This window comes from Schistocerca gregaria, chromosome 3, assembly GCF_023897955.1.
Source record: "Schistocerca gregaria isolate iqSchGreg1 chromosome 3, iqSchGreg1.2, whole genome shotgun sequence".
Taxonomy (NCBI): Eukaryota; Metazoa; Arthropoda; class Insecta; order Orthoptera; family Acrididae; genus Schistocerca; species Schistocerca gregaria.
In genome coordinates, this window is record NC_064922.1 from 457,225,626 (window position 1) to 457,513,983 (window position 288,358).

Sequence of the window (288,358 nt, forward strand, 5' to 3'; positions counted from 1 at the left end):
GACTTGCCTCCAAAAAGTAATCCATATGAGAGGGGGTTGAAACATTTCTAGGCTAACAAATAAAGAATGACAGGAATTTCATAACGCCAATTTATTTTTCAATATAATACCTTGCGGGCACGCACAGATAACTTCTGCAAATCATTCAAATAAAAGGTTCTAAACTTACCCTCCCACACATCACTATTAAAATTCTCTGTCTTCATTAGTTTCAAAAGCTTTGAGAGGTGTAAGATACACAAAAGAAAAACTTTTTACTTATCTTCATTTTCCGTAGCTGCTGGCTCCATTTCTTGCATCTAGGGGTACATTCCTGCGGCTGAAATTTTGATTTAACATTGTGGGTGCTTGATGACTAAATAACTGATGAAGAGCTATCTGCTGCTATGATTTGCTTATATTTTATCTAATTCTCCTATATCGCACTGACTTCACAATCTCCATTTTTCATAAAACTGTCAATTACATTGTTTTAGACAAAACTAAAAAAACAATTGCACTTCCATCAGAGGCTACTACTTGCATTCTGCAGTACTCTCAATATCCCAAAGAGTTTACAAAGCAAAAGAGAGTACAAACTTTGTTGACAAAAGAAGAATCTTCACTAAAATATTCATTATTTTGTAAATGAGTCCAGAAATAAATTTAATAACCAGCATTAGATTGTGAAATTAATAATATGAATTTTAAGTATAGCAATAATTTTGTAATTTCAAATATTTCTAAAAGAAGAATAATTTTAACTGTATAGATTACAACAACTTAATTTCTTTTCATATGTTTTCACCTGAAATATAATACTTCGTATACAAAATCAAATGAAATTCTTTCACTGAAACAGCCGAGAATGTTCACCTACATCAGATTTGGGATTAATCCTGGTATCAGATGTAAAAGAGGTTATGTTAGAAAAGGATGTCCCATTACAGAGTCAAACCAAGTGTTGACAGCATCAATCATGCATCATCATTGTCAAATCGTCACCCTTTGAGGTCTTTTTTTAAGTTTGGGAAAAGAAAAAAGTCTGATGGAGCTAAATCTGGAGAATATGGTGGACGACATAATAATTCGAACCTGCAGTTTCCAGTATTGTGAGGGCTTTGTGTGCCGGTGTGTAATCCTGATGCAAAAGAACTCAGCCACCATTTTTCAATGCCTTTTCTTTTTTCTCTCTTCTCTTAATTGGCACAGGAGGGTGCAATAGTGTGATGCATTGATAGTTTGCCCTTTTGCAAGTTACCTACCATAATTACCCCCTCTGCATTCCAGGAGACTGACGCCATCACCTTACCAACAGACTTTTGCACCCGGAATTTTTTTGGGGTAGGGGATAAAGGATGTTTCCATTGTTGTGACTGTTTTGTCTCACGATCATAGTGGTGTAGCCACATTTCATCCATTGTCAAATACCTTGCAAGAAAGTCCTCTGCATCCACTTCAAATTGGCGGATGATTTCTTCACAACACTGCCAGTGCTCCCATCTCTGATCTGCATTAAAGTCTTTTGGGACCCACCAAGATGATACTTCCCATGTTCCCAAAATATCCACAACAATGTCATGAGCATGCCCATGATAGATTCCAAATGCAGTTTCAATGTGCTGCAATGTTTTTGGATGATCCTGCAACATCATATCATTAATTGCAGTCACTGCTTCATCAGTGGCAACAGTGACAGGCCTTCCGCTCCTTGGCATATCTCCCACACTCATTCTTCTACATTTGAAGTCAGACACCCAGTTTTTCCACTGTTGCCTAAGATGGAGCACTGTCCTTAAGTATTTCACATGTCCTCCACAATTTCCTTGGGTGTCAGTCCCTTCAAATAAAGATATTTAATCACAGCACAGTTCTTGATTCTCTTGATATTTGCCATTTTGCTTACACTACAGTATACAACACATCCTAGTGGCAAAACTAACAAAACTGGAGCCGCAAAATTTGACTTGCATACCCACAAAGGATCATCATAAAAGTAGGTGGAGGTATTTGTGCCTGATATTACGGTAACTATCTGGGGCTAGAAACTTTTCGACCACCCCTTGTATTTGTGCCATTTTTTTTTTTAGGCATGTATATGGAATTTGAAACAATGTTGACAAAAGAAGTTCTGTGTTATTACACAGTTTGTCATTTGAGCATGAAGATTCATGCATTAGGAAAGTGCATAGAATTTAGGACCTACAGTACATTCCACAGTATGTTTTAAGAATGGATTATGTGTATAGCCATTTGACATTCATTTATAACATTCTTTGGTAGTAGGTTGCGTGTTAAACCATATGGCCAGCTATGCATAATTAAAACATACTATGGAATGTACTGTAGGTCCTAAATTATACGCATATATATAAAACCTGGAATGACTCACAAGGCAAAAACACACTCCGTAAATAAGAGCCTGTACTACTAATGTTATTCTTCTCCAAATTTTACCATCCATAAATTAAACACCTTTCCCACACTTAAAAAAAAGTCTTTAACAAACATGTTGGAAGGGTCCCTCTAATTTCTGGATCCCAGAGGTAGAACCCTGCCCCCCCCCCCCCCCCCCCCCCCTTTTCCTCTCACCACACCCGATCAAAAAAGTATATTTTGGTAAACAGAGAAGAGTTTTGGAACTGACCACCCGATTAAGTAAGATCTCACAGTCTACACCAGATGGTCTTCCCTCAAACATGGAAAAAAAAAAAACAACTGGTATTCCAGATGTGAGGAGGAAGATGGTGTCAAGAAGTTCCTGATAAATTATTGGTGAGTGGGGCGGGGGACAGCAGCATACCACAATAATGACTTATTTCATCTCAGTTGAGCAATGTACCAGCCAATAAGCCGTAGTTTTAACTGCAGTTTTTAAACATTGATAATTTATATGGAATAATATTCACATAATTAAAACGCTTTTGAGTTATTAAGTATTTTAAAACTTGTCATTTACAAAACTCAATAAATTCAGTTTCAATGCTAGGTCAAAAATGTAGAATTCCTCGAGATTTTATGAAATTCCTGAAATTCTCTGATTTTTTCTGGTAAAATGTAATTCTCTGAGAATTCCAGTTTTTCCAGAAGAATCGCCATCCTGTCCACCAAAAAAAAGATTGCTGACTTCTATTTCATATAAACTAAACCTTATTGGCAAGCAGGAAAGCAGGGTGTACTGCTTTGTGTCATTTTGACATCTTCATACTCTACCTTTGATATGTAACACAATTCATTAGCTATGTTCTGAATGTTCAATGGTGGTTACTGTACTCCATAGTGAGCTACTGGTTCAGAATGTTACAGCTGCTCATTCTGCACTCAACTCTGATGGCTATGTCCAGTACAGTGTGATAAGATTGTAATAATGTGACACACCAAACTATCCCAAACACTAAGGTGATAGGAGTGCTCTCTCTCTCTCCAACATAACAGCCATATCTAATTCAGCTGCTTACAAATGTAAATATATATTCTCACTAGAAAAAAAATCTCTCCTATGGTGAATGATATACACTTGGCTTGCCACCTGTTACATATGACCTTTCTGTGAAGATTTCGGCATACAATACTTGCTATTACATTTCTGGCAGCTAAAGTAACAGCAGACAATGGTTTAGATTGTGTAGTGATGCTACTCCTTTCAGTGCATAATAGTAAATATCAGGCATCAGTGTGTCATAGCCCTTGACTATCTTTATTTGAATCTTAACACTCAGAGACTGGCCACTTAGAAGAATACTGGGGCTAGGAAACTGTCTATTTATGCCATTTTTTAAATCATTACTGGCACGTAAGTAATTACTAGATCTTCAAGAGTAATTCATACTAAGAAATAGCTGTTCTTCCAGAACAAATGCGAAGTATCTGTAGCAGAATTACAGCAAACTGTGAAACCTAACGAGTACACACTTGAAAGCACGTCAACGGGATGATTCTTGGTCAGCCATTCATGAAGCAGCAGTTATGTTCGCTAATGTTCCTTTTGAAATAATCCTAGAAATTGGCAACAGAAGGTAGTACCTGGCAAGGGGCAGGTTGTGAGACATTTGTACATTGTTCTCATACAAAATGAGTTCAGTTTTCAAGTGATAGGTGACTCACACATCAAGAAAATCACATCAACATATACTTGAGTGCCAATTTTTTTAACACAGAATTGCAGCCCAAGTTGTGCTCGGACTCAGTCTCCAAAGTGTTAAGGGTATAGAATTTGCAGTTACATTTTGTTGGCATGTCTGTGAACAAAAGAATGTTAACCATGCAATTATCTGGCCACCTTCACGATAGAGTGTGATCTGCTAACGGCCTTCCACTGGGGTTCATTTATAATGGATACACAACAGTGTTCACCTATCTGGGCCATCTCTTCTCACAGAACCAACTGAAGGCCCACTTTCAGAAAAACAGTTGTATGGTGTGGGCTGACAACACAAACAGGCTACAGCACTATGTGGTACATGGTTTGTGGTACTGCAGTAACAATACATTCACATCTTGTGGTAACTGGTTGATTTTCACAAGTTATGCAAGCCACTGAAAAAAGTTAAAGAAAGGCATACAGACAGACAAAAAAATTGACTTAAAAGTTATTATTGAACTTGTTCTTATTTCCATGATGTTTCTTGACTCACTGTTACACATTATTAGACATTACAATGGAAATTTTTGCTGTCACTTGTCTTACTGCTGTTTCATGTGTCTTAAAAAATATTTCACTTATAATACCTGTTTCTGTTTAAGGAAATACCTATAAATACATGATATGGGAACTGTCAATGAACAAAAAACTGGGATGGTGCAGAAGAAAAATACTGCATTTATTTATTGTGGTGTGTACAAAAAAGAAAAAAAAATATAGCCATAAAGCCTACATATTACTACAAATAATATCTGTACAAGCTGTTTGACAACCACTTCGATTCATTTGTGACTCTCATTAACCCTATAGTATCATGGGTTAAACTTTCACACATGTTAGATAATGAGCAAGTTACTGAATCATTTATCAGCATTTGTAAATCTTCTATAAAACTCTCACTATACCACATGCACAACCTACTTACAATTCCAACCTCACATTACAACAGTCACACAAAATAAGCTTTAATTTTTTAAATCCAGAAATTAACTCTAAATAGATTTTATAATAAATATTTATGAGATTTGGAGTAATGTATGTTATACAGTAACTAAATGATGAGAGTATGAAACTGACAAACATTAAATGAAATGTATGTAAATAAAGCTGTAATCTCAGTAACTGCTTGATACATCTACCATTTAAAATGTTCTGCTGTAAACTTCACTGAAAGTCATTACCTACTGGGCAGTAATATTTGACCATACCAATCTTTCATTCATCAAGATAAACTTCCCCACCACAAGTAACTGCTGTCCAGTTACATTATACAAAGACTAAACCACAAAAAATGCTCTTAAATATATAGTGATACTATAACTTATTAATTGTTGAGCAATTTTCATTAAACAAAAAGAAAGTTTAATAATACTGAAATTATTCAGACTTTTATAAACCGATTTTGGCACCTTAATGGAATGTCTTAAGCACCTGCAGTAGACAATTCTGTTCAAATTTTGAATTAAAAATTTTTAATAGTGCAAAAATCCAACATATGTTCATCAGTCAGTTTTGCCAACCAATAAAAAAATTCACCAATACAGAAACAAATCACAGAAAGATCTTTCAGCCAAAACGTAGCATCAATAAGGCATCTAAAGGACAAATACTGTTGATGAAAGACAATTTTAACAATTTCAATCCTTCGTTCTGCAGAAGTACTCTCTACTTAAACCAAATACACAATTTTACTGGAGACAATTTGAAATGACAGAACTGCAGATATGTAACACAAAATAATGAAAAATGATTTTGATGTCTGTTCTAAAATGATGGCTTCATAACTGGTATGTAATTTAAGATGAAATTATTTACAATTGTGACATATATGAATATTAATGAAATCTATGATTGTTCACACAGATGATGATGATGATGATGGTGGTGAACATGCTGAAAACAATAAAAACAGTTGTATCGCATAGTGATTGTCCACTATAGTGTAGCCCATTAGCTGGTGCTATGTGGATGATCACAAAGATAGTTTTGATGTTCTTATCGACGCAATTATATGAATTATACTAGAGGACTGAATATAGAATCAAAGTTTTATGAGAGGTGTCTGTACATATCCATTCCTTGCTTCTGTTATAATCCAAAATTCTCATAATTATGTTGAATCTCATATTTTTTATGAAAGCAAAAATGTTCAAGGACACTATCCAATTATGAATGTACGGATGCATATGAGAAGTATGCACCAAAGTTTCCAACAACTTTATGAGATTTTGTTCTTAGTACTGCCTGGGTAAATAATCAATGCCTGTAATTAAAACTAAAATCTACCCACATATTCTATTACACATGCATACACATACGCACAGAGGAACTGATAATCAATTCAAGAGTGATGTTAAATGAACCTTCTACACAGCAAAATATTTCCAGTTTCTACGAGAAAATCATCTGCTGTAGTAGTGTTACTATGTGACCAGTAAATATGGTTAAGAAATTTGCTAAGGCAGGCCAGATGTTAGTAATAACATTTGCTGTATTTATGAAGGTTCAGGCACTTTGGCACTCAGTGACTTAATTATCTACACCTTGCATTATTAACTGAACTGTTATAATGAAAAGCATCTGCAACAATAATGTGTTATGACAGTCAATGTTCTGAAATCTGGAATGGAAAATTTTCTTGGAAGAGCACTGAGCCAACAGTGCTTAATTTCTTCACTGTCAGTTAGCTTTTTCTCACCCAGCAATTCCTTTTCAGAAGACAGGAAATGCTCCACTGTTAATTTATTTTCTCTAAAATAAAATTAGAATGTTTATTGAAATTTGAAACATGCCAAGATGCTAAAAACACTATGATTGATGTAAATTTCTGGTGTAAGATATGTGCGCCTAACCTGAGAGGTGGTGCCAACTGTGATAAGGGAAAAATGAAAATTACAATTTAACATCCTGTTTTGAAAATTACAATTTAACATCCCATTTATATCAAAGTCATTAGAGATAGAACACAAATCCAGTCTGGACGAGTACGAGAAGGAAACTAGTGCTCACCTTGTTTGTGGCACTATCCAAGCATTTGTCTCAAGTGATTTTAGGAAAAGATGTATACCATTAAGTCAGGTGGCCAGATTGACATCTAAACCTTTCCCTCCAAATATAAGTCCAAATCTTAACCATTATGCCACTTGACTTGGTGGCAGTGACAATGAATCTTAGGGGAGATAATATGAGCAGGAGGTTTCTTGGAATGAGAAGAGGAAGAGTACAAAGAGAAAAAGGACAGGAATTCATCTAATAATGACAGACATGAGAAGTTAGGGGGAGAGGACAGGAAAGGAACGTAAAGACATAATTATCAGGCAAAAGTAAAAATGGAAAAAGAGGAGAGGGCACACAGAAAGAACATAAATACAGAAATAACAAGCACACATCTTGCTATTCATTGCTTGTAGTGCCTATTTTCAACGTGAAGGAAGAACAATAAGGGTTTAATATCCTGCCAACAGTGAAGTCATTAGAAACAGAGCAGAAGCTCAAAATAAGGAAACTGGCCATGCCTTTTTCAAATGTAATATCCTAACATTTAACTTAACCAGTTTAGAGAAAACTTAAATTTAAATGGGATTTACACTGCCATGCTCAGAAATCTGAGTCCAGTGTGTTATCCAATGTGTCATTTTTCTCATTATTTTCAAAATTACTGATGGCCTGATCTCTTAACAACTGATTATTTTCTATACTGTACTTTCCAAAGCCGTCTCTGACTGTCTCATTATATTCTGACAAGTGTCTTTAATATCAATCAACTCAATGGCAGAAGATGAGTATGTTGGTACAGACATGTTCTTGCACCCTATCAGAAGGCAAAATTGGTGAAGCTCCTATGCAAAAACACAAAAAATGGTGCAGAAATGTTTTACACAGTGGAGGGAATCAATACAGGAATGTGTGGATATAAATGGCTCATACATTGAGGCAACAACCACTAACCGAACATATTTGGTAAGTATACAAATTAGCAATATAAATATAATTTCTTTTTTGTCATATCCTGTACACAGTATTCTTCAGTAGAGTGTATGAAATCACCAGTAGTAAATTATTCATCCACTGTCACCAGGTCGACAGATTATGTTGAAACTTATCACAGCATAAGGACACTTCACTGCTTTGAACTGATCTTTTTAAGTGAAAACTGGTAGTACAACTTGTGACAGTTTACAGAGTAAAGATACACATTGATTACTAAGATACTTTCAAACTTCCAAAGCAGCGATTAATGTCAAATATGGCTACAGTTTCTATCTACCAAAACAACAGACTTTAAGTAAGGATCCACATGCAAGAGGGTACTTATGGGGCAATGTCACTACAAAATGAATGCTTATAATGAAGAGCAGTACCTTAAGTATACTTTTGAGAAAAGACAGCAAGAGGATTTGAGAATGATTCCACTAGTATGAAATCAAAATAATGCGGAATTTATGTTTTAAAATGCTCCTTTATCCACAAGAAGATCATTTCATTGTTGAACAAGACCTGTAGTGGAGTATGTAATAGCCCATGAATGTGGTATTAATCCCATTATTGTCAGATTACTATGGCAATTGAGTGTATCACTCTTAACAAGTACCCCTTTAATTTGTTGCAGATGTTAATAGATAATGGAGTGATATAAAATGGGGCTCAGCCCAGCATGAAACTACTTTGAAAAAAGTCTTCTGATTAAAAAGGTGCTGCTTCATACTGTGGGATTCTAAAAACTTTCACAACACTTCTCAGATTTTGTGAATTACAATGGACCATTCAAAAAAACTTTAAATGTTACTAATAAGGGAACCTCTTCATTGCACCCCTCTCAGATTTAGTGGTAAGATGGCCCATTGGATAGCCCATCAAAAACTGAATACCGATAAAGCATGAAAGCAGGAAGGAACATCGAGCTAGTTGGCAGAAGTGTGGTGTCTGGGTTTTATGAACACGGTGTTGGACTGCAAAGCAGGAGATCCCATGTTTGAGTTGCCCTCGTGCCACCACCACCCCTGCCCCTCCCCCCTTTTTCCAAAACATTATGAACTGTCTGTCCATTCATTGATGTGTCCGTTCTCCTCCTGTAGTTTTAACAATGTCATACTACACATTTGTTATAGAGTATAATTCATGTGATAAGAATACATAATCATCACAAGTAAATGTGATGAACAGTGAGAGCAGGTGAGATGCCATGTAAACTTCTCACAGAAATGAAAACAACAAATAAATGGGTGTGAACTATTTTACAACAAAGTAATTCAAGAGTCCAAAATGGAAGACAAGAGTCATAATATGTGGAACTTGTGTAGAACAAATAGGAGGTACATATGCCTTGAGGTCCCTTCCTTACATCTCGGATGTTACACCATGATACAGACACAAATCTGAATAGAGCGATCACACATGTCAATGACCAGATGGACAGTTCATAACTTCGTGAATAAAGGAATGAGGCATAATGGAAATTCAAACATGGATCTCCCCATTCGCAGTCCAGCACCATGACCATATAACCCCAACGCTGAGGCTCTCCAAATTCGCTCAGTGTTGCACAGTTTGAGATTTGGGCCGCTCACTAAATTCTGCTTCTTTTTTCACAACTCAACACACATTCTTTCTGTGCTTGATTTGTAATCAGTTTTTGAATGCCAATCCACTGGGCCATGTTGCCACTAAATCTGAGGGGTGTGTGATGGGGAGCTTCCCTTGTAAGTATACACTGTATAAAGTCAACATTAAAATATATGTATGTGTTAAATCTCTCTCTCTCTCTCTCTCTCTCTCTCTCTCTCTCTCTCTCTCTCTCTCTCTCTCTGTAATGCTATTTAAGCTTTGTTAATTCATCTGAAAGGTATGAAATATTAGACCAGTTTTAAGACATTTAAGGACACTTAATATGAATTGATTTAACAAAGGAGTCGAGCATTTGCCTGGTGCAACTGAAGCAGACTAAAAGTTTAACAACAGCAACTTCACTGTTCTGTAGCAATGTCTGAAAATTACACACACACACACACACACACACACACACACACACACACACACACACACACACACACAGAGAGAGAGAGAGAGAGAGAGAGAGAGAGAGAGAGAGAGAGAGAGAGAGAGAGAGATATTGGGGAAAAAAAAAAATGAAATGAAAATAAGTTGACTAGTGCATGCAATGAAAATGTGAATATAACAACAGCATTTCCTGTTAAATGTTTACATTTCATTAATTTAAGTTTCATTAATTTTATGTACTCATAAATATATATAAGCGTTTTTGTCTGCCTCAGACACTAAGTGATAAGTGTTTAACTGTCATGCCGGGGACACGGGTTCAATTCCTGGTAATGACATGGATTTTCTCTTATTGAGAGCACTGGAATGGGTTGAATTCAGCCTCAGTATGCCAACTGAAGTAGCTACTTGAGTGAGAAGTAGCAGCACCAACATCTGGGAAACAGACAATAACTGCTCCATACTGCATCCAAGTATCATCATTAGCAGTGGTTGACACAAGACCGGTTGCTATGCAGAGCTGCTAGTGATAGTATTTGTGAAATCAACCAATTTTAGTGCATGCATGTTTCATGAATGTCATTATAAAGAAGTTCCTAAGTAAATATCATTTACCAAAATAACAGTAAGAAGTTAAAAAGAGTTGAAGATGAATCTTTAAGCATACACCCTTAAATTCCAACATTGAGTACCAGAACAAAATGTGCTTGTGAAACATGCAGGAAGGTGGTTAAAACAATAATAGAAGAAAATTGTCAGTCAGAAGCTATATGTTCAGGAGACAAGTCATAATACTGATGCATACACTTTCTAGCCACGTTTTATTTTAGCTTCTAATTTTCTATGTATCTCTTAATCTTTTATTAGCTCATTTTTGTCAATATAATATTGATTCTGGAATTGAATCCTCACTGAATTTCATCCCCCCCCCCTCTGCCTCCCCCCCCCTCTCAATCATTCTCCACTTAAGTGACATGTTCTCTCTCGCCTTACTCCTCAAAATATAATTTTAAAACTATCAGATCCTAGTTAATATGAAAATCCATAATATGAATTTCTATTGCCTTGTCATTAATCAAGTCTGTAGTCTAATGGCCATTATGCGACTGCCAGAAGCTGCATTTGTTACCTTTCAGTACAGAGGGTTTCTTAATTTGATTGTTGAATCATAAAAGATGAGGTTTTCTTTGAAAATATTTACAATTCATCAATGGGTCCCTGGAGTTTGTGAGCACTGATTTCCTTTTTAATGATATGAACAAAATCTGAAGTATTTTTATTTTGTATCGTTGTTTACATAATCGGAAACAGCAAAAATTTTCATATTGCCATTGCCTCAAATTTATTACAGTAATTAAAAATGCATGAAAAATCTGATACGGCTTTGGGATTTTGGAAGAAAGAAGTTCTTTCTCATTACTGAAGATTGAAAAATAAAATAAATGTACAGGTTATCTGTAGGTGGACTAATGGGTAAAGTGAGAGACTCAGAAGTGTATGTCAAAATCCAAACTCTGAATATGGATCAGAACAGAATATAGGTCATAGGATGTACAGAAGAGATTTCAAATTTTTGATGCTTCAATACAGCTGTGTAAGATAGAAGGCTCCATCACTCAACAGAATGAGCAAGAGACAGATGATCTATTTCTCTCTCTCTCTTCCTCATATCACTAAGTTCTTGAATATTAACTTCGGAAGCTCTTTACCATTTCCTCTCAAGTTTTTCTACAAGATTTCCTCATTCATGTTCCTGCAATCCATTCCCCCACCCACACACAAAAAATCCCTATTTTTGTCCTTGCTGGCCCTCTCAGTTCATTCCTATACATTCAGATAACATGTACTTATAATCAGAATGCTTTAACTATTCCACCACCTCGAATGGTTCACAGGCAGAATGTCATGGATCATATCATCTGATATTATGCCTGAGAATCATTCAAGTATCCCTGTAGCTATTTCCTATCCTTCTGTCTCTTCCTGACAAGTTTCAAAACATTTATCACTTTCTGTTCTTAGCTGCTTGTTATGAACTCCAGAAGCTCAAGGCTAGGTGGCCACTAGGTCATGTCTGTCTACTTTAGCATTATGCTAAGAAATTCATCTTAGTATGATAATTTTATCTCCTGTAATTATACTTTTTATATTGGCATTTACAGTTTCACTGGTAGCATGCCACTCTTCTTGCTATATATTCACTGAAAGTAGTAGCTTTTACCATATGCAGTGTAAAGTGAAGTTTCTTGAACCATTTGAACCTAATTACTTTTGGTCAAGAATTTCCAACAAGGTTATAAGCAAAAAGATGAGAATTCTACTATAGCTTAGCTTAGTATCTAGTCATCCATACTGATTTGTGTATCCTACAAGTTGGCAACAGTACAAAGGAAAATAAATGTTCAGTGAAGCTCAAGAGATGGAGGCCTCTATAAAGGTAGTAACACACACACACACACACACACACACACACACACACACACACACACACACACACACACAGAGGGGGAGGGGAAAGGGGGGTCAGTGTGTGTGTGTGTGTGTGTGTGTGTGTGTGTGTGTGTGTGAGAGAGAGAGAGAGAGAGAGAGAGAGAGAGAGAGAGAGAGAGAGAGAGAGAGAGAGAGAGAGAGCGCTTTAAAATAATATGGTTTTTAACACAGTTGTATACTGCTGAAAGAGGTTTGAACTTATCTTACCCTGCATTTGTAAACTTACTACATAAAATATGACAACCAGATCATTTTAAACAAAATACATGAAGACACAACAGTGCCTTTTAAATATGGACAAAAAAAAAGACACTGAGTGAATTTGTTCTAATCCAGAACAGAAAGCAATCTTGGATACTGTATATTAAGAATAGTTCATATTCTTAGTACTGTTCACTATAAATACACATATCATAAATATTTTAAATATATATATATAAAACAGGCAGTTCAGTTAAAATGTATCTAACATTATACTTGGGCTAATTGTCAATTAAGACGGGCCACGCTGCCGAGTTAACAAATAAAAGTGGCCCAGCAAAAAGATCAACACTATGTTTTAATCTGAAGGACAGTTTGACAGCCCTCAATATCCTCAGTCATTATTAACAATGTTTACAAGCATTTTACATTTTTTGTTTCTTTTATTACACTTTGCAAGTGGGCTGTCATAGACATTTTAAGAGCCTGGAGTGTATAAGAATGTCAATCTGAAAATTCAAAAAGCATTAACTGGTGACAGAGCAGAACTTGACCCATATATTAATTCAGTAAGCAGAGACAAATCTCACAGAAGTGCTGGAAATTAGTTGTTATAAGAGACTTTTCATACTGTGGCAGTGAATTCACTGAAAGTGAGAATTGTGTGCTTTCAGTTTTAAAATGACTCTGGTTCTTCCAATGCTGCAGCAGTGGAATTAAAAAGATCCATAAAAATTGGTGTGGTCCCTATGTAGATTGTGTAGTCTTGATGATTCAGTGCTGTAATTTCAGTCCTCCTGTAAGCAAAATTAGTAAAAAGTGTCCTGTTAGTAAGTTACCAATTGATTTACAGAATATTCAAGCTGCATCCATGTTATGATAGGAGTACCATAAAAATTTATTTTCCCACTTTAGTTTGATCATTCAGAGTTAGCACAAAAATGTTTAATGTTACTATTACCGACACTTCAAATGAAAACTCATGCTGGAAGTATTACATGTCAATCCAAGTTCTAGATGCTATTTTCTTATAACAACAGTTCTAACACACTATTTTGATTTTCAGTAATAGCGTGTTATTTATTGGGAGTCTTAGTTTATAATGTTGGCTACAACTGCTCACCCACCTTACTTATGAAATATATTTTGTTATGTGAACACAGTTGCAACTGTACAGCCAATTTAATTCACATGTTAACCAAATAAAAATACATTCATAAAACTGTATTTATTATGTTTATTTCTGAATAAGCATTTTCTATTGCATCACCGTAAAACTGCTACTCTGAAATGAAGATGGCACAAGACAGTAGTGGCAGGCTGCAATTTAAAAAAAAGAAAAATAGTTTCCCTCAAGTTCAGATCACGTGAATTTGATGGCCAAGACGTCACTGTGACTTCATGACTGTCATGTTCCTTGAAACACTTTTGCATGATTCTGATCTTGTGGTGGTGGTGGTGGTGGTGGTTAGTGTTTAACGTCCCGTCGACAACGAGGTCATTAGAGACGGAGCGTAAGCTCGAGTTAAGGAAGGATTGGGAAGGAAATCGGCCATGTCCTTTCAAAGGAACCATCTCGGCATTTGCCTGAAACGATTTAGGGAAATCACAGAAAACCTAAATCAGGATGGCCGGGGACGGTATTGAACCGTCGTCCTCCCGAATGCGAGTCCAGTGTGCTAACCACTACGCCACCTCGCTCGGTCTGACCTTGTGAAACAGACAATTATACTGCTGGGAATTGCCATAGATGTTGCATAAGACATCAAGTATGAAGGGATGCAGGAGGCTGAAGGCCCACAGTAATATTCACATAGTCCACAACTGTCATGGTGCCTTCAATTACTAACACACTAATATTGCCTCCACCAGGCTTTAAATGTTGGGTGGTTGATGTCTCGAGCAGGCTGGATGAGAGTGTATCCCAACACAACCATTTACTTGATGTAACAAGAAACATCATTCATCTGACCAGACATCATGTTTCCACTGAGCCACAGACCAATCTTCATGATCCTACGCCCATTGAAATCTTTACTGGCAGTGTTATTACAGGAACTTGTAGAGGTTATCTGTTGCAGACCCACATGTTTAACAACGTGAACTAAAGTGTATGCTATGAACATCTGTGCCTGCTCTAGGATTGTACTCTGTCATCAGATCTGCCACAGATCGCTGCCCATCCTGCTTTACAGAGTGGGCACACCTCATATTTCCATGTTTTGTAATAAGGCTTGTACGTCCCACATCTTGTCATCCATTAATTTTTTCACTGCCCATCATCCATTTTCCATAAATGCTCTTGATAGTACTATGTAAACAGCCACCCAGCTTGGCCGTCTCCAAGATGCTTGTTCCCAGGTGCTGGGCAATAATGATCTGCCCTTTGTCAAGGTAACTTCTGTCAATAGCTTTCTCAATGTGCTGCCTCGATTACCCCATTTGTGGCCTTTATTGTATTTAAATGAGTGTCCATTCATCTCTGCTCCACTTATATACTTTCCTTATCACATAATATGCTCACAATGCCACCAGGTGTCGTTCAGTCCTGTGATGGGCAGTGAATGTTGCATGCCTTTTCTGGAACATGCACTCTCAGAATAAAAATGGTAAAGCTCTCAGTGATTCACAATGCCTCTATTGAAGCATCTTCCACAGAGAAGGGTGAGAGTATTGCTAGAGAGGTGGTGATAATGCTAGAAGTGTCAATGCATGCATGGACATAACTGCAACACATTTTTTTCAAAGTTCAGTAGGTCAGTTAAAAATGGGTATGGTATAGCACAACAAAGAAATTACCTACAAGTGTGGGGACATGGAGATAAAAAAGACAAACAACCACACCTTTACTATTGCACTTTAGAATTTAACCATTCACCAATTGGAGAAGGCGTTGAGCAGTCTATAGACACACAAACAGGACTGAAATGTTGCTGACCTTCAGAAAATGTCCTTCTCCATCGATTTCTATCTTATTATTCTTTTAACCAGTTCACTCACCCCCCCCCCCCTCCCACCTCCCTCCTTCCTTTTGTGGTGTTGTCATGATGATGATTCCCTCTCTGGCCCTGGAAGACTTTTCCTCCTCTACTGTTAACACTCATACATCTCTGTTTTCTGATTTTCTCATCCAGCTTCAGATCTCCATCTTGGTAATGTCAACTAACATATTTTCCATCCTCCATCTTGGTAATGTCAACTAACATATTTTCCATCCTCCATCTTGGTAGGACCCTCTTGCTGGTGGACTTTAATGTCCTGTTCATGGTTCTCTTTGGTGTCCTGTCATCTGACATCACCTCCAAATGTCTTAACCACCACATCTTTGAGATTTGATAAATTTAACTACATCCTTACCTTGTATAGGTTGCTATAATTCATTGTCGTATATTATTTTCCATACTCTATCCATAGATTTAAGATGGTATTTTTCATTCAAATGTTCACAGGTTGTTTATCCACTTCCATTACTGTCCATACATCTGATCCATACATGACAACTGGTTATACAAATGAATAGTATACTTTTGCCTTTCTTGTCACTGTAATTAGAGATTAAGTGTGCAAAATAGCCTCTGTTTTCTGCTTGCATTATTTCTCTTAATATATTTTTTCACATTAATACTGCTGGCTAAAAGGACACCTACGTAACTGAAGCAGCAGACACTTTCAAACATTTATTAGAAGACTTCAAGTCATTTAGTGGTGTTCCGGCCCTAGAAATTGACATCATCATATATTTTCATGTATACAAAGTCCAATTTTTCCTCCTGCTTCAATTATTACATATATTTGATTATGGGTATTAGTCTCTCTTGCCACACTTGCAATATCATTTGCATATACACATAACTGATCCTATTTTGTCTGTATTTTATACTGACATTTCAAAATGCCCAGTTATGGAACTGTAAAGAGATCATCACTCTGGTCCCAAGCTTGAAGAAAAAAATTCTTGATCATTTTGTTATTTAGCTTTACTTTTGCCTTTGTGTCTTTCATTGTTAACTAATATCCTTAATTTGTTATAGATGCACAGTTCTTTTAGTGCCTTAAGTGCAGTGGCAGACAGATATGGGGGGAGGGGGGTGTGGGACATGCACCTGGCCCCCCTCCCTTGCAGAGCCTTGCATTGCCACCTGCGTTGCTCCCGCCAGTCAGCCCGCATGCTATTCGTTCATTTCTTTAATCAGTCAACTCAACTGAATCGAGTTATCGCGTAGTTGTACTTTCCTATGTAGCGCACGCATCTGCGTCATCGTATTTTATGCGTTTCTGTCTGGCACATAGGGATCAACTTAATGCCTTAGCTCTTTTGAACACTCACCCTGACATTGATTGTCCTATTGACAATGTAATTAACCAATTTGCCAGGAAGAAAACAGGTACATAGGATTCATCATTTAAGGAAGAGAAACACAATCTTAACTTTTTATATCACAAGATGGCATTGTCTTGTATATGTGTATAATCAGTTTATTTAAAACTTTCTTAAACTTTGCATGTGACAATTATTTTTTATTACAGTAAAAGTAAAGGTAGCTCAAGATATCTTTAGCACCCTCTCCTTGAGGTTTTTCTGTATCTGCCACTGCTTATGTGATTTTGCTCTGTTAACGCTCTCAAATGCCTATTTAAAATCAACAAACAGGAAGTTGAGATCTTTGTCATATTCTTCATTTTTTCCATTATTTGCAAGTGACAAAAGTGCCTCTATGTAATTGAAAAAAGCACTGGTACACTCTGAAAATATTTTCACTGCCCCCTTCTTTTTGTTTTCAGTCAGAATCCTTGTTAATACCTTGTAGACTTTATTCAATGATGTTATGCCTAAATAGTTCTCACTTAATAACTTTTCTTCTTTTTTATTCAGTAACAAATAATGTTTGGGAAAATGAAAGTGTGCGAGTGGATTGTCAAACTGGAACAATGCATATTAACACACTTTCATTTTCCCAAACATTATTTGTTACTGAATTTTTCTTATCTACAAGGTAATTATAAAGTCCATGTGACTTTTTTTAATTGTATGGGTAAATAGCTAAATGTAATGTAACAAATGATACATTAGTGAATGACAAACTTTCAAAGTGTTTTTTTTTTTTTTTTTTTTTTTTTTTTTTTTTTTTTTTTTTTTTTAACATGGTGCCAACTAGTTACTTTGGAAAACTGCAGACAGGGGTGCCACCAACCATAGTTGCTGAAAACAATGCCAGACTAGGAGGAGTAACACATTGCACACTAGACTTTGCCTGTTGTTAATCATCTGTAAGTGTTCAACAAACTTTCTGTGGCAAGTTTCACAAGATAACACAAGTTTACAACAGCACAGAGAACTGGTACAAGAAATTCAAAGAGCACGATTGACTGTGTGATGCAAATGCTAGGGTTGACTGAGCATGTCTCAACAGACAGCACACTATGTGAGAGGTGAAATGCTGTGAAGTCCCACAAAGCCTACTTACCAAGCTAGTGCAGAGTCAAACACTCTCAGACAATAATGTGAAAAATCCTTTGTAAGCAATTAAGAGTGAAGCTTTACATATTTAAGCTTCAGGAAGCCGTAGGCCATGACCACAAATTGCACCATCTGCAGTGATGTGGAAAACCTTCTTGAAAATGACAACTTTCCAAGGAAATTTATCTTCAGTGATGAAGTCATTTTTCATTTTTTGGGGAATATCAACCAATGCAACATACACATATGGAGACAGATAATCCTCATGCAAATTTCAAACTTGTCCAGGATTCCGAGGACGTTAACATGTTCTATGCTGACTCCTACAAGACAATCTATGGATCCTTTTTTTTGCTGAGAGAACTGTCAAAAGTATTACATATATCAACAAGCTACAACAGTGGCTCAAGCCACAACTTGAAACTGATTGCAAGAATTTTATGTTTCAACTAGGTGGTGCCCCTCCACATTTTCACAATTGCATGAGATGTTGCTGGATGTATCAAGTGCCCACTGATCTGGAGCTACTCAGTTGGCAATCACTGTCACTGGAAGTAATTTATCGAGGGGGAGGAATATATGAAGAATGGCAGTTATATTCCACATCTAAAGCAGAACCTCACAGACTTGTGGCACAGCATCGTTTCTTATTGTCACTCCTCACATGACCAATTGGGTATGGGGAGAATTGGACTACTGATCAGATGTGTGCTGTGTGGCAAACAACGAACATGGAAAATATTTATAAATGTTACAAAAAAGCTTTGAGAGTTACATCATTCTTGGTCATTTATCTGTACCAATTTTCGAAATTATTTCATGGGCTTTATAATTGTTCTGTATTGTGTGTTGTCCACCATATAAGTTCTCACACTATTCAATTTATGAGAGGTGTATGGCTATTTTCAATCAGTATATTACTGACTCCACCTCTTGTCCCATCGATCATTTTGCTTCTTTTCTTTTCTCTTCTCTTCTCTTCTCCTGGCTCTATATTGTCCTTGCGTTTCTTTGGATCTTGATACATGATTTGAATTGCTATTCAGTACTGTTTTCAAATATTCTGCCCATTTCTGCAATATTTTTGTCAATCTCTAATTATCCTTCGATTTACATTTTCACATAAATTTAATATACGGTGAAGTTTTTTCTTTGTGTGCCCCACTGTATTATAGAATTCTCCCAAGATTTCATTTTGTTATTTTAGTTCTAGCTCTTGAAATTTTGCTTTTCAGTATTCTTTTCTTCTTTTTCTTTCACATCATATAGGCAATTGACCTTAATTCTTTATAGTCAAGGGGACCCCAAAAAACTGGAATTACTTATTAAAGGCTATACATTTTCAAATTGTTCACACAACAATTCTTCAAAATACTCTCCATTACAACTAACACATTTGTCCCACTGGTGCTTCCACTATTCAAAACACTTTTTGTAGTCATTGTTAGAAATGGCTGACAGATCTTCCCTCATTTTCTTCCTTGACTCCTTCAATGTTGTCAAATCGATGTCCTTTCCAGCCCAAAAATAAAAAAATCCCATGGATCCAGGTCAGGCACATAAGGTGCGTGGGACAGTGGAATACTGCCATTTTTAGTAAAAAACTGTCTAACAGAGATGGGTGTGTGTGCAGGTGCTTTGTCATGGTGGCAGCACCAGTCTCCTGTCTACCACAAATTGGGTCTGCTTTCATGAACACTGTTGCGCAATCTTCCTAAAACATTGAAATGAAAGGTTTGATTGATGGTCTGACCTGGAGCAACTAACTCTGAAAGAACTACACCCTTGACATCAAAAAAGCAAATCAGCATTGTTTTGATGTTTGATTTTACTTGACTGTTTTTTTGGATGGGATGAGAATGATATCTTTCGCTTGACTGTTACTTTGTTTCAGGGTCATAATCACAGCACCGCAACTCATCACCAGTAATAACCTTTGACAGAAAATTGGGTTCAAATTGTTTCAAATCACAATATGTTTAAACTTGAGCCAAGGAACAAACTTGGCAGTAACCCTTTTCATTTCCAAGTCTTCCACTAAAATTCGCTGAACTGAGCTCCAATATTACATGCTAATCTCTGACAATTGATCAACTGGCTGTTGATGGTCTGTGAGCGCAAGCTCTTGACTGTTTTCAATATTTTCACTGATTCAGGCAGGTGATGGACATCCAGAACGAGGTTTGTCACCAATTGACATATCACATTTTTAAATAGAACAAACCACTCATACTTTTGAGTTTTACCCATAGCATGATCTTTGTAAGCTGTTTTCAACATTGAAACAATTTCAGCAACATTTTTACCATACAGAAAACAAAATTGCCATCACAAAAAAAAAGAAACCCACGAACAAGAACAAAAAAATCACTGCAGATGAACAGAACAAGCCTACTTGACAAAACAGGCAGCAATGAATTGCACTGTAAATGCCTAGCGGCAGAAATGCATTCTATACAAGCTCCGTCGACAGCAGTGTTATTCCGGGTTTCTTTGGGTATCTCCTCGTACCTCTGTATATTTTCTTTTTCTCTGTAGTATAGTCAGTCTTACCATAATTCTATCCTCTGTCCCTAGTCTACACTTGTCATCAGATTGTTTGTTTATTTTTTTCTTTTAATCCCAAGTAATTTGTTTTCTGGTACCTATTTTACTGCTTTCTGGGTCATGTTCCACTTGTCTTGATCTCTTACCATTTCCTCATCATCTCTTGTAGTATCTCTTAATTTTATTTGGTTATTTTTACAGTTTCCACATGATTTAGTTATTCTATGTCACAATTTACTCTTTTTTTCTGTTCTGCAGTTATTTATCATACACAATTTCTCTCTCACTGCAGCTTTTACAGCATAGTAGTCTTCATAGTAAACTGGATCCCTGCAGCCCAGTACATCTGTGACTGACAAGGCATGATGTGCTTTTACTAAAACACGATCCGTTTGGTTAACTACTCCATCAACATTCAAGTTTCATGTCCCAAGATGTCTCATTTCATGTGGAAAATTGCTACTCTTAATTAGTAAATTACTAGCAGGAACCTGACACAGCATAGGTTCATTTTCAGGTAGTACCTGCCTAATAATATTCCTCTGCAGCCACTGAGCCCAATGTTACAAGTCTCCCAAAACTAACAGTATGTCACATTTTGGTACTTTACTACAGGGGCATTCAATGTTCTCGTAAAACTGTCCTGTTCTTCTTCCTCCTGTTTGTCCTGTTGGTGAGTATGCTTTTGTTATTGTCATATTCCCAGATTTACCTTTTATTCTCAATCTGACAAGCCTTTTGTTTATAGCTTCAAATATCAATACACAGGTCCTCATCATTTTTGTTATTATAACACCAGTTCCAGATTGACTTTTCTTCTTTATGCATCACTACGCATAAAAGAGTACTGAGGAATATTTACCTATCCTTGTCCTTGCTATCTCACTTGTGGTAGCATGTATTGTATTTAACTTCATGACCTCTTCAGTTATTTCTTTCATTTTTAAATGTTTCTACAGTGTTTCTATATTCTAAGCTCCTACTGCAAAATCTTTCATCTTTCTTATCTGCCAATATCATACATTGGCTGTGATGGTAACTGTTTCGTCTTGTGCACCAGTGCATATTCATGTTTTTTGTCCAAAAACGAGTGTTGGGTGGAGGGGTGGTGACTTATTATTGGGCAATAATGGTGATGTTTTACCAGCTACCTGTATCTGATTACCATATTTGCCAGCTTATAAGATGCATCAGCATAAGAGATGCACCTCACTTTTTAAGACTTCTTAGGGAATTTTTTTTTTCACTTAACGCAGCTACTGCAAAACAAGTACAACACATGTTGAGGTACATCAAATATCTATGCAATTTAAGTATGAAAAAGTGATCCTCAGATCTGCAAAATTCATCCTCAGGGTTGAAGGAAGAAATGCCTGGAGCTGCCATGTCAGAATTTGAATCCGCATACAATAAATTAGCCTTTATACCATTCAGTGCTTTACTGATTCCACACTTCTCAAACAATTTAATCACTGTTTCAGCATTTATAAGAGTCCCATGAAGCTTTGACCCACTCACCAACTTGAGAAATGCTACTTCTCTTCCTCCTTCCTGAAAGTACAGTTTCAAAACCTGTAGATTGCATACATCTGTTCCACTGTTTCATGTACATCAAATGATCGAAATAAACTAGTTAGTCCCCCTGGAATTACAGCTAACTGAGTCTTCAGTTCATTTAGTCTATGTTTAGCATCATCTATTCTCTGAGAATGAAATTGATCCCATACTAACATGACAGGCTTCTTCACTAGGCCTCCCGGTCAACTAGACCAAATTTATCTACCCATAATCTCATTCCATCCATCCATCCATCCATCCATCCATCAACTATTGCATACATAGACAATTACTCTTTTCAGTAATTGTTCCTTAGGAAACATCTTTCTTTTAAAAATCAAAAGTGGTGGCAATTTTGTCCCATCAGCACAGCAGCATAAAATGACTGTGTAGTGAGTCTTTCCATGCCCTGAAGTTTTAACAGCAACACTTTTTGGGCCTTGGAAACCACAGTTCTGTTACAAGGCACATAAAGTAGTAGAATAGTAGAATCTTGTCCACATTTCCAATTTGTAAAGTGTGTTCTTTTCTTTTCCTTGCATTAATGACAAATCGAAATTTCTTCCTCATACTCAGGTGGCATCTTCTGCAATGTTATTGTCTTTGTTCACATATAAATACAATATGTCTTTATAAATCTTGACCACCATGATGTTGACCCACTGAATTCAGGAATCTCTAAGTTTTAGATAACGCGTTTGCTTGATAAAAGACCATTTTTGTAGAAACTGCAATTCCTGCATGTCTGTTCTCTAAAATCCAAGTATTGAGTTCTGCATCATGTTTGGGCATTTAATAGTTCCACCTCTTATTTTATGTTTACTGCAAGGTGCTTTATTTAGAACATCTTCCTGATTCCACCAAGTTCTTTCTGTTTTTTTCAGTTAAAGATGCATTTATGCTGCATCATTTCCATGCAGCTTAAATGCAATAGTATAGGAGTGCCGTGTTTCAACCATAGTTGCAAATAAAACCACAATATAGGTTCAACACAAATTGACCTCCACACTAAATACAACAATAATTGAAAATTTAACAAACAACGTAAAAACCGTTAATGATGTGCATGTGCGTCCACTGAACTCTATATAACTGGAATGCTCAAAATTCACGAAGCTAACACTGAATTGCTTCAAGCCACAACATAGGAATTTTGAAGAAATGGAGCTTATAGATACAAACCTTAAGTTGCTAATGGTGTATAGGACACATCCAGTTTTTTTATCTATTTTTGACGGAGAAAGAGTGCTTCTTTATGCTGGCAAACACGGTACCCTTTGGGATACATTTTTATTATAATCGCATTTATGAAATTTCTTAGTAACCTTTGGAATACATTTTTAATATAATCCCATTTATGAAATTTCTTAATGAGGCCTCTAATTAGAACATTAGAAAGTTTTCTTTCACATTTGCAAACGGATTCATTAGTTTTATTCAATGATGTTATTCTTGAAAACCAAATTGTTAAGAATGTGCTGCATGAGGAAGAGATGAGAGAATATAACTTTTCTATCTTCTGTAGGTGTCAAACTTCCAAATGTACTGATTAAACAAAGCTTGAATCTTATTGAAGATTACTGGAAAGATGATACAAACCTGAGTTCTATTTATTGTAAATTCAAAGCAGCTGAAGCAAGTACCTTCTTCTAACATGTAGATTGGAAATTCTGTAAATATGATTTTCAGACTGGGTATGGTTAGAAGAAAGTCAGACATCAAGAATACAGGTGTAAACTACAAATCTATTTGTTGATAAAATTTGCAGGACAATGTCAACAATTATTATGGTGGAATTCCCATCACCAACTACAATAGGAATACAGGTCAAAAACTGCAATCCAAGTATTGTTCAGCTACAGAGGTTGATACATGTTCTAGAAGAAAACTTGTGACGACTACATATCAGTGTGAAACAAAACTAACAGCTTTTCAGAAAGGAAACTGTGTGACGCTCTAATGAAACATTTACCTTTTGCTTTTCAGTTTTGGACTTTATTTAGTTCAGTGTCTAATTTTGTTTTTTATATTTGTAGCAAAAGAGATGATCAGTCCTCTCAATGATGAAGCTATAAATGATCAACAGAACACTTTGAGCAGAGATAACAGTAGCTCCTGTTTTATAATTCACAAGTAAACAGATTCTCATAGTCCTCTCAATGATGAAGCTATAAATGATCAATAGAACACTTTGAGCAGAGATAATAGTAGCTCCTGTTTTATAATTCGTAAGTAAACAGATTCTCATAGTCTAATAAGTAAGAAAGCAATATTATAGGTATGTAGTCACCCAAAGCTGTTAGAAGTTGACACTGAGAAATGCCGTATGGTCACCTGAGGATGGAGGAATATTAGTCACTACTTGGAACAGGATGATAACAGAAAATCACGAGGGTAAAACTAGAACCATCTTCCCTATACGTAAACTTAGGAGTGGTTTATCTTTACCCATTCACGTGATCAATGTAGATGCACAGCTTTGACCTCTTACATCAGAAGTGTTTTCAAGTGTATTTCAATGGCTATTACACTTCTATACTGGTCTTGTTAGCATCAGTATTACCTTACAATGAACTTGCCAATACACATCAAACCAAATTGTCATGATATTTTCTACAATCAATACTTCTCACAAAATTATAGTGTCTTCCTTTCATAACCTTAATCCGTGTGGCTAGTAAGGGAAGCAAATGTTTCTTGTAATGCACTTCTAAAAAAAAGTGAAAAAATATTACCACAATGTCCAGTATAAATGGCCTTGTCATTTTATATGTAGTTTGAGTCACAGATTAATAATTATTCTCAGTATGATACTTCCTGAACACATTAAACGTGTGGTGATGTTTCCTTCAGCACATAATTCACTGCCAAATGATAATTTATTACAGACTATCAGTTTCCCAATAGGATGAAATTACTTACTGGAATGATCATTAAAAGCAGTGTGGGCCCAAGGGGTGTGGGCACCAGTAACCGCCTGTCACATACCTGTGGGCAGGCGCAAGCAGAATAAGTTACCCATCAGGATGAACTACTGCACCAACTTCTGCCAGCATGTGGGCCAACTGGCTGGCACTCGGCCATGGCAGTATGATTGTGTTGGTTATGACATGGCTCCCTTACTGTCAGAGCGACAGTAGTTGGTCATCCCTGATTACCTCTGTAGGGGCAGGCAGGCATTCAAGATGGAACAGTCAGCCTTAGACCGTGCAATACCATCCAATGAAAGCAGCAACAATAGTTGTCAGTCCAACTCCAAACAAAGACAAAAGTCTTTAGCACTGCACTTCATGTACAAACTAGACTGCGAAATGCCTGCTGTTATGGCTTAGCTTTAGGCAACATTGGACAGTAAAATTAATGTGGCCTGTGACCACCATCCCAACTTGTAATCATGGACAACATCAGAAAAAAACTTGCCAAGGGTCAACAGCAAATGATATGAAAATCATAGCATATCACACTTAATGATATGAGAAGACGATGAGCAAAAATTTGAAGAACAACTCATATCTGACAGATGATAGCTCAAGAGGCAGGCATGGAAATAATGTTAACAAAGTGTAAGGTAATGAAAATCAGCAGGGGACATGGAAAAATGAAGGCTGTAAGTTGCAATGGGAAAATTATTAAAGGTGTAGACACTTTCATGTTGTTGTTGTTGTTGTTGTTGTTGTTGTCGTCTTCAGTCCTGAGACTGGTTTGATGCAGCTCTCCATGCTACTCTATCCTGTGCAAGCTGCTTCATCTCCCAGTACCTACTGCAACCTACATCCTTCTGAATCTGCTTAGTGTATTCATCTCTTGGTCTCCCTCTACGATTTTTACCCTCCACGCTGCCCTCCAATGCAAAATTGGTGATCCCTTGATGCCTCAGAACATGTCCTACCAACCGATCCCTTCTTCTGGTCAAGTTGTGCCACAAACTTCTCTTCTCCCCAATCCTATTGAATACTTCCTCATTAGTTATGTGATCCACCCATCTAATCTTCAGCATTCTTCTGTAGCACCACTTTCATATATCTAAGAATTAAGTTGACAAGGAAAGGAAATATCAAACAAGAAATTTTGAACAGGACAGAAAATTGCCCAGAAATTTTATTATTTTGTACAGACATAATTAGGAATTGGAAAATACCTGCTAAAGCAAAGATCATTATACAAAAATCACATTATCTACACCTTTGACCTAGGGATCAGAATGTTCGACCTGAATAAAGAAAGAGCTGAGTAGAATACAAGCAAGAGAGACACTTTCTATGAGGGATTTTGGATAACTTGAGAAAGGACAGAATAAAAAATGAAACAATGCAGAACATGATTCATGTCAATCCTCAGAAAAAGAACAAGAAATGTGTTAAAAAACTTCATCTTAAGGTTACTTAATTATTAAACAATGCACATAAGCTCACAACTGCAGAACTGCATCCCACAATCCACTTCTTTCTTATTGTTTTTACACATGTACTTTTCCCATGTGGGTTGTCTCAGCCTCATCTCCAATTACGTTGCCTCAGACTTTTACTGTTCATTCCTATAGTTTTTTTATTTTTTTATTTTGTGTTGTTCTCTTTCACTACTGTATCTCACTGCTCATTTTGGCATTGCTACATCATATATTCACTAGATCAAGTTGAAAAGAAGAGCACCAAATTTACAAAACCTGAACCATAAAGCCTGCTCCATGTGTTCTATCAATCATTCATAGGTTCCTCAGGCAGAACAATATTGATCTCTCTCAATTACAATAAAAGTGTTTCTGATTTTTTTTCTTTACACTGTGATTTACTGCATTTACATTTTATATTTTCTAAACATTTCAACTCACCCATTCACGGTCATCCACGCCTTCCATGTCATCTTGTTCCAGCTTCAAGTTAACCTCCATGCGGCTGCTCACAGCTCGTTGTATCTAATACCACACACCACTTAAATATCTATACTGACAGTGAGACTGACATAAGAGCATGAAACTTTAGATACTAATATGTCAATTCCAATCATGCAAAGAAAATGTTCAAAGCAAGTTCCGTAATATCTCAAGAGAACAAATAATAAGAAAACTACCGATTACAAGTGAGATACATTAACTACAAAGTAATGAAGCTGCCCCCTGAAAGACATGCACCTGGAACACATATTTATTAAGAATATTTGAGACAGAAGAGGAGACATGCAAGATTTAAAAAGAGCAATTGATACAGAATATTCCATGTTTTTTAAGTTCCTTTAATGTGTGAAATGAAAACTTCTCAGTTATTAGAGACAAAAGGACATCAGAAGACTATAGCATTCCTCTCTGTTGATGTTAGGCTCATTCACAATTTCTGTTGCCTTTCTTGTTTTGCTTGGGTGCATCCACAGCAAACATGCAGATGTCTTGGAATGTTACAGGCTGACCACATGACAGTATGTACTATTGACAATCTGTTGCAGTCTCCTAATTGAATACAATGTTAATTTTTGCTATGTTATTGTTAACAGGCTTCCCAGTTTCCCCTATTTAGGTGGCACCACACAATGTATCTCATACATGCTTGTAGTTTGAAGGCTTTTACAGCATCCTTAGTGGATCCAACTAAATTCTGGATTTGTGGCCATTCTGAAAAGTTGATTAATAACCTAGCCTAAGTGTTTGGTGAAGACTTCAACAAAATATAAGTGTATCACCAGTAGTTGGTCTATTATTTAATTCTGTATGTCTTGCTTCCTGTTGGACACCATGGCCATTTTTATTATTTTGCTGTTGTATCTGCTGGCTGAGAAGATGGCAAGTGACTCTCAGTTCATACACCAAGCATGCACATGATGTAACTGTTCTGAACTTTATATGATAGTTTGATTTGGATGTAGGTATCAGCTGGTCTGCATTGGTTTCCATTTGCCATTGGGAGATCCAGTCCTTCATTTCCAGAAATGGATTTATACCATTTTTTTCTCATTCCTGGGAAAACTGAAAGTTCTTGGGCAAGTTGCCGAGATTCCAATGGAACTTTTGGAGTGCTGCTTCTCCATGCAGCCAGATGGTGAATGTGTCATTCATATATTACAGCCAGTAGCATGGGCAAATTGTGCAGATCTTGATAAAGTTTGATCAAGAGCTTGGACAAAGATTTTCTGCTGCTACTGGAAAACAATCTCTCCCAATCCACCCATTTGTTCACAACAACCATTTACTTACATCAACGTGTGTGTGTGTGTGTGTGTGCATTTGCATCCACAAAGTGATGTAATTTTCTGGTCAGATAATTTGTCAGATTGTGATTGAGTCAGTCCTACTGGTATAAACCTGAAGTGGCAGGTTTTCTTATAAATCTTAGGTGTTCCATAAAGTTTTGGTGGCAAAGTTCATTCACCATCAGGTCACTCGTAGTAATGTGTGGGTGGGATCAGTCAACAAATTGATTATTTTTTTATTTGTATTGTATAGTATATACATTCTGATATTTTAAGTATTTTGAATGATGATACAGTGGTTAACTCTGAAGGATTTTAATGTATACAACAGTTAAAACTGAGGTGCTCACTTAAATATTATAAAATAAAAATCTAAAAATCAAAAGACATGAACTTAAAATCTGGACTTCTTATGAAGTTAAGGTGCTAATTTATGCCAAACACAGCATAAAACAATGCTTGCTACATCTATTTCTAAAAAGAAACACTGCTTTGTATGGAGAAGGCCATACTGATGATAAATAATTATTAAAACTGCTTGAAAAGTCCATGGATGTACTGCCGGTCCATGGTGTCCAACGGGCACAATATTTCAGCAATCAGACATGTTGCCATTGTCTGGTGCACTGACAAATTGAGCTTCTGAGGGAGGGTGGCTGTCTTAATGCCCTCCCACTGCGAGGAATTCTCTCTACGGTCTGTGCACGTAGTCGTGTGTCGACGGTCGCCGAGATGCTGCCATCGGCATCTGTGGTGGCATCAGTGTAATTGCCTAATCAGCACTGGTTGCCCATTCATTTTCTTTGCTGAGCAGCTTTTTAATTAAGACTCAATGCTGGTTCCCATGCCCCATTTGAGACTGCGGCTATAACCTCAGCACGGCATGGGAACCAGCATTGAGTCTAATTAAAAGGACACCCAGCAAAGAAAACGAAAGTGCGACCAGAGCAGACAAGGCAATTACACTGACGCCACCACAGACACCGTCGCCAGTATCTCAGCAACCGCCGATGCGTGGCCTCAGGTGTGGACTGCGGGGAGAACGCCTCACAGGGGGAGCGGATTTAAGATGGCTGCCTGCCGTCAGGAGCTCAGTTCGTCAGCACACCAGACGATGGTGACATGTCTGATCGCAGAAATTTTGTGCCCACTGGACACTATGGACCGGCAGTACACCTGAGGACTGTTCAAACAAGAAATATGCGGGGAGAAACTGAAGAATCACAAATTATTAAAACGTTTCTCCATGGCTGGGCGAGCAGTGGTGTGTATGGTATGGTATGGTAGGCCACAAAGGCACCTGGGGACAAAGAACACATTTTACACACTTGTCACATCTACATCTACAGCTATAATCCAAAACTTACTATCAAGTAGCGGCAGACGACACCACACTTCCTTCCCATTCCATTCACGGATGGAATATGAAGCAAATGACACTGTGTGTTTGTGTGTTTGTGTGTGTGTGTGTGTGTGTGTGTGTGTGTGTGTGTGTGTGTGTGTGACAACAAAGCCATTTTCATTAGGTTCTGTGAGTTTTGCTATTATGTGTACTCACTGCCTGGATCCCAACAAGAGTTGATCTCACTCCGTTATTTATAGCCGTATTCGATGCACAACACACACAATATCCTTTCATGTTCATTTGTTTTTCAGACCTCGCACTGATATTCCATGAAACACAAATTTTCTCAGCATTTTCTGCTCTGGTGGATATCATGCAGGTGAGATTTTAATAAATTGAGTACTGGGACCCAAGTGTTATTTAAATTGAAACCTCCATCCCTGTTTATTAGGTTTCCTGATGTCTTTATTTTGATTGACTTCTTATTTATGCTGTCCTAGAAACTTGGCATTTGTACCACTGCACTGCTCCAACATTATTTCATTTCAGAATTATATTCAAGGCAGTGCTTCATGAAAGCTGATTTGCTTCATTGTTGTAGTCATGTGTATGCTGATGTTTCTTGCATTTCTCATTCTAATAGTTTCCCCCTCATTAAGAAATGCCACATTTGCATGGAATACGATACACACCTGGCATTCAGATACCTAATCACCTTTAACATTACAAAGAACACTTTTTATCTTAGTTGAAGGAAGCAAAATACACTGGATACCATGTTTCTGTGGAAGGCTATCACTCTTTCCAGAGCCTTGGCCAGCATAAGGTTTTTTGGGACAATTTTAGCGACGTGTAGCTCAACTATAAAGGAGACTATATACAGAATACTAGTTCAACCCATTCTTGAGGACTGATCCAATGTTTGGGATCCCCACAATGTCAGATTAAAGAAAGACATCAAAGTAACACAGAAGCAGGTTGCTAGATTTGTTAGTGTCAGGTTCAATCAACAAGCAAGTATTATGGAGATGCTTCATGAATCCCTGGAGGAAAGACAACATTCTTCTTGCAAAACACTCTTGAGAAAATTTAAAAGAACCCACATTTGAAGCTGACTGCAGAATGACTCTACTGCTGCTAACATTCATTTTCTTTAAGACCATGGAGATGAGATAATAGAAGTTAGGGTTCTTTCTGGCACATATAGAAAGTCATTTTTCTCTAGCTTTATTTACACATGGAAGAGGAAAGGAATGACTAGTAGTTTTACAAATTACCATCCACAACACACCATACAGTGGCTTGCACATTATGTATGTAAATCTGTATTTAAATGATTTTTGGCTTCTTTTCCTAGCCTCAGTCTCAACCTTCTTCTCTGGCATTCTTGATTTTTACTCTATTGCCTGTTCAGATTAATGATCTGAGTACCCATTCCTCCATAACATTATTTATAGGTGTTTTAATTCTTTGGTAAGGCTATCATTGTATGAAATTGTTCAAGTTCTATGTAGCACAATCTTTAGCACTAAATTTCTTTCTGACAGATGCTCATGGCTCGAGGCATGGAGATAGAGGTCAGTTTGCGTAGGTTTTCTATATACACTGTGACATAGGGATACATTCATTCTTCTCTTAACTATCACATCAAGTTCTATTGTGAGTTTCATATTGCGATAGATAAGAGTTCAAATGTTCTAGGAACTCTTGAAGCTCTTCAGTCCATTTGGCCACACCACAAATGTGCCATCCAGGTACTGACACTCTTATCATCCGTCATAATGAATGGAACACTTTGAAGCAAAGGCTCTAGAATCTACCAAGTTGAAACAAATGTGTTTCTATCAGCACATGGACAATACATTTGTCATGCGGCCACTTGAAGAGGGAAAGCTTCAAAATTGCTGGAACATACAAACTCTATCCATCATAATATAAAGTTCATGCTGAATCTTGACCAAGAGGGCAACTAACTTTCCTTGTTGAGTCAGTTAGGAGAACAAATGGATTGCTAGGTAAAAAAAACCTAAGCACACAGACTTCTATCTCCACTACTTGATCCACCACCATTCATCACATAGAAATTCAATGCTAATGACTCTGGACCACAGAGCTCTTACATGTCAGACAAGGAGAGCATCACTGCAGAATTATACTACCTATGAATAGTGTTCCGAATGAAAGGACGCTCAGATGATAACTTAACAGGCAATGATACCTGAGAAAGAAGCCGAGACTGAGACAGAGCATTAGAAGCCAAAAACTGTTTATCTGCTTTGTGCTGGCATAATATCCAGAAAAATCAGCAACCTCCTACAGAAACATCCATCCAGTGTGTTTTGCACCCTTTAACTAAGATGAAAACTATGCTTTTTACCATTAAAGAGGATCTAGGTGTGTGTGTCACATTCCACGTGAATGTGGCATTATAAGCTAGGCAGACTATCAGAATAGTTGAGCAGAGATGCTAGGAAAATCAGTGACCCACCCGACAAACACAAACAAGGCAATCAGCTTTTGATGAGTGCTGCACTGAATATAAAAATAGGTGGAAGTTTACCCTTGCAGTCAATGTAACATTCATTGCCAATAAAAGTGTTTTCTATGTGGAAGGAAAAAATTAAAAAAATTGGGGACCTTATTTCACAGACATGACCCATAAATCTGTACAATATACTGACCTTTCAACAATATCCATTATTGTCTTCACCAGAAATGCTACTGATTCTTAGAGAGACCAAATTCCAAACAACCAAGACATTACAAAGGAATATGACCCTTATTCTACATATTATCGTTGGCATCAAGGTACTCTCTGGTGGGAGGGGTACCACTGCGTCATATTCATCTGCCAAATTCATTTACTCCTTTTGCACTCAGTTTTATTAATGAAAAGGGAGGATACAGTCTCAAGTATGAAACGTTATATGGATTTCATGTACGATGTTTATCAAGAATGTTTCATGTACTCATTTATGTTTCATTATACTATGGAAGACATTTCAGTGGTTTAGTTTTTCTTTGGCTTTAGCCTCACAATGAGCAGAAGAATCAGTGGCTGTTGGTGGTTGATTTGAAAGGCTTGCAGGTTTCCACTGGCTGACCTATTCATCTATGCAACCTTCTGGAGGGTCTCCTTTTGGTTCACCAGATAGAATCAATTTTGTGTGGTCTGATGGTTCTGTTGATTTATGTAAATTTGGTGCACCCATAATACAAGCATTTAAACCATGTGAAGGGTAGTGGTCCGATGGTTCTGTTGATTTATGTAAATTTGGTGCACCCATAATACAAGCATTTAAACCATGTGAAGGGTAGAGCACATTGGATACTACCTTAAGCCAACGGAAACCAATCTAGATACGTTCTTGAAACATTGGTGAATTAAGTATAGGTATAATTTGCCATCTACCCATGATATTTGTTTCTTCTATTACGGTCTTGTTTTTCTCATCCCCCCTCCACTTCTTAAAGCTCAGTTTACTTCAGATCTATACAGAGAACAAGATACCTGCTGAAATTCAGGATGTTGTTAAGTTCTGTTAAAATTGGGGTGGTCACCAAGCTTATCAATGTTTTGCATCTGCTCTGCTAGGAGAGAAATGAGACATTTCTATTAATCTACCATTCATAAATTATTTCACATATCTGAATCTACCAGGAATACATTGCATATAAAATAGAAAGAAACTTCCACATGGGAAAAATATATTAAAAACAAAGATTCCAAGACTTACCAAGTGGGAAATTGCCTTTAAATATGTCTGCTTGTGTCCGTGTATGTGCGGATGGATGTGTGCGTATGTGTGAGTGTACACCTGTCCTTTTTTCCCCCTAAGGGAAGTCTTTCCGCTCCCGGGATTGGAATGACTCCTTACCCTCTCCCTTAAAACCCACATTCTTTCGTCTTTCCCTCTCCTTCCCTCTTTCCTGAAGAAGCAACCATCGGTTGCGAAAGCTAGTAATTCTGTGTGTGTGTTTGTGTGTTTTGTTCATTGTACCTGTCTGCCGGCGCTTTCCCGCTTGGTAAGTCTTGGAATCTCTGTTTTTATATATATATATATATATATATATATATATATATATAAAGTTTTTTTTTTTTTTTTTTTTTTTTTTTTTTTTTTTTTTTTTTTTTATGGACTACCCTCTCCGACCGTTTGGATTCCGTAGAAATGTTGGAACATGTGAGGCAATACTGACCCTACGACTTATCTTAGAAGATAGATTTAGGAAGGGCAAACCTATGTTTCTAGCATTTGTAGACTTAGAGAAAGCTTTTGACAATGTTGACTGGAATACTCTCTTTCAAATTCTGAAGGTGGCAGGGGTAAAATATAGGGAGCGAAAGGCTATTTACAATTTGTACAGAAACCAGATGGCAGTTACAAAGAGTCGAGGGACATGAAAGGGAAGCAGTGGTTGGGAAGGGAGTGAGACAGGGTTGTAGTCTCTCCCCGATGTTATTCAATCTGTATATTGAGCAAGCAGTGAAGGAAACAAAAGAAAAGTTCGGAGTAGGTATTAAAATCCATGGAGAAGAAATAAAAACTTTGAGGTTTGCCAATGACATTGTAATTCTGTCAGAGACAGCAAAGGACTTGGAAGAGCAGTTGAACAGAATGGATAGTGTCTTAAAAGGAGGATATAAGATGAACATCAACAAAAGCAAAATGAGGATAATGGAATGTAGTCGAATTAAGTTGAGTGATGTCGAGGGTATTAGATTAGGAAATGAGACACTTGAAGTAGTAAAGGAGTTTTGCTATTTGGGGAGCAAAATAACTGATGATGGACGAAGTAGAGAGGATATAAAATGTAGACTGGCAATGGCAAGGAAAGCGTTTATGAAGAAGAGAAATTTGATAACATCGAGTATAGATTTAAGTGTCAGGAAGTCTTTTCTGAAAGTATTTGTATGGAGTGTAGCCATGTATGGAAGTGAAACATGGACGATAAATAGTTTGGACAAGAAGAGAATAGAAGCTTTCGAAATGTGGTGCTACAGAAGAATGCCGAAGATTAGATGGGTAGATCACGTAACTAATGAGGAGGTATGAAATAGAATTGGGGAGAAGAGAAGTTTGTGGCACAACTTGACCAGAAGAAGGGATCGGTTGGTAGGACATGTTCTGAGGCATCAAGGGATCACCAATTTAGTATTGGAGGGCAGCGTGGAGGGTAAAAATCGTAGAGGGAGACCAAGAGATGACTACACTACGCAATTCAGAAGGATGTAGGTTGCAGTGGGTACTGGGAGATGAAGAGGCTTGCACAGGATAGAGTAGCATGGAGAGCTGCATCAAACCAGTCTTAGGACTGAAGACCACAACAACAACAACCCTCAAAGAATCGTTAGGTAAATTGGTTGGTTGTCTGTGTATGCTGCTGATGGTATAGTTGATCCACTGGTAGTTTCTTTGTTAGAATTAGTAAGCTCGACAACTAACCTAAGAGCCACCAGCTATGAGCAGAGTGGGGAAAGTAGACAGGGGGGAGGGGGGGGGGGGGGGGGGGGGAATAGGGGTCTATCTAAACATAGCCCCACTTTATTTGGATAAGCCTCATTACAACTGGGGTGCAGCACATGCCCAGAACAACAGTTTTCCCTCAACCATCATTCGCCCTAACAGCACCTAGAACACCTTGAAATAATGTTTAACATTTGTAATATCCTTAAGATCTGGGCACTTAAGAGAAAATTATTATTCCCTGTGACATAAAATGTTCAGTAATTTCAGGAAGTTACAATCTTGTTGGAATTGCTATTTGAAACACGGTAACCAACAAGAGTACAATGGTTCTATTTCGGCAGAATGTTGTTATGTTAGGGCTAGAAAACAATGAGCGGTAGGGGCTGATTTAAATGAGGTTATGCCTAGGATGCCAATAAACTAGAGAATCCTTAATGTGTGAGAAGTTGCTATAATGAATGTGAAGCTGCAACAATTTTTTTGGTAGGTCTGAAAGAACATAACTACAAATTTGCAAACCAAGAGAAATACCACTGGCTTCCACAACTACAGAAAATTTTGACTTCTATGTCACCTGCCTTCAAGCCCAAACAGGTAATATGCTGTTTATAATTGTGAATCAGAACAAAATCTACAATCCAATGAATGTACAAAAGTACAGGCAAGAAAATAAAATTTTTGTTTAAATAAGGTTGACCATGCCAAGTGGTTGGTAAGTGAAATACTGAAATTCAATGTTGAAGAATTACGATATTTCGTAACGGTATGTGAAGTACCTATGTACAAAGAATAGATTTGATTATCCTTGCTATTTGTTTGCATTTATCCAGCCCTGTCTCTTTTCATTCATGTTGTATCATTTATCTTGAAAGCATTTACAAAATTTTGAATGTTAGGGCCTCACTCTTATTTTTTACATATAAGCTTTTGCCAGCTTTAGGCAAACATTCATTTTTAGTGGCTAATAAGCACACATACCACATCTGTCTCAAATATTGTTAATATATATTTCTGATTATGAATATATATTTCTTACACAGTAGAAAGCATAGTATCTTTGAGTAATATACAGTTTGAGGTCCTACTTCATCTACGCAATGCTCAGTCACTGCAAAAGGTAATGCATAGAGCAAAATCATGCAAGTCACCTACAACACATATCAACATGCTACAAGCACATTAAACTACTTAAAGAAATTAGTTACTATGGCACTCATTTGGAACAAATGGCACAAGCAAGCAACACTTGCAATTAAATAGAATTATGAAGTAACTGCTACTCTTTTCAAGGTACTTCTATGCTGATATTGTATACTTTACATAAAATCAGGAATGAAGGGAAAGCTGAAATTGTCCGTTTGACTTTAGGAATTTCAGAGCGCAGACATAAAAACACTATATCATCTGCTGGCCCAGTCAGATTATTTTCCACACTAAAATAAAAATGTTGAACTGTATTACGTTTAACAAATACGTACATTGAGCCTTTGGCTGATGCTGATGAGTTGACTTGTCATTTTTGTCACTCACTAGTTGCTGCTGACAAATTTAAGTGTGCCCTCTGTGTCTTCCTTCACTGCTATGAGTATAGACCAAGAATTGGCAGAGAAGCCTTGACGTCAGAAACTAATATTTACACATAGAATAACATTCATCCCCAGGATGACAAACGTTACAGCAACAGAATGAGACACCACAGAAAGCAACTAGTAATATTTGGCACAGGGCGAGGAGGCCATTCTGGTAACCCCAGCCCAGGTAGAAACCCAAATGCGGGCTACTTAGTGCTGATGGATGCATTGGGTGATAATCATGTAGTGCACAGCCTGACTTTTAGCAAGCACAATTTGCAACCAATAGGTTAAATGTGTCATCTTCTGACAATGTATCTCTCAAAAATGAGACTACGGTGGTGGCAAGCAACATGGTAGAAGATGCGAGACTATTACACTGTTAGGGTATTTCCATTCGCATGTACACTACAAATCTTATATGATGGAAAGCCACAGATTTAGCACAGTTATTCCTACCAGTGCAAAACTTTTAACCAAGGCATTTGCATACTGGAATGCTTTTCCTAGTTTCCAGCTCCTAAAAGTTTCCTATGTCATCACTGGAGCACACACTACAATATGTTACAGGAATATTTTGTTGCCCATAATAAAGTCTGGCAATTATCTAGTTGAACTTTTAACATGTAATTCTCCATTCCCTTTTAAAGGATTGTCTATAATTTAGAAAATTAACATGAGACAGAATCGCTGACCAGTACTCAGGAAATGAAATACTTAATACAACTGATAGACATATGTGAACACAGCAATTCACGACACCATCCAAAGTGTTAGAAGTATTAGTTCCTTCCTGGGGGGGGGGTCTGTTCAAGACATCTCCAAACATTCTTCAGCCTGGAGTCTAATTGACTGGGATAGAATTGTCTACAGTGATGAATTCCACTTTGAACTGAGCCCCAATCACCAGCGAAGACTGTCTGGAAACACCGAGGTTTATTGTTGGGACCATTATGGGCAGGGCCCTCCAACCAGCTTGCAAATTTTGACAATCTAATGCACTAGTTAGACAGAATTTGCATGATATCACTCAAGAGGACATTCAACAACTCTATTGACCCCTGCCAGAGGTGGACCAATACATAATTGACTTGTTCAAGTTTTGAAGATTTTCTCTCAAATAAATAATCCAATTTTTCTGAAACTGTAATGACTTGGTTGGATGGTTGAGGGAGTGGACCAGGCAGCATTGTAATCACTTATTTGTCTGTACATTTACATCATATCTAACAGTTTTTTTTTCTGTTCGAATAATTCCTTAAGGATGACACTCCTTCATCATCATCATCATCATCATCATCATCATCATCTTCTTCTTCTTCTTCTTCTTCTTCTTCTTCTTCTTCTTTCCTCCTTACAGTGAATTTCACTCCTGAACATATGTACTGGCTGGCAATTCTGTCTCATAATTTAAGTTACCTCAATTGAATTTTCTCTTTTATATAATTAACTACAGCATGATATTGTTGAGAATGTATGATACCTTTGTGTTGCTAACTAAAAACATGTCTGAAATGTGATACCAGAAAATAACATCACATCCCTCACAGCACTGAATTCAAATATACAGAAAAGTTATACAAACATTAATTTTAAAAACGCATACACAAGTTATTGGATTAGAAACTTATAAAGTCCTTAATAAGGCACACAACTTACAGAATAGAATAATTTGACTCTCTTCTGATTCAAGTCATAGTAAACAAGCATTAACAAACAGCTATGTTTATCAGGAGGATACATAGCAGCACAAAAATGTGCAATTTCATCTTTTAGAGCTAGAGTATCAATTTAGCTTTATATGACACGTACTATACTTTTAAGAAATTAATCTCAAACTTGAAATGGCAACTGAACAAATACAGAAAATATGTAAAGCAATCCTGTAACAAGCAGACTTGGGAAAGGACAAGGTTCTGTATTAATACAGCCAATAAATACAAGCTAAGTGCCACTATGTTGAATTTAAGTTTCTTTCACTCCTAAGTTGAGTGCTATTATTGAAGTTTTCATTTTAGAACATTGCTTTCAGATATTGACAGTCTTATGAGGTTTCACCTGATTAACAATCTGCTTTCAATGCAGTTCTATTGCTTTTAAAACATGCATAACACTCAATCTTAAAGATGTTCACTACACTGTGATGTACGGCACACCTTCCCATTGTTGTTGTTGTGGTTGTAGTCTTCAGTCCTGAGACTGGTTTGATGCAGCTCTCCATGCTACTCTATCCTGTGCAGGCTTCATCATCTCCCAGTACCTACTGCAGCCTACATCCTTCTGAATCTGCGTAGTGTATTCATCTACGATTTTTACCCTCTACTCTGCCCTCCAATACTAAATTGGTGATCCCTTGATGCCTCAGAACATGTCCTACCAACTGATCCCTTCTTCTAGTCAAGTTGTACCACAAACTCCTCTTCTCCCCAATTCTATTCCATACCTCCTCATTAGTTATGTGATCTACCCCATCTAATCTTCAGCATTCTTCTGTAGCTCCACATTTTCAAAGCTTCTATTCTCTTCTTGTCCAAACTATTTATCGTCCACATTTCACTTCCTTACATGGCTACACTCCATACAAATACTTTCAGAAACGACTTTCTGACACTTAAATCAATGCTTGATGTTAACAAATTTTTCTTCTTCAGAAACGCTTTCCTTGCCATTGCCAGTCTACATTTTATATCCTCTCTACTTCGACCATCATCAGTTATTTTGCTCCCCAAATAGCAAAACTCCTTTACTACTTTTAGTGTCTGATTTCCTAATCTAATTCTCTCAGCATCACCCTACTTAATTCGACTACATTCCATGATCCTCGTTTTGCTTTTCTTGATGTTCATCTTATATCCTCCTTTCAAGACACTGTCAATTCTGTTCAACTGCTGTTACACGTCCTTTGCTGTCTCTGACAGTATTACAATGTCATCGGCGAACCTCAAAGTTTTTATTTCTTCTCCCTGTATTTTAATACCTACTCCAAATTTTTCTTTTGTTTCCTTTACTGCTTGTTAAATATACAGATTGAATAACACCGGGGAGAGGTTACAACCCTGTTTCACTTCCTTCCCAACCACTGCTTCCCTTTCAAGCCCTTCGGCTCTTATAACTGCCATCTAGTTTCTGTACAAATTGTAAATAGCCTTTCGCTCCCTGTATTATACCCCTGCCACCTTTAGAATTTGAAAGAGAGTATTCCAGTCAACATTGTCAAAAGCTTTCGCTAAGTCTACAAATGCCAGAAATGTAGGTGTTCCTTTCCTTAATCTTTCTTCTAAGATAAGTCGTAAGGTCAGTATTGCCTCACATGTTCCAACATTTCTACGGAATCCAAACTGATCTTTCCCGAGGTCGGCTTCAACTAATTTTTCCATTCGTCTGTAAATAATTCGTGTTAGAATTTTGCAGCTGTGACTTATTAAACTGATAGTTCGGTAATTTTCACATCTGTCAACACCTGCTTTCTTTGGGATTGGAATTATTATATTCTTCTAGAAGTCTGAGGGTATTTTGCCTGTCTCATACGTCTTGCTCACGAGATGGTAGAGTTTTGTCAGGACTGGCTCTCCCAAGGCCGTCAGTAGTTCTAATGGAATGTTGTCTACTCCCGGGGCCCTGTTTCGACTCAGGTCTTTCAGTGCTCTGTCAAACTCTTCACACAGTATCGTATCTCCCATTTCATCTTCATCTACATCCTCTGCCATTTCCATAATATTGTCCTCAAGTACATCGCCCTTGTATAGACCCTCTATATACTCCTTCCACCTTTCTGCTTTCCCCACTATGCTTAGAACTGGGTTTCCATCTGAGCTCTTGATATTCATGTAAGTGGCTCCCTTTTCTCCAAAGGTCTCTAATTTTCCTGTAGGCAGTATCTATCTTACCCCTAGTGAGATAAGCCTCTACATCCTTACACTTGTCCTCCAGCCATGCCTGCTTAGCCATTTTGCACTTTCTGTCGATCTCATTTTTGAGACTTTTGTATTCCTTTTTGCCTGTTTATTTACTGCATTTTTATATTTTCCCCTTTCATCAATTAAATTCAATATTTCTTCTGTTACCCATGGATTTCTACTAGCTCTCGTCTTTGTACCTACTTGATCCTCTGCTGCCTTCACTACGTCGTCCCTCAGAGCAACCCATTCGTCTTCTACTGTATTTCTTTTCCCCATTCCTGTCAACTGATCCCTTATGTTGTCCCTGAAACTCTGTACAACCTCTGGTTTAGTCAGTTTATCCAGGTCCCATCTCCTTAAATCCCCACCTTTTTGCAATTTCTTCAGTTTTAATCTACAGTTCATAACCAATAGATTGTGGTCAGAGTCCACATCTGCCCCTGGAAATGTCCTACAATTTAAAACCTGGTTCCTAAATCTCTGTCTTACAATTACAAAATCTATCTGAAACCTTTTAGTATCTCCAGGATTCTTCCATGTATACAACTTTCTTTTCTGATTCTTGAACCAAGTGTTAGCTATGATTAAGTTATGTTCTGTGCAAAATGCTACCAGTCAGCTTCCTCTTTCATTTCTTCCCCCCAATCCATATTCACCTACTATGTTTCCTTCTCTCCCTTTTCCTACTGTCGAATTCCAGTCACCCATGACTATTAAATTTTCGTCTCCCTTCACTACCTGAATAATTTCTTGTATCTCATGATACATTTCTTCAATTTCTTCGTCATCTACAGAGCTAGTTGGCAGATAAACTTGTACTACTGTAGTAGGTATGGGCTTCGTGTCTATCTTGGCCACTATAATACGTTCACTATACTGTTTGTAGTAGCTTACCCGCACTCTTATTTTTTTTTATTCATTATTAAACCTACTCCTGCATTACCCCTATTTGATTTTGTATTTATAACCCTGTAGTCACCTGACCAGAAGTCTTGTTCCTGCTGACACCAAACCTCACTAATTCCCAGTATATCTAACTTTAACCTATCCATTTCCCTTTTAAATTTTCTAACCTACCTGCCCGATTAAGGGATCTGACATTCCACGCTCCGATCCGTAGAATGTCAGTTTTCTCTCTCCTCTTGAGTAGTCCCTGCCCGGAGATCCGAATGGGGGACTATTTTACCTCCAGAATATTTTACCCAAGAGGACGCCATCATCATTTAACCACACAGTAAAGCTGCATGCCCTCGGGAAAAATTATGGCTGTAGTTTCCCCTTGCTTTCAGCTGTTCACAGTACCACAACAGAAAGGCCGTTTTGGTTAGAGCTGCAAGGCCAGATCAGTCATCATCCAGACTGTTGCCCTTGCAACTACTCAAAAGGCTGCTGCCCCTCTTCAGGAACCACATGTTTGTCTGGCCTCTCAACAGATACCCCTCCGTTGTGGCTGCATCTACGGTACGGCTATCTGTATTGCTGAGGCACGCAAGTCCTCCCACCAACGGCAAGGTCCATGGTTCGTGTGTGTGTGTGGGGGGGACACTTCCCATGTGGTTCAAAAATTACGAGTTAAAGCCCATCATCAAAATGTATATGCATGCCCCAAACTACACATCTTAAAATGTGTAAAACCAGTATAAAATAATTGGAATTTCAACATAGTGACACATATCAGTTATTTTTCACTACATGAAGAAATGTGTACTTACCAAATACTTGATGATTATAGACAACAGCACAAAACAACATAAATATTGACTTACATAATTAATTATTCTTTCATTATACAAAAATAAGAAAGTGTTGGGAGAAGGCGGAAGGAAATATTTAAGGCATAGACTAGAAATACACCCATGCAACCCAGAAAAAATAAAAACTGAAAGAGAGAGACACCACAGCTGCAAAGCAAGCAAAAAGACAGTATTTAAAATCAGGGAAGCTGAAGTCAAAATCTGGGAAGTTGAAGTAAGCAGGTGACAATATAAGGGTTGAGAGAGAGAGAGAGAGAGAGAGAGAGAGAGAGAGAGAGAGGGGGGGGTATATGTCAATCAGGCTATGATATGCAGTGATTGATGAATAGATAAGTCAATAGCGGAGAATGAAAAGGAAAAACAAAAGACAATAGTATCTGCATGGAAAGTGAGAGGAGGATTGTGAGAAACAAGTAGCTGTGAGTGAGAAGAAGAAAATGAGTGAAGCAGAGGAGGGAGAGCAAAAGGAGGTATTAATGTACAATGGAAGTTAATCCAAATGGAGATTGGGCAATTGCTGGAACAAAGCACCTGCTGCTCACACATTGCTAAATATGAAACTATGATGTATTGGAGGCAGAAGAATGAACCTGAAATGTGTGCAGCAAGATGTTGGCATCAAGGTTAGAGTTATAGCATCTGTTTGTCAATGGGGATGTGGTCTTTCTTTCAATATATCAGACATCAACCATAACTTTCACTATCTATCCTCAATCTTTAATGTTTAGTTTCTGCTGGTCCCTGATTCTACTGATCTTCATTACTTATGTCTTAATTTCATTTATTTTCAAGAAATTTCAGCATTTTATTTGAGGCTTTTCCTAAGTTTTTATTAAGAACAATTGATTCACATAAACTAAATGGAACGATCAGTCAACTGATTATTTATTACACTCTTCGTTGAAATTTAATCTAGGCAATTACTAGTTCCAGCATTAATGGGCCATATTCACATGTTTTCAGCTTAGTTACATTAATACGTGTCAACTTTCCTACCATATATGGCTGTCTAAAATTTTAATTCTGAGACGGGCATACAGGGCATCAAAGTCACTGTGTTAGAATGTAAATAAGTTGGAAAGACTGAAGACTGCCCATAGTGGTCAAAACTCATAACCACCTAGATTAAAGGGCACCTGCGATTGTAATAAATAGAGTAACAATTTTCCAATATTAGTTGTGTCCCTCTTTGATATTATGATTCATTGTGTTTGGTGTTGAATTCATGAATAAACTGTCAATGCTATGGAGCACAAACTATCAGATTTATCTTGTCAGGAATATGTTCCCAAGGACATTGGAATCATTACCATGAGAAATCCTTTTACATATCTATTTAATCCCTACAAACTACCACACCTTCCATGACACAATTTACCAACTATTTAAATAATTTGGATGTTTTCTTATTGCACTCACAAACAGAAAATGGAAGGATGATTTCTTTCGTTCACTGGCATGAAACTGTCTTAAGTGTAGTTCAGTATAAGATTTCTTATCCTGTAAACCGCAACACTTTTCTCGTAGTCTCTCTTATCTGCAGCCCTTCTACTCTTGCTAATGCTTGATACTTATAAAATACATTAAAAATAAAACAATGAAAAGTTTGGTATGCGACTTCCTTTATTGGTAGATGGCAATCATATTTTTGGATTAAAAAAAAAAAAGTGTGTTCTATCTTCTGTTCTCTTACAATCCTGGAGTTCTTCAGAATTATTAGCATTAACCCCATTCACTATATGTATTACTTCTGTAACTGTTTGTATTACATTTTTGGGACTGGCTCTGCAGAGGGCCATGCTATAAATGGCTTACTGCCGATATTTCAGCTCAATAACATCAAAGGTCTCATGTCATAAGCTCATAAATAGACTGCGATCATCACATAAGTTTCAAATAATCATTTTCCAAAACTTAAGTGACAATTCCAATCTTATTTATGTGCCTGTCAACAACTCATTGTCTCAATAGTCAAAAAGACTGGTTACCTACACTTCTTCCACTAATTTTCTCCCATTCAGGACTCTCCTGAATTAACAAAAGGTTATACTGATAAAATTGCATTGGTTGGATCACATACACACTATTGTGTTTCCTACACAACCTGTGAATGCCATTTAAAGGGAACAAGTATACTCATCCTTATAATCTCCACGATACCCAGGAAGCTGTTTTAAGTATGAATATATAAAAATTGAACAAGCCATAAGCCACACTCCATCTCATTAAGATGAAATGGTCTTTTAAATTTACATTCTTCAATCAAGCACACACAAATTTAAGATGTCCTGGGATACCTAATGCTAATTTTGTCATATTTTCGTTCCCTGAAACTCTCATATATTAGCTAATACATTAGGTGTTCAAAACACAGGCACGAGAAAATCACTGCAGTGTAATGCAGGTGTACCTTTATATTTTGCTACACTATATGTAACTGAACTAAGGAACCATGTAATGCACACAGCGTTTCATGAAATTACTGAAAAAATTATTTGTTTGCTCATTCTGTAATTCATTCATTCAGCCCTGATGAGCTGCAGTGCCACAGTGCCAGTGCAATGTTTCTGGCCGTGTGTGTGGGTGGGTGGGGGGTGGAGTGGGGGGGGGGGGCGTTGCACATGCTAACACACTGTTTACTTCTGAGGAGGAGATCATACCAAAACTTAAAAACAGTTTCAGATTTGCTTATGTTCATATCACCCACTCAAGTGTCTCAACAATACAGGGAGTTCTTAACTTTACTCCTTCCATAACTATTTTATTCCTTTGATCTCATCAGGAAGGAGAAATTTCATGGATGCAGAGCAAGTACAGATATTAACTGAAAGAGACAACACACTTTTGGACACTGCATTCATAATTAAAATATTACCAAACTCCTATAAACTATTTTTGCTTACTCAGGTTAAATTTAACAATATAAAATTAGCAGGAAAGCTGCTGTTTTCTTATTTATGTGAGATATAAATAATTGCTGATTATATTTTACTTCTAGCTATTCACACAAATAAACTGGTGTGTACAATAGAGCAACTGTTACCTGCTCTTGTGTTTCTTTGGTAGCATCCGACATCTCAGCATTCCATGCCAACCTGTTGAATGGCTGCTGGACAAGACTAGATATTGTCTTTCCTTGAGATGAAGTATTTTGTTTGTCTTGACAACCTTGTGTTTCTGACACTGAAAAATAATTTGAACATTCAATGCTTCAATACAACTGGTTAATACTTTGGAATATATATGACAGGTTTCATTCAATTTCATCTGTCCAGAAACAATTACAAAAAAGTCGATTAAGTAATTTAGAGACATTTACTTTCTGCCCATTTTTCTACATCATCACTATGATTCTCTAAGTAGTATAGGTATACTTGAACAAGCTTCTGCAACCCACTTTCTGCTTCTGTATTTTCTATCACTCCAGAAGTTAAGTTTCAAATTCGAGTATCTTAAAAACACGGAGAAGCAAGACATCTTTAGATAGGTGACAGTTACTGGGAACAGACAGGTAGGTGGGTGGGAGAGTCGCTTTGCCTGGAAAACAATGGTCTGCAAATTCACTCACAATTAACTACCTGGGTAGCCTCTGTTGTGTAGTGAACTCCTATGCCATTTAGAATCACAGAATTCTCAACACTATGGTGCAAGTCTAAAAAATCACAGCTGAGCTCATCACTGAACCTTCAAAGTCTCTAGTTCAACCACTTCAAATAGACCCAGAACAAGGTGCCCAAGATGAGTTCTGGCAACAAGGCTGCAGTGGTGGCTTCACTGAAGTTCAGTGGGCAAGGTCGATCATGTCAACCTTTTCTACCTGTCCCTGGAACGATCCTCTGAGTCCAGATCCAGATGATGGGCATCATTCTATTGCATGCCAACCTTGTCTAGGGTAGTAAAACAGGTAAAATTTTCAAAGTCCCATAGTGAAGCTATCTCACTAGATTATGCCTATGCAGATACAAGGCAGCTGCAATGAAAACATTTCACCACTGAGAAAGGATCAAGGCAAAACACATCAGCATTTCTGGTGAGCAGGAATCGGACTTCAGTAGACTGTAGTAGATCATAGCATCGAAACAGGGCTCCACTATGTGATGAAAGAAAGGCTAAGCTGAAGGCAACGAATGGTACCAAGAGCTTTTACAAACCAGTTCCATACCAAAGGTATGGTAACCATACCAAATTCAACAAGTAATCACAGCAGAAGGAAAACCGCTGATACCTTCACAATAGCAAGCCCTATCTGGTTATGACGAATGACATCAGGTAAACATTAGCCACTACTTTGCTCCATAAATACCCCAGAAGTTTAGCTTGTAAGGCAATCGGGCAGATGATCCATGGGCTATGCACTCGATTCCCATACTGCAGTGAAGTGACATCTGGTGCAAGCCTGTTACAGATTTCCTGCATGTTACAGACAACAACGGTCACTGCTGCGAGAGACAGCACCTCGCCATAATAACCAGTTGCCGAGTTCAACAACTACAGTCTGCCTCTTTCACAGGTGGGAGGACCTGGAAGTTGTTAAAGTACATGATCCCACTTCTGACACCAATGTTAGAGTATATGATCCCTGGCACCAATGTTAATGTATACAGGCACATGGAAGGGGGGGGGGGGGGTGGGAGGGGGGGGGGGGAGAAGGTTGTTATATATGCCTCGTGAGGACAATGTGCAGGAGGTCAAGTGGTCAGGACTTGAGAGTGGGCATCCAGGGCTGCCGTTAAATGACAAAGCAGGAAATTAGATACAATAAAGAGGATATATTTCAATGTACGGTGTACAACAGACACCCACAGGGGTGGAAGTTACCAGGTTTAGGCCAGTCTAGGAAACTATGTCAGTATCCTCATGGATGGCTGACTAGCTCAAGCTCTTGTGGGCTCTGGAGCCCTTAGAATTTATCGTCTTACAAGAGTGTCGTCATGACGTCATTCTTGGATCGGACTTTTTTTGAAAGCTCCTCAGGCAATTATAAATTGTGGTTGCTCGAAGATTATGCTAGACAAGATGAGATACTGTGGACGGGAAGATGTGTATCCGAGCATGTGGAGACTATGTGTGCTGGATGAAGTGATCATTCCTGCAGTCAGCACTAGAAAGGTAACTGTAACATGTCATGCCATGCATCAACTGATGGATCTTGTAGTGGAATGTAAGAGAAGCATACCACTGAAGAATAACTTGGTCATCCCAGCCTCTGTTATCTCATTTAAGAATGGATTCGGTGAATTGTGGATAGTTAACTGTCACCGAGAACTGCAGATCTTTCGAAGACACAAGCGGGTAGCAAATGCTGAGCGTCACAGAAACCTCTCCTGTTGAGTCTGTGCGCAAAATTGTCACTACCACAAATACACAAGATCTTCTAGCAGGACTATCACCAGATCTCACTAAGGCACAACAGAAGAAGCTACTTGCCATTCTTCAAGAGTTCTCTGAATGCTTCAATCCACAGGTGAAGAGCAAATTAGACTAATTGATGGTGAAGCACTGGAGTAGCACTGGAGACCATCAACCAATAAGCCAGAGAGCATACTGTGTGTCAGCAATGGAATGTCAAATAATTTGCAACAAGGTGGAGAAAATGATGAAGAATGACATCATTCAGCCTTCGTAGAACCCATGGTCATCACTAGTGGTTCTCTTCAGGAACACAGATGGCAGTTGGCACTTTTGTGTTGATTACAGGAAGCTTAATAACATAACTAAAAAGGACATTTACCCCATTCCACAAATTTACAATACACTAGATTGTCTGAAGGGGGCTAAGTTTTTCTCAACCACTGACATGTACTCGGGATACTGGCAAATCGAAGTAGATGAGGCTGATTGTGAGAAAACTGCATTCATCACCCCAGAGGCCCTGTATTAGTTTAAGGTAATGCCATTTGGTTTGTGTAATGCACCAGCAACTTTTGAATGGATGATGGATAATCTTGTAAGTCACCTGAAGTGGACAATGTGTCTTTGTTATTTAGATGACATTGTAGTGTTCTCAGAGATATTTGATGAACAAGTAAAAAGACAGAAACTTAATCCAAGAAAGTATCTCTTTGGAGCAAAAGAACTCAAAATGCTTGGACACCTGGTGTCAAATGAAGGTGTGCATCTAGACCCAGAAAAGGATAGACCTATAACAGAATTTCCTATTCCCAAAAGTATTAGAGATATGAGAAGCTTCCTCAGATTATGTTCTTATTACCATCATTTTATCAAAGACTTTTCTATCAAAGCAAGGCCACTCCAAGAGTTGTTAGAAGCCAGTGCGAATTTATCTGGGGTGGTGCTTAACAAGTTTCTTTCGATGTGCTGTGAAAAGCTTTGACGAGTGATCCTGTACTTGGTCTGTATGATAGAGCGCATCTACAGAACTACACGCAGATACCAGTGGGTATGGGATCACTGCTGTTCTGGTGCAAATTTTGGATGGATAAGAGAAGGTTATAGCCTATGCTTCTAGGACACTTACAAAAGCCGAGAGAAACCAATTCAGCTACAGAAAGAGAATGTCTTGCTGTGATCTGGACCATGTGCAAATTTTGACAGTATCTCTAAGGAGGGCCATCCACAGTTGTTACAGACCATCATTCACTTTGTTGGTTGACAGGTCGTAAGGGTCCAACAGAACAACTCGCCAGGTGGACAATGTATGACATTACAATAGTGTACAAAAGTGGAAGAAAACACCAAGATGCCGATTGTCTCTCACAAAACCCTGTGCAAGACCATCAAGACTTTCATGAAGATTGTGACTGTCTCGCTGCACTCCGGGATCTCTCTGCTGAGGAGGAGGACGCCAAGATATCTCAAATTATGCTTGTCTTAAATTGGTCAGAGGATGTGAAAGGACAATTTAAAGTAGGTAATGGATTACTTTGCAAGAAAAACTTTGATCTGTTTGGAAAGAGGTGGCTACCAGTGATTCCTAAACACATGCGCTTACATGTTCTACAGAAATTCCATGACATACCTGAGGCTAGATATTTAGGATTTATTGAGACATATAATAGGATCCACATGAGATTTTTCTGGCCAGGTTTATTTAGGAGTGTCCATCACTATGTGTCGCACTGTCGAGAGTGCCAGAGGAGAAAGGCAGTTCCTCAGAAACCATCTGGCCAACTCATACCAATTCCACCAGCTGAAACGCCTTTCCAACACATTGGGATTGACCTCCTCAGACAATTTCCAACGTCTGCTAGTGGCAATAGATGGATTATTGTTTGCACTGATTATCTGACATGTTATGCCATTACAAAAGCCATGAAAACAGCCAAAGCATTCAAAGTAGCCAAATTCATCGTGGAAGACATTGTATTAAAACATGGTGCCCCAAGGTTGTTAATTACGGATTGAGGGAAAGTTTTCAATCTAATCTTGTGACAGAGATAAACCATCGGTGCAACATTACTCACCACATGATGACTGCCTACCATCCGCAAACTAGTGGGCTTACTGAACACCTTAATAAGACCTTGGCTGACATGCTATCAATGTTTGTCAGTGTTGAGCAGAGCAACTGGTAGAAGGTGCTACCTTTTGCAACGTTTGCCTACAACACTGCTAAACAAGACACCACAAGATTTACACCAATTTTCCTTGTGCATGGGCATGCGGCAACAACAACGATGGACACTGTGGTTTCTGTTACATCCTGATGACGTGGATGATGACTGCATCGACCAGGTGTCAACCAGAGATGATGAATACTGGCAAGTTTTCCAGTCCAGGTAGTATTCAAATTAGTGTTCTTTCAGAGTATGCTGATACAACAGCTCCATACTTAGCAATCATATATAACCACTCGCTTGATGAAAGATCCATACCAAAAGCCTGAGAAGTAGCAAAGGTTACATCAGTATTCAAGGTACCAAATAGGAGGAATTACAGACCTGTTTCACTGATGTCAATTTGCAATAGGACTGTGGAACATATACCATGTTCGAACACTATGAATACCCTGAAGAAATCAGTCTATTGACACATCTCACCACATTTCCAGACAATATTGTTCTTGTGAAACACACTAGCTCTCTAAACATTGGGAAGTCCACAGTTCTCACCATAAAAATGACAACCCTAAGGTCATCTTTACAGTGAGTAGTAATCTATCCTCTCTACAACTGTTGACACTAGCTCTTTATTCATGAGAAGTAATGAGTGCTATCGACAGGAATCTCAAATTGATTTCATATTTCTAGAGGGACTCTGACACTGCTCCCCACAAGGTACTTCTAATCAAATTGTGTTTCTATGAGTGTTGCTTTAGCAGTTTGACTGGATTTGTGACTGTCAGAAAGGCCACTATAAATAGTAATTGATGGAAAATCATTGCATAAAACAGAAGTGATGCCTGGAATTCCCCAAGGTAAGTGTTACAGGCCCTCTGCTGTTCCTAATCTACACAAATGGTTTAGGAGACAATCCGAGCAGCCCTCTTAAGATTGTATGCAGATGATACTGGCATTTACCATCTAGTAAAGCCATCAGAAGATCAAAACCAATTGCAAAATGATTAAAAAAATATGTGTGTGGTGAGAAAAAGTGGTAATTTTTCTCTGAATCATGAAAAGAGCGAGGCTATACATGAGCACATACAGAAATCCATTAAACTGTGGTTACACGATAAATCACACAAATTTAAAGGGTGTCAGTTCAACTAAATACCTAGGATTTACAATTACAAACAACTTAAATTGGAATGATCACATGAATCATGTTGTGGGAAAGACAAACAAAATGTTACATTTTATTGGTGGCTCCCTTATAAGGTGCAACATGTCTACTAAAGAGACTGCCAACACTATGCTTGTAGGTCCTCTACTAGAGTACTGCTGTGTGTTAATGGGATCCTTACCGAATGAGATTGATGGCAGATATTGAAAATGCCAAAGAAGCGCAGTTTGTTTTCTATTATCATGAAACAAGAGAGTGTGTGTGTCACAGATATGATAAGACAGCTGGTGTGGCAGTTATTAAAATGAAGATATTTTTTGTTGTTGTGAGATGTTTTAATGAAATTTCAACCACCAACTTTCTCTGAGGAATGTGAAAATATTTTATTGTCACCAACTTAGGGAGATATAATGATCATAATAAAACAAGATAATTCACAGCTCATACAAAAATATTTAAGTGTTCATTTTTCCCCACACCATTACATGGTGGCACGGTAAAGAAATAGTCTGAAGATGGTACGAACAACCCTACCCCAGGCACTTGGTACAAACAACCCTACCCCAGGCACGTAAGTGTGAATTGGTTATTAATGATGTAGATTTACATTCCACAATGGACTTTCCACTACCAGAGTAATTAGTGCTTGTTTCAGCTTGGACACGGTCACTACTTATATTTTAATACTAAACATGAGACCCCATCCAAAGTAATTTCTCACTTTGCACTACAAAGGCTATTTTATTTTATTTTTGAATTGGTTTCAGAGAGACAGAAAGATATTTTAAAACTCAATGAAAAAAAAAAGCTAGTTTCCCATAAACTCTCTATTTTTACTTAATTTACATTGTGTTTGAAGTGATTAATTAATTTTAGCTCCCAGCCTTCATGATTGGAAACCACATTTCTTTACATGGATATCCAGAAGATCAGATTCCATCTCCATATAGTTAAGGCTAACCAGCCATTGACGTCCTTATGAGCGGATGCACACACATTGCCCGAACTCTTACGGGACTCTGTAAGATTGTCTGCCACGAGTAATGAGTGTAGTGGGCTGGGGCACTACGAATGTAGTATGTGGACATTAAGTTGGGAATTTGGGTCTCACAGGGAGCGTCCAAGGGATAAATCCCTGCAGTCGCACTATCCTCTGTGCCCTTGGTGGCTCAGATGGATAGAGCATCTGCCATGTAAGCAGGTGATCCCAGGTTCGATCCCAGTCAGGGCACACATTTTCAACTGTCCTCGTTAATGTATATCAATGGCTATTGACAGCTTAAGGTATTGATTGAATTATCATTACATTTCTTTATAATCAGCATTTTACGTCAATACTGCATATGTAAAACAATGGTCAGGAAACAACATTTCTGTCAAGTAGTGCACCACAGTGATTAATTGTTTCAAAAATAATTTAATTATCCAGCACAATCTCACTTATTTCTAACAAACCAGCTTTGGCCGGAATTAGCCAAACTCTGATCACAAAATGCAGGCTGTGGTTTAATCCCTCCAATGCCGAACCACATTTATTAACAACATAGTTTTTTGCAGTGGTGAGATTGAACCATGGCCTGTATTTTATGATCTGAAGATGACCGATGATGACTGAAATCAGTCTTGTTGGAAATAAATGTAGTTGTGCAGGGTAATTACAACAGTTACACAATAATTTTTGCCTGCTTAGGGCTCCACAAACTGAAGAGCATTTATTAATAAGAAAGATCCACGTGGCACAGATGCCCTAGCACAGATGCCATACAATTTGTTATTGGAATGCAGTGTGATATTGTAACCAGAATGAACTGCCGTGATATTCTGTCAAATTGACACAATACTCAGGTATTCAGATTTTCCAAGTTCAGTAAAATAAAGGAAAAAATCATCATAATACCTATAGTCACTCAGACACATGCTTACTTCCATGTGTATCATCATGAAGCAAAGCAATATTTTAACGTATATTAAAATGGCACAAGGCAACTGTATAAAGAGGCACCGTGTTTACACTGTTTATGCAATAAAATATAGAAAATTTGACTGATACTCACAGCTTTCCATGCCTTGTGGCTTGAGACTTAACCGAGATGGAGTTTTGTTGAATCCTCCCAACCATTCAGTGCTGGTCATGGTTGGTTTCCATGTTACTTTTGTTGGAGGAAACAGGTCATCTTGAAATAATTCACTCTGAAAATTGAGTAAAGACTCCAGATTTTTATATGCAGTTTTACAGATCACATAATAGAGACAAAGACAGAAAAGGCCTAAACACAGGGGGGAAACTGTATCATGCAGCAGTTAAAAATTTAAAGGGGAAAGGAGGACAGAATGTTATGCCAAAAAATTTGGTCATCTCAAATACTTGTTCCACTGATTACATCAACGATTAATGTTATGATGATTTACAAATTCTGTCGACAAAAATTACTGAGTAATTCTAGTCAAGAACTCCTATATGGTCAGATGGACTTAAAATCTACATTTGAAAACACTTCTTTTATCTGTCAAACATTTTATTTGGTTGGGCAGATTTTTAAAGACTTTTATAGTCACATCTTTCACCGCTTCCTGTGGCTAGTTAGTTTAATTACAGGGTAACACAAATTGTTTTTCCTTCTTGAAATTAACTTTGTGAATATATGTAACTCTCAAACTCAGAATGATTGTTGATAACAAATTTTATAAGTGGATGAATGTCCTGTGGGACTGTGGTTAATATTTTAGCTGATTACAGAGAAGCCTGCAAGATGTATGTGTGTAAAGCCATCTCATATTTTAAATTACTTTCTTTTGTGCAATGAATGTTTTCTGCCTAAGTGAGGTTTTTCCCAGAATGTTATTCAGCAAGACATCAGCCAATGAAAAAGCAAAATACATTAACTTACTGACTTCCCTAGCTCCAAAATTGACCATTATTCTTATGACAAAAATAGGTAAACATAAATGTTTCAAGTTTTTCCACTGCAAGATTTCATAAATTTGCACACCAAAGAACTTTGATTTTTCTACCTGTTTATTATTTTATGTTGGTACACTATGTTAATAGGAGGTAGGAAATTTTTACAATACAACATTTTCGATTCCATTAAAATGACAGAAGTTTAAATTGTACAATCTGTATGGGGTACATTTTGAGAAAGGGAGCTCTAGAAATAGTGCAGTCACCAGACCTTTAAATTGTGAGAGATAGGTTGTCACATTCTCTTATAAATTTTCTCGATGACAAAATAAGTTACCAGTTGTTATCTAAATAGCAACATTCAGCATGGGCAATGACAGCAATCCAACTGTTAGATATTTATTTTTCAATGGAGAAAGTACTATTCTTATGAGGATGGCATACACCAATGAGTGTGTGAAATGACAAAGTGACTCAAAATCAGTCTGTAATACAGATTGTACTGTATTTTAACACATCCAAAATTGTGGCAGTTGTGTTTTCTGTTACGTAGTTTCTCAAAATCAATTATTAATTGAAGAAACAAAGCACAGAATATGAGAAGAGAGGTTTCTGTACAGGTCCTTTGAGGCTTTAGATGACAAGAGACAAGACAAAATTCAGTAAGGAAAGCTGGACATATTGATATAATTGCACAAAGGCTCTGAAGCATTCCACAATCGTTTGGATAAACATTTAAAAAACCACTACCATTGGTCTTTTTCTCCAAGAAGCAATTTACCTTATGGCATATTGTATTATCATACTGACCACACAATATAATGAAACAGGCTCACCAAGCCCTCAGAACATCGCAATGAGTATCTCCACATGCCAATTTTATGGAAACAATCCAACATTTAATGCCAGCATCATATAATTATATGTTATCATGTGTTTAGTTACTTGATTTTATGTTCCATATGTTGTTTGAGTGATTTATATCAAAATCATGCAGAGACAGTCAGTTTAAGGCCAATGCTATGGATAAGGGTCAGCGCCCCCCCCCCCCCCCCCCCCCCCGGAAAAAAACCCTGACAACATATAGTATGTTGATGTTGTGTGGGAAGCAAAACTGATCAGTTTTCAAGAAGGAACCCATACACAGAAACAAACAACTTTGACACTGGAAATCCTTGAAGTCTGAGAACGAACAGCTCAGATGGTTTGTCCTGATTTATTTTGGTGTCCAAATACGGAAGGTATGCAACCCTTAAGCCATCTGTGTGCTGCAGATGATGACCTGAGGCTAACAATGTTCCTGTGCATGCACTACATTCCTCCACACAGCCCTTGTGTGCATCTTACTGAGGACCATGTGTGATCTGCCACTGCAGTGCGACATGCACCAATACACAGCTGTGGAGATGACAAACATGGTGCTTGCAAATGGCAAAGCAACTGCAATGGGAGAGCTGCTGCAAGATTGTATGTGGAACATTTTACAAACAGATGTACGCCACATCATTCCAAGTTCACGATCGAAAGATGCTTCAGAGAAACTGGAAAGTTGCACAAAGGTATTGAAATGCCTGATGTATGCCCATTGTACAGTGAAGTAATAGCATTTTGAGCTTCGTTCTTGTAAATACTATCCCCAGTTTACTGCCTGTCTTCTGCTAGGTGCGAAATGTGATGGGGGTCATACATGCTTGGCTAAAACACTACAGCTGGAGATGGACATGCTGACAATATTCAAAGAGGACCCAGCCACCAGCACTCGGCAGATGGCACAGGTGTTGCAGACAGGTAAAAGTGCTGTGAGGCGTGTTGTTCAGGAAAGCCGGCTCCATCCGTACCATCTACAGATAGTCCAGGCATTACGGGAGACAGACTACTCACAACAGGTACAGTTTGTGCAGTGGTATTTACAACAATGCATACTCCAGTCATGGTTCCTGAGCTTAGTGCTATTCACAGATGTATGCATGTTTACTAGAGATGGCATATTAAACTTACACAATATGCATACTTGTGTAGATAAAAATCTGCATGCGCAGGTGATTCAAAATCACCAACACAGGATCAGGGATCAGTATTAACCTCTGGATTGGGATAATTCAGGCCCTTATCACTGGGCCTTATCTACTGTCAAACAGACCAACAGGATCGATCTACCACACATTTATTAGAAATGTTTTGCCTACCTTACTGGATGTAGTGCCACTAAATGTTCAGATGGGCATATGACTGCAATATGATGGAGTACCAGCACACTTCAATTTCAATGTGCGGAATAGCTTCAATGTTGCATATCCCAATCGATGGATTGGTAGAGGTGGACCAGTTCCATGGTCAGTACAGTTGCCAGATCTGACATCTCTCAACTATTTTATGTGGGGTAACATGAAGAGTATGGTGTATGGCACATCTGCAAAATCAGCAGAAGAGCTTATTGCTCAAGTCCACACAGAGTGATTGAAGTACAACTGCATGTACTGGCGCATGTGCAGGACACTTAGAACAGCCAATGTATGCTCTGCATTAAAATAGGAGGTATGCAGTTCAAAGCCCAATTGTAATGTAGACAGTGCTACTCATGTTGGGTTTATTGATGTAATGTGGTATGCACACCCACCTCAGACTTTTACGCTCTCCAGTGTTTCTGGATACACGTTCTTTCTTGAAAATCAATAACAGTGTCTCCCTGCACAATACACAAATATTTTTTTTATTTATTTATTTTTTTTTTTGGGGGGGGGGGGGGGGGGGGGAGGGGAACACCCTGCATATGATTTGTTTGCATATGACCCCATGCTGCCCATTTATAGATGACTGAGATGCAAAGTGGCTTAAATTGAGTAAAAGTGAATATATTTGTCTTAATACTGCTCATATTGCTAGTGAAAAATTTACCAACTAAAGTAAACACCTTCTATATTGCATGGTAGGCTGACCACTGGGCAACTTTGTTATGTCCTGACTGAGGGAATTGTGTATGGTGCTATGGTGTTGTTTACCACTAGTTTAATGTGTTTTTGCAAGACATGGAAGCAGCGTATGCTGACATAGCCTACCAAAGCATGGTTTGTTGGTTTAATAAATGCCGAGTTCTTCGCGCTTGAGAATAAATGACGTCTATATGGATATGAAAGCAAAGACACAGACTGCACAGAATAATTTAGACTTAACATTTTTTGCAAATTTAACAAGGCAATAAATAAAGAAAGAAGAAAGGAAGGAAGAAAGACAGATTAGACTTTTATGTTCTATTGACAATGAGATCATTGGAGAGAAAGAGTGCAAGAACAGATTACGGAAAGTTGGGGAAAGAAATTCAGAGGAATCATTTCAGCATTTGAATTAAGAAATTTAGGGAAACCAGAGAACACCTATATCTGGATGGCTGGATGTGAATTTTAGCCGCCATCCTCCTGAATGCAAGTTCATTGTGCTAAGTACTGAGGCACCTCAATTGGTTTAAGAAAGTATATATTGATCATTAATAGGTGTAATTAATGCATCTGACAATAAACTTTGTTTATTAAAAACAGCTTGCTAAATTTAACATAACATTTTTGAATGTTTTCCAATGCTACAATTATACACAAGGACAATTTTTTAAAGGATTTACCAACAAAACATTGTGTAACACTGCCAGGGCTTTGAGACAATTTAGAAAACTGAATAGCATAGAAAGAAATTGTTTGTCACTCTAGTTGTAACAAATACTGTACCTTTGGTTTAGAAAACTCAACTGAACTAGAGGACATATATTAAAGCACTATCAACTCATTACAGTAGTCTTTTGACACAATTGTGGAAGAATTTCCCAAACTATGCAGAAATGCAACTAAGATCATATCTATAACATATACTTGTGTCAAATTCTTTACTGCTAGAGACTTATTTCAATCATAGAAAGAATACAAAACACGGAAAGATCACAGTTTCTCCACTTAACATTGATGAGTGTCTACATCTTGCAATCTGGCTCCAAATATTCTGTTACTTGTAAATAAAAAGAAATACTAAGTTTCACAAATGTAATAAAAGTTTCTTTTGCTATGTTTATATGTTTCTGAGCATCTTATTAAGTTTCTTAAAATATTGCAGTAATATTTGTAGAACACATCTAATAAAGGAGCTTTATTTGTACTAGCAAATACATGAATATTTTCCTTTCCCGAGGACGAGATATTTTAACATGTTCCATTATCCATGTGCATATATTGCTCAGGTTTTTTATTTATTGTATCTTATTCTTAAAAGACTGTATCCTAGAATCAATAAGAATCCTCACTTTTGACCTGAATATTTCTCCAAGCTGTAAAAAGCTGCATTGTTCATTTTAACCATCATGAATAGTTCATGAACAATGAAATAACTGTGATACTGCTTGGCCTGACAAAAGTGTTACGATGATCAGGGTTCTACCACCTTGCTGGTCTCAACTTGGAAAATTTGTTATTGAAATCACATTGTAGCAGCCAATTACATGATGATGATGATGATGATGAGTCCCATACTCCGTTTACCGAGCGTAGGGGAGCGACGCGGGAGACCCGCGCCGCCATACTAGGCAAGGTCCTAGTGGAGGTGGTTTGCCATTGCCTTCCTCCGACCGTAATGGGGATGATTGATGATGATGATGAAGACGACACAAACACCCAGTCATCACGAGGCAGGTGAAAAATCCCTGACCCCGCCGGGAATCGAACCCGGGACCCCGTGCTCGGGAAGCGAGAACGCTACCGCGAGACCACGAGCTGCGGACCAGCCAATTACATACAACTTGTTTTTTTTCAATCTGAATACAAGGAATTTACATTGAAACATCCACAAATTATTAAATCTTTCTTCTTATCTGATGGGCTGCTTAGCAATGAATAAAGATTTCTCATAAACAGCTCTAATATTTCTAGTGAGGATCTTCAACTACTACTTAACCACAAGCGTTTTCCCTGAGAACACCCTCTGAATTGACTTACTTGCATTCTTTTGTCAATGTCCAAGGCCTTAGAAAATATAATTCACAGCCATCTAACTGGCTACTTAATTCCAAAAAACCTCCTAGATGAGCTGCGCGGGGTAGCCGTGCGGTTTGAGGCATCTTGTCATGCTTCCACGGCTTATCCCATCGGAGGTTCGAGTTCTCCTTCTTCAGTTAGGTTAAGTAGTGCATAAGCTTAGGGACCAATGACCTCAGCAGTTTGGTCCCACAGTCCTTACCACAAATTTCCAATTGTCCTACTAGATGAATACCAATCATGTTTCCATAAACAGGGAAGCACATCATCAGCCTTAATACAGGTAACTGTTCTCCTGAAGATTGCCATAGACAGATGAGAGGTGACTATTGTATGCTTCTTAAATTTCAGCAAACTCTTTGACACTGTTGACTTCAACATTTTACTTGTCAATCTTAGCAGCCTAATTTCTCACCAAATGCACTGCAATGGTTTTCCTTGTTCCTAACATCTCACCAGCAATATGTCACATCTGAATATAAAGTCACAGTGGAGACAGTTGACACCAGGTGTCACCCAGTGTTCAGTATTAAGTTCTGTAGCATTTCCGTTCTATGTCAAAGACCTATCATCAGTTTCATCCTACTATAAATATCACATGTATGCTCATGACCTTCAGTTGTATCTAAGTGCAAAATCAATCAACATTACAACAGCTATGGAGAATTTTAATACAGACCTGTGTGCACTGTCAAAATAGGCACACTACATAGCACCCAAAGCTCAACCAGTCCCAGCTGGTCTTTCGAGGCTTGTTACCCAAGATATCAGGAATCGCTACCATCTTTAATCATAAATGAGACAACTATCAATTTATCTCCCTCAGCAAAAAGTTTTGTGGTAATAACAGATGAAAATATAATCTCATCAGAGCACATAGTTACAACATGCAAGAAGACACTGGCATCTCCTCATGCCCTACAAAACTATAAATAGCTCTTCTCATTTTGGCTAGGAAAAGAAACTTGTAAAAATACTTATACATTCAGTCCTGAAAAGTCTGTCTCAGGAGAGTTTAAGGATGCCCCGAGCTGGTTATGAATGTCTGTGTTCGATATACAGGGGATAGACAAAAATATGGAAACATCAAAAACACAATACAACTCCATGCCTAATACAGTGCAGGGAAACCGTTGGCTTTCAAAACAGCTTCCAATTATCTTGGAATAGACAAATACAGATTCTGTATGGGTTTCAAGGGAATCTTATAAGATTCTTCCTGCAAAATACTGTCAAGTTCAGGAAATGACAATGGAGGATGATAGCTATAACTCACCATTCTCTGCAAAGTAGAGCACAAAGGCTCAATGATATTGAGATATTGTGACTGTGGTGGCTTGGGGAGATGTGAAACTTCATCCTCGTGCTCATAAAACCAGTCCTGGATGATGCAAGCTGTGTGCACAGGGGTCCTGCTACCTTGGAGCACAGCATCACCATTGGGGGGAAAAATATTGTACCATGGGATGGACCTAATCAACCAAAATGGGCTCATAATACTTGGCAGTAATGCAACCTTGCAGAGTAACCATGGGATCCATGGAATACCACATTATGGCTGCCCAAATCATCGTCAAACCTCCAACACATTTCACTCTTGGGACATAAACTCAGGCAGAAGTACACTCCTGGAAATTGAAATAAGAACACCGTGAATTCATTGTCCCAGGAAGGGGAAACTTTATTGATACATTCCTGGGGTCAGATACATCACATGATCACACTGACAGAACCACAGGCACACAGACACAGGCAACAGAGCATGCACAATGTCGGCAGTAGTACAGTGTATATTCACCTTTCGCAGCGATGCAGGCTGCTATTCTCCCATGGAGACGATCGTAGAGATGCTGGATGTAGTCCTGTGGAACAGCTTGCCATGCCATTTCCACCTGGCGCCTCAGTTGCACCAGCATTCGTGCTGGATGTGCAGACCGCGTGAGACGACGCTTCATCCAGTCCCAAACATGCTCAATGGGGGACAGATCCGGAGATCTTGCTGGCCAGGGTAGTTGACTTACACCTTCTAGAGCACGTTGGGTGGCACGGGATACATGAGGACATCCATTGTCCTGTTGGAACAGCAAGTTCCCTTGCCGGTCTAGGAATGGTAGAACGATGGGTTCGATGACGGTTTGGATGTACCGTGCACTATTCAGTGTCCCCTCGACGATCACCAGAGGTGTACGGCCAGTGTAGGAGATCGCTCCCCACACCATGATGCCGGGTGTTGGCCCTGTGTGCCTCGGTCGTATGCAATCCTGATTGTGGCGCTCACCTGCACGGCGCCAAACACGCATACGACCATCATTGGCACCAAGGCAGAAGCGACTCTCATCGCTGAAGACGACACGTCTCCATTTGTCCCTCCATTCACGCCTGTCGCGACACCACTGGAGGCGGGCTGCACGATGTTGGGGCGTGAGCGGAAGACGGCCTAACGGTGTGCGGGACCGTAGCCCAGCTTCATGGAGACGGTTGCGAATGGTCCTCGCCGATACCCCAGGAGCAACAGTGTCCCTAATTTGCTGGGAAGTGGCGGTGCGGTCCCCTACGGCACTGCGTAGGATCCTACGGTCTTGGCGTGCATCCGTACGTCGCTGCGGTCCGGTCCCAGGTCGACGGGCACATGCACCTTCCGCCGACCACTGGCGACAACATCGATGTACTGTGGAGACCTCACGCCCCACATGTTGAGCAATTCGGCAGTACGTCCACAAGGCCTCCCGCATGCCCACTATACGCCCTCGCTCAAAGTCCGTCAACTGCACATACGGTTCACGTCCACGCTGTCGCGGCATGCTACCAGTGTTAAAGACTGCGATGGAGCTCCATATGCCACGGCAAACTGGCTGACACTGACGGCGGCGGTGCACAAATGCTGCGCAGCTAGCGCCATTTGACGGCCAACACCGCGGTTCTTGGTGTGTCCGCTGTGCCGTGCGTGTGATAATTGCTTGTACAGCCCTCTCGCAGTGTCCGGAGCAAAGTATGGTGGGTCTGACACACCGGTGTCAATGTGTTCTTTTTTCCATTTCCAGGAGTGTAGTTAACAGTGTGAAAAAAGACTCATACAGCCAAATGACATTCTTCCATTGCTCCATGTTAAAGGTTTTATGACTTCAGTGCCTCAGTTTCCTGTTACAGGCATTTGCATCTCTGATGACTGATTTTGGAATTTTAGCTTACCCTGCAATCCCCTGCTTATAGAGGTCCCTTCGTGTCTTCTTTTGGTGCTGTCAGGGTTCGTGAGTGTGACGTTCAGTTTTGCAGTGACTTTTGCCACTGCCATCCTCTTATTTTTTATAACAATCCTCTTCAATGACTGTCCATCATGATCACCCAACACACACTTTTGTCTACATTGTGACTTAGCAGATGATGTTTTTCTGCTGTTCCTGTACATGGTATAAATTTTAGTACAGTGCCTCTTGAAAACCAAACACATCATCAGATACCTTGGTTAGGGAATCACCAATCGTATGAGCACCAACCATTTGTCCACATTTAAATTCACTTACCTCTTACATAATGTACTCACAACCACACAAAGCACTGTTGTGACTACAACTGATACTTGCAATGTATCAAGGATAGGTGCCACCATTCATGGCCAAATTCAACAGTGCAACCTGCAGGTCTGACTACCATCTGCATTTATGTTGTGACATGCATTTCTCAACATGTTTCCATATTTTTGTCCAACCCTTGCATCTGTGACATTCCACTCTTTGATCACGTTTCACCATCATCTGCACATATATCTATGCTATGCACAGATGAATGCAGAAATTTCAACCCATTTTGTCTCCTCCACTGCCTTAACAATTTACACTGATCCTCAAATCTCTCCTAAACCATGTCTGAACAACACAGCAGAGAAAGTCTTCAAAACAGAGCAAAATCCTTTGTACACTCAATCACTGACTCGATATCCTTTTCAGTGTCAGGAACCTTATTCTGGAATAACATCTCCAGCTTTAAAAGACAGTTAATAATGTATCTACTAAAGCACCAACACTGTCTCCCTTTGTTCCTGTATGAACTCATTCCCCCATGAAACCCTCTTTCTAACCACATCATCTTCATTTCCCAGTGCTCTTAGCTGGAGCATTCTATCTAAATTTCCCTCCCTCATAATTTGCTAGATCAGAAAAGGTCACTTTTGTACGTCTATAGATACTTTCCATATCTGCCACTGTCATTGTTCTTGTCATTATTATTATTATTATTATTATTATTATTGGTGGTGGCAGTAGTAGTAGCAGAAGAAGAAGAAAAAGTATTTCCGGTACTAACTTAATTAATTCTTAGCCAGCACTATTTATTCACACTATTTTTATATTGATGGAAAAAATGACGAATACCAAAAAATAGTAAATGTACAGTAATGACATTTTGGGAATACCTCTGTCTAGGTAATATATTTAAGTGGTTTACATTGCAAGATCACAGCTTAATGCGAGCGTGAGATAAGCTGTCACAAATGTGAAATGCTGGTATGTTAATAACCAGTGTAACTGCCAGAAAGTTGAATGCAAACATGCAAACAAACATGCATTGTGTGTACAGGTGGCAGTCATCAGTTTGTGGGCTGGAGTTCTACGCTAGTTGCACTTCATTAATCAATTCAGGGATGCCTAATGCTGTTTATGAAGGATTCTGGAGTTGTTGTCCAATGATGTCTACATATGCTTGAATGGAGACGGATCTGGTGATCGAGCAGGCAGAGCCAACATGTCAACAAACAGTAGAAGATGTTGGGTTGCAACAGCAGCATGCACGTGAATATTAAACAGTTGGAAAACATGCCCTGGATTGCTGTTCATGAATGGCACCACAACAGGTGAAGTCACCAGATTGGTGAACAAATTTCCAGTCACCGTGCATGGGATAGTCAGGAGACTGTTCCTGCTGCCATACAAAATCGCACCCCAGACCATAACTCCAGTGTGTCTAGCACACAGGCAGGTTGGTCGCAGGCCCTCAACCAGCCTCCAGCTAACTAACAAACAGCCATCACCGACCCCGAGGCAGAACAAGCTTTCATCACAACAGACCTCCACTCTGTGCTCCAATGAGCTCTCACTTGACACCACTGAAGCCACAAATGGCAGTGTTTTGCGGTTGGTGGAATGCACACTATGGGACATCTGGCTCAGAGCTGTCTTTGAAGTAACCAATTTGTAACAGTTCGCTGTGTCATTGCGGTGCCAACTGCTGCTCGAATTGTTGCTGTAGGTGCAGTACAATGCACCAGAGCCATATGCTGAACATTACGGTCTTTCCCCTCCGCAATGTCATGTGGTCGTCTAGAGGCCAGTCTTCTTGTGGCCGTACATTCTCATGACCTCTGCCAGCAGTCATGTACAGTGGCTCCATTCCTGGTAAGTATCTCTGCAATACCGCAGAAGGATAGCCAGCTTCTCATAGCCCTATTACATGACCTCATTCAAACTCAGTAAGCTGTTGACAAAGCCTTTCTTCACATCAACACACCATGTCCAATCTCAAAGGTAACTAGACCTCATGACTGTTACAGTGCATATTTAAACTAAACCTAATTTGCATCCTCATAGTGGCACTACTAGTGCCACTCTTATGCGACTAGTGTGAAATTTTAAGAGACATCATCTTTCCGATGTAGAAACACGCTTATCAACTTTTGTTTATGGTGCACAGCTCCTTTTCAGCATTAGAATTTTTTTCTGTCAGTGTATATTCAAATTGTTTTCACTTATTTACTTCTACTTTTAAGGGCTTCTCCACTCTTCAGCAGTTGCCCTGTATTCCCAATTGCAAGCATGTATGATCATTACAGTCCTCCTCTTTCAGACCTCCCTTCACCATTATTCCCAACATCTGTGTTATTCATGGCCATCGAAGGTTCCTCCTCCTACTCAACAGTGACCACTGCATGTCAGCACGTGGCCACAGTCCTTCCTTCATTCGCTGTACATGGCCATACCACTGTTGAACTCTTTTCTCCATTCTTTGCACAAGTTGTTGTTCCATATCTGTTATCTCCCTAATTTTCTCATTTCTTCTTCTCTCTGTTCTGGATACCTTGGCTGCCCTCCTTATTCCATCCAACTCTGCTGCCTATAGCCTGAACTTCTCTGCTGCTCCTCTAGGGTCCATCCTTCTGCACCACATGTTGGTATGCTATCAACTACTGTTTGCAAAATCTTCTTCTGTGTCCCTTGACATTGCCCTGCTCCACTAACTCCATTTGGCATCTTCATTGCTTCTCTTGCCTGCTGGATCCTGCTTTTTAGATATACTTCACAGCTTCCCAAGGTAGAGATAATTGATCCTCAGTAATTAACCTGTTTTACTGTTTTTAATACTTACTTATGTTGGTACTATATCCCTTACATTTCCTCCCAATGAAAGACATTCTGTTTTTCTCATCTATATTTTACACCCATCTTTGTCAAATGCGTATATTAACTTTTTTTATCACTGACTTGACATCCTCCCTACTTTGTGCTAACAATACTTGATCTTTAGCCAAAAATAATGAGTGGATAGCTCCCAGCTGGAAAGGAATTCCCATACCTCTGCCCAATTACAAATACACAGTTTCAACAGGGTCAGCGGTATACTACAGCCCTGTCTATGTTTGGAATGGCTCACTCAACTTAGTTCATACTTCTACTGTGTATGATTGCTAGTGTATTCTCCTAATAAGGGGTATTTGCTGTGCTTTTATACCTATATACTCCACTGCTACCCACTGAGTATTCATAGGTACAGAGTCATACACTTTCTGTAACCACGAATATTAAGTGTACTTCCTCAACCTTACAATACGCCTTTTCATTAACGCTAAAAACCTGATCTATGCAAGATCATTAAAATTGCCTCATCCTCTCATATCTTCACATCTTTCCCTTGATTTCATTCTCCAACCTGTTTTTGAGTATAGTGCTAAAAATCGGCCAACAGATGCCAGAACTCTACACTCCTCCGCCCCCCCCCCCCACCCCACCCCCCACCCCCACAATTACTGCTTGTGTGTTTCCTGTTTCCTTCTTTTTTTTATAGCAAATATATATGACTGTATGACATTCGTCATTCTTTTGGTATTTCCTCGCCTCCAACAATGTGTCTGAACAACTTACATTTAGGTCTCACCATCTGAGTGGGTTCATATTTCCACAGTCCTATCACAACTCGTCCCGGTCCACATGCCTTTTCATTTCTTACCTTTTGCAGCATTTGTTTTACTTCTTTCTTTACTACAGGTTCTGTATTACCTAACACACTGCCTTTATTATAGATGTCAATCACTTGGTATTATCTATTTTTCTACCAGGAGTTCTTCAAAGTGCTTTTTCCACTGTCCAGTAGACATAGAGTGTATTGTGGATGCAGGATTTCTATCCACTTTCATCATCTTTATCATCTTCCATGCCTCCACCAATCTCCTGTATCCAAGTGAAAGCTCTATCCCCCCTCCCACATTCTTTCCCATGCATCTTCCTTACAGTTTCTTGTACATTTTTAGCCCTCTTTTTATATACTTGTACATATTCCAATCCTCTTCACTCGCAGAGTTTAACCATATGTGATACAGCTTTTTCTTTTCCACGGCCACATCCAATAACTCTGTGGTCATCTACTTAGTTCTTACTCTCCTCTCCCTTTCCATTCCTAAAGCTGACTCCACTGCTTCCTTAATTGACTGTTTCAGGAAACCATGAAATTCATTCACACTCTAGTCCTCCTCCTCCTCTGCATGCAATCATATATTTAACCTTTGCTGATACAAATTTTTCATACTTTCTTCATGTAGTAGATGTAGCCTGGAATTTGGATCCTCTACAGTTCTACTTACAACATCCTTGTCCTTCATTTTGAATTCTATTAACACTATGATGTAAAAAATACTCTAGCTGTGAAACCGTCATTCAATGCATGACAAAGCCTAAGGTCTCTAATCTGTGCACTGTACAAACTGCTTTTTACATTATGTTCCACTTTTAAATATGTGATAAATCTGTCTTGCACAATTAGTTACATTGAGATGACTACAACCCACATAATTTTATGTTTAACTTCTCAATCCTTGTGGTTAGATAGCATTGAGACAAGTGTACAACATACTACCACTTCAGAATCATACAAATCATCTAATCATACAAGCAGCTCAATTATGCAGTTTTACTTTTCTGAAAACAATTATATATTTAGTGGACCTGTTCTACTCAGATTTCTTTGAAGCATGTAATCAAGGACAACTAAAAAATGTGTCCCTTTGATTCTAGTAACCGCAACAGTTTTGGCTTATTTGAGGATTTCTCCTAATTACAGGGATTATTCTTTGCGTGATGGTTACTCGTCCTAAACTATATGCGAGATGTTCAGTTAGTATGTTGTCCCCTTCCCTATCTAAGTGAAGGTCATAGTTAGTATACTCTATCTCCCAGTTCCAGCAATAAGTATATCACACTTATAGCACACTGCAGGCAAGAGAAATCCACTGAAGTCTTTTTGTGTGTGCTGCTGTTGTAGCTTCATCTCAGGAAGACCATCTTTAATGCTGAAATCTAAGTCATTTGCAAATTTTGTGCTCATGCTATGATCATTTTATCAAAATTTCTGCACAAAACCTCCTTTTTCCCTCCACGGCCTGGCATCTAGGTTACGAACCTACATACGTGGTGGTAAAAAAAAGAGAGAGAGAGAGAGAGAGAGAAAGAAAAAGAGTATAATATTGTGGTCCTGTAATAATCAGCTCCTGCAAACTAACTTAACCATGACATGTATATCATCTGCAACATTTCAGATCAACAATACACAATAAATTACTTTTTCTTTATCACACAGTTTTTAGTTCAAAGTCAACAAAATCAATTGGGAAATTTAGGAGATCAAGCGAGTACATTCGGGTCATTGTTCTCTGAACTCTGCTCACTGCTTCTTCATGAACTTAGTGTAGTTGTGAAAAGTTTTCATCTGCAAGTTTTTTCTGTCAAGTAGAGAATATGTTAAAGGATTCAGTCAGGGCCAACAAACCTACAGAATGATGCATAAAGTTCTAATCGAGGTACAATCATAAAAATCCTACGTAGGTTGAAAAAATATAGTAACCCTCAAAACAATATCACCAGATTCATAAATTAGCAATCTTTGAATTATTTTTTTATATACCACACTTTATTATAAACATTAATATAGTTGATAAACAGATTTGTTTTTTCACTTGCTAGGCATCAAGAGATCTTTAGTAACTTATGATTCCAGCAACATATATTCCTCTATTAAGTAGCGTATGTTTATGATAATGTATAAGGCAACAACATACCTTCAGCCTTGGAACAGTGAAAGACAGAGGCTCTATGGTGTTATTTGTGAGCCTCATAGCTCGAGCAAACTCAACACTGCTCACATCACATACATTCTTAGGTAGGAATGAGAGGCCCTGATGCAACGAGTTACAGCGATGGTGACTAAGAGGACACAAGTATGGTGCCTCTTCTGTTACCTCAAATGCATATATTGTAGAATCACCCTATTTCAAAAAATACAAGAAAAACAGAAGTAAGGGTGAAGTATTCAAGAAATGCACAAAATTTTGATCAACAAAACTTTTTTAAGACAGGAAACTATTTGAAGTTATGAAAGAAAACACACTATTTTGCACGTAAGTTGCTACAGATTTCTATGAAATTTCCAGAATATTATTTACTGAAAGCAAGAAGACTGCTGGGCAAAGGAAATATATTAATAGCATTTAAGACAGCATTTTCATTTCAGTAGTTACTGAACTAAGCTGCAAAAAAAAAAAAAAAAAAAAAAAAAAAAAAAAAAAAAAAAAAAAAAAAAAAATAATAATAATAATAATAATAATAATAATAAAAAAGAGAGAAAGAGAGAGAGAGATTGTAATGTCCTCATGACTTGCATGTTTGTTTTAGCTTGATTTGAAAGTTTTTTTTGACAACAGTCAATTGCCTACTGTGTAATGGAGGTAGAAGTAAACTCGCATTTTCAGTGCACATCAGTACAGCAAGTTGAGTTTCCAATCAGCAATGGAAGAATGTGACTTATACAGGACAATTCACTGCCCCTACTGATCTGTTTAATGCAACTCCCACTTTGTCTGGATTGGGAATGGTATCCAAACATAATTTATGTCTCCTCTCAGAGCTTTGGGTGACTGTTACCAAATGGAATCGTACTGTAAAAAACGCAGGTAAGGGCAGGCCATGAGTTACATGGTTTATCTGGAGCAGATACATCTTATTTCTACCATACTTATCCAAGTTTCTCAAATCTTTCCTTGTGTAATCAGTGATATAGTCATACAGTGCTTGGACGTCTCTGTAAGCTTTTCCATTTACAGTACTTCACTTTTCATAAACGATTCAAGAACATTGCCTTATAAAGTGTGTTTCACCATTGGAAACAGCTAAATTAATAGAAGGTATGAAAATGGGAAGCATGGAATAACAACTTTCCAGTATATAACCCAATGAAAAGCTCAATATATGGATCACCATATTAATGTGCTAAAGTAATGTCATGAACAAAATTTGTACAATAGGTCTACGATGTCTTTGTATACTTTGCCTGTTATTCTGCAACATTCTGAAAATATGCTTCACATCTCCAGAGCAAACTGCCCAACAACATTGTTCTGTCATGTGGCGCTTCATCAAAAGACATTGGTAGGGGCAGCACAATCACCCACTATATTAATCTTTTCATTGGGTTATATACCAGGATGTTGTTACTACCATACTTCCCATTTTGATATCTCCTGTTGACTTCATTGTTTCCAAAAACTTTATAAGGCAACATATCTGAACCATTTACATAAGATTAAGTACTATAAATGGAATAAATTTACAGAAACATCCAAAACCTGTATAACAACACCACTAATTGCACACAGAAAGATTGGTGACAATAGGATAAGTACGGCAGAAGTAACATATATCTTGATTCAAAAATACTTTGTAACTCAGGGCCAATCCGCAGTTGTATTTTTTACAATACATTTCCATTTGCCAACAGTCATCCAAAGCTTTTAAAAAACATTTCCATTTGCTAACAGTCGTCCAAAGCTCCAAAAGGAAACTAGCATTGATTACGTGGCCGTCAGCTGTTTGAAAACTGTTCCTGATACAGACATAGTGCAGTCTGCATAAAACAGGTTGGTAGTGGCATCTGAATCACCTTATATACTACAAACACTCTGTGAATATGCAGCCAAGGGTGATTTTAAACTTTTATCATGTGTGCATTGTAACCTAACAGCAAGAAGGATTCTCGATGAAGGAGTTCCCGTCTGAACTGGCGTACATCACAATCAAAATTTCTGCCACCGTAATAAAGCTGATAATATTGAATTTATGCCTCATACGGATCCCCCATGGTAAACAACAAAAGCTCATGGCTGCTACCTCCAAATTATGCTCCCTAGGTACATTGAGTACAATGCAACAGAATTGTGTGCTGGCTTTCATTGGAGGCAACTGAAAGGGCTATGATGACCCATATAGTACAAAATTATATTCATGTAGGCAATTTGGTCTTAGGCGTACATTGCAACCAACAATACAACCCCCACCAGCAATGTCGCCCCAGAACCATGGTGCATGGAGAAGATGGACATGGGAACACCTGGAATTGAACCTGAACATTAGGTTCTCTTCACCAAGTGCAGGGTTTGTCTGACACCTGATGATCATCACAGAAGTTTGTTGAGGCAGCCAGGTATCACTGCATGTCTCAGGCGAACTGGTTCTTACATTCAGCACGAAGGTGGGTCATACCTCTCAGCACTACAGAAGGTATTTTGAGGGCTGTGCAGCATTAAGGTAGAAACCTCCAACATATCGTGCAGCCCTGTAGCCAAAATTTTGGTTAAAATTCATCTCTCAAAGTGATAATACATAAGCACACTGTATACAGGAATCAAATGGTCTGATGTATTTACTGACAAAAACACAGCAGAGTACACTTCAGACCAATTGAAATTTGCAGTTTCACAGGAACTTTCCTCAACCTTTCGATGATTTCAAGGGGCTTACTGTCAATGACTGAGAGATGGCTGAGCAGCAATGTCTCACCTGTCATGTGGAAAGTGTGCCAAGGAGGAGCCAATGATATTACAATGCATGAGTTTGAGTAATATTCTACTTAATGTTACCATGCAGTGGATTTTTGATTTTACATTTGTGTAAAGTCGTGTAGTTTTGATTAGTGTTTTTTTATTTTATTTTACAGTAATTGATTGTTTTACTTTAAGGTATACAGCAACCTGCCACTTTACATATTTTTATCTGTACTAATCAAACAATGGAAACTCCATGTACAAATATCAACAATGTAGGAAAAGACTTTACTACTGAAAGAAGACACTTAAAGTTGCACACAGGCACAATTCATAGACTCTTGCTTAATGCTTTTGGACACAGCCTTTGTCAGTAAACAGACACAGACAGACAAAACACACACACACACACACACACACACACACACACACACACACACACACACACACACACGCACGCCCCAAGCACAAGCTGGCATTCCAGCCTCAGATGCTGGAGTTGGCTGTCGTGCATGTGTGAGGTGTAATTGCTTGTTTGTGTGTGAATGTTGAGTGTGCCTGTGTCTCTTAACTGATGAAGGCTGTGGCCAAAAGCCTGTCTGCAACTTGACTTGTCTTCTTTACAGTAAGTAGCAATTTGTCTTCTCCTACTTTTTTTAACTATACTAATACATGTTTTGGGCTTTCACCCATCTTCAACTGGCATAATACATAGTCAGATCTTCAATCACCACTTTGCAATTTGGATGTTGCAGTTGCCCTGTGCAAAGTAACAATGTTGTTTACCTATACTAAGCATAAATATACATATACTAAGCATATACATATAATAGGCGTTAAATGCACTTAATTTATATTTTGTTTGTTGTTGCTCATATTTTCTGCCTTTATAAGAGTATCACAAACACTTTTTCTCTGTATGATGCATGAAAACAGTGCATATCCATGCATATTGTCAGTTGACATGTTTGTTTGTATCAGAAAATTATGTCTACAGTAAATGTTACACTTTGATTACAAAAGGAACAGACTTCAAACATTTATTGCTTCCAAACTAAAAAAGATACAAACATCACTCCAACATTATGCATTCAATGTGAGCACCAAGTGTTGCATGACAAATATCAAAACGGTGGCTCATTTCTGTAGGCATGTTCAGTGCTACTTGAATGAGTTACCTGAATGACATCATTCCAGGATGCTGGATTGTAAGAGGAGCGAAGATGAACTTCATCACTGGTGGGCTCCCTAGTCTCCAGACCCTACATCTTGTGACTTTTATCTGTTAGGTTACGTAAAAGACTGTGTTTTTATCCCCTGTATGCATGAAACACTTGAAAGTCTGCAGCATCACATTGCTGAAGCTGTGAATTCGATAATGAGAGATCAGCTGCTTCATGTGTGGCGGGAAATGAGCCACCATTTTGATATTTGTCATGTAACTCATGGTGCTCACACTGGATGCACAAAAATTTGGACTTTTCTCCTTCCAGGAACACTGTAACTGTGTTTTTATCTTTTGTAGTTTGGAAGCGATTAATGTTTGAAATCTGTTCCTTCCTTTTAAATAGCGCTGTACTGCTGAAGTCAGATGGATGCACTCATTAAATATTTATAATTTAAACATCTAAAAGACTAAAAATTAAAACTTCTTAGCATGCAATGTACTGAATGCTATGAATGATTACCTACAATGTAATAGTGCTGTATATAAGAAAATAGTACAGTGCATTTCTTGTAAAATATTGAATGTTACATATTTCACGCACAGTTTATAAATTTGACATACTGGAGTGACATATAGAATGAATAAATGCAGAACAATTGACTTATGTGGCTCAGAGCTACTATATACATAAACAGAAATGTATGGTCGTTACTGTATTTTATTTTCCATGGGCTGTGTTTGGTGTATGGTTCTATAAGGAAATCATTGGAGTTTCTTACAAACATTTTGTTGGGTAGCTCTGATAATTTAGAATGTCATTTGGGGATGCACATTTCAGAGAATAAATTTCAATTTCTTCGAGTACGTTCATTCATTTAGCTTCACTGGCTAGCTGAAGTAATTTTAGGTTGTATGCTATGTTCATTCTTGCACATAATACAAGCAGAATAGAAAGTGAATTTCTCTGATGATGAGAGGGGACACATGCAGTTGTTTAACAAAACCTAGACTGGCAGTTTACTGTATCATCAGTATCATCACACATGCGAAATCTGTACATTTCTGTATCAGAGTGAAGTAGATTTAATACTAATTTCAGCTAAAAGAAATAACAGAGAAAAACAGTCTTCTTTATAGTTTCATTGCTGACTATTCATACTGCGGTACTTTTATAACCAGCATGCTCAGAACTAATGAGATCTGCATAGATAATAATCAGAATGTAAACACACTTCAAATTACAGTTTTAAAAAGTTGATACACTACCTTCCCAGTAACAAAAAGAGTAGAACTATCTTCATCATAAAATGGAATGAGTATAGCTGGAGAAACATCCAAACCAACTGTATTCAGAGGTGAATTCAGACTGTCTGCCTTAAAAATCTGTATCTGTCTTTCAGAAACCCTGCAAAAAGATGATGAAATGAAAGCACAGCAAGTTACATTAATTTCAACTAATGTATCCAAGATCAAAGAGAACAAACTACTTGAGAACACTGTTTCCTAAATAGATTAGTTCTACGAACTTGTCAAATCCTGTAACAACAAGGAACTGTCCATCCAGGGCCCAAACAATTCTCGCTCCTCTGGAACCTACTGGACCCTTTCCTTCTCGGATGGGTTGGACATCCACTCTGGGTTCATACACTCTTAGCTTGCCATCCTTGCAAGCTGTTGCACAGTATGCTCCACAAGGACTCCACGCAAAGCAGAACATCTGTTCAACACAAGCAAAACATATTCATTTCAGTTTAGCAAAGAGTGAAATGTAGCAAACTCACAGTTCATTAGTTTAGTACAAACTCTTATGAAACTAAACAATGGAAATTCAGAGATGGAATAACAACAATATGAATTAGGATAGACCTCTTATCTCACACATTAGATGACAAATGCCGATTCTGAATAGTTAATTTCTAGTCGTGCATTTTGCAGCTCTGAAAACAATTGCATTTAAAATTCTAATTAATATTTACAAGCCCTTATTTAACTGTCTCTACAAAAATAACAGATTTGTAAAAAGAATAAGACACCTTCACTTTTTCAGTTCGTAGTAATTTCATGTAATTTTGAGATATAAATTTCACTCTCTGTTTTGAGAAATTTTAATTTCTTCCTGCATTTTGTAGGGGAGAGCAACAGAACCAGCACACAAAGTAACTAACTTTATTATAAAGTGCGTCCCTCCTAAGCATTGTCAGACAAGTTTTCTCTGGTGTTTCCACAGCTATTTGTGGTTTTGTTTTTGCAATGTGTAGCTGGAGAAAGCCCATACAAACATTATTGACAACACCTTTCATGCTATACCCCATGTCAAAAGACAGTGTTGGTTTATTTCCCCATTACAAATCAAATGAGAAACTGGTATAGGCATGAGTACTTAAACAGAGAGATATGTAAATGGTCATAATACAGTGCTGCCCCTGGCACACCTATATAAGACAACAATTATCTGGTGCAGGTGTTAGATTGGTTACTGCTGCTATAATGGCAGGTTATCAAGATTTAAGTGAGACTGAACATGGGATTATAGTCGGTTCGTGAACAATGGGACACAGCATCTCCGAGGTAGCGATGAAGTTGGGATTTTCTCTTACGACCATTTCACAAGTGTACCATGAATATCAGGAATCCAGGTAAAACATCAAATCTCCAACATCGCTGAGTCCAGAAAAAGATCCTGCAAGAATGGGACCGATGATGACTGGAGAGAAGCATTCAATGAGACAGAAGTGCAACCCTTCTGCAAATTGGTGCAGGTTTCAATGCTGAGCCATCACCAAGAGTCAGTGTGTGAACCATTCAATGAAACATCATCAATATGGGCTTTCGGAGCCAAAGGTCCACTTGTGTATCCTTAATGACTGCAGGACACAAAAGCTTTACACCTTGCCTGGGTCCATCAACACTGACACTGGACTGTTGATGACTGGAAACATGTTTCCTGGTCCGACGAATCTCATTTCAAATTGTATCGAGTGGATGGATGTGTACAGGTATGGAGACAACCTTATGAATCCATGGACCTGCATGGCAGCAGGGGACTGTTAAAGCTGGTGGAGACTCTGTAATGGTGTGGGGCATGTGCAGTTGGAGTGATACAGAACCCCTATACGTCTAGATAAAACTCTGGCAAGTGACAGGTATGTAAGCATCCTGACTGATATCCTGCATCCATTCATGTCCACTGTGCATTCCAACAGACTTGGCAATTCCAGCACGACAATGCGACACCGCACGTGTCCAGAATTGCTACAGAGTGGCTCCAGGAACACTCTTTGAGTTTAAACACTTCCATTGGCCACCAAACTCCCAAGACATGAACATTATTGAGCATATCTGGGATGCCTTGGAACATGCTTTTCAGAAGATATTTCCACCCCCTTATACTCTTAAGGATATATAGACAGCATTGCAGGATTCATGGTGTTAATTCCTTCCATCACTACTTCAGACATTATTCGAGTCCCTGCCATGCCATCTTGCGGCACTTCTGTATGCTCTAGGGGCCCTACATTATATTAGGCAGGTGTACCAGTTTCTTTGGCTCTTCAGTGTATATGAGTAATGTGCTAGAGATGTCAGTAAAGTAAAACACTATATACAAGAAATTATGCAAATTTATCACTTGTTAATGGCACATTTATGAGTATCAGAGTCTGGAGATTGTGTCTGAAATTTGTGTGTGTGTATCAGAGTCTGGAGATTGTGTCTGAAATTTGCAGCATTTTAGCACTAAACATTTCTGCCATTGCAAATCAGCACATATCATATGCGATATCCATGTTGCACCACATGACATACAGCATTTCTGATTTCCTGAAAGTCTGCTAGGCAGGGGCTACTAGCAAGCCATGGGATAGGTCCACTACAGCCACACCAGCAATCATTGAATATGTGGTTTAATTTTCTCACACTATGAGAGCCCAATGTGGTGGAGCAACAGCCTGTTGATATATACAAGTGCCCAGTACCTCATCTTGCTGTAATTTGGAGATCACATCCTGCTCAAGCATTTCAAGGTAACAGAGCAAGAACAGTACCCTCTGGAAAACAAATGGGCCAATAACATTGTACCTTTATATGAAAGCTTGCTAGGTCTCTACGACGAGACACACTGACTGCACTCACTTTTCCACATCTATATAACATGTTTGTGACATCTTGAGTCTGTGCTGTGAACAGCATGTGCTGCTGGCTTGCCTCCTGGTGCATGGTCACCCTTTGTTAACTCCCATCACTTTCACGTACACTGTAGAAAATTGCTCAGAGATGTATACATTAACTTCATAAATATAACATTATATTTTTGTCACATCTCAAATGGATCACCCCATGTATAACACAAGCAGTAAAGCACTCAGGAGACATGACCAAATGCCAATCTAACTTCATACTTGTACACACAACTGGCGTGTAAATGATTCTAGAGTTGCAATTCTCTGTGACATATTGAAAGGCCACCAGAATGCTTTAATGGTGTTCATGTGTAGCATTGTTACCAGGCCTGGTAAGGCACATAAGTGGTGTGAAAAGTGTCTGATGTTAAGTAATCACTGTGAAGGACACAAAGGTATCACACACTCATGTGAGACAGCATTATCAGCACCTGACAGCGTTTGAAAGAGACCTCGCTATGGGTCTCCATTTGGACAGAAGGTCGAATCACGCAATATTCAAATTTATGGGGCATTTAGGCTCAATGTTGGACTGCATGAAAATAAGAAGGCAGGCATACTTTTTGTCAAGGTTCCTCTCAACCATGTGTGACCACAACATGAGAGGCGTGTAGGCACATCATAATCACCTTCCAATCTCTACCTGCCATTAGAGAACAAGACTCACTGTAACATTGTGTCACCACATACCACTGTTAAGAGACTAAGAGCAGTTGGACTAGAAAACTACCAACCCATGCATAGGCTACCATTAACACCAAAAATGCAGACAGCTGTGTCTGGATTGGTGCCATGACAGGGAAGCACATACTGCTGATGAATGGCATCACATTGTGTTTAGTGATGAACTGTGGTTTTACACTACCCTGGATGAATATCATCGATGAGCATGAGAGCAATCTGTAGAGAGAACTCGCTCTTCCAAAGTTTTGGTGAGGCTCAGTCATGTTACTTTTAGTGAGATGGTGTGAGGAACCATTAGGTATTACTTTAGGTCATGTCTAGTAGTGATTGAGGGAACTTTGATGGCACATGATGGTTAAGGATGATGATGATGATTAGTGTTTTAGGGCGCACAACAGCAAGGTTATCAGTGCCCGTTCCCAAAAGAAATGTTGACGAGTGCAGCCAAGATCTGTTAAACAAAGATCAATTCAGAGCCGATCTTTGCGAGAATTGGAAATGTGCAAATTGCAAGATTGGACACAGCACATCAAAACAGGTAGATAAAAATAAAAATAAAATAGCAGTACAAAACAGGTAAAAATAATTAACGGTGGCTGAGTGACCACTTACAAAGAATGGGTGACCAAACCACTGTACAGCACATTAAGACCTCAATCCCAATATTTTGGGAAGAAGTCCTGACATCCCACAAAAACGTAAAACCCTAGCGACACTCGCCTCATTATTAGTTAAAAGAGAGGGCACGTCTGGTGGGAAACTGAAATCTTCCCTCAAACCCGCATATAAAACACACTCAGTTAAAATGTGTCGCATCGACAGCTGGGTCCCACATGTCTGATACGTAGGTGGCTCCTCACTACGTAACAGAAAACCATTTGTCAATGGACGATGTCCTATTCTAAGCCGTGTAAGGGCTACTTCCTCAGCTCGTCGTCGTTGGAAGTAGGTAAGCCACGGCCGAACGGAATCTGATGGCACACCTGTATAGCATGGACATCCTGCATCCTTGTGTGTTACCTCTTGTGTGAGATTATTGTGGTGCCGTATTCCAGCAGCACAATGCTTGTTCACACAGAGCATGTGTCTCCATGAACTGTCTGTGTGATATTGAGGTACACTCATGGCCAGCAAGATCCTTGAATCTGTCCCTGATAGAAGATGTTAGTGACCAACTTGATTTCAACCATGTTACAGAGTCAGTCTCCAGGATATCGAGGACCAGTGACAACAGTTGCCTCCGGAGAGGATACAACCACTTTGTGATACTCTGCCCAACAGCATCAGTGCATGCATCTAGGTCAGAGGGAGTGCAACGTCGTATTGATAAGTTCACTTGATTTTGTAATCACTGAAATGACATCACAAACCCTCTCAACCCATAAACTTTCATTTTGTTTCCGTTTTCCCTTCTGAGTGCTTCACTTTTTTTTGTCAAGCAGTATGTTTGTATAGTATTAAATGCCTTTTCATTTACCTGTAAACATGCAGCACTTACATGCAACAATATTTTTTGTGTAAGGACAAAAGGTTAATACATCAGCACTCAAATGTGGTAATTACACGAATATGAACAGTGATGTAACGAGATAACAAAGGACAGACAAGGCAAGCTTGGCATTATCTGATAACTTCAAAGTCATTGTTCATGTAAAATAAACCTGTCTACCCTCAATCTGGTGTCCGTCTATACTCTTCCTTCACAAGTCATGTGGTTTCTGTCTATAATTAATGGCAGTTTTATTTCTGCATCACTTCGTGACACCACCATCACCTCTTCTTCTTCCTCCTGCTCATTACAGTCATGTTCGCATCTCCCACTCATCTGTTTCTCGATTGATTTATTCCCCTGTCCCTCCTAGCAACACTCAGAATGTGTACCCAAAGTGCTTGTGAAGTAATCCTCAGATTCTGAAGAGTTTTCACATTAAAAGTTCAAGTCTCACTGCTTTCAAACCTGGTCACATACGCAAAGTATAGACTTCCCTTTTCAGATACACTGAAGGCTGTGTTTAGAAAACCCTGTTTAGTTTACTGAAAGCACTCCAGGCAATTTTTCATCTACATGGATTAATTCAAAAACTTCATTTTATATATAGTTCCAGTATGAAACCTGGCTAATGAGCTTACCTGGTCCGTGTGTCCAAGGAGTACAATCTTTTCACACTGTGTTGCTAGATCCCAGATCCGAATTGTCATGTCATAAGAGCCAGAAGCCAGAATATCTTTTGCCAAAGGATGGAACTTAATGAAGTATATCTTCTCTGAATGACCAGCTAATATCTGATCAGGAGTATTCGTTGGCTCTGGGAGGCCTCCTTCAGGTACCAACCACAATCTTATGGTTCCATCATCACAAGCTGAAATTCAAATGTTTCATTCTATATACAACGTAATTTAAGTTGGAAGTGGTGTGTAGCTTTTAGAATGAATATCATCAAAATAAATTCCTACAAACTCAAAAAATGAACACATTAAAATAGAGATATATAAGAGAAAATGGACTCATTAAACATTTCCAGACATGCTACAGCTTAACAGTATGTAATGTAAAGGGAACCAAAATTCAGTGTTCCACACAGGGTGGGTGGGGTGGGGACGGGTGGACGTATAACTTTAATTAAAACATGCGCAAAGCCTTTTTTGCCTCCTGTGGAACCATCCAACACGGTGTATCTATGTATACATTCAGTTGTGTAAATAACTTTTAGAGGAATTTTCAATTATTTCTTAGCTTTATTCCTTTCACATTAACAAACTGAAAGTGGGGTAAATTAGAATGTCAGTGGTGTTTGTTGAAGGATTCTAGTGCAAGTTGTTTATGAGATGTAGTATTTTGAAAAGTTTCCACATTGACACTTGCTTGTGCCATTCAACAAGCGTAGTTGCTAGGTACAATGTTGTTTTGATTGTTTACAGTGTGCCTGTGTTTTCATTGACTGTACTGCAATTTGCTAGTCCATTACTGTATGACAGTCAAAGCGGCAAGTCATAAGTAGACAATGGGATTTACTAATGTAGAATAAGCTGAGATGCATACGGTGTATGGAGAGTGTAGGAAGAATGCAGTTCGTTCTTGTATGGTGTATGCAAAAAGATATCAAAAGAGACATCAATCATCTTGGCAATTATTTTTCAAGCTCTTCAACCAGTTACATGAAAGTATTAGTGTAACACTTAGACAACATAAATGTACGGTGTGGGATAGTGAACGTCAGCTCATACGCCCGCGTCTCGAAGATGAAACAACGAACATCTACAAGTATCGCACCCTCCTAACAGACCATCTTCCACAAATGTTACAAGGTGTTCTTCTGCGGGCTAGGGGGAACCTGTGTTACCAACACGAAGACTGTCCAGCTCACAGTGCACAAATTACTACAGCATGGCCCCATGAATTGTTTCCAAATTATTGAATTAGACAAAGAGCACCTTTATCCTGGCCAGCTCATTACCCAGACTTCACATCAGTAGACTTTTTGCTGTGGGGAAAGCTGAAATATGCTGTCTAAAAGGACATACCAATTACAACTGATGATATGCAATGATGCATTACTGCAGCCTGCACAGACATCTCTGGTGAAATGCTGGCATGTGTGCAATAGTCACTCTGTATCTGACTGGAAACATGTATTCCCATTTCAAGTGGTCATTTTGAACACAACCTGTGAAAATAAGTTGTCTTGTTGCTGGTCAGAATCCATCATAACTAGCATTGCACTTGTGTTGTTCTTTAATGTGTGCTACACACATAGTGCACAATTTTCGGTGTGGGAACTTTTTCAAAATACATTATGAATAAAACACACACAATACTGGTGTAATATTTTACAATATTTATTATTTGTCACATGAACCAGTTTGTGACTATTACGTCATCATGAGGTAAAAAGATAAGTATATGGAGCAGTGAAATTTTGTTGCATCAAAGATTTTAAACTAGTGCATGTGCAAGGTATCTCCATTTCCAGACATTATTATTTCAGTGTAAATGTGATGTACAATTACAGAACTAAGATAAAATATGGGACATTAACTAATGAACTACGGACATATTATAAGACTTGAACATAGAACAACATAACTGAACAATAGAATTTAGTGACATATTCCACAGATGTGGCTCTACAAAATAATCCTGACTTTAATAGATCCTAAATTACAAACAGATAAGATATCATAGTTATGGGGGACTGGAATTCGATAATAGGAAAAGGAAGAGAAGCAAAGGTGGTAGGTGAATATGGAATGGGGGTAAGGAATAAAAGAGGAAGCCGCTTCTAGTAGAATTTTGCGCAGAGCATAACTTCATCATAACCAACACTTGATTTAAAAATCATGAGAGAAGGCTGTATATGTGGAACAGGCCTGGAGACAATAGAAGTTTTCATATAGATTATATAACAGTAAGACAGAGATTTAGGAACCACGTTTTAAATTTTAAGACATTTCCACAGGCAGATGTGAACTCTGACCACAACCTATTGGTTCTGAACTATAGTTTAAAACTGAAGAGACTGCAAAAACGAGGGAATTTAAGGAGATGGGACCTGGATAAACTGAAAGAACTAGAGGTTGTAGAGAGTTTCAGAGAGAGCATTAGGGAACGATTGACAGGAACAGGGAAATGAAATACAGTTGAAAAAGAATGGGTAGCTTTGAGAGCTGAAATAGTGAATGCAACAGAGGATCAAGTAGGTAAAAAGACAAGGGCTAGTAGAAATCCTTGGATAACAGAAGAAGTATTGAATTTAATCAATAAAAGGAGAAAGTATAAAAATGCCGTAGATGAAGAAGGTGCAAAGCAATACAAACGTCTCAAAAATGAGATCAACGGGAAGTGCAAAATGGTTACGCAGGGATGGCTAGAGGAGAAATGTAAGGATGTAGAGGCATACATCACTAGAAGTAATATAGATACTGCCTACAGGAAAATTAAAGTGACCTTTTGATATTCATACAAGTGGTTCTCTCTTTTCCAGAGCTCAGATGAAAACCAGTTCTAAGCAGAGAAGGGAAAGCAAAAAGGTGGAAGGAGTATATAGAGAGCCTATACAAGGGCATGTACTTAAGTGCAATATTATGGAAATAGAAGAGGACGTAGATGAAGATGGAAGGGGAGATATGGTAATGTGCGAAGAATTTGACAGAGCACTGAAAGACCTGAAGTGAAAGAAGGCCCTGGGAGTAGATAAAATTCCATTAGAACTACTCATAGCCTTGGTAGAGCCAGCCCTGACATAACTCTACCATCTGGTGAGCAAGATGTATGAGTCAGGCGAAAAAGGCAAACCAATGTTTCTAGCATTTGTAGAATTAGAAAAGGCTTGTGACAATGTTGATTGGAATGCTCTCTTTCAAATTCTGAAGGTGGCAGGGGTAAAATACAGGGAACAAAAGGCTATGTACAACTTGTGCAGAAACCAGATGGCAGTTGTAAAGAGTCGAGGGACATGAAAGGGTAGCAGTGGTTTGTAAGGAGTGAGATAGTGTTGTAGCCTAACCCCGATGTTATTCAATCTGTATATTGAGCAAGCAGTAAAGGGAACAAAAGAAAAGTTTGGAGTAGGAATTGAAATCCATGGAGAAGAAATAAAGAGATTGCAATTTGCTGATGATATAGTAATTGTCAGAGACAGCAAAGGCCTTGGAAAAGCAGTTGAACGGAATGGATAGTGTGTTGAAAGGAGGATGTAAGCTGAACATCAACAAAAGCAAAATGAGGATAATGGAATGTGAGGATAACGGAATGTAGCCTAATTAAATCAGGTGATGCTGAGATAATTAGATTATGAAATGAGACACTTAAAGTAACAGATGAGTTTTGCTATTTGGGGAGCAAAATAACTGATGACAGTTGAAGTAGAGAGGATATAAAATGGACACTGGCAATGGCAAGAAAAGTGTTTCTGAAGAAGAGAAATTTGTTCACATTGAGTCTAGATTTAATTTTCAGGAAGTCTTTTCTAAAAGTATTTATACAGAGTGTAGCCATGTATGGATGTGAAATATGGATGATAAACAGTTTAAACAAGAAGAGAATAAAAGCTTTCGAAATGTGGTGCTACAGAAGAATGCTGAAGCTTAGATGAGTAGATCATGTAACTAACAAAGTAGTACTGAATAGAATTGTGGAGAAGAGGAATTTGTGGCACAACTTGACTAGAAGTGAACGGTTGGTAAGACACATTCTGGGCATCAAGGGATCACCAATTTAGTCTTGGAGGGCAGCGTGGAGGGTAAAAATTGTAGAGGGAGACCAAGAGATGAATGTACTAAGCAGATTCAGAGGACTGTAAGGTACAGTAGTTACTTGGAGATGAAGCTTATACAGGACAGAGTAGCATGTAGAGCTCCATCAAACAAGTCTCTGGACTGAAGACAAACACAACAACAACAACAACAACAACAACAACAACCAAGATATAATAGTGATATTAAGCAGGTGAGTAAAGTAGTTGTGACTATACAAAATAATTTTTTTTATCACAACGAGAGAAATTATTGTGAAATAGGAAGGAATAGTGAAGGAAATGAAGCATGTGAGTAATAGGGATAATTACAACATGACCTGTGAGTGCTGTCTCCAGTTAGAACTGGTGAGAAAGGGAGCTGTGTCTGGTCATTCAGTACCAATGAAGAACTCAATGTACTGAGAAAAAGCTTCAAATATGGTTCACCACAAAAATCTCCAAAAAACAACTGAAAATAATAAAAATAGACATAGAATTTGCATTATGTGAGGACACCTATCCCATGAACTGGTAGTATCTAACCTCATTTCCAGTGTCCCATCAACTAAGAAACAGCAAGTATTAAACAATTTCAAGAACAAAATGATTGACAATAATATTATAGCAATCTGGTCAGCCGAAGGAAATACTGTTTTCTAATGAACAAATGTGACTATGTTCACAAAGTGGATAATTTCCTAAGAGCCACCAACTTCCAACAGACACTGAAACACCCCAGACAATCCTATAGTGATAAAATTAGAAGCTTTATCAAACACTGTAAAAGTAATCTTATAGCTTCCAAAGTTTATGGCCTCCCTAAATTCCATGAAGATAATATCTCAATCCATCCCATGGTCTCTGCCATCTCAGCTCCGTGTTAAAAATTAACCTGATCAAGATCAAAACCAAGTTCACACACAGTCATGGCATCCTTAATTCAGTTGACTTAGTGAACAAAATATAGGCATGAGAATCCCTCTTAGCACCAAGCTTGTTTCTTTTGATGTTAACAACTTACTCACTAACATACATGTTGATAAGTGCCTAAACATTCTCATTCTCACAGACTTACCAGATAAATCAGGAGTCAAACCAGTTGTCATAGATGACATAAGGCTAGCTACAGAACTTATCTAACACAAAATTATTTCCATTTCAGTGATAGGATGTACAAACATTTTGGATGGTCTAGCTATGAGATTCCCCCCCCCCCCCCCCCCCACTTCCCCCCCACTTCCAGTCCTTGTTGAAATCTTCATGGACAATCTTGAAACAAAGTTTTTGGAAAATAATCCACACATTTCCAAGGTTGGATACTGCTTTAGCTATTTTGATGATGTGTTGTGTTTATGGACAGGTACCACCAGACAACTACAAAAATTCCTTCAGCAGCTAAATTCTAAAAACAATCATACACAATGCATAACAGAGTTTGTGTATTGCATACATTATTTAGATCTAACCATAGACATCAGTGACTGTATTCATACTTTCAAGATTTGTGGAAACTACCATCACAGATACAGTAATACTGGCCAATTCTCAACAACCGGTACCCATAACCATGCTGCCTTTCATCCTATGATAGATCGCCTAATATCCATCCCCATGAGTGAAGACAACTTCAAAACAGAATTAAATGCCATTAAAAAACTGGCATCGAACAATGGTTGTCATCCTAAATTAGTGGACTCCATAATGCGCAAAAACCAGAAACAACATGTGCACTCCCTTCTTCACCCTGTCCCTGACCCGCTACCTCAAGAATGCAAAATATGGTGCACAGTTCCGTACTTGAAAAGTCTAACTGGATGTAGCCAAAAAACCTTAATTCAGTAATGTAAAATATCATTTTATGAGCACAATATTATTGGACACTTTTTGTCCATAGGTCAAGACAGGACTCCAGTTTTGAAAATGAGTGGAATATTAAAATTACTTTTAACTGTGACAAATTCTATACAGGTCAGTCTGTCAGGGCAATATGTATCCACTTGAAGAAACACTACATCATTTGGAAACTTAGAAAAGGTGACTACTTTTGCACACTACCAGCTAAAAGAAAGCTATAGTTACAAGGTGAAACATGAAGTATTGGTTGGTTTAAAAGAGGGTGGGGGTTGGGGGTGGAAGGAATGGGTGGACCAAACAGCTAGGTCATTGGTCCCTTGTTCTGATTAAAATAATTCCACAAGGGTGGGAGTAAAATAATCGAGACATAGAAAACATAGCTGGAAGGAGGAGAAAACCACAAGAATGACACAACAAACACTAAAATGGAGAACATCGGAAAAGAAAACCACAGAGAGACACAAGAAACAGGTAGAAGAGACCAAGAAAAAGCACTAGGGTGGAGGACACCAAGGGACAAAGGACATGCACTAAAACTTAGATCAGATAAAACCCACCCTCATGAATAAAACGAAAAACTACAGCTGCTGTTGAGGCATTGCGCCCAACACTGAAGGCAGGGTGCTGGAAAAGTTAAAAGTCTGCTGCAAAGCAATAAAAGTGGGCAGTCCAGCAAGAGGTGGATGACCTCCATTTGTGAGCCACAGTGACACCGAGGTGGGTCTTCGCAACGGAGGAGGTAACCACGCATTAGCCACATATGGCCAATGAGAAGCCGGCAGAGGACAACTGATTCCCTGTGAGAGGACCCCATGGAAGACTTCCACACATTTGTAGTCTCCTTAATGACACGCAGTTTGTTGTGCGTACTGTTATGCCATTCCGTCTCCCAAAGCCGAAAACCCTGTGGCATAAGACATAACGCAGGTCAGTTTTGGAGATGTTCATCTCCAGAAGCAGTTTCCACGTAGCCTGTTTGGCCAGCCTGTCAGCAAGTTCATAGCCTGGGATTGCGACATGTCCTGGGATCCACATAAACACCACTGAGCAATGGGACAGCACTGGTCGATAGCGTGTAGGCTGTTAAAGGAATCAGTACACAGGAGAAATGACTTGCCAGGGCACGAGTGGACGTGCTCAAGAGCACAAGATGTGGCCGCCAGCTCTGCAGTGAAAACACTGCAGCCATCTGGCAAGGAGTGCTGTTCAATATGTCCTCCATGAACATACGCAAAACCTACGTGACGATAAGCCATCGAGTCGTCAGTGTAAATCACTTCATGGGTCCGGTACATGTTGAGAATTGACAGGAAGTGATAGCAGAGAGCCACAGGGTTAATGAAGTCCTTAGGGCCACGCAAAATGTCCAGAAGAATCTGCAGCCTAGGGGTACACCATGGAGGTGTATGTCAATGGACATCAAGGAGAGGTGGTAATGGGAAGGACTCCAGTTCAGACAGAATGGACAGGACATGAACTGCAATTGTAAACCCTGACTTGGGCTGCCAATGAGGGAGATGGACCGCTGTGGTTGGGAAAAGGAAACGGTAATTCAGATGTTCAGGAGAAATATGAATGTGTGTGATATAACTGGTGAGCAGTTGTGCACACCTAACCTTCAATGGAGGGACTCCATCCTCCACCAGGACACCAGTCACTGGACTCATTCTAAACGCTCCCATCGCTAAGTGAATGCTACAGTGGTGCATTGGGTCAAGTAAACACAATGCTGAGGGCACCGCCGAACCGTAAACCAGACTCCTATAGTGAAGGCGGGATTGAACAAGGGCTCAGAAGAGCAGCAACAGCGTAGAGCGATCTGCACCCCAGTTGGTGCTGCTCAGGCAGCAGAGGGCATTGAGGTGCTGCCAGCACTTCCGCTTAAGCTGATAAAGGTGAGGTAGCAAAATCAATCGGGCATCAAAAACCAGTCCTAAGAGTCGATCTGTCTCCACTACAGCGAGCGGATCGCTATTAAGGTAAAGTTTTGGTTCTGGATGAATGGTGTGACACCGACAGAAATGCATGACACATGATTTCGTGGCTGAAAACTGGAAGCCCTGGGATAGAGCCCACGACTGCGCCTTGTGAATGGTTCCTTGTAAGCACTGCTCAGCAACAACAGTACTGGAGCAGCAGTGCGAAATGCAGAAGTCATCTGCACACAAAGAAGGTGAGACCAACAGCCCTACAGCTGCTGCTACACCATTAATAGCCATTAAAAATAGACACACACTCAATATGGAGCCCTGCGGAATGCCATTCTCCTGAATATGGGGGGGAACTATTGGAGACACCGACTTGGACATGGAAAATATGGAGCGGCAGGAAGTTTTGGATAAAAATCAGGACCACGCCCAAGAGACCCCACTCATACAATGTGGCAAGGATATGATGTCGCCTACGCTTTATGTAAGTCAAAAAAGATGGCAGCCAGATGTTGACTTCTGGAAAAGGCTATTCAGATGGCAGACTTGGGGGAAACACGATTATCAGTGGTAGAGCAACACTGGCAGAAGCCGCCCTGACATGGAGCCAGTAGGCCACATGACTCCAGGACCCGACCCAACTGCCAACACAACATATGTTCAGCAGCTTACAAAGAAGGTTGGTGAGGCTGATAGGCCAGTAGCTATCCACATCAAGCGGGTTTTGACTGGGTTTGAGCACAAGATTGACGGTTCTCTCTCATCATTGTGATGGAAAGAAGCCATCACACCAGATCTGGTTAAGATGATGAGGAGATGTCGCTTGTAGTCAGACAAGAGGCATTTAATGATTTGACTATGGGTCTGATCTGGCCCAGGAGCTGTGCGGGGCAATGTGCAAGGGTGCTGAGGAGCTCTCACTCTGTAAATGGGACGTTATAGGGTTCACTGTGGCATGTAGTGAAAGAGAGGACTTTTCTTTCCATCCATTGTTTGAGGGTGCAAAAGGCTGGGAGGTAGTTCTCCAATGCAGAGGATCGAGCATTGTGCTCAGCAAAGCGCTTGGCAATTACATTTGTGTCGGTAGATAACATAACATTGATGTTAATGCCAGGGGCACCTGTTGGGGCCTGGTACCCAAAAAGACGTCTGATCTTCGTCCAGACATGGGAAGGTGACATATGGCACCCAATGGTCAACAAGTACCTCTCTCAACACTCCTGTTTCCACCATTTTATAAGCTGGCAAATACGGGTACAGAGCCACTTATAGGCTATTAGGTGCTCTAGGGGAGGGTGCTGCTTATATCGCTGTATAGTTTGCCAATGCTCTTTAATAGCGTCAGCAACTTCCGGCACCCACCAAGGGATTGTCTTTCGCCGGGGCACCCTAAGGAACAAGGAATCTCATTTTCCACTGCAGAAACAATCATTGTAGTGACCTGCTCAACTACAACATTGATGGCACCATTTGGGGGGAGATTCAGCACAGACAGCAGAGATGAAGGCTTTCCAGTCTGTCTTGTTTAAAACCCATTTGGGTAGGCGTCCATGGGTATGACACTGGGGGAGTGACAGGAACTTGGGGAAGTGGTCACTACCACACAGGTCATCATGTGCTCTTCTGTGGATAGATGGGAGAAGGCCAGGGCTGCAAACAGAGATCAATGGCCAAATATGTGTTATGTGCCACACTAAAATGTGTGGGGGTACCTATATTTAACAGTCAGAGGTTGAGTTGTGACAGTAAATTTTCGACCTCCCTGCCTCGCCCAGTAAGCATGGCACCACCCCAAAGAGGTTACACACGTTAAAATCTCCCAAAAGCAGGAAAGGTTTAGGGAGTTGATCAATCAGTGCAGGCAATATGTTCAGGGGTACTGCACAATCTGGAGGAAGATATACATTGCAGACAGTTATTTTCTGCATCATTTTCATCCTATTCTGTCGAGGAGCTCCTAGAAGAGCTGAAAAATTAAGCAAATTCCAGTGTTACATTGTTGATTTTCTTAATTTAAACTTACGAATTGTCGCCTGAGTATGTTACTTATATTTCATTTTATCTGTTTCTACTATCGTGTTATAATTTCATGTATTGACTCGTTCCATGACCATGGAAACTTCTCCTTAATTTGGTCCCACAGAACAATAAATGAATAAATAAATTAAAAAAATAAACAGCTTCATGAGGGGTTTGAAGGGGCACAGGTTCACTACATACCGAGTTCAGGACATAGACGCAAACTCCACCTGATGTTCTATTATAGCTGCTAAGGTTCCTGTAATATACCTTATCGCCTCGGAGGGCAGGGGTCCACATTGCCGGGAGCCAGGTTTCCTGGAGGGCAATGCAGAAAGCAGGTGTAAAGCTTAACAGTCGCTGTAGCTCACACAGGCGGTGGAAAAAACTGCCGCAATTCCACTGGAGGATTATGTGATCGTGAGACTGGGAATACATGAAACACTCAATGAGGCAGTCTATGCCTCAGGGTCACCTGCTGCCACCAGATGAGTACCTGTGCAATTGAAATCCATTGTGTCTGAGAGCCCAGTGAGATCTAGGTCCTCAGTGGATGCCAGAATCTCCACCTCATCCTCAGACACAGAGCTTGTAGGTAGTGGTGGTGTGTGTGTGCCTTGGCTCTTGGGGGTCTTTTTCTTTTTAGGTTTCTCTCGCTGCTCCTTAAGTTTGTTGGGCTGGAAGAGCTTCACTGATACAGTCTCAGGGACTGAGGAGGACCTTGAAGCCCTACAACCAGCTAAAAGTGGTTGCTTCAGCCACTGGTGGGTCTCAGTTTTGCCACTAGTAGGAACCTGGCAAGGGAGTGGCCTAAGGGATCCCTTCTTGGTGAGAGGAGCTGAAGAAGACTTACACTTTTCCAGCTGTTAAGTGGGGACTGATGTCTTCGATGGTTGGGGGGGTGGGGGTGGGGGGGGGGGGGTGTTGCTCCTGAAGTAGGTTGTGCAGGAACAACAGGGAGGGAAGTGCCCCCATCATCGAGGGGGCAAGTGGAGTCTAATGGCTCTGAGAGCCAATTGTAGGTGTCAGAATGGAAGATGGTAGAACCATTGTCTTAGTGGCGGCGTAGGTTGATGTCATATGCACAGGATGTAGCCTCTCATATTTTCTCTTAGCCTCAGTGTAGGTCAGTCAGTCCCGGGTCTTGTATTCCATTATTTTTCTTTCCATCTAGAGAATCCTGCAGTCTGGCAAGCAAGATGAATGTTGCTCTCTGCAGTTGACACAGATGGGAGGTGGGGCACAGGGAGTATTGGGATGTGAAGGATGTCCACAATCCCGACAGATGATGCTGGAAGTACAGTGGGAAGACATATGGCCGAACTTCCAGCACTTAAAGCACCGCATTGGGGGAGGGACACATGGCTTCACGTCACAGTGGTAGACCATCACTTTGACCTTCTCAGGTACTGTGTCACCCTCGAAGGTCAAGATGAAGGCACCGGTGGCAATCTGATTATCCTTCGGACCCCGGTGGACGCGCCAGACAAAATGGACACGCTGTAAATTGGCCTGTTTTGATTAAGACCAACCCTGACCACATTTTGGACAAGCCCTCCACCTCCCAAAACTTGTCCCATAAATGCTCCACAAAAAACATGTTTCTTTGACAAGAAATAGTCCCCATCAACTCTTGTACATATGAGGTATCAGAGTGAATAAGTTTTGCTGTCAGCCTTAGCCTGGCTGGCATTCCTCCCATGGGGCGAGGGAAATTATTTGGGGTTCTATTTCTTAGCATTTAAGTTAGACCTCGATCGCTTAGAGACTGCTGGTGTTTGACCACCTACAAGAGATGACATAGTACGCTTCATGGCGTGACATCTACTCTGATGCCAACCATTCCGTCCAGGGGGCCTCTCCCATGGGCACCACCCAGCCACAGCAAAGGCCACCTGGCAGGATGGCCATTGGTAGGATGGCCATTGCTAGAAGTCCCAATGCCCCAGGGTGACAGGCATCTACTCCTTGGCATACATGGGGAGTTAACGGTGCAGGCATCAGCAGAGTGACCCCTGTGTGGTCAGGGGGCTACAACCAACAGGGTACATAGCAGCTCCACCACAACAGACTGGCTACCATGCTGGATATCAGGTACAAACAAGCTAAGAAGTCCATTATCGTCGACAGCACAGAAAGCTATACTGCATAGAGGATGGAGGAAAATGCACCCAGTAGGGTGACCTTGCCCAACAGCTGGAGAATGAGCAGAAATGCAGATCCACATCACCGAAGGATGCGAGAGGTCTCAGTGCATGATCGACACTAAGCACCATGTAAGGCACCCTCCCCCAATTGGCTTATGCTCTATTTCTTTCATTTCAGTTACTATAATTTTTCTCATTGTGCTAAAAAAATTTTACTTTGTACAATCACAGCTGTTTCACTCACCTGCTTAATATCACTATTACACCTTATGTATTCATAATTTAGGATATATTAAAGACAAGATTATTTTGTTCAGCCACATCTTTGGAATATGTCATGAAAGTTTATTGTTCAACTATGTTGTTCTATGGACAAATGTTGTAATAGGTCTATAGTTCATTAGTTAATGTGTCATACATTTTGTCTTATTTAAATAATCTTACATCACATTTACACTGGAATAATCCCACTTGTTTCATTCCTAACATTAACATTTTTCATCTCTGGAAATGGAGATACTCTGTACATGCACTACTATAAAATCTTTGATAGAACAAAATTTCACTGCAAAAATAATAAATATTGCATAATATTACCACAGTGTTGTGTGTGTTTCACTCATAATGTATAAAAATACTACCAAGAAGTGACAACAGTCAATCAATGCAATTTTCAATATCGACGCCTTGTAACTACTCAACTAGAATCCTGCAACAAACACAAGTGACATTATAATTTACCCCTATTTCAGTTTGTTAATGTCATTTTTTAGATGCTGTGATCTTTGATGTTATGTGTACTTGCTGACTTTGACTCCAACCAGACTGAACTATTTTTGGCCTCGCTCCGCTATTTATAATCAAGTTTCATTTACAAAGGACGACATACTGAGAAATCAACCATTTTTTTGGCAGAGCTAAATCAATTTGTATACACTGTGGATCATTTCCTCCTGTGGAGAGAAGTGGTGTGTTTTCTAATGTTTTCTCAGCATGTCCGATTAATGCTGATCTTACAGGTGTTGTAAAAGGAGATGATGTTCACAATGTACACAGTTTGGATAAGCTCCCCAAAAGAAACACTGACTTCTCAGTTTGCTGACCTTCTTAAATTGAACTCCGCTATAAATTGTGGCATGAGACCAATGGCAGTTCACAGTCTGGTTGGAGCCCAGACAGCAAGTACACGCAACAAACAAAACTCACAACACCTGAAGAAGATGGCTAGGTCGGTAAATCGAAATATTGTGCATAAAATGAAAACAATAATCTGGTAGAACACCTGGTAGCATGTCACTAATCAGCCATACCAAGAAAACCTTAGAGAACACATACTGGTGCTGTTACATCCAGCAAAAGAGTAGGTAAACACATAATACACCACTAAGCATATTGAACATTCACTTCCTTGACTGCAGTTACAAACAACAGTAGTAGTGCACAAGTGATCAGTGTTTTCTTCTCTGGAAAGAATGAAGGAAGCAAGCAAGCAAGCAAGCAAGCAAGCAAGGAAGGAAGGATATACATATTCTCACTGATGATGAGGTCCACTGTGAGCAATAATGACCCTTGTTTGCCCGTGACCATGATTAAGTCTAACTGTATGTTTATTGCCTCACTACTTGCATTATGTGACTGGTTGCAGCTATAAAAATACACCTACATAGAGAATGAGGTGATTAAGCCCCTTCTGCATGGGCTACTTTCTTGTCTCATTTGACTGGGTCTACTGCAGCACCCCTGGAATTTTGGATATGTACCAAGTCTTGCATGTTATGATGTGTTGCTTTTGTTTACACATCAACACCAAAACTGCTTGTGCTGAGACAACTGTGTGTTGTGCATTTTGAGGCATGATCAGTGAAAGTAACATTACAAGAGCAAAAAACAACGACAACAATAATGAGAAGGAACAAGCAATAATAATAAGAGTTTATTAATGACTAAAGCAAAATTCATTGTGGATGTTCTTGTCAAAGGCTGTATGGTAAATCCTCTACATTCCTGAGAACCGAAAGAATGGTAGAGGTAGTGTCTAAATAGTTCAAAATATATAAATTTACCATTTATTTTACCAAGAAAATTGTAGACACATCAAACCATATTTAGAACACAGTAAATGGTGCCTTTTTTTTACTTTATCTTTTATATCTGGTTTTTCTATACGCGCGTGTACACTGTGCAGCTACGTTGTGCTGGCTGAACACACACTCCCAGCAATGGAGAGAGAGAGAGAGAGAGAGAGAGAGAGAGAGAGAGAGAGAGAGAGAGAGAGGATTTGTCTAAGTTTTCATTCTTCTTTGTGTGCCTGCTGATGACTTAATGAATCTATTTTCCTTTGTCCAGGTATGGTAAAACGTAAGTACTTTTTTGATTTCAGATATTTCATTTCTTGTAGGAAAAATACCAGAACTCTGAGCAATGAAAACAAAGCAAATAACATAATAAAGAACAAGAAGACAGGAAGCACAAAATTTATTTCAATAACAGGTGTGAGCTCCGCAAAAACAGATTAATTTCTGATATTAGTAGATGTAACCACAGCCCTGTTTCTGTCTGCAGCACACTCAAGGTTATATAGCTCGACATTCAGCACAGACAATTAATGATGGATGTCACTGTTCCACTCCCAGTGTGATCTGATGCTGATTTATACACAGGCAAGTGACACATGCTGAAAAGGATGTCATTCATGTAAAAAGGGCCTTACAGCCTGAGCACACCCTTGGATTGGATGAATACTGGATATGAAATCAGCCATGTCCCTTTCATAGGAACCATCCAAAATTTATGCCTCAATTTCCTTACAGAAACATTGCAAAGTCTGAAGAATGTAAGATGGATATTAAACAAGAAACACTGCAATGTGTCATTTATTTAGACACAGACTTTCAGCAGCTTAGGCCATCATTAGGTGTCATCAGGCACCATTTCACAGAACATTCTCAGAGTTTTTACAATTTAATATTGTTGTTACATTCTACCAAGCAACAACAGAAAATTCAGTTAAGTGGTGGTGAAATTTCAGCTTTGCTCATGCTCAACATCAGTCACATTGCCTTGTCCTTGTAAAGAAATTGTGCCCCACGGCATAGTTTTTTCTATTATTTCCACAACTTTCAGTCTTTTCTTGCGATGAGAACTGCCACATGGTATATTTAAATTTAGTAAATATCATGATGGATGATAGTCACCTTGTATCAAAATGGTTATGTAACGTCTCAATCCTATTACTCCATTTACCAGTCAATGATGGGAGCATCACAATCATCTACATATACACTCTACAAGCCAATACAGTGCATAGTGGATTGTACTCCATATCAATATTAGAAACATTTTGTTCAATTCCATTTGTGTATGTAGCAAGAGAAAACTGACATTGTAATCTCACATTTCAATTGTTCTCATTTGAGAGACAAATGAAGGCAGCATAAATACTGACTACTATTTCTCTTGATTGCCAACAGCCTTGTCATCGTGGATACATCAGTTCCCATCAGATCACCAGTCTCTCTTCCTTAAGCATTGTCGGGTGCCGATAGGACATGGATGAGCGACCATCTGGATCCACTGTGGGCTGTTCGCAAACAGGCTGTAGTCAGTGCTTGTGAAGCCAACTGAGGAGCTACTTGATTGAGAAGTAACGGCTTCAGGTCAAGAAAACGTAATGGCCAGGAGAGCACTGTGCTGACTCCACATGCCTTCATATCTGCATCCAATGATGCCTTTGGGGATAAGGATGACATGGCAGTTGGTCAGTACTAATGGGCCTTCCAAGACCCATTCGGACAGCGTTTACTGTATTTTATCATAGTTTATTGCAGTTTATTTCCCTTGACTACCAGTTCTCTATATGTACTCAAAATAATTCTTTAGCAGACATCACTCTAATTTTGCCAAATATTCCTATATATTTTTCCTGAGTATCTATCTACAATTTTCTGCAAAGGTTATAACAATTCAGCACAGTGCTGCATTTGTTCAATTTCTGCTGGTTTTCTTCTCTTGTTTTGCTTTAGAGTGCAAAAACAACTGGGGTCATACATGCCCAAGTCAGAACTATAGAACGCCATGACAGAGAGGAGTTAAAAACCGACTATTCGTAAGTACCAACTAACATAACAAAGTGCCGAAAATGGACTCCATGAGGTAACAGAAAAGACGGACAAGCCCCATACTGACGATCAAAGGAATCATCAAAGAAAGAGGCACAGGATGGGTGGCCATGCATTTTACACAACCAGCATGTATACCTGCTGAGGAGAAAGTCACGGTGGTAGGACAGTGGTAGCTTCTGCATACAGACTCTTAACCGGGCTGGTGTAAAAGGCACCCGTGGCCAAATGGATGCCACGATGATGGATAGTGTTGAGATGGCGTAAGAGGGATGGGTGTGCAGACACATAAACAAAGCACCCATAGTCGAGTTTTGAACAGACGAGGGTGGTTCGATCGGCACCCCACGAAGTACCATTGAGGACAATGAGGAACCACATACAGCAGGCTGCCAGGTAAGATACATGGGAGGACCAAGAGTGTTTCCTATTGAGCATGAACCACAGGAATTTCATAGTTTCAACAAACATAAGGGCAACAGGCCTACGATGTAATGCTCGTGGGCGAAACCACTTGCGTCTACAGAAATTCACACAGACGGTTTTGTCAGTGGAAAAGCGAAAGCCATTGCCAACGCTTCAGGAGTAAAGACAATCAAGACATTGCTTAAGATGCCACTCAGTGAGACAGGTCCATGGAGAACTGCAATAGATGGCAAAACCGTCAACAAAAAGGGAGCCAGAGATGCCTGGTGGGAGACAGGCCATAATAAGGTTAATGGTGATGGTAAAGAGGATTATGCTCAGGACACAACCCTGAGGCACCCATTTTCCTGGATAAAGGTGCCCAACAAGGCAGAACCCACATGCACCTTGAAAACTCAATCTTTTAAAAATACCTGAAGGAAATAGGGCATGCAGCCACGGAAGCCCCACATGTAAAGATTAAGGAAGAAACCAGTTCTCCACCAGGTGTCATAGGCCTTCTCCACATAGAAAAACATGGCCACAGCCTGGGATTTCCACAGAAAACCATTCATGACATGGGTGGACAAAGTAACAAGATGGTTAACTGAATTGTTTATTTCAGAAACCACCTAAGTGGCACTTTTAACAAAATGGAGATTTTGATGTGATGTTACAATTTGGAGATAAATACATGTGTTATTGCAGAAACAGCCAATGTTCCATGCAAGGATCGCTATAACGCAGATGTGTAAATAATGTGTTTATTTCAGAAAGAGCCCAAACACCGTCACTTAGGTCCTTTCTGCAGTAAATTCAATCCTCCACTCATGACGGTTGGTAGCCCTGTGAGGATTACGTGTTACGTGACCCTTCTTTTGTTTTTACTGGGTCTGTTGTTGTTGTTGTTGTTGTTGTTGTTGTTATGTGTTGAACAGGGAGGAATTGAGTGCGTGTCTTTAGTGGAAATATAGGTGTATTTGGTGATTATTAAGTAGTGTGCAGTTCTTAAACCATGTCTGACAGTTCAGATGATGAACCTAATCCTAAGCGTACACATGGAGTGAGATATGAAGAAATATACAAGCAGAACGTTTTCCAAAAAGCTAGAAAGCAAGGACTGGGGTATGTGTCCCTCAAAGGGAAAGACGTCACCCAGAAAGCCAGACTAGTTTAGCTATAAATGTAATTCAAAATTTACTGAAGAATCGATACAGGCAGTATGGAATAACTTTTATTCTTTGGAGAGTAAAAACACACACGACAACTAATTGCAAACATTGATTAAGGTCATACCAGTAAAACGTAAGTGTGAAAACCCTAACGTAGAGGAACAAGGTCAAGATGAGATTCAAGAAAATTCTGACATGTCTATTGATGAATTACTTAACAACAAAAATCCACACTCTTATAAATGGAATGGTATTCTAACTCCAGTATGTAGAAATGTTTTCTTGCAAGTTTTTGGCATTTCAGGCAGCACAATTAAGAGAATCAATAAATGTTCTGTCCTTAATAAGAGCCCAGTGGACAGGAGGGGGAAGTCAAGAAGTGGGAACTGTGTTCCAGGTGAAATTTGTGTATGCATACATAAACAGTTTGAGAAATTTGATGTGAAAGTAAGCCATTATGGAGGCAAACCCAAAAAATACCTTGAAGCACGATTTGATGTTGTAAAAATCTACAACGTGTTCATTCTAGACAACTCTGATCTACAAGACAAAGTTAAGTATAGTTTCTACTACAAATACTTCAAAGAGAACTTCTCATATTTGTTTGGTTGGCCACAAGTTGACATTTGTGCAACGTGTGAAAGATTATCTGTAAAACTGAAATACAAAGCTCCGAGTAAAAACTCTAAGCAGAATGTAGCAGCTGAAATGGTTTTTCATAACAGAAGATCTAAAAAAATATTATTCAGCTATGGAAGAAGTGTCTCAGAACAAAGACGAAGATACTGTGACATTGGCATTTGACTTCATGCAAAACCTGCCTTCGCCTCACGTACCTGTACAGGAGATATTTTATATGAGACAGCTCTGGCTAAATGTTTTTCAGTACAAGACTTAAAAACCAATTGATCAAAACTGTATGTGTACTATGAGGGGGAAGCACACAAAGGTCCAGATGAAGTCTGTTCTATGCTGCTACATTACTTTGACACTGAAATTCCATCTAACGTCAAGCATCTCATATTGTTTTGTGATGGACCAATGGGCCAAAATAAGAATCACACAATTGTACGATTCTTATTGAATCACTGTGCCAGAGGTCAGTTTGAGACGATTACGCATCACTTTCCAGTCCATGGACACTGGATTTTGGAAGTATTAAACAGCTCTTCGGGAAGGTGGACAGAATTTATAGACCACATCGACATTCTGAGCTCACGTTTAAGGCAAGTGCGTCCGGACGTTTTTCCGTTTATCATCTTACCACACATGACGTTTTAAGTTTTAAATGTTGGTGGTCTACACTGTACAAGAAAACTACAAACTCTAATGAAACATCTGGCAGAAATTTACCAAAACAACATAAGGAATCATTCAAGGTATCTAGTTACAAACAGTTCCTGTACTCTAAAGATACTTGCAGAAAAGTTGTGGAAAAGGCATTTATTGGAGGATTTTCATCTACTTTCACTCTATTGAAAACTGACAGCCCACCTGAACTACCTTCTGAGAAGGCTTATCATTTGGGAAAGGTACATTGATTACAGTAATGTTATTAGTTGGATATTGAATTAGTGAGTAAGTAAAAACAATATTGTGTAGCATTACAAACAGTTACTGGGTTTTGCACAACATAATTTTTGGTTTTAGGTTCCAATCAACAAAAAGAAACTGATAAAATTAATGGAGCACACTGTTGGTTATGAAGAATTTTATGACAGCTTTATTCAATGGCCAACAACTGAGAAAGAAACTGTGGAGGACATGCCAGAGGCTCAATAAAGCCAGAAAAGCATTTACTGTGCAAATTTGTATTTTGTGGCTCACTAATGTGTGCCTGTTGCATTTTTATAAATAGAATGGTGTTATTTACTTACTTAATCTTTCATCTTAAAACATGCAAAGACTAATCAATTTGCCTATCTGATTCTGTATTATTGCTACAGAAATTAACAGGAAAAGTGGTTTATTTCAGAAACAACCTTAGTGCAATATTTAAAAAAAATTGTTTATAGCATAGTACATTTCTTTAAAATTATTTTGTGTTTTGTACACATTTCCAGCACCTTAAAGTTTCATTAAAAATATTAGAAGGGGATCAGACTTCAACTTACAATGCTACACAGTTTTTTTTAATTTCCCAACATCCTGGATAAGCGTACTTAGGTGGTTTCTGCAATAAGCGATTCCATTGCAGAATGCCGCACTCATTATCCATACTGTGCATTCGTCAGTAAATTGTGAGACTTGAGCAACCATACCAGCTGGGAATGAATCATACATTCCAAGACCTTGCAAAACACTGCTGGTAAGAGAGATGGGGAGGTAGCTAGAAGGAATGTTTTAGTCCTTACCAGGCTTAGGTATGGGTATGACGGTGGCTTCATGCCTGCGTCCGGGAAATGTGCCCTCTGCCCAGATGCGGTTGTATGTGTTAAGCAGAAAGTGCTTGCCCACAAGAGAAAGGTGTTGCAACATCTGAATGTGGATGGCGTCTGATCCTGGGGTGCAAGATCAGGATGAACTGGAAACATGATCAAGCTCCCTCATAGTAAAGGAGGAATTGTAGCACTCACGATTCAGAGAAGAGAAGGGTATTGCCCAAGCCTCCTCCACTTGTGTCCAATGGAGGAAGGCAGAGTGATAGTGGGAAGAGCTCGAAACTTCCACAAAACGGTGGCCCAATGTGTTGGAGATAGCAATGGGGTACATGATAACATCATCTGCTACTGTGAGGTCGGAAATGGGAGACTGGATCTTGGTTCCAGAGAGTTGTCGGAGGGTAGCCCACACGACAGAGGAAGGGGTGGAACTGTTAAAAGAACTAGTGAATGAAATCCAGCTAGCTCGTTTGCTATCCCGAAGAATGCAACAACACTTTGCACACATCTATTTATAATGAATGCAGTTTTCCATCGCAGGATGATGGTTAAAAATACAGATAGCATGCCTCCATGCACGAACTGCATCGCGGCATGCCTCAGTCCATCAAGGGACTGGGACTGGGACTGGGACACAACACGACAAAGAGGAAGTGCAAGGAATGGAAAGTTGTGCAGCAGTAAGAATAACGTTGGTTAGATAGTACACCTGGTCATCACAACTGGGGAAATCTTGTTATTTGAAGGTTGCCAGGGAGGAGTAAAGCTGCCAGTCAGCCTTAGTAAGCTGCCATTTGGGCATACACATGGATGGGGTAGGAGTCAGCAAAAGGAGAGCACACAGGAAATGGTCGCTTGAGTAGGTGTTAGAAAGAACGGACCACTCAAGACGATGGATAATCTGGGCAGCACAAAAGGATAGGTAAAAATGGGAATAGGTGTCAGAAAGGAAAGTGGGTGCTCCAGTGTTCAGGCAGAAGAGGTTAAGTTGGTTAAGGTCAGCCGAGAGGGCGCCTCTCTGACAGGTCCTGGGAGAACCCCAAAGGGGATGATGTGCATTAAAGTAACCGAGTAGTATGAATGGATGTGGTAGCTGTCCAATAAGCTGAAGGAAGACTGCCCTGGTGACACTGAATGACAGTGGGACATAAAGGGTAAAGAGGGAAAAAGTCAGGCAGGGAAGGAAAAGGCGGACTGCAACAGCTTGAAGATGGATAGTGAGGGAGATGGGTTGACTATGAATGTCATCCCGATGAGCAGCATGACACCTCCATGAGATGGAATGCCAACCTCAAGGGGAAGGTCAAAACAACTAGATAAGTAATGTGAAAGCTCAAAGCAGCTGTGAGGGTGCAATTTCATTTTCTGAATGCAGAGTACAAGGGGATGCTGCAATGCTAAAAGCAGCCATCAATCCTCTTTGTGAGGCCGACGGCCGCGAACGTTCCATTGGAGGACAGTCATGAGGAGGATGAGATGTAGGGGTGTCAACTCGGCAACTGCCGAGTGACAGCTGGTGTAGAGTCGCTACTACAGGCCACAGAAGGAGGAGAATCCTGCTCCATGGGGTCCACAGAAGCATTGGCTTGCTTGTGCGGTCGGTCCGTGTAGACCGATGCTGAAAAATGGTTGATGGTGCACACCGGCAATACGGAGGCTGGCCGGGCTAAGGTACCATGTGGCGACACTGTCATACAGGATCTTCGAGTTGGCAAAGGAGGAGACCGTTTGCCTTTGGTGGACTTCTTTGAGCCTTTCCGGTTAGAGGAAGATTCGGGTGTTGTTTGGCTGGAGGGATGGAGGATGTCTTCACGGGAGTACTACTCTTGTCCTTTCCTGCCTACTGGTTGTGCAGCTGGTGGCTTTGCCCATTGAGGCGAGAGTTTGATGGTGTGTTGCATAGCGGGACAGGGGGATGGTGATGCTACCTTGACACTGGGCGATTTTACGACCTCAGAGCTGAATTTGAGGTTGCATGTCTGCAGGTCCATGTCCTTCATGGAGCGAGGGGTAACAAGAACAGAACCTAGGTACCAGACGGGAGAACACAGGGTTTGCGACTAGCCAGTAACTTGCAAACTGCTGGGTAAGGCAGTTTTTACTTTCCCCGAATCTCTTCAGCAGGCCACTCATCAAGATACATGGAAAAATCCCGAGAGGAAGCAGCATGGCCGCCACTGCACTTGATACAGTGGGGAGGAGGAGGCAGACAATTGCCCTTGTGTGCATCCCCACCACAGGTTACTCATTTGGCTGGGTGTCGACAAGACTTTCTAGTGCGATTGAAAAAATGACACTGGTAGCAGCACATCAGGTTCGGAACTTATGGCCGGACTGTAATAATTTCATAGCCTGCTTAGATCTTGGACGGCAGCACCACTTTATCGAAGGTGAGGAGAAGAGTGCAGGTGGGCACTAAGGAGGAATCTACCTTTTTCATTACATGATGGGTGGCAATGACACTCTGATCATAGAGGTAAGATTGGATTTTGGCCTCGGTTAGACCGTCAAGCAGCTGGGAGCAAATTACACCACGGAAAGATTTCAAAGTTCTATGGGCCTCAACACGAACAGGGTAGCCTTGGAAAAGTGAGGCAGCGAATCATTGTTGTGCCCGAGAATCAAAAGCAGTCTCCAAAAGCAAACGGCCATTCCGTAAACGAGAGCAGGATTTCACACAGCCAGCAATTGCATCAACACCTTTCTGAATAATAAACGGATTGACTGTGACGATGGACTGACCATCTTCAGTATGTGAGACCACAAGGAACTGTGGTGCAGTGGGAATGGTCTTTGTATCATTAGCCTCATTACATTTAAGTTTCCTAGATGTTGACTGGGAAGATGATTGACTCATTGCAAGAAAATAAAATCCCCATGTTTGCCAGCATCTCCGATGGTGTGCTCCTTCCAACAGGGGGCCCCCTCACAAGGGGGCGTATCCGCTTTAGGTGATTATTCACACCTCCTGAACACCTGACAGAGGGACCAATTGGCAATTTGGGAAAGTAGCAGCTCACGCAATCACCCCTACCTGAGCCTGGCCTATACCAGGGGGTATGACATGCAAATCCTACCTGTCAGCCCGGGGGTTGGGAATTAAAGTGTTACCCAGTCACCTGTTATGTGTCAGACGTGTGGACCAACCTTCAGGAGCACACAGGGATGAAGAAGCAAAAGAGGAACCTCAAGTGCAGAAGCAGAGGAACGAGATGAGAAGGGAAACAAAGAAAGGAAAAGGGAGTGAAAAACAAAGGTGAGACTGTTCTTACATCAGCGACAGACAATGCAGAACATTTCCAATAACATCCTAGACATGTTCCCCAAGGGAGAGGAAAAAGAGCGGCAAGAGGACAGACATGCAGCACAGAAGGAAAAAAACATTGTAAAGGCTGGGCCCCGTGGTAGAGAAGCACGAACCCGCCAAAGAGTGACAAGCCTCCTGGGGGAAATTTCAGCTGGGATGCCAACTAGAGAGAGACTCTGGAATAGTTCACAGCATCCTTTAAAGGTGGAAAGTGCTCTCCCAGAACCATCTCAACAACTTATTTTCCACTCACTTCTGCTACTATTTCAAATTTCTGTCACATTTATTAGTGCTTCATAATATTTACCACCACCACTTGTGTGATGTCCACTTTTGGATGACGGTCCCCTCCAGACTTTCCCTTGCTTTATACGCACCTCAGTTTCATTACGGTCATAACTACACCTTCCATTTTATTCTCTGGCCCACCTGTTTGTTTTTTTCTTTCTCTCTTACTCATTCTCAATATGCCTCTTTCAACTGCTCGCAGAGCAGCCCTCAGTTTACACATTAAATGTCCTTTTATCACTGCCATAAGCAAAACTTTAAGCACATGTTGATTGTAAACTTTGCATTTTAGACAGACTAGAAGCATTGTCTTGAAAAGTCTATTTAGTTTACCAAAGGCAGTTCACAGTATTGCAACCTGTCACCATGGGTAACAGGGATGTTGGTATATAGGAAACTGGCATCAACAGAGACCAGTACAGAACCAGGAGGTAAAGGGGTAGGGATGGTGGAGAGATAGTGAAGGAAATTGTTGGTATCAGGCTCCAAACCCACTACCCCATGCTTCATAAGCTTACTAACTTTATCCTAACACATAACTTCTTGTTTGAAGGAAAGGTACACAATCAAATCTGCGGCATAGCCATGGGTACCCCCATGTCACACTCCTATTCCAACCTGTTTATGGGCAATCTACAGGAAACCTTCCTTGCCTCCAAACCCCTTTTTCTGGTTCAGATTCATTGATGATATCTCCATTATCTGGACTCAGAACCAAGACACTCTATCCTCATTCCTTCACAACTTCAACACATATCTCCCATTTGCTTAACCTGATCCTCCTCAAACCAGCCTGCCACCTTCCTGGATGTTGACCCCTCCTCTCACATGGCTTCATCCAAACCTCTGTCCACATCAAACCCAGCAACCACCAACAGTACCTGCAATTTGAAACCTGTCATTTCTTTCACACCTAAAAATCCCTTTCATACAGTCTGGCCACCCAGGGATGACACATCTGCACTGACAAGAACTCTCTCTCACTGTATGCTTAAAGTCTCACCACTGTCTTTCATGAAAGGCACTATCCCCTTGATCCAGTCCACAAATAGATTTACTGTGACGTTTCTCCACACCCCCAACTCTCCCAACAGCCCCGAGAGCCAGCTACAAAACAGTGTCCCTTTCATCACCTAATACCACTCCAGACTGGAACAACTGAACCACATCCTTTGCAGGGCTTTGATTATTTGTCATCGTGCCCTCAAATGAGGGAATTCATACCCAAGATCCCTCCCATACCTCCTAAAGTGGTATTCTGTTGCCCACTCAACCTTCACAACATCCTAGTCCAATCCTATGTGACTCTCGATCCTAACCCCTTGCTACTGGTATCATATCCCTGTGGAAGACCCATTTGCAAGGTATGCCCAATCCACCCACCCAGCGCTTCCTATTCCAGCCCTGTCACAGGGTTAGCTTACCCCATCAAATGCTGGACCACCTGTGAAAGCAGCCATGTCGTGTATCATCTCAGCTGCAACCATTGCCCAGCTTTTTATATTAGTATGACTGCCAATCAGGATGAATGACTGCTGCCAAACTGTGGCCAAGAGCAAACTGGACCAGCCTGTGGTGGCAGCTGAACATAACATGCTCGATTTCAATGGCTGCTTCACAACCTGGGCCAACTGTATCCCCCCAACAGCTATTTTGAACTGTGCAGATGGAAGTTATGTGAATGTATTTTAATTCATTTGATAGCTCCCGCCCACAGATATCTGTTTTGTTTTCATTCCATGTGAGAGTAAACGAAGGGGAAACAGCAAAATCGCTACATGTAAACATTGGGTCTGTTGGAGACTATCCACTATAACTGAGACTGCTGTGCGCATCAGCCTCTGATCTATGATATTTTCGAACTGGGTCAATACTAAAAAAAAAAAAAAGATCAAATTTTCAAAAAGATTTTCATCTTGTAGATCACATCTTTCTGAAAAGTCTGAAACATAAAACGTGTGTTCAAAGAAATATAAGACATGTTATTTGGTCTTAAGTGTGCCAAAGTGCAGTGCAACGCCTCTTCATAAACCATTCTTCTATCGCACGTCACGGTATTTCACTCTGTGGAATTGAAACAAGTGTATTTTGTAATGGATGCCACCAAACCTACACAGGATAGTGTAAATTAAAATGTCCTGTAGTGCCTCTCTTGCTCCCAGTCGGCCAGTTTGTCAGCCTGCCCCTCTTTAAAAATAAATAAATCTCGCAATTAATAGCGAATAGGATTATTTGTAAAAGGCAGAACAAGAACTCTTCAGAAAATCTGCACTCTTTATTGACAATTGGCTAATAACTTACTGTTTTGTGTGACATAATATTAAATATAGGATACATAAAACCAATAAAGAAAAAGAGACAAGCAAGAGTGTACACATTTCTTCAATCCCTAGCTCCTCGCATTTTTCCTCTCTAATCTTGCTACAGCTTTACATGGCAGGTTTTCCTTTTTGCGAAAGAATCTATTACCTCATCAAAGCTCGTCAAATGTTTTGATACATGAAAAATCGAAATGTTGTTATCTAATACTGAAAAAGCTGTTAACACAAATAATACCCAAGACTGGTGTGGTTTCTTGATCTGATTAAGTTTATTTTGTCACTGTCTGCTAGATAAAACAAAATAGGTCTTTCTAATACTGGAGCAATTTTGTAAGACACATCAAATAAACGAGAATGTTTTGGCACAAATGGACATTTTTATAACATGAGACAATATAATTCATGAAGTGCCAATATCAAATGCCTATTAGGCCTACTACAAGCAAAAAGCTTTTTGTTAGGAAACACTTTCACATTTCATTCACATACACCAACTTCTCAAGCACGAGATCAAAAAGTAGAATTAAGAAATTTGTATATAAATTTGTAATCGTCTTATTCTTCCACAATTTGTGTGATGTCCCTGTTTCTTCTCCTTCCTTGTTCTAACAAACAATCTTGTCATCACCAATTCTGCAGCTATTCCTGCCATTGTCAAAATTTGTTCAGTGATTAACTTCACTAACCCTGCCAGAATCACAGGTTTAGTTATCCCAAGATTGTTTTCCGGTTAGGCGTTATCACGTGTTCATACTACACGTTTTCCATGTTACTTCCAGAATATAACTTAAGCGGCTGCTAGCCAGGGACTGTACAACTGGTCCTTACTAGTGTACCGACCTGGCCAAAAATTTGTCAAAATTTCATGTTCTTGGGAACACTGACAAGATAGTACATAATATTTCTCACCTGTTATTCCTGTCAATCATTTATTTCCATTCTGGTAGTCTGAATCTATGGATTTCACTAGTAATTATAACAACACTGATCATTCGCAAACCCAATCAACCACATAACGAGACAGCGATTGGCATTCATCTGTTTGGCTTTACTTCGCTCAGCTTGTATAGTCCTGTCCCCTTTTGTCTGCAGAAAGTTTATTTCTAGATGTGACGAGGATTCTCCTGACTGAGACACCATGTACACTATGCATGCTTTCAAACACCAACTTATGATTCATTCAGAAATCAACTTAAAATGAGTTCAAAAATGTTCCAAAAAGCAATGGAGGAGTGTTTCAAAATCATATGAATAATCAATAAGACAAACGTGCACAGGATGCTAGGCGCTTTGTGAAACAAGTCCCCCCCCCCTCAAGAATATGAATTTTGCGCCCTCTTTTTTGGCAACATCTAACTGCTTGCTGCGACTGCTTGCACAGCCAATAGCCACATTCCTGTAGCCAGAAGAGGGAGAATCTACTGCTCAAATGTGACTCAACTGCGCATGTCCTGAGCCCGCTCATAACTGCTAAAACGAATCTAATGTAAACAGTTGGGACTTCACACTCATCGGAGGCAATTTGTTGTTATGAAACAATGTATAGTCTTCCTAAAGCCTTTGACATATTTTGCTGTTGGCAGACGCTTGCATGAGCACTGTGTGTCATCGTAGCATATGACACATTTCTTTTGCAATTTAAGTTATTTTCGTTTTTTTCTCTTGTTTATGTGTTATTGTTGAAGTATTATTCTGCAGTAGTGGGATACAGTAATATACTTCGTTGGAAAATCGGTTCTTAACATGCAAAATTACACAAATTTAACTGGAAACTAAAACAATGAAAAATTCACAGAATTTTAAAAAAATTACCGGGTTTTTCCCGGTTTTCTCCCTGATGAAAAAATTCCCGGGTTTTTCCCAAATCTCCCAGCTGTCCTGGGTTGCATACATCCTGCATAATGTGTAAAAGTGATTTCATTGTGCCTATCTGCAACTCAATGGGTCATCTTTACAGTGAGTAGCAGTCTATACTTTTTGTAATATTTTGACCAGGAAGGACGCATTTCGCAAGGACGATCCAGAAGTCCGCTGTAGCATGTGACACATCTCTTAGTGTGACATGGTGGGTAATTCATGTCAGATTATGTGCTTTGATCATCTCAAACACATACAAGGCCTTACACCTGCTGGTTTCTGACCATGGGATAACTTTCACAAATTGTTTGCTCCATAACCTGCTACCTGTTTTTTCTATCTTCATTGTCTTTTAAGTTATAGACCAGGAACGGGAGGAGTTGGAATAATTTTGAGGAAAAACTATGGCTCAAGTGTCAAGGGATATGTGCAATATAGCTCTCGAATAATACTAGTCAAACTTGAAACTAAAGTAAAGGAAACTGTGATAACACAAATACACATACCAACATCCAAAGAAGAAGATGCAGTCATTGACGAAATATACGAAGAAATAAGTAATGAAATGAGAAATGTTAAGGGATATGAAAACCTGATTGCCATGGGGGACTGGGACGCAATTGTGGGCGATGAACCGGAGAAAGAAATTGTTGGCAAATATGGACTTGGAAGAAGAAATGAAAGAGGGGATCGACTAATCGAGTTCTGCTCGAAGCACCAATTAGTTGTTGCAAACACACTTTTCCAACATCACAAGTGAAGAAGATACACATGGAATGTCCCTGGAGACCTGAGGAGACAACAGATTGATTATATTCTAGTGAAAGCACGTTTTAGGAACCAGTTAAAAGATTGCAGGAGCTATCCCTCTGTAGACATAGGCAGTGATCATAACCTGGTCCTGATGAAAAGTTCACTGAGATTCAAACATTTGAAGAAGAAGCCAGTAAAACTTAAATGGGAACTAGAAAAACTGAAAACTGAGGGACTGGCAAAATGCTATGCTCATGAAACAGACAACCTAGCTAAAAATTTTCAACATGGTGGAGTAAATGAAGACTGGGATCAAATTAAATCTGGTATATACAAAACAGCAGAAAATATAATTGGAAGAAGTGAACCCAAAAAACAAGAGAAAATGGATTACAGCAGATATTATTGAGCTGATAGAAAACAGGAGATTATACAAAAATGCAACTGATGAAAAAGGAAAAGTTGAATACAGAAGACAAAGGAATTTAGTTAATAGAGAAGCTAGGACAGTAAAAGAAAACTTTCTTGAAGAATTTGCAGGGAAGTGGAAGAAAATACACAAAATGGAAGAATTGATTTAGCCTACAGAACAGTAAATCAGTTTTCTAACAAACATAGAACAACAGTCTCAGGCACAATAGAAAATAAAGAGGGGAAAATGCTGTTTGGTGAAGACATGGTGAAGAGATGGAAAGAATACATAGAGGAGTTGTATGCCGGAACACCTCTTTTGGAGGAAGTAATAGGAAGAGAAGAGAAAGTAGACAAAGATGACAAGGGAGATGACATTCTGCAAGAAGAATTTGACAGAGCTCTAAAAGAACTATGGGACAACAAAGCAGAACTAATAAAGAATGCTGGTGACAGCATGAAAATGATGCTGCTTAAACATATTAGGTCCATCTATAACACAGGAGAGATCCCGACAGACTTCCAGAAATGTATCATTGTTCCTATACCAAAGAAGGCAGCAGCTACAAAATGTTAACAATACCAAACTCTAAGCCTAATACCACATGCATAAAAAATTATCACAAAAGAAGTTCTGAAGAGAACTGAAGAGAAGGTGGAGGATATGCTGGGTGAAGATCAGCTTCGTTTCAGAAGGGGATTGGGAACAAGAGAGGAGATTCTGGCACTGAGACTCGTTATCGAAAAGAAATTACAGAAAAATTAACCAACTTATATTGCCTTTGTAGACATGGAAAAGGCATTTAATAACATTATCTGGCAAGAGATGTTTGGAGTGCTGAGTAAATGTGGAATAAAGTACAAAGACATCTGTGTGATACTCAGTTTCTATAAGAATGAGGTGGCAGTGATCAGGAACCATCACCAGGAACAAGAAGCAAATATTAGAAAAGGGGCAAGACAAGGATGTGCTCTCTCTCCTCTTATATTGAATGCTTACATCCAGAAAGCTACAGACCAAGTTCGAGAAACTACGCAGGTGGGGATCAAAATTAATGAGCAGAAGATAGACATGCTATGTTCTGCAAATGATACTGCTATAGTCAGGGAGACAAAAGAACATCTAGAGGAAGACCTCAGAACAAGGGAAAAAATTCTATGCAATCAGTATGGAATGAGAATAAACAAGAAAAAGACTAAAGTGTTGGTATGCAGAACAGGAGCAAAATACGAACCTCTGAGAATGAGAATTGGAAGACAGGAGCTGGAAGTCATAGAGGCATTCACTTACCTGGGAAGCAAAATAACAAGGGATGGTAAAAGCTGGAAAGAAATTGCAAGCAGAACACAAAAGGCCAAAATTGCATTTAATCGGAGAAGGAACTTACTCACCTGCAACAACATCAGTCTGAAAATAAGGAAATGTATCATGAAAGGTCCCCCCATGAACCATGGACCTTGCCATTGGTGGGGAGGCTAGCGTGCCTCAGTGATACAGAAGGCCGTACCTTAGGTGCAACCACAACGGAGGGGTATCTGTTGAGAGGCCAGACAAACATGTGGTTCCTGAAGAGGGGCAGCAGCCTTTTCAGTAATTGCAGGGACAACAGTCTGGATGATTGACTGATCTGGCCTTGCAGCATTAACCAAAACGGCCTTTCTGTGCTGGTACTACGAACGGCTGAAAGCAAGGGGAAACTACAGCTGTAATTTTTTCCGAGGACATGCAGCTTTACTGTATGATTAAATGATGATGGTGTCCCCTTGGGTAAAATATTCCGGAGGTACAATAGTCCCCCATTCAGATCTCCGGGCGGGGACTACTCAAGAGGATGTCGTTATCAGGAGAAAGAAAACTGGCGTTCTACGGATCAGAGCATGGAATGTCAGATCCCTCAATCAGGCAGGTAGGTTAGAAAATTTAAAAAGGGAAATGGATAGGTTAAAGTTAGATATAGTGGGAATTAGTGAAGTTCGGTGGCAGGAGGAACAAGACTTTTGGTCAGGTGAATACAGGGTTATAAATACAAAATCAAATAGGGGTAATGAAGGAGTAGGTTTAATAATGAATAAAAAAATAGGAGTGTGGGTAAGCTACTACAAACAGCATAGTGAACACATTATTGTGGCCAAGATAGACACAAAGCCCATGCCTACTACAGTAGTACAAGTTTATATGCCAACTAGCTCTGCAGATGACGTAGAAATTGAAGAAATGTATGACGAGATAAAAGAAATTATTCAGATAGTGAAGGGAGATGAAAATTTAATAGTCTTGCGTGACTGGAATTCGTCAGTAGGAAAATGGAGAGAAGGAAACACAGTAGGTGATTATGGATTGGGGGTAAGAAATGAAAGAGGAAGCCGTCTGGTAGAATTTTGCACAGAGCATAACTTAATCATAGCTAACACTTGGTTCAAGAATCACAAAAGAAGGTTGTATACATGGAAGAATCCTGGAGGTACTGACAGGTTTCAGATAGATTATATAATGGTAAGACAGAGATTTAGGAACCAGGTTTTAAATTGTAAGACATTTCCAGGGGCAGACGTGGACTCTGACCACAATCTATTGGTTATGACCTGTAGATTAAAACTGAAGAAACTGCAAAAAGGTGGGAATTTAATGACATGGGATCTGGATAAGCTTAAAGAACCAGAGGTTGGACAGAGTTTCAAGGAGAGCATAAGGGAACAATTGACAGGAATGGGGGAAAGAAACACAATAGAAGAAGAATGGGTAGCTCTGAGGGATGAACTAGTGAAGGCAGCACAGGATAAAGCAGGTAAAAAGACGAGGGCTGCTAGAAATCCTTGGGTAACAGGAGAAATATTTAATTTAATTGATGAAGGAGAAAATATAAAGATGCAGTAAATGAAGCAGGCAAAAAGGAATATAAACGTCTCAAAAATAAGATCGACAGGAAGTGCAAAATGGCTAAGCAGGGATGGCTAGAGGACAAATGTAAGGATGTAGAAGCTTATCTCACTAGGGGTAAGATAGATACTGCCTACAGGAAAAATAAGAGACCTTTGGAGAGAAGAGAACCACGTGTATGAATATCAAGAGCTCAGATGGCAACCCAGTTCTAAGCAAAGAAGGGAAGGCAGAAAGGTGGAAGGAGTATATAGAAGGTTTATACAAGGGCGATGTACTTGAGAACAATATTATGGAAATGGAAGAGGGTGTAGATGAAGACGAAATGGGAGATAAGATACTGCGTGAAGAGTTTGACAGAGCACTGAAAGACCTGAGTCGAAACAACTCCTCCGGAGTAGACAACATTCCATAGGAACTACTGACGGCCTTGGGAGAGCCAGTCCTAACAAAACTCTACCAGCTGGTGAGCAAGATGTACGAGACAGGCGAAATATCCTCAGACTTCAAGAAGAATATAATAATTCCAGTCCCAAAGAAAGCAGGTGCTGACAGATGTGAAAATTACTGAACTATCAGTTTAATAAGTCACAGCTGCAAAATATTAATGCGAATTCTTTACAGACGAATAGAAAAACTGGTAGATGCGGACCTTGGGGAGGATCAGTTTGTATTCCGTAGAAATGTTGGAACACATGAGGCAATACTGAAATTACGACTTATTTTAGAAGAAAGATTAAGAAAAGCAAACCTACGTTTCTAGCATTTGTAGACTGAGAGAAAGCTTTTGACAATGTTGACTGGAATACTCTCTTTCAAATTCTAAAGGTGGCAGGGGTAAAATACAGGGAGCGAAAGGCTATTTACAATTTGTACAGAAACCAGATGGCAGTTACAAGAGTCGAGGGGCATGAAAGGGAAGCAGTGGTTGGGAAAGGAGTGAGACAGGGTTGTAACCTCTCCCCGATGTTATTCAATCAGTATATTTAACTAGCAGTAAAGGAAACAAAACAAAAATTCGGAGTAGGTATTAAAATCCATGGAGAAGAAATAAAAACTTTGAGGTTCGCCGATGACATCGTAATTCTGTCAGAGACAGCAAAGGACTTGGAAGAGCAGTTGAACGGAATGGACAGTGTCTTGAAAGGAGGATATAAGATGAACATCAACAAAAGCAAAACGAGGATAATGGAATGTAGTCGAATTAAGTCGGGTGCTGCTGAGGGAATTAGATTCGGAAATGAGACACTTAAAGTAGTAAAGGAGTTTGATATTTGGGGAGCAAAATAACTGATGATGGTCGAAGTAGAGAGGATATAAAATGTAGACTGGCAATGGGAAGGAAAGCGTCTCTGAAGAAGAGAAATTTGTTAACATCGAGTATAGATTTAAGTGTCAGGAAGTCATTTCTGAAAGTATTTGTATGGAGTGTAGCCATGTATGGAAGTGCGACATGAACAATAACTAGTTCGGACAAGAATAGAATAGAAGCTTTTGAAATGTGGTGCTACAGAAGAATGCTAAAGATAAGGTGGATAGATCACGTAACTAATGAGGAGGTATTGAATATGACTGGGGAGAAGAGAAGTTTGTGGCACAACTTTACTAGAAGAAGGGATCAGTTGGTAGGACATGTTTTGAGGCATCAAGGGATCACAAATTTAGCATTGGAGGACAGGTGGAGGGTAAAAATCATAGAGGGAGACCAAGAGATGAATACACTAAGCAGATTCAGAAGGATGTAGGTTGCAGTAGGTACTGGGAGATGATGATGCTTGCACAGGATAGAGTAGCATGGAGAGCTGCATCAAACCAGTCTCAGGACTGAAGACAACAACAACAAACATGAAAGGTTTCATTTGGAGTGTGGCCCTATACAAATGTGAAACTTGGACAACTGGAAGAGAAGAGAGAAGATGGCTAGAGGTCCTGGAGATGTAGTGCTATAGAAGGATGATGATCAGGTGGAGAGAGAAAGTAACAAATGAAGATGTGCTTAGAAGAGTACAGGAAACTAGATCTCTATGAAGGCACATCCAAACAAGAAGAGAGAAACTTGCAGGGCACATCCTATGACACAACAACATCACTGGAACAATAGCAGAAGGAGCTATTGAGGTAAGGAATCGGTGGGGGCGACCAAGGATATCATACATGCAACAGATCACGAATGATGTTGGAATGTAACACATACGTGGAAATGAAGAGGAAGGCAGACAGAAGAGGGGAATGGCATTCTGCTGCAAACCAACTTCAGGGTAGAACACTAAAATAAAAAAAAAATAAAAAAATAACTTCATTAATAAAAGATGAAGGCCTTTCACACATTGTAGGCTTCTTAGTCTTTTGCTGTAAGCAATCACCTCCCAAAAATATGTAAAAGTGTTTGTCATACTCTGTGTGTCATAGTGATTATTTGCAAAAATTCTCATCTGATCAAATTAGTGGAAGTTAATCATTTTCATGACGTCTATTATTTGCTCAAGTCACATAATCAAGACTGAAAAAAATGTGTGCTGAAAGCTACATGTTCTAGGTAGTTGATGTAAAGTATGACACAGGCCCAGAATTAATTTAGATATGTAAGGTAAACATCCTAATATCACAATAAAATTGTCCAGCATAATCAACTCTGTAACAGCCTTGGATAAAAAACAACACACAGTCCTCATGATCCCAATCTGACATGACATTAAACAACCCTGTCAATGTCTTGCAGAATTCTGTAATGTTGTCTCTACATGTTGAGTGTTGGTGCCACCTTGCCAAGTTGAAAATGGTGTCAACTTCTAGGGGCTGACATTCGCTCATACTTGACAAAAAGTTCACGGTGTTTTGCTTTTAACTTCTAGTGCAACACATTACATCCCATTGCTGAAATGCATTTAGGTCCATGGAAGTTGCATAGCAAAAGTACCCTACTGTACAAAATAACAATATCTTTCAACATCTACTATAATTGCTCTGCCATGTAAAACTCTATGTACTCTCAACGTGCCACCAAAGGTCTAGGCTATCCACAAATAAAATGTATTCCACTGTGCTAATGAAGTTGGGCTGGCATTTAGTAATACACGCCTGTCAAGTATACTAGCACTCTGCTTATGCAACACTGTGAGGGAACAGAGGAGTGTCCAAGGAAGAAGACATAATCTCTATGCATGAGAGTCATGGATGAGTACTTTCCTCAACAATAGACTGCATGAGAGTTCAGGAACTAAACGTAGCAACTGTTCTGCCAAGGTCTGCATTCATCTTCATTGTAGGATGACACTGAAACCACCATTAGAAAAGAAATGGCAACATTACCATGAACAGTGTGGCATGTAAACAAAAATATAGAGGATGTAGCCTTTCAGGCAAATTTAATTGTGTAGCAACTGCAAAGTCTATGGTATTTATCATCATACTTGGCAACATACACCACCATTTCCAGTAACTGGTGAGAATTTTACAATGAAAGACAAGTCTGTGCTCCAAACTCCAGGTTACTACACACAGCTTCTACAATTATTTGAAGAGCAATGTCTGTAAAAGTAAAAAACGCAATGAAGTGACGATTGGCATGTGGTGTATGTTTTAACAGCTGCCAGTTCTTTTCCTGGTTTTGTATTGTTCTCCTTCCACTGCAACGATTTAGTTCCATAAATTGATTGTAGCAAATATTGCCAATAATCTGCGATGTACTTTCTGAGAGCTATAATTTTTTTTCTTTCGTTGTTCCCTCCATTACCAACTTAACTAGTCATTAATAACACATTAAGCATTAACAAAGAGGCAGTTGGTCTCCTAATTGTCTTCCATAGATTTATTTCTTCACTTATTCTATATACATGCACACATGCCCTAGCTTGCAAATGCCAGAACTATGGTCTGGCATCTCAGGAGTAAATAAATCTCTTAAGCACTTTGGCACTATTTGCAACTGACACTGGCAGTTTTAGAAATGATGCACTAAGTTAGAACAGTGCATTAACAGCAAGTTTAAGTTAAAACAATGCAGAGCTTAAAATGTGTACTAAAATGCTGTGATCAGAAGTGCACAAAATATTGAGAAACAATTTGAATGATGGTCCATGTGAAACTTCTTTGCTATCTGGAGAACTGTTCCTGTAAGATGGATGCACAGCATATGTACTTTACTTATTATTCTATACCTCTTTCACTCAAAATCAGAGACTAAAATTCTGTAACAGCTACATTTTATCTACAACTTACCAACTGCCAATCTGCTGGAATCAAATGGATCCCAAGCAAAGTCCATTACATTTGTTCCCTGCACAAGTGTAGGTATTACACCATCTGGCAGCTTGCCGGTTCTGCTTATTTCGAACACCGCAATCTTGCCACCAGGTCCACTGAGTGGTACAGCAACACGTTCAGAGTTTGCTGAAATAAACTTGTCTGTTAAATTATCTAAATATTATTTTATACGATTAATTTAAGACTGAAGGTAGTAATTCACCCCACAATGGAAATGTTGAGTTTTCAAGAGGCACAGATGCCAGAACTGTATATTCAGTTGGCACCGAGTGTGTGTGTGTGTGTGTGTGTGTGTGTGTGTGTGTGTGTGTGTGAGAGAGAGAGAGAGAGAGAGAGAGAGAGAGAGAGAGAGAGAGAGAGAGAGAGTGAGGGGGGGGGAGGGCAGAAGGGGAGAGGAGTAGAGGGGTGGTAGGGGGGACGGGGGGAGGGGGAGGGACGGGGGTAGGGAGGGGGAGGGACGGGGGGAGGAAGGGAGGGGGAGGCACAGCAGGAGGGAGGGGGAGGGGAGGAGAGGGGAGAAAGGGAGATCGGAGGGGAGGTAGTGTGGGGTTGGAGGGTGGGAGAGGGAGGGGGGGAGAGAGGGGAGGGGGCGGGCGAGCAAGCGGGCGAGCGTTACTTTTATAGTGGAAGTAGCCCAATAGCTAAATGGAAAAAATATGTTAAATTACGGAGACATTACTGTTATACTGGAAGTAGTCCAATAGCTAAACGGAAAAAATATGTTAAATTACGGAGACATTACTGTTTAATTTAAAGCAACGGATTCAAGAAGGAGGGAGGGAGGGGGTGCACATGCCTGCCGACAACACAATGCATTCGGTGAGTTATTACCTTCACTTCTAAATTATTTACATTCTGCCAGAACTTCCTATAGCACTTTTCTATAATTAGTACTTAAAATCTGATATCTCACATTCACATAAATGTCTGAAGCATTTTGGCACTACTGCTAACAAACACTAATCATTTTAGAAATCATACTCAGTTTTAGAATAACCACTTGTATCAACTCAATTGGTGTTGAAGAGACAATAAATGTGGCTTTACTGCATACAGTGAACATCAAGGAATTCTTAGACTACTAAAGAATATTATGTAATTGAATATAATGGGGCAGCTGGCTTTAAGGATCACACGACTTCTAACATTTAAGATTGTGGATACAAATTCAGGGAAACAATCACTTTTCCTTCTCATGCTAAAAACATGGCATAATATGCACATTAAAATCCCAGTGTTTTTTAATGGTTCATATAGTTTCACACCTTGAAAGCAGTCAGAAATATCTGAAATGTTCAAATAAAATGTAGGAAAATTATTTTACTCGATACAAAAGGTAAACTATTGAATTGTTGGTGATAAATTTATACATACATCCATTGTATGTCTCAAACAATGGAAAATCCCGACTGGAATAGTGACTGTATTATGGAAAGGATAGATCGCTACTCACCATATAACAGAGACGTTGAGTCACAGACAGTCATAACAAATAGACTACTAAACATGTAAGCTCTTGGCCAGAATCCTTCTTATGAAATAGACAACACGCACACGCACACACACACACACACACACACACACACACACACACACACACACCATGGGTCTTCAGAGCTGAGATGAAAAGATTCCTTGCAGCATAGTTTTTCGTACTTTGTGCATGAGCTCATCGCAGTTATTTAGAGCCTCTTGCTATGTTTCGGACTGGTGTCTATCAAATGTGACAAAACTTTTGATGTTCATATTATATTCTCGATCAGTGCATAATTTAATACACAATGGGATCACTATCACTTTCATATAATACTATAGTGCCTAGTATCAAACATGCATGTACAGTCTACATTACAAACTTACAGAACTTGAGTGAATTCAGAAGGTAACAGACCAATGGTTGTCAGAGTTAAATCAGTGTTAGTTTACGTAATTCAAAAAACATATTAAAAATCAGTGTTAACTATGTATGAAACAGAACTGAAATGTCTATTTTCAGTTAACAGAGAAAGAAAACTGAAGTGGGCTGCCACAAATGTTAACAAAAAGAAGGGGACCAATCTCTGGATTCATGAATTTTCAAAATGGCCCTCCAGCATGAAAAATGGGAAGATGGAAAAAAGAGAAAGTTAAATGCAGAGATAGGCGCTGGACAGATGTAAAATTTATTCTAAGCAGTGCTTTAAGGAGAAAAAAGTGGACGTAACAGACTAACAGTTTACAACAGTTAAATTTTCTATTGTCTATACATCCTCAACTGTTCAAACTTTGCTCATGGAAGATCAATTGTTGTTTCAAACAATTATTTCTCCACATTGTTATGTATCGCTCACGATCTGTGTCGTAAAAGCCAGAAAAGTATTCACTGCATGAAAATATGACAGACAATTGATGAAAACAGTTCTTAATAGTACAGTAAAAGTCAAATGATATTGGGCTTCCCGACTGTTTTGAACAACATAATGTAAAAACCAATTATGTCATAGAAGAGAAACAAATGAAAAAGATTAACAGTATTTTTGCATGCCAACACGTACCATGGAATCCATCACATTCACCAGAAATCTGTCTGCTGACATTGCGTATGTTCTCAATATGTGTTGACTTGTGCAAAGGGGTGCCTTTCAAATGCCGGAACTTTGATACACGGCCTGAAAAAGGAAACATACAGAGCACAAACTATTAACATAATTCACATAATAAATTTTATAAACATTTGCTGGGTTACTGTAGCTTTTCAGAACATACAAATAAGCTATTTTCTTCAGTTTTACCAGTGAAATACATTAAAAGTGCCAAAGGACAATATTGGAAGCCATAAAAGACATATAAACAGTAATATTAGCCATAAAAGACATATAAAAAGTAATATCAGTTGTTCACTTCAATACCGTATGCTGAGAACTTGCAGGTGATGTAGGATGGTAATACAGAGTGCCATATTGGTATGCAAGGTTTAACAAAACAGAATCTAGAGTGATCACATTACTAAAGGACCAAATTGTGATGGCACATTAATGTATGATTTCTTGACCTTGAACTGTCTTTACACTGGTAAGTTATCAGAAATGATCAACTCTTTAATAATGACCTAAATTACAGATATGATCTGCCACTAAGACAAAAAATGTTATTTATATACAAGGACTGACACATTTAAAAAAAATGAAAGTTATGTTACAAATTCATGTCCTTACAAAATTAATCAATTAGTGATGATATACTGAAGGTGTCTCTGTAAATTAATTGCCCATAAATGAATCACTAATTAGGCATACTCTAAAGTAAAGTTGAAATGAGTTTGTAAGGTCGCGATCAATATTAAGTCTGAAAGTCTGACATGCAAGGGGAATTAATGACAGCAGAATTACATACCTGCACAATAACAGTCTACATAACATCTAATGCAGACTTCAACTTCATTAATCCTAGGCAATTCAACTCTAAGATTATCAAGATTGTATTGGGAAATTTCAACAGCAGAAGCACAAGCTGAGGCTATGAAACTACAGACAAGAATGGTGAAGAGCTGAAAAACTGGGTGGAAAAGGAAAGCATTAAACTCAAACACTATCCAAAGTTGAGCAATCTTTTCCATGTGGAGTGCTGTAACTGGTTGAATATTTTCATTAGTTCACAAGCAGCTTAACATGAGGTAAAAAAAGCTGAGGAACCAACACCAAAAATACGGCACAATTCTAATAACACGGGCAACAGTTATAATTATCAACCTAGAACAAGTTGCCTGTAAACAACAATTTAACTTCAGATATTTGTGCTGGGAAAGTTTCTCAAAAGAAATGGACAATGAAGTTGCAAAATGTTAAGTGACTCCAAAATTGTATAGGCTTTCATATTTATAGAGGAAAAAATCTCTCGAAAGAACATACCTTGTGTGTGCAGAACACAATATATATCCACCTCAATCAACACAGACTACTTAAGACTTTCAAGGTAAATATGAAAGAGACCCACTTTCTGAAGACACCATTCAAACAGGTGAAGAACTGAGGAAATATACAGCAGAATGCAGAAGGGAAATATTGATCAAATATTTTAGCTGATACAGATATGATTAAAAACAGTATATGGGCATGGAAACTAATTGAAAAATTTAACAATGGTCCTAAAAAACCACCAGAGCAATTCGCCTTAGTAACGCCACATGAAATGGCTCACCAACTATTTCAGAATGTTGAACAAAACTTAATAGTCAAAAGGAGCAGCATATTTGTGTGTGTCCTGTGCACAATGAGCTGAGGAATTATTGGGGAGACAATTATTGAGGATAAAAACACCTGTCAGACGACTTCCCATACTTCCATAACCTTGTCTTCAGATTCAAGAATGAGTAGTATTCTCCTGTTATAGCTTGTCTTTTACATACATAATGTTTTAGCACAAAGCCATGGCAGTTCCATAAAGGCACACAGTGTCACCTCACTACCTGATGGTTGAATCTTCACCTTTTGCAGGTGGTTGTAAATTCACCTGTTTTCATGCTTGCTTTGTTCCTTTGTCTCATAGTCAGGTGAAACCCAATATTCATACATGGAAAATAGGAGACTAAAGAAGTCATCTGGATTGGCTACTACCTCAGTTCAGCAGGATTTTTCATTGCGTGTGAGCAGTTTTGGAACTGGTAAGTGGCAGCTCTGTCATTTTCAAAATGTCATGCAAGATGCAGAAAACTGATCTTGAAAAGATTTAACTTTTCCCACTATCACCTCAAGTTTGATATGCCAGTCATCAAGTAACACTTCTCGTACAATTCCCAATTCTTCACAGAGAGTTTATCTGAGATTTGATTATTCAACATTTGACCTTGTTAGACCACACTGGAAATGGCTGTGCACCTAATCAGTGTGATATGATGACACATTATAACTGTACACTTCCGTGTACACAGCAGTTACTTAGCTGCAACAGCAACTTTATTTCCCTTCAAATGCAGAAGATAAAGTACTGAAAAATATTTTATCAATGCACTGTGTCATTTTGTTTTGGCTCCTCCAGCAGCATTCTACACTATTGTGGTGCAGTAATCTCAGTGTGTATCAGAACTGCTGATACACATCTGCAAATAAATATAAAAATCAATTACTTAATTTTATTTTATGTAGGTGATAATTAAAGCTTTATGACTACCCATCACAAATAACTCAGTTCGTACTGACTGTATTCAGACAGATTCAAAATGTTCCACAAATGAACGTAATACATATTATCAAATGCGTAGAATAATAACAGAGTACTTTCCTTGATGAACAGTGGATAATTCTCATCAATATTCAAACACAAGAACTGTAAAATATAATAGAAGCAGATGAAAAATGTGCACATTTATATACTTACTTTGGCTTAAAATCTCTTTTTCCAGCAAAGTTTCTCTTAGAATAATTCTGTGAAAGTCCCAAATAGTTTCAAATCTGTGAGTCACCTATTAGATAGTTTTGCACCGACAAGAACATCAGATTATTACTAAGTAACAACACAGACACAAATGCAGAAATATGTGATTTAGGTATTTTCATATTAATTAATTTGAAAGGGACAGCAGAGTTGTACTGAGTATACAAATATTGTCAAAAGCTGTGGAGCATGCAGTGTAGTGCAGCAGTTAACATTGCTGCCTGGCGTACTGCAGGTTGCCACTTAAAATCTGACCTCCTGCTATTATTTGTTATTTAGTACTTGTAATTTCGTTATCAGGATAACACCGTTATCAGAAGAAAGAAAACTGGTGTTCTACAGATAGGAGCGTGGAATGTTAGATCCCTTAATCCGGCAGGTTGGTTAGAAAATTTAAAAACGGAAATGTATATGTTAATTTTAGATATAGTGGGAATTAGTGAAATTCGGATGACTTCTGGTCAGGTGAATACAGAGTTATAAACACAAAATCAAATGGGGGGAATGCAGGAATAGGTCTAACAATGAATAAAAAATTGGAGCATTGATAAGCTAGTGCGAACAGCATAGTGTATGCATTATTGTAGCAAGATAGATGTGAAGCTCACACCTACCATAGTAGTACAAGTTTACATGCCAACTAGCTCCGCAGATGGTGAAGAGACTGAAGGTATGCAAGATGTGATGAAAGAAATTATTCAGATAGTTAAGGAAGACAAAAGTTAATAGTCACTGATAGTAGGGAAATGAAGAGAGGGGAAAGTAATAGGTGAATATGGAATGGGGGTAGGGAATGAAAGAGGAAGCCGCCTGGTAGAATTTTGCACAGAGCATAACGTAATCACACCTAACACTTGGTTTTAGAATAATGAAAAAAGGTTGTATACATGGAAGAGGCATGGAGACACTGGAAGGTTTCACACAGATTTATATAATGGTAAGACAGAGATTTAGGAACCACGTTTTAAATTGTAAGCAATTTCCACAGGCATATGTGGACTCTGACCACAATCTATCGGTTAGCAACTATAGATTAAAACTGAAGAAACTGCAAAAACGTGGGAATTTAAGGAGATGGAACCTGGATAAACTGAGAGAACTAGTGGTTGCAGAGGTTTTCAGAGAGAGCATTGTGGAATGATTGACACGAACAGGGGAATGAAATACAGTTGAAAAAGAATGGGTAGCTTTGAGAGATGAAATATTGATGGCAGCAGAAGATCAAGTAGGTAAAAAGATGAGGACTAATAGAAATCCTTGGGTAACAGAAGAGATATTGAATTTAATTGATGAAAGGAAAAAACATAAAAAAGCAGTAAATGAAGCAGGTGCAAACAATACAAACGTCTCAAAAATGAGATTGCCAGGAAGTGCAAAGTGGCTAAGCAAGGATGGCTAGAGGACAAATGTAAGGATATAGAGGCATATATCACTAGGTGTAAGATAGATACTGCCTATAGGAAAATTAAAGATATCTTTGGAAAAAAGAGAACCGTTTGTATAAATATCAAGAGTTGAGATGGAAAACCAGTTCTAAGCGAAGAAGGGAAAGCAGAAAGGTGGAAGGAGTATATAGAGCGCCTATACAAGGGCAATGTACTTGAGGACAACATTATGGAAATGGAAGAGGATGTAGATGATGATGAAATGGGAGATGTACTGCGTGAAGAATTTGACTGAGCACTAAAACACCTAAGTAAAACAAAAAGTCTCCAGGAATAGACACAATCCATTAGAACTACTGATAGCCTTAGGAGAGCCAGCCATAACAAAATTCTACTGTCTGGTGAGCAAGGTATATGAGATAGGTGAAATACCCTCAGACATTAAGAAGAATATAATAATTCCAATCCCAAAGAAAGTAGTTATTGACAGGTGAGAAAATTACTGAACTACCAGATTAATAAGTCATGGATGCAAAATACTAACATGAATTCTGGTCAGGTGAATGGAAACCAGGTAGAAGCTGACCTCGGGGAAGATCAGTTTGTATTCTGTAGAAATGTTGGAAAACGCAAGGCAATATTGACCCTACAACTTATCTTGGAAGACATATTAAGGAAAAGCAGAACCCATGTTTCTAGGATTTGTAGAGTTAGAGAAAGTTTTCGATAATGCTGACTGGAATATTCCCCCTTCAAATTCTGCAGGTGGCAGGGGTAAAATACAGGGAGCAAAATGCTATTTACAATTAGTACAGAAACCAGACTGCAGTTATAAAAGTCAAGGGGCATGGAAGGGAAGCAGTGGTTGGGAAGGAAGTGAGACAGTGTTGTAGCCTCCCCCCAATGAATTCAATCTGTATATTGAGCAAGCAGTAAAGGAAACAAAAGAGAAATTTGGAGCAGGAATTAAAATCCATGGAGAAGAAATAAAAGCTTTGAGGTTTGCTGATGACATTCTGATTCTGTTAGAGACAACAAAGGACCTGGAAGACAGATGAACAGAACGGATAATGTATTGAAAGGAGGATGTAAGATGAACATAAAAAAAGCAAAATGTGGATAATGGAATGTAGTCTAATTAAATCAGGTGATGCTGAGAGAATCAGATTAGGAAATGAGACGCTTAAAGTAAGAGACAAGTTTTGCTATTTGGGGAGCAAAATAACTGATGATGGTTGAAGTAGAGAGGATATAAAATGTAGACTAGCAAAAGCGTTTCTGAAGGAGAGAAGTTTGCTAACATCTAGTATAGATTTAATTGTCAGGAAGTCTTTTCTAAAAGTATTTGTATGGAGTGTAGCCATGTATGGATGTGAAATATGGATGATAAACAGTTTAGGCAAGAAGAGAATAGAAGCTTTCGAAATGTGGCGCTACAGAAGAATGCTCAAGATTAGATAGGTAGATCATGTAACCAACAAAGAGGTACTGAATAGAATTGGGGATAAGAGGAATTTGTGGCACAACTTGGCTAGAAGGGTCAGTTGGTAGGATACTTTCTGAGGCACCAAAAGATCACCAGTTTAGTATTGGAGGGAAGTGTGGAGGGTAAAAATCATAGAGCGAGACCAAGAGATGAACACACTAAGCATATTCAGAAGGATGTAGTCTGCAGTAGTTACTTGGAGATGAAGAAGCTTGCACAGGATAGAGCATCATGGAGAGCTGCATCAAACCAGTCTCCAGACTGAAGACCACAACAGCACACAATACCTGGGGTAAAGTATTAAGAGATCATTTGTTTGTATATTCTGGAATATTCCATGTCTGCATAAATACCAGCATTCTGGAATACTTGAAGTTTATATAAATAGTTGCACTCTCATTCCAGGGGGTCCCTTCTTTTCTGAGTGTGTGGTGGCATCAGTAATAAACATGCTTCCATTGCCAAGTGCTTCATGTTATCGATGACCCTTGCCTTCAGATTTGGACTTTATTGTAGTTTCAGCATGACATTATAACCAACAGAATACAATGGCGTTCTTGTGTGTGGGTGTGGGTGTATGTGTGTGTGTGTGTGGGGGGGGGGGGGGGGGGGTTTGTAGCTTAAGGCTGCTCAACAGCGATGTTATCAGTAACATTACACATATTAAAGGAAGTGTGTGTGTGGTTTGTACCTTAAGGATCTCAACAGCGAGGTTATCAGTAACTTTACATGTATTAAAGGAAATGAATGTGTATAAAATGGCTAAAATTGTCATCACACAGTGCAGAGGAAACCTATAAAATGGCAATCGTTCACTCACCCCCACCTCACTCAAGTTGACCCACCCAACCTATCTCACACCCCGTACGACAACAGAGAAAGGGTGAAAGGTGCTATATCTGGGATTAAAACACAAGAAAATGACAGCGGAGCTAAAAGGATGATACAGGGAAATGAGAATGGCTGTCCACTTATAAAAAACATGGACAAGCCAATCAGTCTGTTAACACATTAAGAACATCTCCCTAAAATTTTAGGAAAAAAAGTTTGAAAAATCACAAAACCTTAAAACTCTCACCACATTCATTTGAATGCAGATCCGTCAGCAAATCTGCCACTGTCAGCTGGTGTAAAAATGAAATACCATGTAATAAAACTTGAGGCACAGTGATCTTTAGGCCACAAACATCTCACACTGGAGGTGTTATTAGAGCAAGAAGCCATGTGTCATAGGGCTGTGGCCTATGCGAAGATGGGTCAGGAGTATCTCATCTCATCTGCATGGCTGGAAGGACGTACATCGTGGTCATGTTGCGTGCTAGACAGAGCTTATGGTCTGTCACTTCCAGCTGTTCATCTTCCCATCGACTCTTGGCTCTGTACCCCACAGCAAGACGATAAATCTGCATGGCACGGCACACTGAACTGAGGATCACATCACGCCTCCTTGGTTGCTACATCAGATCTTCTGTTCTCTGCAATGCCCTGTGCCCTGGCACACAGTAGAAAGACACCTCCTTCCCTGCCTTCGTAAGTGGAGAAGGGCATCCTGGATATCCTGCACTACTTTAGTGGCTGAATACAAGCATTGCAGAGACTGAAGGGCACAGAGAGTCAGAACAGATGAGGAATTTAGTAAGTATCGCACATCTCATCTGCTCCAGCACCCTGAAGATCATGGATAATTTATGACTGAATACAGTGAATACAGAGGTAAGCGAATATCAAGCTTGCGATTCAGGATAACAACAGAGCACCAATGGACACTCCATCTGTGAATCCAGCTACACAGTATTTGTGTTCATTTAAGATGTCAGAAAACATTGTATTAAAAGCAGAAGTGTGAGTGCAATCTCTCCTATACTCCACTAAATCTAAAATACTCTGGGCCTCTGCAGTAACGATGGTGGCAGCAGTTAAAACCCTTGATATGAGCCTGTACATGCCCCACACCCAGGGACTCCAACACAAACTTCGTGCAGATCCCAAATGTTCTCATTGCCCATGGATAATTGGTGAAGTGGTGTTCGATAGCTGGATGAGCAATGGTATAGTATGCTGGTGAATTGGGAATAGTGAGGAATGCATACACCTGATACACCAAAAGAAGCTGCAACCAGGTGGTAAGTGGTGGTTCATCACCATCAGAACAGAGACTGTGTATAGGGCTGGTCTTGCAAGTGCCCATGGCCAGCCTGATGCCCTCATGGAGTACAGTGTCAATTATCATCAGGTAATAATGCCTCGCTGACCCAAACACTGTGCACCCATAGTCCAGCCACGATCACACAAAAGCCATTTAAAACTGAACCAGAACTTGCCTGTCCACTACCCAGGACATGCGGTTAACACACTTCAATATGTTCAGTGCCTTCTGGGCCCTTGCCTTTAAGTCCTTGAGAAGTGGTGAGGTGTGGTAACCATGAAGTTTTGAGTCAAAAATAAGGCCCAGAAATCTCACTGAGTCTTTAAAAGGAAGAGTGGTGTCCCATATATGCACATAAGGCGAATTAAAAATATGAAAAGAACAATTAAAATGAATGCACACAGAAAGGAACAACTGAGTGAAGATGGGGAGATGGTCATGAAAGCCACATTGGCTTGTAGTTTACTGAGAATACTGTGTTGTATACCTTACTGATGTCAAAAAACACTCCTAAGCAATGCTTGTTATGAAGGAAAGTCTGCTGGATATCCACCACTGGCATGGTCAAGTTGTCAACAGTTGAGCAACATCTTTTGCATCCCTACTGAGAGTGGCTTAGGAGCTGCCTGGTCTCTATTAACCAACCAGATGATGGCTGACCATGACGGATCTTTCCACACAACTCATTAAGGTGATGCTCCAACAGGTACTGGGACACATTACACTCTTTCCTGTTTTGAGGAGAGAGATCAAAATTGATTCCCGTTATGAGTCAGGGAATTGGTCTGTCAGCCAAATCAAATTAAAACATTATAAGAGGATTTCCTTGGACATCGTCTGCAAGTGCTGCTGCATGCTGTACCAAATTTGGTCGTGACCAGGTGCCATATCATGAGTGTCAGACAGTGCCGGAATCAAGCTCCCACATGGGGAATGGGCAGTGGTAAGACTCAGAATTTTTGAATCTGAAATCCAAAAGCACGTCTCTACAGACACACAGCAGCAGAGGAATGCTGGATACTGGCTAGTGTTGGCAATAGTCATTGCAAAATGCTCTACCATTATCTGAGCAATGTCTCTGGGTGTTGTTTGGAGACACCCCTGTCTCAACAATGCTGACTGCCTTTACCCAAAATCCTTATGGTGGCTTCCCACACTGTTACAGAACAACTGGAATGATTGCTGGAGTCCAGGAACACTTGCCATGATCTTCTCTTGCTCTCCCCGATGACGCACCAAGCCATGGCCCTCTCTAACTGAAAGGCTGCGAGGTTTCCTGCTGTTGGGCAACACTTAAAACACCACATAGCCACACAGCTGATCTGGATTACTGAATGGCACTCAGCAGTCTGCCAAGGGATGGGTTGTGTCCTAAGATGATAGAGGACTTTGGGAAGGAGAAGAAAGCAGCATGGTAGATCACTCATGTAATGAGTTCCAACCACTTTTGGATACGGCCAGGGCATTCAGACACAGCCAGCTGGCTGAACAATGTCCCCCCGCTCTGCTGATCATCCAAGGTGGCCAAGTCCTTTCAGGGAGAGCTCTGACCGGCAGGTGAATGTGGAGTGGGAAGTGGCTCCTGGAATAAAGGTCGTCAGTGACTTCCCACTGAACAGAGGATCAGAGTCTGCAAGAGCTAGAGAGCAGAAAGAGAGGTTGATGGCTGAGAATAACCCATTAGCAGCACAGAAATGAGTGGGCATGAGACATCATGAGTGTCTCCAAAATCGGATCTAGAGGGCAAGTACAGATGAGCCCCACAATGTATGAAGGGGCATTCAAGTCCAATAGTAGGAGAAATGGTCAGAGGAGTTTTTCTGTAAGATCTGTTAGAGCCTAAGAGTCAATTGCATTTGAGGAGGTAAATATAGCCACCAGACAGTGGTCCTAAGACAGGCATGAACTTCCAACTGCGACTATTTGCAGGTCAGTAACCATGGACAGTACAAAGGAGTGGTGTGTGTGTGTGTGTGTGTGTGTGTGTGTGTGTGTGTGTGAAGAGAAAGACCCATAGCTCAGGGACATCAGACACTTTAAAAGGCATAGGGGCATTCCTCTACCTTGAGTTCAGTTCTTCTACATTTGTTATGAACCCATTAATGTTCCACTGTAGTGTGGGTGCCATCTACCATGAGTTTGTTTTGTTTTGTTTTGTTTTATGACACAAGAATGATTAGGGTCATAAGCACCCATGTCAGAACCGTAGAACACAAAAACAAAAAAAGGAGTTAAAAATGACTACACGTTAAGCCCATTCCATGGAAGGAAATACAACTAAAAACAGTGACTTTGAGAATGGTCCATAAAATACACCATAGAGAAACGGAGGTCCTGAACTCAAAGATTAAATGTCCTTCACCAAATTGCTATGATGGATAAATAATAAAATGCAGTCGACAGCCCGGGCGTCGTTCGCTAAAACAGTCAATAACTAGGACGGCAAACATATATGAGAACATACATGGTTGAAAAAAGGACATTCTGTCGGGAAATGGTGAATTGTCAAAGGTGTTGGCAATGAGCACAAAGTAGTAGGGGAGCACCACTTAAAAAACAGCAATGGGTGAAAAGACAGTGCCCACGGCGAGAGTAGGTAAGGCAAGATGGTGAGAGAGGCTTATTTCCCAGGAGCTTGTTCCCATGAAAGATGGACAAGTGGTGATGCCCAAGTGACACCACCTGCTCACAGACAGCAAACCAGAGATCATCAGAGGGAATGGAAGAAGTAACAGGCCAAGGTACAAGGACTGCAACCTTGGCAGTAGCGTCAGTGGCCTCGTTTCCTATCAGACCAACATGACCAGGAACCCACATAATCATCACAGTGGCTCCATCAAGACTGAGCAAGTGACAGATTTCCTGGACCCATTGCATTAAGGGGTGGATGGTGTACCACACACAGGGGCTCTGAAGAGCACAGTGAGAGTTTGAGCAGATGACGCAATTGAAAAGCACGTGTTGCCAGATGTACTGCATGGTCTGATAGAGCGAAGAGCTCTGCTGTAAATACTGAACATTGTTCCAAAAGCCAATACTGAAAATTATTGGTGCAAATGACAAAGGCACACCTGACACCACAGTCAGTCTGAGAGCCATCAGTGTAATCTAAGATACTATTGTGAAGTCCCAAGCAAAGGTCGTAAAACTTATGGTGACAGAGCGAAGCTGGAGTAGGGTCATTAGGACACAAATTAAGTCCAAGGTGAACACAGGATGTCTCATAAAGCCAAGATGGTGAAGGGTTCACACCCACCAGGAAAGTGGCAGGTAGTGTGAAGTTAAGCTGCCAGAGCAAGAGCCGAAAGAAAACTTCAGGAGATAACAGAAGAGGAACGTAGCCCATACTGGTGGTCAAAGGAGTCATCAAAGAAGGAGGCATAGGATGGGTGGCCAGACATGGCAGACAAATGGCATGTGTTTCTGCTGAGGAGGAAGTCGCAGTGGTATGACAGTGGTAGTTCGGCAGCTTCTGTATACAGACTCTCAACTGGGTTAGTGTAAAAGGTGCCAGTGGCCAACGGATGCCACAATGGTGCATAGTATTGAGATGGTGTAAGAAGCATAAATGTACAGATCCATAAATGAAACACTCATAGTCCAGTTTCAAATGGACGAAGGACTGGTGCAAACTGAGGACGGTGGTCCAATCCATTCCCAAGGAACTGCCGCTGAGGACATGTAGGTCATTGAGGGACAGCATACAGCAGGCAGCCACATAAAACACGTGGGAGGATCAAGAAAGTTTCCTATCACACATGAACCCCAGGAATTTTGTAGTTTCTATGAATGGAAGAGCAACAAGCTCAAGATCTAAAGTCAGTAGAAGAAACCAATTGCACCACCTTCAATTCATACAAACAGCTTTGTAATGGAAAAGCGAAAGCCATTGTTTACGCTCTTTGAGTAAAGATGATCGAAACATCACTGAAGATGAAAAGGAGAAAAGTCCATCGAGAACTGCTATGAATCGCAAAATCGTCAACAAAAAGTGAGCTGGAGATGCCCAGTGGGAGATAGGCCATAATAAAGTTAATGGTTATAGCAAAGAGGATGACGCTCAAGGCGCAACCTCGAGGCACCTATTTTCCTGGATAAAGGTGTCCGACAACGCAGAACCCACAAGTTCCTTGAAAACTCGGTCTTTTAAAAATTCTTGAAGGAATCAGGGCATGCAGCCATGGAAGCCCTGTGTGTAGAAAGTACAGAAGCTATCAGTTCTCCAACAGGGGTCATAGTAGGCTTCTCCAAATCAAAAAACATGGCCAGAGTCTGGTATTTCCACAGAAAACCAATCATGACATGGGTTGACAAAGTGACAAGATGGTCAACTGCAGGACAGCACACTCAAAATCCACACTTTACAGTGGTTAGTAAACTGTGAAACTTGAGCCACTCTACCAGCCGAGCAAGAATCAGACATTCCATCTCCTTGCAGATACAGCTGAGCTTAGGTATGAGTATGACAGTGGCTTCACGCCAGCATCAGGGAAACATGCCCTTTGCCCAGATGCGACTGTACCTATGAAGGAGAAAAAGCTGGCCAGCAAGAGAAGGTTCTGCAGCATCTGAATGTGAACATCGTCTGGCCCTAGTGCGGAAGATCACAATGTAATGAGAACATGATTTGCTCCCTCGTAGTAAAGGCAGCATTTTAGCACCCATGATTCTGAGAAAAGAAGGGTATTGCCCTAGTCTCCTCCACTCATTTCCGATGGCGGAAGGGAGGGTGGTAGTGGGTGGAGGTCAAAATCTCTAAAAATAGTGACCCAAAGTGTTGGAGGTAGCAATAGGGTCCACTACAACACTATCTGCTACTCTCAGGCTGGAAATTGGGGAATGGACCTTAGTCTCAGAGAGCCTTTAGAGGTTGGCCCACACGACGAGTAAGGCAGTGAAACTGTTAAAAAAAACTAGTAAAAGAAATCTTGCTAGCTTTTTTGCCAACGACACAGTGCACACAACTGTTTATAACTAATGCAGTTTGTCATTCTAGGATGATGGTTAAAAGTGCGCATAGCACGTCTCCGAACACAAATTGTGTTGCGGCATGCCTCAGTCCATCAAGGGACTTGGACATGGTGCGGTAAAGAGGAAGAGTGAGGAATGGAATGTTCTACGACAGTAATGATAACCTTTGTACGATATTCGACCTGGTCATCACAACTGGGGAAGTGTTGTTCGCTGAAGGTGACCAGGGAGGAGAAAAGCCTCCAGTCAGCTTTCGAAAGCTGCCGTTTGGGTGTGCACGATAGGTGGGGTAGGAGTCAGCAAATAGATAGCACACGCGAAACGGTCGCACGAGTATATCCCAGAGAGAATGGACCACTCGAGATGATGGACAAGCTCGGCAGTGCAGAATGAGAGGTCCAATTGGCAATAGGTGTGCGTGAAGTCGGAGGAATGAGGGTGCTCCTGTATTAAGGCAGATAAGGTTAAGTTGATTGAGGTCAGCCAAGAGGGTACGTCTCATACAGGTTCTGGGAGAACCCCAAAGAGGAAGTCTGTCCTGGTGACACCGAACGACGGAGGGATTAAGCGGTACAAAGGGAAAAGGTCAAATGAGGAAGAAAATGTGGACTGCAAAAGTTTGAACTCAGGTGGTCAGGGAGATGGGTTGATTATGAACATCATCCTGGATGAGCAGCATGACTCCCCTACGAGATAAAATGCTGTCCTTGAGTCAATGCAGACTGGGAAGAAATGTGAGAGCTCAAAGTGGTCACGAGGACACAATTTTGTTTCCTGGAGACAGAGAACAAGTGGATGCTGTGCTTCCAAGAGAAGCCATAAGTCCTCTTTACCCTAAGATCGAAAATTCCTAACATTCCATCAGAGGAAAGTCATGATGAGGAAAGAGGGGGGAAGAAATGAAGGGGTATCATCTTGTTGGCTGCCAAGTGCCAGCCTTCGGAGACTTACTACTACAGAGCGCAGAGATTGGAGTATCCTGCTCCATGAGATCTACAGAGCTGTCAGCATTCTCCTTCTCTCTGTCTGCAAAGTCCAGGGCAGAAAACCAGTTGGCAGTTCGCACTAGCGACATGGAGGTCAGCCAGCCAAGGGTACTTTGTGGCAACACAATTGAAGAGGATCTCCAAGTTGGCAAAGGAGAAGACCATTTGATTTTGTTTGATTTCTGCGAGCCTTTCTGTTTGGCAGAGGAAGACTCAGATGTTTGTTGGCTGGAGCGAAGTAATAAGTCTTCACAAGAGTATTCCTTCTGTCCTTTCCATACTGCCAGTTGTGTAGCACGTGACTTCACCCTGTGAGGTGAAGTTTGGTGGCTTGTTGCATACTGGATGAAAAGATGAAAGTGCTGCCATGACACTGGGTCATTTTACAACAATGGCACTGAATTTGAGGTCATGTGTCTGCATGGCCATGTCCTTTATGGAGATGTAGCAAGAACAGTACTGTATGTGTCTGATGGTAGTACGAGGGGCTTCCAACTAGCCAACAACTTGCAAGCAACTGAGTAGGGCACTTTTTTTCTCCACCCTATTTCCTGGACAGCCTGCTCATCGAGATACATGGGACAATTTCGGGAGGAGGCAGCACCGTCACCATTGCAATTGAGATAGTCTCTGATGGCGCGCTCCTTCCTAAACTTGTCCACCCCCCCCCCCCCCCCCCCCCCCCCCCCCGAGGGAGTGCATCCGCCTTAGGTGACTGTTCATACCTCAGGTCATACCTCCCGAAACACTTAACAGAGGGACCAATCAGCAATTCAGGAAGGTAGCAGCTCAAGCAATCACCCCTCCCTGGGCCTGGCCCGTACCAAGGTACATGCAAAACCTACCTGTTGACCCAAGGCTGGAAATTATGCATCACTCAGTCACCCGTTACATGTGACACACATCGGCCAACCTTCAGCAGTGTACAGGGAGGAAGAAGAAAAAGAGGAACCTCAAATGTCGAAGAGGAGGAAGGATAGCAGAAGGGGAACAAAGGACGAAAAAAGGCATGCAAAACAGAGGAGAGACTTTCCTGGTATCAGCTGCTGCAAATGCAGAACACATGTTCAAAAATACCCCAGACATGTTCCCCAAGGGAGGGAGAAAGAATAGCAACACGATAGGCATGCAGCATGGAAGATCAAAGTTGCTGCAAAGGCTGGGGTTCCGTTGCAGACAAGCACAAACCTGCCAAAGAGCAGTGAGCCCCTTAGGGGAGGAAGGGGGGGGGGGGGGGGCGATATATCATGATTGTACCACTTTCACCCTGACTTTCTACCAGGGAGTTGAGTCCACAGGCTCAGTCTTGGGGTGAGATGATTGCCCCAGTCTGAAATACAGGACCATCAGTTCTGATGAAGATTTGAGAGAGACATCAGAGAGGATGATAACAATATTAACAGCCTGTTTACTTCCTGTCATTGCCAGTGGTTGATTCTGGCTCCTCGACTTTGACCTTTCCACCAGGAGAGGCTTTAGAGCCACGATCATGGCAGTGTAGTGGCAGCACTGGATAAGAGGCCAGACAGAATCTTTGGTAGCATGGGGCACTCCACAATGTTGGCCTTGTCTGATGTTCTGGGAGGAGGAGTGGACTTTGAAGTAACTGCAGCAGCACAAGTGCATTGACAAATACAGGTACTAGTGCTGACATTAGCAACTTTCATTTGTATAGTAGCATCGATTTTCTGAACCAGCTGTTTGACAACCGAAGCAAAGGAGCTAGCAAACATAGGTGCTACATGATTTTCTAGACATTTCTGCCTCACCATAAGGAGTGTGTTTTGTTGTTTTGATCTCTTGTATCTTCCTTTATCGAAGGAAGACATTGCAGTCACTCCTCCAGATAGTGTGATTCCCAGAGCAACTGACACACTTCAGAGCCGATGGCCATCTGACTTCTTCATGGGGACCATTATCACATATGCCACGAATGTCTTCTCCCTTACACCCAACAGTGGTGTACCCAAAGCACTGGTATTTAAAACAGCGCATTGGGTTGGGGACATAGGGCCAAATATACACTCTGATACACTCTGGGGGTTTCATGTTATTTAAAGTGAGGATGAACGAGTCAGATTTTATCAGATCACCTACCACCTTTTCATAATATTCTGTGTGTCTACAATGCCTTCTGGAGTCCATTAAACTTCCAGGTTGTCTTTGGGGATGTCCACCATCTTCCTTCATGTCACATCACCTTTGCTGTAGTTCAGTGTAATGTGGAGCTCAGTTTCTGTGGCGTATTTCACAAGCCTTTTGAGTTTCTACAGGTTTTTCACTTGCTGGGAACTTGAGGTTTCAACCAAAAGTGTCCCATATCAAAACTGCCTAACAGATTTTTAATGTAGCTGCAGTGCCCTCTAAAGCCTTTTGAATGTACAAAGGTGAGACTTTTTCAAAGCTTCCCTCTTTCCCTTTAACTAATAAAAACACATTATGATTAGCAATTTGCATTCTGTTCCTGCAGGTGTTAGAATTCTGAAATGTTCCTGAGCTTGGAGGACAGGTTACATGAGCACCCTTGTTTGATTGGGTGCTGGTACCTACTAGCAGCCCATCCATTCTATTGGGGGGAGGAGGAGGAGGAGGACAAGGAGGAGGACGAGAGAATTTTTATGCTTCCATAATGGTCCCACAAGCAGCTATGGAAATAAAAGTTCACCTAGGCAGAGCCCTGCATGACTAGGTAACCCTTATACAACTGTGTGCAGCAGGTTCCCCAGAGGTTGCCTGCTAATGACTGTTCCACCTCAACAGCCATGCATCTCATTGGCATTGGTACACAGCACACCTCGAGATTGAGGCCTTTTTTTATAGATGTTTCTTGCCATCCTTGTGACCTTGGCGGTCAAAGCAAGATTCCAGTTCCCTGTGACACACAGAAATATGGAAGCCTTTTTCGCTATCTCTGAATCTATAAACTTTGTTTGGTGTATTACTGTATTTTAGCTGTTTGTGTTTCATATTTTCTGAGGCAGAGATTGAAACCACCCCAGCATTTGTCTAACGTAGTATGGGAAACTGTGTGGAAACCACACTCAGGCTGACAAGTGCACAAGATAAATGGTTGTTAACAGTCCCTTAAACATTAACATATCTAAATCCATCACATCCTTTAGTCTCAAAAACTCCCAAGCCTCAATTTCTGTTACTCTCTATCATCTACCTGCCTCTTTCAACTTTCCGTCCCCTCTGGAAAACACAGGAAAAGATAGGATGGACAAGAGAGACAAAGCAGAGATAAAGTACAAGACAGTGTAAAAGGATGAACAGCATGTGGTTTAGGATGGAAGGAAACCACTGTTACACACACACACACACACACACACAACCACCACCACCACCACCACCACCACCACCACCACCACCACCACCACCATTTGTGACCAACATGGTTTTGTGTGAATTTTGCAACAACCAGTAGCACCAGTTACAGCCACTTTGATGTAGAGCAAACATACTCCAAACTACCCATAAGCCAGATCACAGTTAAATATACTCCAAGCAATAATCAACTCACCCCTCATCACACATCACACAATGCTTCTGTCTAAATTTTATGTCTCATCTCTGTTATTCCCCATGCGCAACAATAGTTAATGTGTGAACAAATATTCTTGTGTAACAAACTTTCCTATGATTCGCAGCCCAATTTTTGTGGCATTTTCATTTCTCAAATTTGCAGCAAGTTATTCATTCTTCCCTTTAAAATCATCCAATGATTACTTTTATTCATTTTCCACATCTATTTCAAGACCCCCCCCCCCCCCCTCTGCGCCACCAATCACAAATGGACTCTGCTTCATTTATCTGTCTAAGTTCAGAAAAGTAGGCCTTGGATAAAATACAGTCTCACAACCTATTCCTCAAATATTATGTAACTACGGAATCCCATGTCTAACCACAAGTGTTTCATTCTCTGGATCCCAACCGTCTTTGTACAATGATCAAATCTTTAGAATCTGCCAGTTGCTACAACTCACAAATCTGTTACTTCATAAACAAATCTCCACTTCACAGGCATCCCAGAACCACCTCTGCTCCTTCAACAAGATACTATTATCATTCAGTAACAACTACCTACACCACATGTCCTAAATTGAAACCTTTGCCTTCCAACATCAACAAGAGCACTTCAGATACCTACTCCAAAAATTATCAAATTTGCTGACATTTCACTCTCACCTTGAAACAACACTACCCAATAACACCTATCTTAACCACTAGAGAACACCCTTCTTAATCCCTCAATAGTATCCAGAATCTGGCTAGCTGACCTTTCCCATCTGACACATCCTCTAAAACTCTCCCCCAACACTCCACAAAATCCAGAACATAAACAAACACAGTACACTGTTATCAATCTATTCCCCAGAAACCTTAATCCTACAGAAGATTCAGTCCTTTCCAAACACCTCACCAATGAAAACTTCCAATGATGCTGAACTCCTCTAAGACCTATTCTCCTTCTCCTGATCCCTACAGTGGAAATACTTATCTGCTAACAGTCCCTCCTACCTAATCGCAACATTGAACCTTGCCTCTCCTAGCTCATACCACCTTCCAATCATGAACACTGCCTCTCCCCAGCACCCACCAAACCACTCCTTCCAGGAATTCCTTACTTCTGTAAAGACACAGATGGGCTCATTGCAATAACATGGACCACTTGCAGCAAGGTTCTTACTCAGTTTTCTGTCACTGCATTCACTGGGCATCACCGTTTGCCTGCCGGTTGGGATCCTGGCACTACCACCTCTATAGGCAGCAGATGTGACTCAGCAGCCACAACACCCCTACAAATCCACATTGACGTGTATAAATACTTGATATATAGAGAGGAAAATCATCGATTCTTTGATCGTTAGCCAAATTCATGACTCATCAATTATCAAACACTGCTGAGTTGGCTTCTATTGTGAGGCTGTTCCATAACTTCTTGCTGGGCCTCCGCCAGGCAGAAGCAGGTCTAAGGTTTGCACCTGCATATCTCCATCATATAATAATGGGTCAACTGCCAGCAAACCAAACTTGCAGCTGAGCTCAGCTTCCAAGCTGCTGGGTGCCTGCCAGTGCCAACCAGTACAACCTGTACTTGGATGCCTCATTAGCAGTGCAACAACACAAGGCAGGCATATCAGCATTTGACACAGCAATAAATGATAATTAATTGAAACACTTAGCTGCCAACAGGTGTTGTTGACATACATCAATGGGGACAGTTGAAAATGTGTGCCCCAATCGGGACTCGAACTCGGGATCTTCTGTTTACATGGCAGATGCTCTATCCATCCGAGCCTCCGAGGACACAGATGAATAGAGCGACTGCAGGGACTTATCCCTTGCACACTTCCTGTGAGACCCACATTCCCAACTGTCCACAATCTACATATGTAATGTTTCTAATAGATATTTTGCCCTTCCACTTGTTACTAGCACCTACTAAGGTGACAATTCCTGTAATAGTTCGGGCAACCTATGCGCATTTGCACAGACAAAGGTCAATGGCTGGGTAGCCATTTAACTATATATATAGACAATAACTGTTCTAGAAAGAAGAGATACCATCAATGACCGAGCAGCTTCTCTGGAATAAACGAAAATTAATTGAAACCTTCAGCTGCCGACAGGTGGAGTTGACATACCTTGATGGGGACAGCTGAAAATGAGTGGATGGGCAAAGTATCTATTAGGAACATTATGTATGTAGATTGTGGACAGTTGGGAATGTGGGTCTCACAGGAAGCGTGTAAGGGATAAATCCCTGCAGTCGCTCTGCTCATCTGTGTCCTCAGTGGCTCAGATGGATACAGCATCTGCCATGTAAGCAGGAGATCCCAGGCTCGAGTCCCAATCGGGGCACACACTTTCAGCTGTCCCCATCGGGGTATGTCAACAACACCTGTCAGCAGCTGAGGATTTCAATTAATTATCATTTATTCTAGAGAAGCTGCATGGTCATCAGTGGTGTTTGTTCTTTCGAGAACAGTTACTATTTTCATATGACACACCAATGTTGTGGAATGCCTTACTATGCAAGGTTGCTCCGTGCTCGGTGTAGCATGTACTACCATCTCACAAAAACACTTCCCGCCATAGGCTATGAGACTGATGACTGACCATGTCATAGAACATGGACATCGTGGATCGATGCCAGGCTGCACTGCAGGACAAGGGCACACCTATAGCTGCACTAAGCTTTCTGGAACAATAAAGAATTTAAATGATTGCCTTCAGTCCTGCTGGAGCCACATTTTTACTCTGATGGACTCCTGTAGCCCTCACCAACCCATCATACTACCACAACCCAGTGGGAGAACAGAATGTCCTCCTGACAATGAGAAGAACAGATTTTCCCCCACCCGTAGTTGTCACGAACTCCACCTCCAACTTTCCCTCACCATCCTTTCCCAGTTCTCTTCCAAAGAACCTAAACATCTCAACAGAACAAAGAACAGCAATTAATGAACTCAAGACAGATTCTGCTTTAATCATCACCCTCCTCCTCCTCCTCCTCACAGACAAAGGCCCCACTAATGCCGTGACAAATCATAGCGACTACTTAACAGAGGGTCTCTACCAAATGTCTGACAAACCTGCCAGTCTGCCATAGTGATCCTATCCCATATGTCCAACATAATCTCCAATCCCTACTCAAATCCTCAGGGTCATCAAGTAATTTTCCTGAATCCGTTTTCTTCCTCACCCCAATGATCTTCTGCACACCCACCTTCTACATGTTTCCCATAATCCATAAACAAAGCAATCCCAGATGCCTCATTGATTCTAGTTGCTGTGCATACACTAAAAAATCTCTACTCTTGTTGACCAACACCCCAACCAATTTCTCTTAGCCCAGCTTCTATTAAAGATACAAACCACTTTCTTCACCAACTCTCAAACATTTCAACCCCATTACCATAAGGATCCCTACTTGTCACTATTGATGCTCCCTCATTATACACCAACATCTACTGAACGCTGCCTCTCCCTGTGTCGTCCTCAAAACCCACTACCTCATTCCTTACACCTCTAACCAGTCTAACAAATTAAATCTTCACACCCATGGCATGGCTATGGGCACCAACATGGCACTCTCTTGTGTCGGCCTATTTATGTTCCATCTAAAGGAAATCTTCCTAATCTCCCAAACGCCCCAAACCCCCTGCTGGTTAGGATCACTGATGATCTTCATGACCTGAAATCAATGCCAAAAAACCCTATCCTCAACAATCCACAGCCTCAACACCTCTCCCGTCTGCTTCACTTGGTGTTCCACAGCCACATTCTTGGACACTGACCTCCACTTCCCTGATGGCTACATCTATACGTCCGTCCATATCAAGCCCACTAGCCATCAACAGTACCTGCATTCTGACAGCTGACATCACTTTCACACAAAAAAATCTCACCACATAGCCTGGCCACTCATGGATGGCATATTGGCAGTGACAGAAATTTTCTTGTCCAGTGTGCAGAATGTCTTCCCGAAACATACTCCCCAAACAGATTTCCTGTGCCGTATCCTGACACATCACTAATCCTCCCACCAATCCAAAGAAATAGCTGCAAAAGAGCTTCCCCCTCATTATCCAGTATCATCCCACACTTGAACAATTGAAGCATGTCCTCACCATGGCTTTGACTATCATCATGGCCTAGGATGAGGAACATCTTACCCTTAATCCTTCCCATCCCTCCTAAAGTGGGTATTACCTCATCCACCCAACATACACACCATCCTGCTCCATCCCTATGCCACTCTCATTTCCAGCCCCTTGCCACAGGATCCATATCACGGTGGAGGCTCCCAGCATACCCTACTCTAGTCTGGTCACTGGCTTATCCTATACCATCAGAGACAGGGCCACTTGTGACAGCAGCCACATCCAATACCAGCTCTGCTGAAATTTCTGCACAGCATTTTATGTGGATGTGACCACAAACCAGCTGGTCACCAGAATGAATGGCCACCACCAAACTAAGCCCAAGAGCAGAGTTGATGACTCAATGCTACCACTATTCAGTGAGTTGTCTCCTTTACTCCAAAATTATTTACATTCTGCCAGAACTTCCCTTACTACAAACAGTATTAAAGTAAATCAGATACCATATGAAAAGTGGTGGAATGCACTGCTGAGCACAGTATGATTGAGTGTCATGGCTACTTCAAAACACATGCCATGCAGAAACTTCCCTTCTTCCCCCCTCCCCCCCCCCCCCCCCCCCCGCCTCCTTCCCTTAGCACCAGCTTATGTGAACTACACAGAAGAAAGTTATCCTTGCAACAATACATTAGCTTCTATAATCCTCCTGATCTCAATTTCTGCTAACCGCAGTACCTACACACTTTCTCTAAAGTCTCCCCTTCCTCTGCCCTACTGCCCCATCTCAATCCACTACTCCATGTCAATGTCATTGTGTGCACCACAATCCCACTGGCTCTAGTGCTCAGGTGTCACATTCCTGTCTCATGCAACTGCTGCCCCTCCCTCCCACATTCTTATCCCATCCACTCACTGCCTTCCTCTGGGCCATCTGCTATCCTGCCCAACATCTCTTCCCACTTCCCACCCCCTTGCTCCCTCTATCAGCCCCATTAGACTTTATTCCTCACCCCAATGTGGAAGCACACACCTCTTGAAGACTCAGTGCTTCCTTGATTTGGTGAGGCGTTTCCTTTACTCCGAAATTATTTACATTCTGACAGAACTTTCCTTGCTACATACAGTATTAGAGTAAATCAGACACCATATGAAAATTACTTTGAGCTCTAAAGTGCTATACTCAGAACTGTCTCACTGGAGGCATAATATTTAGGTTTTTCTTTGACCTGAGAACTAACTCACCCAGCCAACTTCAGTTTAAAATGGAAGGCAAAACATAATGCAATATAACATTTATTCATCTTTCTTACACAAACATCAAGCATTGCAGAGAAGAAGAGAGTAGGAGTACAAATAAAACTGACACCTACTTTGTTGAAATGGGTTGGAGAGGAGGAGGATACTACTGACAGCCTTGGAAGAGCCAGTCTTGACAAAACTCTACCATCTGGTGAGCAAGCTGTACGAAACAGGCGAAATACCCTCAGACTTCAAGAAGAATATAATAATTCCAATCCCAAAGAAAGCAGGTGTTGACAGATGTGAAAATTACCGAACTATCAGTTTAATAAGCCACAGCTGCAAAATACTGACACGAATTCTTTACAGACGAATGGAAAAACTAGTAGAAGCTGACCTTGGGGAAGATTAGTTTGGATTCCGTAGAAGTACTGGAACACATGAGGCAATACTGAAATTACGACCTATCTTAGAAGAAAGATTAAGGAAAGGCAAACCTACGTTTCTAGCATTTGTAGACTTAGAGAAAGCTTTTGACAATGTTGATTGGAATACTCTCTTTCAAATTCTAAATGTGGCAGGGGTAAAATACAGGGAGCGAAAGGCTATTGACAATTTGTACAGAAACCAGATGGCAGTTATAAGAGTCGAGGGACATGAAAGGGAAGCAGTGGTTGAGAAGGGAGTGAGACAGGGTTGTAGCCTCTCCCCGATGTTATTCAATCTGTATATTGAGCAAGCAGTAAAGGAAACAAAAGAAAATTCGGAGTAGGTATTAAAATCCATGGAGAAGAAATAAAAACTTTGAGGTTCGCCGATGACATTGTAATTCTGTCAGAGACAGCAAAGGACTTGGAAGAGCAGTTGAACGGAATGAACAGTGTCTTGAAAGGAGGATATAAGATGAACATCAACAAAAGCAAAAGGAGGATAATGGAATGTAGTCGAATTAAGTTGGGTGATGCTGAGGGAATTAAATTAGGAAATGAGACACTTGAAGTAGTAAAGGAGTTTTGCTATTTGGGGAGCAAAATAACTGATGATGGTCGAAGTAGAGAGGATATAAAATGTAGACTGGCAATGGCAAGGAAAGCATTTCCGAAGAAGAGAAATTTGTTAACATCGAGTATAGATTTAAGTGTCAGGAAGTCTTTTCTGAAAGTATTTGTATGGATTGTAGCCATGTATGGAAGTGAAACATGGACGATAAATAGTTTGGACAAGAATAGAATAGAAGCTTTCGAAATGTGGTGCTACAGAAGAATGCTGAAGATTAGATGGGTAGATCGCATTACTAATGAGGAAGTATTGAATAGGATTGGGGAGAAGAGAAGTTTGTGGCACAACTTGACCAGAAGAAGGGATCGGTTGGTAGGACATGTTCTGAGGCATCAAGGGATCACTAATTTAGTATTGGAGGGCAGCGTGGAGGGTAAAAATCGTAGAGGGAGACCAAGAGATGAATACACTAAGCAGATTCAGAAGGATGTAGGTTGCAGTAGGTACTGGGAGATGATGAAGCTTGCACAGGATAGAGTAGCATGGAGAGCTGCATCAAACCAGTCTCAGGACTGAAGACCACAACAACAACAGGAGGAGGATATATTTACTTCATAATATGAAACTGTTAAATTTACAGTGTGTAATACTAACACATTGTAGGTGATACATACCAAAAACAGTCGATGTTCTCTTCGGTGTTGGTGTTGTTACAGGCTCCTGTTTCCTTTCCATTGGGGGTGTTTTACTTGTGGGCTGCTCTGTCAATTTTCTTTGAGGTTTATCCTCTTCTAAGATAGGTTTTTGTGATTTAAGTGAATCACGACGCCTCAGAGGTGTAGGACTAAGAGTTGTGGGACTGCGCTTATCTGCAATACTTGTCTCTTGAACAGAAACAGAACGGTTTTCATACAGTCGCCGACGTTCTGCAATACTTGTTCGTTGCAATGAAGCCCTCTCAAAATCTTCAAGTTTATCTTCAATGCACTCATCGCCCTTTGGCGATTGCAGAGTTTCTACAGTCCCAGATCCAGAATCTTGTTCAATAGTCATTGAACTTATCCTTTTCTCGAAAACCTTTCTTCTCTCTGCTGTGCTTGGTGTTTTTGCTTTACTGTTTGGTGAAGATGGAAGTTCATCTTCTGTGGTGGGACTTATGTCTTGATCTCCAACCACAGCACATACTTCATTTTTATCACTTTCTTGGCAATCTACAGGGAACGTTTCTGTATATGTTTCTGGCGCACTGTCGTCTGTGTGCACATCATTGCTGTTTTCTTCCCTTGTTGCCACAGCTCCATTGACCTCCGCAGCGGGGACAGATGGGACAGAAAATACTTTATCAAATGAGAAATCTGTTGTTATTTTTAGTTCTGCATCTCCACTTCCCACACCAAAGTTTAATTTAGGTGGTGTAAATGGTTTAGGTCCAAGCCGAGGCTGCAAAAGATGAGATATGTATCAGTATAAAGTCTTATTTATGGAGGCACAATAAAACAAAGAAGTAATCACAGTCAGTTAGCAGATGGAGAATTTTAAAATAAATTGTACAATTCAAATACAATTTCTGTATTTTTGTGTTTTTTTGCACATCATAAATGTGTATACTGACAAGCATCAAGTCACTTAATTAAAACTAAAGTAAGTGCTGCCTCTGGGAAATGTAACTGCTAACATTAGTTATTTCAACTCTTGTTTTTGAATTTACTGTGGAATATACCATGAATTACACCACAGCAAATTAGTTAAGGAATAATGATACTCAAGACATGGCCGAGTTGAGTAATAATAACTATCGTCTCGGAAATCCTGAGTAATGTGGTACACCCTTTTAGTTGATCAAATAATTGAGGAATCTTCTGTTCCTAACATTATGTACAGAATAGCAAATGAAAGGTAGATCATGGTAACTGCAACCTTTACTTCACTTGTAAAGAAATAATATAAGCTGCTTGATGAATTATGTCTGTGGTTATATAGCACACTGAAAACAATAAATCTGAACGACACCGATATCTCTTATCGATAAATATGGATATTTTTGTGTTTCTAGTGGTCCTGTGTAGTACTGTCAAAAGTAATAAACTGGGAACATACAATCACGTCAATAAAGTACATTGGTACTTTGACCACTCTATATTATATTCCTGACACTCATTCTTAGAGACAAACTTTCATTTCTATCTGCAAACAAGTTGTTACATTAAAATAATTCTCTTGTGTAAATTCTGTATGATGATAACATGAAATTTCAATGGGCAGTTTTTATAGTACAAGTATAGATAGGGAAATAATAGACATTCAAAATGACATAAAGATGAATAATTTTATCTAATACTTTGAAACCAACCAAACTGCCAAATAATGATAAAGAACCATCACACTATCTTTGAAGCAAAACAGTTCAACATGTTGGATTTTCTGATGCACATCTTGCATCCAAAATCTTTGAATTAAAACAACATGTAGTCCTTCAGAAGCAACTGCTGCAGTGCAAACAGCCTCGGTAACTCTACTACTTGAAAACTCTGCCCTTCATACTGCTGAATTTGCCCCCCCCCCCCTTCCAGAAATTACATTTGCAAGAAAGTATCTTTACAGTTTATCACCATGTGCTTTTCCGTACCTTTCCCACAGACAACAGAAAAAAAAGGGAAAAAAAATTTTTCACACCACTATACAAGCAACAAAAATCGAGAAAATACTGTGGCATCAGTTCTGACACAGTTTTATCAGTATTCATATAACATTAATAAACATCAAAATAATCTGAATTATGATGTAGGTGACTAAAATCTAATTTTGGTGTAAACCTACAACAGTTTTTTGACTCCTGTGAAAGCTGTCTGTATATTTTCATAGGGTTTACCTTTCATTAGTGAAACTACATCTTCAATGTCAAAATCGATTATGGAAAGCAAAGGAATAATATAAAAAAATGGAAATTATTCTTAATTGTAATCAATGTTCCGGCAGATGTTAGGTAACTAAAGGTGCATGTATCTCATCTAGAGTCAGTATTTCGTAAATGATACAAAAAAACACACAACTGTGCATTTAGAATGTGTGCAGCATGCCCACACATTAAAGTACCATTATTATCACAAAAAATTCATCTGTTATAAAAATATCTTTTTGAAAATTTTACAATTCAAGAACACCACAAAAATTATTCCACTATATTTCTGTATGTTTAATAAATATCCACACATTACTGCAGTGTGACAAGAAATCAGTTACTTGATAAATTGCATATCTTTATTAGAGTTATTAGGAATAAAAGCAGTTAGATCGTTGTTGTCAATTACAAACAAAAAAGCAAACAACTATACTACTAATGAATCATAGCAAAAGGGGGAAACAAAACAAGACTAAAATCATATAATTATTTTTTTAAATACATATAAATATATGCAAACAAAACATACAAGCACACAGTTGACTCTGCCAAGCTTTTATTACTAAGTAACAGCAATATACATAACTAAACGAGTACTGCAACAAAAACAGCTCATGGAAACAATCACTTTGTCTATTGAAAGTTCACAACATATAACAAACTTCCTTTGACAACAAAAGGCAACTGTATATAGCAGCAAACTACCTACGCTACACAAGTGTTACAATATGAACCAAAGTCAAAGCTCAAAATATTAACAGAGAAGCAAACACAGGAACTAAGAAAATCACTGTTAGTCCCCAATACTGAACAGGCTGTACTAAGTGTGCTTCTGACCTTGTAGCCCCCTGAGCTGAGCATCAGGGGGTTCACCGGAGTGACGACACTAGCTGGAGGAGGAACAGTGCCAACTGGAGAAATCTGTGGCTGTACAGATTCTTGAGATGCTTGAGGCTGCTGGGATGGCACAGCAACCTGACTTGATACACTGGAGGGGCAAGTGGTACCCATTCGAGGCCTTGCAACTGGTCTCGGGGCAGGTACTGCTGCAACTATTGGTTCATCAGTTTCTGTCAATGAGCTCTGACGTGATGATCTTGGCAGTGGCTTTGGTGGGACAGGTCCAGGAATTGCAGCCGTGCTGCGGACAACTGTCACTGTTCCATTCTGATGGTCATGAGTCGTCTCTCCATTCTGCTGTGTGCTCTTTGTCTCTTCTTCCTTTGTTGCATTTGATCTATAACTCAGTTGTTTCTTGTTCTGCTGCTGTAGCTGTGGTGAGCTTGTCACATACTGCTTTAGATGAAGGTGTTTTCGCATTTCAGAAAGGGTACTGCTGTTCACCTGGGAGTAAAATTCTCAGTAACCATCGACATCAGACTTTAAGATAGCCCATTGCAAGGCACCAGTTATTTGTCTCCAATTGAAGTTTAATATGACTTAGTAACTACAATTATCAGACTATCTTCTACAGAGTACAATGTATCAGAGCACAGGAATGATTTGTTTTAATAATGCAAGTCCTGATATACTGAACAAAATTAGAAGAAACCTTGTCATGATTACAACATAAATTTCATAATATGAAAAAAAGGAAGGGTACAAGAAAAATGTTGCACTGACCAAAGAAATGTAAGTAAAATTTAGCAATGTCATTAAACACAGTTATAAGTAAATAATGGTCCTAATGGCCCTGGAACTGAAACTCAGAAGTGTTAGAGCCAGGGATAATGTGGTTGTGAGAGCAGTTCTGCTGTGATATACCACTGTTCATGTGTATTTCCAATTTTCTTCAAGCCGTGGCAAGCTAGTGTCCCATGTGTAAGGTTGTCAGAGGCTCCACTGCCACATGTGTGTTCTTAAGACGACATTATTTCAGCCCATGTGACAGAACATTACAAATAATGTACTGGAGGAAACTCAGACAATGACTTCAAATAAGGAGGCACACCCAACTACTTAAGTGGCCACAGTTTGCTATATATAGTTTAACTAAATAACCACTATCCAGCACTACATTCTCATCGTCTAACAGTTGGGCCTGAGTAGCTGTAGAGAGCAGTCGTGTGTGTGTTTGTGTGCGTGTGTGTGTGTGTGTGTGTTTCAGCTTGAACCATACAAATAAGTATAATTGTATAACACCACTTCTTGTTCATCACGCAAGTCTATTTTTTGGCACAGGGCAGTTATGTTTTTCATTAGTATTTAAGACACTGCAGCTGTTGGGAATGCATGCTAGACTGCATCAAGCACTGCTCGAGGAAGCATTTTGTCACTCTTAGGTGGATGAAGAGAGCTAAACACCATTTTGACAGTAATAGAAGTCACAATAAACTCGAGACCCATCACTCTAGGAGAGAGATTGATAGAACATTGATGCCAGCCCACGTCCTAAATGATAGCAAACTAATAACCATTCCACATGGGCCAGAACCAGCAACTAGGAAGGATCTATCCAAGAAGTTTCAGCAAAGACATAAGGTCAATGGGGACATTTCGTACAGGTGGAAAAACGAATACTTCCTGCTACTAAGAAACTACCATGAAGCCCACACAGAAGCATACCGACAATCCTTCTTTCCACGAACAATACGAGACTGGAATAGAAGGGAGAACTGATAGAGGTACTCAGGGTACCCTCCGCCACACACCGTCAGGTGGCTTGCGGAGTATGGATGTGGATGTGGATGTGGATGTGGATGTGGATGTGGATGTAGATGTGGATGTAGATGTAGATGTAGAAGTTCAGAATGTGTGCGCATGGTCACATTGCTTCATGAACAGGTACCCTCAGCTTTGGCAATAGCCTGCTAAATTTACATATATGCCAGTAACATCATTTAAGCACTCAGCTGCTTTCATGAGACACCAAACAGTGAATATCTGCCTAGTAGTGGTGAGATACCAAGGCAATCATGTGGATTTAGCAGGGAGGTGGGTAGATTGTGTTTCATGTGTGCCTCTCATCGCTAGAAAGGCTCTTGAAGAATTAAAGTATCAAGACAGATACTCCGACCTATTATCCAGCACTAATATCAACATTTTGGTGAAAGGTTCATTTTTGAACAGGATAATGCAAGATCACACTACTCTCACCTCACAAACATCATCTACGAAAAGACCAGAATCAATTAAATGGAATGGCCTGTACTATATACTGACATGCACCTGATTGAACACCAGTTGAAATTTCCAGTGTGTCATCAAAGGAAGCTCCCTCACACCATTGCATGCCCTCCAACGGTCCGACATCAAACAGTGGGATGGGTTTGGGCACCAATACATAACAGCTTGCCATGGAAGATCAAAGCATGTTACAGTGCATGGGATGGAGCAACACAATACTGAATGTTAGCCAACAGTAGGTTTTACTTTCAAAGATTTACAAAGATTTGTTAATCTAAGCCTGTACACATTTGTAGGGATGTAAGTGGTAGAAACCTTTTTGTGTGTGTGTGTGGGGGGGGGGGGGGGGGGGCGCATGCACACTATTTTTAAAAACAAAAGCTGTTATCTAAGAGGCAAGAGGAAGTAATGACCTGCTACTTAGATCCATGCTGAAATGAGCAAGTAGTGTTGTTTCAAATCTTTCTTTAATTTTAAAACAATATTAAAATGTCTTCACTATAGGGACTGCACACAAAAATGAAGTTATTATTTGAATTCAGCAAGTTTCAGGGCACAGATATATAGCATTAAAACAGCACAAAAAATCATTAACTGTTACATACTGCTTCGTATGGTGAATGCACAGAAGATCCAGTTGCAAGGATTAAATCAAAAACAAACATTTAAATTTCAAGGCCTATTTAAACTTCACATCAAACTAACTGAATAGCTTAGCTTTCACAATATGTATTTTATCTGGTGCTATTCACATGAGAATGAGAAAAGTAGCGAATCACAGTTACTTTGAGTTAATACGTAGGCCATAATCTTTATGGAATAATTTATGGAATACAGTTTTACAGTTTGATCAAAAAATACATTTTCAGTCTGTTAGGTAAGTGCGCTGTTGGCATTACACACAGACTGCAAAAGATATTGCTTTCGTTCTTCCACAGCCCATAGAGGAAACCTTCACCCTTCATGCAATGTCCATAAAGCATTAGTTTGTTTTGAATTTTTTACCAAGATTTGCAAATGTCTACCAACAATTTAAATGTGCAGAAGATTTTACAAATTTATTAAAGATGTTTTATACCAGCTGCCAAATGATGGTTCATCACCAAAATGAAGGTTATGTACAGCACGAGTACAATGACCTGAAGCACTGCTGCAGGCTTTGCAGTGACTGGAAAAAGGAGAATGGTGTATAGGTACTGAATTGATCCTCTAGGTTGCCTCATGCTAATCCTACAGAGAACATATGATCTTACATGAAAAAGAAGCTGCAAGGGAAAAAAAACTTCACTTTGAAATGGCTGTCAACATACATTCAACACATGTGGAGGTCTTCCACATGAATACATGGAAGACTTGGTTTTAAGCATGTCTTGGAGATGCCAAGCAATTATCAATGCTGTGGGTGTCTTGAAGTATTATTAATGGTAATTGCATTTTTGTTTTGTTCATATATGACGTATGTGTATGTTTTAGTTTGTTGTCAAATTAATTTTTCTACTGATTAACCTGACCATGATCTTATGTGCATTTAAAAACATTGTTTTTTTTGTAGTACAACAAACCTGTAAAAAGCTTTCAAACTTTTTGGTGTAAACTATAAGTCACACACTATTGAATTAATAACTTGCTCAAGTATAACAAATTATTACCATAAATGGTGCTGCAGTAATGCCTGTAATCTAATGTCATCTTTTCAGTTTCTTGCATTTTCTTTTCATCTACTTAATTTTTAGTTTTTAGTTTGATGCTTATGTTTATTTTTCAACTTGATGTGTATCCCTTATAACAAATCAGAGGATCTTAACGGTGTATGTTTTGAGAGAAATTAATCATCATTAGGAACAGATTCAGGTTCTCAAATATTGAACTATCATTGCTCCAGTTACATTATTTATAAAATTGGTTTCATGAAGAATCTTAGGCTCTTGGAACTGTAACTACTCGATGTAAAAACGTTCGGGGGTATTTGGAAGACAACTTTTGCATACTGCTATTATGATCTTGGCCTCAACAAGTACATCCTCTTGCTGAGGTCATTACACCATGAAATTGCTTATCACAGCAATTAAAGCATTTACAGAAACAATTTCTCATGCTTTTCTTCTGAACAGTGTTATGCTGCCTACTAAACTTTCTACCAATACAAGCTTTTAGTGGTTTATGTTAAGTGTAATTTGTAATTTCAGTGGTCTCAAAAGTTTCTCTAAGACATTGGCTGGGCTGTTCATGCCAGAATAAACAATAGCCCTTACAATTATATTTTAGTTTTATCAACTGCAGATTCTTCTATGGCTGGACTGCACTGCACAGGAAAAAAAAGTGATAGTAATGAGAAAAATCTACTGGTCTACTTCAGATTAGCCCAATTTATTGTGTGTACACGTACCATGTATATGACATAACTAGTTCTTCAGCTATTGTTTTTTTTTTTTCCTACTGTAAAGACACACACACACACACACACACACACACACACACACACACACACACACGTGAAATACTGTGCTGACAATAGAAAAAGAGTGGGAGCCCAAAGCTACTGAAGTCTCTGTATTGTCATGTGGGTAGAAACCACTTACGAATCATTATGAATTAGCTACAGCCCACAGTTTGCCTTTCAACATCTTTGTTCACCGTTTTCAGCCTGGAATTTCGGTTACAGGAATAATCAGAATTATTTTAATTTATAATTAAAATAAAATATATGATTAAAGTATTCATTTACAAAAATGTGTTTAATAGGTGAAAAGAGTACAATAGCTATGCTAAAATAAAACTTTATTTTGCATATATGAAGCTAAAGCTTTAATTTCCGCATGGTCGAGAATTCAAGTTATGAAACTACTTTTAGCATAACCTGCATGATGTGGGTAATACCTAGTGTGAGGAGGGGGAGGGGGGGGGGGGGGGGAAGCTACTAACATGAAGCCTTGAGAGAGAGAGAGAGAGAGAGAGAGAGAGAGAGAGAGAGAGAGAGAAAGGGCCAAAACATTCTGACCACTGCCCATTGCGGGATTGAATGCCATCTAGGGGCACTTTGGACATGTGACACAGTAAGAAAAGAATGGAAGTGGAGCAAGAGAGATGAATATACACATAGGAATAATAGTAGGAGGGAAATAGGAATCGTAATGGTATGGGCCACAAGTGGGGAAATCCATATACAAAGAACAGATTGTACTGGTTTGGTAGCTGGGAATAAGCACCTCAAATGACACAGCTGGTTCATATGCATCTGTCATGAGCATCTATGGAAAGCAGCTGAAGAATGGTGAAACCACGATAAGGCAACAGGTTGTTTGACATCCATGTCTTGTTACGGAACATGGTGTTCAGAGGCTAGCTTGCTGTTTAAAGCAGAACAAGTGATAATCTGATGCAGATCAGAAGAAATAGTACACTGCCAATTCAGGCACAAGAGTTTTGGAGCACACCATTCAATGCACAATGCTGAAACTGGGTCTCTGTTGCACAAGACCCCCCCCCCCCCCCCCCCCCCCAACCCACAAGTGTTTCCATGTTGAACCAATGACACTGTCAATTACGAATGCAGTGCATACAGAATCATCATGAGGGGATGGTGGATCATTGGAATTGTGTTGCCTTGTTGGATGAATTACATTTGTTTTAACACCATGTCAGTGGGCGTGTCTAGGTATGCTGTCATCCAGGCAAAAAGCTGCTCGAAATATGCACCATGCAATGGACTCAGGCTGGTGGGGGTAGTCTAATCCCACAGGGGACATTCACATGGGATTCTGTGAGACCTGTGTTAGCCTTGACAGCTGTGGAATATATGAACGTTATTGCAGACCAAATGCGTCTCTTTATGCATGTCGTCTTTCTCAGCAGTGATAGCATTTTCCATCAGACTAAATGCTCACGTCACAAGATCAAAATTGTGCTACAGTGATTTGAACAGTCTATTTTAGTGAACTCACATTGGTGTCTTGTGCCTTAGCCAACAAATTTTTCTGACCTGCTCAAAATAAAACACATCTGGATCACTGTTGGACACCAGTTTTATGTCCCCAAACTACTGCTACATACTTTACAGGAATTGCATGACTTGTGCATAAACATTTGGTGCCACATGTCTCTCAAAATCTTCCACAAATTTGTTGAATTCATGCCATGCAGAATCACTACTGCATTGCATTCCAAAGGTGGATTAACAGACTATTAGCAGGTTCATAATGTTTTGGCTCATCACTAGTGACATGTCTGCAGGAAAAATTACAAAGAAAGGAAAAAAGAGCAAGCCTCACTATAGAGTTATTTTAAATCGATACAAAGCAAACTATCTGGTAAAGTCCATGTTTCTACACTGGTGAACAGAAATATAATTTGAAGTCATCTATCTTATGGTATAAGTGGTTTTAAATAGAAAAGTGTAACAAACCCAATAACTGCCTAAAATTACAAATATACACAAAAATCAACAAATTTAACTAAAATTCACACAATCTCTCTCTCTCTCTCTCTCTCTCTCTCTCTCTCTCTCTCTCTCTCTCTTTCATAAGCGTGGGGGTAACATCTGAATCTCCTAACACTATTGTACATATTTCATGAAATGCAGGTCTTAAAATATTTCAATTTGCACAGCATCCACAGTCCCAAATAGTTTCTAAACTTCTAGAAGAATAATACAGTCTTACCTGCGAACCAGTTTCTCCTAGGTGCCTCTTTGCTGGATCAAGGCTAACACGTGCCACTTCAGCATTGATCCCGCTACTCCACTGACTCGCAGAAATTGGTGCAACATTTCCTGCAGTCTCTGGGAAGAGGTCTCCATGAAAATCTCTATATGACTGTAAACGAATATAATGATTAAAGAAGTGCACACAAATTAAACAAGTTTTTTTTTTAATTTTCAGAAGTAAATATCACACAGAAATAACATAGCAATAAAGTTAAACAAAACCTTTCAATTATATTTGGAGATTGAGTAAGTAACCTATGTAATACAGAGATGCACTGCCATCTAAGAACAACAGAACAGTTGAATTTTTGTACAGCGACGACCTCCCTAATAATATGAAAGCTCATTGCTTTTAATTTTAGATTAGATAATTTATCTGCGCACACACTTCCCAATTCCCAATATGTTTTGTGGAGTAGGGTATTCTGTGAACTACTATCATTAGTTCCGCCACCCCTCCCCCACCTCCTTAAAAATTATCTTTGCTGTGGTATACAGGAAAAAAAGATAGTTTCAGTCCGAGGCCAAATTTTTCTTCATTTTATCAATTGCCGAATGTTGCATGGACATAATTACTGTTTGTAAGATTTCATAAGAGTTCTAATTTCTTTGACCTTCTCACTGTGATTATTTTGCAGGGCAAGTGGGAGGAAGTAATACGTTTTTTTAAAATGTTTTTTGACTCTTCCTTCTGTTGGCGACTGCACCAAAGCCTTTGGTTTAAGAACAAAACTGTACTTGGCAAACTAAAACTGTACCATCCTTGACGCTGTAGTATACAGAGAAGTTGCAGCACTAGAAAATTGCAGCAAAATGCTGGAGAATCTGCAGCGGATAACACTTGGTGCAGGGAGTGGCAACTGACCCATAACATAGACAAATGTAATGTATTGTGAATACATAGAAAGAAGGATCCTTTATTGTATGATTATATGATGCGGAACAAACACTGGTAGCAGTTACTTCTGTAAAATATCTGGGAGTATGTGTATGGAACGATTTGAAGTGGAATGATCATATAAAATTAATTGTTGGTAAAGTGGGTGCCAGGCTGAGAGTCATTGGGAGAGTCCTTAGAAAATGTAGTCCATCGACAAAGGAGGTGGCTTACAAAACACTTGTTCGACCTACACTTGAGTGTTGCTCATCAGTGTGGGATCCGTACCAGGTCGGGCTGACAGAGGAAATAGAGAAGATCCAAAGAAGAGTGGCGTGTTTCATCACACGGTTATTTCGTAAGCATGATAGCGTAACGGAGATGTTTAGCAAACTCAAGTGGCAGACTCTGCAAGAGAGGCGCTCTGCATCGCCGTGTAGCTTGCTGTCCAGGTTTCGAGAGGGTGTGGTTCTGGATGAGGTATTGAATATATTGCTTCCCCCTACTTATACCCCCCCGAGGAGATTATGGATGTAAAATTAGAGAGATTCAAGAGTGCACGGAGGCTTTCCGGCAGTTGTTCTTCCCGCGAACCATCCGCGACTGGAACAGGAAAGGGAGGTAATGACAGTGGCACGTAATGTGCTCTCCGCCACATACCGTTGGATGCTCGTGGAGTATAAATGTAGATGTAGATGTAGAATGGGCAGAGTGTTACCTCTATAACAAAACACCAAGGGACACATTGATGAACTGCATCACAGAAATGAAATGAAACTAAGAATTGGGAAAGTTTGGCACTGGGTCCCCTCCTCTTCTTAACCTATGTAAATGGCTCTTAAAAACTTGAATGTCTGCTACTCTATTGTCATGGGAGTACACACACAAGCCTGCATACTCCCACAGTGATAATCATGTAACAACTGAAAAGTGGCCTTGGTGCCCACAAATGGTCATGGCAATCAAAAATAAAAATGGTAACTGGTGCTGTTATATGATTCCGAGATTAAATCATAACTCATGCTCAGTGAAAAATTCTAGCAGGTGGCTTCCTCTTTCATACCTTGCCCCCAGTCCATGTTCTCCTATTTTTCCTTCTCTTCCTTTTCCTGCTGTTGAATGTGTGTCCCCCAGCCGTCACAATTAAAAAATTTTGCATCACTTAATAAAAGCAAATCTTCTAGTCCAGACTATATACAAATTAGATTCCTTTCAGATTATGCTGATAAAATAGCTCCACACTTAACAATCATATACAACCACTCACTCAATGAAAGATGCATACACAAAGACTGGAAAGTTGCACAGGTCTCACCATTATTCAAGAAATGCAATAGGAGTAATCCACTAAATTACAGGCCAATACCATTAATGTCAATACGCAACAGTATTTTGGAACATAAACTGTGTTTGAACATTATGAATTACTCCAAAAAGAACGATCTATTTACACAGTCAACATGGATTCAGAAAACATTGCTATTGTGAAACACAACTAGCTCTTTACTCATACAAAGTGTTGAGTGCTATTGGCAAGGGATTTCAAATTGATTTTGTATTTCTAGATTTCCAGAAAGCTTTTGACACCATACCCAACAAGTGGCTGGTAATCAACTTGTGTGCTCATGGAATATCATCTCAGTTATGTGACTGGTTTCATGATTTCCTGTCAGAGAGGTTACAGTATATAATAACTGATGGAAAGTCATTGAGAAAACAGAAGTGATTTCTGGCATTCCCCAAGGTAGTGTTACCAGCCCTTTGTGCTTTCTTATTTATATAAATGATTTAGGAGACAGTCTGACTAGGATTTGTTTACAATGTCATATACTGTAAATTACATGATTATTTCAATAAAGTAAAGTTTGTGTTGTTAGTTTATTCTTACACGCTGTATATTTCATTATCTTGTAAGTAACTGAAGTGAAAAGTTCAGAAATAAATGAAAAGTTTAAATAGTGTAGGCTCAGTTCTTTGTTTGCTTTTTGTTTTGCCACATAAACAATACAGGCTAAACTGCTTTTGTTTCTCCGGAAGTTTTTAATTAGTATCTGAACTTTAGGCCTAAACTTACTAAGAAATTTAATATATTAACTGAGTAGTCTAGGAAGTTATTCTTGTTTTAACTTAGACTAAAGCTAAAATTTGTTTGCCATGAGTGGGAAGTAGGATTGTTAGTTCCAGGGAATGGTGTGAGGGTCGTTGCAGTTTCTTTCATGTGGGTGACTGCAGTGGCATGGGAATTGGGGAAATAAACAAGGCTCATTGGTTGTTGAGGATTTGCTGTAGAGGTAGGAAGATAGTGGAACAGGAGAAGATTGCTGCCCTTCAGGTGGAACTAGATAAAACGAAACAAGATCTGGAAAGATTAAGGGGGGAGAAGGGAAAAGAGAGGTGGGAAGTGACAACTGCCCATAGAAGAAATAGGAATAGGTCTTTCTCAGACAGTTTTGTTGTCAATGGGGAAAACAGGTTTGATCTGTTGTGACAGTTGGAAACTGATGAGCTACAAGTAATTTTGGAGAAGACAGGACACGACAAACTTTAAGAAAGTGTTTGAAATGTAAGAAGTCAGAAAAACTGTGAAAAAGAAGGAAGTTTTGTTGTTAGGTAGTTCACATGGTAGAGGTGTTGGCTGACTGTTGCAGGATGAACTAGGGTCAGGTTACCAGGTCACAAGTTTTTTTTAAACCTAGTGCAAGTCTGGGTCAGGTGATAGAGGATGTAGATTCATTTTGCAAAGACTTAACACAGGAAGACATTGAGGTAATAGTGCGTGGGGCAGACAACAGCATAGATAGGACTCCTAATTATTCAACTGAGAGTGATCTGGTAAAGGTTGCTTCAGCAATGAGACATACTAGTGTTGGGCTTGTGTCTGTTCTGAGGCACCATGACTGGCCTCATTAAAAAAAATGGTTCTGAGCACTATGGGACTTAATTGCTGTGGTCATCAGTCCCCTAGAACTTAGAGCAACTTAAACCTAACTAACCTAAGGACATCACACACATCCATGCCCGAGGCAAGATTCAAACCTGCGAACGTAGCGGTTGCGCAATTCCAGACTGTAGTGCCTAGAACCGATTGGCCACTCCGGCCGGCACCTCAACTCTTCTGTTACGAGAGTTAATTTAGAGGTGGAACATGCGCTTGGATCAGGTACGGGGTCTCGTATCAGTGTGGTTCCTGTTGACTATCAGCAGGTGGGACTAAACTAGGTATGGCCTTCACACCAACAAGAAAGGGAAGAGAAAATTTTCTGTGCAAATAACTTAAGGGGAAGGGGGGGGGGGGGGGAGGTGCTGCACTGTGACAAGTGGTATAGTATCAGTTGTTACAAGTGACAGAACAGTAGTTTTTTTTAAGTTAGAGAGGGTTGAAACAAAAGATGTTCCGAGACAGGCTGAAAATGACATTCACCTGCAGCCAGAAAGCAAATTTTAATGCACACAACTCATGCTAACAGCTTCTGATTGAAACTGGAGATACTCAAATATTGACAGGAAAATTAGGTTCATCCAGTTGTAATTCAGCCGCCAGTGCACAAAATCAGTTAGCCTTATTACATCAGACTAATCGGAGCCTAAGGGGTAAGCTTAATGCATTGCTTATTTGTGTTGAAGAAGTAGAGTTGAGCAAATCAGTTGATATACTCTGCCCCTCTGAACATCATGTGACCACTGGTATAGATATGTTAAATGTTGCAAGATTCAAGTTAGCTTCTTAGTTTTGCAGAGAAAATATGGAGAAAGGAGTTGCCACATTTGTCAGAAACTGTTTTGATTTCAAGAATATTGGTATTAATCAATTTTGCTCAGAGCAGCACTTAGCAGTTTGTGTAACAGAAGTTGTATTTCATGATAAGTCCTCTGTAATAGTAAGTATATACAGAAAACCCTCAGGAAATTTTAACCTCTTCATAAAAAATCTGGAAGCTCTGTTGTATCACTTCACAAAAAACACCAAGGAAATAGTGGTTCATGGTGATTTTAATGTGGATTTATTGAAAAGCTCTGGCAGCAAACAATTATTGCAGTCAGTAACACTATCATTCAATTTAGTTCTTCTGTGAACTTTGCAACTAGGATATGTAAATGCTCTGAGATTGCTATTGACAATATCTTTGTAAACAAACCTAGGGAAAAAAAGTCACATCACAAATACAATAGAAGATGAGCTATCTGATCACGGCATGCAGCATCTTGCGTTAAATGTTGAAACTTGTCAGGATAAAAAAAATCTATTAAGTCTGAGTACAGGAGGGTAATAAATAAGCCAAAAATTGAGAAATTCAAGAAACTGCTCAAAGACATGAACTGGATAGGTGTTTACAATACTTCTTACTCATGCAATTTTGGAAATTTGTGGTAAGGTCTTATGGGACCAAACTGCTGACATCATCAGCCCCTAAGGTTAAACACTACTTAATGTAACTTAAACTACCTTACGCTAAGGAAAACACATACATTAATGCCTGAGGGAGGACTCAAAACTCTGACAGGGGGAGCCGTGCGGACCATGACAAGATGCCTCAGACCATGCAGCTACCCTGCGCAGCTGACTCAAATGGAAAATACAAAGCATTTATTAATAAAGTTACTGCCACTTTCGAAATTTTTTTTCCCCTAAATGTAACTCAAATCACACAGAAGTCAAAAAATAAACCATGGATTACACAAGGAATAAAGATATCATATGGGACAAAAAGGAGACTGCATCTGCTATCTAGAAACAGCTCTGATGTTAGCATTGCAATGCACTACAAAGAATACTGCAAAATACTAAAGGAAGTAATTCTGAAATCAAAATAGTTTTATTACGAGAAAAGGATAATTGCATCGGGTGACAAAATAAAAACAGTACGGCATATACTGAAGACGGAGACAGATGGGACTAAAAGGGAAGCGGAACAGATAGCTCTAAAAATAAATGAGACTTTGGTAACAAGTGCATGTAATGTTGCAAACCTCTTAAACAAGTACTTCATTTCTGTTACTGACAGCTTGGGGTTATTAGGTTTGGAGAACAGTGCAATAGAGTATTTGTGACGAGTCTTTAAAAATGACTTCAGTAAAATGGAAATGACACGTCTTCCAAAGAAGTATTCTAGTGGGTATGATAACATATCAATTAATTTAATCAAAGAATGATCATGCAAATTGAGTTCTGTCTCAAGTTATTTGTGTAATCAATCTCTTATCAGCGGAACATTTCCAGAATGGCTAAAATATGCCGATTTAAGCCTCATTACAAGAAGGGGGATAAAGACATACCATCAAACTATCAACCAATTTCACTTCTGCCAGCTTTCTCAAAAATATTTTAAAAGCTTATGTTAAAGCCCCCCCCCCCCCCATGAACCATGGACCTTGTCGGTGGGGAGGCTTGCGTGCCTCAGTGATACAGATAGCCGTACCGTAGGTACAACCACAACGGAGGGGTATCTGTTGAGAGGCCAGACAAACGTGTGGTTCCTGAAGAGGGGCAGCAGCCTTTTCAGTAGTTGCTAGGGCAACAGTCTGGATGATTGACTGATCTGGCCTTGTAACAATAACCAAAATGGCCTTGCTGTGCTGGTACTGCGAACGGCTGAAAGCAAGGGAAAACTACGGCCGTAATTTTTCCTGTGGACATGCAGCTTTACTGTATGATTAAATGATGATGGCGTCCTCTTGGGTAAAATATTCCGGAGGTAAAATAGTCCCCCATTCGGATCTCCGGGCGGGGACTACTCAAGAGGATGTCGTTATCAGGAGAAAGAAAACTGGCGTTCTACGGATCGGAGCATGGAATGTCAGATCCCTTAATCGGGCAGGTAGGTTAGAAAATTTAAAAGGGAAATGGATAGGTTAAAGTTAGATATAGTGGGAATTAGTGAAGTTCGGTGGCAGGAGGAACAAGACTTCTGGTCAGGTGACTACAGGGTTATAAAAACAAAATCAAATAGGGGTAATGCAGAAGTAGGTTAAATAATGAATAGGAAAATAGGAATGCGGGTAAGCTACTACAGACAGCATAGTGAATGCATTATTGTGGCCAAGATAGATACGAAGGCCACGCCTACTACAGTAGTACAAGTTTATATGCCAACCAGCTCTGCAGATGACGAAGAAATTGAAGAAATGTATGATGAAATAAAAGAAATTATTCAGATAGTGAAGGGAGATGAAAATTTGATAGTCATGGGTGACTGGAATTCGAGTGTAGGAAAAGGGAGAGAAGGAAACGTAGTAGATGAATATGGATTGGGGCTAAGAAATGAAAGAGGAAGCCGCCTGGTAGAATTTTGCACAGAGCACAACTTAATCATAGCTAACATTTGGTTTCAGAATCATGAAAGGAGGTTATATACATGGAAGAACCCTGGAGATACTAAAAGGTATCAGATAGATTATATAATGGTAAGACAGAGATTTAGGAACTAGGTTTTAAGTTGTAAGACATTTCCAGGGGCAGATGTGGACTCTGACCACAATCTATTGGTTATGACCTGTAGATTAAAACTGAAGAAACTGCAAAAAGGTGGGAATTTAAGGAGATGGGACCTGGATAAACTGAAAGAACCAGAGGTTGTACAGTTTCAGGGAGAGCATAAGGGAACAATTGACAGAAATGGGGGAAAGAAATATAGTAGAAGAAGAATGGATAGCTTTGAGGGATGAAGTAGTGAAGGCAGCAGAGGATCAAGTAGGTAAAAAGACGAGGGCTAGTAGAAATCCTTGGGTAACAGAAGAAATATTGAATTTAATTGATGAAGAAGAAAACATAAAAATTCAGTAAATGAAGCAGGCAAAAAGGAATACAAACGTCTCAAAAATGAGATTGACAGGAAGTGCAAAATGGCTAAGCAGGCATGGCTCGAGGACAAATTTAAGGATGTAGAGGCTTTTCTCACTAGGGGTAAGATAGATACTGCCTACAGGAAAATCAAAGAGACCTTTGGAGAAAAGAGAACCACTTGTATGAATACAAGAGCTCAGATGGAAACCCAGTTCTAAACAAAGAAGGGAAAGCAGAAAGGTAGAACGAGTATATAGACGGTCTATACAAGGGCGATGTACTTCAGGACAATATTATGGAAATGGAAGAGGATGTAGATGAAGATGAAATGGGAGATACGATACTGCGTGAAGAGTTTGACAGAGCACTGAAAGGCCTGAGTCGAAACAAGGCCCCTAGAGTAGACAACATTCCATTGGAACTACTGATGGCCTTGGGAGAGCCAGTCCTGACAAAACTGTATGATCTGGTGAGCAAGATGTAAGAAACAGGCGAAATACCCGAAGACTTCAAGAAGAATATAATAATTCCAATCCCAAAGAAAGCAAGTGTTGACAGATATGAAAACTACCGAACAATCAGTTTAATAAGCCACGGCTGCAAAATACTAACTTAAATTCTTTACAGACGAATGGAAAAATTAGTTGAAGCCGACCTCGGGGAAGATCAGTTTGGATTCCGTAGAAATACTGGAACACGTGAGGCAATACTGACCTTACGACTTATCTTAGAAGAAAGATTAAGGAAAGGCACACCTACGTTTCTAGCATTTGTAGACTTAGAGAAAGCTTTTGACAATGTTGACTGGAATACTCTATTTCAAATTCTAAAGGTGGCAGGGGTAAAATACAGGGAGCGAAAGGCTAGTTACAATTTGTACAGAAACCAGATGGCAGTTACAAGAGTCGAAGGGCATGAAAGGGAAGCAGTGGTTGGGAAGGGAGTGAGACAGGGTTGTAGCCTCTCTCCGATGTTATTCAATCTGTATATTGAGCAAGCAGTGAAGGAAACAAAAGAATAGTTCAGAGTAGGTATTAAAATCCATGGAGAAGAAATAAAAACTTTGAGGTTCGCCGATGACATTGTAATTCTGTCAGAGACAGCAAAATACTTGGAAGAGCAGTTGAACGGAATGGACAGTGTCTTGAAAGAAGGATATAAGATGAACAGCAACAAAAGCAAAAGGAGGATAATGGAATGTAGTCAAATTAAGTTGGGTGATGCTGAGGGAATTAAATTAGGAAGTGAGACACTTAAAGTAGTAAAGGAGTTTTGCTATTTAGGAAGTAAAATAACTGATGATGGTCAAAGTAGAGAGGATATAAAATGTAGACTGGCAATGGCAAGGAAAGCGTTTCTGAAGAAGAGAAATTTGTTAACATTGAGTATAGATTTAAGTGTCAGGAAGTCTTTTCTGAAAGTATTTGTATGGAGTGTAGCCATGTATGGAAGTGAAACATGGACGATAAATAGTTTGGACAAGAAGAGAATAGAAGCTTTTGAAATGTGGTGCTACAGAAGAATGCTGAAAATTAGATGGGTAGATCGCATAACTAATGAGGAAGTATTGAATAGGATTGGGGAGAAGAGAAGTTTGTGGCACAACTTGACCAGAAGAAGGGATCGGTTGGTAGGACATGTTCTGAGGCATCAAGGGATCACCAATTTAGTATTGGAGGGCAGCGTGGAGGGTAAAAATCGTAGATGGAGACCAAGAGATGATTACACTAAGCAGATTCAGAAGGATGTAGGTTGCAGTAGATACTGGGAGATGAAGAAGCTTGCACAGGATAGAGTAGCATGGAGAGCTGCATCAAACCAGTCTCAGGACTGAAGACAACAACAACAACAACAACAACAACATGTTAAAGCATCTCCTAAAGCATCTGACTGCAAATAATATATTGTCGAAGTCACAGTTTGGATTTCCTAAGGGTTCTGATAATAAATTAGAGGCTACTGGCATTTTCTGTAGTTTGTCAAAAGCCTTTGACTGAACCAAACCATTCTCTCAAGTAAATTAGAATATAATGGTGTCACTGGCAGTGCTGCAAAATGGTTTGAGTCTTATCTAACTAACAGGAAACAAAGGCTATCATTGTGAAATACCTGTGCAGTAAGCAGTCAGTCTTCATCTGATTGGGAATTAATTACATGAGGTGCTCTGGTGCTCTTCAAGGTTCCATCTTGGGTCCACTCCTTTTACTTGTGTACATTAATGACCTCTCGTCTGTTACACTGCCAGATGCTAAGTTTGTTTTGTTTGCATATGATACGAACATTGCAATAAGTTGCAAGTCAAGTAATGATTTAGGAACAGCTGCTAATCAAATTTTCACTGACATTAATAAATGGTTTACTGCTAATTCACTGTCATTAAAATTTGAAAAGACCCACTATATGCAGTTCAGAACCTATAAGAAATTTCCTTCCAGCACATGTATGATGTATGAAGACATGCAGATTGAAGAGGTTGAAGGTGTTAAATTTCTGGGATTACAAATCGATAATAAATTAAGTTGGGAGGGGCATATCTCAAAATTGCTTAAGCGCCTAAACAAGTCTGTATTTTCAGTGAGAATGATGTCAGATGCAGGATGTATAAATATAAAAAAAACTACATACTTTGCTTACTTTCATTCTATTATGTCATATGGGATCATGTTCTGGAGTAACTCATCAAACCAAGCAAAAGTTTTTTGCGTGCAAAAGTGTTTAATAAGGATCATTTGTGGTGTAAATTCAAGAACATCATTTAGAAAACTGTTCAAGGATCTTTGTTTTCTAACCACTGGTTCTCAGTATATTTATTTATCCAATGAAATTTGTTACAAGTAATATATCTCTATTTCCAACCACCAGCTCAATGCATAGTATCAATACCAAGAATCTGAACAATCTACATAAAGACCTTAAATCACTTACCTTGGTCCAAAAAGGGGTCCAATATTCAGGAACACACATTTTCAATCAATTGCTAGCAACCATTAGAAACTTAGCTTCACATAAAGCATAGTTTAAACAGAGTTTGAAAAACTTCTTGATAGGGAACTCCTTCTACTCTATAGACAAATATCTTAACAAAGACTGTTAGGCCGGCTTAAGTAAAAATGTCTCTTAGATTTCAGTTCTGACAGCACTTTGTTACAATAGTCAAGATTAGGTATTTTGTGTATGACTAATTTATTAATAGTGCATAACAACGTTTCATTCTGAAGCATATTAATTCTGTAAATATTCGCTGTTCCAGTTTACTGTAGTGTATTCACGTAGTTTGACAATCTCCTGACAAATCTCTCCTTTTCATGAAAACTGAATCTACTCTAATTAATCTGAGCATCCCTCTTATGTTGTCTGGAGATAATGCTGTCATTTATTGTCCAGTGAAGTCATGAAAAGATCAAAATAAATTGCAAAACAATTTAGAAAAACCATCTGTATGGTGTGAAAAGTGGCAACTGACCCAAAATAATGAAAGGTGTGAGGTCATCCACATGAGTGCTAAAAGGAATCTGTTGAACTTTGGTTACACAATAAATAATCAAATTTAAAGAACGTAAGTTCAACTAAGTACCTATGAAATATAATTACGAACAATTTAAATCAGAAAGAACATATACAAAATGTTGTTGGGAAGACGAACCAAAGACTGCGTTTTATTGGCAGAACACTTAGATGATGCATCAGATTTACTAAAGAGACTGTCTGCACTATGCTTGTCCATTTTCTTTTGGTATATTGCTGCATGGTGTTGGATCATTACCAGATAGGATTAATACAGTAAATTAACAAAGTTCAAAGAAGGGCAGCATATTTTGAATTACTGAGAAATTGGGGAGAGAGTATCAAGGGCATGATACACGATTTGGGGTGGACATCATTAAAACAAACGTGTTTCTCATTGTGGTGGGATCTGCCCATGAAATTTCAGTCGGCAACTTTCTCCTCTGAATGTGAAAATATTTTGTTGACACTAATCTACATAGGCAGAAATGATCATCATAATAAAGTAAGGGAAATCAGATCTCACAGAGAAAGATGTAGGTGTCCATTCTTTCTTTGTGCTTTTCGAGTGTTGAATAAGAAAGAATTATTGTGGAGCCTCTGCCGGACACGTAAGTGTGATTTGCAGAGTAGCCATATAGACGCCGATGTAGATGTGGATGAATTATGAATAATTTGTTCTATTTCATCATAGAATCTTTAATCTCTTCATTAAAATGTGGAGCTACTTGGTATATAAACTTGACTATTGTGGTGAGCGTTGGCTTTGTGTCTACCTTTGCAACTACATTGAAGAGCCAAAGAAACTGGTACACCTTCCAAATATCAAGTAGGGTCCCCGCGAGCATGCAGAAATGCTGCAATGTGACATGGCACGGACTCGATTAATGTCCAAAGTAATGCTGGATGGAACTGACACCATGAATCCTGCAGGGCTGTCCATAAATCCGTAAGAGTACAAGGGGGCAGAGGCAACAGAAAAAGCATGCGAAGTTCAGAAGAACGCAAAATCCCGAAAATTGGCTAAAATTTACTGATGCGCAAAATTTGGAACGGACTTCAATGCAAGATGCCTTTAATAGGTTCCAAAACGAAACATTGTGTCGAAATTTGGTAGAAAATCCGAAGAAATTGTGGCTGTATGTAAAGTACACAAGCGGCAAGACGCAGTCAATACCTTCGCTGCGCAGTGCCGATGGTACTGTTACCAACGACTGTGCCACTAAAGCGGAGTTATTGAACGCAGTTTTCCAAAATTCCTTCACTAGGGAAGATGAATGGAATATTCCAGAATTTGAAACACGAACAGCTGCTAGCATGAGTTTCTTAGAAGTAGATATGTTAGGGGTTACGAAGCAACTCAAATCACTTGATACGGGCAGGTCTTCAGGTCCAGATTGTATACCGATTAGGTTCCTTTCAGATTACGCTGATACAATAGCTCCCTACTGAGCAATCATATACAACCGCTCACTCACTGATAGATCTGTACCTACAGATTGGAAAATTGCGCAGGTCGCACCAGTGTTTAAGAAGGGTAGTAGGAGTAATCCATCTAACTACAGACCTATATCATTGACGTCGGTTTGCGGTAGGGTTTTGGAGCATATACTGTATTCAAACATTATGAATCACCTCAAAGGGAATGATCTATTGATACGTAATCAGCATGGTTTCAGAAAACATCGTTCTTGTGCAATGCAGCTAGCTCTTTATTAGCACGAAGTAATGGCCGCTATCGACAGGGGATCTCAAGTTGATTCCATATTTCTGGATTTCTAGATTTCCGGAAAGCTTTTGACACCGTTCCTCACAAGCGACTTCTAATCAAGTTGCGGGTCTATGCGATATCATCTCAATTGTGCGACTGGATTCGTGATTTCCTGTCAGGAAGTTTGTAGTAATAGATGGCAAATCATTGAGTAAAACTGAAGTGATATGAGGTGTTCCTCAGGGAAGCGTCCTGGGACCTCTGCTGTTCCTGATATAAATGACCTGAGTGACAATCTGAGCAGTTCTCTTAGGTTGTTCGCAGATGATGCTGTAATTTACCGTCTAGTAAGGTCGTCCAAAGACCAGTATCAGTTGCAAAGCGATTTAGAAAAGATTGCTGTATGGTGTATTGTGGCAGGTGGCAGTTGACACTAAATAACGAAAAGTGTGAGGTGATCCACATGAGTTCCAAAAGAAATCCGTTGGAATTCGATCACTCGATAAATGGTACATTTCTCAAGGCTGTCAATTCAACTAAGTACCTGGGTGTTAAAATTACGAACAACTTCAGCTGGAAAGACCACATAGATAATATTGTGGGGAAGGCGAGCCAAAGGTTGATTTTCATTGGCAGGACACTTAGAAGATGCAATAAGTCCACTTAAGAGACAGCTTACACTACACTCGTTCGTGCTCTGTTAGAATATTGCTGTGTGGTGTGGGATCCTTACCAGGTGGGATTGACAGAGGACATCAAAAGGGTGCAAAAAAAGGGCAGCTCGTTTTGTATTATCACGTAGTAGGGGAGAGAGTGTGGCAGATATGATAATCGAATTGTGATGAAAGTCATTATAGCAAAGACTTTTTTGTCGCGGCGAGATCTATTTACGAAATTTCAGTCACCAACTTTCTCTTCTGAATGCGAAAATATTTTGTTGAGCCCAACCTGCATAGGTAGGGATGATCATCAAAATAAAATAAGATAAATCAGAGCTCGAACAGAAAGATTTAGGTGTTCGCTTTTCCCATGCGCTGTTCGGGAGTGGAATAGTAGAGAGATAGTATGATTGTGGTTCGATGAACTCTCTGCCAAGCACTTAAATGTGAATTGCAGAGTAGTCATGTAGATGTAGATGTAGATGTAGATGTAGATGGGGTGGAGATCTTTACTGAACAGCACATGGCAAGGTATCCCAGATGTGAGCAATAATGTTCATGTCTAGGGAGTTTAGTGGGCAGTGGAAGTGTTTAAACTCTGGGGAGTGTTCCTGGAGCCACTCTGTAGCAATTCTGAATGTATGGGGTGTAACATTGTCCTGCTGGAATTGCCCAAGTCCATCGGAATGCACAATGGACATTAACGGTTGCAAGTTATCAGACAGGGTGCTTATGTACATGTCACCTGTCAGAATCTATTCATATAAGGGATCCCATGTCAAGCCAACTGCACACATCCCACACTATTACAGAGCCTCCCCCAGTTTGAACAGTTCCCTGCTGACATGCAAGATCCATGGACTCGTGAGGTTGTCTCCATAACTGTACACATCCATCCGCTTGATACAACTTGAAATGAGACTAATCCGACCAGGCAACATGTTTCTAGTCATCAACGGTCCAATGTCAGGGTTGAAGGGCTCACATGAGGCATAAAGCTTTGTGTTGTGTAGTCATCAATGGTACATGAGTGGGCCTTCAGCTCAAATAGCCCATACCAATGATGTTTCATTGAATGGTTCACATGCTGACACCTGTTGATGGCCCAGCATTGAAATCTGCAGCAATTTGCGGAAGTGCAGCTCTTGTCACTTTGGGCGATTCTCTTCAGTGATCGTTGGTCCCTTTCTTGCAGGATCTTTTTCCGGCTGCAGTGATGTCAGATATTTGGTGTTTTATCAGATTCTTGATATTCATGGTACACTCTTGAAATGGTAGTACAGGAAAATCCCCACATCATCTCTACCTCGGAGATGCTGTGTCCCATTGCTCATGTGACGACTATAACACCATGTTCAAAGACACTTAAATCTTGATAACCTGCCATTGTAGAGCAGTAACCAACCTAACAACTGTGACGGAAACTTGTTGTGTTATATAGGGGTTGCCAACTGCAGTGCCTTATTCTGTCTGTGTACATACTGATGTATCTGAAAATGCATGCCTATACCAGTTCCTTTGGTCCTTCAGTGTATAAAGTGTTCACTATTCTTTCCATGGAATCTTACCGTCACTCATATTTTATTATTCACTATCAGACCTACTCCTGCATTAACTGTATTGGTAGTGACACACTCTTTTACTGTAAGACAATGTAACAATAAAGAATTGCAGCATTCATTCTCTAATCCTCCAATTCAGTAATGGCACAGTCCAATCCATTCAAGATTTGTTGTTTCAATGCTGCACATTCAGTACATGAAATGATTATATTTAAAAATCAGTAGCACAAGCAGTTCTGAGGTGGTAGGTTCAGAACCATGCTGAAACACCCATATTAGTACATTGTGTAACCTCCATAGACAGCAATGTCGGCTCTGACTCTGACATCCAGTTGATTGCACAGCTTGTTACTAATGTCCTGGAATACATTGTGCCATGCCTGCTCACCCTGTTCATACAGTTCTGTAAGAGTTGTCTGTTGATAAGTTGCACAAGTCACTTCTCGTCCCATCACACACAACACATGCTCAACTGGAGACAACGTGCAGCAACTTCCCTGACCAGCATGGTTCTGAACTTGTCCAGAGATCACACTTGCCAGGGAAGTTGCTGCATGTCTAGCAGAGCACGTTAAGTTCCACAGTCAGTATGTTGGTGAACATTAAGCTGTTGGATCAACACAGCACCTTTCTGTTCCAAGAATGGCAAAAGTATGGGTCTAACAACATTCTGCATGTACCGAATATGGTTACCGTCCCCTCCTACTGGATCAGTAGGTTAGAGTAGATGAGTGATCTCCCAGGGATAAACCATGGCATGAGAAATCGCAGTGACTTCCAATCCTGACCAAGTTGATTAAGGACGAAGACAACTACAGAGTAAAGAATGCCTTCTAGTTTTCTAGGTGAGCGATCCAGAGCAGTAAAAGTGAAAAGGCTAAAAATGTAATGTAATAAAACAAGATGAGAGAAACAGGTAGCAGGTGGATGTCCCCAGGGCCCTGCACACAGAAGGAGTAGGCCCAGTCACAGCTGTCACACTGCCAATCGATTGGATGAAAAGGATTAAAGGGGGTGGGAGGAGGGCAACCGCTATTTAAGGAATGCTACTCCAAAACAGATAACAGAATGCAGCAGGAAAAAAAGTGGCAAATCACTTCTTAAAGCAATTAAAACAGAGGAAAGGAGGGATGACAGAGGCAATGGGCAAAGGAAGCAGGGTTGAGTGTCCCCCCTGAATCAGCATGAGGCAGGAGAGACCTCCAGCCTCAGCCACCCTAACCCCATAATAAAGGTAGTTAAAAAATGTTATATCTGAGAATAAAAACCACTATTATTCGACTAGGAGATGAGCAGCAACTCACAAGGCTCCACAACCTCTATGTATGGGTGGCTCATTGCATAAAATAAAATGATTGGTCAGTCTGGTATTACATATTAAAAAGTAGTCATGGGATGCCCATTTAATAAAATAGCTATCAGCTTCAGTGTAATTCCTGACTAGCAAGAGGTGTAAAAGGTTATCCCCTCTTAACCACAGTTTTAAAGCTGTCAGTGTAAAAAATGGTAGCACCTTGAAACTCCTGAAGAACTGAAAAGAACAGACACCAAAAAGCCATGAGGGTGAGAGCCTTTAGAATCTAGAAATAGGTTGGTCATAATCTGTAGCCTGGGCACAGATCAATGGAGGGGGGAGGAGAGGGGGTGGGGTTGCACAGGAAAACACATGGAGTACATTCCAAGGAAGAGAGATGGAGGACCTGGCAGAAGGCTGCAGAGCATATTGCAACTGGTAACCCAACCTGAGGGCAAATGCCAGGGGGCTGATGCCCCTTGTATATAAAAATAATAGTATGTGTCACATCACGAGTAAATTTTTGAATGGAAATTGCATAGAAGGCCAGGACTTAGTACTTTCAGAACTGAAGAGGGAAGATTCCCAGCTTCAGCACGGAGAGTGTCTACATAACTAGTCCAGAAAGCAGCAGTAACCAGTCAGACTCCATGACAATGGACTGTGCCTACAAATTGCAAAGCTGAAGATGCAGCCAACCTGTAAACCTAGCAATCACAGACCTAGTGGGATTAGTCCTGAGCCCAGTAAATATGGAGAAGAGTAGCGTGATCCACACCCCAAGACATGCGGACAAGGAAGCAGGGAGCGTTAAGTTTCTGCACGTAGCTACAGTTTAATTGATGAATATAGGGCAACCAAGCCAGCTTTTTGTCAAACAGGTGTCACTGAAATCAGGACTCTGCAACCATGTCTAACTGTTGCGTACTGAAGTAAAGTTCTAGTCAGGGTGGACCACGGTGCGATGACAGAAATTCGAGACCCCCAGTTTCATCGCCATACTGTGCATTGATACCCAGTGGCCCAAGAGAGCTCACAAGCTCATTGATGGTGATAAAGAAGAGTACAATTCTCAGCATGGAGCCCTGCAGACACCGCTCTCTTGGACTCCTGGAGAGCTGCATGTAGCACAAATTCTAACCCGGAACAACTGGTGGGATAAAAACTGATGAATAAAGATCAGCCTCGAAACCCTCAGTCATGGAAAATAAGTAAAATGTGATGGTACCAGGCAGTGTCATATGACCTGTGTATGTCAAAAAGAGGCAATATTGGTTGGTGTTTAGAAGAAGCCTGTCAGATTGCTGGTTTTAACCTAACCAGATGGCTGACTGAGGGTTGTCCCTTGTGAAAACCACACTGACATAGGGACAAAAGGCCCTGAGATTTGAAAACCCAGCGAACTGGTGGATAAACATCCATTCAAGCAGTTTGCAGAGCATGTCAGTGAGACTAACTAGCCAGTCACTGTTGACAGACACTGGTTTTTACCTGGTTGAAGGATAGGGATGTTGATACTATCTCACCTTTGCACAGAGAAGACACTGTGAGGCCAAATGTGGGCGAAGACACTGAGGAAGTCGACCCATTGGATATTATTCAAATGTTGGGTCATCTACTTGCGAATGGAATCAGGATCTGGGGCCATATCATGAGATGAGGCAAGAATATGAAACACTTCCCTGTAAGTGAAAATTCCATTATATAATTTGACACGAGAGGAGTGAAGAAGACAGAGAGGTCTTGAAATTGTCAGAAAGCAGCCACATAAGAAAAGGATGCAGACACTTTTGGAAAGTGGGTTGCAAGGTGTTCACCAAGCATAGGTGAATCAGCACAGAGACTACCTTGCAAGAAAAGAACAGAAACAGTTGCAGGTCTTTGGCAGCCCAGACAGCTATGTAGCTATTCCACAATTGGGATGAAGAGAAATACATTCCCATAGAGTAGGTGAGTGCTGTAAGTATTTCTTTTTAATGCATTTAGTTAGATAGTGAGCCTTAGCATGAAGTCACTTAAGTGAAACAGGTGTTCTGTGAAACAAGTCACTCAAAACATTGCTGGGCTCTTCAGCATTCCTGAACATCTATGGCAATGTCTTGGTTCATAATGAACTGGCCAGCAATGGAGGGGAATGGCAGTTCCAGCAACATGGGTGATCACATCAGAGATGAATTGCACAACCTTGTTGATGCAGTCTGACCGGGATGGGGCAAAGGTACAAGCAGAGACATAGAATATCCAATATTGCACCACCTGTAGTATTCTGATTACAGTACAAAGATGCATGGTTGATGACCTATGGATGTATGGGTCAGGCCATGAGTTGTGCATGGATAGCCAAATGGCACAGCTCACAATAAGAGGGAAATCTTGGTTTGAGTCCCGGCCTGAAGCAAATTTTCATTGTTGTCATTTCACTCCACAGCTGATGGTAGTCCTTATTTGCAAATGTGAATACATTTGACAGATAATCTAGTTCACTCTTCGAAGCACCCATGTTTTACAGGTCCATCAGGCAGTGACAAGGAAGCGACAGCGTCAGCAAAAGTAGTCACTATCAAAAAGATTGCCACATGGTGACCAATGCAGCAAAGCCATGAGACTGGAGGAAAAGACCTTATGGTAGTCAGCTGAAAGGGTGCCATAGACAGCACTAAGTGGGTAGCAGAATCAGTATTAAAGGGCTACAGGACCTGGTCAGTAAGAAGTTGGTCAATTATAAGGCCCTTACCCCACAAAGTGGTACTCCCCCCAAAGGCAAAGGTGTGCACTGAAGTTTCCAAGGAGGAGGAAAAGGGGGATAGTCGTCAGATTAAAATAGTCAACTTAATGTTAGTAAGTGGTCTGCTTGGTGGTAAATAAGCATTACAAATGCTGATCACTGCAGTACTTTTCACCCACACTGCTATTGCTTCAAATGTGGCATGAGGTGAATCCACTCACAGATGTCCTCTCTAAACCATCACAGTTATGACAGAACGGCTAATAACCTAAGAGCATTGGAGGAATTATCATCTGTGAAGCATATTTCTTGTAGAGCAGTGCAAATTGCAGAAGAGGAGGATATACAGTTTTGTAGTTCCAGCAGGTGACAGTAATATCAATCACAGTTCCATTGAGTGATCAGAGTATGGCAGTCAACGATAGGCATGAACAGAGAACCAGTTCCTACTGTGAATCACTGTCACCAGTGGAAATGGAATCACATCAACAAACCAGTTACTACTGTGAATCACTGTCATCAGTGGAAATGGAATCACATCAACAAACCTGCCCCAATACCATGCACCACAGGGTAGCTGGCAGAGTATATAATGTACAGTGACAGAATGAACATTACTTCAGAATCGGACTGTGTGTGTGTGTGTGTGTGTGTGTGTGTGTGTGTGAGAGAGAGAGAGAGAGAGAGAGAGAGAGAGAGAGAGAGAGAGAGAGAGCACGTGCGCGCTCGTGGGAGGGAAGGGGGATCTGGTGCCTCCTGGGTCGCCAGAGTAGCCTGTCCAGATGGGGAAATCTGGTATCCCTGGGGGTAACCAGGGTAGCCTGTCTGGATGATCATCTTTTCTTTTTCTTTTACTTCTTCTCCTCCTCCTCCTCCTCCACTACTTTTTTTCTTTCTTGAAGACTGCACACAGTAAATTGGAGGGAGGTGTTCCACACAACTGACACATAAAGACTGTTGCTCACTAGGACTACCTCCATGGAATGATTATCTGCAGATGGATGTCATATAACCAAAGCAGAAACATCAGGAACACCTCGCGTGTGGTGGGATGTAAGGTTTCACATCATATTTGAACACAATGACTAGCTTTTTCTGGGACAATATTTCCTTCAAAGGCTGAGGTGCCCATATCTGTTTGGTTATCCTTGGGACCTTCTTGTACGCGCTGCACAATGTGTATGCCTCACTAGCCCATTGCTCCTCATCTGTCTAAAGCATGAAGATGAAGGTGGCAGTGATTTATGGATGAAGGCACTAAACAGCAAGGTTAGCAGCACAACAGTATAAATGATATACAGATGGGTGTTGTGAAAATATATTAAGATCATGATAATAATAATAATAATAATAATAATAATAATAATAACAATAATTGGAAAACCAAGTTGCATTCACAAACCACGGCAAGCACCATGATAGCCCTCAATAAAAGTCAGACAAAACACAGCAGAACAACTAAATAAAGTTAAGGATAAAATACCAGTACAGACACGATTAAAAAGGGGCAGGTGACTGTAGCTGGATGACTAATTAGAACTAATGGGTAACTGAGTCACTCTTGACGCTAAAATCTCTCACTCAGTATTTTGGGGAGAATTCTGGACATCAAAAAAAGTCTTACAACACAAACCACACTCACCTAATTGTCAGTAAAATAGAGGACAGGTCAGATCAGCCCTCAGCTCGTCATATAAAACACATTCAATTAAAATGTGCCCCTCATCTGCGACACACTGGTGACACCTTGTAATGTAAGTGAGAGCCATGCATTGATGGGCAATGACCCACTCTAAGCAGTATAAGGGCTACTTCAGTTCTTTGTGGTTGGAAGGAGGTATGCTACGGTCACACACAAGGTTTTATGGAATGTAAATTATTATTCCTCACTTCCAGCCACTGAGCCTCTCATCAACACAAGGTGGTCTTGGTCACAAATGAGGTGACAGTCTGCAGCACTGAACCATGAGCATAAGATGGAAAGGGGGCAAGCGTCCTTGGCAGCTGCATCAGCAAGTTCATTTCCCCGAATCCCTATGTGCCCTGGGACCCAGCAGAAAATTATTTCCTTGTCCTGCTTTTGCAAGAGGAGAGTGTCCTGCAATGTTTGCAGCATCCAATCTTTTGGGTACATATGACCAACAGCGAGAAGAGCATTGAGGGAATCTGAGCAGATGAGGAATTTCTTGCGATGATGCCATCTCACCTGCTCTAGTGCCCTCGATATAGCTAACAATTCCATGTAATAAACTCAAAACTGCTCTAGAAGCCCTATCCTGAGGACAATATCAGGGAACATGACAGAGCAGCTGTTAAAATTCACCCGCTTAGACCCATCCATGTAAAAAGTAATAAAATCTGGGTGGCAATGTAAAATCTTATTAAATTTAATTTTAAAAATATAGTCTGGTGTACAATTCTTCCTGTAAACAGTCAATTGGAAAAGTCACCTGGGCCTCTAGTAGCCACAGGGATCCCCTATCCACCCCTGGATTTCAATCTTCATGCCCTCACTTTTAGTAATTCAAGGGTCTCCCTTGCACAGATCAAAAATGGCACTTCACTCAGGAACCGTGCTGCTGCTACAGTCGCAGGTTCATATCCTGATGTCCTTAGGTTAGTTAGGTTTAAGTAGTTCTAAGTCTATGGAACTGATGACCTCATATGTTAAGTCCCGTAGTGCTCAGAGCCATTTGAACCCAAATGACGTCGTTGTCCGTGGATGGTGACAGAACAGTCATTTCTGTGGTGGCTGTGCAATGTAGATGGTTGTTAATGATTTTGCTTGGCTTACCATGAGATGTTGAACAAATGACATAGGTTCATCAGCTTCTGCATGCAGGCTAGCTACTGGACTTGCACAATAAGCCTCCATCGAGAGCATAATGACCTTGTAGTGAACCACATCCAGCATTTCAAGACATGAAGGCCTTGCTGATCTATAAGCCTGGAATTTGTATTCAAGCGAGGGTGACACAAAGGCCTTATAAAACTGGAGTAGATGTGCTCTGTCTGCTCCCGAAGACCTATGAATGACTCATTTAATGATGTTTAAAGCCTTGAGACATCTCAGTTTTAGTTCTTTAAGGTGTGGCAATGAAATTAGTTTCTCATCAAAAGTGAGGCCCAGATACTTTACCTTTCCCTTAAAAGTGAGAACAGTACTTCCAGTTTAAAAACTGGTTAATTAAAAAGAGAGAGTGAGAGTGATTAAAATCAACAGTTCCCTCCAAAGAGAATTTAAAAGGTGTGGTGTTAGAAATTCCTCAATCTACCTGACTGTCAAATGCAATTGCTGATTAGCTGTTGCAATGGTGAAGGACATACAAAAGACAGAGTCGCCCACAGACAAGGAACACAGTACGGATGCCACACGTAATTGGGTTGATCGCGAAGGTGCATACTATGAAACTTAGAAACAACCTTCACGGGACACCCTTCTTCTGCTTAAAACAGTCAGATGGGACATTCTCAGCCTGGTATGTAAAATACCCGTCCAAAAGGAAGGACTGCATGAAAGTGGATAGACAACCACAGAACACCCACTGATAGAGTTGTAACAAAATATTAAGCCTCCAGGTAATATCATATGCCTTTTCTAAATTGAATAGAGTACCAATGAGACATTGCTTACAGGGTAAAGTTTGCTGATTTGCTGCTTCAAGCAGGTTCTGGTTATTGAGTGTGGAGTGATACCTCCTGAACTCGCTGGGAGCAAACAGGAAGGGTCTAGTTTTGAGAACCCACACTAGGTGGTAGTTGACCATATGCTCCAGTGCCTTTCCCATGCAGCTTGTCAGACTAATGTTATGATAATTACTGGTTTTAAAATTGAGAATAAAACAGATTCTTTCTACAAGTTTAGAAAGACTCCTGTCATCCAAAATTCATTAAAGAGCTGGAAGGAAGAAAGAAAGAAAGAAAGAGGCCTTCCACTGACCACAGATACAATTCTTTCAACATGCTGTACATTAACAGGTTGTGGCCAGTAGTAGTATCACAAGCTACTGATGATGCAGAACCCAACTCCCACAGAGAAAAAGGCTTCTTGTATTCTTCAATGTAGGTGGAAGAGAAATCAAAATCAACCTTTTCCTGTGTCTCCCAATAGTGACAGAAAGGTCGATCCTGGCTAGAATCAACCATAATAGTCTTATATGATTGAACCATTGCCTGAGCAACGTCTCTCGGTGATGTTAGGAGAAACCTGCACCTGTACAGCTGTTATTGTAAGTCTTAAGTTCCACTTTACTTGCAGATGTGAATCTACTGATGGAGTTCAGGAACTCTTTCCAAGACCTCTGCTTACTCTCTTGGATTATTCTCCTTGCCTTTGCCCATACCTCTCCCAAGGCTGCACAATTTGCATCTGTAGGACGCCAACTGAATCTTCGAATAGCCACCCTCCTGATCCTGATTGCAGAATGACACACACCATTCCTCCAGAGGACAGGTTGCCTCCAAGGTGTTCATTGCTGTAATGTGATCAAACCCGTCCAGGATGCTGTCACACTGCTTGGAAACAGCCTCTATAAAGCAGCCACCTCAGCAACCCCCTTTTGGGATCTGCTCCATCGTGCAGATGGATCCAGATGGATAGTGGTCACAACCACGAAAGTTGTCACTCACTCCCCATTGAGCAGTGTCTGCAAGGGCAGGCGAGCAGAGAGCCATAGAAGAACCTGAAGTGGTAGTAAAATGCATAGCTTGACCCATTTTCATCAATGTGATGTCTGTAGTCCAACCTGTGGGGTAAATGGGGTTAGATCCCCATAGCTCACTGTGTGCAAAGAGGTCTCCTAAAAGGAGAAAGGGATGGGGTAGTTTATCAGGAAAATGTGCACAGATCCCATAGTCAACTGGCTCATGGGTTCATAGGTACACAGAGCACACCACAACGGCAACATGGGCCACTATCTGAACAGACACCATTTGCAACACTGTCATTAAGGGCACAGGTGAAGAATGGAATGTGTCCTTGAGGAACACTGCTACCCCACCTTTCACTCTGTCACCAATAATGTCATATTTCCTGTAGAGAAGACAGCATCCAAGTACAGACACATTGGCCTGTTTAAAATCAGTCTTTTCGAGACACACGCAAAATGGTCCATCCTATAAGAGGAATCTCAATTTCTCCCAATGAGTCCTGCGTCCATTCACATTCCACTAGAATATGGAAGTCATTTTTGTGGTGTACTTTTGATTTACTCCTATCCTTATGTCAGGGTGGTGAGGCACTTGTAGAGGGGGGAGGGGGGAGGGAGATGGAGGGGCTATCTGGTTTTGGTGATGAGGCATTGAAATCCCTTTGATGTCCTCCTCATGAGTCAGGTGTGCCAATATGATGTCTGATGGCACAAGGGACAGCTTTTGACCTGAATGTTGTGACTTTTTCCCTATTCCTATCCTCTTCAAGGATAATGGGGAAAGGGAGTGTTGAAGGGCACTCCACTTTTGGGGTGCCTTCTCAATGCTCAATGGGAAATGTTGCAGGTCTCTTTTGTCATGGCCATCTGGATTACTATGTTTTTGCTCACTTTACTTTGGCATGTACATGTGCAAGTACCAGTGCTGGTGATGGATAATGGTATGCTGAACACAATTTGCATCAAGGGATTGACCTTAGAAACATGTTTCTCCACCTTGGTAGCATACAATATGGCATGTGCAGCCTTAAACTCTTTTTTGACTCCTACATAGGGGATCCACTTGGTCACTTTTATTTCCTGAATTTTGCATTTCTCAGCAAAGACAGGGCAGTCTTGGCTCCAGACTGGGTGGCTCCCAGAGTAGTTGATGCAGATTTCTTGAGGCAGGCAGTCAGTCCTAGCTTCATGGGCTGCTTTTCCACACTTCCCACAGTCACTTCACCTCCGCAACTCAGTGTTGTATGGCTCAATGTTGGCATTTGTAGCACTGCTTAGGGTTAGGAAGATAAGGCCTTCCTCTAAGCCAGAGGGTCCCTGCCATAATATGTTCAGGCAGCGTTGGAGAACTGAAGGTCACACTGCAGGTGGCAGAGATCTCAATTTCTCCATTACTCTTTCATATCTTCTGTTACACATCCACTATTCCACAGTACGACCTTTCTAGTTTAAGCTATGCAATTTCAATATCCCTAATGTCATGGAACATGAACACACCCTAGTTTGAGTTGAAGGGACTTACGCAACTCAACAATTATGTTATAATCATTTAATTTTTTTGAGTTAGTTCTGCTTGCTTTGCTCTGTAAGTCTCAACCAATAAGGAATCATTTTGTAACCACTTAACACACTTTTAAGACATTAGTAAGCCCTTCTGAGCATTTATAGAAGGGGATCACTTTTTCAAATGCTCCTCCTTCCCACTGATCATTAAAAACACATTCTGATTTACAATTGGCTGAGCCCTGTTACTAGATATAATCTGATTATCAGGAAAACTAACTCCTTCATTCATTTGGATAAGTGGATGTAAGTATCCCCGGGTGGTAGACCCATCATGTTGGGAGTTGAGAAGCTTGAGTTCAAGGGTTCCATCTCAGTCAGCTAGAGAAATAAGGGTACACTCAGACAGAGCCCCATTTACCTACATCATAATATAACTGATGGACAGCAATTCCCCCAAACGTTACCCACTAACTACTGATGCACCTCAAAAGCCATTCCTCTCATTTGTGTGCACACTTTGAAACTGAGAGGTGGTGGTCTTTTTTTTACATCCTTGTGATCTGGATGGTCATTTATACATCTGAAAAGCTTTAGATTGTGCAGCAGAGGCGGCTTTAATCAGCAGTGATCCATTGCACATTTCTCACAACGACTCACTTTCTCCAAATGTATCTTCAATGTGTTCCACAAAAAATAATGATTTTGCCACCATAAAAGTATCTCCACTGGTTTGATTACATACTAGCTATTGGAGAAATTGTGTCACTCTTAATCGTCTGGCTTGTCCCTTTTCCCATAGGGTATCTAGGATAGGGAAAGCAGTTTTAAACAAACTGCCTGTATTGAAATTTCTAGACGTATCTGATGAGACGGCCAGATCATAATGGCCATTGTTTTGTTTTAATTTGACACATTTCATGTGTGAAATATCTGTACTCATGCTACCCACTTCAATCAAAGGCGCTCCCAAAATGTGCCATCCAATCACAGCAAAAGTCATCTGGCACAATAGTCACACCTGGGAGTCCTGATGCTCCAGGATGATAGGCATCTGCTCCTTGGCATGCAAGGGGAACCAGCAGCTCACGCAACAGTGGTGTCCTGTCAGCGGGCTCTACTGAAAGGATGCATAATGACCCTACCATGTCAGACTGGCTACTGCATTGGCTTTTAAGCATATATTGTTATTGTGCATTAATTATCCTAACACTGCATGCAGTAGGTGTTATTTAAGATGTTCTCCCCAATCACTAAACTAAAGCAACAGTTTTGAGAACGAAGGTCAAACACTGAAACAGGACGAAAAAAGAATGAATGTGTCAAAGAAAGGAAAGCAGAGACTTTTGGTTAGTCAGGTCAACATCAAAGGCTGATCTCATGAGAAAGTACATACGAGAAAGTACATAAGAGAAAGAAGGATAGCTGGAGATGAGAAACTACAGCACAAGAAAGGAACTAGGTGTTGCAATGCTTGCGACACACATACTCATGAAAGAGTCATGAGCCACCTGAGGGGAACACCAGCAAAGGTATTAAACAAAATTTTACTTATTGTGCATATACTAGGGTTGTACAAAAAGTAAGGTTCCTATATTTTTTACAAATAGAAAACAATGTTTATAGTTATTAATTCATACATCATTGAAAAGCTTACACTTTTGTCTATTTTTCAACATAGTCTGCATTTTTTTCGACACACTTTTGAAGACAGTGGGGCAGCTTTTGTATTCCTAAGTTGAAGAAGCCTCCCACCAACCCGTTGAGGAAGCGTGTGACCTCTGCTTGGACTTCATCGTGGCTCTTGAAGCATTAGCCACCTAAGTGTTCCTTTAGCTTGGGCAAGAGAGGATAATTGCTGGAGGCTAAATCCGGGATGTACGGGGTATGGGGCATAACAGTCCACCCAAATTTCTAAAAAAGCTCCTATGTTTGATGAGTGGTGTAGGGTCAAGCATTGTCATGAAGAAGCACTACTCCCTCCGTCAGTCATCCTCTCTGGTGATCCTGGATTGCTCGCCGGAGTTGGGTCAGTGTTTCACAATATTTGTCTTGAGTTTATTGTCATCTCAGGTTGCATGAAATCGATGAGAAGTACCCCCTTCTGATCCCAAAACACAGTCGCCATAACCTTTCTTGCCGAATGCATTTGTTTGAACTTCTTTGGTGGCAGTGAACTAGAGTGACGCCACTGACTGGGGGGGGGGGGGGGGGGGGAGACGGTAATGAAACACCCACGTTTCATTCTGGTGATGATAGAGTCCAACAACTTCTCCTTGTTGCCTCCCACACTCACATCGTTGAAGTGAGCACAATCGAGGTGTTGCTCCTTGTGTCCATCAATCAGCATCTGGGGGACACAGCGGGCACACACCTTGCGATAACCCAACATTTCTGTTAAAAGTTCTTTCAATTGTGCCATGGGAAGCTTCAGGAATGCGCTCAACACGTTCACGGACAGTGACCCTCCGATCTATGAGCAGCTCACTGTTAACCTTCTGGACAATCGCAACCAAACCCAGTGGTCTTCCACTCCATTCTTCATTGTGAACTTCTGTGCGAATCTCAGCAAAAGCCCTGCACCAACTGCAGATGTGCTGAATGTACATGCACTCTTCATCATAAACCTCAGTCAGCTGCCGATGAATCTCCAAGGGCCGTAACTTCCTTGCGTGGAGAAACAGGATTACTGCTCAAACCTTGGACTTGGTGGGAGCGGTGGTCCAACACTTCCACCTCTGATGGCTGCCGAGCCAACAGTGAGCGACATAGTGAATCGCAGATGGGCGGACTCGAGGGTGGGGGAACCACTGCACATGGCACTGTTGTCGGATTTAGCCTAGCACCTTCCCTCGAGGCTGTAGCTCAATGGGAACCTTACTTTTGGTACAGTCCTCATGAAGTATAGTAGGAAGAGTACGTAATTAGATTTTTGGCTGATTTGGTGATCAAAATTTAGTACAAGGAGCTGCCATCTCAACCAGGAACAATAGTGTTACATCAGCTGGTCATCAGATTGAACTGAGCATGGATGACAGATATGGGTACAATGTTGCATGTTGTTTCCTCCTTGTCAGAGTTCTTTCATAGTGAACAGTGAGTGGTGGCAACCCATGACCATTTCTTTTTCAATTTGTGAGAAATCTGGTGAAAACATGCTGGCCAGGTCAATAGTTGAATACTCTCTCTATCAAAGTCAGTCAGGACAGCACTGACTTTGTGTGATCTTGCATTATCTCGCTAAAAGATAACATGAGAGCTTCATGACAGGGCGCCCCCCCCCCCCCCCCCATACATGGATATATCAATTATGATGCTGTAGCAATACTTGGACTCATCTGAAAAGTCAATGTGGTGCTATTCTTGTGTCCAGTGTTCTCACTGAGCATACCAGTGTTAGAATGCCTCTATTGCCGCAGCAAGGGAAACTATAACAATGATGACAATGCTGACAGTATGTGGTTCTCCAGAGCTAATCACACTATCTGTGTGGATAGATGTCTAGCTGCACCCAAGACCCACCACTTGACTCAAGTATGCGACACAACTGTGTGATCTTGCACTAGTCACACAGGGCCATTAAGATCCTTCAAGGATTTGAGTATGGCCCTACTGGACCCAACAGTTCCATAAGTCAATGATACTCATGGGATCCTGACCACCACAAACAAGAGATGGAAATAGAGACCACAGTGACTAATAGGGGTAGATGTTTCACCTTCTTACAAGAGGCATAACATTCATCCTACACAAAAATCAAGATCGAAATGCGATTTCTAAAGGGAAAATTCGCTGCATATTCTTTGCCTATAAACAAAATGCAGATGGCATTACTCCTAAATGCTCATGATTTCTATATCCCAGCATTTAGTACACCTCTTGCTAATTTGATACCTTCTTGGTGTTGCAATTTCAATTAGCAACAGTGTGACTTGAAGCTTTCAGTTGCCTTTGATACACACTATGGCAGCACCCATCGTTCACTTAAAAGAATGCTCAGTTTAAGTAAAACAAAAGTTAACAACACTTAGGCATAATGCATAAATACAAATTTAATTGGTGGCAACTGCATCAGTCTACTAACAGAAGGTACAGCCTGTGATAGTTTGATACCATTTGCTGGAAACTGATAGAAGTGGATTATCACATAGTAAAATGTAACACACACTGACCTAAAAACACAGAAGATTATCCTGTGACTAATTGTTTAAAAATGTACAGCAATCAGCCAAATTCTTTTCAAATAAAGAAAACATTCTTTAGCGATGTTCTCAAAACACAAAAACAGTGATAGACAGTGGTTCTGCATTGTGACAGATTCAAATTAGTCTACACAACAAAATCCTTAATTCACTCCACCATGTGGTTTCAACATTGTCTGTGAGTGAAAAAGTAAATGTGGTTAACTGACTCTGAAGTTTTTTATAGTAACTGCTAGGCTGATAATCTATGCTTTGTGTATTGCTACACTAGAACTGTGAAACAAGCATACCTTGCGAGGCACCTGGTACATAATTGGTATGACAGATGATGACGTCAGCTGAAGTACACGGTTCACTTCAGCCTGCATGACAGCAAGGGCTCGCTTCGGAACAAGGCACGCTCCCTTTGTCTGATCACCATTGTGCCTAATACCTTCAACCAGATATGGCTCCTTGTCTGTCACCTCCATATAAGCAATTGTTGTGTCTCCTTTCCCAGCTAAGAATAACATCCCAGTATCAGGATCGTACAGAGGTATCAGGACCCTGTAAAAATATAGAACTTTTTTTCATTATTTAACAACCCACTCATAGCTACAGTATAAAAATAAGAACCAACAGTGCAGCGCTAAGTGTTAATTTCTTATATAGTAGTATGATTAATTCAGTTTCTCTAATTTCAATGTATCTAGTACCTCACACTAATAGCACTCTCTCTCTTTTTTTTTTTTTCAGAAAAATGCCTTACTCTTAAAAATATTTACTTCAACCTGCAGCTGACCCAAATGTACCAGAAATCATTGGTTGATTGTGAGTGTACTTACCATGGCCATTTTGCTCTCAATTACTACAAGCTTTTGCTTCATAGTTACATTCATTACATAGTACAGCCTCCTGAGTGCACAAGAGTTATGAATGCTTGTAAAATGTGCACACTCTTGATACTCATTTGGATTTTATTTAAAAGAAACAAGTGATAGAAAAAAATGCAGATTCCTGTAACACACACGTTTTCATGTTTCTCCTGCCATAACAACTATTGTAAGGTGATGACAATGCAGTTTTGTATTCCTTAGACTAATACTACAATCATGAGAGAAAAGATGCTTTCATTCAATACTGTCACGATTCCTTGTCCTACAATTGACTTCTAAACATTTTTACAGTTTTTGTGATGGTGAGCGATGATTTATGCTTGACAATGTTAATACAATGATGCCACAGACTGGCTATTATTACAGCAGTCTTAAATGGATATCACATGCATTTGCGTGAGTGTGTGTATTTGTCATCTAATTTTGACGAAGGCCTTATCGGCCGAAGGTAGTGACAGTCTTTTTGTTGTGCCGATCTGCAACTCAGCTTCTCTGTTATATGGTGAGTGGCAACTTTCCTTTTCACAATGACTTGTTACATTCCATCCTGGATTTTCCATTGTTTGATTATCATATAGTCAGCCACTGAACCTGCATTCATTCTAAATTTATTACACAAAGTTCAATGTCATAAAAATTGTTGCACACACTATTACAGGTAATGAAACACTGATTCAAGGTCATGAATCGCCCTGTTAGCAGCAAATCAGCAACCACTGATTATGCTGATTCTTTCCCGAGCTCACGTCATGAACATAATTCCTTTTTCTCTTTCTGCTAGTAATCAAATGATTAACCTTTAATCTTTGATAATAAAGAAAGAGGAATTATGATGGCTATCAACAATAATACATAGTTTCTGATCAATGAGTTTTATAAAATTAAAGAAGAGAAACATTTTTACTGACAGAGTAAAAAGTATTTTTTTCGTCACAATACTATGACAGTTAACAGATCTGCACCTACAGCAGTGATTTTAAGCAAGTTTTCCTTTCAATGATGTGTGCAGTTTTCAGAGTCAAATTCCATTACAAAAGTTGTTAGCAAACCGAAGCCCACTGACTGCAGAAGCACCACTAACCTCCACCTACTATAGTGCAGTTAACAGATCTGCACCTACAGCAGTGATTTTAAGCAAGTTTTCCTTTCAATGATGTGTGCAGTTTTCAGAGTCAAATTCCATTACAAAAGTTGTTAGCAAACCGAAGCCCACTGACTGCAGAAGCACCACTAACCTCCACCTACTATAGTGCACCTGAGCCCTGTTACCAGTTTCATTCTTCAGTCAAAATTTCAGATGACACCTTTTGACAACATACTACTTCCCAATTAATTTCATATGGCCAGTAGTCTATTCTGGCATTTTTCAAAACAGAACAGTCGCATCACAGACTCAAATATTTAAAACATTTCTCTTTGTATGGTTTTTCAGCCTAATTCTTCTTCTTTTCACATTTCATACCTGAAAGTGCATCAATAACCTATGTATCATACACCACTCAATCATACACTTATTTATTCATTCAAAAATTGTATTCTGAGGATAACATTGTGAATGGGGACATACAGGAGGATTGAGTGGAATAGAGTATTTGGGAAAGGAAGATGTTGGGACAGTGCCACGACATTTAACAATGCCGCCACGACAGTACGCGCAAACGGCGATAGAGGCGCACTGCAACTCGGCTGAGCGCTACCTAGCTACGAACGCCGCCAGCCACATGTCACGGCACGGCAGTCGAATACGAGAGACTGAGTTGTTGTTATGTAACCAGCAATTGTTTCTAAGTGAGTGTGTTTGAAGATCCACGCAATTATTGGTGATTAAAGGTTATAACACTTTTTGGCGACGAGGATGGGATATTTTTCACTGTGTTGTGGATTTGTGTGTTCGTGATGGAGCAGACATGGAACAGCTTATGCAAGCGCTCATTGAACAACAAACACAGGTGACGGCTTTTATTCAGGCGTTGTCGAAGTCGCTTACTCATGGTCTGTCTTCCTCTTCTCCACCTCCATTCCCTTCTTACAACGAGGCCGCTGAAGACTGGGAGGATTATGAGAAGCTTTTACAGCAACACTTCTTGGCTTTCGGCTTGTCAACGCTCCTATGTGTAAGTCGTTATTTCTATCTTGGATTTCCCCATGGATCTGTCAGCTGCTACCTCAGTTAGCCCCTCTGCAGGAACCTGGCTCTCTGTCCTTCCAAGAAATGTGTGACTTATTGTCTAACGATTACCGAAAAACACCCACGTTGTTGCCACCCGTGTGGCGTTCTACTGGTGTCGTCAACAGCCCCATCAATCTTACTGGGCTTGGGCGGCGGAACTACACGGTCTGAGTAGGAAATGTCAGTTTGTCACAGACACTCATCATGAGTCTTATGTTGAGTCAATGGTTAGGAATGCTATTCTACGGCTTGCTCCTGATAAAGAAGTTCGGCAACGTGCCCTACAACTGCCAAACCCGTCGTTGTCGGAAGTTCTAAGCATAGCTCAATCCTTTGAAGTGTCTCACGCTGCTGGCGCGCAAATAGACACGTGGTGTGATGTAGACGCTGTACAGTCAACTCTCGATACGGACAATTTGCCTGTTTCACATGAGAATGAAGATATGGTGGCGGTTCACTCGCGTCAACAACGTCGTGTTGGGCTGTAACACTCGCAGCAAAAAAGACAACCACAGAAGCAGGTTCGTTCCGCACTTCCTTCTTGTCCATGTTGTTTCGTACAGCATGACAGGGCCGTGTGTTCAAAACGTTGGGCCACGTGTAATTCATGAAGGAAAAAAAGCCACATTGCTTCTGTGTGGCAGTCCCCTAAACTTTCTGTCGACGAGGGCGAGGCATCGGACATGGACGTTAACTGTGTGATTTCTCAAACAAATAAGTTGTTTCTTACTGTTCGTGTTCTGGATAAAGACATTCGCATGCAAGTCGACACTGGCTCTGCAGTAACTCTCATTAATTCTTGCACGTATTTGGAGTTGGGCCGCCCTCCCTTGTCTCCAGTTACGCGAACTCTGAGAACTTATAATAAACAGAAAATTCGTATCATTGGCCAGTTTGATGCTTCCACTGCCTACAAGTCTGTTGTTAGGCCCCTCACGTTTTATGTGGTGAATCATGCGGGCACTGAAAAACTGTTCGGTTATGATGCTTTCCAGTTGTTCGGGTTCTCCATTGATGATGATGATGATGTGCACCTCATATCTGAGGATATTTCGTATCAACAGCTGGATGGATTGTGTTCTGAATTTTCGTCCGTGTTGTCTGCTGGTCTGGGTCGTGCCAAGGATTTTGAAGCCCACATTACTCTTAAACCTACAGCTCGCCCTAAGTTTTTCCGGGCACGCTCTATTCCGGTGGTGTTGCGTGCACCTGTCAAGGCTGAGATAGACAGGTTAACAGCTTCAGGGATTCTCCTTCCTGTTACCTCCAGCGAATGGGCATCGCCGATCGTGGTGGTTTCTATCCAAACAGGAGTCTGCAATTGTGTGGTGATTTTAAAGTCACTGTCAACGCTCAGAGCCTCATTGACACTTATCCTCTTCCCCGTCCTGAGGAGTTATTTACCAAGCTCTCTGGGGGCCAGTTCTTTTCCAAACTTGACTTATCGGAGGCGTACCATCAGTTGCCGTTGGATGCTTCTTCCAGGGAATTTCTCGTCATCAACACTCCTTGTGGGTCGTATCAGTACCAGCGGTTACCATTTGGCGTCACTAGCGCACCAGCCATTTCTCAGCGGTTTTTGGAACAGCTCACAGCTTCCGTTCCTGGCTGCATAAACTATCTGGATGACATTGTTATCACGGGGGCCTCCACTGAGGAGCACCTTCGCAATTTGCGTTCACTGTTTCGGGTTTTGCATTCGGCTGGGTTGAGGTGCAATCTGGACAAGTCACAGTTCTTCCAAACCTCCATTGTGAATCTTGGTTTCCACTAGTCCCGTGAGGGTATACGTCCTCTACGTCAGCACGTTGCGGCCATTAACCCTCTACCCCGGCCATCTATGGCCAAAGAACTTCAGGCGATTTTAGGCAAGATTGCTTATTATCACAAATTAATTCCATCTGTGGCGGCGGTAGCTCATCCTCTGGATCAGCTGTTACGCAAAAACGTCCCTTTCTGTTGGTCCGATGAGTGTGAGCAGGCTTTTGTCCGCCTGAAGGCTCAGTTGCAGTCGGCGCCTTGTCTTGCCACATTCCGTCCGGGTCAGCACTTGGTTCTGGCGACTGACGCGTCACAGTATAGCCTACGAGCTGTTCTCGCCCATCGGTATGAGGATGGGTCAGAACGACCCATCGCCTATGCTTCCAAGACGCTCAACGATGCTAAATGGCGTTACTCTCAAATTGAAAAGGAGGCGCTCGCTATCATTTATGCTTTTAAAAAGTTCAGCGTTTTTTTGTATGGTTCTAAGTTTCACCTCATCACTGACCACAAGCCGCTGGTCTCTCTGTGCAGCCCATCGACGTCGCTTCCGGATAAGGCAGCTCACCGCCTGCAACGTTGGGCCTTATACTTGTCTCATTTTCACTATGAGATTCACCATCGCCCCACGGCCGAGCACGCCAACGCTGACGCATTGTCGCGATTGCCTATGGGCCCCGACCCGATTATCAATCGTGATGAACTACTCTGTTTCCACATTGATGAGGAAGAATGTCGTGCGATCGAGGGTTTTACACTTACAGGTTCGTAGGTCGCGTCGGCTACTGCGCGGGACCCGGTCCTGTGTCAGGTGATCGGTTTTGTTCAACGGGGTTGGCCAGACAGGACCAAGGGCCGGGCATCAGATCCCCTTCGCAACTACCATGCCTTGCGCCTTAATCTGTCTGTTCATGATGGTGTTGTTCTCCTGGCCACGGATGGCACATCTCCATGGGTCGTGGTGACAGCCTCTCTTCGCAAAGATGTTCTCAAACTGTTGCATGAAGGCCATTGGGGTATTTCTCGGACTAAGTCCCTGGCCTGCAGGCATGTTTATTGGCCCGGTATTGATTCGGACATTACCCACATGGTTGCTGCGTGTAGTCAGTGTGCTTAACAACTGGCTGCACCTAGTACAATGCCCTCTCCGTGGCCTGATCCGGCGAAGCCATGGGAACGGGTGCACACTGACTTTGCTGCCCCTTCCTTGGTACTTATTGGCTACTGTTGATTGACACCTTCTCAAAGTTTTCGTTTGTTGTTCGACGTCCGTCGCCCACCACTGCGGCGACGACGCTGACTTTGTCCAAAATTTTTGTGCTAGAAGGTCTTCCATCCACAATTGTCACGGACAATGGCCCTCAGTTCTCTTCGCAGGCCTTTCGTGATTTTTGTACTGAACAAGGGATTCATCATGTTACAGCACTGGCCTTCCATCCACAATCGAACGGGTAGGTTGAGCCCCTTGTCCGCACTTTCAATAGCCAGATGAAAAAATTCCTTAGTGATTATTCCACAGATGACGCTCTGCTGCAATTTCTGAGTTCTTATCACTTCACGCCTCAGGGTGATCGCAGCCCTGCTGAACTCTTGCATGGCCGCCAACCGTGCACTCTACTGCACCTGCTTTACCCTGTCAGGCCTTGTGCTGTGTACCCTAGCGCGGGAAAATACTCGGTGGGCGCCGACGTGTGGGCACGAGGATATGGATCTCGCCCTAAATGGATTCCAGGGGTGGTCAAGGCTCTTCACGGCCGCCGGTTTCGTGAAATATGTATGGACGATGGCATGGTTGTTCGCCATTACGACCAGATGCGCCCACGAGTGGTGGCCACGCCGGTGCCACCGCCCCTTCCTTCGCCTCCACTAGCCCGAGAAGCCAGTGCTGTCACTGCTGCCGATCTACTGTACGTGTTGATGCAGCCGACATTGCTACCACTTCCCAGTACGCCGGAACGGCCCCAGTCACGAAGCCGCCTTCTCCGGGACCCATCTCGCTGGAGCACACCCCCAGGTCCACAACACCTATGGATGCTGCTCCGGAGTTTTCACCCATCATCTCGTCCAGGAGGCACGTTCCACACACAAGCTTCCATCCTGGACATTTTCGACCATACTCTCGTGTCCTCCACAGGATGTTCTCGGGGCCTCACAAGAGGCCACGGATGTCTCCGCACTGTCCATGTCTCCAAGGAAGTGAGTGTTTTTTTTTTTTTCTTCAAGGGGGGAAAAGTGTTTTGACAGTGCCACGACATTTAACAGTGCCGCCATGACAGTATGCGCAAATGGCGATACTGGCGCTCCGCAACTCGGCTGAGTGAGGGATCGCAACCTAGCTGCGAGCGGCGCCGGCCGCATGTCATGGCACGGCAGTCGAATAAGAGATACTGAGTTGTTATCATGTAACCAGCTATTGTTTCTAAGTGAGTGTGTTTGAATATCCACGCAATTATTGGTGATAAAAGGTTATAACAGAAGAAATAATATGACATGGAGACGAGGAAATGAATGAAAGGAGAAGCTGCCTCACTTCTATGACCTGAACCTGAAATAATTTTGCACAGAGCACAAATTTACCACATCAAACTTTTGTCCCCATTGTTTAAAAATCATGACTTTACCTTCTCTTCTGTATGTAGAAGAGACCTGGAGACACCAGGTGGTTTCAGATATATTATTAATAGTAAGACACAGATTCTGAAACAAGATTTTAAACTGCAAATATTTTTAGGGGTAGACGTGGCTTCTGCCCATAATTTGTTAGCTATGAGCAGCACTTTTAAACTGAAGACACTGCAGAAAGGTAAGAAATTCAGCAGATTGAATCTAGATAGATTGAAGGAGCCACTGGCTGTTAACAGTTTCAGAGGCAAGAATACAATATAAGCTTTGAAATATCAGATAGTGAAGGCAGTAACAAAACAAACAGGCAAAAAATTACTTAATTGACAAGAGAAAATACAGAACTGCAATAACACAAAGTAAGCAAAAGAAATTACTAATATGATTTATCATGATTAACAACTCGGCTGCACACCCAGAATCACACCTTTAACAGAATACTGATGTCTAGAAATGAGGTCGACAGAGATTGTGAAAGGAATGGCAGAGACGCAGAGCTGTAGAAGCAAGCGTGATTACAGAAAAGGTACTTGTTGCATATAAGAAAACCTTTGGCAAAACGGGAAGCAACTGTATGAACTTCTTGACCTCGTATGGGTACCCAATCATAAGCAAATAAGGAAAGAAAAAGTGGAAAGAATATACAGAAAAGCTACAAGAAGGAAAGAAACTTGATTACAATTTTGTAGAATGGAAAGAGCAACTGGAAGAAGATGATATGCCTGATGAGATACTATGAGGAAAATTTGATTAAGCACTGCAAGATCTAATTCAAAAAAAGGCATCTGATGTAGGTGACATTCCATCACAACTTTTAGTATCAGAAAAATCAAACCCGACAAAACTGTTCCAGCTGGTAAGTGAGATATTTGAGACAACTGAAATACCTGCCGACTTCAAGAAGAATGTACACGGGTAAGTCAATTATTATCTGCAATGTGGTTATAAAATTTTATTGTAATCAAATAGGAAACTTACAAGAACATCATTTTTTGACATAGTCTCCTTGCATTTCAACAAACCTAGTCCATTGTTTTACAAGCTTCCTGATGCCCTCACAAAAGAAGGTTCTCGGTTGAGTTGCAAACCAGGAATGCAACACTTCTTTCACTACTTCGCCCGAGACAAATCGACAGCCCCTTAATGCCTGTTTGAGTGGACCAAACAAGTGATAGTCAGAAGGGGCAAGGTCAGGACTACATGGAGGATGATCCAGTACTTCAAATTTGAGTTTCTGGAGTGTTTCAGCAGTGTGGGCAGCAGTACGTGGACGGGCATTGTCGTGCAACAACGAAACACCTTTTGACAGCAATCCTCGGTGTTTACTTTGAACTACAGGCTTTGGCTTGGCAGTAAGCATCTCACTGTAACCTACACTGTTTATTGTTGTGCCCCTTCCCCATAATGTTCCAGTACTGGACCCTGTGATCCCAAAAAACCATAAGCATCACTTTTCCTGCACACAGTTGGGTCTTGAACTACTTTTTGCATGGGGAATTTGGATGTTTCCATTCCATACTCTGCTGTTTACTCTCTGGCTTGTAATGATGGATCCATGTTTCACCACCAGTAATGATCCTGTCTAAGAAGTTGTCCCCTTCGTTACTATAGCGATCCAATTTATTTATTTTATTTATTTATTTATTTATTTATTTATTTATTTATTTATTTTTTTTTTTTAATGAGCAGATGCATTTGTTAATGCAACTATACGAGTTGTTTTGGGACCCATCGTGCACAAACTTTAAGAAACCCAAGTCTGTTGTGGATGATTTCATAGGCAGAATGGTGAATAATTTGCAGATGATGTGCCGCTTCATCAACAATTAATAATCTGTCTAAGAGAATCATTTCACGTGAACGTTCAATGGTTTCTCCATTTGTGGTGGTAAACAGTCGTCCGGCTCCTTCATCGTGCATAACATTTGTGAGACCATTTTGGAATTTTTCAATCCATTCGTATACACTCAGTTGCGGTAAAACATTGTTCCCATACTCTACTGAAAGTCTTCGATGAATTTCAGCCCCTGATACACCTTCCGACCACAAAAAACAGATCACTGGACATTGCTATTCTTTGGTGCAAATAGACAGCAGAGCAGCCATGATTAACAGCCCGGTAGCAATAATGAAAACTAGCAGCTTGAAAATTGCAAAGATATAACAACAAATATACAAAGCATGCGTGATCAACGTAAAACTACAGTACAACCAAAATAAACAAAAATATAACTAAATTGCAGATAAAAATGACTTGCCCTCACAATAACCACAGTGCCAAAGAAGACAGATGCTTACTGGTACAAGTATCACTAAACCATCAATTTCATGTCACGGCTGCAAACACTAATGCAAATTTCCTAGAGAAGGAAGGAAAAACTTGGTAGAAGCCAGCCTGATGGAGTATCAATTTGCGTTCCACAGAAATGTATGATCTCGTGAGGCAATACTGATCCTACAAATTAACTTAGAAGATACGCTGCAGAAAGATGAATCTACACTTATGGCATATGTGGATTTAGAAAAGGCTTCTGACAATGTTGACTTGAATACACCTGTTGCACATTAACCTCAATGACATTACAATGCCAGGGAGCGAAAAGTTACCTAAAACTTGTCAACTTTTACAGACCACACAGCAGTTCTAAGTGTTGACAGATATGAAAAGGAGGTCACTAACAGAGAAGGGAAAGACACCACATTGTAGCCTGTCATCCACATTATTCAATCTGTGCAATGAGCAAACAGTAAAGCAAACCAAAACAATTTGGAAAAAGGATTAGCTCAGGATGAAATAACAAGAGGTGACAATAAGGGGATTTTCTCCCTACATTGTTGATATATTGTTGACATTGCTACCTAGAGTTTCCATTGTTTTATTAGGAAATTAGACAGAAATTAATAGATGAGTTTCGCTATTCGGGTAGCAAAATAACTGACGGTGGCAGAAGTACACAGGATATAAAATGCAGGCTGGCACTAACAATGAAAGCTTTTCTGGAAAGAGAAGTATGTTGGGAAGTATATTCTAAAATTGTGTGTCTGGAGTGTAGCCTTCTACATAAAAGAAATTCAGGCAAGAAAAAAATGAAATCTATTGAAATGTGGTGATACAGAAGAATGCTGAAGATTAGAAGGGTAGACTGGACAACTAATGAAGATGTATGGAATCAATTTGGGAAGAAAAGAGCCTTATGGCACACCTTGATTGAAAGGGCTACAATAATAGAACACATTCTAAGGCATGAAGGAATAGTTAAACTGGTAATAAACTATATATCTGTTTATGTCAAGGTTCAGAAAAATTGCAGCCTATGTGGAAAAGTCGACTGATGGATTATAGAATAGAAAGGTATTGTGTGATAAGCAGTATACCCTCTTAGTGCCCTGTTGCCGCAACATAAGTGAGCAGTAGCATATGCTGCTGAGCTTCAGTCACTTCTTTGTTCATTTCATCTCATGTCATAGTGTAGCAAAGCATCGATAAAGAAGGATGAGAGTATAACCACCCTTCACTCTGGAGCAGAACATAGCTTCATACGTAACTGTTTATTGCTGTTGCTTTCCAAATGGGAAGTACCAATCATAAAGAAACAAAAGCCACAGTTTTCATAAATTTGTTTTCCACTTTGCTGCTACCAAATATTCACCCAGATTCAACTATAGTAATGAACAATCTGCCATATCAGATTATAGTGCTAGATAAAGCTCCAACAATGCACTGGAAGAAAGAGGATATTTTTCTGGGTACAGAGAAATATTCATTTGGAAAAAACTGAACCAGGCACGAAGAAGGTAGAATTAATGGAACTTGTAAAGCTGTATAAGCCAAACAACCCATACTACAAAACTCCATGCTACCAGTTCAATGAACTGGCTATGACAAAAGGATGCAGTATGATCGGGCTTCCCTCCATTCCATGCTCATTTCAGTTCTAATGAACTTTGAAAGTGCAGTATAAAAAAAAAAATAAAAATAAAAAAAATGAAAAATAGATCCTTTAAAACATCATGTCAACTGGTAGAGCAAGTGTGCTGAAGTTACTCAGTGCTCCTAGTGGCAGGTATAAACAACAAATTGCCATTAGCCTTATTTTACGGTGACCATTAGTTGCCAACGTACAGCCACTAAAGTGAGTATGGCCACAGCTGTTCAGGAGATTATTAAGTGACAATTAAACAACTTAAGGAACTCTGTGTGTGTGTGTGTGTGTGTGTGTGTTTGGGGGGGGGGGGGGGGGGGGGGGGGAGACAGTACAAGTTGCGCACAGTGCTATGAGTGATTGAAAGATTCTGAACGCACAAAAATATGGGTCGGTAAGGATCCAAAACTTTGAAAACCTTCCACAAAGATTAATAATGACCATGTCAAGAGTTTGCGCTGTGTTTAATGATACTTGCCATTTTATGTTTTCATATAGCTGGTGATGAAGTGGGCATCAGTATAAGATCATGTCTTGAAATTTTGAGTAACAATCTTTTGACACTGTAAGTGGATAGAAGAAATATCTTCTCACCAAGTGACAGTGGAAGTTTTACATACACAAGCTTTGGAGCCAGTGGCAGCTCCTTTTGGTAGAAGTGTTGAATAAGAAGGAATAGGGGTGAAGGAGAGGGAAGGAGAGATTTAGGAGAAGGGGTACAATTCGGGTGACTTTTCCTAATGCTACCCCTTTTCCTAATGCTCTTCCTTCCCCATCAATCCTTCTGTGCCAGAAAAAGGAGCCACTAGCTTCAAACGTACGCGTGTGTGTGTGTGTGTGTGTGTGTGTGTGTGTGTGTGTGTGTGTGTGTGTATGTGTGGTTTCTGCCACCGCATGGTGAGTAGATTTTTTTTACCTAGCAATTACATTAGATTGTCAAAAACTGGTAATCTTCGTTGTTATATTAGCCCATGTGGTCATCATCCCTTCTTATATAACCTTCTTGTAAGTCATTGTTGTTACCTGTCTTGATCACACTGTCATCTGTTTCCTACCTTCTGTACACTCCGTCCATTTACTTATCTGTATCATCCAGATTAATCAACACTTCACTCCTACACATTTTCTAGTATTGATTTATGTGCATGAAGATGGGTCCATCGTTATTTACAAAATTGCATATGACAATTTGTTTATGCTTCACTACAGCACAGTGCGTTCTCCTGATCATCTTTCACCAATTTATTTGCAAATTTGACAACTATTTTCTCTCCCACCCTCCACTTACCTTGCTTGTGTGTTATGCTTTTAGGTTTGCTTCCGACAAACCGCTATGATTAACTTTTATTGTCATCTCCTACATTACTTTGTCAAGCGAAGCAGTTTATATTTTCTTCTATGATTTTCCCTTTCTGTTTCCCCAGTTCTTAAAATTTTGTCTCTTTCCACAACTTTCCCCACCAATTTTTTCTTTTCCACTCATTCTTTTCTATCATATAGGCCACTTCTCTGTGGAGAAATTCTCACCCACTCACTACCACTTGTTAACCATTGTCTGTTCTCGTGATTTTCGTACGATTTTTCCATATTTTTCCTTGCTTTTCTTCTGTTTTCCTATCTTCTTCTATCCTCTGCTTCTCTTTTTTGTAAGTACCACCATTTCCAACACTCCAAATCAGCCCCTCTTGCCATGATGTATCCCATCAAATATTTACATCTGTTCTTTTCGAAAATATGCTTTTGCGCTATCAAAAATATGGTTCCACATTGTGTTTCTTGAAACCTGCTTGTCCTTGGAGTTGCTCCCAAAGGCCTAACACTGCAAGTCCCTGTTTACGGATGTACTGCTATTCTACACTGCGCTCTTCTACAGATTCAAATACACCAATCTCCACCAGACTTCTCTCCTTTTACAAAATCCTGCAGTTTTCTGCCCCTCATGTTTCCTTGGATAGTATCATCCACCAAACCAACTACAAATTTCAGCAACATGACATACTTCACTTCAAAAAGTTATCCCACCTTCTCCTAAAATATCTCAACAGTTGTGTTTCCCTTCCTGTGCCTCTGCAACTCCTTAAACAGCCACACCGTCTCCTATAGACTGAGCTTGGCTAACCTCCTTAACATCCTCCAGCCTTCGCTACTGCCTCCCAGACTAATAACAACCAAAAAAAAAAAAACAAGAATCAGTCACAACAGTACAGTGTTATCAACCTCTCTTTCAAAGCACTCTCCTCTCCTGAATTACCTGTATTATCCAGAGATCTCACTTTCACCTCTAAATCTGCATTTAATCACACTGATTTGGTGAAGGACCTAGTTTCTTTCAAATGTAATGTCAACTGAAAATATCACTTTGCAAGCCAATCCCAAAACCTTTCCAACAGCAAAGCTGACACTGAATCCTGCCTTCAACAGTTCTGACCACGATCCCAACTTGATAAATAACCACTACCTCAAAACCAACCGTTACAAGCCTTCTGAGAATTCCTCACATCCAGCAGTGCTTCACAACCCTTCCTCAGGTCCATATAACATGACCCTAACCTGTCCTCTGCTGAACTCCAGGCTGTGTTCCCTAAAGGTGATGACTCCAGCAGACTACAGATCTAACACTGTGCTACTTGACCAGGAGGATTATGTTAGTGAAGGTCTATGGCAGCTGTCTGACACCTCAACATATATTTGTTTGTTTTAGGCATTTCCCAACAATCAATCTTTCCTTCTCATGCCGGCCAGTAAATCTCCCCTGACCCAGTGTTCTGGGTAACTTTCCTGAACTCTACCCCTTAAACCTATCTTTTCCCTCACCTCTCTTTCTTCCCTTTCAGCCCTTCTGCTACAAGAAGGAGCCACTGGCTTTGAAAGCTTTCATATGTAAAACCTTATAGGTTTTGTTAACATCGAGTATAGATTAAATATCAGAAAGTCTTTTCTGAAAGTATTTGTATGTAGTGTAGCCATGTATGGAAGTGAAATGTGGACGATAAATAGTTTAGATAAAAAGAGAATAGAAGCTTTCGAAATGTGGTGCTACAGAAGAATGCTTAAGGTTAGATTGGTAGATCATATAACTAATGAGGAGGTACTGAATAGAATTGGGGAGAAGAGAAATTTGTGGCACAAATTGACTAGAAGAAGGGATCGGTTGGTAGGACATGTTCTGAGGCATCAAGGGATCACCAATTTAGTATTGGAGGGCAGCGTAGAGGGTAAAAATCATAGAGGGAGAACAAGAGATGAATACACTAAGCAGATTCAGAAGGATGTAGGTTGCAGTAGGTACTGGGAGATGAAGAAGCTTGCACAGGATAGAGTAGCATGGAGAGCTGCATCAAACCAGTCTCAGGACTGAAGACCACCACAACAACAACAACAACATAGGTTTTATAAAATTGATTCTTTTTGTTGTTATATTTTGACACATTGTGTGAATGTAAAATTTGGGCTGTGATTGTTGACTGACAATCAGAAACAGTCCCATGTTGAAATCAGCCAGAAACTGCTTGTCACTGTGAACAGCAAAGAAAACCTCCTGAAGAACATCATACCAAGAGGTGAGATGTGTTTATGGCTGTGATGTTGAAATAAATGAGCAGTCATTGCCAAGGGTAGACGAAGAATCTCCTCATCCGAAAAATACCATACATATGTCAGTCAAAGCTCAAGGACCCCTTTTGACAGAAAAGGCGTTGTCCATCAGGAAAAAGGTACCACCTGTGAAATGATAAACAAGGACGTCTATCAGAGAATATCAGCATGTCTAAGGGATGCCATGTGCAGGAAGAGACCTGGAGTGTGGAAAAACTACACTCGGATGTTGCATCACGATGACATGCCAGCTCACACCCATTACTTGCCTGCCACTATCTGGTAAAACACCAGATTCCTGTTGTGCTCCATCCACCCTATACACTGGACCCAGCCACAGCAGACATTTCGCTGTGTCCCAAACTTAAAATCACTCCGAAAGGACATCACCTCTATAGGACAGATATAGGACAATGTAACAAGAGATGTGTGCATCATCTGAGAACGAGTGTTGCAGGAGGCTTTCCAAAAATGGAAGAAACATTAAGAATGGTATACAATCAGTGGAGGGCACTACTTGGGGTGATAGTGCTTAAAATGTACAACAATGAGCAAATAAGGATGTTAAAAGCAAATTCTGTCTTTTTTTTTAACACCAGTTCCAATGTTACATGGCAAGAAACAATGAAAAGTTTAATCTTCGTGAGTTGGTAATGCTGGTGAAAGTAACTATTATGGACACTATCCCATAGCAATAGTCTTGAGCTGTGCTTCTTAGTAACAGGATGGTCATACAAACATAAATCCATGGAGGATTGCTGGAGGAACAAACCAAAAATAATTTCTGAGTCACAGACAGGCACAACAAAAGGACAGCTAAACAAGTAATATTTCGGTCAAAAGACCTTCTTCTGAATTAGACAAAACACACACACACACACACACACACACACACACACACACACACACACACACACACACAACTCATGCACATGACCACTGTCTCAGGCTGCCAGACTGAAAGCTACAGCACATGATGGGAGAATCAATCTGGATGGTGGGGGTAAGGAAGATGCTGGAGTGGGGAGAGGGAGGGGTAGTAGGGTAGGGCTGGGGGATGGTAAGGTGCTGCTTATGGAAGAATACAGGGCAAGGTGTGGAGAGGGTAGGGCAACTAGGTGCAGTTGGCAGGTTAGACGGAGAACAGAGCTGGGAGGGGGCGACTGGAAAAGAAGAGAAGTAAAAAAACTGTGGGTGCATTAGAATGGAAGGCTGTTTAACAATGGCATGGGAATACGGAAAGGGACAGATGGGTGAAAGACAGAGACCGCTGAACATTGAGGCCAGGAGGGTTACAGAAACATACGATATATTGCAAGTAGAGTTCCAACTTGCACAATTCAGAAAAGCTAGTGTTGGTAGGAAGGATCCAGATAGCACAGGTTGTGAAACAGTCACTGAAATGAGGACTGTTCTGTTGCGCAGTATGCTCAGCAACTGGGTGGTGCAGTTCTTTCTTGGCCACAAATTTTTGGTGCCCATTCATGCAGACATACAGCTTGTGGGCTGTCATGCCTTCTTGACTGGACTGGAGTAGAGTATGGTGGTGATGGTGGTGGTGGCAGCAGCAGCAGCACTGGCGGTAGCAGCAGAATGCACGGGACAGATCTTGCATCTACGCTTATTACAGGTATATGACCCTTTAAGCAAGAGCTTGGAACAAGGACTGAGTAAGGATGGATGAGGATATTGTGTAAGTTCTCTGGGCTGCAGAATACCACTGTGAGAGTGGTGAAAAACATAGTGGATAGAATATTCCTCATTTCAGGGCATGACGAGATGTAGTCGAAACCCTGGCAGAGAATACGATTCAGGTTCTCCATTTCTGGGTTGTAATGAATCATGAGGAGAATGCTCCTCTGTGGCCGGACAGTGGGACAGGCAGGCAGAGCGTAACTAGAGAGATAAGGCATGGGAGATCTGTTTTTGTACAAGGTCTATGAATGCCTTAATGAGACCCTTGGTATATTTCAAGAGGTAGTGCTCATTGCTGCAGATGCAACTGCCATGGGTGGCTATGCTGTATGGAAGGGGCTTCTTTGTATGGAATGGGTGGCAGCTGTTTAAGTGGAGGTATTGCTGGTGGTTGGTAGGTTTGATACGGGCATAGGTGCATATGTAGCTATGTTTGAAATCAAGGTCAACATCAAGGAAGGCAGCTTGTTGGGTCGAGTATGATCAGGTGAAGCAAATGAGGGAGAAGGTGTTGAGGAATGTGGATAGAGTGTCCTCTCCTTTGATCCAGGTCATGAAGACGTTATCAATGAATCTGAAGCAGGTGAGGGGTTTGGAATTCTGAGGGGTTAGGAATGATTCCTCTAGATGGTCCACAAATAGGTTGGCACAGGACGGTGCCGCACAGGCGTTGAGTGTTATATCCCGGATTTGTTCATAGGCTATACCATCAAAAGTAAAGTAATTATACGTGAGGATGTAGTCAGTGATGGTGATCAGGAAGGAGGTTGTACGCTTGGAATGCAGGGCCAAAGTTTGTGTTCAATAGCACCAAGATCATGGCACTGGGGACACTGGTAAAAAGGGAGATGGCATCAATAGTGACAAGCAGAACACTGTGTGGTAAAGGAAAAGAAACTGTGGAGAGTCGGTGGAGGAAACGGTTGGTATCTTTTGTATAGTAGGACGGATTGTGGGTAATAGGCTGAAGCTGATGATTCTCTCAGTGGGGGACAGTAAATGGTCATAATTGTCCGCATTGGGTGGTTGGGTTTATGTACTTTAGGAAGCATGTAGAATATACGAGTGTGAGGAGTGGTGGAAGTGAGGAGAGAGATAGGGGAGAGGTTCTGGGATGGGCCCAAGGATTTGAGGAGAGATTGGGATCAGTTTTAGGTGGTGGCTTGCAGTTCTTTCTGCAGATTAAGGTAAACTTGCATGTTGAGGGATTTGGGAAAGGATGGTGAGGCAGGGTTCAAGGTTAAGAAATTCTGAAAAGTTAACAGGGAAAGATTAGAAGGTCGTAGGGGTGGATAATAGTTGGATGGAAGAGAGAACTGAGTCAGGCTAGGTTCAACATTGGTCTTTCATTGAGTCTGACTGATGAGCCTGACTCTGTTCACTCCTCCATTTAACTATGATCCTCCCCCACTGTTCCTTAATCACGGCCCTGTTAACTTTCCAGAATTTTATTAATATCAAACCTTGCCTCATCATCATCCCCCAAAAACCTCAACACGCGAGCTAACCTTACAATGTTGTTTTGAATCGCAAATATTACCTGGCAGAAGGACTCCAGCAGTTGACAGATTCGTTCACCTACAAACTTTGCCACAATGACACAATTCTATAAATCCAGCAGTATCGCCTCAAATCCACAGGCCCTACCTGGAGTCCATCTCTCTCCTCAACCCTTTCACTCCCCATCTTCTACCCTCTACATGCTTCCCAAAATATGTAGATCCAACCACCCAATACGCATCATTGTTGCCAGTTGCTGTGCCTCCGCAGAGAGAATCTCTGCTCCTGTAGACCAACACCTTCAGCCTAATACCCACAACACGTTCTACTATAAAACACCAACCATTTTCTTCACTGACTCTCCACAGTTCCTGTTCCTTTACCACATTATGTCCTGCTTGTCACTACTAATGCCTCCTCAAATGTTGACCTCCACCTTAAATACGACTACATCTGTACCTCTGTCCATGTCAGACAGCAACACCTCCATTTCAGTAGCTGCCATCCATTCCATATCAACAAGCATATACTGTATTCAAACATTATGAATCACCTCGAAGGGAACAATCTATTGACACGTAATCAGCATGGCTTCAGAAAACATCGCTCTTGTGCAACGCAGCTAGCTCTTTATTCGCACGAAGTAATGGCCACTATCGACAGGGGATCTCAAGTTGATTCCGTATGTCTAGATTTCCGGAAGGCTTTTGACACCGTTCCTCATAAGCGACTTCTAATCAAGCTGCGGAGCTATGGGGTATCGTCTCAGTTGTGCGACTGGATTCGTGATTTCCTGTCAGGAAGGTCGCAGTTTGTAGTAATAGACGGCAAATCATCGAGTAAAACTGAAGTGATATCAGGTGTTCCCCAGGGAAGCATCCTGGGACCTCTACTGTTACTGATCTATATAAATGACCTGGGTGACAATCTGAGCAGTTATCTTAGACTGTTCGCAGATGATGCTGTAGTTTACCGTCTAGTAAGGTCATCCGAAGACCAGTATCAGTTGCAAAGCAATTTATAAAAGATTGCTGTATGGTGTGTCAGGTGGCAGTTGACGCTAAATAACGAAAAGTGTGAGATGATCCACATGAGTTCCAAAAGAAATCCGTTGGAATTCAATTACTCGATAAATAGTACAATTCTCAAGGCTGTCAATTCAACTAAGTACCTGGGTGTTAAAATTACGAACAACTTCAGTTGGAAGGACCACATAGATAATATTGTCGGGAAGGCGAGCCAAAGGTTGCGTTTCATTGGCAGGACACTTAGAAGATGCAACAAGTCAACTAAAGAGACAGCTTACACTACACTCGTTCGTCCTCTGTTAGAATATTGCTGCGCGGTGTGGGATCCTTACCAGGTGGGATTGACGGAGGACATCGAAAGGGTGCAAAAAAGAGCAGCTCGTTTTGTATTATCACGTTATAGGGGAGAGAGTGTGGCAGATATGATACAAGAGTTGGGATGGAAGCCATTACAGCATAGACGTTTTTCGTCGCGGCGAGACCTTTTTACGAAATTTCAGTCACCAACTTTCTCTTCCGAATGCGAAAATATTTTGTTGAGCCCAACCTACATAGGTAGGAATGATCATCAAAATAAAATAAGAGAAATCAGAGCTCGAACAGAAAGGTTTAGGTGTTTGTTTTTCCCGCTCGCTGTTCGGGAGTGGAATAGTAGAGAGATAGTATGATTGTGGTTCGATGAACCCTCTGCCAAGCACTTAAATGTGAATAGCAGAGTAGTCATGTAGATGTAGATGTCCATTCCACACAGCCTAGCTACCTGTGGCAGTTGCATCTGTAGGGTGCGCAGATCCTGTCAAAACATACTAAGGGTCTCATTGAGTCTTTCACAGACCATATTTACTCTCCCAACCTTTTACAGCAACAGATCTCCCATGTCTTATCTCTTCAAAGTCCCACTGTCTGGCCACAGAGAAGCATTTCCCTCATGACTCATTACCACCCATGAATGGAGCAATTGAATCACATTCTCCACCATGGTGTCGACTACATCTTGTCTGCCCTGAAATGAGAATGTCCTATCCACTATGCTTCCCAACCCTCCCATAGTGGAACTCTGCTGCCTACTGAACCTATTCAGTATCCTAATCCGTCCTTACATGATCCCCTGCTCCTAAACCCTTGCCTCATGGTTCATATCCCTGTAATAGACCAAGATGCAAGACCTGTCCTGTATATCCTGCCACCACCACCTAATCCAGTCAGGTAACGAGCACAGCTATCCCATCAAAGTCACGGCTGCCTCTGAAACTAGTCATGTGATCTACAAGCTAAACTGCAATCACTATGCTTCATTCTATGTGGACATGACAATCAACAAGCTGTCTGTCTGCACAAATGGCCAAGAAACAGCTGGACCACCCAACTGCTGAGCATTCTGCCCAACACAACAGACTTCATTTCAATGACTGCTTCTTAGCTTCTCTCATCTGGATCCTTCCTACCAACACTAGCTTTTCTGAATGGCACAGGTGGAAACTCTGTCTGCAGTATATCCTACATTCTTATTATCCTTCTGGCCCCAACCTGCATTAGTACTCTCTCTCACCCACCTATGCTCTTCTCTATTCCCATGCAGCCTTCTATCCCAATGCACCAACAGTCTTCTTCCTTCTCTATTTTTCAAACCCCCTCCCCCATCGCCCCCCATCTACAATCTCAATTGCAATTTGCTGCCCTACCCTCTCCTCACCTCATCCCTGTATGCTCCCATAAGCAGCACTTCACCATCCCTCATGCCTACCCTACTATCCCTCCCTGTCCCTGCCCCAGCCTCCTCCTTACTCCCACCACCCAGATTGCTTCTCTTATCATACACTGTAGCTCAAGTCTGTTCTTGTCAGCCAGAGACTGTGGTCATGTGTGCGAGTTGCTTTTGCGTCAATGTATGTGTGTATGATTTCTAATTCTGAACATGGCCTTTTGACCATAAGCTTACTTTTTTTAGCAGTCTTTTGTTGTGCCTTTCTGCAAATCATCATATCCACTATGTGGTGGGTAGCCATTTATCCTTTTCATATGGAATGGCATAAGCATAATGTACTGAAATCAACAAGCATCACAGGAGTTTAACAGAAAAGAAATTCAGGAGTAAACACAGATGGAAGCCATCTTTGTTTCAAAATTGTGTTGTACAAGATGATGCAAATAAAACAAAGATATTACATTAATGGAAAGCCTTGTATGAATTACAAACAATTATTAAGAAATTTTACATTTCAGAACGTTTAAAGCAAGTTGCCAATCTTTAGATCACTTTGAAATCATATCAAGATCTGACTGAATATTTATGCAGCTTCTCTCAGAGAGTACTGCAGTATAGATAAGTGCATCAGCTGCAAAAACCTGATTTCACTATTAATATTGTTTGCAAGGTCATTAATAAGCAACATGAACAGCAAGGGTCCCAGCACACTTCCTTGGGGCACACTCAAAATTACTTCTACATTTGACAATGACTCTCCATCCAAAATAACCTGCAGTGTCCTCCCTACCATAAAGTCCTCAATCCAGTCACAAATCTCACTTGATATCCCATGTGATTGTACTTGTGACAATAAACATAGGTGTATAAGTGTGGCACTGCATCAAATGCTTTTCATTAATCAAGGAATACAGCATCTACCTGACAGCCTTGATCCAAAGCTTTCAGTATGTCGTGTGAGAAAAGTGGGAGTTGGGTTTCACATGATCAATGTTTTTGAAATCCATGCTGGTTGGCAATGAGGAGGTCATTCTGTTCAAGATATTTGTTATGTTTGAGCGCAGAATATGTTATAAGATTCTGCAACAAATTGATGTCACGGATATTGGATGGTAGTTTTGTGGATCGCTTCTACCACCCTTCTTGTAGATGGGTGGATCTGTGCTTTTTTCCAAGAACTGAGCACAATTTTTTGTTTGATGGATCTTTGACACTTTATAGTTAGAAGATGGGCTCCCTCACTCACGAATTCAGTATAGAATCTGACAGGGATTCCATCAGGCCCTGGAGGTTTGTTCAGTTTTAACAGTTTCAACCGTTTCTCAACACCACTGACACTAATACTTCTTTCACTCATCTTTTCAGTGGTACAAGGATTAAATTGGAGCAATTTTCATGGATTTTTCTTTGTAAAGTAACATTTGAAAATGGGGCTCAGTATTTCAGCTTTTGCTTTGCTACCCTCAATTTCAGTTCCTGTCTCATTCACTAGGGACTGGACACTAGCTTTGGTGCAACGAACAGCCTTCCTTTGGGTTCTGTGAAAACACACTTGACAATATTCTGTTACGCTAGTCACTGAAGGCAAAATGCGTTGCTCTCTTGACAGTCAAACATGTTTCATTCAGGATCTCTCTCTCTCTCTCTCTCTCTCTCTCTCTCTCTCTCTCTCTCTCTCTCTGTGTAGCATTACGCTTTGTTTCACATCGGTGACACAGTTATTACTGCTCTTTAGAAGTTTCTTTACAGTGACTGTGTACCACGGAGTTCCCTCCCATTATGAACTGTTCTACTGGGTACATATCCATCCAGTGCAGGGTCAACTATTCTTTTGAACTTAAGCCAGAGTTCCTCTACATGCTCCTGCCCTATGATAAAAGTTTCAAGTTCATCACTGAGATAAGACACTAATGATTTTTTATCTTGTTTACTGACCACATATATATCTTTCTGCTTGTTTTAGTAGTCTTCTGTACTTTGGTAATCACTGCTCCCATAACTGCATAATGGTCATTGACATAAGTTTTGACGTGGACATCCTCAAAGATATCAGGTCTATTTGCTGCCATTAGATCCAATATATTTCCATCATGAGTGGAGCTCTTAACAATCTGTTCTAGGTAGTTTTCAGAGAAGACATTTAATAAAGTTTCACAGGATGTCTTATTGTTGTGACAGTGCCACGACATTTAACAGTGCCGCCACGAAAGTACGCGCAAACGGTGATAGAGGCGCACCGCAACTCGGCTAAGTTTGGGAGCGCCACCTAGCTACGAACGGCGCCGCCCGCACGTCATGGCACGGCAGTCAAATACGAGAGACTGAGTTGTTATCATGTAACCAGCAATTGTTTCTAAGTGAGTGTGTTTGAATATCCATGCAATTATTGGTGATTAAAGGTTATAACACTTTTTGGCGACGAGGATGGGATATTTTCACTGCGTTGTGGATTTGTGTGTTCGTGACGGGGCAGACATGGAACAGCTTATGCAAGTGCCCATTGAACAACAAACACAGCTGATGGCTGCTATTCAGGCTCAACAAACACAGCTGATGGCTGCTATTCAGGCTCAACAAACACAGCTGACGGCTGCGATTCACGCATTGTCGATGTCGCTTACTCATCGTCTATCTTCCTCTTCTCCGCCTCCATTCACTCCTTACGACGAGGCCACTGAAGACTGGGAGGAGTATGAGAAGCGTTTGAGGCAACACTTCTTGGCTTTCGGCTTGTCAACGCTCCTATGTGTAAGTCGTTATTTCTATCTTGGATTTCCCCATGGATCTATCAGCTGCTATCTCAGTTAGTCCCTCTGCAGGAACCTGGCTCTCTGTCCCTCCAAGAAATGTGTGACTTATTGTCTAACGATTACTGAAAAAACACATACGTTGTTGCCGCCCGTGTGGCGTTCTACCGGTGTCGTCAACAGCCCCATCAATCTTACCGGGCTTGGGCGGCAGAACTACACAGTCTGAGTAGGAAATATCAGTTTGTCACGGACATTAATCATGAATCTTATGCTGATTCAATGGTTAGGGATGCTATTCTACGGCTTGCTCCTGATAAAGAAGTTTGGCAGCGTGCCCTACAACTGCCAAACCCATCGTTGTCGGAAGTACTAAGCATTGCTCAATCCTTTGAAGTGTCTCACGCAAATAGACGCATGGTGTGATGTAGGCACTGTACAGTCAACTCTCAACATGAACAATTTGCCTGTTTCACAGGAGAACGAAGATGTGGCGACAGTTCACTCGCCTAAACAACGTCGCGTTGGGCAGCAACGCTCGCAGCAAAACCAGCAGTCACAGAAGCAGGTTCGTTCTGCACTTCCTTCTTGTCCATGTTGTTTCGTACAGCATGACAGGGCCACTTGTCCAAAACGTTGGGCCACATGTAATTCATGTAGGAAAAAAGGCCACATTGCTTTCGTGTGTCAGTCCCCTAAAGTTCCTGTCGACGAGGACGAGCCATCGGACATGGGTGTTCACTGTGTGCTTTCTGAAACAAATAAGATGTTACTGTTCGTGTTCCGGATAAAGACATCCGGATGCAAGTCGACACTGGCTCTTCAGTAACTCTCATTGATTCTCACATGTATTTGGAGTTGGGCTCCCCTCCTTTGTCTCCAGTTACGCGAAATCTGAGAACTTATAATAAAAAGAAAATTCCTATCATTAGTTAGTTTGATGTTTCCACTGCCTACAAGTCTGTTGTTAGGCCCCTCACGTTTTATGTGGTGGATCATGCGGGCACTGAAAAACTGTTCGGTTATGATGCTTTCCAGTTGTTCGGGTTCTCCATTGATGATGATGATGTGCACCTCATATCTGAGGATATTTCGTATCAACAGCTGGATGGATTGTGTTCTGAATTTTCGTCCGTGTTGTCTGCTGGTCTGGGTCGTGCCAAGGATTTTGAAGCCCACATTATTCTTAAACCTACAGCTCGCCCTAAGTTTTTCCGGGCACGCTCTATTCCAGTGGCGTTGCGTGCACCTGTCAAGGCTGAGATAGACAGGTTAACAGCTTCAGGGATTCTCCTTCCTGTTACCTCCAGTGAATGGGCATCGCCGATCGTGGTGGTTTCTACCCAAACGGGAGTCTGCGATTGTGTGGTGATTTTAAAGCCACTGTCAACGCTCGGAGCCTCATTGACACTTATCCTCTTCCCCGTCCTGAGGAGTTATTTACCAAGCTCCCTGGGGGCCAGTTCTTTTCCAAGCTTGACCTATCGGAGGCGTACCATCAGTTGCCGTTGGATGCTTCTTCCAAGGAATTTCTTGTCATCATCACTCCTTGTGGGTTGTATCAGTACCAACAGTTACCATTCGGCGTCGCTAGCGCACCGGCCATTTTTCAGCGGTTTTGGAACAGCTCACGCCCTCCGTTCCCGGCAGCATAAACTATCTGGATGACATTGTTATCACGGGGGCCTCCACTGAGGAGCACCTTCGCAATTTGCGTTCACTGTTTCGGGTTTTGCGTTCGGCTGGGTTGAGGTGCAATCTGGACAAGTCACAGTTCTTCCAAACCTCCATTGTGAATCTTGGTTTCCACTAGTCCCATGAGGGTATACGTCCTCTACGTCAGCACATTGCAGCCATTACCGCTTTACCCCGGCCGTCTATGGTCAAGAAACTTCAGGCGATTTTAGGCAAGATTGCTTATTATCACAAATTCATTCCATCTGTGGCGGCAGTAGCTCATCCTCTGCATCAGCTGTTACGCAAAAACGTCCCTTTCTGTTGGTCCGACGAGTGTGAGCAGGCTTTTGTCCGCCTGAAGGCTCAGTTGCAGTCGGCGCCTTGTCTTGCCACATTCCGTCTGGGTCAGCACTTGGTTCTGGCGACTGACGCGTCACAGTATAGCCTACGAGCTGTTCTCGCCCATCAGTATGAGGATGGGTCAGAACGACCCATCGCCTATGCTTCCAAGACGCTCAACGATGCTAAATGGCGTTACTCTCAAATTGAAAAGGAGGCGCTCGCTATCATTTATGCTTTTAAAAAGTTCAGTATTTTTTTGTATGGTTCTAAGTTTCACCTCATCACCGACCACAAGCCGCTGGTCTCTCTGTGCAGCCCATCGACATTGCTTTCGGATAAGGCAGCTCACCGCCTGCAACATTGGGCCTTATACTTGTCTCATTTTCACTATGAGATTCACCATCGCCCCACGGCCGAGCACGCCAACGCTGACGCATTGTCGCGATTGCCTATGGGCCCCGACCCGATTATCGATCGTGATGAACTACTCTGTTTCCACATTGATGAGGAAGAACGTCGTGCAGTCGAGGGTTTTACACTTACAGGTTCATAGGTCGCAGCGGCTACTGCGCAGGACCCGTTCCTGCGTCGGGTGATCGGTTTTGTTCAACGGGGTTGGCCAGACAGGACCAAGGGCCGGGCATCGGATCCCCTTCGCAACTGCCATGCCTTGTACCTTCGTCTGTCTTCTTCGTGATGGTGTTGTTCTTCTGGTCACGGATGGCGCATCTCACGGGTCCTGGTGCCAGCCTCTCTTCGCAAAGATGTTCTCAAACTGTCGCATGAAGGTCATTGGGGTATTTCTCGGACTAAGTCCCTGGCCCGCGGGCATGTTTATTGGCCCGGTATTGATTCGGACATCGCCCACATGGTTGCTGTGTGTGGTCAGTGTGCTCAACAACTTGCTGCACCTCGTACAATGCCCTCTCCGTGGCCTGATCTGGCACAGTCAGGGGAACGGGTGCATGCTGACTTTGCCGGCCCCTTCCTCGGTACTTATTGGCTACTGTTGATTGACGCCTTCTCAAAGTTTTCGTTTGTTGTTCGATGTCCGTCACCCACCACTGCGGCGATGATGCTGGCTTTGTCCAAAATCTTTGCGCTAGAAGGTCTTCCATGCACGATTGTCATGGACAATAGGCCTCAGTTCTCTTCGTAGGCCTTCCGTGATTTTTGTACTGGACAAGGGATTCATCATGTTACAGCACCACCCTTCCATCCGCAATCGAATGGGGAAGTTGAGCCCCTTGTCCGCACTTTCAAAAGCCAGACGAAAAAATTCCTTAGTGATTTCTCCACAGATGACGCTCTGCTGCAATTTCTGAGTTCTTATCGCTTCACGCCTCTGGGTGATCGCAGCCCTGCTGAACTCTTGCATGGCCGCCAACCGCGCACTCTACTGCACCTGCTTCACCTTGTCAGGCCTTGTGCTGTGTCCCCTAGTGTGGGAAAATACTCGGTAGGCACAGACGTGTGGGCACGAGGGTATGGATCTCGCCATCATGGTTGTTTGCCATCACGACCAGATGCGCCCACGAGTGGTGGCCACGCCGGTGCCACCACCCCTTTCTTCACCTCCACCAGCCCGAGAAGCCAGTTTTGTCGCTGCTGCCGACCTACTGTACGTGTTGATGCAGCCGATGTTGCTACCGCTTCTCAGCACGTCGGAACCGGCCCCAGTCGCAACGCTGCCTTCTCCGAGACCCATCTCGCTGGAGCACACCCCCAGGTCCACGACACCTGTGGATGCTGCTCCGGAGTTTTCACCCATCATCTCATCCAGGAGGCACGTTCCACGCACGAGCTTCCGTCCTGGACATTTTCGACCATACTCTCGTGTCTCTCTGTGGGATCTTCTCGGGGCCTCACAAGAGGCCAGGGATGTCTCCGCACTGTCCATGTCTCCAAGGAAGTGAGTGGTTTTTCTTTTTTCAAGGGGGGAAAAGTGTTTTGAAAGTGCCACGACATTTAACAGTGCCGCCACGACAGTACGCGCAAACGGTGATAGAGGCGCTCCGTAACTCGGCTGAGCACGGGAGTGCCACCTAGCTACCAACGGTGCCGGCCGCATGTCACGGCACGGCACTCGAATACGAGACACTGAGTTGTTATCATGTAACCAGCTATTGTTTCTAAGAGAGAGTGTTTGAATATCCACGCAATTATTGGTGATTAAAGGTTATAACACTTATCATACCCACTGCTAACAAAACTAATTTTCCCAGTTAACTGTTGGATGATTCAAGTCTCCACCTATGACTACAATATGATAGAGAAACTTATGTACAAGTGAAATGAGGTTTTCCCTAAAGTTTTCAGTTACATCAGGAGACGAGTCTGGTGGGAGATAGAAGGATCCAATTATCATTTTATGACTAACTCCTGATACTGAGTCTTGGCCAATCAATCTCGCATGCAGCTTCAATTTCTACCTCAGTGGATTTGAGTTTCTTGTCTACTGCGACATACAGCACCTCCATTTCCCGTTTGTCCATCCTTTTGATATAGATTTAAATTTTCCCCAAAAATATCACTGCTATCAGTTTCAGGTTTCAACCAGCTCTTCCTGAATCTAATATTATGCGAGCTTCACTGCTTTTCATGAGCACTTCAAACTCCGGCACTGTTGCGAATGCTTCGGCACTTTACCACTAGGATTTTAATACTCTCACCTGCTGGTGGCGTTTCTTTTGATCTTATCCTGACATTTCTGGATTTCCTGCAGATATTGTTATCTGGATTGGTTAGAACTGCCTGATCTAAAAAACCCTTTTGTCCATCTCACACACAGTCTGCTACTTGAGTAGCAGCCTCTGATGTGTAGTGCACACCTGACCAATTTAAGAGTAACCTACAGCTCTCAACCATATGGCACAAATCCTGGAAGTCACAGCCTAGCTTGTCACAGAACTTTCAAAGTCTCTGGTTTTGTCCTTCAACCTGAATCAGAACAAAAGGGCCAAGATCAGTTCTGGGGAAAATACTACAATTTGTGAGCTTCATTGAAATTCCAAGTGCAAGGCTACTCTTCTCGACCTTCTCAACAAAATGCTCATAGATTCTGCAAATAACAAAGGAAGCTTCATAAAATTTTCAAAAACGCACGATTATTTGCATTGATATACAATAAAGTTCATGGAAGACTACGTCTTTCGCAGAACTGTAAACCACAAATGCCGATTTGCTATGAAATAAATTATGCATCCAAAACACTCATACTGGTAATTTATGAAAATATAGTTTTGCAAGCATCTGAAATTTCTCACAGTAACCTATTTCTCACATGATACAATGATATAAGAGTACAATTATTCTGAACAAGTATAGGCGTACTGTCCTCTGAAATTTTAAAAGAGCACAATAAAGTTTATGCCTACAATTAAGAATAAGAGTACAAGTTAATCGTATCACTCACAATGTTCAAAATTTCACAATGTATCACAATACAAATGGGTGTTGATACAGTCAATGATAGATATGCAGAAACAACGAAAACAGTAAAATTTGTGAATCTAGAACTTTAAATTGGCACGTGATCTTGTACATGCTGCCTCACACAAAGGAAAATTCCTAAGGTGGCTTTTATATATAAATAAATGTGTGTATTGTACATATTTTTAACTTAGCTAATTCTGTGCATACTTCTACACTAGCTTGCCAAAGTAGTCACTGCAGTGTGAGTTTATCTTGATCAAAATCGTTAAACTGTGCAGTACCAAAAAAGCACATCTTCTGCCTGTTGCAGCTAACAATGTTAATTTCTGATTTTTAAAATATGGCTGTTATCAATATGCAAAATTAGTTAAAAGGTATATTCGTTCAAAAAGACTAGTGAAAATCATAAGCATGAAAAAAAATCTTCATTAGAAGATAAAGCTAAAATTGCCAAACATGTGACTAACATGGAATTCCACAAAACTTTCAAGCCACTCAATGAGAGTGTCTCTTACCTTTCCTGAAATATTTTAGCACAAAATTACAAATGTTTCATGGAGAGCTTCTCATACGATCAGGAAGTAGTCTAACTAAAAACACACACATTACTTACAAGGGCAATTTTCATATTATTATAGTGTGATAAATTCTGTGAAAGTGGAGTACACAAGCATTCTACAGTGGCTCAACCTGCACTTGTATATGCCAATGCATCTACTTAATGAATGTATAAAACCTTTGAAGCGAGAAATTTGTGATAATTCACATTTTATGCAGAAAGAGTGAGAGTCAGTAAATGTGTAATGAAGTTAAAGAAAATGATGATCTATAATAACCAGTGACTGGGGCTATAATCTGATAAACCCAATCAAGGTTTGAGCTCTCAATCTTTATTGAAAAAGGGAGGTAGGACTTAAAGTCTCATTCACAAGAAAGTCAATAGAATTCAATGACTAGCTCAATTTGACAAGAGTGATGAAATTAACTGCTCACTGCCTGAAGAAATCACACCAATATTAAAGTGATTTAGGTAAATCATCTAAATATGAATGGTTGGATTGAGAGTTGAAACTCATTACTCGTGCACATATGTACAGTATATTAGCCCCTGCACCACCTCATGAGAGAAAAGGAAAATCTAGTGGTGAAGTCTAAAGACTACAATGTCAAAATCTCTTATCTAAAGACTTTCTCCAGTTGTTGTTCAGGAATACTGACACTCAACGAGTTCTTTCTTTATTTTTAAAATTCCCAAGTATATTTCCGAGTGCAAAAAACTATGGCTATAGAACTAATCAGTATTATTACAAATCCATAATGATCACAATGACTTAATGAAAATCTATATAACGTAACTGGTTACATCACCAAGCAGTGGCAGTAGAAAACCCGTACGGAGGTTAAAGAAATGTGCACATTTTCAGAACCAGTGGCTCCTCCTCCTCACAGAATGAAAAGGAACGGGGGTGATGGATAAAGAATGGTGAGGTTTAAGAAGGGTCACCCAGAACCCCAAGTCAGGGATGACTTACCGACGACGAAGACCAACTGACAGAACGAGAAGGAAACACTGGTTATTGGGGAGTGCCCCAGACAAGATATGAAAACCTGAGAGCTTAAAGGTTGAAGATAAGAGTAATATACTAGAGACACATTAGTGACAAAACTTAAAACAAGAGTTAATAATAGCAGAAAAATAAGTGCACTTTATGTGGTAGAGGTGGGAGGAGAGGAAAAATTAGACAGGTCAGAAAATAAAGATATGGAAAAGCAAAAGGGCATGAAGAAAGGAATAATTACTGAGAAGAAATGTTTCAACTGAAGAAATTAATGGAAATTAAGGCCAGGTGGGTGGTGAGAACAAGGACATGTTGTAATGGCAGTTCCCATCTGCAGAGTTCTGAGAAATTAGTGTCTGGGTGAAGAATCCAGATGACATGTATGGTGAAACAGGCACTGAGGTCATGAGTGTAATGTTATAGAATATGTTCTGCAACAGAATATTGTATGTTGGCAGTATACACCATCTATGTCCATTCATCATAATTGATAACTTGGTGGTAGTCATACCAATGTAAGAAGCCGATATTCTAAGTGTGATGGGCAAAACACCAGACAGAAGTGGTTTCATTACTGAGCCTGATTTTAAGAAGTATGCAAATAATTTTTTAAAGAGATGTGTGACATATTATCTTAAAGAAAATCACTTCAGATGTGCAATTTTGTGCTATGTGATTTCCCCTAACTATATCCTATACTATAGTATAGTATCAGAAAAACCCTGTAAAACCAGTAACTGGATGATCCCTCTATTCATATAAGGTACTATTGTTGGACACAAATATAATGAAAAGGAAACAAGAACATGCAACATGCAGGGAGGTTCATACAGCAATAAAAGTAAATGCTACATACCCTGTTGAACTGTCCAGAACCAAACTTTTTTCAATTTCTTCAAAATTTCTTAAGTCTCTTATGTAAACTTCTCTTTGTCGGCCCTAAAAAGTAATGAATGATGTGAAATATTGTCAACTACATCAGGCAAATAATGACTGTAGAATAAAGAGCTTACCGAATCAAAGCCAGTGGTAAGTATTCTATTAGAATCCCCTAACCAAACAATTCTAGAGTCTTTGATGCTCTGATGGCTGTTGGCTGACTGACTGATGGGTACAGAAGCCCGTGGGTCGACAACCCGCACCTGTTTGTCCTTGCAGGATGTAGCTAAGAGTATTCCATCTTTTTTCCAACTTACAGACTGGATTACATCACAATGGTCTGCATTTGCTGTACAAAAGAAATAACAGAATAGATTGAACTACATTTAAACACTTTGTCACAAGTAATAAAATGTGACTCATAATTCAAGAAATGAAAGACTTTTATAGAAACATTAGGAAGAAAATATGGAGCAAATTAATGAGGGCTCAGATGTTGACACCAAACAAGCTTTCCTTACAGTTTTACAAAAGAACGAAGCAAGATAATATTGCAAGCATACTTACAGAACAGTTCTCTCTCTGCAAGGATATCCCATAAGGTAAGAGTGGTGAATGATGTGCTTGTCAAGAGACAATCTGCTACTGGATGAAAACAGACTGTTTCCACACGGCGCTGTTTGTGTGAAAAAGTGCACTCCGAGTTTGTGAGATTCTCTTCCAGCCCATTTTCTGGAATCTGCCATATTTTCACCTGATGGAAGAGGTGAAAGTCATAATCACTCAATATCACTTTTAACAGAAAAAAATAAACAGTTACAGTAAGAGAAGATAATTCAACTTACTACAATGACAGGTGGAAAACTTAGAAATTTCAGGTCAGATTACTTTAACTAATCAAAGATGAATTACAATCAATAATATGAAATAGATAATTATGTTGCACTGACTAAATGTGTAGCCAATTATGACACAGAAGATTATACTTTTCTTTTTAACTTGCAGTGCTTATACAACCTTGTGAATGAATGAGATGAATCAAAGCCACAGAGAAAAAAATTAAATGAGCATAGTATAAAAATTAGCTGCTGTTATGAAACCAAAATATGTGAGCCAACAGTAAACAAAACATGAAGGAAGTACTACAAGGGTTCAATGAAAGAGGATTACAACCCCAAACATTTAGGAGATAGCAACTGAAGATGTTATGTTGAAAGGTGTTCAGACAGAATGGTAATAACTCACTTTTTGTGATGGTTCATTTTTATTATATCTTGAGTGGTTTCAAGTCACCTAGAGACTCATCATCACATTGTACATACTTTTAATGATTGATTGTTGCATTGTGAGGTTCATTGTGTAGCAGTGGCAAGACAGAAGAAAACAAAACAACAACCAAGCACTGAACATGTTGGTATACTAGGGATCCGTTACATCATAAGATCACCTAATATAATTAGCATCCATAACTTAAATCTTGGTGCACAAATAACTTTTTTGCACACATAATTCATTTTTCCGAGTTATGTTGATTCCACAGGACTAAACAAACTACCACAGGCAACAGTTCCCACATGCTTTACAGTAAATGAACAAACCAAAGAATGTTACAATTCTTGAGACTAAAATGGCCAATCCATCTTTTCACAAATTTGATATATATAAACTAATTTGTGACAACTGCCCCTGCTGTGGTGTAAAAATGGAAACTAAGCTAGGTAAAGTAAAAAACATTTGTAAGCTCAGAAATCAGTACCAGAACAGGAGTATTATTATTTGAAATACAAGACCAGAAAGTCAGTGTCCTCAATATTAACATAGCAACAAGCATGTGCTTTGTATGTCTGTCACTAAAACTGTAAACTTTCATTTAGTGTCATTTTCAAAATAACATCATGATCTTAAAAGCTGAATGTAAATTAGTGATTTTACCACATGGTCCCCAACAACAACACTGTCCCTCTCTAAATGCCAAAACACATATCATGATGCCTCTTTCACTCTCATAGTTCAATGGTAGTTTCCTTGCCTGTCGTTTCAAGCAGTCTACAAGCTTTCTCAGCCTTCTATTGCCTGATCTATATGCAAAGCTAGCTGTGGTTACTAATGTTGCTTGATATGGCATCTACATACTTTAAATTAATGGCAACACAGGCTACAGAGTACTTTACACCTAATCCCTATTACAGATAAACCGCAGTTTCCCATTATTTATTCACTTAACTGAATCTTATCGACAATGTAGGAAAAGATAGATTGCTACTTACCATAAAGGAGACATATTAAGATACAGACAATCACAATTAAAAGACACTTACATAAAGTTTTTGGCCATAGCCTTTATCACCAAGAAAAAACACACACACACACACACACCATTCATACACACACACAAACAAGCACACCTCATGCACACATGACCACCACCAACTCCAGCATCTCGGGCCAGAGGAGTTGGTGGTCATGAATGCATGAGGTGTGCTTGCTTGTGTGTTTCTCTTTTTCTGGTGAAGACTGTGGCCATACACACTATGTATGTGTCTTGATTGTGCTTGTGTGCAACTTAACATGTTTCCTTTACAGTAAGTAGCAATCTACCCTTTCCTACAATGTTGATATTCCTACCTGGAGTGTCCATTTTTTAACTGAATCTTACAATCTTTTTTATTCTTGAAATAGAAATCGAGCTCACCTTTGCATGGATAGCATTAAATATTCTAAGGTGGACAACTTGTGTGGCGTATTTTGTTTGCAGGTCACTGTGTGAAGTTACAAGTAAATAAATTTCAGAGAGCCGGAAAATTGTCTGGAGGCATGAACATTGTGTGTTCCACATTGAAATGAGTTGGTGTTTGGAAAGACATCTTACAGCAATGATGGGAGCACATCGTGATGTAAGTAATATGTTTACAATCAATATAATGTCCTGTCCAAATTTTGTTGTGTGTGTGTGTGTGTGTGTGTGTGTGTGTGTGTGTGTGTGTGTGTGTGTGTGTGTGTGTGTGTGTGTGTGTTTGGAGGCTGGCATAGGTGGCACAAATAAAAGAAAAAATAAGAAATAACATACAAGATGTACAAGTTTAACTGTTGTTACAACACTCCTCTTGTGAAGCTTAGTATGTCCTGTCATGCATTGTTAAGACTCATCACCACAGTTCTTTCACATGGGCTCTATATGGTGGACTACTACATCATGCCACACAAAGAATGCTACCCACATCTAGGCTTGAGTCAACGAAGACAGGAATCAAGTTTCACCAAGTGAAATTCCCTGATATTTACCTGATTTTCAGACTTTTTCCCTGACAAATTTTGAGATCTCAAAGGTAAGAAGGACATAAGTTGACAAAAATTGTAAGAATGTCTTTCTTTCTCCTCCCCCCCCCCCCATGTGAGCAAAAATCTTAATGATAACATCAACATCTTTTGTAATGAACTGTTTTTAGATGGAGAAAGCAAGCCAAATGGTATGCAAGTTCATTAAGACCACTGTTGTTATTTTATTTCAATCAAACGAAACACTTTTGATGACAAAAATACAAATTTCCTTGGAGTCGCAAGGCAGATTTAAAAAACCTTCACTGATTTCAGAAACAGCTTCAGAAAAAAAGAAGGCATCTTGAAAGAAGTGTAAAACACAGGGAAGAGTTGTGTAAACAATCACTACAGGTGACCATCAATAAAATGTTGGTTCTACTATGTTCATTATTGTCAGTTATAATCCACTGTGTTAAGTCTATTATCTTACAGATATTGTGCGATTTGCCTTCTGAAAAATATATGAATACCTAGCGTAAAAACTGCCAGCGACTGCCACGATTTTCTTCTTCTTCTTCTTATCGTCCACACTTTTTAATACATAAATTACTTTTGAAGTGCCAAAATGTACTACAATAAATAATATGTCTACAAAACACTGCACTATACAATGTACTTGCAGTGAGATGGTTACAATTCCTGAAATCCATCGCCCATGGCCTCTGGCCTGCCGAGGAGCACATCTGTCCCGAGTCCATGGATAAAACCATGAAAATCGGCTGTGTTATGCTACACACAGAGAGACCCATCCTGTGGACAGATTGGTGAAACTAAATCTGACAGGCAGGGCCTCCATATCAGTGGGAAATGATGGGCTTCAGATCGGCAGGCCCGATCTGTGTTTTGGCCCTGTCATAGAAATTCCATTTGTGTGACCAGCTATTCATGTGTCACAGACACCATGTTGATGAAACAAGACCCCAGTGATCATCCATGCAACAGATAACTTGCGCAAATACTCAGAGAATCAATACTAATGAGGATAGGTAGCAAATCATTGTAAAGATGATTGCTGAGCCACAGACAGGCACGTATAAAAGACAATCACACTCTCACAACAAAATCTTCAGCCCTAGTTTTTGTCAGAAAATGAGAGGACACACACATTCACACAATGACTAAGACACAGCTCATGCACACATGACCACCATATCTGGCTGTGGCATCTACAGTCTCTGAGAATCATATGCAAACAAACCACTCCTCATGCCTCCCTGCCTCTCATTGGCACCTGCTAGACTAGTAGCAAGAAGTGCTGGCAGCACTGACTGCAAGCTGAGGTGAGTGGTAGGAAGAGACGAAGTAGTAAGAATGAGTGAGTAGGGAAGCAGCAAACGTACTCAGCTGCGCCCTGCCAGTGACGGAGCATCACGAGACAAAAATGAGATTTTTCCAGTGGCTTTTTTTTCAGAATTTCCTCGACATGTTTGAAATTCCCTGATTTCCAGAACTTGTGGCAATCCTGTATATGGAAGCAGGGCAAAGATGCTGAAATCGGTGAAGTAGTTTTCCAGAAAATGTTTTATTTGTGACATAAAAAATAAAACACCACATATTTTGGATTCACGTTTCATTCTCAAATGATTGCAAGGAAACTACTGGTTAGAAATGTTTGATTTTTTCACATTGTCTCACATCACAGACTGATGATGTGATCGTTATCTTCCCATTATTGGTCATAATTATAATGAGTAACTCACTGCCTGGTGTTTGAAAAATCTTCAGAGAATTAAGAGTGAAAATTTCAATTGCTAATCAGAGGGAAGCATAAATTGGCAGTCTAAAATTGTCATATTTCAAACTTTGCACCATGTCAATATTTTGATGAGATATGATTGATTATCACTAGAATTGTTGCTGGTTATGCTTTCTCACTGACATTTACATTCTTAATGATAAGTTAGTGACTGTAAAGAATGTAAGCTTTTGAAGGTTTCCTTGAATGCTGTACTGATGCAGTCCTCTTGGCACTAAACAATGAAGAAGTCAGCTTTCGCGTGTGGGGGAGAAATCTTATCTTGTGTGTAACTGCAGTCGATATAGGGATAGATGTGTCATTGGCTTAGTGGACCACACTTGTAATGTGATCCAACCAGTCCTGAACAAGATTATCATGTACAAAAACAACTAGCTGGCTGCATAACATCCAGTATGCTCAGAAAAGCATCCACCAAGAACAAGATAGGTTCCTTTTGGCAACAGCTCTGTATAAGAGGTAAATCCAGATGTCATTTGAATACAAGTCAAAGACCATTTCTCACTGTGCTGTATCTGCATTAGCAGGAGTGGAGAATGAAAGGTCACTGGCAGAGAGTGAACTTTCTGCAGCACCAAATTTTCTTGTCAACAGAATAAGGTCATGAACACGTTTTCTCAGACACAGTGGCCGATTTCCTACATTTAGATACATGCTCTGCAAGCCATCATATGATGCATGGTGGAGGGTAGCCTCTACCACTACTTGTCACTTCCTTCTCTGTTCCATTCACAAATACAGTGAGGAAAAAAACAACTATCTATATACCACCTAGGCACATCCTCCTCCTCCTCCTCCTCCTCCAGTGCAATGCTGACGTCGGTTTGCTGCACTATGCCATCACATTCTTCTCTCTGCCTTCCACTTCAATTCCACATCCGCACATAGCATATCCCACATAACTCTCATAATATGTTGCATGTATGAAATTCTTGGTCAACCCTGGCAATTTCTTCCCTCAACAGCATGTGCCATTGTTAAAATGATGTTATTGAAGCTCGAAATGTGTCTTATAGGTCCGTCTTTTCTTGTCTGGATGTGCCTTCAGAGAGCTCTGGTTTCCTGTACTTTTCATATCACCTCCTCCTGTAGCACCAAATCTCTAGGGCTTATAGTTTTCTCCTCTCTTGCTTTCTTACTGTCCAAGTTTCCCACTCATATACAGTCACTCCACAAAACCACTTCGGTGATTCATTTCCTTATTTCCAGACTGTTATTCTTGCTGGTAAGTGCTTTCTAAAATTAAGTGCAGTTTTGGCCTGCTTTATCCTGCTCACAATATCTTCCTATCTTCACAGTCTCTTGAAATCCTGCTTCCCAAATAGTTAAATTTTTCTACAATTTTTTTTTCTTTTTAAAATTCAGTTTTGATCACACCACATATGCTACAAGAACTTAGGTGACCAGTTTCAGTCATATCACATGACCATCATCAGACCTGTAATTTAATTTAGAAAGTAATAGAAACCTTACTAGACTGACAATAAAATATGACAAAATGCTTATAAGGATAAAATACAATAAGACTTGTTATACCCATGGCATCCTTCGAAGATGGTAGGTGGAGCACTATTCTCAGCTGCTGTGATGTCAACTGGTGCCAGCAAGTGACGGGTATACGCTTAAATACGAAGATGCTCCGCCTACCTCTTCTCCCTCTACCTCACGTCAGCCAGTCAGTGAAAAACAGGTTCACATAATCATCAAAACGTAAAAAAAGTACAATAATAACATAAAAATAGTTATGTATAAAATATCTCTTTACAACCAAGGTACTACTTAAATATTGTATAAAATATCAATTAAAAGCTTTAAAATAACTGTACAGGCTAAGTACACTCAGTGTGCCCTCTATGGGCTAAGGTGGTACTACCATAATGGTTTCATCAAAGTCAACAATGTTGTGAAGGTCTTTGGCATTGCGGCATCATATCGATATGTGAGTTGTGACTCAACTGCAAGTCTACACCTATGTTAGACTCGGTTTGTCTGTCTTATATTAACTTTTTTGCCACTGGTGATATATGTAATAATGGAATGATCAGCTGCAGAGTGCTACACTTTATAAAATGTCATAAAACTGATTTATTAAAAATGGAGTCATATTTCCTAATATTTCTAGTTGGAAGTTTGAGATTCTGATATAAATATTTACGTCCTGTTCTAAGGTACATTTCTGCCATGGATACAACTGGGTCCTATGATTTTCTGAACAAAAGAGTACATACGTGTCCATAGAATTTCGTCAAAGAGATCATAAAAATGTTTTTCACGAAAATCCAACTGTTCATTGAGAAGCACTGATTGTTCATCTCTATAATGCAGTCGAGTCACAACTCACATATCGATATGATGCCGCAATGCCAAAGACCTTCACAACATTGTTCACTTTGAAACCATTGTGGTAGTACCACCTTAGCCCATAGAGGGCACACTGAGTATACATCGTCTGCACAGTTACTTTAAACCTTTTAATTGATATTTTATACAATATTTAAGTAGTACCTTGGTTGTAAAGAGATTTTTTATACATAACTATTTTTATGTTGTTATTGTACTCTATTTTTTCATGTTTTGACGATTATGTTAACCCGTTTCACACTGATTGGTTGACGTGAGGTAGAGGGAGAAGATGTAGGCAGAGCATCTTCGTATTTAAGCGTATGCCTGTCATTTGCTGGCACCAGTTGACATCACAGCAGCTGAGAAGAGTGCTCCACCTACCATCTTCGAAGGATGCCATGGGTATAACAAGTCTTATTGTATTTTATCCTTATAAGCATTTTGTCATATTTTATTGTCAGTCTAGTAAGGTTTCTATTACTTTCTAAATTAAATTACAGGTCTGATGATGGTCATGTGATATGACCAAAACCGGTCACCTTTGTTCTTGTAGCATATGTGGTGTGATCAAGACTGAATTTTAAAAGGAATTTTTTTTTTTTTTACAATTTTTTATCGCTGTTCCAAAAATGTTTATTAAAGTTGTTTAAATTTCTCTATCATTTATAACTCCTCGCTTTCAATTCTCATTCTTCAAAGGTTCATATTCTTCCTCAGAACTGCACACCATCACTTCACTCCTCCTCTTGTTTATTCTCACATGATACTTAAATCCTTTCCATTGTACTAAGAAACTTCTCTAGATTACCTTTTGGCTCCCTCAGCACAGCAATAACCTCTGCAGAATGCAGTGTGTATATCTTCTGTTCATTAATTTTGATCACAACCTCAGTTATTTCATGAACTTGGTCTACAGCATCCTGAATGTAAGCAATGAAGATAAGAGGAAAGAGAGTGCATTTTTTGTCATGTCTCTTCTAATTTTTAAAGAATGTAAAATCCAGGATACAATGTAACAATTTTATGAAAAGGAAAGTTGCCACTCACCATCTAGTGGAGATACTGTGCTGCAGATAGGCATAACAAAAACTGTTCCAAGAAAAGCTTTCAGCCCATAAGGCTTTCATCAAAAACAGACAAAAAACACACACACACACGACTGCAGTCTAAGGCAACTGTAGCCACACTGCGAGCAGCAGTACCAGTGCGTGGCTGGGTGGGGGTAAGGAGGAGGCTGGGGTGGGGAGGCAGAGGAATAGTAGGGCAGGGGAGAGGTGGGGAGAGAGGGATAGCGGAAAAGGAGAGAAGTAAAAAGACTGGGTGCGCTGGTGGAATGAGGTCTGTATAGAGTTGGAATGGGAACAGGGAGGATAATGACTAATGAAGATTGAGGCCAGGAGAGTTACAGGAACACAGGATACATTACAGGGAAAGTTCCCACCTGTGCAATTCAAAATAGCTGGTGTTGGTGGGAATGATCCATACGGCACAGGCCGTGAAGCAGTCATTGAAAAGAGGGATGTCCTGTTTGGCAGCATGCTCAGCAACTGGGTGGTCCACTTGTTTCTTGGCCAGATTGTCAGTGAACATTCATGTGGACAGACAGCTTGTTGGTTATCATGCCCACATAGAATGCAGCACAGTGGTTGCAGCTTAGGTTGTAGATCACTTGACTGGTTTCACAGGTAGTCCTGCCTTTGATGGGATAGGTGATCAGACTGCAGTAGGTGGTGGTGGGAGGATGTATGGAACAAGTCTTGCATCTAGGTCTATTACAGAGGTATGAGCCATGAGCTAAGGTGTTGGGAGCAGGGGTTGTGGGTTGTGTAGAGATGAAGTATATTGAGTAGGTTCAGCAGACGGCTGAATATCATTGTGGGAGGGGTGGAAAGGATAGTGGGCAGGACATTTTTCCATTTCAGGGCACAATGAGATGGAGTCTAAACCCTGGTGGAGAATGTAATTTAGTTGCTTCAGTCCTGGGATATACTGAATTATGAGGGGAATGCTCCTCTGTGGCTGGACAGTGGGACTTTGAGAGGTGGTGGGAGACTGGAAAGATAAGGCGCAGAAGATTTGTTTTTGTACAAGGCTGGGAGGATAAATACGATTTGTGAAGGCTTCAATGAGACCTTCAGTATATTTTGGGAGAGACCGTTCGTCACTGCGGATGCGACAAACATGGGGGCTAGGCTGTAGGGAAGGGGCTTCCTGGTATGGAATGGGTGGCAGCTGTCTAAGTGGAGGTATTGCTGGTGGTTAATAGGTTTGATTTGGAGAGAGGTACTGATGTTGCCATCTTTGAGGTGGAGGTCAGCATCTAGGAAGGTGGCTTTTTGTATTTCACCCAGAGATGCAAGTGGGGGAGAAGTTGTTGAGGTTCTGGAGGAAAGCGGATAGGGTGTCCTCACCCTCGATCCAGATTGCAAAGATGTCATCAATGAAACTGAACCAGGTGAAGGGTTTAGAATTCTGGGTGTATAGGAAGGATTCCTCTAGATGGCCCATGAACAGGTTGGCATAGGATGGAATCAAACAGGTGCCCATAGCTGTACCTTGACCTCCAGCAATACCCCCATTTTGATAGCTGCCACCCGTTCCATACGGCCTAGCCACCTACTCCAGTTCGATCACAAATATCACGTGTCTCATCAAATGCAGGGCTACCTGTGAGACCAGTCATGTGATTTACAAGCTAAGCTGCAACCAATGTGCTGCATTCGATGTGGGAATGGTAACCAACAAGCTGTCTGTCTGCATGAATGGCCACCGACAAACTGCGGCTAAGAAACAAGTAGAACACCCAGTTGCTTAGCACACTGCCCAGCATGACACCCCTCAATAAGTCTGGTGACTCACTCTGAAGATGGCCGGACGATACGCAGCCGAAATATCAGTAGAAGAAATTTTATTTGCGCGGCTGCATGCCCGAAATTTAATGGATTATTCATTATGCTGTGAGAAGTTGAAAATGTACATGACACCCCTCATTTGAATGACTGCTTCACAGCCTGTGCCATCTGGATGATTCCCACCAACACCAGCTTTTTTGAATTGCACAGGTGGGCCTTGCTGTGCTCGTACTGCGAACAGCTGAAAGCAAGGGGAAACTACAGCCGTAATTTTTCCCGAGGGCATGCAGCTTTACTGTATGATTAAGTGATGATGGTGTCCTCTGGGGTAAAATATTCCGGAGGTAAAATAGTCCCCAATTCGGATCTCCGGGCGGGGACTAATCAAGAGGATGCCGTTATCAAGAGAAAGAAAACTGGCGTTCTACGGATCGGAGCATGGAATGTTAGATCCCTGAATCGGGCAGGTAGGTTAGAAAATTTAAAAAAGGAAATGGATGGGTTAAATTTAGATATAGTGGGAATTAGTGAAGTTCGGTGGCAGGAGGAACAAGACTTCTGGTCAGGTGACTACAGGGTTATAAACACAAAATCAAGTAGGGGTAATGCAGGAGTAGGTTTAATAATGAATAGGAAAATAGGAATGCGGGTAAGCTACTACAAACAGCATAGTGAAGGCATTATTGTGGTGAAGATAGATACGAAGCCCACACCTACTACAGTAGTAGAAGTTTATATGCCAACTAGCTCTGCAGATGATGAAGAAATTGAAGAAATGAATGATGAAATAAAAGAAATTATTCAGATAGTGAAGGGAGATGAAAATTTGATAGTCATGGGTGACTGGAATTCGAGTGTAGGAAAAGGGAGAGAAGGAAACGTAGTAGGTGAATATGGATTGGGGCTAAGAAATGAAAGAGGAAGCCGCCTGGTAGAATTTTGCACAGAGCACAATTTAATCATAGCCAACACTTGGTTTCAGAATCATGAAAGGAGGTTGTATACGTGGAAGAACCCTGGAGATACTAAAAGGTATCAGATAGATTATATAATGGTAAGACAGAGATTTAGGAACTAGGTTTTAAATTGTAAGACATTTCCAGGGGCAGATGTGGACTCTGACCACAATCTATTGGTTGAGAACTGTAGATTAAAACTGAAGAAACTGCAAAAAGGTGGGAATTTAAGGAGATGGGACCTGGGTAAACTGAAAGAACCAGAGGTTGTACAGAGTTTCAGAGAGAGCATAAGGGAACAATTGACAGAAATGGGGGAAAGAAATACAGTAGAAGAAGAATGGGTAGCTTTGAGGGATGAAGTAGTGAAGGCAGCAGAGGATCAAGTAGGTAAAAAGACGAGGGCTAGTAGAAATCCTTGGGTAACAGAAGAAATATTGAATTTAATTGATGAAAGGAGAAAATATAAAAATGCAGTAAATGAAGCAGGCAAAAAGGAATACAAATGTCTCAAAAATAAGATCGACAGGAAGTGCAAAATGGCTAATCAGGGATGGCTAGAGGACAAATGTAAGGATGTAGAGGCTTATCTCACTAGGGGTAAGATAGATACTGCCTACAGGAAAATTAAAGAGACCTTTGGAGAGAAGAAAACCAAGTGTATGAATATCAAGAGCTCAGATGGCAACCCAGTTCTAAGCAAAGAAGGGAAGGCAGAAAGGTGGAAGGAGTATATAGAGGGTCTATACAAGGGCGAAGTACTTCAGGACAATATTATGGAAATGGAAGAGGATGTAGATGAAGATGAAATGGGAGATACGATACTGCGTGAAGAGTTTGACAGAGCTCTGAAAGACCTGAGTCGAAACAAGGCCCCCGGAGTAGACAACATTCCATTGGAACTACTGACGGCCTTGGGAGAGCCAGTCCTGACAAAACTGTACGATCTGGTGAGCAAGATGTACGAGACAGGCGAAATATCCTCAGAGTTCAAGAAGAATATAATAATTCCAATCCCAAAGAAAGCAGGTGTTGACAGATGTGAAAACTACCGAACAAACAGTTTAATAAGCCACAGCTGCAAAATACTAACTCGAATTCTTTACAGACGAATGGAAAAATTTGTTGAAGCCGACCTCGGGGAAGATCAGTTTGGATTCCGTAGAAATACTGGAACACATGAGGCAATACTAACCCTACGACTTATCTTAGAAGGAAGATTAAGAAAGGGCAAACCTACGTTTCTAGCATTTGTAGACTTAGAGGAAGCTTTTGACAATGTTGACTGGAATACTCTCTTTCAAATTCTAAAGGTGGCAGGGGTAAAATACAGGAAGCAAAAGGCTATTTACAATTTGTACAGAAACCAGATGGCAGTTACAAGAGTCGAGGGACATGAAAGGGAAGCAGTGGTTGGGAACGGAGTAAGACAGGGTTGCAGCCTCTCCCCGATGTTATTCAATCTATATATTGAGCAAGCAGTAAAGGAAACAAAAGAATAATTTGGAGTAGGTATTAAAATCCATGGAGAAGAAATAAAAACTTTGAGGTTCGCTGATGACATTGTAATTCTGTCAGAGAGAGCAAAGGACTGGGAAGAGCAGTTGAACGGAATGGACTGTGTCTTGAAAGGAGGATATAAGATGAACATCAACAAAAGCAAAACAAGGATAATGGAATGGAGTCGAATTAAAATAACTGATGATGGTTGAAGTAGAGAGGATATAAAATGTAGACTGGCAATGGCAAGGAAAGCGTTTCTGAAGAAGAGAAATTTGTTAACATTGAGTATTGATCTAAGTGTCAGGACGACGTTTCTGAAAATATTTGTACGGAGTGTAGTCATGTATGGAAGTGAAACATGGACGATAAATAGCTTGGACAAGAAGAGAATAGAAGCTTTCGAAATGTGGTGCTACAGAAGAATGCTGAAGATTAGATGGGTACATCACATAACTAATGAGGAAGTACTGAATAGGATTGGGAAAAGAGAAGTTTGTGGCACAACTTGACCAGAAGAAGGGATCGGTTGGTAGGACATGTTCTGAGGCATCAAGGGGTCACCAATTTAGTATTGGAGGGCAGTGTGGAGGGTAAAAATCGTAGAGGGAGACCAAGAGATGAATACAATAAGCAGATTCAGAAGGATGTAGGCTGCAGTAGGTACTGGGAGATGAAGAAGCTTGCACAGGATAGAGTAGCACGGAGAGCTGCATGAAACCAGTCTCAGGACTGAAGACAACAACACACAAGGTGGGAAATCCTCACCCATCCAGCCTCCCTGTTCCCATTCCAACTCTATACAGCCCTCATTCTACCATCGCATCCAGTCTTTTCACTTCTCTCCTTTTCCGCTAACCCCTCTCCCCACCCCTACCCTGCCCCACCGTCTCCCAATTGCACATAGCTGCCCTACCCTCTCCACCTCATCCCTGCGCACTCCCTAGCAGCACTGCACCGTCCGCCACCCCTGCCCTACTATTCCTCCGCCTCCCCACCTCAGCCTCCTCCTTACCCCCACCCAGTCGCCACTCCCATCATTCACTGGTACTGCTGCTTGCAGTGTGGCTACAGTTGCCTTAGACTGCAGTCGTGTGTGTGAGAGAGAGAGAGAGAGAGAGAGAGAGAGAGAGAGATTTTTGACGAAGGCCTTATGGGCCGAAAGCTTTATTTGGAACAGTCTTTTTCTAATTTTTGTTTCTTGTCCCTCATAAAAATTTCTAACCACAGTTAGTTTGTTCTTGTAGAAGCTGAGCACCTCCGCATGTCTTTGTATTTTACGGCTGTTTTGTTCAGTGCTAAGAACAGTCAGCTAATGTTATCAAAACCATTTTCCAGGTTTACAAAGGCAATGTAAGTTTATTTTTTGTAACTGCTTTCCTCTGCCAAAAGTCAAACCCCTCATCCATGTCATAGGAGATGTGCAACAGCATGAAATATGGGAATACCAGTAGGGGCCAAGTATAATGGCAACTGTGTGCACCTCTGAGACCACTACAATAGCTGTAAAGGCCCAACAGAAACCTCGAAAAGTTTTGGCCAAAAGAGCTCTGGCGAAGCCATGATAGGGACAGCAAACCAGTAGTGGGTAATTCGTTTGCTTTCAACAGTTAAATGAGCCTTGGATCAAAACCAGTACCAAAACTAACAAGCCTGTGAACAGATCTGCTAGATATGATGGTCAACATGGTCCCAATGAAAGACAGATTTTTCCCAGACAAGAAATTTAACATTTGACATCTCATCAGCTCCAGTGCCTGCAAAATGCATATAATTCTGCACTGAAGACAGTAAAGTTTCGAGGCTGTTGGACCTTGAGAACACAATCTGGGAAAACACACACACACAGCACTTATCTGCAGAAAACTGAAAATCCGTCTTTGAACTCCCCTCCTATAACCTACGCACCATAAGTTGCAACTGGTGGGTCACTGTTGCAACATTGGAAGAAGAGCAGAAAACAGCAAAATCATCCACCGACAGGGAGCATTGTACAGGACTCCTTACCATAGACACAATACTGTTTATGGTTATGGCAAAGAGGGTGACACTTAAAACACTCTCCTGAGGAACACTATTCTCCTGCTCAAAACAATCCGACAGCACATTACCAACTCGAGACCTAAAATTGCGATTAGACAGGAAGGATCATATGAAAATGGGGAGATGACCATGAAAGCCCCACTGAAGGAGTTGCACCAGAATATTAAGTCTCCAAGTAGTGTCACACGCCTTACTGATATCGAAGAATATACCAAGACAGTGATGTTTACATAGGAAAGTCTGCTGAATAGCTACCTTTAGGAGGAGCAGGTTATCAACAGTGTACTGAAATCTCTGGCATCCACACTGAGAGCAGCTAAGGAGTTGCCTGGTGTCCAGGAAAGAGACCAGGCTACGGTTAACCATGTGCTCCAGGGACTTTTCTGCACAGCTTATTACAGTGACACTCTGGTAACTACTAGGATACGTGTGTTCCTTACCGGGTTTGAGGAGAGGTATCAGAATTGCCTCTCTCCGCGAGTTGGAAAGTTGCCTGTCTGGCATATAAGATTAAAACTTTTGAGGAGGATTTTCTTTGATGCTGCTGGCAAATGTCGTAGCATACAGCACCAGATTTGGTCAAGACCATGTGCAGTATCACGAGTCTCAGACAGTGCCAAATCTAGCTCCAATGTGAAGTTTAAGGCTCATAATTGTGGGATCCGATGTCCGACTTGCCCCTCTCTGCAGTCCTATGTTGGTGGTGATACATTGGATCCTGGCTGCAGTTGCTGCAAAATGCTCTGCCATCGTCTAAGCGATGTCTCCGTTGTTGTTTAGAGACACCTGTTTCAGCACTGCTGCCATTGGTAAACGACTGTGTTAACCAGAAATTCTCCAGATGGCTTCCCACACTTTTGTAGACACAATTGACAGAGTCCAGGAACATTTGCCATTACCTTTTCTTGCTCTCTTTAATTGTGTTGAGCCTTGGCTCTCAAGGCTCAAAAGGCTGTGAGGTTGTCTGCTGCCAAGTGCATTTTAGCCGTCAAAGAGCCACAAGCCTGTCCCAGATGCGTGAATGGCACTCATCTGTCCACATAGGTACAGGTTGCCTCCTCAAATGACCTGAGGACTTTGGAATTGATAGGTCAGCGGCATGATGGATCATTAATATGGTGTGGTCCACCTATTCCTGGACACTGTCGCGGCATTCAAATACAGCTAGCTGGCTGAACAGCATTCAGCCAGCCCTGCTCAGCACCCATTTTGGTGGCTTATCTTCAGACAATTTTCCATCCAGTAGGTGGACGCAAAGTGGGAAGTCACTAGAATGAAGGTCGTCAATGACCTCCCAATGAGCAGTATGTGGGAGCTGGAGAGCAAAAAGAGGGGTCAGTAGCTGGGAATGACCCAGTAGCAGTACAGAAATCAGTGTGAGTACCTGTGTTGAGGATGCATTACTTGTGAGATGTCATAAGGCTTCCCAAAACCTGACCCCATGGGGAAGTAGTGATCAAGCCCCGCATGGCACAAAGGGCCATGAAGTCTCATAGCACGAGAATTGCTCAGCACCCATTTTGGTGGCTTATCTTCAGACAATTTTCCATCCAGTAGGTGGACGCAAAGTGGGAAGTCACTAGAATGAAGGTCGTCAATGACCTCCCAATGAGCAGTATGTGGGAGCTGGAGAGCAAAAAGAGGGGTCAGTAGCTGGGAATGACCCAGTAGCAGTACAGAAATCAGTGTGAGTACCTGTGTTGAGGATGCATTACTTGTGAGATGTCATAAGGCTTCCCAAAACCTGACCCCATGGGGAAGTAGTGATCAAGCCCCGCATGGCACAAAGGGCCATGAAGTCTCATAGCACGAGAATTGCTTGCAGGTCAGTAGTCACGGGGAGAGCAGAGGAGTGACGCATGTTATTTACAAACACAGCAACCCATCCCTTGGCTCTGTCACCAGTCAAGTCATCCTTTCAGCATAGGGGTGTCAGCGGCCTTAAAATGTACTTTTTGTATACATAGGCACAGGGGGCTTTCCTGTGCTAGCAGTTTGTTTCCCCACATAAGTCCTGAACCTATTAATATTCCACTGTGTAATGGGGTTGCACTTTCACCCTGTTGTTCCACCAGGTAGGGGAGCCCATAATGGTGGGGGTTCAGTCTTGGGGCGAGAAGTTTGCCACAGTTCAACATCAAGGTCCATTAGCCCTAACGAAGAGTCAAGAGATGTGTCCGACAGAATGATGTCGGAATTCTTAGACTGTTTACTTCCATGCTCTGGCAGTGATGGACACCTGGCCTTTGATTTTTTGCCTGGGTAGGCTTCGAAGCCACAACTGTGGCAGTGGTAGTGGTAGCTCTAGTTACTGGACCAGACTGAACCTTTGGAGGAGCAGGGGGCCCCATAGTGTTAGTGTCCATGGCCTTGTCTGTTGTTCTGGGAGGTAGTGTAGGCTTTGAAGCAACTACAGCAGCACAAGTGCTCTGGCAAAGGTAGGCAGCAGTGGTGACATGACCAACCTCCATTTGTGTGGCAACATCGGTTTTCTGTACTGGCTGTTTAGAAACAGATGCAAGGGAGGTAGCAAACTTTGGGGGCTGCATGGCCTTATACATTGTTTTGGCCTCACCATACAAGATATGGTTAGCTGTTTTGATCTCCTGGTAGCTTTCTTTCTTCAAGGAAGACACTGCAGTCCCTATTCCACAAAGGATGATACCCAGAGCAGTTTACACACTTTGGAGGAGGTGAACAACTAACACCTCCATGGGTGGCCTTACCACATCTGCCACAAGTGGCTGCTCCTTTACAACCTAAGGTTGTATGCCCAAAGTGCTGACATGTAAAACAGCGCATTGGGTTGGGAAAATAAGGTGACATGGCAAGGCGAAGGAAACCAGACTTAAAGTGCTCTGGAAGTTTCGTGCTGCTGGAAGTCAGTATAGATGAGCCTGATTTCACAATATCACCATCCACCCATGTTGTCACGTTCTGTACCTGAACAATGCCTTCCTGGAACCACTCAGCTTTCAGTTCTTCTCAGGGAATGTCACCCAGATCCATGCAAGTGTAGTTCAAGGTGTCGTGCAGTTTGCTTTCTATTGCATACTCCCTGAGGCATTGAGTTTTCTGGATGTTCTTCACTTGTTAGGAATTAGATGTTTCTATCAACAGCATCTTGCTTTGCAAGCACTCGACAGATTTTAAGCTTATAATGATTCCCTCTAAACATTTCTGAATGTAAAAATATGAAACGCTCTCAAAGTTCCCTTCTTTCCATTTAATCATAAGAAACACATTTTAGCACCAGCATGTATTCTGTTACTTGATACTGAATGAGTCTGCACAATCCCCAAGTCTGGAGGACTGTTTACGTGAGCCCTCTTCTTTGCTTGGATTTTGGCACCTACCAGCGGCCCACCATTTCTGCTAGGAGGAGAAAGAGATGATTTTGAAGGATCCATGCCAGTCACACAAGGAGCTACAGAAATAAAAGTCCACTTAGACAGAGCCCCATATGCCTAGGTAAACCTTATGTAAGCGAGGTGCAGCAGGTTCCCCGGAGGTTACCTGCTAATGGCTGTTCCACTTTATAAGCCAAACATCTCATCAGTGCGCAGCACACCTTGACATTGAGGGGTTTTGTTATAGACTTTTTACCAGCTCTCGATCTGGGCAGTCAAGCCAAGAGCCCCAAGCCCTGTGACACACAGTGTTCCACTGCCATGCTACACAGTGGTCACTGGAGCACGCCCAGAGCTTATGGTGATAAGAGGACTTACGGTGCTTAACAGTCCCCAGCTCAGGAACACTCACCAAGCCCATATTCACCAAACAAATGCTCAGCCCCTGAGGGCAAAAAGAAGAAAAAAGAAATACTTCAAAAGTCATCAACGAAGAAGATAAACCTGTGTGGGATGATTAAGTTTTGAAAGCATGGAAAGAATACTTCCAAAAACTATATGAAGGACAGGATGAAACAAACACATGTGACGAGACATAGAGAGACGAAATTAATATCGCCATTGCAGAGGAAACAGAAAGAGATCTGCAAATGTGGGATATAGATAAATCTTTATCAGAAATGAAAAATAGCAAAGCTCCTGGAGTAGAAGACATCACAGCGGAAATGTTAGAACTTGGAGGACCTATTGGGATTCAGTGGCTGCATAAAATGATGATGATGATATTATGAGTGTATGGAAAAATTCCTGATGATTGGACAAAGGCAATTATTGTACATATCTTTTAGAGTGGTAACATGTCACTCTGTGAGGATTACAGAGGAATAGTACTACTGTACCACTGCATGAAGATTTATGAAAAGATAATTTTACAACAGAAAATCAGGTATAATAGGGAACTACAACTAAGAGAAGAGCAGCAAGGACTTCGAACTGGAAGATCAACTATAGATGCCATATTTACAGCCAGACAGATTGTAAACAGAAATAGAATTTGGTAAAGACAGCACAGCTGCATTCAAAGACATAAAAAAGGGTTTTTACACTGTTAGAATGTAAGAGATGTGGGTAGATGTGAAGAGACTGGAACTGTCAAAAGGAACATGTAGAAAAAGTACCTGAATTGTGTTGTAATAGATGGCAAAAAATCAGAATGGTTTATAAGGGACAGAGGAACGAAAGTGTGCTCTCACAAGTGTTTTTTAATATAGTCATGGACAACATCAAAAGGAAAGTCAAGCAAGAGTCAACAGCAGATGATATGAAAATCATAGCACAAGCAGATGTGATGACTTGGGAAGAAAATGAGCAGAAATTGGGGGAGCAACTACATACATGGCAGAGAGTACAGTAACTGAAGAAGCACACATGGAGGTAAGCTCAACGAAAAGTGAAGTCATAAAAATCAGCAATAAAAATTTAAAAAGATTACGCATGTAAGTTTCAATGGAAATATTATTAAAGAAGCAGATGCTTTCAAGTATCCAGGAAGTAGTTAATCAATAAAGGAAACATCAAGGATGAAATTTCAGAGAGAATAGAAAATTGTTCAAAATTTTATTGTTGTGTATAGGACATAATTACAAACTGGAAAATAACAGCCAACACAAAGATAAGAAAATGCAAGTCATATTATCTGCCCATTTTGAACTATGAATCTAAATGAAGGACTCTGACAACAAAAGATCTGAACAGAATACAGCTTAAGATCGAGAGACCAAGTGAAAGATGATGTGAGCCAAAGAGGACTGTAGTGGGAGGAAATGCTAAATGATAGACTGTAAAAGAAAAGAGAAGCTTGGAAGATGCTCTGTGAATGGCCTGCATAAGCAGAAATGTTTCAGAAAGAGAAAGAAGAAGAAGAAGTTAGAAGAAGAAGAATTGCTTTTCAATGAGAAGGTTCAGTGACAGAATTGCCTCTCTTGTTCCTAATCATTCCTGAATCCAAATCGCTCCTGAACCCAAACTGGTCTTCATTCAGCATTTTTGTTGCCAAGAGCAAAGTTGATCACCCATGGCACAACATGAGGCTATGCATAGCATGCTCAGTTTCAATGGCTGCTTCACAACTTGGGCCCTCTGACTCCACCACCATCTTCTCTGAACTGCAGAGATGGGAGTTATTCTTGTAACACATCCTCCATTCCTGTAACTATCCTGATCAGTCTCCAATAACCCTCTGCCCCCGCACTCTCCACCCAACTGTTTCCACATTCTTCATTCTATCACTGTCACTGAATTCACTTCCCCACATCACCGTCAGTGTGCAGCACTCCCCACTAGCTCTGATACCTGTGCATCATGCCCCACCCATGCACCTGCCACCTCCTACAATCCTAGCTGGCAAATCAGTTGCCTCCCTCAGAGCTGCTAGCCACCCACCCCCAACCCCTCTCCCTGCCATCCCCTTTCTCGAACCCTACCTGCCCTACCCAAAGTAGCACCGCCCACATAGTCTTCTTTCTGAAATATAGCATCTGCATTGTGCATCCAGCCATTGCCATGTAAGGGCATAGTGAAGTACTTGCATTCTACCAGAACTTTCTACAAATTATCACTTATAGAGTACAAACGCAACATCTATCTATACAAATGTAATCTATAGGGTTGCAACTTTGAACTACCGAAGCAAAAGCAGGCTGCCGAAAGAATATTGCAACGAACTCCTTTTATATGCCAGGAATATGTCCTCCCATATGACAGTTTCATGCATAAACATTTAAAAATAATTGTCATCCATGGCATTTGGACACAGGACCTTTAGTACAACAACCAAACGCTCTACTAACTTACCCACACGAGATCTACAAAACAATTACTCACAGATGTGGTTTTCTGTGCTCTGAAGTTGTAGCGTTACTTTTAATTACTGTTTATGTGTGTTCTACTGGACAACAGTACACAGCACAAACTAAATCGGTGTTTTGGTTGATACTCTATCAACATAAAATGTTTAGTACCTATCTGAGGGTCTGACTTATGGAGTTTGTGTGTGAGTAGACCTGGGAATAACCTTGGAGGGGGGAGGGTGACTGGAATGATGATGAATCCCCACCACTATCTCAGATTGAGCCCAGGATTTCCAGGGCTAGTGTTTAGTGCTCTATCCACTGACCCTCAAATATCGCATTATAGTAGGCAAAAAATCACAGCTAAAAACCAATCAGAATTTCTTGACACAAAAGCAGTACTATAATTTCATTATACTCTTAGTTTGCAGTTACTATTACTAAATCTAATAACACTTTCAAAACAATTACAGTATTAATAATATCCTCCTGGCAGCTAAACCACAGTAAAAAAAGGTCTCTTCGTTGCCTGTGTGTACAAGTACTACCTTCTACACTCCAATGAACAGCTCTAACATAATAATTCACTTGGTCATCATTTTAAGTTTCTTTAATAGCTATTAGACTTTTTTTTCTTTACATACTCTGAAAAGGTCAGCAGCATTACTACATTACTCACAGGCTATATTATTATATACACATAGGCTCTGCCCCAAGGAACCCATGGCCCTGTTTAAAAATGGGGAAAGAAGGCAGCCGTAAAAGCTTATATAAATTCTTCTATGGTCCATCAGCTAGTATGCAGTTATGTTGATTTTATGCCCCATTGAAAAATAAACTCTGATACACGTGTGTGTGTCAATACAATGCACACCACACAAGTATTACAAGGTAATGTTACAACACTAAAGAGAGCAAACATTACATTGCTACTAGGCCTAACCCATTGAAACTTTACCTATCCCAATTTTATTCAATGGAAATCATAATTTAATAATAAATTACAAGTAAACAAAGGATGAAATACTAACAGTACCATGAAAAGTATAGTTGCTACTCACCTGGAGATGGTTAGTCACAGAAAGGAACAACAAAAAGAAGAGGTTGAAATCTAGAGAGATTGAAAAAAAAAAATCAGCCAACCAGTTGCAAAACACAGTTTTATTAGCACCTGACCTAGGTTTCAATACTTCTAAAAATATCTTCTTCAGAAGGAGTCGGTGTTTTTATTTTTAGGACTGTCGAAATTTAGGTCAAGGGCTAATAAACCTTTGTATTGCAAATAGTTGGCTGATTTTTACAATCTCTTTAGATTTATACAGTTGTTGATTCACAGCCATGTTCAAGATTATTTTGGCAACAAGAAGACTGTCTGTCAAAACAAAGCTTTCAGCCAAACAGGCCACACACACACACACACACACACACACACACACACACACACACACACACACACACACACACACACAGAGAGAGAGAGAGAGAGAGAGAGAGAGAGAGAGAGAGAGAGAGATTTTGCTTAACAAATAAATCTGTTAACAACTTATCAAATTGTCACATATGTAGTTAGCATTGAAAATTCGTACAAGGCAGTCTTGCGATCCTGTTGCTAAAATATTGTCATGGAATGGTGAAAAGTCCATGTCTGTAACAGTGTCACTATGTGCATGGAGCAAGGGCATGGTCTTGCTCTTACGTCCACAATCATCAATAGGAAGAACAGCAAGGCTTGAACCTGCAAGAAGGAAAACAAGTGACCAATAAAATGCATGTAACCTACCATGCAATACATATTTACATATGTTTCTAATTTTAACAGGTGATTATGAATAAAAAAAAGAAGTTTTTTATAAAGCCAACACTATGGTCTAGTCTGAAATTGATTAAATGGAAATATATGCAACAAAATATGGAACTGATGTATTATTCTGAGTTTGTAGTTAACTTCTGCGACGTCCTGACTGTTCTTTAAAGTTCCTAGTGTTGCAAATTTATCTATACATTCATTTATATAGACGGGTTTGTCAACACCAGCCAGTGTAATTAATTTTGAAGTTTTAATGACGTTGTTTAAACAAGAGTAAATTTCACACTCTACCGGGTTGTATTTTAAATAAAGAACAAACTATATGCACACTTACCATTGTGATCGACGTTAAATGCCATAAAAGTGGCGGAAGCACTAATATTATTCCCATACGTTTGATATGAACCCACAAATATGTCACGTATGCATGCCTCCGGTTTCGGTACTATGGGCGCCGCATTTTTATATTTGGAAGCCTTAAAACGCCAAGCCATTTTACTCTATTAAATTTATTAAACTTGCGCGCATACAATGACTCACACACTCACGGGAAGCAAGTTACGGAGCTGTTAACACATTAACCGCACGACAGGTTTATTCAATCAGTACACAAATTTGGACATTTTTTCCTGGGATAATTTAATCTAACAGTCAATCAATCTTATTTACATCTATTATTGGGATATATTGTCGACCCTAGGCCTCAGACAACTGGAATGTTTATATCCGCCCACTCCGCACAGAAAGTCGCCACCTTGTTTTCAGATAGCGTCTGATGACAGATGTCAGTGTACCATATTGCGTGAGCATTTATGACAGCAAATCGTGTTATAACTCGAAGTGCATCTATAAATATAAATATTAATTTTCGGTCTGTGAATTATAGCTATGTATCTATTTACGCTCTAATGCTTTGGAGTTTTCGGGTTCCCGAATCACGTAGTTGCATAGACACAGGGTTTGTTTGAGGCTTTGAGTTGAGCAGCGAGTCTTGGGGAAGTCAAAAGGCGGCTAGACGCGTTTGAAGACTAAAAATTTCGTTCGAATGATCAAGTTTCGTAGAAGATGTATAGTAAACAGTTTCACTCAGAGAAAATTACTAAGAATAACAATGATGCAAAGTACTGGTAAGATTTTTTGAGCATTATGTCAATAGATCTTCTGACATTACATTGCATTAATACTTGTTTCATAGATAATGAAAAAGACATTTCGTAATGTGGAGCGTGTGAATTTAACGTAAGTTTTCGTTACACTATATATACATTTTTTTCAATTACTACTTCATATTGAAGAATTCATCTATTGAGCAGAAGGAGTTTGTCATTCAGAAATCTCTTTTAGGAGAATATAATGGCTCTATAAAATTGTTTTCTACAGCCTGAAGGATTAGAGAGCACTCGGAATTGGATATGCTATGCATGTTAGAAGCTGTGCAGCTGTTGGTCCTATCATCATATTCAGAATGATTCATTTATCTGTTGACAACTGTGTTCTAGCGTGAGACACCGACAGATTCTTTGTTAATGTTTCCTAAATCAACCTAATCGTCAGAGCACTGTAGCGCGAAATCCTTTATGCTGGGTAGAAAAGACTGTGCCAAAATTGGTTTATCTATTGTCCTTGAATATAGCTGATGCAGGCAACAAATGAATCGATAGGATTCGGTTGGATCGAGCAGCAGACCAAAACAATTGCACCCGCACTCAGTAGACGGCATGCAACAGTGCTTTCGAATACAAATATTTCTGAACACCTGTTTTGGAGCAATGATTCAGAATTTGTCACAGACGGCTGACTGCTGGCCGAACGAGTTCTAGGATTTTCCTCAAAACTTCAAACCACGCGCATGCGCACAGCTTGCACTTCTTGTTTCGCGTTTCATTTCATTACTGCAGCACATTCAGTTGGAGTTTTGAACAGAGTTCTTTCGTGAAAGTATTTTATTTTTATTCCGGTGTAATTTCATACATTCCGATATAAATTCATAAATCCGACAAAGCCTTGCAAACTTGTCTTTATCCAAGAATAATTGCAATTTTGGCGGAATAAAGTGCTGATGGAAAATTGTACTTAGTGTCCCTCATTATCCGAGTTAGTGCTCCATAAAGGCTTAATAATTTCCATTCGTTTATACCGAAGCCTAAATACTCATAATAATTTGTTAACAAGAATACTGATTAGCAAGATTTATTAGGAAATATCATTGACTATAAATAAAAGTATATTTTCCTGTTATTATCTTGACAACTATGTGAAATACCACGTCAGTTATTGTTGTAGAGTGAGAGAACTGCATATTTTGGATCAGGTTGTATAGTACATGTCACTGTGCAGAGGATTTAAACACAATGGTCTTAACCACGCTGCGGAAACAGGCCAGTTATTGCCTCAGAGATTTCTTTTCACTTTGTTTAGGTTCAAGCAATACACTGTATGCATGCTTCTGCCTAGAACAGCCCATGGCTAACAACTTCATGGTTTATCTGGTGTGTATACTCAGCATTCATGAAGTATTACTAATAGTGAATAAAATTAAAATGTTGAGAAGTCCAAGTCTATGCTTATGGATGACCTGTCTTCGTAATGTTTCATAGATGTGATTCACAGGTTGGGTTTCAATACAAAATATGAACATTGTTGGGAAACAAAAACGGCCGTGATAAAGTGGAAAGTGCTACGGTAAAGGCAAATTGTCGAGAATTTATGATACAGTTGTCTCCGGGAAATTTTCGACAACGCTGCACGCTCTTGAGTGACCGCGAATTTACTTTACAGCGAAGCAACGAGCCGCAGCAGTCGTAGTCGTTGTCTTCCGTACGTGCAAGGAATTCACTAATTTTTACTGAAGTTGTGTATGTCTCAGAAGACGTGCGAAACAAAAAGTGTTTATAAAAAACTTATGCATTCTGCACCTATATATACTTAAATATAAATACTACAATCTATTATATCCAGAAACTGCTTATGTACATTTACATATGGATTTTTGTTTAGAAATATAATTTTATACCATTTAGCTTTTAGTCTGCTTCTTTGTTTTGTATATATGTAGTGCTTGTTTTGGAATATTTTACTCACTGGCACCAGAGTTGTATGTATCGGGCGATATTTTTCTGCCACGACACCTAGACCTAGGTAACTGTTCTTCTTTTCCTTCCAGAACTGTATAGGATTCTGCACGCGTGTATGTACGGTTCTTCAAAATAATGTTGGAACTCCGGATCTACACTATCACGGCCGTTTGACATATTTTTGTCGGTAGCTTCTTTATTGAACGAAGCCCCAAGGAACTACAGCCTTTTTGTTCGAATGGTACTCGTGACTAGTTGGCGGGCAAATGAATAGGTTTTAAGGTCCCTATCACGGGTGTACATTCTGCAACTAGTCTTTCAGCGACATTGTTTGAATGAATGAGATTTGTTAAAAGCAAATTGTCGAATCTTGGGCCGAGCACGGTAGTAACTCCTTATACTCCTGTGTTAATCCCACACGTCGTGGTAGCCCACTATTTTTCGCATACGATTAAGATTAGTTGATTATTGGAATAGCTTTCGAAACAGGTAGATGATAAAACGGAATGCAATGTATTCTGTTTTATCCAGTAGGCGTTGTAGCGTATAAAACGTACTGTTCCGCCGAGTTTCGGTTTCTTGAATTTTCAGGTTTCTACATTATCTCGGAGCTGTTCGTTAGTGTTGCAACTTGTTTTAAAATAACTAACAGTTTTTCTGACGTTTTCCCGCACAATGCAAAAGTCACCATTCTTGTTCAAAGAATTTTCCACAACTGTAATGGCTCTGAGCACTATGGGACTTAACATCTGTGGTCATCAGTCCCCTCCACAACTGAATTGGTAGTGTGTGCATTGCAACACACCTGTAGCATAGTTATGTGGTTAAATTGTACGGCTGCGGTCATGTTATTGGAATTGTCAGCTGTGATGTTCACAACATTGTTTTCAATGTTCCGGATTTCGTGCTGTGTGCTTATCTGAGATACGGAATGTCTCGAGAGCTGAGGATTCCAAGCACCAATTACTGTTAATGAAATGACCAGATATCTTCGTATATGCCTCATAATTTAGCGAGGTTCAAATTTCGGTTATCAAAGAAGTCTTTGAGTTCAACGTGTACACTCTCTTTCTGATATATATATTCGATATGGTATCGCATATTTTGGGCCCAACAGTGCAACAAAACATCTAAAACCAGTGTTCTCTACTCCAATCGGAGTGATTGAAAATCTTCTGTGATCAAGGCCTCTAGCACTGCATCCAGTTCTCGTCGTTGACTGCGTTCTACAAAGCAAAACATAAGATTTAGATCAGTGCTCCTGCAAGGGTATAATTTTGCTCGAAAACTAGCCCAATAAAATCGCATATTGTAGTGTGCAAAAGCTTGGATAGTTTTGATTGTATGTTATTGGAGACTGATTTAAAAATCCGACTTTGGAGGACTGCTTCAGGCAAGGAATTCCCTTTTTGTGCAATCTGAATGTATAACACACAAACTGTGTGTTTTGCCACACTCCCATTGTTACAAGAATGAGCCTCTGTATCCATGGGCGTCGATGTTTCATTGCTTGAGAAATTGCGTAATTTAAGACATCTAATCAGCCCTCCCACACACACGTACACTGATAAGCCAAAACATTATGGCCACTACCTACTGCGAGGTTGGATGCCGCCTGGCGGTGTTGTGGGCATGTGATATAGTAATTAAAGTATGTAAGTGGAGCAGACACAGGCAGGAGTTCACCTTAGTGATAAGGGCTGTAAATAGGGAAAAGAGATTTTGGCAAAGGGCAGATTCTTATTACACAGAACCTGTGAACGAGAGTCTCGAAAACGCGAAGCTGGTTGAATGATCACGTGCTGTCGTCATGAGCATCTATGGAAACAGTTACGACAGTGAATCTATTACTAGACACCAAATGGTTGGAGGTCAATGACTTTTCACAGAACTTTGGATTTGAAGGCTTGTCTGCTCTGTAAAGTACAACAGATGGTGATCTGTGGCATCTCTGTCGAAAGAGGACAGTGCTGGTGCATGCACAAGTGTTTCGGAGCACACCATTCATCATACAGTGTTGAACACAGCAGACCACCCCTACATGTTCACATGTTGAGCCAACATCGTCATCAATTATGACTGCAATAGGAACAGGACCATTGGGATTCGACTGTCGATCGACGGAAACATGTCAGCACTTCAGTTGAATCACATTTTTGCTACACTAGGTCAATGGTCATCTCTACAAACGCCATCATCAAGGTGAATAACGGCTCAAAATGTGCAGTGCACCATGCACGTAGGCTGGTGGGAACAATATTATGCTATGGGAAAAGTTTTCCTGCACTTGCATGGGACCTGTGGTAGTAATGGAAGAGATGCTGACAGCTGCAAACCACCTGCATCCCTTCATGCTTGATGTCTTCCCCGAAGTTGATGTCATCTTTCAGCAGTATAATAGTCTTCTCTGAGCCAGAACCATGCTACAGTGGTTTGAGGCAGCATTATAGTGAACTCATGTTGATGTCTTGGTGACCAAATTTGCCTGATGTAAATCCTACTGAACCCATCTGGAGTGCAATTACACGCTGATACCAACTATCCAAATCAGCAGTATGTTATTTACGTGAATTACCTGATCTGTGTGTAGACATCTAATGTCACATACCTCCCAACAAACTGCCAAATCCCCGATATGCAGAATCAGTGAAGTATTTCGTTTCAAAGATGGACAAACAAGCTATTAATCATGCGGTCGTAATGTGTTGGCTCATCAGTGTATATGTATGAAATACCCAAATGTGTGCTTAAATATTACTTCATTTGGCAATGTGATAACTTTACTCTATTGTCTAATAAATTGAAATAAGTCTTCAATGCGAATAAGCTCCTCTAAGATAGACATCATAGGTTGTGATTTGGTAGCTCAGTTGGTAGAGCACTTGCCCGCAAAAGGCAAAGGTCCCAAGTTCGAGTCTCGGTCGAGCACACAGTTTTAATCTGCCAGGAAGTGAAAATCTCATTCTGGAAACATAGGTTGTTGTTTATATGATTATTATTTACCAATACGTTAGAGTTGTGTCTGTTGGACTCACTGTTCCAAGGATATTACGAATAAGACATTTCACAGTAGAACTGATACGTAGTATGAAATGAAGGTCTGTAGAAGTGTTCCTCTGTAATTATTTCAGAATTACATATGTTTTCCAAATATTACGCAAAACAACTTTAAAATTAAATAGTCTGACCAAGAATTAAATAACCTTTCCCTAAATCAACAAAAGTACTGCTACAAAAGTAACAAAAAAAAATTTTTTTATCATTGTTTCTACACCCGTGAACCATTACAGTTGGAAGATAATAATACATCACCTGAAAAACAATAAAAGCTACTAAACAAAAGACTGAATAAAAATAATTATTAGGATATTTTTAATTATATTTAAAGAACAGTTAGTATATAGCTAAGTCACTCAAATCGTTATGCGGATGTCTCATGTATCAAAAGGTTCACGTGGCAGCAACAGGTGAACTATAAACGTAATTACCCAATTTACCTGAAAACATACTCTAAGAAGAAAAGGCCCACTACGCAGGAATTATCAGAATGGGATGGAAATCAGTAGATGTGATGTACATGTACAAAAAAATTATCATAGTTTCAGAAAATTTAATCAAGAGGAAGAGCTTCACTAATTGAGCAAGTCGGAATGCGTTGGCCCTCCTATAGCCTTTATGCAAGCAGTTATTCGGCGTGGCATTAATTGACAGAGTTGTTGGACATCATCCTGAAGGATATCATGCTAATTTTTGTCCAATTGGTATGTTAGAATGTCAAAATCCTGAGATGACTGAAGAGCCCTGTCCAAATGCTCCACACTTTCTCAATTGGGGAGAGATCTGGCGACCTTGCTGGCCACGGTAGAGTTTGGCAAGCACAAAGACAAATAGGTGCAGGTGGTCATTATCTTGCTGAAATATAAGCCCAGGATGGCTTACCATGAAGGACAACAAAATGAGGCATAGAATATCATCGATGAACTGCTGTGTTGTGAGGGTGTCATGAATGACAACCCAAGTGGTCCTGCTATGAAAGGAAATTGCTACCCAGACCATCACTCCTGGTTGTCAGGCCACATGGCAGGTGATAGTCAGTTTGGTATTCCACTGCCATCGAGGGCATCTCCAGACATCTTTTCTGTTCATGGGGGCATGTTTCGAAGATGGGTTCATCACTGAAGACATTTCTACTCCATTCAATGATATTCCAGGCTATATATGTGTCTGGAGGATCCTTAAAATGTAGAATTTCCATGAAGAAGGATAAACCAATTTATTCATCAGTGCTCTGGGAGTTTTCACCAAGCTGAGGTGTAATCTTGTTACCATCTTTTGGCAAACCACTAGAAAGCAGTCGTGCTCTAAACTCCCTTCACCCTCTAAAGCCATTTTACATTCTTCTTCTTTCAGTCTGGATTTGAGTGAGGAAGTGATCAGGTATGGACGAGTCCAAATTGTTTGGGCCACCGTCATTGTTATTGACGGGGCTGTTGGGATGAACAGATCTGATATTGTTCTGTTAGGCAGAGAACTAGAACAATTTCTGGTTGTGAAAATGCAAGGAATCTAGAATTATTTCGCCTTATGTTATCCCAAATTTCCTCATTTGCCCAAGTGTACATCTTTCATTTCTTGCAATGTATAAAGATCATTTTCTGCATTACAGAATGCCCTGACAGATAAACGCATAAGCCTAAATAAGGAAAACGTGGATTGCTATTTAGTTATCATATGGCTTTTAGTGTCTGGAGTCTCCAAATAGATGTTCGGCTCACCTTTGACATACCTCTTTTCATTTAAGCATAGAGGCCACATCTTCTAGGGAATTGGATCTTGTTAGGGGAGAATGGAATTTGGAAGGAATTGGCAGTAGCTCATAGTAAGGAACCAGTCCCAGCTTTTGCCTAAATTGAAAATGGGGAAGAAACCACAGAAAACCATTGTCAAGGTTGCCAGCATATGGATTTGAACCAATTCACCTCTCAAATCCACAGATTCACAGCTCAACTCAGTGCCTCTATGTGCAGAGCTCCCCTGGTAGATGGAAAAATTTGGACAATCTGGTTGTTTTAGGTTTTTTAAAAATAAAATAAAATGTATCACAACAAAAATTATGATAATTTCATCTTTTTCCTTTACTTGTGCATGTTAAGTCATTTGATTGCACATAATGCATGCATATTTTAAGATTTAATAGCACACACAATTCTAGACTCAGTTACTATAGTATTACAATGACATAACTAGATTTTAGATGAAGGAGCAAAGGGGATGGATACAGGATGCAGTCAATTCTGATGAATCCAAGCAGCCTGCTGAAAAATCTTTGAGAAATAAATGAAATATACAATGTGCTGTCGTCACATACCCCTTTTACCCTGCACAAACTCTTCCCCTTCATTCTGAATCGTAACTAGTTGTAATAATTGAGTACCACCCACGTGACCACATTGGGCGATATTTTGCCATTTGAGCTACTAATAATAGAATTTTGAACAATTTTGTCATAGAAATGCAATCATTGCTGTTTGAGCAATAATTTGTTGATCGACACAATTTTTCAGCAACACAGGCAAGTCCAAATCTATTTGGACACCCTGATTTTGATCTAATATTATTCCTAGTGATGTTTACTGCTCTGGTGCCTTGTGAAATAGTAAAATATTGCAACCCCAGAGTTCTACAGTCTCTAAATAAAGATTCCAGTGCTAATATTAAACTACTACAAAGGGGTAATTAGTGTGTCATAGTGGTATGTACCAATTTTTCACTTACTGTAATGCTGGTATATGAATCAAAATTGGTTTCTTTCAGATTGCTTGTTACAAATTTATTGATAATTAACACTTATCACAACAGCACAATAACAATAAAAACCAGAACATCTTACATTAAATTCAGCTGTAAGTAAGAACTGAACTGATCAGTGGACTTGTTCACAATCAATACTGCATATCCTGTTTTTGTTGCATGATTAAGAATCAAAATATTTTAGTATTTAATTATAGGGCAACCAGGTTCTGTGTAATTGCGTTTGGATGAAAGGAGAGTCTGGATCCCCACACCCTGTCTTTGACTAAATCCTTGAAATCTTGTAACAAATGTTACCTCCATCCTCCATAAAGTATTGCCAGCCCCATGACCCTGAGTTTTGTTTTCATGCATCCATACTGATATGAACCACAACTTCATTTGAATGAAACCTGAGATATAAAAGTTACAAACACAGCAATCCAATGTATATTGTCAGCATAGACTTCAAATAACAACCCTGGCGCAACTGTCAATCAACTAGCACTGCCATGTCATTTCTCATGAACTTCACAAGAATTGCTTGAGAACTATAGCCTGACTAAAATTACTTGATAGTTGACATCTGTCATTTGCCACAACAGTGTTGCCACTTCCACTGCCAGATACTGCTGGGCTATAAATGATACACAAACGTGGCAGGTCGCTTTAAAAATGCTGTTAATGTGTAACATGGAGCACTGTTGGAAACAGCTGCTTCGAGATATGATGGAAACGGGAGATGCTATGTTGACAGCTGATTTTAGGTGACAAGCAACTGAACTGCAGAAGATGATGGGTTTTGTAGCCCTGAATTTAAACTCGAGTACTAATCTAACCACATCCTCATGATGTATAAAAGAAAAAAATTCGTGGTGTTTATGGCTAACCTCTATGAATAAACACAAGACAGAAAAATTTCATAATATATTAGTTTCCATAGCCATGCTCTGCAGCAAAATTTCAGTTTTAGTGGTAAAAGCAAAGTGTGATTTCTAGCCTTCATTGGTGACCTGAATCTATCCTCACTATCCCTGGCTACACAGGATTCTGCACTACAACCAATAAGCAGTCCTGGTTGGCACTTGGTTGCAGATTATAGGTGACACAAACAGATTTAAAATAAAAAAGAATGGTAAGGAAGAAAAATAAGAGCAAATTAAAAAAAAAAAATACAATGACGCGGCAAAATGTTAGAAATTAAAAAGTTACATTTAAACCAATTAATTGAAAAAGAATTATAATCAAAGTTATGGGAATGGGATACGTTTATCAGTTGAATGCAATAACCATCCCCATTAAATTTCACATAGAGATACATTTTGCAGTAAGTCATTCATGTGTACACAGCTTGCAATATAGAACAGAACTAAAAACTAACATGGAGGCTCGGCAGAGCAACCAGAGTCCAAAGATGGTGTTATTCGCAGTCGATACAACCTATCAACACAGCACAAATATGGCAATGTTTCATCGGCTCAGTTCGAGTTTGCTTTGCTTATCTGCATGACATGCTCATTTTCAGCAACTTGGCTGAGGAACACAACAATCATTTATCCAAGATCCTCCAGACCTTGAACTCCAACGGCGTCGAGGTCAACAAGGACAAATGCCAAGGTCTATGAAGCCGTCAAAACACTTTCACCCCGATATCGAGGGCTGTTCTTTCTTCATCCTTACTGATCACAAACCACTAGCAGACGCTTTCTGCAACTCTCCCAAGGAGCCACCCTCTCAGCGTTTCTGCCACTTTGATTTAGTCTCTCAATTCACCAACGGACATTCGCTACATCAGAGGCATAGAGAACATCCCCGCTGATTTTCTTCTTGCGGATCAATACTGTCTCACACATTATCAACTTATCCAACCTGGCTGCTCTCCATGCCTCTGACGAGGAATCTCAAGCTCTCCTCACAGATCCTCAAACATCTCTTGTGTTGAGAATGAGAAACATCCCCCAGGCTGTGGCTACAGTATCCTGTCTTCCAGGAGTGCTACTTCTTCAAGGTTTGCAGGTGAGCTTCTGTGTAGTTTGGAAGGTAGGAGACGAGGTACTGGCAGAATTAAAGCTGTGAGGATGGGTCGTGAGTCATGCTTGGGTAGCTCAGTTGGTATAGCAGTTGCCCGCGAAAGGCAAAGGTCCCGAGTCCGTGTCTTGGTCCGGCACACAGTTTTTATTTGCCAGGAAGTTTCATCTCTTGTGTTTACCAAAAACAAGTTCCCTGGCATTTTGGACGAGGTGTGGTGTGATTCTTCTACCAGCATCCTGTGGCCATTGCTCTCGCCCACATTGCACCGGCAAGCCTTCGACGCCTAGCATAAATCTCGCTCACGCTGGTGTCTGTGCCACCACACGGCTTGTATCCAAGTGTTTCATTTGGAAAAATATTAAACGGGTCTGTCAGACCTGAGCACGCAGATGCATCTCCTGTCAACTCAATAATATCGGCTGTCATACTTCCACTCCACTAGGCAAGTTCTAAATTCCGCAAAGAAGATTTCGTCATGTACATATCGACCTTATCGGTCCACTACCACTGTCAGAGGGCCACAGATATATTCCTTCCACAGTCAACCACATGTCTCGCTAGGTGGAAGCTGTTCCTTTATTCAAGATCACTGTTGAAGCTGTGGCCAAGAGTTTTGTCTCCTCATGGAATGCCAGGTTTGGTTGCTCGACCACCACCACCGACCAAGGTCGGCAGTTTGAGTCTTCCCTGTTCACCATTTTATGTAACATGTGCGGCATTAAAAAAATTCATACAACTGTCTAACACCTGCAAAGCAACTGGTTAGCTAAAGAGTGACACTGCACCCTCAAAACTGCCCTCACATGCCATGACTGCCTCTGGTCTGAGGCACTTCCATGGGTGTTATTCGGTCTCCGTTTGACTTTTAAACCAGACTTACATGGAACCATCTCCGAATTCGTTTTTGGGGAGAACCCAGTCGTACAGGGGAACTTATCCTGCCTCAAGCATCCAAGGATTTTTTCCCCCCTCCCCAAATTCATTACTCATATGTGCACTCACTTCAAACATGCATGGCTACACCCACGTATCAGCTATTCCCCACTGGACAATTAAAATGTGCCAACTGCACTCAACACTTGCTCCCATATTATGCTCAGAGATGATTCCATTAGACATTCCCTGCAATCACCCTACCTTGGCCCCTTTAAAGTACTCTGGCAGGGAAAGACAATGTTCGACATATGGTTAAAGATTGTCCTCAAACTGTTTCATTGCACAGGCTCAAACCTGCTTTCATGGACTCTGACGCACCCTCTGCCATCTGTCGGACCCTCTCTTCCGCTGCGGAACCTGAAAATGCTTTCTCTCATCCCACGATGCTGTTTTCTCCAACCCATGATTCATCATCACCATTCACAGGCTTTCCAGGCACGTCGCCATTCACCCCATGTGCGGGTTTCGCCGCCACTTCACCGTATATGGAGACTCGCTCTCCTACATTCAACCTCTGCTGCAGTGTGCCACCACACCACGTGGACGATGTGTCGATCGTCACCTTCGATGACTGTTTGGTCGTGCTACTAACACACACTGCGGGCTCGCCATCCAACAAGCAGTTAAATGTCAGTGTGATGCATAGCTTGTCCCTCCCCGGCGAGTGCAACCTGTCAGAAATATGCATGCTCATCTCGTCAGACAGCTTGATCTGCATATGGGGGCAGACACGCCTGCACCACGCCCCAGTCCGTTCCACACGCCTGCTCTTTGGTTGGTCAACACATCATCCGCCCCTGCTGGTTAACCAACTATGAGGTGGACGTGCCACCAGTCACTCCCACTCTGCCTCCATGGGATGGTGTAGCACCGAGCCCTGAACCATGTTTGGAGAGAGTTTGTAATGGGACAAAAAATCCATACCGAGAATTGGTTCATAAAGGTCGGCAGTCCACGGAAAACACAGAGAAGGAGATAGGTACACCATAACTTTGACAGAGCCTGAGGTTTGTAACGTTGAAGCATTGACAGATGGGGGGGGGGAGCCATCGATGTAGGTATGATAGACACGTTAGCACCAGTGTCGACTAGGAAAATGGAAAATGAGCGGTGACAAAATGTCAGTCACGTATAAACAAGTGCTTCGCTGGACTGATGGTGGTGGTGGTGGTGGTGACTGCGGCAGCGGAGGAGGCTTGTTCTTGTCGAATTGTTCTGGTGTGTATACTGGCATGTATGGTGTGTGGGTGATCCTGGAATGTTCAGACAGTGGAGAGAGCAAGTGGATACTGCCAGGCAGTGTAGAAAGTGCGGATGTGGAGCGAGCTCTGCCTCTGCCAGCAGACGGCCAGTAAACAGAAGCAGTTTTGGCGGCCAACGGTGAGTGATGAGCTCATTGTCATAGCAATGCATACAGCTGGTCTGCAATGTGGAGACGAGAGCCGATTGACTTGAAGGAGTGCGGTAGCAGGTGGATCTGTGGGTCAGTAGGCAATTTTGCGGACCATACTTCCCCGCTGAGTGATGTCTGGCATTGTATGCTCACTCACGAGCAACCGAAGGCGGTGCCAGAGTTGTGATGGAGTTCGGTCCCCCAGGCGTTTCTCATACAAGATATTGATGATTAGTTCTTGTGGTGAGAAGGTGAGTCGTCCATGATCATTTTCTTTGTGAACTCATACTTCAGTGGAGGCAGGAGTAGATCGCAAATAAAGTCTGGATGATCATGGAGGTGCGTGTGGAGTCACAGGAATTTAGAGTTGTCATCGGACACATGATGCAACTCGAAAAGATGCTCAACAAGCGCAAACCATGATACAGGGTTGTCCTCACATAAAGGAGGCAGCTTAGGCAGGCGACCAGGAGGAGGGGACGAAGGTGGCATCGGTGTCCCTTGGCAAACCGGCTGGTCTGTGGTAGGAGAGGCCATATAGCAGACCAGCACAGTAGGCATAGGTGTGTTACTGGCAAGCATGTCCTTAGCAATGGCGGGTTGCATTGTCTGAAAACATGATGCAGCTGGCATGGTCGGTACTGTGGGAATGAGTGGTTGTGCAATACGTGCGGGGGTCCCATAAACTGGACCAGAGATTAAGGTACTGAATTGAATTGACTCACCCTGGACATAAAGTGGAAGGTCAGCACGGCAGACACAGGGAGAGGTGAGCAGCTGAGTGACCGAAACCGTGACTCCCTGCAAGGGGGAGGGGGGGGGGGGGTCGGTAACTCGTATGACCAAAGTTGAAGTTCTTCTTAAGTGAGCATGGAGAATTGTGTGCACTAAAATGTTCTTGATTAGTTTGCCAGTGAGGCAAAACCGGAACAGGTCGCAGTTCATAGTGGCCGGGTGCATTTTGCAATAATGGCGGTGCTGCACATGGCACGACAGTAACTGTTGTTGCGGTCCGTTAAGAGTCAAAGTATGTGCTCCAATTAAGATCAATTTGATCATTATACAATTGATTGCTATAGGTACACATTTCTGAATATTATTCACTTCACACTAACATGTTGGAGAGCACAGTCCAGCAACACGAAACCCAAGTCCATTGTTTGTGTTAGCGGCGTAGCACTCGACCTTTGTAAAGTGACAGAGTTTGAAGTTAACGTGGCTGGAGATCGCGAATCACTATGAGTTAATGTAGAACTGGTCATTGGTGAAGGAATCAAGATGTCCGGCGATTGTTGTTGTGCTTCCAAATCTTCGAACAAAGCATTGGGTGAGGTAGCCATGGTGTCGTGCGCATAACCTGTTGATTTACACCACCCGTCACAGAAGATGTAGAAACTACAGGGTCACCAGTATGGGAACAGGATATGATTATCGGTTGAATGTAATAACTATCCCGTTAAATTCCACATAGAGATATAGTTTGCACTAAGTCATATATGTGTACACAGCTTGCGATACAAAACAGAACTAAACACTAACATGGAGGCTCAGCAGAGCAATGAGAGTCCAGAGATGGTGTTGATCATGGTCGGTATGACCTATTGATACCACAAATTATTTTGGTTAGATTTAGAAAATTAAAAAAAATTACTGCAATTGAGGAAATGAGAATGTTTGACCTTATGCCCATCAGGTTCCTATGCTAACCATTGTGCTTTACTTGCAAAAGTCACTTGTACACTCCTGGAAATTGAAATAAGAACACCGTGAATTCATTGTCCCACGAAGGGGAAACTTTATTGACACATTCCTGGGGTCAGATACATCACATGATCACACTGACAGAACCACAGGCACATAGACACAGGCAACAGAGCATGCACAATGTCGGCACTAGTACAGTGTATATCCACCTTTCGCAGCAATGCAGGCTGCTATTCTCCCATGGAGATGATCGTAGAGATGTTGGATGTAGTCCTGTGGAACGGCTTGCCATGCCATTTCCACCTGGCGCCTCAGTTGGACCAGCGTTCGTGCTGGATGTGCAGACCGCATGAGACGACGCTTCATCCAGTCCCAAACATGCTCAATGGGGGACAGATCCGGAGATCTTGCTGGCCAGGGTAGTTGACTTACACCTTCTAGAGCACGCTGGGTGGCACGGGATACATGCGGACGTGCATTGTCCTGTTGGAACAGCAAGTTCCCTTGCCGGTCTAGGAACGGTAGAACGATGGGTTCGATGACGGTTTGGATGTACCGTGCACTATTCAGTGTCCCCTTGACGATCACCAGAGGTGTACGGCCAGTGTAGGAGATCGCTCCCCACACCATGATGCCGGGTGTTGGCCCTGTGTGCCTCGGTCGTATGCAGTCCTGATTGTGGCGCTCACCTGCACGGTGCCAAACACGCATACGACCATCATTGGCACCAAGGCAGAAGCGACTCTCATCGTTGAAGACGACACGTCTCCATTCGTCCCTCCATTCACGCCTGTCGCGACACCACTGGAGGCGGGCTGTACGATGTTGGGGCGTGAGCGGAAGACGACCTAACGGTGTGCGGGACCGTAGCCCAGCTTCATGGAGACGGTTGCGAATGGTCCTCGCCAATACCCCAGGAGCAACAGTGTCCCTAATTTGCTGGGAAGTGGCGGTGCGGTCCCCTACGGCACTGCGTAGGATCCTACGGTCTTGGCGTGCATCTGCGCGTCGCTGCGGTCCGATCCCATGTCGACGGGGACGTGCACCTTCCGCCGACCACTGGCGACAACATCGATGTACTGTGGAGACCTCACGCCCCACGTGTTGAGCAATTCGGCGGTATGTCCACCCAGCCTCCCGCATGCCCACTATACACGCTCGCTCAAAGTCCGTCAACTGCACATACGGTTCACGTCCACGCTGTCGCGGCATGCTACCAGTGTTAAAGACTGCGATGGAGCTCTGTATGCCATGGCAAACTGGCTGACACTGACGGCGGCGGTGCACAAATGCTGCGCAGCTAGCGCTATTCGACGGCCAACACCGCGGTTCCTGGTGTGTCCGCTGTGCCGTGCGTGTGATCATTGCTTGTACAGCCCTCTCGCAGTGTCCGGAGCAAGTATGGTGGGTATGACACACCGGTGTCAATGTGTTCTTTTTTTCCATTTCCAGGAGTGTATTTATGACTCTGGTGTCACAGCCACATCAATTAATTGTCTGTGTGTGTGTGTGTGTGTGTGTGTGTGTGTGTTTTTCAGGTATGACAATGAGAAAACCAACTACAATCTGTAAATTGTCAACTATCAAGTAATTTAGCCTGAGGAATTTTCATTGTACTCGAGTAACTGGATTTCACCATCCCATCCCTAAGTAAACACATCAGTAATTTACCTCGGTGTAGTTGTTACATGAATTATGAATGCTTTGTACTTCAGCTCACATTGAACTTGTTGAAACAATCTGCATGGTATTAAGTAATGTATTCTGTTTAGTCACTGCTTACATTGCATATCAAACCAAGTATAATATGAGTGATATTTTATTTTGTTATTGTACTCTAATAATGGAAGAAACTGTTGTTACAGCAATCCCTAATACCTTTAAATGTTACATTTCATGTGAAGATATTGTACTTGTGATAATTACAATCTTTCAGAAATAAATCTGAAAAACGTACACAATCTAAGCACTTTCCACTGTAGTTGTTTGTCAGAGCTTGCAACAACAAACTCTCAAATGTGTGTTTCTTTTATCATATTACTGTAAGAGTTAACTTAGCTAAAATAAAAGAGGTAGAAAGTTTATAGTAGGTAAACTACATTATTCTCATGCTTCATTAATTGGATTAATTTCTTTCATTCTGGCAGATGTGTGGGTTCTTTCTTCTAATTAATTGTAACAAACCAAGTGATTGAAACATTGAAATGTGTGTATAGGAATGATATCTACTACAGCCCTGTGGGAGTGACGTTATTGACTAATCGATTGTGAAAAGTCCTGCATTTTTTTAACTTTTTATGCTCTTGGATCTTTCTGTTCTGGTTATCTTTCTAATGTGTTCCCATTAGGATTTTTAGGGGTGTGTAATGAAAGTAAATATTACCATACTGATCATTTGTGTATGTGTTTTATATGTACACAGTAGTGTCCCTATATAATTGATGATCCTGAAAAAGAAACTGTGTTCTTGTGGATAATCAATCTTTATTGAGATACAACTGTTTGACACTAGTCACTTTCAAAGTAGTAACCTTCAGCTTCTACACATCTCTCCCACCACTGCTGGAAGCATCACTGGAGAGACTCTTTTGGTGAGGTGCACAGGTGCTCCATCAAATTCTCCATAATGTCTTCCTTGTTCTGAAGTGTGGTCACTTTTGAAGTCTTTTTCAGTTAAGGGAAAAACCTGAAGTTACTTGGTGCTACATCAGGGGTGTAAGGGCGCTGATAAGCCAAAAAACTCTTAATTAATTGTGAACAATGAGTGGGTGAATTAGTGAAGGTGATTACTATTTGCTGCCCCCCCCCCCCCCCCCCCAATTCTGGCTGTTTGCATCTCACTGCCTGACGAAGGTGATGCAGGATCTTTTGGTAGTACTCCTTATTGACATCAGTAGTTTCTAGGGCATAATCATGATAGATGATGCCACTGGAGTAAAAAAAGATGGTCAGAATGACTTTCACATCTCTGAAGACCTGCCCCACTTTTTGGATCTCAGGAATGGTGGATTCTCCCACTGTGGTGACTGGAATTTTGTTTCTGGGTCATACCCATAAACCCAGGACTCTTTACAAGCGATCGCTGTGTTAAGAAAGATGGGATTACTGTTCCAGTGTGTCCTGTGTGATCTCCAAAGTTGCTTCTGCTCAGTTGTTAGAGACGTTGGCAAAAATGTTGCTAAAATCCTCCTGAGGTCCAAATGTTCCATTAACTTGGAGGGAAAGGATTTAATGCTAATTTTAACCTTGTTGAGTGTTCTGATCATAATTTGTCTGTCCTGCATTACCATGGTCCTTATGTGACAATAACAACCTCATATGTGGTTATTGAGGGCCTGCCTGATGGTGCTTCACTCTTCACTGATGAGCAAGCAGCTATGAAATGATTGTACCACTCCTTTATCTGTATGGTACCCATTGCTTCATCCCCATACACTTGAATATTTTGTGTTATTTCAACTTGAGAACTGCAAAGCTCAACACAAAATTTGATGCAATAATTTTGTTCCGCTTTTTCTATCATTTTGCCCACAACACAAAATCTGATGACTACCACTTACATGTGTTCACTTGTCAACAGCTGGGAAGTGACTGTTGGTTTCCACAGTCATGAAGAAACTCAGGAATACATACTACATACACCTACAAGCATGGACAGTGCACACCCCCTGATACCATTGTTAGATTCTTTTTGAACAACCTTCATATTATCTTACACTCCCCTCTCCAACATGCCGACAATGCTCTCAAATTTGAACACTTTGCTACTATACATCTGGCAACAGCTGTTGGTATAAGTTCATCTAACCTTAATTGCTCACGAAGGACAGGCATTACACCAGCTACTCCAAGTTGCTGATAGAAAGCACACAATGCTCAACTCACATGCCATGGCAGGTATGCCGACAACCATCATTCCTACTGAAGACAGCCAATCCATGCCAGGCCATCCAACAAGTCGATGCTTGACTGCAATGCTGCCTACACCTGATGACCATACACGAGGATCTCTGAAGTACAAACCATGGCTGCAGATAGCACACATACACACCAAGACTTTGTGCCCAGTCTTGTAGTTGCCTTGGCCAGTGCACAAAACTATATTTGCACACAGACGCCAAATGTGATCTGGTTTGGGTGCAACAGATAATGACTTCCATCTACAGTGCCTACTGTAGAGTACCTGTCAATGCTCTTATGCTCCACAAGTCATGTAGGACTACTCAGTTGGCTGCCAGCTGCAGTGTGACACTGACACAGTCACCTCCAGCACAACTACACTCTACTATATAACGGAGGTTGTTTGCCACTGACTCTGCTTCAGGTTTAGTGGTTTTAATAGAAATAGAATTGGACATCTGTTCACTGCTGGCCATGTATTCCTCTGATGCCTAGGAAGCCAGTATGATCCCTTAAATGGTTGCAAGACTTTGGAGTCTGATATCAGACTTGCTGCTCACTGAAAGGTGACATTTGAGTAAAATGACATAGCTAAACCAATTTTGGATGCAGATTTCCTCACACAAGCCACTTTGACTGTGAATTTGCAGAATATGTGCCAGATACATTCTGTCAGTGCTCACACTATTCCCTGTCTAAAGAGTCATTTGACAACACTCACCACTCACAGGGTAGACAACTTAAGTACTTGATTTGATTTGATTTATTGAGCACCCATTTTATCATGTACAATGATATGGGATTTGTCATATGTTTCATACAGGAAAAATATGAATAACAACATATTATTAAAAAATATCAGTGAACAATCTGAATTAAATATATGGGCAAAACAATTATAGCTTACATGATATAAATTTGTAACAATATAGGACACAAATAAGTTACATATATTCTGTTTATAATGGACAGCAACAAGAAACAATGATAACACTATATTGACAAATTAATTAATTTTTGTGTGTACATAAAAGAGTCTACACCATGACAAAAGTTTGTATATGAGTGACTTATAAGATAGGCGAAGGCACGCTATCTTTCTGAAAAATTCATATATTCACTAACACTGTAAAAACTATTACTAATTAACATTCTTTTGAGTTCACTTTTAATTTTTAAGGGAAGAGCACTATAGAGAATTTTCGGGTGGTATATTGCACTCTTGTTGTACTGGGATTTCTTATGCACTTCTCTGTGAAATTCATTACTCTGTCTTGTTGTATAGTCATGGAACTCACTGTTTAAAGAAGAAAACTGGGGGTGAGACCTCAGAAAGCATATACTTTCATAGATGTAAATGGATGGAAGAGTCATGATTTTATATTACTTGAAAAATTCCCTACATGGATCTCTAGGTGCAGCTCCTTTTATGATCCTTATCGCTCATTTTTGAATAATAAAAGAGCATTTTGTCTGACTTGAATTGCCCCAAAATATGACACCATATTGCAAAAGACTACACATAAATGCATAATATGTGCATAGTACTGTTTGATCACTGCAGCAATTTTTGAGCATTCTAAATACATAGCAACATTTACTTAACTTTTTATTGAGCACATCTATATGCTTGTCCCACTTTAGATGCCCATCTAACCAAATTCCTAAGAATTTTGTATTTGGTGTTTGTAGTATATTCTGTTGGCCTAGCTTCACAGTTACATTGGGCTTCAAATTATTTGAAACATGTCTGTAATTCATCCATAATGTTTTTTTCTCATTCACAAATAAACTGTTGTCCCTGAACCATTTGCTTGCTTCAACTGTTGTTGTTTCAATTTTCCTGTTAAGGTCAGTCTCATTCTGAGCTTTAATAAAGAGACTTGTATCATCAGCAAAAAGTACACAATCAGCTTGTGTTAAATAGTTTGGCAAGTCATTTATAGAGATAAAAAACAACAGGGGTCCCAACACTGAACCTTGGGGCACCCCATAACTAACTTCCTTATAACCAGAAAAGTATGATTTTCCATCATGAACTATTACTACTTTCTGCCATCTGCCAGATAAATATGACTTAAACCATGCATGAGCAGTACCATGGACTCCATAACAACAAAGTTTTTTGAGCAGTAGTTTACGATCAATAAAGTCAAAGGCCTTTGATAAATCTAAAAAGACCCCACAATTTACTTCATCATTATAAATGGAATTTAGAACAAGTTTTAGAAAGTTGTATGTAGCTGTTTCAGTTGATCTATTCTTTCGAAATAATTAATGGAAAATCTCATATAAAGATGTGAAACAATTACTAACAAAGAGATAGAGGGGCTGGCCAGTACTTACCTCAGCTCAGTACAGCCGATAGAGACACAAAAAACAACCGAAAATTTAAGCTCCTAGCTTTCGGAATAAATGTTCCTTCATCAGGGAGGAGAGAGGGGAAAGAAAGGGAAGAAGGGAAAGTGGATTTAGTTACTCACAACCCAGGTTATGAAGCAACAGGGAAAGGAAAACAGGGAAGGTAGCAAGGATGGAGGCATGGTTGTCAGAGGGAAGCCAAAGATATTCTACTGCAGGTACTGTGCCAGCTTCAAGCCAAAGAGGATGCATACAGAAGTAAAGAGGTGTATAGTATAAAGATGTAGGATGGAAAGATGCATGAATGGCTAAAGAGGAAAGGGAAAGAGGAGAAGACTGAAAAGTAAATGGGAGTGAGGTTGTTTAACGTAGGTTTAGTCCAGGGGGATGGCGGGATGAAAGGATGTGCTGGAGTGCAAGTTCCCATCTCCGCAGTTCAGAGGGACTGGTGTTGGGTGGGAGAAGCCAAATGGCACGTACAGTGTAGCAGGTTCCTAGGTCCCTAGAATTATGCTGGAGGGCATGCTCCGCTACAGGGTATTGGACATCTCCTAGGCGGACAGTTCGTCTGTGTCCGTTCATGCGCTCAGCCAGTTTAGTTGTTGTCATACCGATGTAAAAGGCTGTGCAGTGCAGGCATGTCAGCTGATAAATGACATGTGTAGTCTCACACGTGGCCCTTCCTTGAATTGTGTATGTTTTCCTAGTAGCGGGGCTGGAGTAGGTGGTTGTGGGGGGATGCATGGGGCAGGTTTTGCAGCGGGGTCGGTTACAGGGGTAGGAACCGCTGGGTAGAGAAGGTAGTCTGGGAATATTGCAGGGTTTAACAAGGATGTTACGGAGTTGCCTTTCGTCGTCCCCCTAACCTCCGTAACATCCTTGTTAAACCCTGCAATATTCCCAGACTACCTTCTCTACCCAGCGGTTCCTACCCCTGTAACCGACCCCGCTGCAAAACCTGCCCCATGCATCCCCCCACAACCACCTACTCCAGCCCCGCTACTAGGAAAACATACACAATTCAAGGAAGGGCCACGTGTGAGACTACACATGTCATTTATCAGCTGACATGCCTGCACTGCACAGCCTTTTACATCGGTATGACAACAACTAAACTGGCTGAGCGCATGAACGGACACAGACGAACTGTCCGCCTAGGAGATGTCCAATACCCTGTAGCGGAGCATGCCCTCCAGCATAATTCTAGGGACCTAGGAACCTGCTACACTGTACGTGCCATTTGGCTTCTCCCACCCAACACCAGTCCCTCTGAACTGCGGAGATGGGAACTTGCACTCCAGCACATCCTTTCATCCCGCCATCCCCCTGGACTAAACCTACGTTAAACAACCTCACTCCCATTTACTTTTCAGTCTTCTCCTCTTTCCCTTTCCTCTTTAGCCATTCATGCATCTTTCCATCCTACATCTTTATACTATACACCTCTTTACTTCTGTATGCATCCTCTTTGGCTTGAAGCTGGCACAGTACCCGCAGTAGAATATCTTTGGCTTCCCTCTGACAACCATGCCTCCATCCTTGCTACCTTCCCTGTTTTCCTTTCCCTGTTGCTTCATAACCTGGGTTGTGAGTAACTAAATCCACTTTCCCTTCTTCCCTTTCTTTCCCCTCTCTCCTCCCTGATGAAGGAACATTTATTCCGAAAGCTAGGAGCTTAAATTTTCGGTTGTTTTTTGTGTCTCTATCGGCTATTCTTTCGAAAGCCATTTTGTTCACTGATCAATATTCCACTTATTTTTAGGAAAGTAGAGAGTCTTCCATACATTACTCTTTCTATAATTTTTGAAAAACAAGATAAAATTGATAAAGGCCTGTAGTTTTTTACATCATAATGATCCCCATTTTTGTATAATGGTTTTATAATTGATTGTTTCAGCTTTCTAGGCAAAGTGCCCACCCCTCCATGAACCATGGACCTTGCCGTTGGTGGGGAGGCTTGCGTGCCTCAGTGATACAGATGGCCGTACCGTAGGTGCAACCACAACGGAGGGGTATCTGTTGAGAGGCCAGACAAACGTGTGGTTCCTGAAGAGGGGCAGCAGCCTTTTCAGTAGTTGCAGGGGCAACAGTCTGGATGATTGACTGATCTGGCCTTGCAACATTAACCAAAACGGCCTTGCTGTGCTGGTACTGCGAACGGCTGAAAGCAAGGGGAAACTACAGCCGTAATTTTTCCCGAGGACATGCAGCTTTACTGTGTGATTAAATGATGATGACGTCGTCTTGGGTAAAATATTACGGAGGTAAAATATTCCCCCATTCGGATCTCCGGGCGGGGACTACTCAAGAGGATGTCGTTATCAGGAGAAAGAAAACTGGCGTTCTACGGATCGGCGCGTGGAATGTCAGATCCCTTAATCGGGCAGGTAGGTTAGAAAATTTAAAAAGAGAAATGGAGAGGTTAAAGTTAGATATAGTGGGAATTAGTGAAGTTTGGTGGCAGGAGGAACAAGACTTCTGGTCAGGTGACTACAGGGTTATAAACACAAAATCAAATAGGGGTAATGCAGGAGTAGGTTTAATAATGAATAGGAAAATAGGAATGCGGGTAAGCTACTACAAACAGCATAGTGAATGCATTATTGTGGCCAAGATAGATACGAAGCCCACACCTACTACAGTAGTACAAGTTTATATTCCAACTAGCTCTGCAGATGACGAAGAAATTGAAGAAATGTACAATGAAATAAAAGAAATTATTCAGATAGTGAAAGGAGACGAAAATTTAATAGTAATGGGTGACTGGAATTCGAGTGTAGGAAAAGGGAGAGAAGGAAACGTAGTAGGTGAATATGGATTGGGGCTAAGAAATGAGAGGAAGCCGCCTGGTAGAATTTTGCACATAGCACAACTTAATCATAGCTAACACTTGGTTTAAGAATCATGAAAGAAGGTTGTATACATGGAAGAACCCTGGAGATACTAAAAGGTATCAGATAGATTATATAATGGTAAGACAGAGATTTAGGAACCAGGTTTTAAGTTGTAAGACATTTCCAGGGGCAGATGTGGACTCTGACCACAATCTATTGGTTATGATCTGTAGATTAAAACTGAAGAAACTGCAAAAAGGTGGGAAATTAAGGAGATGGGACCTGGATAAACTGAAAGAACCAGAGGTTGTACAGAGTTTCAGGGAGAGCATAAGGGAACAATTGACAGGAATAGGGGAAAGAAATACAGTGGAAGAAGAATGGGTAGCTCTGAGGGATGAAGTAGTGAAGGCAGCAGAGGATAAAGTAGGTAAAAAGACGAGGGCTGCTAGAAATCCTTGGGTAACAGAAGAAATATTGAATATAATTGATGAAAGGAGAAAATATAAAAATGCAGTAAATGAAGCAGGCAAAAAGGAATACAAATGTCTCAAAAATGAGATCGACAGGAAGTGCAAAATGGCTAAGCAGGGATGGCTAGAGGACAAATGTAAGGATGTAGAGGCTTATCTCACTAGGGGTAAGATAGATACTGCCTACAGGAAAATTAAAGAGACCTTTGGAGAGAAGAAAACCAAGTGTATGAATATCAAGAGCTCAGATGGCAACCCAGTTCTAAGCAAAGAAGGGAAGGCAGAAAGGTGGAAGGAGTATATAGAAGGTTTATACAAGGGCGATGTACTTGAGGACAATATTATGGAAATGGAAGAGGATGTAGATGAAGACGAAATGGGAGATATGATACTGCGTGAAGAGTTTGACATAGCACTGAAAGACCTGAGCCGAAACAAGGCCCCCGGAGTAGACAACATACCGTTAGAACTACTGACGGCCTTGGGAGAGCCAGTCCTGACAAAACTGTACCATCTGGTGAGCAAGCTGTATGAGACAGGCGAAATACCCTCAGACTTCAAGAAGAATATAATAATTCCAATCCCAAAGAAAGCAGGTGCTGACAGATGTGAAAATTACCGAACTATCAGTTTAATAAGTCACAGCTGCAAAATACTAACGCGAATTCTTTACAGATGAATGGAAAAACTGGTAGATGCGGACCTCGGGGAGGATCAGTTTGGATTCTGTAGAAATGTTGGAACACATGAGGCAATACTGACCTTACAACTTATCTTAGAAGAAAGATTAAGAAAAGGAAAACCTACATTTCTAGCATTTGTAGACTTAGAGAAAGCTTTTGACAATGTTGACTGAAATACTCTTTTTCAAATTCTAAAGGTGGCAAGGGTAAAATACAACGAGCGAAAGGCTATTTACAATTTGTACAGAAACCAGATGGCGGTCATAAGAGTCGAGGGGCATGAAAGGGAAGCATTGGTTGGGAAAGGAGTGAGACAGGGTTGTAGCCTCTCCCCGATGTTATTCAATCTGTATATTGAGCAAGCAGTAAAGGAAACAAAAGAAAAATTCGGAGTAGGTATTAAAATTCTTGGAGAAGAAGTAAAAACTTTGAGGTTCGCCGATGATATTGTAATTCTGTCAGAGACGGCAAAGGACTTGGAAGAGCAGTTGAACGGAATGGACAGTGTCTTGAATGGAGGATATAAGATGAATATCAACAAAAGCAAAACGAGGATAATGGAATGTAGTCAAATTAAATCGGGTGATGCTGAGGCAATTAGATTAGGAAATGAGACACTTAAAGTAGTAAAGGAGTTTTGTTATTTAGGAAGTAAAATAACTGATGATGGTCGAAGTAGAGAGGATATAAAATGTAGACTGGCAATGGCAAGGAAAGCGTTTCTGAAGAAGAGAAATTTGTTAACATCGAATATAGATTTATGTATCAGGAAGTCGTTTCTGAAAGTTTTTGTTTGGAGTGTAGCCATGTATGGAAGTGAAACATGGACGATAACTAGTTTGGACAAGAAGAGAATAGAAGCTTTCGAAATGTGGTGTTACAGAAGAATACTGAAGATAAGGTGGATAGATCACGTAACTAATGAGGAGGTATTGAATAGGATTGGGGAGAAGAGAAGTTTGTGGCACAACTTGACTAGCAGAAGGGATCGGTTGGTAGGACATGTTTTGAGGCATCTAGGGATCACAAATTTAGCATTGGAGGGCAGCGTGGAGGGTAAAAATCGTGCTGCTGTGCAGCGAGCTACCTTAATTTAAGTATTATCTGTATTTTTCTTACTTGTCACTTCTTCTTCTGCGTGTTTTTGCTTTTAGGAAGCTTTAATAGTAGAGTGCTATTAAGTGTTCCATAGATCTCGTGTTTGTTTTGAATACAGTCAGAGAGAGTCCCTTTAGTCAGCCATAGTGCCAGTAGTGTCAGTGTCGCCCTAACCGCCGTCTGCTTCACGTCTGCTGTGCAGCGAGCTACCTTAATTTAAGTATTATCTGTATTTTTCTTACTTGTCACTTCTTCTTCTGCGTGTTTTTGCTTTTAGGAAGCTTTAATAGTAGAGTGCTATTAAGTGTTCCATAGATCTCGTGTGTGTTTCGAATACAGTCAGAGAGTCCCTTTAGTCAGCCATAGTGCTCGTAGTGCTAGTGTTTGTTTTCAATACCGTCCAGAGACAGGTAGTGCTATTTTCCTTGTTTCTACAAGAAGTGGTTAGCAATCACAGTTTAGTCAACAATCAACCGCCTTCAGTGAATTAGCAGTCTAGTTAAAAGCTGATTAACACTCTATAGTAAATTGATTTCTTAGGATGGCTAGGATGTGTGGCTGCTGTGTACGGACGCAGGAGGAGCTGGCCACTCTTCGCGAACAGCTGAGCGTGTTGATGGCCGCGGTCAGCCGTCTTCAGGCTGCTGCCTCGGAGTGTAGCGGCAGTGGGGAGTCTGGTGCGTCGCATGGTGCACCCCAGGTGTTAGATGCTTCACCCACTGTCCCTGCTGTCGAGACATCTTCGCGGGTACCGGGCGCGGTTGGGCCACCCTCTCCCCAAGGGGAGTGGCGGGTTCAGCGGCGTTCGCGGCGCACGAGGCGGAGGGTCAATGTGGAGGCTGGCCGTGTGGCATCGCCCGCTCTGCCTGTGAGTGGACATGTGGCTGCTCCTTCAGCAAGGTCCGAGCAGGCACACGGGGGGAGGGGTTTATTAGTTATTGGGAGCTCCAACGTTAGGCGGGTGATGGAGCCCCTTAGGGAAATAGCGGAAAGGTCGGGGAAGAAGGCCAGTGTTCACTCTGTCTGCTTGCCGGGGGGTCTCATCCGAGATGTGGAGGAGGCCCTACCGGCGGCGATAGAGAGCACTGGGTGCACCCGACTGCAAATTGTTGCTCATGTCGGCACCAATGACTCTTGCCGTCTGGGTTCAGAGGTCATCCTCAGTTCGTACAGGCGGTTGGCGGAGTTGGTGAAGGTGGAAAGCCTCGCTCGCGGGGTGGAATCAGAGCTAACTATTTGTAGTATCGTTCCGAGAACCGATCGCGGTCCTCTGGTTTGGAGCCGAGTGGAAGGCTTAAACCAGAGGCTCAGACGATTCTGCGGAGAGCTGGGGTGCAAATTTCTCGACCTCCGCTATCGGGTGGAGAAATGTAGGGTCCCCCTGAATAGGTCAGGCGTGCACTACACGCCGGAAGCAGCTACGAGGGTAGCGGAGTACGTGTGGAGTGCACATGGGGTTTTTTTAGGTTAGAGAATTCCCTCCCTAGGCCCGACAAGACGCCTCCTGAGACGCGGCAAGGCAGGAGTAGGCAAAATGCAACAAGGAATAACAATATTAATGTGCTAATAGTAAACTGCAGAAGCGTCTATAGAAAGGTCCCAGAACTGCTCTCATTAATAAACGGTCACAACGCCCATATAGTACTAGGAACAGAAAGTTGGCTGAAACCAGACGTAAACAGTAATGAAATCCTAAACTCTGATTGGAATGTATACCACAGAGATAGGCTGGACAGTGAAGGGGGAGGCGTGTTTATAGCGATAAGAAGTGCAATAGTATCGAAGGAAATTGACGGAGATTCGAATTGTGAAATGATTTGGGTGAAGGTCACGGTTAAAGCAGGCTCAGACATGGTAATTGGATGTCTCTATAGGCCCCCGGGCTCAGCAGCTGTTGTGGCTCAGCACCTGAAGAATAATTTGGAAAATATTTCGAGTAGATTTCCCCACCATGTTATAGTTCTGGGTGGAGATTTTAATTTGCCGGATATAGACTGGGAGACTCAAACGTTCATAACGGGTGGCAGGGACAAAGAATCCAGTGAAATATTTTTAAGTGCTTTATCTGAAAACTACCTTGAGCAGTTAAACAGAAAACCGACTCGTGGCGATAATATATTAGACCTTCTGGTGACAAACAGACCCGAACTATTTGAATCAGTTAATGCAGAACAGGGAATCAGCGATCATAAAGCAGTTACTGCGTCGATGATTTCAGCCGTAAATAGAAATATTAAAAAAGGTAGGAAGATTTTTCTGTTTAGCAAAAGTGACAAAAAGCAGATTTCAGAGTACCTGACGGCTCAACACAAAAGTTTTGTCTCAAGTGCAGATAGTGTTGAGGATCAGTGGACAAAGTTCAAAACCATGGTACAATATGCGTTAGATGAGTATGTGCCAAGCAAGATCGTAAGAGATGGAAAAGAGTCACCGTGGTACAACAACCGAGTTAGAAAACTGCTGCGGAAGCAAAGGGAACTTCACAGCAAACATAAACATAGCCAAAGCCTTGCAGACAAACAAAAATTACGCGAAGCAAAATGTAGTGTGAGGAGGGCTATGCGAGAGGCTTTCAATGAATTCGAAAGTAACGTTCTATGTACTGACTTGGCAGAAAATCCTAAGAAATTTTGGTCCTATGTCAAAGCGGTAGGTGGATCAAAACAAAATGTCCAGACACTCTGTGACCAAAATGGTACTGAAACAGAGGATGACAGACTAAAGGCCGAATTACTAAATGTCTTCTTCCAAAGCTGTTTCACAGAGGAAGACTGCACTGTGCTTCCTTCTCTAGATTGTCGCACAGTTGACAAAATGGTAGATATCGAAGTAGACGACAGAGGGATAGAGAAACAATTAAAATCGCTCAAAAGAGGAAAGGCCGCTGGTCCTGATGGGATACCAGTTCGATTTTACACAGAGTACGCGAAGGAACTTGCCCCCCTTCTTGCAGCGGTGTACCGTAGGTCTCTAGAAGAGCGAAGCGTTCCAAAGGATTGGAAAAGGGCACAGGTCATCCCCGTTCTCAAGAAGGGACGTCGAACAGATGTGCAGAACTATAGACCTATATCTCTAACATCGATCAGTTGTAGAATTTTGGAACACGTATTATGTTCGAGTATAATGTCTTTTCTGGAGACTAGAAATCTACTCTGTAGGAATCAGCATGGGTTTCGAAAAAGACGATCGTGTGAAACCCAGCTCGCGCTATTCGTCCACGAGACTCAGAGGGCCTTAGACACGGGTTCACAGGTAGATGCCGTGTTTCTTGACTTCCGCAAGGCGTTTGACACAGTTCCCCATAGTCGTTTAATGAACAAAGTAAGAGCATACGCACTATCAGATCAATTGTGTGATTGGATTGAGGAGTTCCTAGATAACAGAACGCAGCACGTCATTCTCAATGGAGAGAAGTCTTCCGAAGTAAGAGTGATTTCAGGTGTGCCGCAGGGGAGTGTCATAGGACCGTTGCTATTCACAATATACATAAATGACCTTGTGGATGACATCGGAAGTTCACTGAGGCTTTTTGCAGATGATGCTGTGGTGTATCGAGAGGTTGCAACAATGGAAAATTGTACTGAAATGCAGGAGGATCTGCAGCGAATTGACGCATGGTGCACGGAATGGCAATTGAATCTCAATGTAGCGAAGTGTAATGTGATGCGAATACATAGAAAGATAGGTCCCTTATCATTTAGCTACAAAATAGCAGGTCAGCAACTGGAAGCAGTTAATTCCATAAATTATCTGGGAGTACGCATTAGGAGTGATTTAAAATGGAATGATCATATAAAGTTGATCGTCGGTAAAGCAGATGCCAGACTGAGATTCATTGGAAGAATCCTAAGGAAATGCAATCCGACAACAAAGGAAGTAGGTTACAGTACGCTTGTTCGCCCAATGCTTGAATACTGCTCAGCAGTGTGGGATCCGCACCAGGTAGGGTTGATAGAAGAGATAGAGAAGATCCAACGGAGAGCAGCGCGCTTCGTTACAGGATCATTTAGTAATTGCGAAAGTGTTACGGAGATGATAGATAAACTCCAGTGGAAGACTCTGCAGGAGAGACGCTCAGTAGCTCGGTACGGGCTTTTGTTGAAGTTTCGAGAACATACCTTCACCGAAGAGTCAAGCAGTATATTGCTCCCTCCTACGTATATCTCGCGAAGAGACCATGAGGATAAAATCAGAGAGATTAGAGCCCACACAGAAGCATACCGACAATCCTTCTTTCCACGTACAATACGAGACTGGAATAGAAGGGAGAACCGATAGAGGTACTCAGGGTACCCTCCGCCACACACCGTCAGGTGGCTTGCGGAGTACGGATGTAGATGTAGATGTAGATGTAGAGATGAGTACACTAAGCAGATTCAGAAGGATGTGGGTTGCAGTAGGTACTGGGTGATGAAGAAGCTCGCACAGAATAGAGTAGCATGGAGAGCTGCATCAAACCAGTCTCAGGACTGAAGACAACAACAACAACAACAAAAACAACAGGCAAAGTGCCAGTACTGAAAGATGTATTAATTATATCTACAAGAATAGGAGTAATATATCTGCTGTGTTTAATGATTTTGTCTGGAATGCCATCGGTGCCACAGGATAATTTATTTTTTAGTTTGCTGATGGCATACTCTACCTCATGTACTGTTACAGGATACAAAAACATAGTTTTGGGATTCAATGTGATGTTATGACTGATGTCTGTACTACTTTGGGTTTGTATGAGGTTTTGAACCTTGTAAAATGACAGTTGAACATATTGGCAATTTGTAATGGATCATTTATAGTTTTAATAACAATGTTGTTTCTTACTTTGCTTGTTTATAAGTTACTATTGATCACTTTCCAAACTGATTTCATTTTTTTGTTGCCATTATTTCTACTGATATATGAATCATTATTTATCTTTTTTGTTGCAGTAATTACTTTCTTGTATAATTTCCTATAACACTTAACACGTTGTTTCAGAGCAGGATTTTGCCTTGCTGATTTACTTAACATTCTGAGTTGCTCTCCAGATTTTCGTATGCCCTGTGTTAATTTTGCCTTTTACTTTCATTTTCTTAAGGGGAAAAGCAGTTTCAAAGTTAAGTTTGTAATCTGCTAGAAATGACTCAAGCTTCATGTCTATACTATCATGTTTATCTAGATCCCAACTTGTATTTTTTAACAAGGAATTAAAAATCCTAATGTTGTCCTCATTAATACATCTCCTGTGGATGTGTTTCTCACTTGGCCTAGAGGTTTTACAGAGTACATTATTTATACTAAGTTTTTGTGCTTTATGATCAGAGAATCCAGTGTCAATTACTTCTTCAACATTGTCTAGTTTATGTACGTCAAGAAATATTTGGTCTATTATTGTTTCAGAGTTCTTTCCATGTTTAGAGTATTCAAAGATAGATGGTGCTAAATTATGCGAACAAAAGACGTTGGTTAGTTTTGTAACATTTAAACAGTTGATTTTAAAGTTGACATTGAAATCTCCAAGTACAATAATGCTATCTGTAGAATGTCTTAACTCACTAAAAAGACTTTCAACACTGTCCAAAAATTCCATAAAACTGCCTGATGGGGAACGGTATACACACACAATACTTATTTTAAGGTCTGTAAGTTTGCAAACGCAATATTCAAATAGTTTTTCAATGTTTTTTATCTTACTGAACTTGATTTCTTTACATTCGATTCGTTGTCTGACATAAATGCATATTCCTCCCCCATTAAAGGTTTCTCTACAGAAGCTATTAACCATTTCATATCCTGTTATTCTGGCAGTAAAAGTTTGATTTTCTTTTAGCCAATGTTCACATACACATAAAACTGAAACATATTTTAGTTCATCAAGCAATAGTACTTCTAATTCTGGAATCTTACTAATTATACCCTGTACATTTTGATACAAAACTACTAATATTTTATGCTTAGCGTCTGTTGCAGTGCTCATCGCATTGGCTGATTGCTGCCTGCCTCCAATAAAAAATCTTTGAGATGGCCTGGTGGTGACACTCTTCTTTTGCTTAAGGGGCGGGTGCTTTTCATTGCTTCTGTTGGTTTAGTTGGTACTGTTGTTGAACCTGTCAGTGATGTAAGTTGATCTGCTTCTACTGAGATGTTGATTGTAGTACTGGAGAAGATGCTGTAGACTGGGCTGCTACTGGAGGCAGAAGAATAAAGGGCTCACTTTCCTTAGTAGGTACTGTTGATGAAGCTGCCAGCAGTGTAGGCTGATCTGCTCATGTTGAAGATGGTGATTGTTGTCCTACACACGATGCTGTAGACTGGGTTACTGGAGGTGGAAGAATAATGGGCTCACTTTCCTTGCATCTGCCTAGTGAACAAAGGAAGTCTCGGATTTTTTGTCCTAATAGAATCTTTCCCCTGTTGTTTAAATGCAGGCCATGCTGGGTATAATGTTCTCTCTCCAATGAATCTACACTCATGAAATGCGAGTTCTGGAATGCTTTGCATATCTTCTTGAATTGTCTGTTAGCCTTAATGATTTCTTTATTTACAATAGAAGTAGTCATAAGATTGTGTCTATGGGGAATACCAACGACAATTAGAGGTGTTCTAGCAAAACTCAAAATTTCTTTCAAATTGTTAGTGGATTTTAAAGTTCATTCCTGTAGACATCATTAGCTCCACCTATTATAATTGTACACTGAGTTGTGCTGGAGCGATTTCTGACTTTTATGTTTGTTGTGATTTCAGACATAGGTGCCCTCAGTTTTACAATGGCGGTTGCATTTACACGATAATTATCACATATTATTTCAGCAAGACCACGTCCATGGCTGTCAGAATAAATACACACATTTGATTCAGAAATTTGCGAATGTAACACTGTATTAATTTGCGCATGTTCCTTTGTGTGGTTTACAGTACAGGTAGGCCTGCCTGTAGCTATTTCACTCTGCGTATTTATTGCTATGTTTACAGCTGTATGGAGCATATTTTTACACTGTTTATGACGCACTGCACTAGACATAACATATTCTCCCCCGAATGTGGTTTTATCTGTATTCACACCTGCCTCAAGTGCTCTGATATGTACGTTTAGCTGCGTGAAGCATGTTTTCACACTGTTTATGATGCACTGGATTATGTGCAACATATTCACTGTTATCATCGTTAATACTATCCGAGTTGCTAAGAAGGCTTCTCATCATTTTCTTAAGTAGATTTGTATACTGTTCACGCATTTCCACATCACGCTGTAGAGAACATAATACACTTTCGTCTTGTCCGTCGGCAAACATTTTGGCTGCAGTCTGTCAGCTGTTACACGTTGTTACCCCGCATTCACAACTTGGATTATTAAAGTTAATAACACCAAAACATTCTGTGTGGTACCATTTTTGCAATGTAGAATAAATTTTTATTCCTTTACATACTATTTCACAACATAATACACACTATAGACACTACACAATTAATTTTCATGGAGCAATTCATTAGTCCTACTATACCAGACGCCATCTTTCTTCTGTATGGGATGATGAAAGAGGCCAATGGGAGTCCTACCATTGCAACTTGGTATCTGAGCTCCATAATAGTGAAGATGATCGTGCACCAGTGTTATGACTGTATAGTGCATAGTACCACTGTTTGCATCGTGACAGGCTCTCTCTCTTTCTTTCTTTCTTTCTTTCTTTCTTTTTTTTTTTTCTTTTTTTTTTTCTTTAGGCAGTTACTGTTGAGTGGTAGCTTCTGTCCCTATAGCAATGCATTGAAGCGCACCATTTCGTTTGTGAATTGACACAGCTTCCAATAAGAAATAACTAATTTAGAGTTTCCTGTGTACTATTTTAATTAAAACTCTTAAATTTCTTGCATGTTTGTGTTTTTGTCTGGCATGATTGCGTGAGATAACAACCGGCTAAAGTACATCCGTCATTTTCAGAATGGATAGGGACTGTGAATGCTGTGTTGTTGGTGACCCTTCATTCAGAGCTCCAGGCAGTACTGGCCTCTGTCACATGGCTTGAGGCTTTTGCAATTGGGCATTATGGGGGGGGGGGGGGCAAGTGTGTGTATCCAAGGGACATCTGAAAGGTCCCATGTCTTCTGATTGAAGTGCAGCCCTCACTGAGGTTGACCCCACACGTGTGGTTCAGTGTGAGGTCTTTCCAAGGTGTAGCAGTCAGTGAAAAACTTCCTGCGAGGTTGTGGAGTGGGGGGGGGGGGGGGGGCGGCAAATGAAAGCTATCTCTGGTTTGCCTGACCAACAGGTTTCAGGCACTGTCTGTTTTAGATAGGCATGATGAGCCAGATGCAGTCACTTGCCATGTTTCAGAGGAAGACTGAATCTACAAAATCGAAGCAGTCACACAGGATGGGTTTACTGGTAGTTGGAGGCTCCAACATTAGGTGTATAATGAGGCCCCCTAAGGAAATGACAGCCAAGGAGGAGAAGAAATCCAGTGTGCACTCCGTGTGCATATCGGGAGGAGTCATCCCATGTGTGAAATGGGTGCTTCCAGATGCCATAAGAAGCAAGGGTGCAGCCCTGTCCCATGTCAGTACGAACAATGTTGTCACTTCTGATGGGGGAAAGGTTCTCTCTGTTTCTGCTTCATAGGTCAGGGATACACTATACACAGGAAATGGATGCATGGAGGGGACTGGGCAGTTCATTTAGCTTAGATGGTCTTAGGAAACAACAGAAAAGACATCAGTCTAAAAGGGTGCAGGGTAAACACAGGATGAGGTTAGGCCTAACAACAATTGATACTGTAAATGTAAATTGCCATAGCTGAGTTGGAAAAGAACCACAGCTCCTAGTGCTAATAGAAAGCACTGAAGGTGAAATCTTTATACATAGGCACTGAAAGCAGACAAAAGCCGGCGGCAAGTTCAGTCAAAAGTTTTATAAAGGACCTAGAGGTGTTTAGAAGGATAGAATAAATACAACTAGTGGTGAAGTATTTATTGCTGTCAGGAGTACTTTACCTTGTAGTGAAATTGAAGTAGATAGTTCTTTGAATTAGTTTGGTTATTAGTAATTGCTTCCTTTTATTGACCTCCCAACTCAGATGATACAGTTGCTGAACAGTTCAAACAAAATATGAGTATTATCTCAAATAGGTACCCAATCTTACAGTTACAGTTTATGGTGACTTAAATCTACCCTCAATATGTTCTCTGAAATATTTGTCTGAAGTCTGTGATAGGCATAAAACGTTGTCCAAAATTGCGCTGAATGCTATTTCAGAAACTTATTTTGAACAATTTGTTCAAGCAAGACCCATCAAAATGTAAATGGATGCAACACTATACCTGTAGTAAAAAGTAATCCTGATGGATATCGGGGTTCAGTGACCACAAGGTTGTTGTTGGAGGACTGAATACCATAACATTCAAATCCACCAAAAATAAACATAAAATTCATAGAAAAGCAGATAAAAATTTTCTTGACGCATTCCTATGCAACAGAATCCATTCCTTCCAGTCTGACAATGTAAGCGTGAACCAGATGTGGTTTACATTCAAAGAAAAAATAGCAATGGCAGTCGAGAGACATAAACCAAATAAATTAATAAGAGATGCTACTGAGTTGCCAAAGAATGCCAAATTTAAAAGAGCACAAAATACCCAAAATAAGTGAAGCTTGACATTCAGTATGAACTTCAATGTGGGATGTTTTTAATAGTTAAATTGTCTTGAAATCTGGCAGAAAATCCAGAGAGATTGTGGTTGTATATAAAGTACACCATAAGTAAAACACAATCAGTATCTTCATGCTATGATAGAGCAATGGCCTTGTTTCTGATGATAGTGGTACCCAAAGAAGACAAAGTAAATATTCCATTTGAATCAATAACAACTGCCAAGATGAGTAACATGGAAATAGATATACAGTGTAGTGAAGTGGCTTAAAACACTTAGCCTTGCCTTCATTAAGTTCAAATTGTATATCAGTTACATCCTTTTCAGAGTACACTGCACAAGAGTGTCATACTTTGCAATCATATATGACTGCTAACTCAATGAAAGATCTGTACCTAAAGACTGGACAGTGGCACAGTTCACAGGAATAATTTGCTAATATTACATATTACATTACAAAATGTTGATTTGCAATAGGATTTTGGAACACATACTGTGTTCAGATTATATGCATTAGCTACTTTGAAGAAAATGATTTATTGATAAATAATCTACATGGAGTCAGAAAATATTATTCTTGTGAAATGCAACTAGCTTTTTATTCACACAAAGTAATGAGTGTTGTCAATAGGGGATCTCAAACTGATCCCATACTTTTAGTTTCCCAGAAGGCTTTTGACGCCATTCCTCGTGTGTGATTTCTAATCCAATTGTGTGCCTATGGAGTACCACATCTGTTGTGTGACTATAGATTTGTTATTTACAGTCAGAAAGGTCAAAGTTCATAGTAATTGATGGAATTGCTTTGAGTAAAACAGAAGTGACATCTGGCATTGCCCAAGGAAGTGTTATAGGGCCTTTGCTGTTCCTAATGTAGATAAAAAGTTTAGGAGATAACTGAGCCAGTTCTTAGATTGTTTGCAGACGATGCTGTCATTTACCATCTCATAAAGTCATCAGATGATCAAAACCAATTGCAGAATTACTTAGACTAGAATCCTGTATGGTGTGAAAAGTGGCAGCTAACTCTAAATAATGAAAAGTGTGAAGTCATCCATGAGTACTAAAAGGAATCAGCCAAATTTCTGGTACATGATACGTCACACAAATCTAAAGGCAGCGAATCCTTAAATACTTAGGGATTACAGTTATAAATAACTAAGACTGAAATGATCACATAGATAATGTTGCGGGGAAAGCAAACCAAAGACTGTGATTCAGACCAAAGACTGTTGTGATTTAGTGGCAGAATGCTTAGAAGATGCAGCAGATCATAAAGAGGCTGCATATGCTACACTAGTCCATTGTCTTCTGGAGTACTGCTGTGCAGTGTGGGATCTGTGTCAGTACTGATGGAGGACATCAGGAGAGATAGAAAAATGGCAGTTATTTTGTATTATAATGAAAAAGATGAGGGAGTGCCTTGGATATGATAAGCAAAGTGGCATGTCATTCATTGAAAGAAAGGCATTTTTCATTGCGTCAGAATCTTCTCGTGGCATTTTAATCACTAACTTTCCCCTCCAAATGTGAAAATATTTTGTTGGCACCCACCTACATAGGGAGACATGATCATTGTAACAAAATAAGAGAAACTGGAGCTCATGTGAAGATTGTGCACTGTTTGAGAGTGAAGTGAAAAGAAATATTTAGAAGATATTTTTGAGAACTGTGCCAGAGAAAACAGTGCATTATAAGATACTCTGAAGGCACAGAATGTGAACTAGAAGCAGCCCAAGAAACTTTTGAGATGCATAAGACACCTTCATAGAGCGACTTTGCCTCACTTACAAATGTAGCCTAGGAAACGAAGCACACCACGAAGCCACAGGGTGTGGCCACATGTAAAGCAGTGCAAAATCCATACCACCCTTGGTCTGCCTCTTTTGTTACATGCCCACCAGATTGCACCAGAACCGCTACATGAGACCAAAATTATTTTCAATGAGATGCTTCAGGACAGAGTCACATAGACAGTCACTGGTTCTCACCATTCCATCTAATGTGCAGGAAGGATGGTTCATGATGTCATTGCTGTGATTATTGTGTGGTGAACACCTGAACAATACTGGATTAGATATCCAATACCAAACGTCCAGGATTTTACCAGTGCTCTGACGGGTACAGCCATTTTGAGTGTTAAGCTGCTGAAAATCATATAATCAGATTCCAGTGCCAAGCAGTGACATACTTAAAACTGTAATGATACTACCTTTTGGATTGTTTCAGTTCTTAACCCATTAGCACCGTGTGTTGCCATATGGCAACGTTTGTAACACTTTTTTAAAATCATGGATTCCATGACATCAGTGAAGCAAGAGTGTTAGCAGCACTCTATTCCATTTCAAAAGACTGTAAAGCTCACTACAATGCAACAGTTTTAACAATACATTTAAATTCTGCGGTGTAAGCAGTGTTGGAAGTCATTGTTTGCTGAATGACGAAGAAAAATGTAGTAGAAGTTTGAGTAAGTATGTTTTACACAGTAACTTATGATATATAATTTGGTTTTTTAGTATGTTTGTGCTTTAAATACTCAAATATATATTCTTTGGAGGTTACTGCTTGCTGTGAAATAAATTACGTTCATTTAGGCCGTTTGAATGTCGGTGTTGCCATATGGCAACACTAGGCACTTGTACTCAGTAAAAGGACGAATCTTCCCTTTTTTTGTTTTAGAAGAGGTTTCTCGCTTGCTGAGGTGCTGGAGATTCTTTATAATGACGATACTGAAGGTGATGTGTTTGTTGAGCCCACAGATATGAATAGAGAAGAATGATGGATTATTGTATGTGCGGTGGCTGGACAATTCAGTTGTCACCATGATCTCTTCTTCATGTGGTGCACAAGAAGTTGGCCAAGTCAGGAGATTATTGCAACTAAAAGTATGAAATATAATGATTCCCAGACCAAAACTGGTAGCCAAATAGAATACATATATGGGAGGTACCGATCAGATGGATCAGAATTTAGCATGCTATCACATTGCAATAAGAAACAAGAAATGGTACATGTGTCTCTTTAGATGGATGTTAATAAAGCGAGAAACCAAACTATTTCTCAGCTTGATTTCAAGAGAGAAGTAGCAACAGTGTACTTGCAAAGACACCAAGCTTTGCCAGAAGGAGCCGGGAGACCATCTACATCAAGGGCATGTTCTGGCAGCCGCATATCAGATTCACTTAGGTTTGATAAGACTGACCACCTCGTCCAGCACACAGAAGGAAAGAAGGAAAAAAAAGGTGTGCATGCAAGGACTGTAAATCTATTGTGAGAACAATATGTTCAAAGTGTAATGTGGGATTGTGTATTGACTGTTTTATTCTATTTCATGTAAAATAATGCCGAGTTCAAGGTTTGATTTTTGCTTATTAATTGTACTGTGTTATAAAAGTATCAATTGTATGATGAAGACTGAATAATAAACCTGCACTAAACTTGTATATGTAATAAGAAATTTCAATAACCTACTTATTTTAGTTGAAGTTGTAAGCCATATAAATTTAGGTAGTGAAAGCGCCTAGCGTTGCCATAAGGCAACATAAAATATCTCACTAATGGTGGTAATGACTTTCATTGAAACAACTCTGTTGTGTAATTTATGCCTTTTACAGACATAATAATGCAATTTTTTAAAATAATCATTAAAAAATAAATTCCGGCACTAATGGGTTAATTATGCCTCTCAGACTTAAAATTGTGGCGCAGAATTTTTTGCGGAGTTCAAAGGGCCTTCCATTTTTCTTTGGTTACCTTGATGATATGATAGTATTTTCTAAAGATGCACAGTTACATGAACATCATGTAAAGGTGGTGTGACAGTGGTTACATGACTGCAGGATTATGCTCAGGAACGACAGGTGTGTCATCAATGACCCTGTAGTAACCCTCCATGGCTATAAATAGTCAGCAAATGGCATCACACCATTACCTAGGAAGTTATATACTTTTTGTTCCCTTCTGTGGCAGAATTACCAACAACTGAGATGTTTCCTTGGCATGATAAATTGTTTCCTACACTGCCTCCCAGGAACTGCTACAACATAAATGCCTCTCATAGTCACACTGACAGGAAAGTGCCCCCTCTGATGAACACCAGAACTTTAAAGAACTTGCAAGAAAGCCTGACGAATGCTATGGCAATTGCCCACCCTGCTCCTGGGATGTGCTTAGCTATAATTGTTTACCCTGGCCAATAAACTGTTAGTACAGCCCCTACACCAAAAAGTGGATGGACTTTGGCAGCCTCTGAATTTATTTTTTCATTTTACTCGTTTAGTTTCAACAGACCAAATTGAGGAGCAAATCTCCAAGGTCATGAAATGTGTCAGCACACGAATTACAAAATAAAAGTAATAACAGATAAAATAGACTGCTCATGAAAAAAAAAAAAAAAAGACAAGCCATAAGCTTGTGTAAATGCAATCAACAACATAACAAAGGAATCAGCTTCATTTCTCAGGGAAGTCCTTGACATAATAGAAGGTGTGACCCATAAGGAAACTCTTCAACTTCGATTTGAAAGTGCGTTGATTGCTGCTAAGACTTTGAATTCTTGTGGAAGCTTATTGAAAATGGATGCACACCTTTCTGCACAAGAGTCAATGAAGTACAATCCTAATGCAGATTGGATTTCTGCTTACTATTAACTGAATGGAAGCTGCTAATTCTGTGAATAAGCTGATATTTTTAACAGGAAATGACAGTAAAGAATATACATATTGAGAGGTCAATGTCAGTATACCCAGACTAGTGAAGAGGAGTTGACAAGAGGTTTGAGAACTTACGCCACTTATTGCATGAACTGCTCATTTCTGAGCCAAAAGTATCCTTTGAGAATGAGAAGAGTTACTGCAAAATATAATACCAAAAACTGCAACCCCGCCAAATATGTTGGAGTGCATATGACAGGGAGCATTTAGTGATCCATGAGAGTGTTTTCATTTCCTCTTTGTCATGGCTCCAGTTGTTACCATTTACACTGACCAGGAGTCCATCATGTCAGCATTCAAAAAGATCAGTGACAAGTGCTCTCAATGCCATTTTCAGGCACATTGAATAGGTCTATGAGTTTGCAATAGACGTCTGCCATATTCATGACACCACCAGCAACAAGTGCTGTCCACACCAATTCAGACATATTGAATACATCTGCCAATTTACAATGGATATCCGCTACATTAATGTTGCCAATAACATCATAGCTGACTATGTCTCTCATATTAGTGGCCTAACACCTATTTTGAACTCCAGTGACCTTGCCACTGTTAAGGCTCTGGATCAGCAACTTCAACTGTTACTGAATGGCTCCACCGCCAAACTATGACTCCAACTGTTGGATGCACAGCAAATATATAGTGTGGTATATCTAGAAATAAACCAATATCTTACAACATGCCTCGATCTCAACAGACAGCTTTTGACAGCGTCCAAAACTTGGCACATCCCCGATTCTATGCCACAGTCAAATAGATGACTGATTAGTTCATATGACCTTCAGTCAGACCTGCACCTGGCTTACACATGCATAGAGTGCCAGCAAGATCGGATATCATGTGCACGCAGATGTGGAACATTTTCCAGCATCAACAATGAGTTTTGGGCATGATCACATTGATCTAGCCCCATTTGAAGGCTACAAATATATATTCGTGGTGGTGGACATACGCATGCTCTGGGCAGAGGCTATTCTGATTGAGGACATATCCGATGAGACAACCACCAGAACTCTTATTGAGATCTGGTTGGCACATTTTGGGTGTCCTCTCCAAGTTGTTGCAGGTAAAGGGAAATAGTTTGAGTCCAACTTTTCAATGGACTATCAGAATTGCATTGTTTCCATTGCCATAATACCACAAGCTACACCCAGCACACAATAGGAAGTCTGGGAGATGGCAGCACACTTTAAAGGCTGCACTAATGTGCCACAATGATGCTTGGACTCGAGCATTGCCACTGGTTCTGTTAGAGCTGTAAAGAGCTTGAAAATATACCTCAATTCCGTCAACACAGCTGGTCTATGACGAACCCGTTCACGTGTCTCCAGACTTCCTCACCCTCATGCTAGATGAGTTATAGTCTCCTCATGTGGTACAACAACTGCAGAACCACATAACATGGATGCATCACCACCCTGGATTGTTCCGCAAATCTCACACAGTTTTCATGCAAAGGCCCTAGCAGAATTCTCTCACTTCATCATAGTGTGCATGGGTCTCATCTGCTCATTGCTTCAACCTCCGTACTCTGGACCTTTCCTGGCTCTATAGCAAGGGGAACATATGATTGACATCATCCAAAACACCAACTGCACTAAAGTTTCCATCAAGTGGATTAAGCTCATCTGGGTTTTACAATCAACTTTCAAAGGTATCATGCCAACACCAAGGGAACCACTACCTCACTTTCCTCCCTGACTGTCACCTATCGATAGTGCATCTTCGACGTCCACTCCCCAGAACCAGTTGTGTCACCTATATAGTTACATGCCCATCATGCCCAACCATCCACACATGAGCTGGCTGCATGATCATGTTCTAATTTCCATTCATCCCCCATGCTCCACAATTTAGTGGAGGTTGCTAATGTGTTTGCATCATGACTTTTGGCTGTGTGTAATAAAAGTGAATATAATCATACAAATAATTTGTGTATGTGTCTTGTATGCAGACAGTAGTGTTCCTAAAGCCTTATAATGCATACATGGAATGAATCAAGAACTCAGACAAGTTAAAGCATTTTGCAAACACAGCATTCAGAAAGGGCAAACATCTTAAACTGTTACACTCTGTTACGGAAGATCTGTATTGCCAATTGTTAAGGACTATGAGGGACAGACTGCTCAAACCAACCCAATGTAATTGGATTTCCAATAATAAAGCTGTAGCCTAACTTACCATTGAATATGTAGCATTCCAGTTTTATGTGATGTTTTCTCTAGGGTAATGGCGTTAATACTTCTAAAACATTTTCAATTTTTTGAATAGAATTGTACAATGTTATACTGGAGTTATGAACTCCTTTTTTTGCACAAGACTGTAGTACAAAGAAAGCTCTTAAGAATGACACCCCTTTAACATAGCACTGTTTGTGATGGCAGAGATTTTCTTCAAGTGCACAGGAAGTATTGTGTGACTATATGCATACAATTACAAACTGAATAGGACCCAACAGGTAAGGAAATTGAACATCCCTCTGTCAACAATACCAACTCTTTTGTTTTCCACAACAGAAAGGAGAGGCTAACACTGACAGACAGTGTTACAGGAATAAAACTAATATCAGAATGGGAGAGCATAGCATTTCAGCTCCCACCAAGTTCAATATTGACACTGCTCTAGTTATTATCTTACACAAATTATCTTCTAATAACTTTAAAGCGTTTGTAATTATGCAAGCATACTAATCAAGAGTCCAAACTCTGCCTTACCATATACAGCCCAGATGATAGTTAGACAAGCCTACAGTAATATTGGTCCGCCTCCATAGCGTAGTGGTAGCGTTACCGCCTGCCACGCAGGGGGCCCGGGTTCGATTCCCAGCGGGGGACTGGGTGTTGTGTGTGTCTTTCATCATCGTCATTGACTCGCAAGTCACTGAAGTGGCGTCAACTAAAAAGGACTTGCAATATGGCGTCCGAACTCCCCCGAATGGGGCCTCCCAGCCAACAATGCCATACAATCATTTCATTTCAGTAATATTATAATGTGTCTGAATATCACAATGTCTCATATTTTGCAATTCCTGACAAGCAAAACAAACATGGTAGTGTTAGGAGTGAACATTAATGGCCATACTCTAACTGAAACATTGTGTGTAAAATTCGTTGAAGTCCTTTTGGATAATAATCTGATTTTGTTCTGGAATCAGTATAAAGGCAAAACAATCAAAAAGATCAGATCGAGATGTTTGCACTCTGAAGTATCTCTCTCTGTATTGACATAAAGACTAGGGTGTTGGATTATTTTTCATATTTTCTTTCCCTGTAGCAATATCGAATTATTTTCTATGGCAGTTAACTCAAAGTAAATGGTTCAAATGGCTCTGAGCACTATGGGACTTAACATCTATGGTCATCAGTCCCCTAGAACTTAGAACTACTTAAACCTAACTAACGTAAGGACATCACACAACACCCAGCCATCACGAGGCAGAGAAAATCCCTGGCCCCGCCGGGAATCGAACCTGGGAACCCGAGCGTGAAATCAAAGTAAAGAAAATAGTTAACAATAAGTGAAGAGTAAGAATATTGTGTAAAGTAGATTACTAGAAATCTTGTAGAAATTGGGATCTTTAAGGACCTTGAAATTTTTACACTAAGTTCCCATTAAACTTATTCCTTAATGGAATTAGTTGCAGATGCTAAAAATCTATTTCAAGTGAATTGTTATATGTCCAATCATAATAAAAGGTGCAAAAATAGTTTACATTTAAGACTGCAGCCTTGCCCGGGGTTCAGAGTGGAGTTACGTACTCGGGCATAAAGGTCTTCAATAAGTTCCCATACAATGCAAAGCAAGGAATTAGGACTTCCTACCAATTCAAGAAACCTCACTGGCTGCTCTCAGTAGAAATTATCTGGCTAACTTAATTCAGTAACTGAAAATTCCTGTTATTAGTAAGACAAACAACACTCTTCATATATTACAGGATAATAAAAAAATAAATATGATAATGGAAAATTCTTGGCAGGACTAAAGGAAGCAATTCACTGAATAATTGAGCTGTTGAGTAGTCAATAGGCACCTACTGACTTGAAATGATGCTAAGATTTCACCAATGTCCTTCTTCAGAGTAAATTAGTCCAGAACACACATACAGACACATTGCCTAGCCTTACACCTTGACTTGTGTGAGGTTCTGTACTGGGTGGAGGGAACAGTGGGAGAGAGGGGGGGGGGGGGGCAGAGGGAGAGTTGAGGAAGAGAGTGGCTGGCAGCTGGGAGGGAGAGGCACCAGGCACACAAAGATAAGAATATGGTACCAGTGAGCTCTCTCTGGCACAAGGAGAGAGAGTTTCATGTGGTTGACAACAATGTGGAGGAGTGGACTGAGAGGGGGAGATAGTCTGAGGAATAGGGAGACTGCAGAGCGATGAGTGTAAGTGTAGAGTGAGTTAAATGCAATTCCCATAGAAACAGTTTGGTATTGCGAAGTGTGTGGGGAGGGAGGTAAGGATGGGAGGCAGGAAGAGAAAGTATCAAATAGCAAAGAATGTGAAGCAGTCACTGAAGTTGTGGAGTTTTGACTTGGCTGTGTGCTCTGCCACTGGGTGGTGTGATGGATCTGCGAGATGTGTTATTTTCTACCGGATTTGTCGATACCAAATCTAATGAGGGAGGTTGTAAATGTTTTCTTATATTTTTGTCAGAATATTTTTTGTGAATTGTAATTTGCCTTATTTTATGCTAATTTGCTTTTATGTTTGAGAGTGTCAGCATATTGATTAATATTAGTAGATGTGATGAATAATATAAAAGAGACTGGTTACAAGTGGAAGCTTGTGTGTTGCGTGAAATGTCTTTGACTCTGGAGTTGTCTTTGACCGTAGTCAGTCGACAGTGAACACTCGGTTTGTGATGGTGGAACAGTGTACCGGTCCCCGTTATAATAAAAATGGTATTTGAAGCACCAAAAATGAGGCAAATCCATTGAACCAAGACATTTCCACAGCTGACGAAACAGCATTATGGAATCATACTTTCACTAGACGATTGAAGCCAAAACAAAAAAGTCAAATATCATCTTATAAACATCCACAGAAAAGTAGTACTGTCACGAAATATGCTAAATTCAAGTATATAAAAATAGTGAGCATACTTCAGCAGTGAACTCTGCTGTTGGTCACTGGCTGTGGCAATTCCTTTTGGTGGACAGATGGTTGATGGTCAAGCCCACATAAATGACTGGGCAGAAGCTGCAGCACAGTTGATGTAAACATGATGATCAAACAGCTGAGTGCAATATGCTCAACTCCACAGCCTATGCCACATGGATTCCCTAGCTCCAAAAATCAGATTCTCTGTATTACACAGCTGGAAATTGTCCCCCGTCTCCACTTCAGTCACTCTACACTCACACCCTCCACACTGCTATCTCCCTTTTACTCTCTCCTAGCTCCCCTCTCAGTCCATTTCCCCACATCATTGTACACCACATGTAACTCCCTCTGCCTGGCTAGAGTGAGACCACCAGTACCACTTCTCCATCGCATATGCTTGCTGCCTCTCTCTCACAGCTACGAGCCATCCTTCCCTCCACTCCCCCCCCTCTCTCTCTCTCTCTCTCTCTCTCTCTCTCTCTCTCTCTCTCTCTCTCTCTCCCCTCTCCCTCTCTCTTTCTCCCTCCCCCCCCCCCCCACTTCCAGAATACTTCACCAGTTATGTAATATCTCACCCCAATCAATTTGAAGTTCGAGTCTCAGCGCCCACTCCGCTGCAGAGTGAAAATCTCATTCTGGAAACATCCTGCAGGCTGTGGCTAAGTCATGTCTCCCCAATATCCTTTCTTTCAGGAGTGCTAGTTCTGCAAGCTTCGCAGGAGAGCTTCTGTAAAGTTTGGAAGTTAGGAGACAAGGTAGTGGCAGAAGTAAAGCTGTGGGGATGGGGCGTGAGTCGTGCTTGGGTAGCTCAGTTGGTAGAGCATTTGCCCGCGAAAGGCAAAGGTCTCGAGTTCGAGTCTCGGTCCGTCACATAGTTTTAATCTGACAGGAAGTTTCATGTTAGGAATATTTTCCAACTAATAATCTTCATGGTATAAGAAACTTTATATAAAAAAACATTGTTGATGAACTGAGTTTAGGAATTTCAATACTGGAAGTTAAAAGTGGTGTAAAATTTCATGTTGCAATATGAGAGGAATGAATTAATACATTATTCCATGATATCAGTCTGTACACACCAGTAAGTTTTTTATTTTAATTGATAAATTTTCCATTTGTAATAATGGACAATGTTACTAGTGACTGTTAAAAACAATATGTAAGAAGCATTGGTGAACTGGCTTCCAGGTCTCAGTCTTGTATTATGCAATACAAAAATAATTCTGAAAGAGAAACACCATGGCAACTTTATTTTTTTCGAAATTTCTCTTGGCGCTACCAAATCATTGACTATACAGTCAATAACTCAGAAAGCTGCAGCAAATTTTGGTGGAGCCTATACTCGCAAATTCTTTTACAGCCACTGCAGCATCAGAGAATGCCGAGAAATGAAGATGAGCAACTGCTATTAACTGTTAGACTCTACGGCATTTCAAATATGGTGGAGGATTCTGGGATTACAGCTGCCCTGCTAATAGGTTTTGGTAATAGAATTTTGAGTTTCAGGTTGCAATGATGTATGTTGATACTATGGAAAATTTAAAAGAAAGCATTGGCATGGACATATGAAATGGATTACATATAGACATAAATAGGAGAGTAAATAGACAATAGCTAGAAAGTGGATGCAAAATAGAAAAAAAAGTAATGTTTGTGGCACAGAACTATGTTGTCATGGAAAATTGAGATACATACTTGGGTTGTTTATTCCTTTTTTTCTTCATGGTAGAAATTGCCTGTGAAAATCTAGAATCGTAAAATATTGAGAAGAGTGAAATTCTCATTCAAAAAGTTTAGAACTGTTTGTTTATCAACATGGTTAACAATAGTAACAAGAAATTATACCTGTAGAAAATCAGGATCACATAGTAGATAATGTTGCAAGTTTAAACAGGAGCATTACCAGTAATGAAAGTAAAATCAAAGTACACAGTGCCATAGTACAAGACCAGATTTGTGACAGTTAAGCAATAGTAAGTGTTAATTTGAGTGCTTGTTCATCATTCCTTGGTTTTGGTGAAACTGAAGCTGCAGGCTCAAACAGTGGAATTGTAGAATTTCTGTCAAGCTTATTAGATGATACATTTAATACTTTAACTAATACTACAGGCAGCAGAATTGCCAAAAAACACAATACTTTAAACTCATACCTTAGGTGCCCAAATTCTGAAACAAACAATATTTTGAATGACCTTATATTAAAAAAAAAACAATGAGGAGATTTCAAAGCTTGCAAATCGGGTAAAAACAGATCTATAAAAGACTGATGGTTGAGTCAGATGTGCGGAAACCAAAGTTGGTACTCTTAAAACAGACCTCAATGTGGAAATTGATTGGACTGAACACAGTTTGAAGATCATTCAGGAAAATGTAGATATAGTTGTGATGTATGGAAAAACATAATAAATAACAACAACTTAGACTTAGAATTCAAATGCAAGAAATTAGAAGACCATTGTAATAACAGAGTATCGGATTTAGACTCCAAAATATGAGGTTCATTCAAATGAAACTTGGTCAGTGCATCTTCCTTTGACTTACACATAAGGTGGCCCACGTAACTGTGGGTATGGTGGCGTCATCTATTAGTTGAGAGACTGATGCGTGTGCACCATTTCATGTTGCATAGCGCCAAAAAGAATGTGGTCGGTCACACAAGTTATCATCCACTACCAAACATGCAGGCGACTAAGTGGGAACAACGAGGAGTGATTCTGTTTTTGGCTACACAGGGAGTTGGAGGCTGTGAAAGGTATCGACGGATGAAGGATGTGTACAGTGAGTACAGTCTGAGTCATTCAAGTGTTTCAGAATGGCGCAAGCGATTCCTTGAGGGGCGTGAGTCACTGGAAGATGATGCTCACCCTGGACAGGCTCATTGAGTTATCACTCTGTAAATGATTGCAGAGGTGAATGTTTTAGTCTTGGACAACCGCAAAATCACCGTGGACAAGATCCATTGGCCACTGGGTATTAGCATGGGCACTGCCCACACCATACTGCATCAACACTTGAACTTATGAAAAATCTGTGCGCAGTGGGTTCACCTCCAACTGACTGACAAACTGTGCAATACTCTAATGGCACTGTCTTTGAGTCATCTGCAACATTATCATGAGAAGGAATACAGCTTTCTGTTGTGTATTGTCACAGGTGATGAAACATGGTGCAACCATTTTGAACTGGAAAGCAAGCATCAGAGGAAGCAGTGGGAACATGCGACTTCACCACCTCCAAAGAAATCAAAGGCTGTGGACACCAGTCCTGGTTAGGTCATGGTGTCCTTTTGTTTTGACCACAAGGGCCCAATGCTTGTCGAGTTCCTGGAAGGGGAAACCACCATCAATGCCCAGCATTATTAAGCCACTTTACAGAACCTTAGATGAGCCATCAAGTTGAAAAGCTGAGGCAAATTGTCCAACGACGTTATCCTCCTGCATGATAATGCACACCCACACATGGCCAATGTGGTGAAGATTACATTACAGCAATTTTGGGGGGAAATACTGGAACATTCACTGTACAGTCCCAATCTTTCACCATGTGACTTTCATGTGTCTGGACCTCTAAAACAAGCTTATCGATTTGCAGTGAATGACATAGTGTGTGACTGGGTCCAGGCCTGGATCCGACAGCAACCTACTAGCTTCTTCAAGGATGGAATTGACTGGCTAGTGTTGCAATGGGATAAATGTGCCAACAGTTTTGGTGACTATTTTTGAATGTGTTTAGTGTATACCGTAACTACATTTTTGAGTTAACAAAATCATTAACATTACTTTACACTAGTGACGAGGTTTCATTTGAATGCCCCTTATAATTAATGTAGAAAAACTTGTAATTACCAGTATACAAAGATGCATGCAGTAGCCAAATGAATAATATGAACAAGAAATTTACTGATTTGGAGGAAAATTTTGTAGGCAAAACCTTTAGCAATGACTGTGTTGGCTTGTAGTGTAACACATGAATTAAGTAATTTACAAATAACAGTAAAATTAATGCTGTTGACTTTTTACACCAATGTAGGTACAGCTTTGTTAGTGGTATGACTGATAATTCAAAAATTAAATTTGTAAAGAAGTTTTTGGATGGGAAGATGCTATCATGGGAAAACCAACATATTAATACAGGAATATCTTATGATGAATTTGAAAGGTGTTTTTTAAATAAATTTTGGCCTGAAACAGAGCAAACAAGAATAAAGAGTGAATTTTTGAATGGGTCATTTAACCCTTAACTACTATCGACTGTCTCTCAGACCGCTACTAATTTTTGTGTCGAGATATTTTTCACACACCTGCAAAGCCAAATGGACTCTTCCATGTACCTTCCTATTGGCTGTCAAGCTACACATGCCAGCATTCTTGCATTGTTGCTGCTTTTTGTTTCGTAATTATTAGCCTTGAGAGGTCTCACAGACATACCATAGTGTTTGCGTGCCGCGTTTTTATTGCATGCTACTATTTCTCCATGGCGGGGAAAGCTGGGCCTTCTGTGCAATGTGTGTTATGTAAGACAGATGTCTTCACTTGCAAGATGAGCCTCAGACACTGAAAGAAGAATTCGAAAATCGAAAAACATGCACCTTTTGCCCTCCTCATCTGAAGAGGAAAACAAGGTATCCATGTCAAATGGTTCAAATGGCTCTGAGCACTATGGGATTTTACATCTATGGTCATCAGTCCCCTAGAACTTAGAACTACTTAAATGTAACTAACCTAAGGACATCACACAGCACCCAGTCATCACGAGGCAGAGAAAGTATCCATGTCAACAGTGTGGTGTTCTGATTTGTTTGGAGTGTTCCAGGAAGGTCTGCGTGAAGTGTTTGCAGGTGGAAATTGACTAAAGTATGATTCAGTGGCACATGAGAACAAGTATTTAGTTTTTACTTGTAATTTTAGAAGTAAAATGGTGGCAAAGTTTCTCCATTCACAGACTTATGGACTGAAATATTCGCTCTACACTGCAAAGTGAGTCGTAAACAGAAAGCTGATTTCACACACAATTTATTGTAAGTCATGTCAGATTTTTCCACCTAGTTATGTTGCCAATTTGTAATATAATCCCTCTGATGAAAATCTATGTGTGAGTAGAGAGCTAACTATTTGATGTTATTTTCGTAACTCGTAAAATAAAAATATACTCGAGATTTCACTTTGTTTTAATTGTCTAAGCGTTTAAAATACCGCAGTGTTTAAAAAAAATCAAATTTTTACAAAAGCCACCGCTAAGAAATGTAATGAATGACTGGAAGTCAAGAAACTATATATATTCAGCAAAATTCTGGTTTGATATATAAAATAGAAAAATGCAGTCTGTGAGACCCCTCCATAGTAATTGTGTTCTTGTGAATGACCATAGTAGTTAAGGGTTAAAGAGGGGAGGAAGGCATTTTGTGAAAAACAACTTAGGAGATTAATTCATTTAAAGAAACCATTTGATGAACTCACTCAAATTAGCATCTTGAAAAGGAGATTTCTAAGCAGAGTTGCGAGGGGACCTGTGTATCTGTAGATAAATTTCTGAGAGGGGAGGGGGGTCATCTTAACAAGATCTTATCAGTTTTGGGTGAGAGAAAAATTGTTGGTATTAGGCAAGACACTACGTGATTAGAGAACGCAATGTGAGATCCAACAGATTCAGTTATAAGAGAACTCACCATGTGGGCACAGAATGTTCTAATAGAAAATTTTATAGAGCAGTGAAGTTTGATGTATACAATATGAGAGATTTAAAAACTGAGGAAAGATAAAAATGTCGATTAGATGCATAGACTTTTATAAACCATATAGTCAAAGAATAGTAAGAATGCATGGGGAGGGGGAGGGGGGTGAAAGTGTCAATGATATGAAAACTTTGATCTTTATGGTATAAATTGTCCGATGAGAAATGAAAGTATAGGAAGAGTGAGTGAATCAGTTTGTTCTGATGAAACTAGCAAGTCTGGCAATCATTGTGCTAAAAGGGGAGACAGAGAGTGTTAATTGTAGCACTGCAGCTGAGAAGGTTGCTAATGAGTCTATGATTTGTGAGGATGAGGAGGCTGATGATGATTCTATGATTTATGAGGTTGAGGAGATATTTTCTATAATATGATTTGTAAAAGTAATACTGAGATATTTTGTGATGTTGTAAGTGAATATATTATAGATGGCATTGTTGATTGTTTGAGAAGTGATACAATTTTTAATGAAGAGTCAGATGGGAGGATTTATGTGGAGATAGAAGATAATGTTTTGAAGGGAGATGATGATGTAAGTGTGTATGCTGACTCACTGGGGGTGATGTATATGATTGTGTGGCAC

General features: G+C 40.6%; 1 protein-coding gene across 4 annotated transcripts; it reads right to left on the minus strand.

The window, feature by feature from the left end:
• Positions 1-4,775: 4,775 nt before the first annotated feature.
• Positions 4,776-237,376, minus strand: LOC126356335 (coronin-7). Of its 4 annotated transcripts, XM_050007318.1 has the most exons (19): positions 236,664-237,376; positions 236,109-236,257; positions 214,123-214,309; positions 213,690-213,904; positions 213,533-213,615; positions 182,334-182,589; positions 152,533-152,685; positions 145,586-146,092; positions 142,524-143,289; positions 118,153-118,266; positions 115,574-115,744; positions 79,414-79,643; positions 73,948-74,138; positions 73,688-73,826; positions 68,497-68,703; positions 53,327-53,462; positions 45,631-45,770; positions 27,199-27,282; positions 4,776-13,605 (listed from the first exon to the last, which is right to left on the minus strand). In XM_050007318.1, exons 1-19 carry the CDS (start codon positions 236,821-236,823, stop codon positions 13,597-13,599), a joined length of 3,897 nt encoding a protein of 1,298 aa, XP_049863275.1. In that variant the 5' UTR covers positions 236,824-237,376; the 3' UTR covers positions 4,776-13,596. The 4 variants fall into 4 exon arrangements, with proteins under 4 accessions (XP_049863275.1, XP_049863279.1, XP_049863276.1 ...); XM_050007322.1 differs by lacking the exon at positions 145,586-146,092 and having other exon boundaries at positions 236,664-237,283; XM_050007319.1 differs by lacking the exon at positions 27,199-27,282 and having other exon boundaries at positions 236,664-237,283.
• Positions 237,377-288,358: the final 50,982 nt, after the last annotated feature.

What these genes read in the sequence shown, in the direction of transcription:
- LOC126356335 (XM_050007318.1), bottom strand. Translation starts at nt 236,823, where the DNA reads ATGGCTTGGCGTTTTAAGGCTTCCAAATATAAAAATGCGGCGCCCATA. An exon ending in GAGAACATCGACTGTTTTTG is followed by an intron (nt 118,267 to 142,523) that starts GTATGTATCACC and finishes TTCCTTTTTCAG; the next exon opens with GCCGTGTATCAAAGTTCCGG. An exon ending in TCACTGTTCCAAGGCTGAAG is followed by an intron (nt 53,463 to 68,496) that starts GTATGTTGTTGC and finishes CTCAATTTTCAG; the next exon opens with AGTGAATTATTTCAAGATGA.